The following is a 268,530-nucleotide window of genomic DNA, read 5'->3' as shown; positions in this document are numbered from 1 at the left end:
TATATTCTTGTACATAGGGGGCAGTATTATAGTAGTTATATTCTTGTACATAGGGGGCAGTATTATAGTAGTTATATTCTTGTACATAGGGGGCAGTATTATAGTAGTTATATTCTTGTACATAGGGGGCAGTATTATAGTAGTTATATTCTTGTACATAGGGGGCAGTATTATAGTAGTTATATTCTTGTACATAGGGGGCAGTGTTATAGTAGTTATATTCTTGTACATAGGGGGCAGTGTTATAGTAGTTATATTCTTGTACATAGGGAGCAGTATTATAGTAGTTATATTCTTGTACATAGGGGGCAGTATTATAGTAGTTATATTCTTGTACACAGGGAGCAGTATTATAGTAGTTATATTCTTGTACACAGGGAGCAGTATTATAGTAGTTATATTCTTGTACATAGGGAGCAGTATTATAGTAGTTATATTCTTGTACATAGGGGGCAGTATTATAGTAGTTATTTTCTTGTACATAGGGGGCAGTATTATAGTAGTTATATTCTTGTACATAGGAGCAGTATTATAGTAGTTATATTCTTGTACATAGGAGCAGTATTATAGTAGTTATATTCTTGTACATAGGGGGCAGTATTATAGCAGTTATATTCTTGTACATAGGAGCAGTATTATAGTAGTTATATTCTTGTACATAGGGGGCAGTATTATAGCAGTTATATTCTTGTACATAGGGAGCAGTATTATAGTAGTTATATTCTTGTACATAGGGGGCAGTATTATAGTAGTTATATTCTTGTACACAGGGAGCAGTATTATAGTAGTTATTTTCTTGTACATAGGGGGCAGTATTATAGTAGTTATATTCTTGTACATAGGAGCAGTATTATAGTAGTTATATTCTTGTACATAGGAGCAGTATTATAGTAGTTATATTCTTGTACATAGGGAGGAGTATTATAGTAGTTATATTCTTGTACATAGGGGGCAGTATTATAGTAGTTATATTCTTGTACATAGGGGCAGTATTATAGTAGTTATATTCTTGTACATAGGGAGCAGTATTATAGTAGTTATATTCTTGTACATAGGGGGCAGTATTATAGTAGTTATATTCTTGGACATAGGGGCAGAATTATAGTAGTTATATTCTTGTACATATTGGCAGTATTCTAGTAGTTATATTCTTGTATATAGGAGCAGTATTATAGTAGTTATATTCTTGTACATAGGGGGCAGTATTATAGTAGTTATATTCTTGTACATAGTGGGCAGTGTTATAGTAGTTATATTCTTGTACATAGGGGGCAGTGTTATAGTAGTTATATTCTTGTACATAGGGGGCAGTGTTATAGTAGTTATATTCTTGTACATAGGGAGCAGTATTATAGTAGTTATATTCTTGTACATATTGGCAGTATTCTAGTAGTTATATTCTTGTATATAGGAGCAGTATTATAGTAGTTATATTCTTGTACATAGGGGGCAGTATTATAGTAGTTATATTCTTGTACATAGTGGGCAGTGTTATAGTAGTTATATTCTTGTACATAGGGGGCAGTGTTATAGTAGTTATATTCTTGTACATAGGGGGCAGTGTTATAGTAGTTATATTCTTGTACATAGGGGGCAGTATTATAGTAGTTATATTCTTGTACACAGGGAGCAGTATTATAGTAGTTATATTCTTGTACACAGGGAGCAGTATTATAGTAGTTATATTCTTGTACATAGGGAGCAGTATTATAGTAGTTATATTCTTGTACATAGGGGGCAGTATTATAGTAGTTATATTCTTGTACATAGGGGGCAGTATTATAGTAGTTATATTCTTGTACATAGGAGCAGTATTATAGTAGTTATATTCTTGTACATAGGAGCAGTATTATAGTAGTTATATTCTTGTACATAGGGGGCAGTATTATAGCAGTTATATTCTTGTACATAGGAGCAGTATTATAGTAGTTATATTCTTGTACATAGGGAGCAGTATTATAGTAGTTATATTCTTGTACATAGGGGGCAGTATTATAGTAGTTATATTCTTGTACACAGGGAGCAGTATTATAGTAGTTATATTCTTGTACATAGGGAGCAGTATTATAGTAGTTATATTCTTGTACATAGGGAGGAGTATTATAGTAGTTATATTCTTGTACATAGGGGGCAGTATTATAGTAGTTATATTCTTGTACATAGGGGCAGTATTATAGTAGTTATATTCTTGTACATAGGGAGCAGTATTATAGTAGTTATATTCTTGTACATAGGGGGCAGTATTATAGTAGTTATATTCTTGTACATAGGGAGCAGTATTATAGTAGTTATATTCTTGGACATAGGAGTAGTATTATAGTAGTTATATTCTTGTACATAGGGGCAGAATTATAGTAGTTATATTCTTGTACATATTGGGCAGTATTATAGTAGTTATATTCTTGTACATAGGAGCAGTATTATAGTAGTTATATTCTTGTACATAGGGGGCAGTATTATAGTAGTTATATTCTTGTATATAGGAGCAGTATTATAGTAGTTATATTCTTGTACATAGGGGCAGAATTATAGTAGTTATATTCTTGTACATATTGGGCAGTATTATAGTAGTTATATTCTTGTACATAGGAGCAGTATTATAGTAGTTATATTCTTGTACATAGGAGCAGTATTATAGTAGTTATATTCTTGTATATAGGAGCAGTATTATAGTAGTTATATTCTTGTACATAGGGGGCAGTATTATAGTAGTTATATTCTTGTACATAGGAGCAGTATTATAGTAGTTATATTCTTGTACATAGGGGGCAGTATTATAGTAGTTATATTCTTGTATATAGGAGCAGTATTATAGTAGTTATATTCTTGTACATAGGGGGCAGTATTATAGTAGTTATATTCTTGTACATAGGGGGCAGTATTATAGTAGTTATATTCTTGTACATAGGAGCAGTATTATAGTAGTTATATTCTTGGACATAGGAGCAGTATTATAATAGTTATATTCTTGGACATAGGAGTAGTATTATAGTAGTTATATTCTTGTACATAGGGGCAGAATTATAGTAGTTATATTCTTGTACATATTGGGCAGTATTCTAGTAGTTATATTCTTGTATATAGGAGCAGTATTATAGTAGTTATATTCTTGTACATAGGGAGCAGTATTATAGTAGTTATATTCTTGTACATAGGGGCAGTATTATAGTAGTTATATTCTTGTACATAGGAGCAGTATTATAATAGTTATATTCTTGTACATAGTGGGCAGTGTTATAGTAGTTATATTCTTGTACATAGGGGGCAGTGTTATAGTAGTTATATTCTTGTACATAGGGGCAGTATTATAGTAGTTATATTCTTGTACATAGGGGGCAGTATTATAGTAGTTATATTCTTGTACATGGGGGCAGTGTTATAGTAGTTATATTCTTGTACATAGGAGCAGTATTATAGTAGTTATATTCTTGTACATAGGGGGCAGTATTATGGTAGTTATATTCTTGTACATAGGAGCAGTATTATAGTAGTTATATTCTTGTACATAGGGGGCAGTATTATAGTAGTTATATTCTTGTACATAGGGGCAGTATTATAGTAGTTATATTCTTGGACATAGGAGCAGTATTATAGTAGTTATATTCTTGGACATAGGAGTAGTATTATAGTAGTTATATTCTTGTACATAGGGGCAGAATTATAGTAGTTATATTCTTGTACATATTGGGCAGTATTCTAGTAGTTATATTCTTGTATATAGGAGCAGTATTATAGTAGTTATATTCTTGTACATAGTGAGCAGTGTTATAGTAGTTATATTCTTGTACATAGGGGGCAGTGTTATAGTAGTTATATTCTTGTACATAGGGGCAGTATTATAGTAGTTATATTCTTGTACATAGGGGGCAGTATTATAGTAGTTATATTCTTGTACATAGGGGGCAGTGTTATAGTAGTTATATTCTTGTACATAGGAGCAGTATTATAGTAGTTATATTCTTGTACATAGGGGGCAGTGTTATAGTAGTTATATTCTTGTACATAGGAGCAGTATTATAGTAGTTATATTCTTGTACATAGGGGGCAGTATTATGGTAGTTATATTCTTGTACATAGGAGCAGTATTATAGTAGTTATATTCTTGTACATAGGGGGCAGTATTATAGTAGTTATATTCTTGTACATAGGGCAGCACTTTGAACACATTTTATAAGTGGTCATAAACTTGTAAAAAACTCATGAAAGAATAAAGCTATGTTAAAACCAAGCACACCGTTGTTTTTCTTATGAAATTCTCAATAAGTTTGATGTGTCACATGACCCTCTTCCCATTGAAAAAAATTAAGTTGGATCCAAAATGTCCCACTTCAAAATGTCCGCCATGGTCACCACCCATCTGGAAAAGTTTTCCCCCTCCCATATACTAATGTGCCACATACAGGAAGTTTATATCACCAACCATTCCCATTTAATTTAGGTGTATCCATATAAATGGCCCACTCTGTATAATAAACTTTTCAGAGGAGACAATAAGTCTGATCCGCGTCCAGTTGCCTCCGGCACAATCACTGTGTATTTGGAGTGAACATCGCTTTCTTTTCTAAATGTCCCAATCACTTACAGGCGCAGCGGAGGATCCATCTGTAGAACATTAGGTTCTGTCTCTTTGCCAAATTGCAAAAGGGCATTAAATGATGGTTAGGTCGTCCCTGGAGACATCCTATATGGGGAATAAAGTAATAAAGCATTAACGATCCCTCGTACACAGAGTCTGCAGGATGGGTGCTGGGGTTTTCTGTACAGTACAAGCCTAAAATGATTATTCAGTTTAATTGACTGTTTACTTAAAGGGGTCCTCCATTATCATGATATGCAGGGAGTGAACAAAGGGGTCAATGGTGGGAAGAGGGAGGATTGGAACATAGCCAATTCCTGTGCTTGTTTTGAAATCATTATAACCGCTGCCTGCAGCCACCACTAGGGGAAGCTCACTTGCAACTTCTGTGGAATTTAGTAATAGTTATGCATAGCTATCCATATGCAGTGAGCACCTCCTAGTGGTGACTGTGTAAATCTGTATGTAGTGAGCTCATCCTAGTGGTGGCTGTATAAATCTGTATGTAGTGAGCTCCTCCTAGTGGTGGCTGTATAAATCCATATGCAGTGAGCACCTCCTAGTGGTGGCTGTGTAAATCTGTATGTAGTGACCTCCCCCTAGTGGTGACTGTATAAATCTGTATGTCGTGAGCTCCCCCTAGTGGTTGCTGTATATATTAGTATGTAGTGCGCTCCTCCTAGTGGTGGCTGTATAAATCTGTATGTAGTAAGCTCCCCCTAATGGTGGCTGTATAAATCTGTATGTAGTGAGCTCCCCCTAGTGGTGGCTGTATAAATCTGTATGTAGTGAGCTCCCCCTAGTTGTAGCTGTATAAATCTGTATGCAGTGAGCTCCCCCTAGTGGTGGCAGTATAAATCTGTATGTAGTGACCTCCCCCTTGTGGTGGCTGTATATATATGTAGTGCTGGGTTGTGCACGCGTCTTCTTGTGCAAAGTGGCTTCGGAGAGAAGTGGCAGTTATTTCAGAGGCCGTTAGTCAGGGCAGGAGTCAGGTAACCAACACTTTGATCACTTACTCTCTTTTAACTATGTTTCTGTTAGCTCTCACTTTTTCCTCTATAGTCCTCCACTTTCTAGTATCGCCTTGACTAGCCCAGGGGGATGGGGATGACTCGGGACCCGGGCCTTTAGCCTGGCCTTAGGGATGTCGCGGTGGTCGGCTCCCGGGCCCGTACCCTGGGGTCACTCTTTAAAAGGGTGGATGGTTTGTTTATTTTATAAAAGTTCGTGACGCCACCTGTGGCTTCTGGTGAGGATCACCAGCGCTGCGCAGTCCACTGAGGCCGGTGATAAGGCAGCTCGATGGTATAGCTCCGCACAGGTGGAGCTAGGCCTCATGGCAGTGTACGGAAGGGGATGCAGGACAGGCGAGACCGAGCCGGGTCAGAGCAAGAACGGGGACGGACACGATAGTCACTTCAGTACCTTTTACTGGTAGAAATTCAGGCACGTCCCGGAGCACTGTAGGGTGAAGGGTGCATGTCAGGATCCTCCCCAATGAGCGGGTTTTGGGCCTCCTATTTCTTGACTCTGCCTACTAAGTTTCTGACCTGCCTGGAGCTAGGCCTAACTTTGTCTCTGTCCTGCGCTGGCTGACCTTGTGATAGGGCCTTCTCTTGGAGTACACGCTCCCGGTATGCGGGGCCTAAGCATCTCCTGGCTCTGTTACGTATCAGCTCTCTAGCGATCCTGGGACCTGTAGTTCTCCAGGGATTCCGGTTATGCCTTACTGGGTCATAGAGATCCTGGTAAGCTTCAGACCCGGTGTCCGGTAAATTCTTCGGGGTGAGCAAGTTAAGCTCCTCTGCCCCTTATGTACTAACTCTCCACTCGCCTTCGGCCTACTCGGGCCCTCACTAGGCTATACACACTAACGCCAGCTTGCCGCGCTTCACCGATCTTATGGCGCCGGCACACCTAAAGCTCACTATTCTGAGCTACAACTGAGTCTGGACTGTGCTCCACTGCAGACTGACCTCTCTCAGACTTCTTTACTGCAGGAATTCTCTCAACAGACTTTGCTCTCTGTCGACTCCAGACTAGACTCACCACTGCCTGGCTCCACCTTCCCTATTTATCTATCCCTATCGGGCTCCCTCTGGTGGTCTGAGGTAAAAGGCGGAGCTGTGTGAATGGTTATGGGGGCCTCTTGTGGAGGAATCCATCAATGCACACTTCTAGGATCTGTGATACCAAGCGCAGCTGGGCGTCACAGCCTCAAATCCCTACACCTAGTAAGGAACCCTTCATCTCTCCCTCCATCCTCCCCATTCATCTCACCTCCTCCTCAGAATTATTCCTCAACATTCAATCCTGGATCTCCAAACACAGACAGCCACCTCATGCTCTCTCTTGCTCCCACCTGCTAACACTTTCTCTGCTCCTCCTCACTGCTAGAGATATCTCTCCAAATCCTGGTCCTCCTCGCCATATCCCCACAGTTACTTCTACCTCCTATCCACGACCTTCCACAAACTGTCGCAACCCTTCTAACCTCATACCCATCCAACTAATCCCCACTTCCTCAGTTGCACTAACAGGAGCTCTATGGAACGCTCGCTCCGTCTGCAACAAACTTTTCTACCTCCACGACTTTTTCATTACAAACAAACTTTCCTTCCTCGCCATCACCGAAACCTGGCTCACCCCCTCTGACACAGCCTCCCCAGCTGCACTTTCATATGGCGGATTCCACCTTTCCCACACCCCCCACCCCAACGGCAAACATGGCGGAGGCATAGGTTTTCTCCTGTCAGATACCTGCGCTTTCACCCAAATCCCACTGCCACCCTCCGTCACACTCCCCTCTTTTGAGGTGCACTGTGTGCGCATCTATTCCCCCTCTAACCTCCAACTAGCCGTCATTTACCGACCCCCAGGGCTAGCCACCACTTTCTTAGACCACTTCACCACCTGGCTGCTTCACTTCCTTTCCGCTGACATCCCCACTATCATAATGGGAGACTTCAACATCCCCATTGACACTTCCCACTCATCTGTCTCTAAGTTCCTATCCCTCACTTCCTCCTTCGGCCTTGCTCAATGGTCTTCTGCAGCTACTCATAAAGATGGCCACACACTGGACCTCATCTTCACCTGCCTCTGTTCCCTATCTAATCTCTCTAACTCACCTCTCCCTCTCTCTGACCATAACCTCCTCACATTCTCTACCCTCTCCTCTCCAGGTCAACAATCCCCACTCCACAAACTTACACACACTCGCAGAAACCTCAAACACCTTGACCTACACTCACTCTCTGAATCCCTCCTCCCTCTTACAGACATAAATTCCTTACACAATGCAGATGTTGCTGCCGCTTCATATAACACCACAATAGCTGCAGCTCTCGACTCGATCGCCCCTCTCACCTCGATCGCCCCTCTCACACATAACCAAAGCTCGCACAATCAACAGGCAACCCTGGCACACCAAACTTACTAAAGAACTGCGACGGGCCTCCAGGGTTGCGGAGCGGAGATGGAAAAGGTCTCACTCCATCGAGCATTTCATCGCATTCAAACAATCCCTCAATATTTTCAAGTCCACACTCACTACAGGAAAACAAACCTACTTCTCATCTCTCATATCCTCCCTGTCTCACAACCCTAAACAGCTATTTAACACTTTCAATTCTCTCCTTCGTCCCCCAGCACCTCCTCCCTCTTCATTCATCTCAGCGGAAGACTTTGCCTCATTCTTCAAGCAGGAGATTGACATCATCAGACAAAGCTTTTGCCTAAAGTCCGCACAACCCCTCCTCATATCTACTCAACCTTCCTCCTCCAAACCCCACTTCTCCACCATTACAGAAGGTCAAGTCTCCTCTTTACTCTCCAAATCACACCTCACCACCTGCGTACTTGACCCAATCCCATCCCACCTCATCCCTAACCTTACCACAGTCTTCATCCCAACCCTAACCCACCTCTTCAACCTGTCACTAACAACCGGTGTCTTCCCCTCATGTTTCAAACATGCCGCAATCACACCCATCCTCAAAAAGCCCTCCCTTGAGCCATCCTCTCTGACTAGCTACCGCCTCATATCACTTCTCCCCTTTGCCTCAAAAGTACTAGAACAACATGTCCACCTTGAACTGTCCTCCCACCTCTCCTCCTGTTCCCTCTTCGACCGCCTACAATCTGGCTTCCGACCGCATCACTCGACTGAAACTGCCCTGACCAAAGTCACCAACGACCTACTAACTGCCAAATCCAAGCGACACTACTCCATCCTCCTCCTTCTGGACCTGTCATCTGCCTTCGACACAGTCGACCATTCCCTCTTACTACAGATTCTCTCATCTCTTGGCATCACGGACTTGGCCCTATTTTGGATCTCCTCATACTTAACAGACAGGACATTCAGCGTCTCCCACTCACGCACCACCTCCACATCTCGCCCCCTATCTGTTAGTTTCCCCCAAGGTTCAGTTCTAGGACCTCTGCTCTTCTCCATCTACACCTTCGGCCTGGGACAGCTCATAGAGTCTCACGGCTTTCAGTATCACCTCTATGCTGATGCCACACAGATCTACCTCTCTGGACCCGATATCTCCTCCCTACTAACCAAAATCCCACAATGTCTGTCCGCCATCTCATCCTTCTTCTCTGCCAGATTTCTAAAACTCAACATGGATAAAACAGAGTTCATCATCTTTCCACCCTCTCATTTATATCCCCCATCTGACCTATCCATCAACGTCAATGGCTGTTCACTCTCCCCAGTCCCACAAGCTCGCTGCCTTGGGGTAACCCTGTACTCTGATCTCTCCTTCAAACCACATATCCAAGCCCTTTCCATTTCGTGCCGACTCCAACTCAAAAATATCTCCCGGATCCGTGCATTCCTCAGCAAAGACTCTGCAAAAACACTAGTGCATGCCCTCATCATCTCCCGCCTTGACTACTGCAACCTCCTGCTCTGTGGCTTCCCCTCTAACACTCTCGCTCCCCTCCAATCTATCCTAAACTCTGCTGCCCGACTAATCCACCTGTCCCCCCGCTATTCCCCGGCCTCTCCTCTCTGTCAATCTCTTCACTGGCTCCCCATTGCCCAGAGAATCCAGTTCAAAACCCTAACCACGGCATACAAAGCCATCCACCACCTGTCTCCTCTATACATCTGTGATCTAGTCTCCCGGTACTTACCTGCACGCAACCTCCGATCCTCACAAGATCTCCTTCTCTACTCCCCTCTTATCTCCTCTTCCCACAATCGCATACAAGATTTCTCCCGTGCATCCCCCCATACTCTGGAACTCTCTACCCCAACGTATCAGACTCTCGCCTACCATGGAAGCCTTCAAAAGAAACCTGAAGACCCACCTCTTCCGACAAGCCTACAACCTGCAGTAACCACCGCCCCACCACATTACTGCACGACCAGCTCTACCCTCACCTACTGTATCCCACCCATCCCTTGTAGACTGTGAGCCCTCGCAGGCAGAGTCCTCTCTCCTCCTGTACTCGTTTTGTTAAGATTATGTAAATGTTTTTGCTATGTATATCCCTATCACATGTAAAGCGCCATGGAATAAATGGCGCTATAATAATAAATAATAATAATAGTGCGCTCCTCCTAGTGGTGACTGTATAAATCTGTATGTAGTGACCTCCTCCTGGTGGTGGCTGTATAAATCTGTATGTAGTGAGCTCCCCCTAGTGGTGGCTGTATAAATCTGTATGCAGTGAGCTCCCCCTAGTGACGGCTGTATAAATCTGTATACAGTGAGCTCCCACTAGTGGCGGCTGTATAAATCTGTATGTAGTGAGCTCCACCTAGAGGTGGGTGTATAAATCTGTATGTAGTGACCTCCCCCTTGTAGTGGCTGTATATAAATCTGTATGTAGTGAGCTCCACCTAGAGGTGGGTGTATAAATCTGTATGTAGTGACCTCCCTCTAGTGGTGGCTGTATAAATCTGTATGTAGTGATCTCCCTCTCGTGGTGGCTGTATAAATCTGTATGCAGTGAGCTCCCTCTAGTGGTGGCTGTATAAATCTGTATGTAGTGAGCTCCACCTAGAGGTGGGTGTATAAATCTGTATGTAGTGACCTCCCCCTTGTAGTGGCTGTATATAAATCTGTATGTAGTGAGCTCCTCCTAGTGGTGGGTGTATAAATCTGTATACAGTGAGCTCCCTCTAGTGGTGGCTGTATAAATCTGTATGTAGTGAGCTCCACCTAGAGGTGGCTGTAGAAATCTGTATGTAGCGAGCTTCCCCTTGTAGTGGCTGTATATATTAGCATGTAGTGCGCTCCCCCTAGTGGTGGCTGTATAAATTTGTATGTAGTGACCTCCCCCTTGTAGTGGCTGTATATATTAGTATGTAGTGCGCTCCTCCTAGTGGTAGCTGTATAAATTTGTAAGTAGTGAGCTCCCCCTAGTGGTGGCTATATACAGCTGTATGTAGTGAACTCTTTTATTAAAAATACAAAACTTACAATCAATAAATAGCAAAATCCAAACCCCAGCAAAAGCAACCGTCCGAGTCCAGCATTACCCCTCCAGTCAAAGCAAAAGTCAGAGTCCAGCATTACCCCCCCAGCCAAAGCAACACCCCCCCCCCCCCCAAAAAGAAAACAAAACTCTGTCTTCTTCTTTCTCAGAGAAGCTTCCTCCTTCCATCTTTCTCTCTTATGCTGCTTTCTGTCCTTTAGGCTATGTGCCCACGATGCAGAAATGCTCCGGATTTTTCCTGAGCGTTTCTGCATCTCCCTGGCAGAAAAAAACGCGTGCGGATTGTACATGCGGATTGTACATGTGGATCGTACATGCATTTTTCCTGCCAGGGACATGCGGATGTGAAGCATTCTTCACTTGCATTTCCGCATGCGGGTTGACAAGTGCTTTCCAAGCGATTAGCATCACCTGGAAAGTGCTTGACAACTTGGTTACACTATATAAATCCATGCAACCGGCATGGATTTATATAGTGTGACCGTAAAAGAATGGTAAAAAATAAAAAATAAATCTATACTTACCTTCTGATGGCCCCCGGAGTCTTTATTCGATGCGTCCTGGCTGCCGGCAGCTCGCGGTACACTGAAGGACCTGCTGACGTCAGCGGTCGCGTGACCCGTCACATGACTATGACGTCAGCGCAGGTCCTTCAGTCCATCGCGATCTGCCGGCAAGTGAAGACAAGGAGAGCGGGGGCCATCAGAAGGTAAATATAATATTTATTTTTTATTTTATTCTTTTTTTTACAGGTTCTATGGTACCCGGGTCCGGAGGAGAGTCTCCTGTCCTCCAGACCCGGGTACCATCCGCACATTGAAACGCATGGATTCCGCATGTCCTTATCTAGTGAAGCGGATTCCATGTGTTCCAATGCAAGTCAATGGTGGCGAAAACGCTGCGCTTCTGCAAAATAATTGGTAGTGCTGCGTTTTTTTCCGCAGTGATAATCCGCAGTGGAAATTTCCGCAGCATGTGCACAGCACATGCGGATTATCATTGGGGGACATGGCCGGCCTTCTACCAAGCGTTTTTTAAGCGTTTCTGCATCGTGGGCACACAGCCTTACTCTTGTCTTGTCACTTTTTGATCCTTCCAGATCTCCTCCTTCCCAGGTTACCTCACCCAAGGAGAGAAGAAACATTTTATTAATGCACACGCACATACACACATCTGTCCTTCGGCGGTCCCTGTCCTGTCCCTACCTATCTACCTGTCCCTACCACTTACCTGCGTATCTAGGCCCTAGGATACATTAAATGCGAACCCTCTCCAGAGAAGAGAGGCCCTCGCTGCACCCAGCCTGTCATACTCCAGAGAGCGCACCTTCACCAGGCCACCCAGAATATTCCTAACAATCTCGTCCCGGGGGAGGATTTTCTGCTGAGTTGACACTAAGCACCGTGTGTTCCACGTGTAAAACCTGACGACTAAACTGACTAGAAATAAAGTGCCCCGATCTCGGCCACCCTGGGATCTGAATGCCTCATACGCCCACTCCGCATAGGAAAGGTGTGCCAGCCGAGGCCAGCTTATGGAAGCACCTACCCCATTGTAGACCCCTGTATTTAAAGGACACTTAAGGAGGAAGTGCTCCATGCTTTCCAGCCGTTGCAACACTCCTCAAGGGTACAACCCCAGTCTTCAGAGTTCCTACACTTCAGGTTGTCCCTTACATACAGTTTCCCATGGAAGCAGCGCCAAGTTAAGTCCCAAAACTTCAAGGGGACCCGTGTAGAATTCAATAACCTCTCCCCGCCCTCCAGATCCCGACTTGGGCAATCTTTGAGCACCAGAGGCTTCTGGAAATGGGTCAACTAGACCCTCCTGTCAAGGAATTTCCTCGACATGGTCCTGATCTCCCACATTCCCAGACCCCACCAGCGGATTACCTTCAGAACTGGGGTAATGTAAGCCGGGAGATGTCCATGCGGTGTGCGTAGGTCCTTCACTTGCCCTCCTGTCTCCCATTTCTGGAAGAAGGGCCGAAGCCATCCCCTGCAGGAGAATACCCACGAAGGAGCCCTCTCTGACCAGAGGTTGGCGATGTTAGTCTTGATGAAAGTGTTTACTAGAAACACCACTGGGTTAACCATACCCAACCCTCCTAGTCTCCTTGTGCGATATGTGACCTCTCGTTTGACTACGTTCAGCCTGTTTCCCCATAACATCTGGAAAAACAGGCTGTAGACCCGTGTCCAGAGAGGCTCTGGCAACATGCAAACACTGCCCAGGTATATTAACAAGGGTAGCAAAAAACCCTTAACCAGGCTAACCCTTTCCCTCAAGGTCAAAGACCAACCCTTCCATTGGTCTACCTTCTGGGCGGCGATCTTAAGTCTGCCCTCCCAATTTTACTGGGGCTAGTCCCGCGGGCCAAATTCGATGCCTAGAATTTTTGCCGATGCCTGGGGCTCTGGAAGAGTGTCTGGGAGACCAAAGCTAGGGTCTCCCCCTCCCAGCCAGAGACTCTCACACTTTTCCTGATTAATCCTGGACCCAGAAGCCTCCGAGTAGCGACCAACTTCAGACATGACCCACTCCGCCTCCTCAACCGAGGACACGAAAAGGGAGACGTCAGTGGCATACTCTACCACCCTCAGAGTGGCTTCTGGGGCCGCCTGGTCCATCCTGACTCCCGCCAACGGCCCGAGCTCAATCCTCCTTAAAAGGGGATCTATCGCGAACACGTATAACAGCGGGCTCAACGGCGGACCCCAGACCCCACCTCAAAAGCGTGGCCAGACCAACCATTCAAAAGCGGGAAAGTCTCTGCCCCCGCACACAAGATCTTTAGCCAATTTACAAACCCCCCAGGCAGACCGTACCTCAGAAGGAAGGACCAGAGGTAATCGTGGTAAACCCGATCAAAAACCTTCGCCTGGTCTAAAGACAGCAAATACCCCTTCCAGTGGCTCGCCCTACCCTGCTCCACTGCCTCTCGGACACCGAGTACTGCCCTAAAAAGAGGGACGAATTCAGCTTCCATAGTCCTTTTCTCATCCGAGGAGTTTCTGCAACATTCAGAGAAAAAGAAATCAGACAGTGATCAGAGAACTCCACCTCAACAACGGACACTGCTGAAGAGATGGCTTCCTCCTTCAAAAAAAACCTGTCTGTCCTAGACTTGCAGCTACCTCTATGAAAGGTGAAATCACAGTGACCTGGGGTGTGCCGGATGTGGACATCCACCAGGCGAGTGTCACTAGCTTCACTAGCTATGCTTTTAAGAGTATTACTATCATAAGCCAGCCCGTCAATGGAGCCTCCCCTATCACGAAGCCTTGTGACAGTATTAAAGTCATCTCCAAAGACCACCTGCCAGCTCGTAAAAAGATAGGGCTTAGTATACGGTCCCACTTTGACTGTGGACCATAGATGTTAATAAGCCGAAGCTCCTGTCCCCTCGTGAAGACGTCTAAGACCAGGCACCTCTCCATTTCTTCCATGATAACTCTCCGGCATTCAACTGATGCAGCCTTAAAAAGGACTGCCACCCGGCTACACGGCTCGGCCGCAAAGGACCAGTACGAGGACCCGCACCTCCACTCGCTCTCCGCCTTGTGTATGGCCCCCATATCCGTAAGTCTGGTCTCCTGCAAAAACAAAATTTCAGCCACAAATCGGGTGAGAAAATCAAAGGCCGCAAATCTAGCCGCATCAGACTTTATACTAGCGACATTAATGGATGCCAGAGTCAACGGGGTGGGTGCCGCCATCATGAGTGATCGAGTTAGATGGCCTTCTTCATCTTTTTTCCTAGCCTGTACATCTCCGGACGATGAAGCTCCCCCCCTCTTCTTTTCAGAGAGACAGAGGTATCCATGCCTCCCACCTCTTTCTCATCTCCGGACCCAGGGATGGCCCCACCTCCCGAGGAAGACACACCCTCTGGAGAAGGGACCCCACCCCCTCCCAAGGACCCTTCCGATGTTACCTCCGGAACATCACCCCCAACTCCTGTCTCAGCAGGGTCGTCAAGGGCTTGGAACCGGTTGGAGAGGGGGATCAGAGGGGAGTCGGTGGGACCTCTCTTAGGCACCTTGGTCAGGGAGGGAGAAGATTTTCTCCCTCCCTTCTTTTTTTTACTTTTGGCACTCTTGGTACCCTTGTCACCCATTTCTTTTGGCTGTTCCCCTCCGTCCTCATCAAAACTTTCATATTGGGAGGCATCTGAGAGATCAGCCACTTCCTCTTTCTCCATCCGTCTGATCTCCTCATTCACCGCTACCTCCCCCGGGGCCTCAGTGACATGGGCCGCCGCCTCGGAGGAGGGGGCAGCCATTACCCCAGTTTCCCGAAGCTCCTCCTGCCCCCTGCCCTCCTGACGCCTTGCCTGCCTCCACTGGTAAGAGGGGCCCCTATCCCTGCCATTCCTCACCGGCCCCTCAGCTCCTCCCCCGCTACCACCTCCAACCTCTGCAGAAGTTGCACCGCCAAGAACTTCCTCGCGGCTCCCCTCCGCCCGGCCGGCCATGGCATTAGAGAAGGAACGAGGGCAGTGGCTGAATTGGTGACCTAGATCACCACACAGGTGACATCGAATGACACCACAGGATGTGGCGAGGTGACCCACCTGGCCACACAAGTCACATTTCTGCACCTTACAGCCCGCGCTGAAGTGGCGAGGATCACGTCACCTGTGGCAGACCTTCGGCTGCCCCTGGTAGAAGACCAGAATCCGATCCCTTCCCAGGAAAGTCGAGGAAGGAATGTGGGTGACAGTGCCCCCTGAACGCTTCAACTTCACCATGAAGGTCCTTCCTCCTGACCAGATGCCAAAATTGTCCCGGTTCTTCTTAGGGACCTCCACAACCTCGCCATACTGGCTCAACCAGGTCATTATGTCAATGGCAGAAAGAGACTCATTACACGTTAAAACGGTCACTTTCTTCGGCCCACTTTGGTGAGAAATTGCCTCCACGGCAAACCCTCGCCAGCCGGGCTCCTCTTTTACCATCTCATAATTCGACCAAAAGAGCTCCAAGCCCTCCGGCCGAACAAAGCTGATATCAAAGGTGGAGGACCCAAAAGGATGTATCAGAGCAAAGATGTCAATAGCCCTGAAGTCCATCTTCATGAGGAGCTTCACCACATTTGTCCTGGATGGACACGCCTCATCGCCCCTCCAGCGAAGATGAACCACATTTCTCCTGGAGACCCCCTGCCCGGCTGTCGGGAGGGACCACACAGTCCCCCCTCCCCCTTTTCTCTTGGAAGGCAGCTAGACCAAACTCTGCAGCCGCATGCCCACTCTCGCCCCCTCTGCTACCGCCAGCAGAGACGGCGACCTGCGTCCTATGTCTTGTACTCTCCCCGCTCCCTCGCACCGGACCCACTGCAGGGCCCGGGCCGGGGTGGGTAGCGGGCTCCACACAGCGGGACCGGGAGGTCCCGGGAAGGGGGACAAACACCAACCTCTCCTCCAATGTTTTCTTCCTTTTTTTCAGTTTTTTTCTCCCCTCCTGGTTGCCTCGTCCCCGCAGACCTCATCCCCAAACTTCAGGTGAGTATAAATTACTAGGGACTCTAGCTGACGGATCTGCCGCGAGACGAGGCAACCCCCACTACTGCTGTTATCGCTGCTACTATCATCCGCATCAACCCCATCATCCTCTGAAATACTATTGTCTGGTGGGAGTGGGACCTGCTCTGGATCTATCCTGCTGTGTGTGGCCTGGAGATCACTTATCAAGCCCCCAGGTGGGTACGGTGCCTCCTCCATTTCCACATGGTCCACCTGGGTCGGACGCCGAGATCCCTCTGGCTCCTTTGCAGCAGCCATGTTGTGGAACCGGTCCTCATTTTCCAGCTTTTCCCAAAAGGGCCCGCTGTTGTGCAATATGGCCGCTCTCAGGGCTTCCATGTCCTCAATGCATATCCCCAGGCTGGATATCCTGGCTGTTAGGGAAGACTTGTCTGTGCGGGAGGCTCTGTCTGCAGCCAGCCTCGCCTCCTACATCTCCTCCCCGAGCCTTCTCAGGGTCTTCCCGGCCTCCTTATACGCACAGAGGTACACATGGATGCGGGAGCCATAGCTGGTAACCGCCTCCCGTGAGGCCCTCGTGCCCCAATCTTTCTGCATCACCGCTGCAGCACCTCTGCGAGTACTCTGCTCACCTCCGGGAAGAGACACCGCCGTGGCCCTCGCCTCAGCATTAGGGGCTTTGCAGCCCTCCTGGGTTTTCCTGGGCTCCTCCATGCTTTGGGCCTTGCTGGATCTGGTGACCCGCTGTGCCGCTAGCAATGTGCTCCCACCCCTCGCCAGCTTAGACCGAGGGGTGGGAGATGGGGACTCAGCCCCACAGTTCATCCACTAAACCCCTCTCTTTCCTGGGTCAGAGAGGCGGGGATTTCTGGATGTAAAAAAAACTGGTGGCTCCTATGGAGCAAACGAAGCAACACCTTCCTCTCAAAGACTACAGGCTCCTAGTGGTGGCTGTGTAAATCTGCATGTAGTGAGCTCCCCCTAGTGGTGACTGTATAAATTTGTATGTAGTGAGCTCCCGCTAGTAGTGACTGTGTAAATCTGTATGTAGTGAGCGCCCCCTAGTGGTGGCTGTGTAAATCTGTATATAGTGAGCTCCTCCTTGTGGTGGCTGTTTAAATCTGTATATAGTGCACTCCTCCTAGTGGTGGCTGTATAAATCTGTATGTAGTGAGCTCCCCCTAGTGGTGGCTGTATAAATCTGTATGTAGTGAGCTCCTCCTAGTGGTGGCTGTGTAAATCTGTATATAGTGAGCTCCTCCTTGTGGTGGCTGTTTAAATCTGTATATAGTGCACTCCTCCTAGTGGTGGCTGTATAAATCTGTATGTAGTGAGCTCCCCCTAGTGGTGGCTGTATAAATCTGTATGTAGTGAGCTCCTCCTAGTGGTGGCTGTATAAATCTGTATGTAGTGAGTTCCCCCTAGTGGTGACTGTATAAATCTGTATGTAGCGAGCTCCACCTAGTGGTGGCTATATAAATCTGTATGTAGTGAGCTCCCCCTAGTGGTGGCTGTATAAATCTGTATGTAGTGAGCTCCTCCTAGTGGTGGCTGTATAAATCTGTATGTAGTGAGTTCCCCCTAGTGGTGACTGTATAAATCTGTATGTAGCGAGCTCCACCTAGTGGTGGCTGTATAAATCTGTATGCAGTGAGCTCCCCCTAGTGGTGGCTGTATAAATCTGTATGTAGTGAGCTCCCCCTAGTGGTGGCTGTATAAATCTGTATGTAGTGAGCTCCTCCTAGTGGTGGCTGTATAAATCTGTATGTAGTGAGCTCCTCCTTGTGGTGGCTGTTTAAATCTGTATATAGTGAGCTCCCCCTAGTGGTGGCTGTATAAATCTGTATGTAGTGAGCTCCCCCTAGTGGTGGCTGTGTAAATCTGTATGTAGTGAGCTCCCCCTAGTGGTGGCTGTATAAATCTGTATGTAGCGAGCTCCCCCTAGTGGTGGCTGTATAAATCTGTATGCAGTGAGCTCGCCCTAGTGGTGGCTGTATAAATCTGTATGTAGTGAGCTCCCCCTAGTGGTGGCTGTATAAATCTGTATGTAGTGAGCTCCTCCTAGTGGTGGCTGTGTAAATCTGTATATAGTGAGCTCCTCCTTGTGGTGGCTGTTTAAATCTGTATATAGTGCACTCCTCCTAGTGGTGGCTGTATAAATCTGTATGTAGTGAGCTCCCCCTAGTGGTGGCTGTATAAATCTGTATGTAGTGAGCTCCCCCTAGTGGTGGCTGTATAAATCTGTATGTAGTGAGCTCCTCCTAGTGGTGGCTGTATAAATCTGTATGTAGTGAGTTCCCCCTAGTGGTGGCTGTATAAATCTGTATGTAGCGAGCTCCACCTAGTGGTGGCTATATAAATCTGTATGTAGTGAGCTCCCCCTAGTGGTGGCTGTATAAATCTGTATGTAGTGAGCTCCTCCTAGTGGTGGCTGTATAAATCTGTATGTAGTGAGTTCCCCCTAGTGGTGACTGTATAAATCTGTATGTAGCGAGCTCCACCTAGTGGTGGCTGTATAAATCTGTATGCAGTGAGCTCCCCCTAGTGGTGGCTGTATAAATCTGTATGTAGTGAGCTCCCCCTAGTGGTGGCTGTATAAATCTGTATGTAGTGAGCTCCTCCTAGTGGTGGCTGTATAAATCTGTATGTAGTGAGCTCCTCCTTGTGGTGGCTGTTTAAATCTGTATATAGTGAGCTCCCCCTAGTGGTGGCTGTATAAATCTGTATGTAGTGAGCTCCCCCTAGTGGTGGCTGTGTAAATCTGTATGTAGTGAGCTCCCCCTAGTGGTGGCTGTATAAATCTGTATGTAGCGAGCTCCCCCTAGTGGTGGCTGTATAAATCTGTATGCAGTGAGCTCGCCCTAGTGGTGGCTGTATAAATCTGTATGTAGTGAGCTCCCCCTAGTGGTGGCTGTATAAATCTGTATGTAGTGAGCTCGCCCTAGTGGTGGCTGTATAAATCTGTATGTAGTGAGCTCCCCCTAGTGGTGGCTGTGTAAATCTGTATGTAGTGAGCTCCCCCTAGTGGTGGCTGTATAAATCTGTATGTAGCGAGCTCCCCCTAGTGGTGGCTGTATAAATCTGTATGTAGCGAGCTTCCCCTAGTGGTGGCTGTATAAATCTGTATGTAGTGAGCTTCCCCTAGTGGCGGCTGTATAAATCTGTATGTAGTGAGCTCGCCCTAGTGGTGGCTGTATAAATCTGTATGTAGTGAGCTCCCCCTAGTGGTGGCTGTATAAATCTGTATGCAGTGAGCTCCCCCTAGTGGTGGCTGTATAAATCTGTATGTAGTGAGCTCCCTCTAGTGGCGGCTGTATAAATCTGTATGTAGTGAGCTCCCCCTAGTGGTGGCTGTATAAATCTGTATGCAGTGAGCTCGCCCTAGTGGTGGCTGTATAAATCTGTATGTAGTGAGCTCCCCCTAGTGGTGGCTGTATAAATCTGTATGTAGTGAGCTCGCCCTAGTGGTGTCTGTATAAATCTGTATGTAGTGAGCTCCCCCTAGTGGTGGCTGTATAAATCTGTATGTAGTGAGCTCCCCCTAGTGGTGGCTGTATAAATCTGTATGTAGTGAGCTCAACCTACTGGTGGCTGTATAAATCTGTCGTCATTGAGCCCTCCCTACTGGTTGCTACAGATATCTAATGATAAAAAGTGTATTATTTTGGACTTTTAATACACATGCAGTATGTCCATGGCTATGCAGATCCTGGTAAAATTGGTATAGATATATATCTTTTATAAAAGACACAACCACTTAAAGAGTATAGGCCCTGGATTAACCATTTAGCTGTTTACTGTTATAAGCAGCACCCCACTTATCTACAGGTTGTTTCTGGTATTGCAGCTTGTCCCCAATCACTTTAATAGTACAACAATGATAAGAACTCTTCAAGCAGTTACCAGAAGGAAATGGTCACCAAAACACATTTTCATTACATTTTATTCTCACGGGTCAGATCGTTCACTGACCACCTTTATATCTCGGTTACAGAAACTTTGGCACCCCATGTAATTCCACATGATCTAACCAATACCCTCCTTTAAAAATTTGGCTCATTTTCCAAACTTCAAAATAATGAATATAGTGAAATACAATTAATATAATGAAAATAGTGAAATTACACATTTACCAAAAAATTGTCAAAATGACAATAAAAATGCTAAAAAAATGTAAAAATTTATGAATGACCTGCTACGCACATAATGAACACCAGAGGGAGCTGCGATCTGATATAATTGCTGGACTACAAGGCATTTAGTTGCTCAGTCTTATATTTATTTAAGAATTGTAATATATATATATATATTTTTTTAAAGTTGGGGGGTCTTTGTCAAAAAAGTGACTGAACGGCACAAATGAAAAAAAAAAATTAATTCTTTTGCAAAAGCAGCACCACAAAATTTGCAACATTTTGCCACCAGAAAAATGGTGCAAAAGAGTTTAAAAAATTACTATAAAAATAATTTGGTACAGTCATATCATGAAAGGTTTTGCCAAACAGAAAACTCAGCTCTGCTACATCTGCAATAATAATAATAAAAATAATAATAATAATAATAATAATAATAATAAAAATAATAATAATAATAATAAAAACATAAATAAGAATTTCATCAAAAGGGGGGTCTTGCATGGTCAACGACAACATGGAGTCAAAGGGAGTGCAAGTGTGATAGTGTCATACAATAGTTAAAAGATGACAAAAGACAAGAGATAATAATAAAAAAAAAAAAAATAATAATAATTTTTTGGGGGAATATTAATAAAAAATAAAATATTAAATAGCAAAAAACATTAAAAATAAAAATTAAATAGCAAATAAAAATTAGCATTTTTGTTTTTTGAGGAATGCTACTAGTGATCCTGGCAAGTTTCTCTCGACATCAGTCCCCATCGCCCTTCAAGATTTGGCAGCCCAAGGATTGATAGGACGAGGTCAATATTTGAACAGTGTCCGCTGTGTGTTACATAAACCAGTAGCAATGCTCCACGCGAGCCTGCCGCGTCCTCGTCACCACCACCGTGGCTTTATCTGCTCCCACCCTACTTATAGTCCTTCTTTCAGTGTACGGGAAGGACAGACTGATCCCCCCTTCTCCATACACCATGAGGTGGTCCCACCTGCTCCTCAGCCTCCTCTTGGGCCTCTACATCAAAGCTGAAGACTCCGCCAACACCACTTCTGCCGAGTCCACCAGCGAGGAGAAGACGGATGAGCTCCTGGAAGAGGAGAACGTCCTGGTCCTTAACGAGAAGAACTTTGACAATGCCCTCAGGACCTATAAGTACCTGCTGGTGGAATTCTGTAAGTATTGGCAGGACCCCTTTAAATTTTTAGGTTCCCCGCTAGGTTGCGATCATATCTCAATATGTTCAGGAGTCTTGGAAAGTTGGGCGGCAATCAATATGGCAACTCCTGCATTGTTATTCCGCTTACCTGAAGTCCTTAAAGGGATTGTCTCTAATGGGACAATCCCTTTAAGGGTAACTCTGCTTAGTTATACAATTTACCTATAGAGGGTGCAAAGTTAGCTGTCTAGACCAAAGGCCTAAAAAAAAAAACTCTGCTAATTAAGACACCAGCATTAAAAATGGCACATGGTAGGTGGGGGGGGGGCATGTTACAAACTTTGCATTGGCGTCCAGGACCTTCAGGTTTCTCCTCCTGGTAAATGAAATCAAGGTAGTTCCAAAAAATGACCATAATAATTCCCTGATAGTGTACCATATGTTACATAAAGCCATGGGATACTGCTCATAGAATGCAGCTGCAGCACAGGATTCTGCCACTAGATGGCGACTTTTTTTTTTTTTGCACCCCAGAGGAATTCATTAGGAAATTGTGTAAAAAAAAAAAAAAATGAAAAATTATCAGAAAATTATATGTAAACTCCCAGTAAAGAAAAATGGTCTACCTTAAAGGGGTTAAAAAAAAAGCATCTTTATGAGACGACCCTTGACCATATATCTTACATCAGAGGTGAGCCCCCATATTTATGACCCCCCAAATTGGGGCTCTGATGTGTTCTTTTATATTTCTTCTACTCATTGACAGCCAACAGAGTTACTGAAAATTCTAAAAAAAATAAATAAATTGTGTGTATATATATATATATATATATATATATATTAATAAACTTCATGGAGCAGATTTTCCAAGTTTCCTGGGAAAGGGACAGGTGCTCGTGTCATTCTATATTCGGCCTTCAGCGCACAGCTGCGCGTTTTCCCAAAAGTCCCGTTATCTCCATAGCCGTGCCGGAAAGCAAACGGTGAATCCACCATCATAATAAAATCTAGATTCCTCTATAGCGCCACCACTGGGGAAAAATTGGTACTACACAGTTGCATTGAAGTCAAGGGGCCGTCAGTGTAATGTTTAGATGTGCCGGGTCCTCCAGGGACTTCTCTCCAATAGAGCGGCTCATCTGATAAAGGGTTGGGCGCTCTCTCCACCAGGAATATTCAATGGTGGTAATTTATATTTTTCACAGATGCCCCATGGTGCGGCCACTGCCAGGAACTGGCCCCCAAATATAGTAAAGCTGCGGAAACCCTGAAGGAAAAAACATCGGAGGCTCGGCTCGCCAAAGTGGACGCCACCGAAGAAAAAGATCTCGGAAATGAGTTTGGTGTCAGTGGATATCCCACCTTAAAGTTCTTCCAAAATGGAAACAGAACCGGTCATATCGATTACGGAGGTAACAATCGATAATAGAAAGATGATAGATAGATGATTAATAGATATAGATGATAGATAAATAATAGATAGATAATAGATAGATAGATGATAGATAGATGATAGATAGATAATAGATATAGATAGATAACAGATAGATGATAGATAATAGATAGATAATAAATAGATAATAGATAGATGATAGATAGATAGATATAGATAGATAATAGATAGATAGATAATAGATAGATAATAGATAGATAGATAATAGATAGATGATAGATAATAGATAGATAATAGATAGATGATAGATAGATGATAGATAATAGATAGATAATAGATAGATGATAGATAATAGATAGATAATAGATAGATGATAGATAATAGATGATAGATAGATGATAGATAATAGATAGATAATAGATGATAGATAGATAATAAATAGATAATAGATAGATGATAGATAGATAATAAATAGATAATATATAGATAATAGATAGATAGATAATAGATAATAGAAAGATGATAGATAATAGATGATAGATAATAGATAGATGATAGATAGATAATAGATAGATGGATGATAGATAATAGATAGATAGATGATAGATAATAGATAGATAATAAATAGATAATAGATAGATAATAGATAGATAGATAATAGATAGATAATAGAAAGATGATAGATAATAGATAGATGATAGATAGATAATAGATAGATAATAGATATAGATAGATGATAGATAATAGATAGATGATAGATAATAGATAAATGATAGATAGATAATAGATATAGATAGATGATAGATAGATGATAGATAATAGATAGATACTAGATAGATGATAGATAATAGATAGATAATAGATAGATAGATAATAGATATAGATCGATAGATGAAAGATAGATAATAGATATAGATAGATAATAGATAGATAATAGATATAGATAGATGATAGATAGATAGATAATAGATAGATAATAGATATAGATAGATGATAGATAGATAATAGATAGATGATAGATAGATAATAGATAGATAATAGATATAGATAGATAATAGATAGATAATAGATAGATGATAGATAGATAATAGATAGAGGATAGATAGATAATAGATATAGATAGATGATAGATAGATAATAGATAGATGATAGATAGATAATAGATAGATAATAGATATAGATAGATAATAGATAGATAATAGATAGATGATAGATAATAGATAGATAATAGATATAGATAGATAATAGATAGATAGATAGATAATAGATAGATAATAGATAGATGATAGATAATAGATGATAGATAATAGATAGATAATAGGTAGATGATAGATAATAGATGATAGATAGATAATAGATAGATAATAGATAGATGATAGATAGATAGATAATAGATAGATAATAGATAGATAGATAATAGATAGATGATAGATAATAGATAATAGATGATAGATAGATAATAGATAGATAATAGATAGATGATAGATAGATGATAGATAATAGATAGATGATAGATAGATGATAGATAATAGATGATAGATAGATAGATAATAGATAGATAATAGATAGATAGATAATAGATAGATGATAGATAATAGATAATAGATGATAGATAGATAATAGATAGATAATAGATAGATGATAGATAGATGATAGATAATAGATAGATGATAGATAGATGATAGATAATAGATGATAGATAGATAATAGATAGATGATAGATATAGATAGATAATAGATAGATAATAGATAGATAACAGATAGATGATAGATAATAGATAGATGATAGATAATAGATAGATGATAGATAGATAATAGATAGATAATAGATAGATAATGGATAATAGATAAATGAAAGATAATGATTTATCTATTAAACAGAAAACAATCTCTTTGCTTGCAGGCAGGAGAGACACTGAGGGCCTCGTCAGATGGATGCTGAGGAGGCTGGAACCTGCGGCCGTGGTGGTGGAGACGGCATCAGCCGCTGAGGAGTTTATCAAATCTCATGGGAATACAGTGATTGGTTTCTTCAAGGTAAACTCTACTGTCCAATGCCCCCAGGAGGAAGCCATCAGCCCCAGACCCTAGTACCCAAGGAGGCCCAGAGGCCCCTCTGCCACTTGGTCGATCAGGTCCAGGAGCTTCAGGTTAGACTTCTGATCCCGCAAGGCTCTGAAGACCAACAGGTCTTCAAGGTGAAAGGACAAGAGGGTTCGAAGAACTTTCTGGGAGTCTTGGATCTGCTCTCTGATCTCCCAAGGCTGAGACAGTGGATAGATCTGTAAAGTCATTGTCAAGTTTTTCATAACATTTTTTTTCCTTTTCCAGGATCCTAAAGATGCCGACCTAAACCTATTCAACGAGGTTGCGTCAAACACTGAAGACTTCTCCTTCGCCGTGGCTCACAAAGAAGAAATATTTGGGAAGTTCGGAGTTACTACAGACAGCGTCATCTTCTTCAAGAGTGTAAGAGCTTTTCTATGGTGGAGTATGTCCCGTCATCCAGGTCTGATCCCAGTGGGTGGCACAGCTTAGGGGCACTGAAGCCTCTAGGTTTTGGGTTCGCCAAAATAATGATAGGACCATTAATCGTAGTTGAATGACTGGCATCCTCGACCCAAAGCTTCTTACAGATGGGTCATAACTGAATTCCTACAACCCCTAAACACATTATGACTTTTTTTTTTCTAGACTGAAGAGAAATATGAATATCAGGGCGATGAGGAGCTGGGCTTCGACAAAGACGAGCTGGTTAGGTTTCTTATGGTCAACAGTATGGATCAAGTGGTCGAATACAATGATGAGGTAAGTACAAAAGTAAAGCACTTACCTGCAATACTTCTGTTCACCTGCGGGGGAGCTGTAAGGAATTTGAGCAGGTTCTTTTATAGATCACATCTGATTACTGATTCCAATATGACAATTTTAACAAAAGATGATGGTTCAAGAGGAAGAACCCCTTTAAGATTAGCGTTACTTCTCTAAGTATTAAAAGTATACATGTTAAAATTAATAATCAAAAACTTTCTTTTTTACGTCTTTATTTTTACTGAACAGACATCGCAAAAAATCTTTGCAGCCAAGATTCCCAACCACTTACTGCTCTTTATTAATAAGACCATTGAAGATCAATTTCCACTTTTGGAGAATTTCCAACAGGCAGCCCCTGATTTTAAAGGAAAGGTATGATTTATGGATGGATACATTTAAAGGGACACCCCCCTTTAAAAACTAACCCCACTTCATATACATTTAAAGGGACACCCCCCCTTTAAAAACTAACCCCACTTCATATACATTTAAAGGGACACCCCCCCTTTAAAAACTAACCCCACTTCATATACATTTAAAGGGACACCCCCCCTTTAAAAACTAACCCCACTTCATATACATTTAAAGGGACACCCCCCCTTTAAAAACTAACCCCACTTCATATACATTTAAAGGGACACCCCCCCTTTAAAAACTAACCCCACTTCATATACATTTAAAGGGACACCCCCCCTTTAAAATCTAACCCCACTTCATACACATTGCCCCTCTCACCAAACTCAGCGCAGAACTCGGAGCTCATTCAGACAAGTCGTAACATTCTAGCGCAGCCAGGAGACTTGTAACATCCGTATGTGCCCTTCATTTTCAGGATCAATGCCATCACGTTATAAAATGTGGAATACCCCATTAAGTTTTGGTACTTTTTTTTTTTCACTTATGTTTTTTTTTTTTCGATCTCAGATTTTATTTGTGGTGATTAATTCTGACGGACCTCACGCCGGAGTCCTGGAATATTTTGGACTCACAAATGAAGATATTCCCACCATCCGTTTAATCAACATCGATCAGGTGAAGAAGTTTGCCTTCAACGCCGAAAAAATAACAGCCGAGACCATCAAAGAATTTTGCCAGGGAGTACTCGACGGTAAAATAAAGGTACGGAAAATCTATGCAACAAAATCATGAGATTTATTATTTTTAGCTTATATTAATGGTTAATTTTAGACGTTTCCTCTTTTCAATTTAGCAAAATTTGTTAAGTGAAGAACTTCCCGAAGACTGGGATAAGAAGCCGGTGAAAGTTCTTGTGGGGAAGAATTTCGAAGAAGTTGCGTACGATGAGACCAAGAACGTATTTGTGGAATTCTGTAAGTTTCAACGATGATATGAAGGTGATAATAAATATTATCCTATGGTTCAGCCTGTACTATACTCCAGAGCTGTATTCACAGTTCTGCTAGTAATCTTTTAAAACAAAACATCTTCCTAATAGAATTTTTGGCAAAACTGAGGTTCAGTGCAGTATAAGTAATGTATGTACACAGTGACTGCACCAGCAGAATAGTGAGTGCAGCTCTGGAGTATAATACAGGATGTAACTCAGGATCAGTAATGTAATCTATGTGCACAGTGACTGCACCAGCAGAATAGTGAGTGCAGCTCTGGAGTATAATACAGGATGTAACTCAGGATCAGTAATGTAATGTATGTACACAGTGACTGCACCAGCAGAATAGTGAGTGCAGCTCTGGAGTATAATACAGGATGTAACTCAGGATCAGTAATGTAATCTATGTGCACAGTGACTGCACCAGCAGAATAGTGAGTGCAGCTCTGGAGTATAATACAGGATGTAACTCAGGATCAGTAATGTAATGTATGTACACAGTGACTGCACCAGCAGAATAGTGAGTGCAGCTCTGGGGTATAATACAGGATGTAACTCAGGATAGGTAATGTAATGTATGTACACAGTGACTGCACCAGCAGAATAGTGAGTGCAGCTCTGGAGTATAATACAGGATGTAACTCAGGATCAGTACAGGATCAGTAATGTAATGTATGTACACAGTGACTGCACCAGCAGAATGGTGAGTGCAGCTCTGGAGTATAATACAGGATGTAACTCAGGATCAGTAATGTAATGTATGTACACAGTGACTGCACCAGCAGAATAGTGAGTGCAGCTCCGGAGTATAATACAGGAGGTAACACAGGATCAGTAATGTAATGTATGTACACAGTGACTGCACCAGCAGAATAGTGAGTGCAGCTCCGGAGTATAATACAGGATGTAACTCAGGATAGGTAATGTAATGTATGTACACAGTGACTGCACCAGCAGAATAGTGAGTGCAGCTCCGGAGTATAATACAGGATGTAACTCAGGATCAGTAATGTAATGTATGTACACAGTGACTGCACCAGCAGAATAGTGAGTGCAGCTCCGGAGTATAATACAGGAGGTAACACAGGATCAGTAATGTAATGTATGTACACAGTGACTGCACCAGCAGAATAGTGAGTGCAGCTCTGGAGTATAATACAGGATGTAACTCAGGATCAGTAATGTAATGTATGTACACAGTGACTGCACAAGCAGAATAGTGAGTGCAGCTCCGGAGTATAATACAGGATGTAACTCAGGATCAGTACAGGATCAGTAATGTAATGTATGTACACAGTGACTGCACCAGCAGAATAGTGAGTGCAGCTCTGGAGTATAATACAAGATGTAACTCAGGATCAGTACAGGATCAGTAATGTAATGTATGTACACAGTGACTGCACCAGCAGAATAGTGAGTGCAGCTCTGGAGTATAATACAGGATGTAACTCAGGATCAGTAATGTAATGTATGTACACAGTGACTGCACCAGCAGAATAGAGAGTGCAGCTCTGGAGTATAATACAGGAGGTAACTCAGGATCAGTAATGTAATGTATGTACACAGTGACTGCACAAGCAGAATAGTGAGTGCAGCTCTGGGATATAATACAGGATGTAACTCAGGATCAGTAATGTAATGTATGTACACAGTGACTGCACCAGCAGAATAGTGAGTGCAGCTCTGGGGTATAATACAGGAGGTAACTCAGGATCAGTAATGTAATGTATGTACACAGTGACTGCACCAGCAGAATAGTGAGTGCAGCTCTGGAGTATAATACAGGATGTAACTCAGGGTCAGTAATGTAATGTATGTACACAGTGACTGCACCAGCAGAATAGTGAGTGCAGCTCTGGAGTATAATACAGGATGCAACACAGGATCAGTAATGTAATGTATGTACACTGTGACTGCACCAGCAGAATAGTGAGTACAGCTCTGGAGTATAATACAGGAGGTAACTCAGGATCAGTAATGTAATGTATGTACACAGTGACTGCACCAGCAGAATAGTGAGTGCAGCTCTGGAGTATAATACAGGATGCAACACAGGATCAGTAATGTAATGTATGTACACAGTGACTGCACCAGCAGAATAGTGAGTGCAGCTCTGGAGTATAATACAGGATGTAACTCAGGATCAGTACAGGATCAGTAATGTAATGTATGTACACAGTGACTGCACCAGCAGAATAGTGAGTGCAGCTCTGGAGTATAATACAGGATGTAACTCAGGATCAGTAATGTAATGTATGTACACAGTGACTGCACCAGCAGAATAGTGAGTGCAGCTCTGGAGTATAATACAGGATGTAACTCAGGATCAGTAATGTAATGTATGTACACAGTGACTGCACCAGCAGAATAGTGAGTGCAGCTCTGGAGTATAATACAGGATGTAACTCAGGATCAGTACAGGATCAGTAATGTAATGTATGTACACAGTGACTGCACCAGCAGAATAGTGAGTGCAGCTCTGGAGTATAATACAGGATGTAACTCAGGATCAGTAATGTAATGTATGTACACAGTGACTGCACCAGCAGAATAGTGAGTGCAGCTCTGGAGTATAATACAGGATGTAACACAGGATCAGTAATGTAATGTATGTACACAGTGACTGCACCAGCAGAATAGTGAGTGCAGCTCTGGGGTATAATACAGAATGTAACTCAGGATCAGTAATGTAATGTATGTACACAGTGACTCCACCAGCAGAATAGTGAGTGCAGCTCTGGAGTATAATATAGGATGTAACTCAGGATCAGTAATGTAATGTATGTACACAGTGACTGCACCAGCAGAATAGTGAGTGCAGCTCTGGAGTATAATACAGGATGTAACACAGGATCAGTAATGTAATGTATGTACACAGTGACTGCACCAGCAGAATAGTGAGTGCAGCTCTGGAGTATAATAGAGGATGTAACTCAGGATCAGTAATGTAATGTCTGTACACAGTGACGGCACCAGCAGAATAGTGAGTGCAGCTCTGGAGTATAATACAGGGTGTAACTCAGGATCAGTAATGTAATGTATGTACACAGTGACTGCACCAGCAGAATAGTGAGTGCAGCTCTGGGGTATAATACAGGAGGTAACTCAGGATCAGTAATGTAATGTATGTACACAGTGACTGCACCAGCAGAATAGTGAGTGCAGCTCTGGAGTATAATACAGGATGTAACACAGGATCAGTAATGTAATGTATGTACACAGTGACTGCACCAGCAGAATAGTGAGTGCAGCTCTGGAGTATAATAGAGGATGTAACTCAGGATCAGTAATGTAATGTCTGTACACAGTGACGGCACCAGCAGAATAGTGAGTGCAGCTCTGGGGTATAATACAGGAGGTAACTCAGGATCAGTAATGTAATGTATGTACACAGTGACTGCACCAGCAGAATAGTGAGTGCAGCTCTGGAGTATAATACAGGATGTAACTCAGGATCAGTAATGTAATGTATGCACACAGTGACTGCACCAGCAGAATAGTGAGTGCAGCTCTGGAGTATAATACAGGATGTAACTCAGGATCAGTAATGTAATGTATGTACACAGTGACTCCACCAGCAGAATAGTGAGTGCAGCTCTGGAGTATAATATAGGATGTAACTCAGGATCAGTAATGTAATGTATGTACACAGTGACTGCACCAGCAGAATAGTGAGTGCAGCTCTGGAGTATAATACAGGATGTAACACAGGATCAGTAATGTAATGTATGTACACAGTGACTGCACCAGCAGAATAGTGAGTGCAGCTCTGGAGTATAATAGAGGATGTAACTCAGGATCAGTAATGTAATGTCTGTACACAGTGACGGCACCAGCAGAATAGTGAGTGCAGCTCTGGAGTATAATACAGGGTGTAACTCAGGATCAGTAATGTAATGTATGTACACAGTGACTGCACCAGCAGAATAGTGAGTGCAGCTCTGGGGTATAATACAGGAGGTAACTCAGGATCAGTAATGTAATGTATGTACACAGTGACTGCACCAGCAGAATAGTGAGTGCAGCTCTGGAGTATAATACAGGATGTAACACAGGATCAGTAATGTAATGTATGTACACAGTGACTGCACCAGCAGAATAGTGAGTGCAGCTCTGGAGTATAATAGAGGATGTAACTCAGGATCAGTAATGTAATGTCTGTACACAGTGACGGCACCAGCAGAATAGTGAGTGCAGCTCTGGGGTATAATACAGGAGGTAACTCAGGATCAGTAATGTAATGTATGTACACAGTGACTGCACCAGCAGAATAGTGAGTGCAGCTCTGGAGTATAATACAGGATGTAACTCAGGATCAGTAATGTAATGTATGCACACAGTGACTGCACCAGCAGAATAGTGAGTGCAGCTCTGGAGTATAATACAGGATGTAACTCAGGATCAGTAATGTAATGTATGTACACAGTGACTCCACCAGCAGAATAGTGAGTGCAGCTCTGGAGTATAATACAGGAGGTAACTCAGGATCAGTAATGTAATGTATGTACACAGTGACTGCACCAGCAGAATAGTGAGTGCAGCTCTGGGGTATAATACAGGAGGTAACTCAGGATCAGTAATGTAATGTATGTACACAGTGACTGCACCAGCAGAATAGTGAGTGCAGCTCTGGAGTATAATACAGGATGTAACTCAGGATCAGTACAGGATCAGTAATGTAATGTATGTACACAGTGACTGCACCAGCAGAATAGTGAGTGCAGCTCTGGAGTATAATACAGGATGTAACTCAGGATCAGTAATGTATGTACACAGTGAGTGCAGCTCTGGAGTATAATACAGGATGTAACACAGGATCAGTAATGTAATGTATGTACACAGTGACTGCACCAGCAGAATAGTGAGTGCAGCTCTGGGGTATAATACAGAATGTAACTCAGGATCAGTAATGTAATGTATGTACACAGTGACTCCACCAGCAGAATAGTGAGTGCAGCTCTGGAGTATAATATAGGATGTTACTCAGGATCAGTACAGGATAAGTAATGTAATGTATATACACAGTGACTGCACCAGCAGAATAGTGAGTGCAGCTCTGGAGTATAATACAGGATGTAACACAGGATCAGTAATGTAATGTATGTACACAGTGACTGCACCAGCAGAATAGTGAGTGCAGCTCTGGAGTATAATAGAGGATGTAACTCAGGATCAGTAATGTAATGTCTGTACACAGTGACGGCACCAGCAGAATAGTGAGTGCAGCTCTGGGGTATAATACAGGAGGTAACTCAGGATCAGTAATGTAATGTATGTACACAGTGATTGCACCAGCAGAATAGTGAGTGCAGCTCTGGAGTATAATACAGGATGTAACTCAGGATCAGTAATGTAATGTATGTACACAGTGACTGTACCAGCAGAATAGTGAGTGCAGCTCTGGAGTATAATAGAGGATGTAACTCAGGATCAGTAATGTAATGTATGTACACAGTGACTGCACCAGCAGAATAGTGAGTGCAGCTCTGGAGTATAATACAGGATGTAAGTCAGGATCAGTAATGTAATGTATGTACACAGTGACTGCACCAGCAGAATAGTGAGTGCAGCTCTGGAGTATAATACAGGATGTAACTCAGGATCAGTAATGTAATGTATGTACACAGTGACTGTACCAGCAGAATAGTGAGTGCAGCTCTGGAGTATAATACAGGATGTAACTCAGGATCAGTAATGTAATGTATGTACACAGTGACTGTACCAGCAGAATAGTGAGTGCAGCTCTGGAGTATAATACAGGATGTAACTCAGGATCAGTAATGTAATGTATGTACACAGTGACTGTACCAGCAGAATAGTGAGTGCAGCTCTGGAGTATAATAGAGGATGTAACTCAGGATCAGTAATGTAATGTATGTACACAGTGACTGCACCAGCAGAATAGTGAGTGCAGCTCTGGAGTATAATACAGGATGTAAGTCAGGATCAGTAATGTAATGTATGTACACAGTGACTGCACCAGCAGAATAGTGAGTGCAGCTCTGGGGTATAATACAGAATGTAACTCAGGATCAGTAATGTAATGTATGTACACAGTGACTCCACCAGCAGAATAGTGAGTGCAGCTCTGGAGTATAATATAGGATGTTACTCAGGATCAGTACAGGATAAGTAATGTAATGTATATACACAGTGACTGCACCAGCAGAATAGTGAGTGCAGCTCTGGAGTATAATACAGGATGTAACACAGGATCAGTAATGTAATGTATGTACACAGTGACTGCACCAGCAGAATAGTGAGTGCAGCTCTGGAGTATAATAGAGGATGTAACTCAGGATCAGTAATGTAATGTCTGTACACAGTGACGGCACCAGCAGAATAGTGAGTGCAGCTCTGGGGTATAATACAGGAGGTAACTCAGGATCAGTAATGTAATGTATGTACACAGTGATTGCACCAGCAGAATAGTGAGTGCAGCTCTGGAGTATAATACAGGATGTAACTCAGGATCAGTAATGTAATGTATGTACACAGTGACTGTACCAGCAGAATAGTGAGTGCAGCTCTGGAGTATAATAGAGGATGTAACTCAGGATCAGTAATGTAATGTATGTACACAGTGACTGCACCAGCAGAATAGTGAGTGCAGCTCTGGAGTATAATACAGGATGTAAGTCAGGATCAGTAATGTAATGTATGTACACAGTGACTGCACCAGCAGAATAGTGAGTGCAGCTCTGGAGTATAATACAGGATGTAACTCAGGATCAGTAATGTAATGTATGTACACAGTGACTGTACCAGCAGAATAGTGAGTGCAGCTCTGGAGTATAATAGAGGATGTAACTCAGGATTAGTATGCATTAATTCTAGGTAATGGTATTCAAATAAGTAGTTTACTTCCATTTTGAAAGGGGCTGTCTTTATGAGAAAACCCCTTTAAAAAGATTGTAAAAGAAGGCAATCTATGAAATGGTTAGCTACTGAAGGCACATTTGCCCTTTTCACTTTAGCAGGAATGTGTTAGTAAATTTACCCCTCCTGTGAACCAAATGTGATACTGTCTCAGGATAACTCGTGTAACTCTTCCGTCCTAGATGCTCCTTGGTGTAGTCACTGCAAAGAGCTAGAACCCATCTGGGAGGAGCTCGGAGAAAAATACAAAGACCATGAAAATGTCATCATCGCTAAAATAGATGGCACCGCAAATGAGATAGATGGGCTGAGAGTAAGAGGTTACCCGAACCTGAGGTTCTTCCCCGCTGGATCAGAAAGAAAGGTTAGAGGATTGTTTCAGAAACCACATACAAATAGTGTAAAGCTCATTTATATATAGTATAGAAAATATAGAAAATTTTCTGGATAACATCAACAAGTAAAAACCTAAAGAAATTAACTGGAATGTAAATTGGTGTGCATGCAGCATATAAGAGCACGTTCACACGAGGCCATTAAACAGAAAAAAACAAAGACAGAAACACAATACACAAATATCCTGCGATAAATAAATAAACCGCAATAGTGCATGAAAATAATATAGGGTACTTAGTTAACAACTTAACGTAATTTTGATCAAAATAATGCAAAAGCCATCCCACCTCGTCACGGTGACCATATTTGGGACAGTCTTAAACTGTAAGGTTTTAAATATTAGAGTTGTCAAGTGACATGCATGTGGATAAGGGCTGAGAGACTGAACCCAACTAGTGGACACTAAGTCCTTATCCACATGCATGGACTTGGCAAACGGTAAGGTTTTAAATATTGAAGTTAGGACTGTCCAAAATAGGGTCACCGTGACGAGGAGGGATGGCTTTTGCATTATTTTGATCAAAATTACGCTAAGTTGTTAACTAAGTACCCTATATTATTTTCATGCACTATTGCGGTTTATTTATTGCAGGGTATTTGTGTATTGTGTTTCTGTTTTTGTTTTTTTTACCATCAACAAGTAGGCTAGCTGCTCTTTCACTTTTTTTTTTATTTTAATTCCAATTAGGACATGTGTGTTTACAAGGCTGCTGTCCTGTTTATTCAGAAACACATCCAGATAAAGTGACAGTATTTAGCACAGGTTCACACCTGTGCACTAAAAATACTAGACCGATATCTAACTTGCTATATACAGGAATTTCAGTTTAGTAATTTGAGTGCACAGGAGTGAATCTAAGCTAAATAGAGTCACTTTATTTGGATGTTTGTTGCATTATATATATACAGTTGAGCTCAAAAGTTTACATACCCTGGCAGAATTTGTCCTTTCTTGGCCTTGTTTCACAGAATATGAATGATAACAGAAAACGTTTTTCTCCACTCATGGTTATTGGTTGGGTGAAGCCATTTATTGTCAAACTACTGTGTTTTCTCTTTTTAAATCTTAGTGACAACCAATAACATCCAAATGACCCTGATCAAAAGTTCACATACTCTGGTGATTTTGGCCTGATAACATGCACATAATTTGACACAAATGGGTTTGAATGGCTATTAAAGGTAACATCCTCACCTGTGACCTGTTTGCTTGTAATCAGCGTGTGTGCATAAAAGCTGAGTGAGTTTCTGGGATCCAGACAGACTCTTGCATCCTTCATCCAGCCACTGACGTTTCTGGATTGTGAGTAATGGGGAAAGCAAAAGAATTGTCAATGGATCTACGGGAAAAGGTAGTTGAAGTGTATAACACAGGAAAGGGATACAAAAAAATATCCAAGGAATTGATAATCACAGTTTGAACGCTGCTCACTGGCATTAACAAATGGAATATCAGGGGCTCTGTAAAAACCAAATCACGGTCAGGTAGACCAACAAAAATTTCGGACACAACTGCCAGGAAAATTGTTCGGGATGCAAAGAAAAACCCACAAATAACATCAGCTGAAATTCAGGACTCTCTGAAAACTAGTGGTGTTGCTGTTCCAAGATGCACAATAAGGAGACACTATAAGAAAAATGGGCTGCATGATCAAGTCGCCAGAAGAAAGCCATTACTGCGCAAATGCCACAAAGTATCTCGCCTACTATACGCCAAACAGCACAGAGACAAGCCTCAAAACTTCTGAAACAAGGTAATTTGGAGTGATGAGACCAAAATTGCATTTTTTGGCCACAACCATAAACAATACATTTGTAGAGAGGTCAACAAGGCCTATGATGAAAGAAACACCATTCCTACAGTAAAGCACGGAGGTGGATCGCTCATGTTTTGGGGATGTATAAGCTACAAAGGCACAGGAAACTTCGTAAAAGTTGAAGGAAAGATGAATGCAGCACGTTATCAGCAAATACTGGAGGCAAATTTGCACTCATCAGCCCGGAAGCTGCGCATGGGAAGTACTTGGACGTTCCAACATGACAACGATCCAAAACACAAGGCCAAGTTGACCTGTCATTGGCTACAGCAGAACAAAGTGAAGGTTCTGGAGTGACCATCTCAGTCTCCTGACCTCAATATCATTGAGCCACTCTGGGGAGATCTCAAGCGCGCAGTTCATGCTAGACAGCCCAGGAATTTACAGGAACTGGAGGCTTTTTGCCAAGAAGAATGGGCAGCTTTACCATCTGAGAAAATAAAGAACCTCATCCACAACTACCACAAAAGACTTCACGCCGTCATTGATGTTAGAGGGGGCAATACACGGTATTAAGAACTGGGGTATGTGAACTTTTGATCAGGGTCATTTGGATGTTTTTGGTTGTCATTAAGATTTAAAAAGAGAAAACACAGTAGTTTGACAATAAATGGCTTCACCCAACCAATAACCATGAGGGGAGGAAAAGTTTTTTTGTTATCATTCATATTCTCTGAAACAAGACCAAGAAAGCAAAAATTCTGCCGGGGTATGTAAACTTTTCAGCACAACTGTATAAAGTTACAATATTTAGCACATGTTCACCTCTGTGCACTTAAAGTACTAGACTGACACCTGTATATATCTAGATAGTTCAGTTTAGTATTTTTAGTGCACTGAGGTGAATCTGTGCTAAATATTGTAAGTTTATACATATATAACATAATATCCAAATAAAGGCACTATACAGTTATATGAAAAAGTTTGGGCACCCCTATTAATCTTAAGCTTAATGTTTTATAAAAATTGGTGTTTTTGCAACAGCTATTTCATTTTGATATATGTAATAACTGTTGGACTCAGTAATGTTTCTGCCTTGAAATGAGGTTTATTGTACTAACAGAAAATGTGCAATCTGCATTCAAACAAAATTTGACAGGTGCATAAGTATGGGCACCCTTATCATTTTCTTGTTTTAAATACTCCTACCTACTTTTTACTGACTTACTAAAGCACTTTTTTTGGTTTTGTAATCTCATTGAGCTTTGAACTTCATAGCCAGGTGTATGCAATCATGAGAAAAGCTACTTAAAGTGGCCACTTGCAAGTTGTTCTCCTGTTTGAATCTCCTCTGAAGAGTGGCATCATGGGCTCCTCAAAACAACTGTCAAATGATCTGAAAACAAAGATTATTCAACATAGTTGTTCAGGGAAAGGATACAAAAAGCTGTCTCAGAGATTTAATCTGTCAGTTTCCACTGTGAGGAACATAGTAAGGAAATGGAAGCACACAGGGACAGTTCTTGTTAAGGCCAGAAGTGGCAGGCCAAGAAAAACATCAGAAAGGCAGAGAAGAAGAATTGTGAGATCAGTCAAGGACAATCCTCAGACCACCTCCAGAGAGCTGCAGCATCAACTTGCTGCAGATGGTGTCACTGTGCATCGGTCAACTATACAACGCACTTTGCACAAGGAGAAGCTGTATGGGAGAGTGATGCGAAAGAAGTCATTTCTGCAAGCACGCCACAAACAGAGTCGGCTGAGGTATGCTAAAGCACATTTGGAGAAGCCAATTTCTTTTTGGAAGAAGGTCCTGTGGACTGATGAAACCAAGATTGAGTTGTTTGGTCATACAAAAAGGCGTTATGCATGGCGGCAAAAAAACACAGCATTCCAAGAAAAACACTTGCTACCCACAGTAAAATTTGGTGGAGGTTCCATCATGCTTTGGGGCTGTGTGGCCAATGCCGGCACCGGGAATCTTGTTAAAGTTGAGGGACGCATGGATTCCACTCAGTATCAGCAGATTCTTGACAATAATGTTCAAGAATCAGTGATAAAGTTGAAGTTACGCAGGGGATGGATCTTTCAGCAAGACAATGATCCAAAACACCGCTCCAAATCTACTCAGGCATTCATGCAGAGGAACAATTACAATGTTCTGGAATGGCCATCCCAGTCCCCAGACCTGAATATCATTGAACATCTGTGGGATCATTTGAAGAGGGCTGTCCATGCTCGGCGACCATCAAACTTATCTGAACTGGAATTGTTTTGTAAAGAGGAATGGTCAAAAATACCTTCATCCAGGATCTCATTAAAAGCTACAGCAAGCGACTAGAGGCTGTTATTTTTGCAAAAGGAGGATCTACTAAATAATTAATGTCACTTTTCTGGTGAGGTGCCCATACTTATGCACCTGTCAAATTTTGTTTGAATGCAGATTGCACATTTTCTGTTAGTACAATAAACCTCATTTCAAGGCAGAAACATTACTGTGTCCAACAGTTATTACATATATCAAACTGAAATAGCTGTTGCAAAAACACCAATTTTTATAAAACAATAAGCTTAAGATTAATAGGGGTGCCCAAACTTTTTCATATAACTGTATTTAGCTCAGGTTCACTCCTGTGCACTCAAAGTAGTAAGGTAAAATCACTTTATGGCTAGATAGATATTTCTTTTTAGTACTTTGAATGCACAGGAGTGAACCTTTGCTATAGTCCATTTATTTAGATGTTTGTTGTGTTATATATGTATGAAGTTACAATATTTAGCAGACATTCACCTCTGTGCACTCACAGTACTAAACCGATATATCAAAAATCAGTCAAGAAGCTGCCGTTTTACATAACTGGGTACGGCACTGAACGACAGAGTTAAAAATAAAAAGCTAATAAAAAACGCAGCATAAAAGGTGCTGGATTATATATTCAGTAAACAAATTATACTGTAAAATTAAAAAAAAAAAAAAAACTAAAAATACCACAAACTTCACATAACTTGGTTCCTTGTAATCAGCGGTATATAGAAGTATTCATCACTGTAACTTATGCATGAAACAATGACGTACTCCAGAACTTAGCGTTTTTATCAGCAGCTGTGTATTTTCATGCAAATTATGTACATTTTAAGTGACAATTTTATTTTCTACGTAGATGATTGAATATACTAAGAATAGGACAGTGGAGCTGTTTTCTAAATTTATCGATAGCGGTGGAGTGCTACCCCAGGATGAAGAAGAAAAGGTTTGTTATTTTTGTAGTTTTTATTTCTTACAAAGTTTGTTAAAATTTTGACTTTTTTCTTTTAAAACCTTTTTTTTTTTTCTTTTTTTTTTTTACAGATAATAGAAGATTTGAAGGCAGATCAACAAAAAGATATTTTAGTGGAAGAAGTAACTCCCGAGAAGTCCAAAGATGAACTGTAGTGATGTAACTTATGCGGTATTAATAGACATTATGTGGACGTTCAAATGAGTAAAACAATTCTCCGAAAACTGAATGTTTACCAATTTATATAAGCCTAAAATAAAGTGTTTTTACAGTACTAACATGTATTTAACTATTGTGATTGATGCAACTAGTGTGATTTCTAAATGGTCCCTGATCTTCCAGACTTGGTTTTGTTTGATAGATGTAATCAATAGATGATCTTCAAATCACTTAGTAGAAAAGTGAGGTTTTTAATCCCCAGAAAAAAAAGTTACTAGTGTCAGCCACTAGGTGTCCCCCTTCTTTCTAACTTGCGGGAGTGGGTCTTTGTCTTCCCCCACAGGAAGCGGGGGCGGTTCTCCATCTCCCCAAGAAGCAGGGGCAGGTCTTTGTCTCCTCCCCAGGAAGTGGGGGTGGGTCTGTCTTCCCCCCACAGGAAGCGGGGGCGGTTCTCCATCTCCCCAAGAAGCAGGGGCAGGTGTTTATCTCCCCCACAGGAAGCAGGGGCGAGTCTATGTCTTTCCCCACACAGGAAGTAGGTGCAGGCCTTTATATTTTCTCTGTGCCTGATCTCCTGTCTGTCAAATTATACATGGGTATAATAGAAAACGGTTTTCCGTTCCGGACACAAGTCACTGAACAATGGTGATGTAAGAAAGTGCCAGCACTTATAGATCTGGCAGAATGCGGATGCATATTAATCACACCCTGAAAGACTGGATGGCAAGCTACAGCTCATGAGAATCTGAATTATTTCTGTACATAATAAATTTATATTTGTGGGTGAGGACGGTAGGAAGACCATTTTTTTTTTTAACACTTTGTAAAACAGCACGTTCGCTCAGCCAATAACAAAAAAAAAAAGAGAAAACAGAAAAGAAAATGCAGTGGTCACCAAAAGTAAAATTAAATCCCATGACCATGCTTAGCGCAATGAAGAAATGTCTAAGAAACTGAGTTGAACAGCTACAATGTTTGGCTCCACTTGCCACTTCATCTAGGCCAGTGGTGGTGAACCTGGGGCACACGCGCCATTTCCTCAGCAGCCGAGCCGCGGCCTGATGGGAGCCAGGCGCGCGGCCTGAGGAGAGTGGTTGCGGCGCTAGTGAAGCCCTGAGGAGGGTGAGGAGAAGGTGCACGTGCCCACAGGTAGGACTGTAATATGTGTAGTCCAGATCAGCGTTGGAACGGGCAGAGGTGAGTAGTTATTCTAATCGGGGCCCATTGCGATGTGTGGAGCCCACCGTGCCGCATGGGGCGGTTATACTGTATGGAGGGCTGTGTGGAGCCATTACACTATATGGAGGACAATATGGGGCCATTATACTGTATGGAGGGCTGTGTGGAGCCATTATACTATATGGAGGACTATGTGGGGCCATTATACTGTATGGAGGGCTGTGTGGAGCCATTATACTGTATGGAGGACTATGTGGGGCCATTATACTGTATGGAGGGCTGTGTGGAGCCATTATACTGTATAAAGGACTATGTGGGGGGCCATTATACTGTATGGAGGGCTGTGTGGAGCCATTATACTGTATGGAGGACTATGTGGAGCCATTATACTGTATGGAGGGCTGTGTGGAGCCATTATACTGTATGGAGGACTATGTGGGGCCCATTATACTGTATGGAGGACTATGTGGGGCCCATTATACTGTATGGAGGACTATGTGGGACCATTATTCTGTATGGAGGACTATGTGGGGCCCATTATTCTGTATGGAGGACTATGTGGGAGCCATTATACTGTATGGAGGGCTGTGTGGAGCCATTATACTATATGGAGGACAATGTGGGGCCATTATACTGTATGGAGGGCTGTGTGGAGCCATTATACTGTATGGAGGACTATGTGGGGCCATTATACTGTATGGAGGGCTGTGTGGAGCCATTATACTGTATGGAGGACTATGTGGGGGGCCATTATACTGTATGGAGGGCTGTGTGGAGCCATTATACTGTATGGAGGACTATGTGGAGCCATTATACTGTATGGAGGGCTGTGTGGAGCCATTATACTGTATGGAGGACTATGTGGGGCCCATTATACTGTATGGAGGACTATGTGGGACCATTATTCTGTATGGAGGACTATGTGGGGCCCATTATTCTGTATGGAGGACTATGTGGGAGCTATTATACTGTATGGAGGGCTGTGTGGAGCCATTATACTGTATGGAGGACTATGTGGGGCCATTATACTGTATGGAGGGCTGTGTGGAGCCATTATACTATATGGAGGGTTGTGTGGGGCCATTATTCTGTATGGAGAGCTGTGTGGGGCCATTATACTGTATGGAGGACTATGTGGGGCCATTATACTGTATGGAGGGCTGTGTGGAGCCATTATACTGTATGGAGGACTATGTGGGGCCCATTATACTGTATGGAGGACTATGTGGGACCATTATTCTGTATGGAGGACTATGTGGGGCCCATTATTCTGTATGGAGGACTATGTGGGGCCCATTATTCTGTATGGAGGACTATGTGGGGCCCATTATACTGTATGGAGGGCTGTGTGGAGCCATTATACTGTATGGAGGACTATGTGGGGCCATTATACTGTATGGAGGACTATGTGGGGCCATTATACTGTATGGAGGGCTGTGTGGAGCCATTATACTGTATGGAGGGCTGTGTGGAGCCATACTGTATGGAGGACTATGTGGGGCCCATTATTCTGTATGGAGGGCTGTGTGGAGCCATTATACTGTATGGAGGACTATGTGGGGCCATTATACTGTATGGAGGACTATGTGGGGCCATTATACTGTATGGAGGACTATGTGGGGCCATTATACTGTATGGAGGGCTGTGTGGAGCCATTATACTGTATGGAGGGCTGTGTGGAGCCCATTATTCTGTATGGAGGGCTGTGTGGAGCCATTATTCTGTATGGAGGACTATGTGGGGCCCATTATTCTGTATGGAGGGCTGTGTGGAGCCATTATTCTGTATGGAGGACTATGTGGAGCCATTATACTGTATGGAGGGCTGTGTGGAGCCATTATACTGTATGGAGGGCTGTGTGGAGCCATTATACTGTATGGAGGACTATGTGGGGCCCATTATTCTGTATGGAGGACTATGTGGGGCCCATTATTCTGTATGGAGGACTATGTAGGGCCATTATACTGTATGGAGGACTATGTGGGGCCCATTATTCTGTATGGAGGGCTGTGTGGAGCCATTATTCTGTATGGAGGACTATGTGGGGCCCATTATACTGTATGGAGGGCTGTGTGGAGCCATTATTCTGTATGGAGGACTATGTGGGGCCCATTATTCTGTATGGGGGACTATGTGGGGCCCATTATTCTGTATGGGGGACTATGTGGGGCCCATTATACTGTATGGAGGGCTGTGTGGAGCCATTATACTGTATGGAGGGCTGTGTGGGGCCATTATACTGTATGGAGGGCTGTGTGGAGCCATTATTCTGTATAGAGGGCTGTGTGGAGCCATTATTCTGTATGGAGGACTATGTGGGGCCCATTATACTGTATGGAGGGCTGTGGGGAGCCATTATACTGTTTGGAGGACTATGTGGGGCCCATTATTCTGTATGGAGGACTATGTGGGGCCCATTATACTGTATGGAGGGCTGTGTGGAGCCCATTATACTGTATGGAGGGCTGTGTGGGGCCATTATACTGTATGGAGGGCTGTGTGGAGCCATTATACTGTATGGAGGACTATGTGGGGCCCATTATTCTGTATGGAGGACTATGTGGAGCCCATTATACTGTATGGAGGGCTGTGTGGAGCCATTATACTGTATGGAGGACTATGTGGGGCCCATTATTCTGCATGGAGGGCTGTGTGGAGCCATTATTCTGTATGGAGGACTATGTGGGGCCCATTATACTGTATGGAGGGCTGTGTGGAGCCATTATTCTGTATGGAGGACTATGTGGGGCCCATTATTCTGTATGGAGGACTATGTGGGGCCCATTATACTGTATGGAGGGCTGTGTGGAGCCATTATACTGTATGGAGGGCTGTGTGGGGCCATTATACTGTATGGAGGGCTGTGTGTAGCCATTATTCTGTATGGAGGGCTGTGTGGAGCCATTATTCTGTATGGAGGACTATGTGGGGCCCATTATACTGTATGGAGGGCTGTGGGGAGCCATTATTCTGTATGGAGGACTATGTGGGGCCCATTATTCTGTATGGAGGACTATGTGGGGCCCATTATTCTGTATGGAGGACTATGTGGGGCCCATTATTCTGTATGGAGGACTATGTGGGGCCCATTATACTGTATGGAGGGCTGTGTGGAGCCCATTATACTGTATGGAGGGCTGTGTGGGGCCATTATACTGTACGGAGGGCTGTGTGGAGCCATTATTCTGTACGGAGGACTATGTGGGGCCCATTATTCTGTACGGAGGACTATGTGGAGCCCATTATACTGTATGGAGGGCTGTGTGGGGCCCATTATACTGTATGGAGGGCTGTGTGGGGCCATTATACTGTATGGAGGACTATGTGGGGCCATTATACTGTATGGAGGACTATGTGGGGCCATTATACTGTATGGAGGACTATGTGGGGCCATTATTCTGTATGGAGGACTATGTGGGGCCATTATTCTGTATGGAGGACTATGTGGGGCCATTATTCTGTATGGAGGACTATGTGGGGCCCATTATTCTGTATGGAGGACTATGTGGGGCCCATTATTCTGTATGGAGGACTATGTGGGGCCCATTATACTGTATGGAGGGCTGTGTGGAGCCCATTATTCTGTATGGAGGGCTGTGTGGGGCCATTATTCTGTATGGAGGACTATGTGGGGCCATTATTCTGTATGGAGGACTATGTGGGGCCATTATTCTGTATGGAGGGCTGTGTGGAGCCCATTATACTGTATGGAGGGTTGTGTGGAGCCATTATACTGTATGGAGGGCTGTGTGGAGCCCATTATTCTGTATGGAGGGCTGTGTGGAGCCATTATTCTGTATGGAGGACTATGTGGGGCCCATTATACTGTATGGAGGACTATGTGGGGCCATTATACTGTATGGAGGACTATGTGGGGCCATTATTCTGTATGGAGGACTATGTGGGGCCATTATTCTGTATGGAGGACTATGTGGGGGCCATTATTCTGTATGGAGGACTATGTGGGGCCATTATTCTGTATGGAGGACTATGTGGGGCCATTATTCTGTATGGAGGGCTGTGTGGAGCCCATTATTCTGTATGGAGGGTTGTGTGGAGCCATTATACTGTATGGAGGGCTGTGTGGAGCCCATTATTCTGTATGGAGGGCTGTGTGGAGCCATTATTCTGTATGGAGGACTATGTGGGGCCCATTATACTGTATGGAGGACTATGTGGGGCCATTATACTGTATGGAGGACTATGTGGGGCCATTATTCTGTATGGAGGACTATGTGGGGCCATTATTCTGTATGGAGGACTATGTGGGGCCATTATTCTGTATGGAGGGCTGTGTGGAGCCCATTATTCTGTATGGAGGGCTGTGTGGAGCCATTATTCTGTATGGAGGACTATGTGGGGCCCATTATTCTGTATGGAGGGCTGTGTGGAGCCATTATTCTGTATGGAGGACTATGTGGGGCCCATTATACTGTATGGAGGACTATGTGGGGCCATTATACTGTATGGAGGACTATGTGGGGCCATTATTCTGTATGGAGGACTATGTGGGGCCATTATTCTGTATGGAGGACTATGTGGGGCCATTATACTGTATGGAGGGCTGTGTGGAGCCATTATTCTGTATGGAGGACTATGTGGGGCCCATTATTCTGTATGGAGGGCTGTGTGGAGCCATTATTCTGTATGGAGGACTATGTGGAGCCATTATACTGTATGGAGGGCTCTGTGGAGCCATTATACTGTATGGAGGGCTGTGTGGAGCCATTATACTGTATGGAGGACTATGTGGGGCCCATTATTCTGTATGGAGGACTATGTAGGGCCATTATACTGTATGGAGGACTATGTGGGGCCCATTATTCTGTATGGAGGGCTGTGTGGAGCCATTATTCTGTATGGAGGACTATGTGGGGCCCATTATACTGTATGGAGGGCTGTGTGGAGCCATTATTCTGTATAGAGGGCTGTGTGGAGCCATTATTCTGTATAGAGGACTATGTGGGGCCCATTATACTGTATGGAGGGCTGTGGGAGCCATTATACTGTATGGAGGACTATGTGGGGCCCATTATTCTGTATGGAGGACTATGTGGGGCCCATTATTCTGTATGGAGGACTATGTGGAGCCCATTATACTGTATGGAGGGCTGTGTGGAGCCATTATACTGTATGGAGGACTATGTGGGGCCCATTATTCTGTATGGAGGACTATGTGGGGCCCATTATTCTGTATGGAGGGCTGTGTGGAGCCATTATTCTGTATGGAGGACTATGTGGGGCCCATTATACTGTATGGAGGGCTGTGTGGAGCCATTATTCTGTATGGAGGACTATGTGGGGCCCATTATTCTGTATGGAGGACTATGTGGGGCCCATTATACTGTATGGAGGGCTGTGTGGAGCCATTATACTGTATGGAGGGCTGTGTGGGGCCATTATACTGTATGGAGGGCTGTGTGTAGCCATTATTCTGTATGGAGGGCTGTGTGTAGCCATTATTCTGTATGGAGGGCTGTGTGGAGCCATTATTCTGTATGGAGGACTATGTGGGGCCCATTATACTGTATGGAGGGCTGTGGGGAGCCATTATACTGTATGGAGGACTATGTGGGGCCCATTATTCTGTATGGAGGACTATGTGGGGCCCATTATACTGTGTGGAGCCCATTATACTGTATGGAGGACTATGTGGGGCCATTATACTGTATGGAGGACTATGTGGGGCCATTATACTGTATGGAGGACTATGTGGGGCCATTATTCTGTATGGAGGACTATGTGGGGCCATTATTCTGTATGGAGGACTATGTGGGGCCATTATTCTGTATGGAGGACTATGTGGGGCCATTATTCTGTATGGAGGACTATGTGGGGCCATTATTCTGTATGGAGGACTATGTGGGGCCCATTATTCTGTATGGAGGACTATGTGGGGCCCATTATTCTGTATGGAGGACTATGTGGGGCCCATTATTCTGTATGGAGGACTATGTGGGGCCCATTATACTATATGGAGGGCTGTGTGGAGCCCATTATACTGTATGGAGGGCTGTGTGGGGCCATTATACTGTATGGAGGGCTGTGTGGAGCCATTATACTGTATGGAGGGCTGTGTGGAGCCATTATACTGTATGGAGGGCTGTATGGAGCCATTATACTGTATGGAGGGCTGCATGGGGATTACAGTTGGAGAATCATGCTGTGATGGGGGTCACCATTCTTTGTTGGGGGGATGGAGGGAGAGTGGGTACAGTAGGGCCGTTATACTGTGCGTGTGGAGGAATTCACTGCGGGGGTGTCATACTGGGTTTGGGGACAGTTTTGTTTTCATCATACTTTACCTGTATTTTTCAAGGATTTTTATCCTTTATTACATATTTAAATCGGGCATATGCTTTTTACTGCTCTTACATAACATTATATTATTCCACTATAAATTCCAAAAGTTAATTGTTTTATTTGATAAGGAAAAACTTTCTCAATTGTAGTTTTTTTTTTTTTTTTAACAAATATGAAGGTTGGCCCGTGACTTTGTCCAGGCTTTTAACTTTGGCCCTCTGTGTAGTTGAGGTTGACATCCCTGCCTTAAAGGGTTATTCTTATCATGATAAAGGGTTACAATTGCAAAGAGATTGTAAAAACAAACAACTTTGCAATGTTAATTTTGATTAAAAATCCTCTGCAATCGGTGGCTGGTATCTTAGGCTTGGGAGTGCAGCGCTTACAAGCTCTCTGCTAGACTCTATAGAGCGCTAATATAGTTTTTCTAAGAAAAAAAAAAAACAGTATTCAGGTTAAAATTGCCATGTTGACACTTTGGGATAAATAAATGGGTTTTGGATTACAGTTTGGGCACTCGGTCTCCAAAAGGATCGCCACCACAGATGACAATCTCCGAATAGCATTATATACAAAATTGTATCACTTTATTAACAATATACAAACATTATACAATTAAAACAAATTATTGCAAATCTATCCTGATGTATAAAAGACCTACTGTTTCAGAAAAGGAATTCAATCATAAACCTTGCTTGTGTTTTACTAATCCAGGTGAAACTTTTCTAGTTTTAAATGTGTCCCAACAAGTTGGACTCAATCATTTCCATTAAGGCCGGACTGTTTTTCCAACATAATAAAATCCACACTCGCAGAAAAAAAAACTGCTGCACCGAGAAATCAAGGACCTGAATCATTATCACATTTGGGCTTTTTTTTCCCCTCAAGTTTTTGGTGTTTTACATTTGCATCTAAGATTTTTGATATGGGAGAAAATTAAAAATATTTCATAGATGTCCACCTGTTTTTTTGTTAGTTATTGCGGACGGTGTTTTGTGCAAATGTACTTCAGTCTCCCCCTTCACCCCCAGAATGATTTTATGTATAGCTGGAATGTGACTTTTTGCACTTTAAAAAATAAATAAATAAAAAATCGGAGCGGAGCAGCTCCGCAGAATCCAGTTGTCGCCGCTTCTTCCGATGGATCCACACCCCGTCACCCGCCTGACGTCACACTACGCCAGACGGAGCACGTGATACAGATCTACCCTTTGCACCAACCTGACGTTCTGCACCCCTTCTAGGACGCGTAAGGACAGATCAGCACAGTTCTACACAGTCACCTTCTGTCCACACGGGTACAGAGAGGCACCAGGGGGTAGGACAAGGTGGTCCAGTCACTGATGTAGCCCCACACTCCTGACAGGCTGAGAGGCTCTTTCACTACTCCAGTGAAGCAGAGCCTTGTCAGCCTGGATAGAGCTTATATCGGGCGAGAAACCAGCCAGGTAGCCCGTCGTTGACCAAACAATAGACGTGAGGTTCGAGATAAAAGACCAGCCCAAGATTAAATTATATATTTAAATCGCCATAAGGGCTCACTAAACAATCTACTATATACACACGGTTATACATATACAGTGGTCAGAGTTACAAATACAAAAGCATGGTACATGAAGCATCACAGATCTTAAAGTCAATTACCGGTAGATGGAAAGTATGGCTCGGGGGTTGGGCGACCACATGGGGAAGAATGTGTGCCCTGCTTGGTTTCTGGACTTGTCCCTCATGTCACAAGCTTCCCCAGGGAAAAAAGGGAAACACCATAAAAATGAACAAATAGAAAGGCCTATATCTTTGGAACCGTATGGCAGATAAAATAACTACTGGCCACTATTGTGTAAGTGGTGACAGGTCCCCTTTAAGTCCATGGGTTGGCAAATGTATGATACATGTACTATACATTGTCAGGAGGTGCGAGATGCCAGAATACATCTTTAAAATGTTAACAGCCGCCTTCACTTCCCAAACACCTCCCCAAAAAACACACATCAAGCATGGGTATATATGACAGCTTATTTTATTGATCTCCAAGTACCTTTAAAAAAAAAATTACAAGACATGATCTGTGGGGTTTTGATCAGTGAAAGGTGTGTTCAGAAAAGCAGCTGTGCTTTTTATTTTTTTTTATTTTTGTTTTTTTCTTTTTTTGCTAAAGACAAATGTACATATTTACATAGGAAATCTCTTTAGAAAAAGTGAAAAAACATGAATAAAAAATTCTTTTAACACGTCCCCTGGATAAAAAGCATTATGAAGTTTCATCGAGTAAGTACATATAAAGGCACTCTGTGACAAACATCTATATGTAAGTAGACGAAACGCGGATACATGTGTAGAATAGATATTTCCCCCACAGACATAACAAGTACCAATGACATTTTCATAAAAAAAAAAAAAAATAATAATAATCCTGCTGCTAAAATAACATACTTTGGCTTTAAATCTGATTTATGGAATCTAAAGTACGGATTATAACAAAGCGAAAGATATGTTAAAATAAATAAAACAGCCGTACAGACTATCGCTTACAAATTTATGACTCCAAAAATGTAGGAAAAAAGTTGAGACTTAAAGGAGTTGTCCAGTGGATGAAAATCTCTTCAATTAGGCAGAAAAAAAATAATTCAACCCCCCCACAGCTCCCATTCAGATGACACTTTCTGGGACACTGCTGGTCTCTACACAACAGGACAAGAGGAATGCCCACTCAGCCAATCACTGACTGAGGCTGGACACCTCTGTGGCCAGTGATTGGACGAACTGGAAATGCCGGTCCAACCAAAGACAACCAGGAAGTACAGACCCTCTGGGACACACCAAGAACAGGAGCTTATGTAGGGGGGGGGGGGTAAGGATCAGTAAGGGTGAGATTTACTATTAATTATATTTTTTTATTTATTTTTTACTAATGTGAGAAACAGGACAACCCCTTTAAAAGGGGCATTTTCATTGCATGAAGTTATTGAGATCAATGTGGTTTTAAGCACAGAGACCCTTACTAATCGGTTCTGGCAATCAGTGGGGGTCACTGTGGTAAGACCCCACTGATGTAAAAGTGCTCATCTAACCTGTGGATTGGCGATAACATCTTGTAAATGGTATACCCCTTTAAGTTCACGTGCTGGCAAATAATTACCCTGGGGGAAAAAATGGGAACCTTAGCCCCAATTCATGGACCAAATTGGAAAAAATATATATTTTTTTAATTTAACCCAACTAAAAGAAGGAAAAAAAACAAGTATGGTATATAGGTGTGTGTGTGTATATATATATATATATATATATATATATATATATATATATATATATATATATATATATATATATATATATATATATATATATATATATATATATATATAAATCCATTAAATGGGAAAATTTGCACAAATATTCTTCAAAGGGAATAAGGAATAATTACTTTAGATTTCATTTCTCACGTTGTTCCATGGAATAATATTAAAAAATCCTTTTTAATACGTAACGGGAAACATAACCGCCAAATTAATATACTAAAAGAAAAAAAATAATCTACAAAAAAAAAAAAAAAAAAACCCCAAAATAAAGGTAATTTTAATTCTTACAATACTCACATTCATTTACATAATAAAAAGTTTTCCGCTCAAAGGTTTTATTCTCTAGTTTTATGTACATGACCTCTGAAACACAATGGAGGGATAATTTATAATGTAAAAATAACCCTATTTTCGGTGGATGTAACAAAAAAAAAAAATCTGCAAGCCCCGATATAGAGCAGTGGCAATGTACAAAGAACATGCAATATATATTATACTATATATTAGAAAACATAATATACACAAAATAGCTTCAATTCACAACTGTATTTCATGAACAGAACTTTACAGGAACCTTTCCTCGGAAAATAGTTACATCTGTGGCGCTGGATACAAATAAGGCCGCGATCAATAACTTGCAATAAAACGTTTAGGACAAATTCCATTTACATTAAAGCACCATTTAGTCTTATTTTCGTCTGATTTATACTCTTGTGTGGGTCATAAGTCGTCCCTTCTATAGAGAGATCACATTTTTCATTTTGGCGTTTAACGTCATACAAGATTTAATAGATTCTATTTCATGTTCTAAAAAACAAACAAACTATAAATTAAAATTTGGTACAATGTATTACAATGAACTGGCAGTCAAAAAAAAAAATCTTCAAAAGGGGGAAGTGGGGTGGGGTGCACTATTTTCAGGACCACCCCACTCTTCATCCAGCATCAGAGGAGTGCAGTGGCAGCTTCAGAGCAGCGCTAACAAGCGCTACAGCAAACAGCTTGTAAGCGCTGCACTCCTTGCCTAAGAAATCAGCCACTTCTCAGACTGCAGTGGTGATTAGTAACCAAGGAAATGAGCTGTAAACTAGAGTTAAAAAAAAAAATCATCACCCTTGAGAAACTTTTTTTTTTTTACTAAAACTCCTTAATGTACAAGCGTTTTGCAATTAAATAAAAAAAAAAAATAATTCAGATTCTGCAGCGAAATTCGGACCCCACCTAATAAGTGCACGTTCACATATATATGGAAGTTGGTGAATGACAATTTTACCTTCAGATACGGCAGAAAAAGTTTAATTTTTTTTCTTTTCTTCCTACTCCTCTCTGTTCCAGAGATATGGCCTCATCTTTCCAGTATACAAATTTAGGTCATGGCAGCCATGTGGGTGTGGTCTTCACAAAGAGCCAAGCACCACACCCACTTGGCTAAAAAAACAACAACAACTAGATTTACACACAGGAAAGGAGACCATATCTCAGGAACGGAAAGGCGCAGAAAGAAAAGAACAACATTGCCGGATTCAGGAGAACAGCGGCATTTACAACAGGTTAAAAAAACTAAAACACACATATTCTTTATACCAGGTAAAGAAATTATTTATGGTATTAGGTCCTCTTTAAAGTGGTCAAAAAATCCTCCCAATAAGAGGCTAGCTTGTAAAAAGAAAATTTAAAAGTGTAGTAAAAGTGCCAGCCCGAAATGGCCTAAAACATTCTTTTGAACTAGCTAACATTATCTTTACTCCAGTCACATCCAGAGCTGCATTTATTCTTTTGCTGCTTGCTTTATTGCAATTTATTGACACATTGTGCTATGTAAAGGTTGATGCACACTCCACAGTTTTTTTTTTATTTTTAATACATTCATAGACATAAAATTAAAGCTAGTTTTACCATATTTAGTTGCCCCTTTTGGAATTACATTGCTTTATGTTCTGTGAAGGGGAAATCATCAGATGCTCCTGTATGATGGAAATGCATGGACTGAATCAATGAAGTTCTCCCCAGAACGGATGGGAATAGAAACTACTATCAAAGATGATGATGATGATTGCACAGTGCCTGTCATATAGTTATAATGTAAGTGACCACAGTTCAGCCTCCCTTACTGTATACTGATAATCTCATTAGTTTATATAGGAAATTCTAGTGGTAAGGATAGTCTTACCGGAGTGATAGGATACAGCCTAAGCTGGGAATGTGATGCTGTATCGATGCAACATGGGATTTATAACAGCGCCCAGAGGAATAACATGCAGGAAGAAAACTAGGAATCGAGATGGATGCTGAAGGTAGGAAAACAGGAGGCTGAACTACATGGAAGTACTCTATATATAACAGGAGAGAAGAGAATGACAACCAGGTGGGAAAAATAAAAAAAGTAAAAATAAATAGTATTTTAATCCAAAAAAATAAATAAAAATTGGGCGTACTTAATCTCTCGTCTTAACTCCCTCCCCCCCCCCCCCCCCCCCCCAAGGCAATGGTCAATGGTTTAGAGAAAGTAGTAGAATGATGAATGCAGCTCTGGTTGTGACTAGAGTAAAAGACACTCAAAATTGGTAAAAAAGTATCTTAAAAAGAAGACAAAATTTGAGATTCCATCCAGGTTTATATTTGAGGGAAAGTGGAGATGGGTGCCATTTCCAGAGCACCAGGAAAAAACTAAAGTCCAAAACAGGCTACAAATGAAGGTTACAGTAGCCTTTATAGCCACAGAGCTGTGGCGGGCCGGACAGATCCATAATTTAATCACACAAATATCTAATATCGAGCAGTAAGTTCTCCAGGATAAAGATTGATTTTTTAGTATAAATAGATCACTTTAATTTAAAAAAAATAAATAAATTTGAGAACAGATAAAAGCTGCAGAGATGACTTATATTTCTATTTTCAAAAAGACTCAAAATTTGGAAGTTACCTTTTTTGTTGAAAATTCTTTAACATTGCCAGCCATAACCATAACATTTTAGGTACCAACATTACGCTCCATTTACATAAATTCAAGGTGAAAACGCAGGGCCATAAAAAAAATAAAAAGAAACCATAAAATAGAAAGAAAAAAAAAGTGAGAATTGTGGGGGATGGTAAATATTGGAAATTAATGAACGGTAAAATAAAATAAAGCTATACATCTATACACATCTATCTTGTAGCAGATGGTAAAAGTAGTCGCTGATGACCTCACAAGATGGCAGACGTTTTGGAGAGCTCGGCACCGGTGTCTGAGCGCACATAAGAGCACTGTGACGTTGGAAATTATCTTCCTGTTTATTTCAAGGTATCAAAAATATGCAGCTTTCATAAAGCCGGTCCTAATCCGATCTCCAGGTGACTATATTACACAAACCTCTCTCCGGCGAGGGGGCCGCGCGGCCTTGTCTTACATAGGTAGCACCTCAGCTCGTAGTCGGGAGACTCCTGCGCAGCTGTATTTGTAGGGACAGGTAGAGCTCGGAGTGACAGCGATGGGCCCGGACCCTTTCCAGCATAGATTATATCAAGGCTTCATCCATCCACATATAACACTTACACCCCCCCCCCCCAGTCAATTTCCTTCTTAGTCAATTTTTTCCACTTTCCCAATGATTTTCTCTTCATAAATGGGTAAAATGGAGTCGTCGTCCCGCACTTCCTCGAATACCACTCCGCAGTCAAATTCATCGCTTACTTTCTTGAAGTAATACCTGGAATAGGAGACGGGGAAGGCAACATTAAAGCTTTGTGCCCTGCTGGACATTAGTGCAGGAAACTCTTCATCTTGGAGAGATGCCGACAGAAGCTTCCGAAAGGGGATTAGCGCCAAAGAACCGGGAAACTTATATACCTGTTACCAACAGGGCCCCCGTCTGATGGCGACGGGAACAGAGAGGCGACCATGCCAATCTCTGTCAGCTCTCTTACTCTTCAGGGAAGTTCTGAAAAAACAACCGCATGGCGTGGATGGGCCGTAAATATCCAAGATAGGAGAACGTCTTTAATGGACCACTTTATTTTTTGCTTTCGGAACCAATTTTTCAAAAGAGCCACTACATTGAAAAAGTTAAGTTTAACTTTTTCACTAATTTGCCATAAACTAAATTATAATTTTTTGTTTTAATGGACAAGCTAAAATTTTGTATTGGAATTATTTGGTACATGTAGAATTTTTCTTCAATTTTTCACAGCATTCACTAATTGTTAAGGTGCTGATTTGAATTAAAGGAAATATATATATATATAACTTTTTTTTTTTCTTTAAAGTCTATTTTTTGGCATTGGGCAGACACCTGTTGCAGACCTTGCGGCATTCTTTAGTTTTTTTTAATTTCCAAAACACAATGTTGATGCTATAACTATCTGTACAAAGGGCGCGGGGGCTAGTGAGGGGCAATGTCTGATACTTGGTTGAAATTTATGGCAAGTCCTGTAAATATGGCACAAACGTGTCAGCCATCGAAATAACCCTTACAGGTACATCCAAAAACGATACAAATTTTGCTGAAATAATCCGACAGTCTTCAATGAAATCACTAAGTGGACTTCACCCCTTTCACTGCCCGTGTGGGGAAAAATCTGCGTTAAAGATCTGCGGTATAACTTGGCACACCGCAGATCTGTAGCGTATCTGTTCCCATGTGAATGACGTATAAGGTAAAATGAGGCCCGGGCCACTCCAAGTGTGAACGACCCTTTACCTGTAATTTCCTTTCTTGGTAAGCAGCTCCTTGAATTGTCCCAGGGTCACTACTCGACCTTTCACCATGGTCCTGTAGGGAATGGGCTCTCCGCAGAAATAATAGGCCACGACCACGTTATCACCGGGGCCGGAGCTTTTTCCATCTTTCTTCTGAGGCTTCATTCTGGAGTAAGAGATAAGGAGATTGAATGGTTAATTGGGCTCCGAAAGGCTGGCCGGTGCCGGGCTCACCCTCATACGCGCCAATCTAACCAGCTTCTCCATAACAGGCTGCTTTCCCCTCCTTTTTTCTACACTCACTTTGATCCGACTGTCTGGTTGCTCAGCACACGCTGCCTCACAACTAGTCCTGACTTAATCATTTGCGAGGCCGCGCTTTCCTTCCCCTACAAACATTCTGCCATTTCCGGACGGTGTCAGTGTGTAACACTGGGCAGACACAGCGGTGATGACTTTTCGGAGCGCAGCGTGCGTCCGATGAAGGATGGAATGTTCCATTATTTGCTATTGCTTCTGTAATGTTGCTTGGCAACCACAGTCCGACGGGCCGCAGGGGTGACGGGGCTGGCCACCCACCCTCCGTGGACCTTGTATTTAGACTTCATCTCGACAGCAGGACGCACTGCATACGAGGAATCAGCAAGTTCTTAAAGGGGAGGGATAAATAATTACCTTTAAGTGGGTGCTGCTAGGATGATACCAGCAAAGGAACAACTCCCATCATCCCTCTCCTGACCCCAATCCTACTCCTATAATGATTGCATATACGATGTGCACAGGACAGAGACCATCTACAGATCCTCCACATGAGGGAAGACGAGGAGGCAGGGAGGGAAGGGAGGAGAACGCACATATAGGGGGCGCTACGTCGGGACGGGATGGAATCACTGGACACACTGACACATGAAAAGACGATGGGCACATACTGTGACTCTGAGAGGTCCATGTCGGAGACTGCGGGGACCACATTCAGCAGTGGGATATACGGTGGCCTGACAGAGGAGCGCCCCCGTTGGATAACCTCTTGGACATACCTAGAGAACAACCCTCACAGGTTAGAAAAATGTTCCCGTGCGTACCCCAGTACTACAACTCTCAGCATGCATTGGCTGGAAAGAGCGTGCTGATCTGCGTCCCTCCGCAGCGGCAACACCAGCTCTGCCAGATCCTCACAACTAAGACGCTGGGGGAGAGGTGTTTGGTCCTAAAACCTCTTCAATGGCAAGATGTGCACAACACATGAGGATGAACTTCACAGAAAGAGAAACAAAGGGACCTTAAAAAATGCTTATCTATCCTCCTCGCATACAGGCAGTGATGAGTTAATAGACAGGAGCACTGATACTTCTGACCACCATCAGATGAATGGACCCCCCCAATGCCCAGCACCCCCACCACACCCAGATGACTTCCCAAGTGAAAAAATGCTTTTCCCCCTTCGTTTTTCCTTTGGACCAACATATGCAATAGCAATCTGCTCTAATTTGTGCTTTTTCCCTTTTTAATGTTTTTTATGGTATAGAAACACTGGGATTTAAAAGAAAACACAACTGCATTTTTCTAAAGGCTCCCATAGAAAGCTACTAGGAGAAAAGTGCCAAAAAACAGCATCTTCAAATGCACAGCAGGCAGGAGCTGTCATCACATCCACTTTGCTTGAACTGTTATTTGTACACAGCTTTAATGATTTTTTTTTTTTTGAGCGGTTCCACCTTAAAAGACGCCTGGAGAAAAAAAAAACACTAAAAAAAAAAAGTTGCAAGAATCTTCCTATTCATTTCTAGTTTACATACAGTGGGGAAATAAGTATTTGATCCACTGCCGATTTTGCAGGTTTTCCCACCTACAGAGAATGGAGAGGTCTGTAATCTTTATCGTAAGTCACTTCAACTATGAGAGACAGAATCTAAAAATAATCCAGAAAGTCACATTGTATGATTTTTACATAATTAATTTGCATTTTATTGCATGAAATAAGTATTGGATCACCGACCAACCAGCAAGAATTCTGCCTTTCACAGACCGGTTTGTTTTTCTTTAAGAATCCTCCTATTCTGCACTCATTACCTGTATTAATAGACCTGTTTGAACTCGTTACCTGTATAAAAGACACCTGTCCACACAATCAATCACACTCCAACCTCTCCACCATGGCCAAGACAAAAGAGCAATCTAAGGACACCAGGGACAAAATTGTAGACCTGCACAAGGCTGGGATGGGATACAGGAGAATAGGCAAGCAGCTTGGTGAGAAGGCAACAACTATTGGCACAATTATTAGAAAATAGAAGAAACACAAGATGACTGTCAATCTTCCTTGGTCTGGGGCTCCATGCAGGATCTTAATTCGAGGGGTAAGGATGATTCTGAGAAAGGTCAGGAATCAGCCCAGAACTACATGGAAGGACCTGGTCATGACCTGAAGAGAGCTGGATCCAGTGTCTCAAACATTACCGTTAGTAACACACTACGCAGTCATTAATGGAAATCCTGCAGGGCACGCAAGGTCCCCCCTGCTCACACCAGCACATGCCCAGGCCCGCTTGAAGTTCCCCAATGACAATCTTGATGACCCAGAGGAGGCATGGGAGAAGGTCATGTGGTCAGATGAGACCAAAATAGAACTTTTTGGTATCAACTCCACTCGCTGTGTTTGGAGGAAGAAGGAGAACACCATCCCAACCATGAAGCATGGTGGGGGAAACAACATACTTTGGGGGTGCTTTTCTGCAAAGGGGACAAGACAACAGCACCGTATTGAAGGGAGCATGGATGGGGTCATGCATCGTGAGGTTTTGGCCAACAACCTCCTTCCCTCAGTAAGAGCATTGAAGGTGGGTCATAGCTGGGTCTTCTAGCATTAGAGTGACCCGAAACACACAGCCAGGGCAACTAAGGAGTGGCTCCGTAGAAGCATTTCAAGGTTCTGGAGTGGCCTAGCCAGTCTCCAGACCAGAACCCAATAGAACAACTTTGGAGGGAGCTGAAATTCAATGTTGCACAGTGACCACCCTGAAACCTGAAAGATCTGGAGAAGATCTGTATGGAGGAGGGGGCCAAAATCCCTGCTGCAGTGTGTGCAAACCTGGTCAAGAACTGCAGGAAATGTCTGACCTGTGTAATTGCAAACACAGGTTTCTGCACCAAATATTAAGTTCTGTTTTTCTATTGTATCAAATACTTATTTCATTCAATAAAATGCAAATTAATTATGTAAAAATCATACAATGGGATTTTCTGTTTTTCATTTTTAGTTTCTGTCTCTCACAGGTGAAGTGACCTACGATAAAGATTACAGACCTCTCCATTCTCTGTAGGTGGGAAAACCTGCAAAATCGGCAGTGTATCAAATACTTATTTTCCCCCACTTCACTTCTTTAAGCGGCAGCTACTGATGGAAAACACTTCAAACTAAGCAATGTGCAATCAAAAGGCAGTAAAAAACAAACACTTAAAAAGAGATAAAACCTCTCTTCAAAACAACTTCAAGATATGAAAGACTTCTCTTACAACTCCCTAAAGAACAAGCTGTTTGGGGTAGGCCACCAGTACTCTAGCCCTGGAATATCCCTTTTAGGCTGTGGTCACTAACAGAAATCCTCATAACAACAAGTGTATTTCCCATCATAATGAATGCTCCCATTATTTACTTTTATTAAGGAGGATTTTATAGAGGATCAGCTATAAAAAAAAAAAAAAAAAGCCCCTAAAACTGTAAATATGACCTTACTACCAAGTTCACAGGATGGCCAAGAAGCAGGACACGCTGCGATCAGCTCACCCGACCTCCTACATGTTGTGAACATGATTAGTGGCCTATACAGGATCTGCAATTACAGCCAACGCGAAACGTTACGCACCTTTGCTTCACTTGCATTTTTCCAGCTTTTCTTTCCTCCTCTTCCAGCCGCCGACGCGCCTCCTCCAGCTGCGTCAGTGGATTGGGGGCAGGGTTGGGCGGCATGGTGGGGTCTTGGACAAAGGGGTGAGAGGGCTGCACCACGTTGCGCAGCTGAGCGCTGACCCACGGATGGACCGCGCCGGGCCGTTCAATGGAGAGTGGTCTAGGCACGTCATGAGCAGACTGCTTCTTGGCACCTGATGAGCTGCAGGGAAAAAAAAAAAAATGGGACCAGATGCAAAATGTCAAAACCTAAGAACAGTGTTCCCTTTGTGTTACCATCATTTACAGTCCTTGCATGGCTCAGTTTATATCATGCAGCACACTCCAGTCACACCCAAACGCTGAATGCAGCTCTGGATGTGAGTGGAGGATGACCTGCAGTATGTACTGACCTATGGACGGTTTTCTTGTGTCTGCTGATCTCCTTCTCGCCTTCCATTATCCACTGCATTATCTTCTGGTGTCTCTCAGAGTCCTCCGGCACTACGGGCATCTCGTAGTTGGCACTTTCGAGCTTCCCAGACTCCACTTTCTTTGCGTTCCTCTTGGCCAGCATGCTGACTTTACCACTGGAAGAAAAAGCGATTTACGTGATAACAGGTAAAAATATGTCAGGACGTACGTACACCGCCTGTGATTACAGATCCGGTCCTGGTCTGCAAAACCCTTCACTAATCTCTATTCATATCCAGACCTCTGACCTCGCATTCTCCAATTTTGGAGGCTTTATTTTTTGTTTTGTTTTTACACCATGGGAGAAGGTATTTACCAGGCGCAGAATATTATGTGACTAAGTTGTCAGACTACGGAGGGGACAGATACAAGCACCAGCAGAGCTGACATCACATCCAGCAGCCATACAAAAACATAAGAGTGTCCCCGCTGAAATCAACAACTGGCTGCAGCGACCACACAAATTATGGATGTAACGTCATTGCTGCAGGATAGCGCAATCCCGCAGCAGACATTTTTCTCTTCTTCCAAGAGTTCTATTTTTTAAATTTTCCAAAATGTTATTAATATAATATACTTAAAAATAAATAATTTTGAAATTTTTTGCTTTTACATTTATCGTGAGAACGAGCTGGTAACTTTGTTGTGTGGGTCGGTGCAGTTCTACAAGTTATTGGGATCTCTGGCACCAATTCTTACTAGGCCCGGTGTGATTCAAGAATGACGTCACGCCAGTCCTACAGACGATGAAAGAAGGGTCATGGGGGTCTCTGGACGCGGCCGCTGGATCTCTGGATGCAGTTCTAGTACACAAGAATGTTCTAATTCACTGACGGCAAGCAGAGATATTCCAAATGGTGAGGAATTGAATCGCGAAGCATATTAGTAAGTTGCAGACATTTTTACGTAGTCCTATAAGAGGAGTAAGAGGCTTACCTGTAGCCTAAAGAATCCATAGGGTTGGGGGCCATCCCCATGCTATCTGCATAATTGCGGGATTTGGTTGCATAGTTATGAGGGTCTACATTCCAAGAAAAGTTGCTTTGCACTCTCTGTGAGGCCTCGGCTTCTATCTGATCCTTGGGTTTCACCCCGCTGTGGTGGTGAACGTGGTGATAGACGTGCTTGTGGTGATACATGTTGGGCGCTTCTGATTTCGCCCCGGACTTGGTCGAGTGCTTGCCGTGCCCGGGCTGCATTGTTCCCACCGATACGGGGAGGCCTTTACTCGTGTGACCGTCTGGTGAGCGCGGCTTGGGGGAATGGCGGCCAGTGCCCGGAGATTGGCATCCTGGTGTTTTCATGACTCGTTGCACGTGTTCGTCTAGAATGGATTCCGGATTTTCCTCATGGGCGTCTCTGATCTGCATCCCGACGCAGCCCATGTCGGAGTATCGAGACCCGAAGTGATGCACAGGCTGGCTTGAAGGCAATTTGTGGCTAACCATAGAAGGTGCAGAGGAGACGTCCGCATCGTCCCCTTCTTCTTCCTATGGCGGAAAAAAAAAAACAAAGTTGCGTTACTATAACAGGACGGCTATTTTTTTTTTTTTTTTTTTTCACCTCCTTGTCAAAAAGCCAGAACACTTATTTTGTCATCAGTATGAGCATCAGTTGTAGGTTTTAGGGACACCAATCATTTCATCGTATAATGGACTGAAAAACAGGAAACTAAATCTGAGTGCGGTGAAATGGCGAAAAGAAATAAAATCATTTTGCCATTGTTTTTTTTGGGGGGGACTTTTCTTGTTACGCCGCTCCGATTATGGCAATTCCAAATTTGTATAAATTATAGAAGCATATTGTGAAACTGATTATTTCCTATGAAGCCCGCCCACAGATTGGTCTTCATAAGAGACCTCATAAGGCAGACGTGGGGGCCCTTGGCTGCCGCTGTAACCGATGGGCAGCCCATCATCACAGGGGGTGCAGATGGCTGTCAAATGTGAAGGCTCCCATCTTAAAGCCTTTTAAATGCAAAGTTAATCCCGTAATTAATTGTCCATTTTCCAAAAAATAAAGGAAGTTGCCTAGTACAATTTAGCCACTAGGTGGCGCTGTTGCAGCACAGATTTACACTTTCCGCCTGCAGATTATTGCGTAAATGTTGTATCCGCCATTGATGACGCCTCCTGCAGCCAGGGATGCTCCGTGCTGAGTGTTAGAGGCCGACCCATCCAGCCGTGAGAGAAAAGAGCCGGCCGTGTTCACACTATGGGAATGGCAGTAATGAAAACTGATAAGATACGACACGCTGCAGGTAGATGGAGCCGCTCCCACCCACTCATTCCCTGCAGTATAAAGATGGAGGACGTAGCTTTATAACGTGCTGGCCACTTACCGCTCTCACGCGTTTCAGTCGCTCCTCCAGCTTCTGCTCCGCCTCGCGGTCTCTCAGGACTCCTTCCAGGCGACTGATGAGCTCAGCAGCAAATTTTTCAGGATCGACGTGAATATCCTTTGGCATGTGATATGTACGCTACGGAGACAACGAAAACCAAAATCAATGGTGGGGGCAAAAACTGTTGAGAAAGGACTGTAAGCAACTACTTCTACTCAATGACAGAAAGCAGAGGTCTTGGTCAACATAAGGAATTGATACGGAACTTGATTATACAAAGAATATGACTTATTTCCTGCAACTGGAAGACCCCTTTCAGGGTGTAAATGTGGTCTTCCCACCACTTACTGGAATGTGAGGTAGTGGCACGCGTCCATTGGCTTTGGCACTTTCTTGCATTTCTCGGCGATGGTGTTTCCGTAGTCGATACGGTGGAATCCCATCGCTGCAATAAAGAGAAAAACCGGCGTCAATGTGCGGCTACGACGTGCCGAGAGGGGGCAATGTCGCTAATTAATCCCTCCCAGACACAACGTCAACCTGTGTGGGACGTGCACAAAATCTATAAAAACAATAGAAAAAGAAGATGCACGCTACTTACACGCTGCTGTCTGTAAGAGACATGGTGTCGGCGTCGCTCGACATGCTCTGCTGTTCGCTGTCGTTGGCGCTGGTGGCAGGAGCCACGGCGTACCCAGTGTTGACATAGCAAGGGTTAACCGGCTCCCTCCACGACCCCGGCCTAGAAATGGAGATTACAGTAAAATAAGATAAAAATGATCTAATGGTCCACGAATAATAATAAAAAAATCTCATGGTGATAGGTGGTCGCTGACGACATGTTTTATTCCAAGATCTTTTATTTTAGGGCATCGAACCACTTATAAGAAAGTTACAGGGTCGCTCATGTCCATGTCGGAGGCACCACGACCCCACATATTTGCAGAGACACGTGCATGATACCAGACCATCGGTGCACACATCTCGGCAGGTACGTGGGGTCCTAACGCCATCGATCACCCACTCTCTGTATTGCTCCAATAAGTCCAAAGAGAAAAGGAAGCAATTTTGCAAATATTCATTAAATGTTTCCTATTGTTTTGCAAAAACAGTTAGGATGTGGATTTGTGTCTCTCCATGGGGACGGACGACGATCAAAACTTCATACTACTTTTAATATTTTTTTTTCTTGCCTAAATGCCTCCGAAACAGCAAATAATCACTAATCCAGGACTTGTATGTCGGTGGCCACTCCATAAAATCACGGACATGTGCTGAAGGCCAATTTACAGGGTGACAAAGGGGCAGACGCTCCTCGTCATTGCTCCTTGTAAACATGGTAGCGATGACTGACAAACCCCAAACACTTGATGATCGGCTGCAGCCTAGGAGATGATCGGTGGCAGCACAACTTCCTGTGTAAACCAGAAATGTGCTGCCAACAGTGGGCAAACTGTACGGAGAGCAACCGGACGTGTTAAGTATAGTTTGCCCTGTGTAAAAGAACCTTAACCCTGGGGGGCTACGTGGCAACTTTATCAGAGACACAGGATGTGCGGGTCGTGCATGTTCACTACTGCTCCTTTAAGAGAGGACATTGGGACCCCCGCTTTCAAGATTGTTGGGTGGGGGGGGAGACAGCCGCCAGATCCCCAGCGATCAGAGATTTATCACCCAGTCTGTGGATAAGCCATATATATTGCTTACACCACCTCCCTTTTCCATGGGGGTCTCTGCAGCCAGACCCCTAGCAATCACACACTTATCCATCCTGTGCATAGGTGATAAATGCAGCTTATGGACCCCCCCTTTAAGGCCTAGCAAACAATATCCAGGGGGGCCGAACACGGACATGAAAGCACCGAAGCAGCGGGGGATTTGAAGTAATATAGGCCTCATGATATGGTGAAGTCAGTGCAGCATGGAAGGTCATTTCTGTTCTCAAATAGAAAAGCCGGTTGCGAACCCTGAATATAGAGCAATTCAGGATTATAAAAACATGGCCGCCTTCACACACTGCCACACCTGTGCACAGGCAGCGTCCGGTACTGCAGTTCAGCTCTGTTAAGGAAGAGTAAACACGTGTCTTTAATGCCTCGCTCCTTCATGTACAAAACCCGTCCACCTTTTTCTCATTTACCAGTTTTCGCCCTCTGACCCAGAGACACATCTGGAATATTTTATGACGGGCCGATTTTCATTCCGGTGTGTAATATGTGCCTGGTGGCGGGTGGTGACGTGGAGGGAGCGTTATCCGGCTTTTATCTCATCCAGCTGCTGCGTTCATGGATGAAACTTGCATTGCGCAATGTGGACGGGGGTAACCAGAGCTCCGGGGGGACGCGGAGGTGCTGCCTTCGGAGATATCGGATCACCAGAGGAGTGAGCTGAGGGTCTAGGAAGCAGAAGCCTGAAATGAATACCTCCAGCAACTACTCCTCTGTCCATTACTATGTAAAGGGGCACTCCGACCATTGATACCCCTTTACTCCAGGCACCACTAGGGGGAGCTCATCACACATTTTCTATGTGAACGATTAATTTCTATATATAAACAGTATGCAGAGAGCTCCCCCTAGTGGTGACTGCAGGTATCAAACATTCATGAGAGGGAAATGGACGTGTACTCCCCTATCCAGAAGATATGATAAATGTATGATAGCTGGACCAGCTGCTGAGATCCCAAGAACGGCCCAGGTGCCCTGTGTGACTAGAGCGGTACTGAGCATGTGCGACCACTAGTCCTACAGACAGTGAAGGGAGCAGTGGTCCCACATGCTCACTACTGCTGTACTGACACAGACTTTGGGGCCCCATACAATAAATAGCTGTCGGCAAAATGATAGTTCAGCCATCTCCCCCGATCCCTCCGTATACACAAGCGCTGAGTGTCCTGTACAAGAGGGGCGCTGCCAAGACGAAGGGTCCAAAATTAAACATGCCGGATGCATCTTTCCCTCCATGTCTGGGAAGAGTCGGGGCAAGCCCCATACACATTAGACTGTCGGACAAGCACGCACATATAGGCAAGTTCAGGGGCAATGTTTTCTAATTTGTATGGGGTCCTTTTAAGATTGCAGGGAACCGAAAATGTGGACCAATGATTATAGGGGATATAGAGCGCTTATGGGACATCCACTTTAACAGGCCGGCCCCTGGAGCCAGTTGGTCTGAACAATTATGGAAATTGGCGTGGTCACCTATACGAAAACAAAATCCTGTCGGTGCCTATAATGAGTTCAGGCCGTCGTCAGTAGCTCTGAAGTACGAGGCCGGCAGAATACTGGCCTTTCAGCAAACATTTCACAGGGGGGCATCCAGTAACCCGATCTGACGCGCTCTTCCTGATGACTACGGAGATGGTGGTGGAAATGAGCGGCGAGCCGGGAAACGCGTTTCTGTGTAAATAAAAGTTAATGACTTCCCAGGCCTTGTCATGTCGCTCGGGGCTGTCACTGGTACCGGGGTAATTACTCCTAATGATAATTCACTTTCCACCGACCGTGCGGTTAGACATTGGGAGATGGAGAAGGCCCCTCTCTCTGTTCCTCTCTCGCTCCCTTTTTCTGGCCATGCTTTTCTTTCCTGTAAGCTCAGCTGGAGGGGAGGAATTTACAAATGGATCCAGTATGACTAGAAAACGGTTTACGCAAGCGGCTCTTCCCCCACCCCGAGCGCGGCCCACTCGCAAGATACATTTACACAAAGTGGCTGAAGAAGTAAAACGCGCTTTGTGCCTCATTGCAATGTAATGAAACCTGAGCAGCGGGCTGGTGGGAGGCAGCGCACCCCGGACCCACCACAACCACAGATACATGAAGGACAAAGGATGCCGAGCATACTTCTGCCTGTATACTGTACATGTACACGTCTAGAGTCTGCAGGGAGACTTCTGATATTTTATACACTCTCCGTAGAGTCATCCACAGTTGCCTGGTTAAAGCTCTTTCCAGCCCTAGAAAGCTAAAGAATTAACCCCTTTAATTGGGGTTATTGCTCCTGAAATCTGAGTGTGGGCCGTGGATTTCTGCTGCAGACCCCATCATGCCGTAGGGCATATGCACAGGGGGCTTTAGGGTAATGATAGTAATCAGAAGGCACCTACCACGTACATTAGCTCTTTACCCATAAATCATGGCTGTCTTGAAAGGGATTGTCTGTTTCCGACAATTCCCTAAACCAGTGGATTTCCCAACAGTTGAAATCCAAACAGTAATACTTCTTTTCACCTCTGGGGGCACTGCAGGGAAAGTAAACACTTACTTGTAGCGAGTGTTTACTTTCCCCGCAGTGACCCCCCAGAGGTGAAAAGAAGTATTACAAAGAGCTTATTAAAAAATCAACAAATTATATGCAAGGCACGGGCGTGCGACTTACTCCAGAGCGCTCTTTAAACTACTATGGGGGCTTCTTAAAGGGTCCTTAGTGCCAAGTCATTACTTTAGGAAATGGGAAAAACTCATGATTGGTGGTGCGGCGATGGTGTTTCGATCACTCCATTCAGGCCACTAATTTCTTACACAGTGAAGGGAAACCAGTAAAGGTACTATAGCTATGGCATAGTCTAGTGATAAGCCATCACTTTATATAATGAGAAAGCCCCTTTAAGTTTCCAAAATTGGCTAAAAATCACTAAGATATAGCTTTATGATTAGTGAAGGGGGGGGGGTTAAACCTCTGGGATTCTGAAAATGAAGGGGACACGGACACCCCCACCTCCAAACCACCCACAGTAAGGAGGACGGGGGGGGGGGCTACTTTGCTGGGAAAAAATGGTTAAGGAGACTATAGTGCAGTTTCTCCTTTGTTCTCAAGATCCAGAATTCAAAATGGCAGTACCTTATATAATGGTAATACCCCTTTAAATTTCCTAAAAAAAAAAAAAAACACCAAAACTTAAAAATGGGTTTTTTATTCTCTAGCAAACATACTGAGAAAAGAAAACCTTCCTGACAGCGGCAAATAAAATGGCTCTTAAAAGAGAGCCCCCTTAAGACAGCTGTCCCTTCCTACAGGGCTATACTGAGAATCCTAGGCACCGTCATCGCCCCAGAACCGGACTATACTTAAACATGTCATCAGCTCCGAGACTTCTGAAGCCGAATGAAAAGAGCTCTGTAAAAAAAAGAAAAAAAAAAAAATCAAAAGGCAAAACTTCTGGGGCAGCGACCGCACGGCACGCCGCGCTCGAAGATCTGGGGTATAAATATAGTAAATAGCAAAACTCTGTTCCGTTACTTCATGCTAGATGGAAAAATGAGCAAGCTGTCATTTCTGGAGGGATCGACTTTCCATGAAAAAAAATAAAATGAAAAGGTCAGCTGATTCCCCGGATTTGTGTAAAACGAGCGCAGAATTTCCAGAGGGATCAAACGTTTCACTCGCACAAAAAAAAAAAAATTGCTGGAAACTCTGAATCACGCCGGGGAAGACTTTGAAGTCGCGTCTTGTAAGTGAGTAGGAAAGAAGTGAAAGAAGTGGGGGGGGGGGGAGAGAAAAACGACCACGGCCGCATCAGCAAAAGGGGGATCGCCATGGCAATGAGCGCAGAGCTCGTCACCGTCCCCGCGCAGCACATAAAGCCTTTACAGACGCGCCGCCCTTTGATGTGTGATGAGGTCACGCGGATCATAACTCCCATGGTCAGCGGCTGATAAAGGTAAACATGAGCGAGCGGCGGCCCCCGGCGTCAGAGCCGCGTATGTGCAAGCATAACAAACCACAGCGACTAGCCGGCTTCCCAGCTACACGACAGCCGCCGGCGCGTACGGCCACAAACCTGGCCCCATAGCTGATTGCAAGCTATTGCTCCATGTTGTCAGACATTTCAGGACAGGGGCATGCTGAAGGCAGAAAAATGGAACATAGTATTGTTCTCGGTTATCAGACAAATGAGGGGTCGACTATAGGACCTAATCGCTCGCTGTTATCAGCCATTCTACCCGACTATACCAATTTATTGCTCACTGTTATCAGCCGTTTTACCCAAACCATATAAGTTAACTATACAATCTATTGTTCGCTGTTGTCCGCCCTTTTACCCGTCCATACAACCTGACAATAATCTATTTATTGGTCGCCGTTATCAGCCATTCCACATGACTATAAGACCTGACTATATGATCTATAGCTCGCTGTTATCAGCCATTCTAGACAAGCATACGACCTGACCATACGATCTATAGCTCGCTGTTTACAAAGACTGTTATTGTAGTGTTCGTCAATGGGATTAGGGACAGAACTGGATCTAGGGGCACCGCTATGATATACCATCACTTATGTTCGTTGAGGGTCTGTGCTCTGAGACCCCCATCCTATCCTGACAATGAATGAGTAGCCCCATTTAGCACTGCGTCCTCTGAGTTTTTCTTTTCGTGGCGCCCCCTAGCTGTAAAGGAATTACAGTCATCCACACTCCCTTCAATGGCGTTCCCTGCACAACGTGTGACCAGGGCGACACTGAGCAGTGAAAACAGTGCAGTGACCCCTTTATTCTCAAAATCGGTGGGGGTCCCAGAGCTCTGACCCCCAGGAATCATTAAGTTAATGTGTATCCGAGAGATAAACCATCACTTAATGACAAGGCTTTAGGATACCCCCCCCCCCCCAAATACTGGATGGACCTAGAGCTCCTGTTCCCCTGTATATGACTAAACTATAGGATTACACCTATACTTGCTGACCGGAAGTTTAGCACAAAGTATGAGGTCTGCAAGCGGAGATCTTTGGGGGTGGGGACAAAAAATATGGAACTGAAGCAGAAAGTATATTAATGATGGAGATAACAATTAGCAACCAGAGGGAAGACTTCAACCCAGTATAAAAGCATATTAACCATGTCATCCCTATACAGGACAGCATGCCCCTTGTACCCTATAAGCACTTGTTCAGATGTTGCGGGTGATTTTTTCTTTTTGCAGTGGCCTTTGGATTGTAAAAGGTGAAGCATTTCCCTGATAAATGTAAATGGCCGAGGAGAAATACAAGAGTCAGTGCCCTAAACCACGCGTCGCTCCCCGTGGGCTGCATGCGGACGCTTTACATTTTATCATTAATAATCTATTGCAGACGGAGCGATAATAAAGGCCGGGAATGAATCGTGCACCTGCTCCGTCTTGTTACATGGCTGCTGCGGAGCATTTGGTTCTGTGATTTTTTTTTCTTATAAAAGGATAAGAGTCTCGCTTTGGGGGACGCAAAGGGAAAAGAAAAGAAAAAAAAATATTTCAAAAGCAGAGAAACGAATCGTCGTACCAGTACAAAGACAATGTGACTATGGGAATCATCGCATCAGATAGGCTGATTGCAACAGTGAAAGGATCAATAATGCACCACATTTATAAGCATATTGCTTCATTACTTATGTCTACTAGAATTAGGGGTGGCCAAAGTCAGAAGTCTGTGGCCACAAAACTGCAACCCTCCTACTAACTGACATCCCAGCAGCTCCTCTGATTATTTGACCCTGCGGCATCATTACGCTGCGGAGTGACGCACCCGGGACATAGCACCTTCCTAATAGTCAGATGTGACCGCTAGATCAGGATCTTCGCCCAACTCTAATCTTTAAAATATTTGGAAAAATGAAGTATTCTTTTGAAAAAATAAAAGTATTAAAACGGACTATGCAATTACTGTCACCGTTTCCTAGCCTAAATTTGCAAGCAATGACAGGAGATAAGGCATCAGACCCACTGGTTCTCCAGAGCTCTGCCCTGTACAACTGCAAATTGTGACACTTTAAGGGGCTTTATAGGGGCTGATTCTGATGTACTTGCTAGTCGCCAGTCGCACGGACTGAGAACGGAGCAGCAATCAGTGTGCATACACAACATTGCTCTGGGATTGGGGTCCCCAGTCTCGTGATTAAAAAGACCCCTAATGATCAGACACTCATATGCTACAAAAAGGGGGATACATTTTGATTGCAGGACAGACCACTTAAGGTATATGTTCACAAAAAAATCCCTTTAACTGTTAGACAGAAGGCAACTATGGCCATGACCACAGTAGGGTTGCAGACCTTTACTACAAATTTAACCACGCTCCAGCACTTTGACAGCTTACGCTGCAGAGCGAGCTGTCAGTGTCGGGGGCGTGCGTACAGACGTCCTTCACAATATAGTGATCAATGCATGTAGCTGCTAAGTGCATGCTCCCATGACAAAGATGGCGGCTCCTGGGAAGAAATAAGCTCATTTTCTCCCAGCAGCTGCACTTCCAGCTATTTAAATGCAAGGCAATAGCATTTTACGAGGTGACAGGTTCCCTTTAATAGGTTCACCCCCAACCCACGCATGGCCAAAATGTCCATAGGCTTTCCAAAGTTGCAATGTAGGCCTAGACCAACTCATAGGACATGTCAGATCGCCACCAGATGAACGTAGTCCCTACCTGAACTCTCTCCCGTCACTCCGCCGCCTCGCTGGTGCCGTACAATGCGATGTAGCTTCTAAGATAAGTTTCTGGTTGATCAAGTTTGAAGAAACAGATTCTCTTTCGCAGTCGTCATCCCCCACTTGGTCACACTTCCATTCCTCGTCTTCATTAAGAGTAGGTAAATATCCAGGTGGACCCTTCCCCGTCCCAGACCCCGAGCTATGGTCACTGAAAACCTTAGGACTTTCCCCGCCGACGGTTGTGTACTCTAGATAGATGTCAGATTTAAGGAACACTGGGTAAATATTGTCCTCCATCATCGACTGTATCTCCATTTGGGCCTGGTCAAACATGTCCGGTTCAATTTGCTGCCTCAAAACACAATCCTTAATAAAACTTTTCGTTGCTGGTTTGATTTGCCGGGATACGATGCCGTTATTGTCCAGAATGTATTTTTTGTAGATCGCTTTGGCCAGTTTGAGCCTTTTTTCCACCTTGGAGTCACTTGGCTCCAGTTTCCGAAAGCCGCTGCAAGCGAACCAGAAATCAAGCAAATCTCCGCAACTTTCCTGCTGTAAAAAAGTTCGGAACAATTTAATCCCATCCTGGTCGTCGAGCAGAGAGTGCAGCGACTCAGCCCATTTTAAGTATGGTGGCGTCGGAGAAGCGCTGCCCTCAGGTTCGTAACCCAGGTCGAGATCGGGCCGCCTCGGAGTCGCCGTTGAAGTCTCGTTTCTAATCCCATCGGTCTTTGCCGTGTAATAGCTGTGGCTGAACGGCCTGGGATCTGCTGTAACCAGTTCTCCTTCCTCTCCGGGGACCGGCGGTCTGGGTGCATCCTCAGTAAAGCTTCCCCCTAGATCCAAAGGGAAACCTTTCCCCTGGACACTCATCTTGACAGTATGCGATTGCAAAGTAAGAATTAAGGTACGGATTCAATATCTGTTCATTTCGAGACGAAGGTCCCTGATAAACATTAGCCTCCTGCAAAAAAAACAAGAAAACAATAGAGTCAATACATAAGATTTAAAGGGGCAGCACACAAATGCATTAATAGATGGGGGGGACTGCAAGTGAAAAGTGTACACTTGCTATACTGATGAAAAACAAGGGGGCGGAGCTTGACAAAGGGATTCTATTGGGTGATCTTTGACTCCATGTGACATGCTCTACCCCTCAAGGACTGCACTGATAGCGGGGTTAACTTGCTGAAAGGGGGTTGACTTTTTTTTACTCACATGCATGTATTTGGGGCTAAAATAAGAAAAAAAAAAATATCTGTAATTGGGTTTCTTTAATTATTTTGTTTTTTACGGGCTTTGCTTTCTTCACACATTTGATGTGGTATTTGGTCATAAACCAGCTGATTGGAGATCAGGAAAAAAAAAATGAAAAAGTTACAAACGCACTGTTAGGCTGAGTGCCCACCATGTGGATTTAATGCATTTCCGCCATGGAAATGCATTAAAATAGCTTGTTAAAAGGTCTGGCACATAACCCAATGATAATCCCCATGTGCTGTGCACATGCTGCGGAAATTTCTGCTGCGGATTATCATTGCGGAAAAATACACAGCACTACCAATTTGGGCGAAATCGATCCCATTGACTTGCATTGAACCGCATAATATCCGCATGTATACATGAGGATGTTATGCAGTTCAATGCACGGATGGTACCCGGATCTGGAGAAGAGGAGACTCTCCTCCAACCCGGGTACCATGGTACCTGCAAGTTATAAAGTAAAAAATATTCATACTCACCTCTCTGACGGCCCCCGGTCTCCTCCCGGAGGCGTCCTCTCTCCTCGGCATCCCGCGGTGTACTGGCAGAACTAGCGGTGACGTCATTTAGTCAGCTGATGTCACGTGACCATCAGCTGACTAAATGATGTCACCGCAAGTTCTGCCAGTACACCGCGGGACGCCGAGGAGAGAGGACGCGGCCGGGAGGAGACCGGGGGCCGTCGGAGGTGAATAGAAGCTATAAAAAGCAAACGGTGCAACATTTTTAATGAAAGCCAATTACAAAAATGATTTTAGACCCAATTATATGCATTTAAAATAAAAAAAATAAAAAAATAAAAAAAAGGGCTGTTCACCTTTTGGGGCATTTTTTTTTTTTATCAATGCGGCTACTCTTCGGAATCGCGGTCACCGCACTGCCAGTTTCCTTTTCATCACCACATTGCATTTATTGATACTCCATTCACCTCAGGGGTTATTGTTCGCTGTTAAGGCCAATACTAAGGGGTCCCCTGATCTCCATGGTCATCACAGACCACCCTACCTTTTAAAAGAGACCCCTCAGTGATCAGCTTCAATCTATGATGAACTTTGCAGCAAGCGTTTCATTTCCCCGCAGCGCCACCACAGGGGAAAGAAAGCATTACACAATTCTTATAGAAATCAAAGGGCTGTGCGAGTCCTGCAGGGAAAGAGATGCTCTTGGTGGGCAATCTCCGATCAGGTTAATAGAAATTTGCATTGACGCTGGCCTACTTTTAGGAGTCAGGGTAGCCAAAAGCACCAAGAAGTTTGCAAATTGCGCTCTACCCAAAATACTTTGGCTCCAATAGGAAAATTTTCATATCATTGCCATCCTGGGATGAATAGATCCTACCAAAATCTGCGAACCTTCATCGGCCATTTATTCACTTTACACACCCTCTAAACTGGAAACGCTAAGGAGCCTTTCATCTGGCCCTAATTTGCAGCCGGTCACAGGTATAGTCCCTATAATAAGCGACTGTGCTGTTCCCACCGACAGATCCTGCACTTTGAACCCGGAGCGGCGCACGGAGATGAAAGAGGAGCAGATAACGAGGAGTCGTAAACATTTCTCCTAAAGAAATACGTGATGACATAAAAACTCAGCCCGGTCTGATCCGCCGCTATCGACGTGAATCACAGCACAATGTACACACACGGACCCGGCCAAGTCCAACCGAGTCACGTCAAGGCGGCCGAGATGACAAGAAGCAGGTGTAAAAGCTCCGCTCGCCTTCACGTCAACGCATTTTTATTACTTTTACTAGAGTTAAACTAGGATTTATGACGACTGTGTTGGGGAGATGCATCAGAAATTGAATGATCCTCAGGTCGGGGGAGACTATGGCCTTTAATATTCAGGGGACACAGTGGGACAATGCTATACAGCAAAGTACTCAAAGAAAGAGCAAAAGGGGGGTACATACTTATCCCACAGATTTAATATAAAAACAGCCACTGGTAACTATAAAATGACTAAGTGCAAGCTCTTCAGGAGAGAAAGTGCTCAGTATTTTCTATGCCCAGTATGTAAGGCAGTGTGCCCACGTAGCATTTTTCAAGCGTATATGCTGCGGAATTTCCGCAGCGTAAACGCTTGAAAAACGCATGTATATCTGCACCCCATGGTCCCCAATGGGATTCCGCAAGTTCTATGCACATGCTGCGGATTTTTCCGCAGCGTTTATGCCGCGTTCAAAAATCCGCAGCATGTCATTTAATTTTGCGTTTCCGCAAGCGGAATTGCCTTTGTCCAATGCATAAAAAACGCAAGGCAATTCCGCATGTGGAAAACGCGTGATAAACGCGCGAAAAATGCGCGATAAACGCGTGCGGAATTCCGCATGCGTTTTTCCGGGAGAGGACTTGCATTTATGCAGCAGAAATTTTCTGCTTCATAAATGCAACGTGGGCACATAGCCTAAGAGGGTGCAGACAATTTAGGGAGATGTCAGTCCATGTTCTTCACATCATTTGACGCTACAATCTGAAATTTCTCATTAAGGAGCTTCTCTCCATTGCAATTTCCATGGTACGGTCACTGGGACTTACAGGCAGCACATATACCTGGATGTATCACACCACATCCTCCGACTATACATCTATGACTGAATTCACACTGCATGTGCAAAGTCCAGGAACCATCCAAGGAGTCAATCATCCATACAATCCTGACATTTACCTCCAATGTACACGGCAGACCTCAAAATGTCCATAGACCTGAAGCAAACCGTGAGAAACCCTTGGCCAGTAAGTGCCTACAGTTGTCCCAACGGTACAGAAAAGTGCAGCCAACTTTACCAATATATCAAATGCATATAATTTCATCTGTTTAGTGGACTGATCCCACCAAACATAGCCCACAAATGAGGTCAGAGTCTTACAGCAATTGTCCATCCAGCGTACGACTGCACAACTTATTCTGCATCTGCAGGGGAGTCAGGAGCTCCAATAACTTTCTGTCCAGAATTCCCAACACATGATCGTGTCGTAAGACCCCCCGACCAAAACTGCCAATCACACTGCAATACCCCGACCACATTCAGAACAAATCTACTCCGATCAGACATAATACTGAAAAGCCATACCTAGTATTGTGTACTGGGCAGCTACACAGTAAGCTGCGATGCTCTGCGTGTCCCGACACCCTTCTATAATACATGCGATGCTCTGCGTGTCCCGACACCCTTCTATAATACATGCTATGCTCTGCGTGTCCCGACACCCTTCTATAATACATGCGACGCTCTGCGTGTCCCGACACCCTTCTATAATACATGCGACGCTCTGCGTGTCCCGACACCCTTCTATAATACATGCGACGCTCTGCGTGTCCCGACACCCTTCTATAATACATGCGACGCTCTGCGTGTCCCGACACCCTTCTATAATACATGCGACGCTCTGCGTGTCCCGACACCCTTCTATAATACATGCGATGCTCTGCGTGTCCCGACACCCTTCTATAATACATGCGATGCTCTGCGTGTCCCGACACCCTTCTATAATACATGCAATGCTCTGCGTGTCCCGACACCTTTCTATAATACATGCAATGCTCTGCGTGTTCCGACACCTTTCTATAATACATGCAATGCTCTGCGTGTCCCGACACCTTTCTATAATACATGCAATGCTCTGCGTGTCCGACACCTTTCTATAATACATGCGATGCTCTATATGCTCCGACACCTTTCTATAATACATGCAATGCTCTGCGTGTCCCGACACCTTTCTATAATACATGCAATGCTCTGCGTGTCCCGACACCTTTCTATAATACATGCAATGCTCTGCGTGTCCCGACACCTTTCTATAATACATGCAATGCTCTGCGTGTCCCGACACCTTCCTATAATACATGCAATGCTCTGCGTGTCCCGACACCTTTCTATAATACATGCAATGCTCTGCGTGTCCCGACACCTTTCTATAATACATGCAATGCTCTGCGTGTCCCGACACCTTTCTATAATACATGCAATGCTCTGCGTGTCCGACACCTTTCTATAATACATGCGATGCTCTATATGCTCCGACACCTTTCTATAATATGCGATGCTCTATATGCTCCGACACCTTTCTATAATACATGCGATGCTCTATATGCTCCGACACCTTTCTATAATATGCGATGCTCTGCGTGTCCCGATACCTTTCTATAATACATGCGATGCTCTATATGCTCCAACATCTTTCTATAATACATGCGATGCTCTATATGCTCCGACACCTTTCTATAATATGCGATGCTCTATATGCTCCGACACCTTTCTATAATATGCGATGCTCTGCGTGTCCCGATACCTTTCTATAATACATGCGATGCTCTATATGCTCCAACACCTTTCTATAATATGCGATGCTCTGCGTGTCCCGATACCTTTCTATAATATGCGATGCTCTATACGCTCCGACACCTTTCTATAATACATGCGATGATCTATATGCTCCGACACCTTTCTATAATACATGCGATGCTCTATATGCTCCGACACCTTTCTATCGCAACTGCAATGCTCTATACGCCCCGACACCTTTCTATCGCAACTGCAATGCTCTGCGTATCCAACACGGTTCAAGAATACACGCGATGCTCCAGGGCTGTGGAGTCGGGAAGCCAAACCTCCGACTCCTCAATTTCCATGCCACCGACTCCACCATTCATGGCTCATGTTTAAGTGATAAACTGTAGCACAGATTCATCTCAGCTAAAAGTCTAGACCCTTAGATCAGGAATAGGACATTTCATAACTTTCAAAAATTCTTATGAAAAAAATATTTCCCACAAACTGCATTGAACTACTGTACACAATTTATTATATATTTTAGGAGTTAGTCCATTTTATACCGACTCCACAGCCCTGCGACGCTCTGCATGTCCCGACACCTTTCAATCGCAGCTGTGATGCTCTGCGTGTCCCGATACCTTTCTATAATACATGTGATGATCTGTCAATCTCACTTTTTTCTCTCTAATAGTAGTCGGGAGTACGTCATCAACGCCACTACTGTTTTGGAGATGCTGTGATGCCGAGATCTTAGTTTAGTCCTTGTCACAGTTGTGACGTTTTCTCTGCTTCCAACACATCAACTTCAAAAACTGACTGATCACTTGCTGATGATGTATCCCTGCACCCCCAGACTGTCGCCATCATCAGATCATTCATGTAGCCTTTAATGCTATGGCTGATCAATTTTCATCCACTTTAAAATTACCCCAACCATATTGTTACCCCCCATTAACAAGCCAGTGTTACCCCTGTATTTATCTCCCCTGGCAAGTGATACAACGTAACCTCACACCTACATTAAAGAAACAAATCCACAATTCCCACACGCTCCCATCCAAACACCTAAGAGCAGACATGTCATCACCAGAGTCCAGCAAAGGAATGATGATTTATATACAACCATAACTGCTGGGAGTTGTACTTCTGCCTTAAATAGAGACCTATCCTATAAGCGATATATTTAAAGGAATTGTCTATCACGGCTTATGTAACACATCCAGGGTGCAAAATGTGAACAATCCCTTTAAGGCTATAAAACTGCAGAGCAAGTATTAATAGTTACACGACGCGTATTGTAACGGGAAGATCGCAATTTGACGATTGTCAGCGCGGTCAGACGGTGGCCCGAGACTTCACCGCCACAAATCTTAACGTAAGTCACGGACACAACATTTTGAGGAAAAAAAAAACCAAAACCTTAAATGCAATTAATTAAGTGGCCGCAGCGTCAAATCAGTAACCGTCTGCCATTTTGGTCGTACATTTGTGACACTGCCACAAAAAAATAGATGGAAATGTCACCAAGGTTGCAAAAAAAAATTATGCAAATGTGACAGACCACAAAACTTAATTTTGCAACATTTGCAGAAAAGCAAGTAAGTTGCAACATGTGACCTGGGGGGGGCTCTAAAATCAATAAAGGAGGTCTATGCCCCGCACCCGGGATGAGATGAGCGGGCCCGGGAGCTGCAGATACTAGAGGCCGGGGATCTCCGGCCTGTGCTGCGCTCCGCACTCCGCGGCCTCCAGCGCTCGTCTACGAAGTTTCCTCCCAGCAAAGATGACCCCCCTCGGCTCCCGTCACACTCACCTCCCTGGAAACAAGCCGGCTCTCCTCCCGGGATAGTGCGCCGGGCCCTCGTCTTCCTCCGCTCCAGCGCCACCCATCAAGCTTCCGGCGGCGACTGAGGGAGACAGAGGCGAAAACAAAGCGAGCGCTGCGGGCCGGCAGCCATGCCCCGGCGAGCTCCTGCTGGTGAGTGCGCTGCCTGTGTGTGAGGCAGAGAGAGTGAGCAGCCTGGACGTGCGCGCCCCCTGCGTCTCTGCGTCACTAGGAAGGGAGGGAGGAAGGAAGGACGCGCGCACGCGGACGTAGAGGGGAAGGCGCGCTGCCGACAACAGCGACGGCGACGCGCCCTGTCTTCCCGCCACAGGCGCGTGCCCTCGCTTGCCCCGACTGGAAAACCTGTCTTCTCCCCTCTCCAGTCACCATTACTGAGCCTGGTCCTCTCACACAGCGCTGTTCTGAGGAGAAATAGGGAATAAAAAGTCTCTAAAGACAATTTTCTACCCCATAATCCGATCACACAACCCCATATTCAGTATTATATAATCATTTCTTCTAATTTTGCAGTTTAACCACTTCATTCTATCATAAAATCAATAGGACAGTCACTGGTCCTGTCAGAGCGATGGTCTGAGGAGAAATAGTGGGAAAAAAAGTCTCAAGCCATTTTTCTACCTCACATCCCCATAATCGTTATTATACAGGCGTTTCGCCTAGTTTGTTGGGTTGTTTCACTAATTTACTATTCAATCACTTAGCAGAGTCGCTGGTCCTGTCACATAGATCTGCTCTGAGGAGAAATAGGAAAAACATAGTCATGGAAGTCACTTTTCTACCATTAACACATCCCCATAATTGAGATTTTTACAGTCGTTTCGCCTAAATTTTGCATTTTTTCACCTCTTCACACAATGCAAAAGGCGAGTCGATGGTCCTGTCACAGCAATGTCCTGAGGAGAAATAGTGGAGAAAAAAGTCTCAGAAGCCATTTTTCAATCTCACATCCCCATAATCGTTATTATACAGTCGTTTCGCCTATTTTATGCTTGTTTTTTTCACCGATTGATACTTCCATCCAATCAATAGAAGAGTCGACGGTCCTGTCACGTAGCTCTGTTCTGAGGAAAAAAGTCTGGGAAGCCACTTTTCTACCTCCTTTCTCGCATTTCCATAATCAAAATTTTACTATTGTTTCGCCTAATTTGTGTTTCTTTCACTGATTGACTCTTCCATACAATCAATAGAAGAGTCCATGGTCCTGTCACGCAGCTCTGTTCTGAGGAGAAATATAGGAAAAAAAGTCTCAGAAGCCACTTTTATACCTCACTTTCCATTCACGCATCCCTATAATCTAAATTTTTGTTGTTTCGCCTATTTTTTGCTTTTTTTTTTTTTTACTCTTCACACAATGCAAAAGGCGAGTCGATGGTCCTGTCACAGCAATGTCCTGAGCAGAAAAAGTCTCAGAAGCTATTTTTCTACCTCAAACCCCAATAATTGTTATTCAGTCGTTTCGCCTAGTTTTTTTGCGTTCTTTCACCATTTTACTATTCAATACAATCAATAGAAGAGTCGATGGTCCTGTCACATAGCTATGTTCTGAGGAGAAATATAGGGAAAAAAAAGTCTTGGAAGCCACTTTTCTACCTCACCTTCCATTAACGCTTTCTAATAATTTAAATTTTATAGTCGTTTCGCCTAATTTTTGAGGTTTTTCACCCTTCGCTCTTCATACAATGCAAAAGACGAAACAATGGTCCTGTCACAGCAATATTATGAGGAGTAATAGTGGGGGAAAAAAAAGTCTCAGAAGCCACTTTTCTACCTCATATCCTGATCGTTATTATACAGCCGTTTCGCCTATTTTTTTTTTTTTTTCACCGATTGACTCTTCCATCCAATTAATAGAAGACTCAATGGTCCTGTCTCGTAGCTCTGTTCTGAGGAAAAATATAGAAAGAAAAAGTCTCAGAAGCCACTTTTCTACCTCACCTTCCATTAACTTTTTCCCATAATTGAAATTTTATAGTCGTTTCGCCAAGTTTTTGAGGTTTTTCATCATTTTGCTGTTCATAGAATGCAAAAGACGAAACAATGGTCCTGTCACAGCAATATTATGATGGGTAATAGAGGGGAAAAAAAAGTCTCCGAAGCCACTTTTCTACTTCACATCCCGATAATCGTTATTATACAGTCGTTTCGCCTAATTTTTTTTGCGTTTTCTTCACCGATTGACTCTTCCATCCAGTCAATAGAAGACTCGATGGTCCTGTCACGCAGCTCTGTTCTGAGGAAAAATATAGGAAGAAAAAGTCTCGAAAGTCACTTTTCTACCTCACGTCCCAATAATTGTTATTATACAGTCGTTTCTCCTATTTTATGCATTTTTTGTCACAGATGGACTCCTTCATACAATGAATAGAAGACTCGATGGTCCTGTCACGCAGCTCTCTCTGAGGAAAATATAGGAAGAAAAAGTCTCAAAAGCCACCGTTCTTTCTCACATCCCCATAATCAAGGTTTTACTGCCATTTCACCTACATTTTGCTTTCTTTCACCGATTTACTCTTCCATCCAATCAATAGACGAGTCACTGGTCCTGTCGCATAGCTCTATTCTGAAGAGAAACATTGGGAAAAGAGTCTCAGAAGCCATTTTTCTATCTCATGTTCCATTCACGCATCCCTATAATCGAGATTTTAAGCCTTTTCGTCTAAATTTGCATTTTCTTACCGATTTGCTCTTCTGTACAATACAATTGGAGAGTTGATGGCCCTGTCACATAGCACACCTTCCCATAATCGTTATGCCACAGTACTTTTGACTATATTTTGTGTTTTTTCACCGCTTCGCTCTTCAGACAATGCAAAAAGCGATGGTCCTGTCCAGGGGCTGGCTGGCAAATTTTGGCCTAGGGGGCAAGCATACAGCAGTGGCCCATGAGCAGCGGCACAGCCTCACTGCGCAGGTGCGGAACCAGCACCGGACATGTAGAAATGCGCATGCGCCCCACAATAATAGCGCTTTCCGGGAGCAATATTCAAATGCATGGGTGGCGCTGCCCCTGACTGAATAGCAGGATCACACCCCTATGACTAGCAGATAGGACAAATTATATATAATGTTATAAAATCATTATAATACCACTAATTTTAATGAAAAAAAGGTTGTTAGTGATGCACATTGCATCACTAGCAACGCAATGGGGGCAGTGTAGATACAGTGGGGGAAAAAAGTATTTAGTCAGCCACCAATTGTGCAAGTTCTCCCACTTAAAAAGATGAGGTCGGCCTGTAATTGACATCATAGGTCGACCTCAACTATGAGAGACAAAATGAGAAAACAAATCCTGAAAATCACATTCTCTGATTTGGAAAGAATTTTTTTTCAAATTTTGGTGGAAAATAAGTATTTAGTCAATTACAAACAAGCAAGATTTCTGGCTCTCACAGACCTGTAACTTCTTCTTTAAGAGGCTCCTCTGTCCTCCACTCATTACCTGTAGTACTGGCACCTGTTTGAACTTGTTATCAGTATAAAAGACACCTGTCCGCAACCTCAAACAGTCACAGTCCAAACTCCACTATGGTGAAGACCAAAGAGCTGTCGAAGGACACCAGAAACAAAATTGTAGCCCTGCACCAGGCTGGGAAGACTGAACCTGCAATAGGCAAGCAGCTTGGTGTGAAGAAATCAACTGTGGGAGCAATAATTACAAAGTGGAAGACTTACAAGACCACTGATAATCTTCCTAGATCTGAGGCTCCACACAAGATCACGCAAGATCTTTTGGGGTCAAAATGATCTCAAGAACGGTGAGCAAAAATCCCAGAACCACACGGGGGGACCTAGTGAATGACCTGCAGAGAGCTGGGACCAACGTTACACAGGCTACCATCAGTAACACACTACGCCGCCAGGGACTCAGATCCTGCAGTGCCAGACGTGTCCCCCTGCATAAGCCATTACATGTCCAGGCCCGTCTGAAGTTTGCTAGGGAGCATTTGGATGATCCAGAAGAATATTGGGAGAATGTCATATGGTCAGATGAAACCAAAGTAGAACTGTTTGGTAGAAACATAACTTGTCGTGTTTGGAGGAGAAAGAATGCTGAGTTGCATCCAAAGAACACCATACCTACTGTGAAGCATGGGGGTGGCAACATCATGCTTTGGGGCTGTTTCTCTGCTAAGGGACCAGGACGACTGATCCGTGTACATGAAAGAATGAATGGGGCTATGAATCGTGAAATTTTGAGTGCAAACCTCCTTCCATCAGCAAGGGCATTGAAGATGAAATGTGGCTGGGTCTTTCAGCGTGACAATGATCCCAAGCCCACCGCCAGGGCAATGAAGGAGTGGCTTCATAAGAAGCATTTCAAGGTCCTAGAGTGGCCTAGCCAGTCTCCAGATCTAAACCGTATAGAAAACCTTCGGAGGGAGTTGAAAGTTCGTGTTGCCCAGTGACAGCCCCAAAACATCACTGCTCTAGAGGAGATCTGCATGGAGGAATGGGCCAACATACCAGCAACAGTGTGTGCCAACCTTGTGAAGACTTACAGAAAACGTTTCACCTCTGTCATTGCCAACAAGGGATATATAACAAAGTATTGAGATGAACTTTTCTAGGTGACCAAATACTTATTTTCCACCAAAATTTGAAAAAAAATTCTTTCCAAATCAGACAATGTGATTTTCAGGATTTGTTTTCTCATTTTGTCTCTCATAGTTGAGGTCGACCTATGATGTCAATTACAGGCCTCTCTCATCTTTTTAAGTGTGAGAACTTGCACATTTGGTGGCTGACTAAATAGTTTTTTTCCCCACTGTAGTACTTGACAGGTTCCCTTTAAAGCCAGGGATGTCAAATTCAAATACACAGACAAAGTTCAAAGCTAGGACAAAGTCGCGGACCAACCAAGATATTTATTAAAAAATATGTCTACAATTGAGGACTTTTTTCTTTATCAAATATAACGATTAATTTAAAAATGATAGTGGAATATTATATGTTATGTAAAAGCAGTAAAAAGAATATGGCCCAATGGCCTAATTTAAATATGTAATTTAACAGAGGATAAAAATCCTTGAATGAAACAGATAATAATGTATGATGCAAACTAAAGTGCCCCCAAACACAGTATGACACCCCCACAGTGAATTCCTCCACACTCACAGTCTGATCACCCTACTGTGCCCCTCTCCCTCAATCCCCCCAACAAAGAATGGTGACCCCATCACAGTATGATTCTCCAACTATAATCCCCACACAGCCCTCAATACAGTATAATGGCCACAAAGAGTCCTCCATACAGTATAATGGCCCCTCATAGTCCTCCATACAGTATACTGGGCCCCTCATAGTCCTCCATACAGTATAATGGCTCCACATAGTCCTCCATACAGTATAATGGCCCCACATAGTCCTCCATGCAGTATAATGGCCCCACATAGCCCTCCATACAGTATAATGGCCCCACATAGTCCTTCATACAGTATAATGGCCCCACATAATCCTCCATACAGTATAATGACCCCACATAGAACTCCATTCAGAATAATGGGCCCCACATAGTCCTCCATACAGTATAATGGCCACAAAGAGTCCTCCATATGGTATAATGGCTACAAAGAGTCCTCCATACAGTATACAGGGCCCCACATAGTCCTCCATACAGTATAATGGCCCCACATAGTCTTCCATACAGTATAATGGCCCCACATAGTGCTCCATAAAGTATAATGGCCACAAACAGTGCTCAATACAGTATAATGGCTACAAAGAGTCCTCCATACAGTATACAGGGCCCCACATAGTCCTCCATACAGAATAATGGGCCACTCATAGTCCTCCATACAGTATAATGGCCCCACATAGGCCTCCATACAGTATAATGGGCCCCACATAGTTCTCCATACAGTATAATGGGCCCCACATAGTCCTCCTTTCACGGGTGTGTCAGAGGTGACAGACAGTCGCCCTGCAGTGGTTTGCAGGAGGTCGCCTCATTTGGCAATGCAGACAGCTGCCTAGATAGGAGGCTGTGTTGAGGACCCAGCGACTACCTCCCTTTAGTCTGAGTTAATATATACCTGGTGTGTCTAGGTGGGCGTCGCCGGTTATACTTATTTCTACTTGGAACTTGGCTGAAGCAGCATCACATCCTCTTTGGAGTCTTGAGGCCGTGTGCCCTGTTGGAGTTCCTCTAAAGCTAAGTTATTAATTCCCTGTGTTGTCTTCCCCGTTTGTCTTTAGAGTGCTAGCGGAGGTTGACTAGTGCTCATCTCCTTCCACCCCCAGCTTTAGCCTTACGACAGGGATAGTAGGCCGAGGCACGTGATCGGCGATAGCTGTGGAGGCTGTATAGGGACGTTAGGGGGAGACTGAGTGACGCTTGTCCAGATTAGGAGGTCACCTCTTCCCCTTTTCCCTAGTGTCTGGGCTCCCTTTCCCTTTCCCCTCTGTATTGCACTCACACCTGGCGTGATTCTCTGTGTTGCACTCACACTTGGCGTCACACCTCCATACAGTAAAATGGGCCCCACATAGTCCTCCATACAGTATAATGGGCCCCACATAGTCCTCCATACAGTATAATGAGCCCCACATAGTCCTCCATACTGTATAATGGCCCCACATAGTCCTCCATAAAGTATACAGGGCCCCACATAGTCCTCCATACAGAATAATGAGCCCCACATAGTTTTCCATACAGTATAATGGCCCCACATAGTCCTCCAAACAGAATAATGACCCCCACATAGTCCTCCACACAGAATAATGGGCTCCATATAGTCCTCCGTACTGTGTACACGGCCCCGCATAGTGCTCCGTACTGTGTACACGGCCCCGCATAGTGCTCCGTACTGTATACACGGCCCCGCATAGTGCTCCACATAGTATACATTGCCCCACATGGTGCTCCACACAGTATACATTGCCCCACATGGTGCTCTGTACTGTATCCACGGCCCCACATGATGCTCTGTACTGTATAAACGGCCCAGCATAGTGCTCCGTACTGTATACATGGCCCCGCATAGTGCTCCATACTGTATACATGGCCCTGCATAGTGCTCCGTACTGTATACATGGCCCCGCATGGTGCTCTGTACTGTATACGTGGCCCCACATGGTGCTCCATATTGTATACATGGCCCCGCATAGTGCTCCGTACTGTATACATGGGCCCGCATGGTGCTCCGTACTGTATACATGGCCCCACATGGTGCTCTGTACTGTATACATGGCCCGCATGGTGCTCTGTACTGTATACATGGCCCCACATGGTGCTCTGTACTGTATACATGGCCCCACATGGTGCTCCGTACTGTATACATGGCCCCACATGGTGCTCTGTACTGTATACACGGCCCCGCATAGTGCTCCACATAGTATACATTGCCCCACATGGTGCTCCACACAGTACACATTGCCCCACATGGTGCTCCGTACTGTATCCACGGCTCCACATGGTGCTCTGTACTGTATACATGGCCCAGCATAGTGCTCCGTACTGTATACATGGCCCCGCATAGTGCTCCATACTGTATACATGGCCCTGCATAGTGCTCCGTACTGTATACATGGCCCCGCATAGTGCTCCATACTGTATACGTGGCCCCACATGGTGCTCTGTACTGTATATATGGCCCCACATGGTGCTCTGTACTGTATACGTGGCCCCACATGGTGCTCTGTACTGTATACATGGCCCCGCATAGTGCTCCATACTGTATACATGGCCCCGTATGGTGCTCCGTACTGTATACATGGCCCGCATGGTGCTCTGTACTGTATACATGGCCCCACATGGTGCTCTGTACTGTATACATGGCCCAGTATGGTGCTCCGTACTGTATACATGGCCCCACATGGTGCTCTGTACTGTATCCACGGCCCCACATGGTGCTCTGTACTGTATACATGGCCCCACATGGTGCTCCGTACTGTATATATGGCCCCACATGGTGCTCTGTACTGTATACATGGCCCACATGGTGCTCTGTACTGTATACATGGCCCCGCATAGTGCTCCATACTGTATACATGGCCCCGTATGGTGCTCCGTACTGTATACATGGCCCGCATGGTGCTCTGTACTGTATACATGGCCCAGTATGGTGCTCCGTACTGTATACGTGGCCCCACATGGTGCTCTGTACTGTATCCACGGCCCCACATGGTGCTCTGTACTGTATACATGGCCCCACATGGTGCTCCGTACTGTATATATGGCCCCACATGGTGCTCTGTACTGTATACATGGCCCCACATGGTGCTCCGTACTGTATACATGGCCCGCATGGTGCTCTGTACTGTATACATGGCCCCACATGGTGTTCTGTACTGTATATATGGCCCCACATGGTGCTCTGTACTGTATACATGGCCCCGCATAGTGCTCCATACTGTATACATGGCCCGCATGGTGCTCTGTACTGTATACATGGCCCCACATGGTGCTCTGTACTGTATATATGGCCCCACATGGTGCTCTGTACTGTATACATGGCCCCGCATAGTGCTCCATACTGTATACATGGCCCCGTATGGTGCTCCGTACTGTATACATGGCCCGCATGGTGCTCTGTACTGTATACATGGCCCCACATGGTGCTCTGTACTGTATACATGGCCCCGTATGGTGCTCCGTACTGTATACATGGCCCCACATGGTGCTCTGTACTGTATCCACAGCCCCACATGGTGCTCTGTACTGTATACATGGCCCCACATGGTGCTTCGTACTGTATATATGGCCCCACATGTTGCTCTGTACTGTATACATGGCCCACATGGTGCTCCGTACTGTATACATGGCCCGCATGGTGCTCTGTACTGTATACATGGCCCCACATGGTGCTCTGTACTGTATATATGGCCCCACATGGTGCTCTGTACTGTATACACGGCCCCGCATAGTGCTACGTACTGTATACATGGCCCCACATGGTGCTCCGTACTGTATACATGGCCCTGCATAGTGCTCTGTACTGTATACGTGGCCCCACATGGTGCTCTGTACTGTATATATGGCCCCACATGGTGCTCTGTACTGTATACATGGCCCACATGGTGCTCTGTACTGTATATATGGCCCCGCATGGTGCTCTGTACTGTATACATGGCCCCACATGGTGCTCCGTACTGTATACATGGCCCCACATGGTGTTCCACATAGTATCATGGCCCCAGATTAAAAAAATAAATAAATACTCACCCACATGGTGCTCTGTACTGTATCCACAGCCCCACATGGTGCTCTGTACTGTATACATGGCCCCACATGGTGCTTCGTACTGTATATATGGCCCCACATGTTGCTCTGTACTGTATACATGGCCCACATGGTGCTCTGTACTGTATACACGGCCCGCATGGTGCTCTGTACTGTATACATGGCCCCACATGGTGCTCTGTACTGTATATATGGCCCTGCATAGTGCTCTGTACTGTATACGTGGCCCCACATGGTGCTCTGTACTGTATATATGGCCCCACATGGTGCTCTGTACTGTATACATGGCCCCACATGGTGCTCTGTACTGTATACACGGCCCCGCATAGTGCTACGTACTGTATACATGGCCCCACATGGTGCTCCGTACTGTATACATGGCCCTGCATAGTGCTCTGTACTGTATACGTGGCCCCACATGGTGCTCTGTACTGTATATATGGCCCCACATGGTGCTCTGTACTGTATACATGGCCCTCATGGTGCTCTGTACTGTATACATGGCCCCGCATGGTGCTCTGTACTGTATATATGGCCCCGCATGGTGCTCTGTACTGTATACATGGCCCACATGGTGCTCTGTACTGTATATATGGCCCCGCATGGTGCTCTGTACTGTATACATGGCCCCACATGGTGCTCCGTACTGTATACATGGCCCCACATGGTGTTCCACATAGTATCATGGCCCCAGATTAAAAAAATAAATAAATACTCACCTCTGCCATTCCAACGCTGATCACTACCTATCTGTGGGCCCACAGGCCATCCCCCTTTCAGTAGCATCGCGGCCACTCTCCTCTGCACGCGCCATCCCATCAGGCCGCGCACCATCCCATCAGACGGCGCACCATCCCATCAGGCCGCGCGCCCTCCCATCAGGCCACACGCCCTCCCATCAGGCCTGTTGGGAGGGCGCATGCAGTGGAGAGTGGTTGCGGCAGTATTAAGGCGAAGGCTGACGGCCGTGCTGCCCCAAAACCTCTGCTGGAAGATCGATCTGGGGGGCATTTGCTCCTCTGCCACCCAGCCTAGCCCGCCCCTGGTCCTGTCACAGCAATGTTCTGAGGAGAAATAGTGGAGAAAAAAGTCTCAGGAGCCACTTTTCTACCTCACATTCCCATAATCGTTATTATACAGCTATTTTGCCTATTTTTTTTTTTCACCGAAAGCCTCTTCCATTCAATCAATAGAAGACTTGATGGTCCTGTCACATAGCTCTGATTTGAAGAGAAATTTGAAGGAAAAAGCACCAGAAGCCACTTTTCTGTCTCACATCCCTTTTACGCATACCGATAATCAATGTTGTACAGTCGTTTCGCCTAATTTTGCGTTTTTTCACTGCATCCCTATCACATATATTGAAATAGGAGAATCAATGGTCCTATCTCTGTTCTGAGGAGAAAGGGGGAAATATGAGTCTCAGAAGCGACTCTCCTACCTCACATCCCATTCACGTTTCCCAATAATCGTAATTTTATAATTGTTTCCACTAATTTTGTGGGTTTTTTTTCATCACTTCGCTTTTCCGTACCGTGCAATAGGACAGTCGATATCGTATTCTTCCCATGTTGCGGTTTTAACACTTGTGAGCATACCCTAAGGCTATGATCTCTGAATTTTTTGAGGAGTTCAAAAACGACAAATTTTTTTAAGCAAAACACAACGACTTTGGAGTTTTTTTTTTCCTGAATTTTTTTTTAGTGGCCTTTAAGGGTTTTTTTAAGCTTTTTTTTTTTACTGAACGGTTTTCTGCAGCTTTTTGACTTGATGTGTCAAGTTTGAGGGGAAATTCGCCCCAAAGGAGTGACGTACCTTCCCCCCCTCCCCACCACGTTTTTCAAAACCTCTTTACAAAAAAATGTTTAAAAAAAACTCGTCGTATGGACAACCAAATGGATTTCACATTTATAGGAAGAGTCGTTCAAGCATTTTGTATGTTTTTTTTTATGCGGATCTGCAAAAAAAATAACCTCTGTGAACATATCCTATTGGATTGTATTCTGTCTTGGGGGCTGCTATATACAGTACACTATGGACCACAATACAGCTCTGTCCTTATATTCAGTGTCAGAAAGAAAGAAGGTTCAAGGTCAGCCAAAGGGTGCCCCCATATTAGGGTCAGACAGAGTTTTATCTGGAAGTGTTAGCCTTATAGTGCACCCCATATTCAGTATCAGAGAGAAAGAGTTAATCCACTACCAGTCATATAGTGCCCCCCATGATCAGGGTCGGACACAGTATTTACCCAGGAACAGTGTCAGCCAAAGAATGCCCCATAATCATGGTTAGTCATGAAGAAAGTTAGTCCAAGAGCAGTGCCTGCCATAGAGTGTCCCATAATCGTGGTCAGTCATGAAAAGAGTTAGTCCAAGAGCAGTACCATCTATAGAGTGCCCCATAATCATGGTCAGTCATGAAGAGAGTTAGTCCAAGAGCAGTGCCAGCCATACAGTGTCCCATAATCATGGTAAGTCATGAAGAGAGTTAGTCCAAGAGCAGTGCAAGCCATACAGTACCCCATAATCACGGTCAGTCATGAAGAGAGTTAGTCCAAGAGCAGTGACAGCCATAGAGTGCCCCATAATCATGGTCAGTCATGAAGAGAGTTAGTCCAAGAGCAGTGCCCGCCATACAGTGGCCCATAATCATGGTAAGTCATGAAGAGAGTTAGTCCAAGAGCAGTGCCCGCCATACAGTGTCCCATAATCATGGTCAGTCATGAAGAGAGTTTGTCCAAGAGTAGTGCCAGCCATACAGTGTCCCATAATCATGGTCAGTCATGAAGAGAGTTAGTCCAAGAGTAGTACCATCCATAGAGTGCCCTATAATCATGGTCAGTCATGAAGAGAGTTAGTGCAAGAGCAGTGCCAGCCATAGAGTGCCCCATAATAATGGTCAGTCATGAAGAGAGTTAGTCCAAGAGCAGTGCCCGCCATACAGTACCCCATAATCATGGTCAGTCATGAAGAGAGTTAGTCCAAGAGCAGTGCCAGCCATACAGTACCCCATAATCATGGTCAGTCATGAAGAGAGTTAGTGCAAGAGCAGTGCCCGCCATAGAGTGCCCCATAATCATGGTCAGTCATGAAGAGAGTTAGTCCAAGAGCAGTACCATCCATAGAGTGCCCTATAAGCATGGTCACTCATGAAGAGAGTTAGTGCAAGAGCAGTGCCTGCCATAGAGTGCCCCATAATCATGGTCAGTCATGAAGAGAGTTAGTCCAAGAGCAGTGCCTGCCATAGAGTGCCCCATAATCATGGTCAGTCATGAAGAGAGTTAGTCCAAGAGCAGTGCCTGCCATAGAGTGCCCCATAATCATGGTCAGTCATGAAGAGAGTTAGTGCAAGAGCAGTGCCCGCCATAGAGTGCCCCATAATCATGGTCAGTCATGAAGAGAGTTAGTGCAAGAGCAGTGCCCGCCATAGAGTGCCCCATAATCATGGTCAGTCATGAAGAGAGATAGTGCAAGAGCAGTGCCCGCCATAGAGTGCCCCATAATCATGGTCAGTCATGAAGAGAGATAGTCCAAGAGCAGTGCACGCCATAGAGTGCCCCATAATCATGGTCAGTCATGAAGAGAGATAGTGCAAGAGCAGTGCCCGCCATAGAGTGCCCCATAATCATGGTCAGTCATGAAGAGAGTTAGTCCAAGAGCAGTGCCCACCATACAGTACCCCATAATCATGGTCAGTCATGAAGAGAGTTAGTGCAAGAGCAGTGCCAGCCATAGAGTGCCCCATAATCATGGTCAGTCATGAAGAGAGTTAGTCCAAGAGCAGTGCCAGCCGTACAGTACCCGATAATCACGGTCAGTCATGAAGAGAGTTAGTCCAAGAGCAATGCCTGCCATATAGTGCCCCATAATCATGGTCAGTCATGAAGAGAGTTAGTCCAAGAGCAGTACCATCCATAGAGTGCCCCATAATCATGGTCAGTCATGAAGAGAGTTAGTCCAAGAGCAGTGCCAGCCATACAGTACCCCATAATCACGGTCAGTCATGAAGAGAGTTAGTCCAAGAGCAGTGACAGCCATAGAGTGCCCCATAATCATGGTCAGTCATGAAGAGAGTTAGTCCAAGAGCAGTGCCAGCCATGCAGTGCCCCATAATCATGGTCAGTCATGAAGAGAGTTAGTCCAAGAGCAGTGCCCGCCATACAGTGTCCCATAATCATGGTCAGTCATGAAGAGAGTTAGTCCAAGAGCAGTACCATTCATAGAGTGCCCCATAATCATGGTCAGTCATGAAGAGAGTTAGTCCAAGAGCAGTGCCCGCCATACAGTGGCCCATAATCATGGTAAGTCATGAAGAGAGTTAGTCCAAGAGCAGTGCCCGCCATACAGTGTCCCATAATCATGGTCAGTCATGAAGAAAGTTAGTCCAAGAGTAGTGCCAGCCATACAGTGTCCTATAATCATGGTCAGTCATGAAGAGAGTTAGTCCAAGAGTAGTACCATCCATAGAGTGCCCTATAATCATGGTCAGTCATGAAGAGAGTTAGTGCAAGAGCAGTGCCAGCCATAGAGTGCCCCATAATAATGGTCAGTCATGAAGAGAGTTAGTCCAAGAGCAGTACCATCCATAGAGTGCTCTATAATCATGGTCAGTCATGAAGAGAGTTAGTGCAAGAGCAGTGGCTGCCATAGAGTGCCCCATAATCATGGTCAGTCATGAAGAGAGTTAGTCCAAGAGCAGTGCCCACCATACAGTACCCCATAATCATGGTCAGTCATGAAGAGAGTTAGTGCAAGAGCAGTGCCCGCCATAGAGTGCCCCATAATCATGGGCAGTCATGAAGAGAGTTAGTCCAAGAGCAGTGCCAGCCATACAGTACCCCATAATCATGGTCAGTCATGAAGAGAGTTAGTCCAAGTGCAGTACCATACATAGAGTGCCCCATAATCATGGTCAGTCATGAAGAGAGTTAGTCCAAGAGCAGTGCCCACCATACAGTACCCCATAATCATGGTCAGTCATGAAGAGAGTTAGTCCAAGAGCAGTGCCCGCCATAGAGTGCCCCATAATCATGGTCAGTCATGAAGAGAGTTAGTCCATGAGCAGTGCCCGCCATAGAGTGCCCCATAATCATGGTCAGTCATGAAGAGAGTTAGTCCAAGAGCAGTGCCAGCCATACAGTACCCCATAATCATGGTCAGTCATGAAGAGAGTTAGTGCAAGAGCAGTGCCCGCCATAGAGTGCCCCATAATCATGGTCAGTCATGAAGAGAGTTAGTCCAAGAGCAGTGCCAGCCATACAGTACCCCATAATCATGGTCAGTCATGAAGAGAGTTAGTGCAAGAGCAGTGCTCCCATAGAGTGCCCCATAATCATGGTCAGTCATGAAGAGAGTTAGTCCAAGAGCAGTACCATCCATAGAGTGCCCTATAAGCATGGTCACTCATGAAGAGAGTTAGTGCAAGAGCAGTGCCTGCCATAGAGTGCCCCATAATCATGGTCAGTCATGAAGAGAGTTAGTCCAAGAGCAGTGCCTGCCATAGAGTGCCCCATAATCATGGTCAGTCATGAAGAGAGTTAGTCCAAGAGCAGTGCCCGCCATAGAGTGCCCCATAATCATGGTCAGTCATGAAGAGAGTTAGTCCAAGAGCAGTGCCCGCCATAGAGTGCCCCATAATCATGGTCAGTCATGAAGAGAGTTAGTGCAAGAGCAGTGCCCGCCATAGAGTGCCCCATAATCATGGTCAGTCATGAAGAGAGTTAGTGCAAGAGCAGTGCCCGCCATAGAGTGCCCCATAATCATGGTCAGTCATGAAGAGAGATAGTGCAAGAGCAGTGCCCGCCATAGAGTGCCCCATAATCATGGTCAGTCATGAAGAGAGATAGTCCAAGAGCAGTGCCCGCCATAGAGTGCCCCATAATCATGGTCAGTCATGAAGAGAGTTAGTGCAAGAGCAGTGCCCGCCATAGAGTGCCCCATAATCATGGTCAGTCATGAAGAGAGTTAGTCCAAGAGCAGTGCCCACCATACATTACCCCATAATCATGGTCAGTCATGAAGAGAGTTAGTGCAAGAGCAGTGCCCGCGATAGAGTGCCCCATAATCATGGTCAGTCATGAAGAGAGTTAGTCCAAGAGCAGTGCCAGCCGTACAGTACCCGATAATCACGGTCAGTCATGAAGAGAGTTAGTCCAAGAGCAGTGCCTGCCATATAGTGCCCCATAATCATGGTCAGTCATGAAGAGAGTTAGTCCAAGAGCAGTACCATCCATAGAGTGCCCCATAATCATGGTCAGTCATGAAGAGAGTTAGTCCAAGAGCAGTGCCAGCCATAGAGTGCCCCATAATCATGGTCAGTCATGAAGAGAGTTAGTCCAAGAGCAGTGCCTGCCATAGAGTGTCCCATAATCGTGGTCAGTCATGAAAAGAGTTAGTCCAAGAGCAGTACCATCTATAGAGTGCCCCATAATCATGGTCAGTCATGAAGAGAGTTAGTCCAAGAGCAGTGCCAGCCATACAGTGTCCCATAATCATGGTAAGTCATGAAGAGAGTTAGTTCAAGAGCAGTGCGAGCCATACAGTACCCCATAATCACGGTCAGTCATGAAGAGAGTTAGTCCAAGAGCAGTGACAGCCATAGAGTGCCCCATAATCATGGTCAGTCATGAAGAGAGTTAGTCCAAGAGCAGTGCCAGCCATGCAGTGCCCCATAATCATGGTCAGTCATGAAGAGAGTTAGTCCAAGAGCAGTGCCCACCATACAGTGTCCCATAATCATGGTCAGTCATGAAGAGAGTTAGTCCAAGAGCAGTGCCCGCCATACAGTGGCCCATAATCATGGTAAGTCATGAAGAGAGTTAGTCCAAGAGCAGTGCCCGCCATACAGTGTCCCATAATCATGGTAAGTCATGAAGACAGTTAGTCCAAGAGCAGTGCCTGCCATACAGTGTCCCATAATCACAGTCAGTCATGAAGAGAGTTAGTCCAAGAGCAGTGACAGCCATAGAGTGCCCCATAATCATGGTCAGTCATGAAGAGAGTTAGTCCAAGAGTAGTGCCAGCCATACAGTGTCCCATAATCATGGTCAGTCATGAAGAGAGTTAGTCCAATAGTAGTACCATCCATAGAGTGCCCTGTAATCATGGTCAGTCATGAAGAGAGTTAGTGCAAGAGCAGTGCCAGCCATAGAGTGCCCCATAATAATGGTCAGTCATGAAGAGAGTTAGTCCAAGAGCAGTACCATCCATAGAGTGCCCTATAATCATGGTCAGTCATGAAGAGAGTTAGTGCAAGAGCAGTGGCTGCCATAGAGTGCCCCATAATCATGGTCAGTCATGAAGAGAGTTAGTCCAAGAGCAGTGCCCACCATACAGTACCCCATAATCATGGTCAGTCATGAAGAGAGTTAGTGCAAGAGCAGTGCCCGCCATAGAGTGCCCCGTAATCATGGTCAGTCATGAAGAGAGTTAGTCCAAGAGCAGTGCCCGCCATAGAGTGCCCCATAATCACAGTCAGTCATGAAGAGAGTTAGTCTTAGAGCAGTGCCCTCCATAGAGTGCCCCATAATCATGGTCAGTCATGAAGAGAGTTAGTGCAAGAGCAGTGCCCGCCATAGAGTGCCCCATAATCATGGTCAGTCATGAAGAGAGTTAGTGCAAGAGCAGTGCCCGCCATAGAGTGCCCCATAATCATGGTCAGTCATGAAGAGAGTTAGTGCAAGAGCAGTGCCCGCCGTAGAGTGCCCCATAATCATGGTCAGTCATGAAGAGAGTTAGTCCAAGAGCAGTGCCAGCCATACAGTACCCCATAATCATGTTCAGTCATGAAGAGAGTTAGTCCAAGAGCAGTGCCCGCCATAGAGTGCCCCATAATCATGGTCAGTCATGAAGAGAGTTAGTGCAAGAGCAGTGCCCGCCATAGAGTGCCCCATAATCATGGTCAGTCATGAAGAGAGTTAGTGCAAGAGCAGTGCCCACCATAGAGTGCCCCATAATCATGGTCAGTCATGAAGAGAGTTAGTGCAAGAGCAGTGCCTGCCATAGAGTGCCCCATAATCATGGTCAGTCATGAAGAGAGATAGTCCAAGAGCAGTGCCCGCCATAGAGTGCCCCATAATCATGGTCAGTCATGAAGAGAGTTAGTGCAAGAGCAGTGCCCGCCATAGAGTGCCCCATAATCATGGTCAGTCATGAAGAGAGTTAGTCCAAGAGCAGTGCCCACCATACAGTACCCCATAATCATGGTCAGTCATGAAGAGAGTTTGTGCAAGAGCAGTGCCCGCCATAGAGTGCCCCATAATCATGGTCAGTCATGAAGAGAGTTAGTCCAAGAGCAGTGCCCGCCATAGAGTGCCCCATAATCATGGTCAGTCATGAAAAGAGTTAGTCCAAGAGCAGTGCCCACCATAGAGTGCCCCATAATCATGGTCAGTCATGAAGAGAGTTAGTCCAAGAGCAGTGCCCGCCATAGAGTGCCCCATAATTATGGTCAGTCATGAAGAGAGTTAGTGCAAGAGCAGTGCCCGCCATAGAGTGCCCCATAATCATGGTCAGTCATGAAGAGAGTTAGTGCAAGAGCAGTGCCCGCCATAGTGCCCCATAATCATGGTCAGTTATGAAGAGAGTTAGTGCAAGAGCAGTGCCCGCCGTAGAGTGCCCCATAATCATGGTCAGTCATGAAGAGAGTTAGTCCAAGAGCAGTGCCAGCCATACAGTACCCCATAATCATGGTCAGTCATGAAGAGAGTTAGTCCAAGAGCAGTGCCCGCCATAGAGTGCCCCATAATTATGGTCAGTCATGAAGAGAGTTAGTGCAAGAGCAGTGCCCGCCATAGAGTGCCCCATAATCATGGTCAGTCATGAAGAGAGTTAGTGCAAGAGCAGTGACCGCCATAGAGTGCCCCATAATCATGGTCAGTCATGAAGAGAGTTAGTGCAAGAGCAGTGCCCGCCATAGAGTGCCCCATAATCATGGTCAGTCATGAAGAGAGATAGTCCAAGAGCAGTGCCCGCCATAGAGTGCCCCATAATCATAGTCAATCATGAAGAGAGTTAGTGCAAGAGCAGTGCCCACCATAAAGTGCCCCATAATCATGGTCAGTCATGAAGAGAGTTAGTGCAAGAGCAGTGCCCGCCATAGAGTGCCCCATAATCATGGTCAGTCATGAAGAGAGTTAGTCCAAGAGCAGTGCCCGCCATAGAGTGCCCCATAATCATGGTCAGTCATGAAGAGAGTTAGTGCAAGAGCAGTGCCCGCCATAGAGTGCCCCATAATCATGGTCAGTCATGAAGAGAGTTAGTGCAAGAGCAGTGACCGCCATAGAGTGCCCCATAATCATGGTTAGTCATGAAGAGAGTTAGTCCAAGAGCAGTGCCAGCCATACAGTACCCCATAATCATGGTCAGTCATGAAGAGAGTTAGTCCAAGAGCAGTGCCCGCCATAGAGTGCCCCATAATCATGGTCAGTCATGAAGAGAGTTAGTGCAAGAGCAGTGCCCACCATAGAGTGCCCCATAATCTTGGTCAGTCATGAAGAGAGTTAGTCCAAGAGCAGTGCCCGCCATAGAGTGCCCCATAATCATGGTCAGTCATGAAGAGAGTTAGTGCAAGAGCAGTGCCCGCCATAGAGTGCCCCATAATCATGGTCAGTCATGAAGAGAGTTAGTCCAAGAGCAGTGCCCGCCATAGAGTGCCCCATAATCATGGTCAGTCATGAAGAGAGTTAGTGCAAGAGCAGTGCCTGCCATAGAGTGTCCCAGTAATCAGGGTGAGACAGAAAGAGATCTCCCAGGAACAGTGCCCACCATAGTGCACCCACATAACCAGGGTCAAAAAGGAAGAGCGTTAATTCAAGAACCGTGCCAGTCATACAGTGCCCCATAATCATGGTCAGTTACAGAATTTATCAAAGAACATTGCCATATATTACCCTTAATCAAGATGAGCCAGAAAGAAGGTTCACCCAGAAACAGTGCCAGCCATAAAGTACCCCCATAATCAAGGCAGCCATAAATCATTTTGCCTATACATCAGATCCATCTTTGGGATCACGCCAGCTTTAAACCAGTAAGGGATGACCCATCAGACCAGTTAGTTCAGAGGCAAAAGGCCAAGGGAAATTCAATCTGCTGACGTCAGCGAGGAGCTGAGCAGCGTGTACGCACATCTAACGATCGCTGCTCTCTATACGCCGGTTACTGTTATAACTCCCTTTTGTTAGGATATTAAGTATCTCCTTTACCCTGTGAGGAATGTATGTTTTCTATACAGACATATTTTGTATTATCCTTCATATTATGTTTTGAATTGTTTCCCTTTTTTGCAGTGTAAGTGATACCTCACCCTGCGTAAGATAATATCATCATGATAGTCATTTTGTCACTGTACACGGAGGCATTATTTCGATCATCCGATATGGTTGCAATCTTTTACACTTCATTTTTCAGCTGCATATACTGTATATGCCTCTATTCACCAGTTGAAGGCCAACAGAGAGTCTTTTTGGCCTCCGTCAGGCTGGTATATAGCAGTATACCTTTTTTCCTGCTGTGCTTTTTCATACTGAGGAGGTCAGTAAGAAAAAAGAAAATGATCCGATTCATTATTGCATTTGTGACTTTTTTTGTCTTGTTTTTGGTGTTTTTCACCTGTTTTTCATTTGCGCCTTATTCTTCTAATTTTTGTCTTTTTTTTTAAAAGTCTATGTTTTATGTGTTCTCTTATTTTTGTTCGTCGTTGAGGGGGTAGTTTGGGGTCTTTAGATTTTGCAGCCAATTCCTCAACCGGGACTTTTTAAAATCACAAAAAATTTGGTGCAAATATACTCCAGTCTCCTTGTGAAGTGGTTTTATGTACGCCTGTAATTTTTCCTGTAAATTTTGTGACATTTTATCCAAGTTCTAAAATGGTAACAAGACAACAATAAAAAGCACTATTTTTTTTGCTAAAAATTCACAAACTGCTTGCAACATTTGGAAGAATTTGATGCAAAAAACACAATGGATACCACAAGGAAAAAATAGAAAAAGTGACTTAAAAAAAAAAAAAAAATGCGCATGATGAATTGGGCCCTAAGTGTTCGAAATCTAGCGTAAAACTGTTTGAAATGTTGCGAAATTTTTTCAGTTGTGGAAAATGTGGTTTTTGAAATGTTTGTGCCAATTTTTTGAAAACTTTGCATAGCTTACCAGGAAGGAGGCATGGATGAACTCTATGTGACTTTAGACTTGAGATAGTTTGCCAGGAGCGGGCGGTCTTGTGACCGCAAGTATGCGATTTGCATACTCCCGGCCGCATTCCAACTAGACGTATCCAAGGCCGTGCACGTCTAGTCTGCACATGACCGCAGTAATACATTGTAACAATTCCTCGGTTCTCTGAGGAGATGAGATAGCAACTTTATGCCTCATTTTAATAAAGGGGAGTGAAATTCCCACATTGCATATATTACCTTGATTGATGGAGAACATCTTATACGCACGCCGCTTCATTTCTCCATCTATCCCGATACCGTCTCTTTTATGCCCAAGAACGGATTAGATGCAGGTTCGGCCTCCGACATGATTAGAGGTTATATCCAAGATAAATAAGGCACATTTCTGAGACGTTTTTGTACATGACTCTTTCTCTCTCTGTCTTGCAGCCGCCCAGATGCCGCAAGCTCCGGATTTGGCAGGATTTCTCGGGTTACATCACCAGGGCACCAGCCCAACAATGCAGGGTGGCAATCATGCAGGAAGTCAAGTCTTAGAGCTGTTACAAGCCTTGCCAAACCTCACCGGGAACCCTTCATAGGAAATGCAAATCTATCAGAGTTACTCCAGGTAACTAAGCCAGGACGATTCAATGTCACAATTGGGGGTCATAGACAACAGATGAAATCCCTGCGATATCATCACATTTGGGCTGTGCATACGATGTACTATGAAATATGGCTGAAATATACGTCAGCGCTTCAGTATATGTATTCTGGTCATGGGGCTATTAGTACGCACAACAGCGCAGGACATGAAGACGTATCATCGAGGAGTACCATAAAGGCTGCTCTGTCTCTGTGGGCACTGTAATAGGCATATAGGATGACTTACCGATTGCTGGGGGTCAGACCACTGATCGTGGAATCTGTCTCTGCCATTGAGCGGAGGTGCCCATTCTCCACATCCAATTTATTTATGCTAGATAACATTAACTACAGTGCTCCTCTATTTCCGACAGTCCCCATGCCAATGAATGGTGTGGATGTCGAGCATGTGCACCTCCAATCAATTTAAGGTGGGGTCCCGTAGAGTCCAGATCCAGAGCCTCACTGGGGTACCAGCGGTCTCACCCCCAGTAATCAGTAAAATATCCTCTGTCCTATTAATAGAAGATAATCTACAATTTTTAGGCAAATTCTACAATACTTGGAGGTGCGTTCTTGAGCTATTTCCTGCCCAACAGGTATATATATTTATTTATTTATTTTCCACCACTAGAGGGAGTTTACTGCATAGATAGTGATTGATAAATCCGTATACAGGGTGCTCCCCCTAGTGGTAGCTGCAGACAGAATCTTATAATGTGTCTTTGTATACAGAGAGCTTCTCCTAGTGGTGGCTGCAGACAGAATCTTATCATGTATCTCTGTATACAGGGAGCTCCCCCTAGTGGTGGCTGCAGACAGAATCTTATCATGTATCTCTGTATACAGAGAGCTCCCCCTAGTGGTATCTGCAGACAGAATATTATCCTGTATCTCGGTATAGAGAGCTACCCCTAGTAGTGGCTTCAGACTGTATACAGGGAGCACCCCCTAGTGGTGGCTACAGACAGAATCTTATCATGTATCTCTGGATACAGGGAGCTCCCCCTAGTGGTGGCTGTAGACAGAATCTTATCATGTATCTCTGGATACAGGGAGCTCCCCCTAGTGCTGGCTGCAGACAGAATCTTATCATGCATCTCTGGATACAGGGAGCTCCCCCTAGTGGTGACTGCAGACAGGATCTTATCATGTATCTCTGTATACAGGGAGCTCCCCCTAGTGGTGGCTGCAGACAGAATCTTATCATGTATCTCTGTATACAGGGAGCTCCCCCTAGTGGTGGCTGCAGACAGAATCTTAACATGTATCTCTGTATACAGGGAGCTCCCCCTAGTGGTGGCTGCAGACAGAATCTTATCATGTATCTCTGTATACAGGGAGCTCCCCCTAGTGGTGGCTGCAGACAGAATCTTATCATGTATCTCTGTATACAGGGAGCTCCCCCTAGTGGTGGCTGCAGACAGAATCTTATCATGTATCTCTGTATACAGGGAGCTCCCCCTAGTGGTGGCTGCAGACAGAATCTTATCATGTATCTCTGTATACAGGGAGCTCCCCCTAGTGGTGGCTGCAGACAGAATCGTATCATGTATCTCTGTATACAGGGAGCTCCCCCTAGTGGTGGCTGCAGACAGAATCGTATCATGTATCTCTGTATACAGGGAGCTCCCCCTAGTGGTGGCTGCAGACAGAATCTTATCATGTATCTCTGTATACAGGGAGCTCCCCCTAGTGGTGGCTGCAGACAGAATCTTATCATGTATCTCTGTATACAGGAAGCTCCCCCTAGTGGTGGCTGCAGACAGAATCTTAGAATGTGTCTCTGTATACAGAGAGCTCCCCCTAGTGGTATCTGCAGACAGAATATTATCCTGTATCTCTGTATAGAGAGCTCCCCCTAGTGGTGGCTGCAGACAGAATCTTATCATGTATCTCTGTATACAGGGAGCTCCGCCTAGTGGTGACTGCAGACAGAATCTTATCCTGTATCTCTGTATACAGGGAGCTCCCCCTAGTGGTGGCTGCAGACAGAATCTTATCATGTGTCTCTTTATACAGGGAGCTCCCCCTAGTGGTGGCTGCAGACAGAATCTTATCATGTGTCTCTGTATACAGGGAGCTCTCCCTAGTGGTGACTGCAGACAGAATCTTATCATGTATCTGTAGCATCGGCGTCTCTGCCCCGTTCTAGGCAGAGACGCCGTCCCTCTCACCTCCCCGCTCCTCCAGCGCTGCTCTCCCCGCTGCTTCCGGCACGCGCTCCTTCCCCGGTAGTGTGCTTAGGGCGCGCGCGCGCTCCCTCTCTCTTAAAGGGACCGCGTGCGCCGTCCTAAGGAGTCCCCGGCCAATTGCCGGAGGACCTCCCATATAAAAGGCACCTCCTCCAAAATGGAGGTGCCCGAGCAATGTTGTAGCACTGTTCACTACTCTGCTTCAGCCCTCAGGTCCCGTTGCCAGTTACCTGCCAGATACCTGCCAGATTCCTGCCAGTCTGCTGTCTAATTCCTGCCTGATATCCTGCTACCTGCCTGCTAGCCTGAGGTCCGACGGTCTGCCTTCCAACTTCTGTCAGTCTGTGTAAGGACCAGCTTGCCCGCTCACCTGGGAGCGCACATCTTCTACCTGCCTGCTTGCCTGAGGTCCGACGGTCTGCCTTCCAACTCCTGTCAGTCTGTCTAAGGACCAGCTTGCCCGCTCACCTGGGAGCGCTCATCTGCTGCCTGTCTGCTAGCCTACCAGGAGGCTCTGCCGTCACGTGCTGTGACCACCCACCTGTCCAGAGACTCCTGCCCGCTCACCTGGGAGCGCTCATCTGCTACCTGTCTGTTGGTCTTCCTGGAGGCTCCACCGTCACATGCTGTGACCACCCGTTCATCCAGAGACTGCCCCGGTCACTTGCCGTGACCTCCTGCCCGTTCATCCAGAGACTGCCCCGGTCACTTGCCGTGACCTCCTGCCCGTTCATCCAGAGACTGCCCCGGTCACTTGCTGTGACTGCCTGCCCGTCTACCCTGGTCGCCACCCGCTCCCTTACAAGGACCGCCCCCTTGTATAGTAGCTCAGAGGTTCCGCCTCCCAGACCCGTTACAGTTTGCTCGGGCCATGGAACCCGGTGGCACCCAAGCTCCCTCGCTCTCGGACCTGTGTCATGAACTGTCCCGTCAGAGGTCCCAACAGGAGTCCATCCTGGGTCACCTGCGGAATGTCAATTCTCGCCTGGACACTCTGACTGCTCTGCCTGCAACCACCGCCAGTGCCATGACTCGCAATCCGGCAGCTCCACTGCCCACTAATAACATGGTATCCTACCCCGGACCCCGGCTTTCTGCACCTCCTCGTTTCGGAGGCGACTCCGCCCAGGCTCGGGGCTTCATAAATCAGTGCACCCTGCACTTTGAACTCCTGTCTCACCAGTTTAACTCCGACCGGGCCAAAATTGCCTTCATCATGTCCCATCTCACCGGAGAGGCCCTGGCCTGGCTAAATCCTCTATGGGAGAGAGGAGACCCCCTGGTGTCCGACTTGCCTGCCTTTCTCACGGCTTTCCGGAAAGTCTTCGACGAACCCGGACGGAAGACCTCATCCGCATCATCTCTGCTACGCCTCCGTCAGGGAAGTCTCACCGTGGGCCAATATGCCATACGGTTCCGTACCCTTGCCTCGGAGCTGGCCTGGGATAATGACGCTCTGGTTTCCGTCTTCTGGGAGGGTCTGTCCGGCTGTATTAAAGATGAACTTGCCGGTCGGGACATTCCTACCACTCTCGATGACCTAATAACTCTTGCCACCCGGATTGACCTGCGGTTCCAGGAGCGTGCCAAAGAGGTCACCCGTGAGAGGAGGTTTCCACGTCTAGCTCCTACTTTTCAGAAACCCGTCACTCCCTCCGTCTCTCCTCAGCTACACTCTCCTGAGCCTATGCAGGTCGACCAGACCAAGATGGTCGGTTCTCGCCAAGAATCTCGCCGAGCCGAGGGAAGCTGTTTCTATTGTGGCAGTATGAAACACTTCATCCGTTCCTGCCCGGAAAAGCCGGGAAACGCCAGTGTCTAGGACCACTCGGAGAGGTCGTCCTAGACAAAAGTAAGCCCTCTCTGTCTCTGACCTTACCGGTCTCTATTGCTTGGGGAGAAAACCGTCTCTTTGAACTCGCCCATCTGGATTCTGGAGCTGCTGGAAACCTCATCTCCCAGTCTCTGGTAGAGAGATACCATATTCCCACCAAGTCCCTGGCTGAACCATTGTCAGTCGCCTCCGTGGATGGAAGACTTCTCTCGGAGACCATCCTGCTCGTCACCGAACCCATAACCCTGCAGGTGGGAATGCTGCACTCTGAGGAGATCTCATTCCATGTGCTGTCCGGACTTTCTCACTCCCTGTTGCTAGGTCTACCTTGGCTCCAGACACATGAACCCGTATTGAACTGGCGGTCCGGTGAAGTACTCCGATGGGGTCCTGACTGCCATAGGACCTGCCTGGTCCCGGTCCGTCCACTTCGCCCTCAGCCTACTCCAGCTAACTTACCTGGTCTCCCGGCTCCCTACTGGCCCTATGCGGACGTCTTCGGTAAGAAGGAAGCTGAGACGTTGCCACCCCATAGGCCATACGATTGCCCGATCGACCTGGTACCTGGCACCACTCCTCCCCGTGGGCGTATCTACCCGTTGTCTGCAGCCGAGACCCGAGCCATGTCTGAGTACATTGAAGAGAATCTGGCTAGGGGATTTATCCGAAAATCTACCTCCCCGGCTGGAGCCGGATTCTTCTTTGTCAAAAAGAAAGACGGCTCGCTACGTCCCTGTATTGACTACAGAGGACTCAATCTCATCACGGTAAAAAACAAATATCCCCTGCCACTCATCTCCGAATTGTTTGACCGTCTCAAGGGCGCCAGGATCTTCTCCAAGCTGGATCTACGAGGAGCGTATAATCTGGTCCGTATCCGTCAAGGAGACGAGTGGAAGACGGCATTCAATACCCGGGACGGTCACTACGAGTACCTTGTGATGCCCTTCGGTCTCTGTAATGCTCCCGCGGTCTTTCAGGAACTAGTCAACGACATCTTCCGTGACCTCCTGTACTCCTGCGTAGTGGTATACCTGGACGATATCTTGGTCTTCTCTCCGGATCTCCCCACACACCGGAGGGATGTTCGTCAGGTCCTGCTTAGGCTTCGGCAGAACCACCTTTACGCCAAATACGAGAAGTGCCTCTTCGATCAGACCTCCCTTCCGTTCTTGGGCTATGTCATCTCCCAAACAGGTCTGCAAATGGATCCCGAGAAGCTCTCTTCCGTTCTAAAATGGCCTCGTCCTGAAGGTTTAAAGGCGATACAGCGATTCCTGGGCTTCGCTAATTATTATCGTCTTTTCATCCCACACTTCTCGTCTCGGACTGCTCCCATATGTGCACTTACCCGTAAGGGGGCTAACCCCAGGACATGGTCGCCTGAAGCCGAGGAGGCCTTCCTTTCCCTAAAGAAAGCCTTCGCCTCTGCTCCCGTCCTGCACCGTCCGGACTGTAATAAACAATTCTACCTGGAGGTTGATGCCTCCTCCTCCGGAGCCGGAGCGGTGCTCACCCAGAAGTCTTCTACCGGGAGAATGGTAACGTGCGGCTTCTTCTCCAAAATCTTCTCCTCGTCGGAGCGCAACTACTCCATTGGAGACCGGGAATTGCTAGCCATCAAATTGGCACTGGGAGAGTGGCGCTATCTGCTTGAAGGGGCTCTCTACCCGGTAATTATCTACACGGATCACAAAAACCTGGCATATCTCCAAAATGCCCAGAGACTCAATCCTCGCCAGGCCCGGTGGTCGTTGTTTTTTGCCCGCTTCGACTTCATTCTTCATTTCCGTCCGGCGGACAAGAACGTCAAAGCTGATGCCTTGTCCCGGTCCTTCCTGTCCTCCGATCAAGAGGAGGAACCTACGCACATCATCGACTCCTCCAAGGTGATGAATGTGGCCCCCTTGGATCTGACTCGTCTTCCACCCGGTAAGACGTTCGTAGCTGTGCCAGATCGGGAGAGGGTTCTTCGCTGGGGACATTCTTCTAAACTAGCTGGCCATGCTGGCCAAAAGAAGACCTTCCAACTTATTACCCGGCATTACTGGTGGCCTACCCTGCGTAAGGACGTGGTAGACTTCGTCGCGGCCTGTTCATCCTGTGCCCGTAACAAAGTTCCCCGACATCTACCTGCCGGCCATCTCCTGCCCCTTCCCGTACCTGCTGCTCCTTGGCAACACATCGCTATGGACTTTATCACCGACCTTCCAGTTTCTGCCGGTTGTACTGTCATTTGGGTTGTCGCTGACCGTTTTTCTAAGATGGCCCACTTCATTCCCCTGCCTGGTCTTCCGTCTGCACCCAAGCTGGCTAAAGACTTTATCCGCCACATCTTCCGTCTCCATGGTCTGCCCCTCCACATCGTGTCGGATCGTGGGGTTCAGTTCACCTCTCGCTTCTGGAGAGCCACATGTAAGCTGCTGGACATTACCCTGGATTTCTCCTCCGCTTACCACCCTCAGTCCAATGGTCAAGTGGAGCGGATCAATCAGATCTTGTCCAGCTACCTCCCGCACTTCGTTGATGCTCACCACTCGGACTGGGTGGATCTCCTACCATGGGCCGAGTTCTCTTATAACAACCATGAGAGCGAGTCCTCTTCTAAATCCCCGTTCTTTATAGTCGGTGGCCAACATCCCCGGATTCCACTTCCTGTCTCCGTTTCTGTGGACAACCCTGCTGCGGAGTCTCTTGTCAGCGAATTTTCTACTATTTGGGAGAGCACCAGGTCCGCTCTTCTTCTCTCCTCTGAGCGGATGAAGAGATATGCTGATAAGAGACGTCTGGATCCGCCCCAATTCCGTCCGGGAGACAAGGTTTGGCTCTCATCCAAACATGTGCGGCTCAAAGTACCCTCCTACAAGTTGGGTCCTCGATTCATCGGTCCCTTCGAAGTCCTCAGGCAAATTAACCCTGTGGCCTACAAATTAAAACTCCCGGCCACCCTACGGATCCCCAACTCCTTCCACGTATCTCTCCTCAAACCCGTTGTCTTTAACTTTTTTTCCAAAAATCCAGGTGCCCCTCCTGCTCCGGTTTCCGCTGATGACATCTTTGAGGTAGAGAGTACTCTGGCCTCCAAGAGGGTAAGAGGAAAAACCTTTTTTCTGGTAGATTGGAAGGGGTTTGGTCCTGAGGAGAGAACTTGGGAACCCAGGGAGAACATCAACGCCCCGCTTCTCCTTGAGAAATTTCTTTCTGGCCAAAAAAAGAGGGGGCCTAAAGGGGGGGGTACTGTAGCATCGGCGTCTCTGCCCCGTTCTAGGCAGAGACGCCGTCCCTCTCACCTCCCCGCTCCTGGCGCGGCGTCCTCCAGCGCTGCTCTCCCCGCTGCTTCCGGCACGCGCTCCTTCCCCGGCAGTGTGCTTAGGGCGCGCGTGCGTGCGCTCCCCCTCTCTTAGAGGGACCGCGTGCGCCGTCCTAAGGAGTCCCCGGCCAATTGCCGGAGGACCTCCCATATAAAAGGCATCTCCTCCAAAATGGAGGTGCCCGAGCAATGTTGTAGCACTGTTCACTACTCTGCTTCAGCCCTCAGGTCCCGTTGCCAGTTACCTGCCAGATACCTGCCAGATTCCTGCCAGTCTGCTGTCTAATTCCTGCCTGATATCCTGCTACCTGCCTGCTAGCCTGAGGTCCGACGGTCTGCCTTCCAACTTCTGTCAGTCTGTCTAAGGACCAGCTTGCCCGCTCACCTGGGAGCGCACATCTTCTACCTGCCTGCTTGCCTGAGGTCCGACGTTCTGCCTTCCAACTCCTGTCAGTCTGTCTAAGGACCAGCTTGCCCGCTCACCTGGGAGCGCTCATCTGCTGCCTGTCTGCTAGCCTACCAGGAGGCTCTGCCGTCACGTGCTGTGACCACCCGCCTGTCCAGAGACTCCTGCCCGCTCACCTGGGAGCGCTCATCTGCTACCTGTCTGTTGGTCTTCCTGGAGGCTCCACCGTCACATGCTGTGACCACCCGTTCATCCAGAGACTGCCCCGGTCACTTGCCGTGACCTCCTGCCCGTTCATCCAGAGACTGCCCCGGTCACTTGCCGTGACCTCCTGCCCGTTCATCCAGAGACTGCCCCGGTCACTTGCCGTGACCTCCTGCCTGTTCATCCAGAGACTGCCCCGGTCACTTGCTGTGACTGCCTGCCCGTCTACCCTGGTCGCCACCCGCTCCCTTACAAGGACCGCCCCCTTGTATAGTAGCTCAGAGGTTCCGCCTCCCAGACCCGTTACAGTATCTCTGTATACAGGGAGCTCCCCCTAGTGGTGGCTGCAGACAGAATCTTATCATGCATCTCTGTATACAGGGTGCTCCCCCTAGTGGTGGCTGCAGATAGACTCTTATCATGTATCTCTGTATATGGGGAGCTCCCCCTAGTGGTGGCTGCAGACAGAATCTTATCATGTATCTCTGTATACAGGGAGCTCCCCCTAGTGGTGGCTGCAGACAGAATCTTATCATGTATCTCTGCATACAGGGAGCTCCCCCTAGTGGTGGCTGCAGACAGAATCTTATCATGTATCTCTGTATACAGGGAGCTCCCCCTAGTGGTGGCTGCAGACAGAATCTTATCATGTATCTCTGTATACAGGGAGCTCCCCCTAGTGGTGGCTGCAGACAGAATCGTATCATGTATCTCTGTATACAGGGAGCTACCCCTAGTGGTGGCTGCAGACAGAATCTTATCATGTATCTCTGTATACAGGGAGCTCCCCCTAGTGGTGGCTGCAGACAGAATCTTAGAATGTGTCTCTGTATACAGAGAGCTCCCCCTAGTGGTATCTGCAGACAGAATATTATCCTGTATCTCTGTATAGAGAGCTCCCCCTAGTGGTGGCTGCAGACAGAATCTTATCATGTATCTTTGGATACAGGGAGCTCCCCCTATTGGTGGCTGCAGACAGAATCTTATCATATATCTCTGTATACAGGGAGCTCCGCCTAGTGGTGACTGCAGACAGAATCTTATCCTGTATCTCTGTATACAGGGAGCTCCCCCTAGTGGTGGCTGCAGACAGAATCTTATCATGTGTCTCTTTATACAGGGAGCTCCCCCTAGTGGTGGCTGCAGACAGAATCTTATCATGTGTCTCTGTATACAGGGTGCTCCCCCTAGTGGTGGCTACAGATAGACTCTTATCATGTATCTCTGTATATGGGGAGCTCCCCCTAGTGGTGGCTGCAGACAGAATCTTATCATGAATCTCTGTATACAGGGAGCTCCCCCTAGTGGTGGCTGCAGACAGAATCTTATAATGTGTCTCTGTATACAGAAAGCTCCCCCTAGTGGTATCTGCAGACAGAATATTATCCTGTATCTCTGTATAGAGAGCTCCCCCTAGTGGTGGCTGAAGACAGAATCTTATCATGTATCTTTGGATACAGGGAGCTCCCCCTAGTGGTGGCTGCAGACAGAATCTTATCATGTATCTCTGTATACAGGGAGCTCCGCCTAGTGGTGACTGCAGACAGAATCTTATCCTGTATCTCTGTATACAGGGAGCTCCCCCTAGTGGTGGCTGCAGACAGAATCTTATCATGTGTCTCTTTATACAGGGAGCGTCCCCTAGTGGTGGCTGCAGACAGAATCTTATCATGTGTCTCTGTATACAGGGAGCTCCCACTAGTGGTGACTGCAGACAGAATCGTATCATGTATCTCTGTATACAGGGAGCTCCCCCTAGTGGTGGCTGCAGACAGAATCTTATCATGCATCTCTGTATACAGGGTGCTCCACCTAGTGGTGGCTGCAGATAGAATCTTATCATGTATCTCTGTATATGGGGAGCTCCCCCTAGTGGTGGCTGCATACAGAATCTTATCATGTATCTCTGTATACAGGGAGCTCCCCCTAGTGGTGGCTGTAGACAGAATCTTATCATGTATTTCTGTATACAGGGAGCTCCCCCTAGTGGTGGCTGCAGACAAGATCTTATCATGTATCTCTGTATACAGGGAGCTCCCCCTAGTGGTGACTGCAGACACAATCTTATTATCTCTCTCTGTATACAGGGAGCTCCCCCTAGTGGTGACTGCAGACAGGATCTTATCATGTATCTCCATATACAGGGAGCTCCCCGTAGTGGTGGCTGCAGACAGGATCTTCTCATGCATCTCTGTATATGGGGAGCTCCCCCTAGTGGTGGCTGCAGACAGAATCTTATCATGTATCTCTGTATACAGGGAGCTCCCCCTAGTGGTGGCTGTAGACAGAATCTTATCATGTATCTCTGTATACAGGGAGCTCCCCCTAGTGGTGGCTGCAGACAAGATCTTATCATGTATCTCTGTATACAGGGAGCTCCCCCTAGTGGTGGCTGCAGACAGAATCTTATCCTGTATCTCTGTATACAGGGAGCTCCCCCTAGTGGTGACTGCAGACAGAATCTTATCATGTATCTCTGTATACAGGGAGCTCCCCCTAGTGGTGACTGCAGACAGAATCTTATCATGTATCTCTGTATACAGGGAGCTCCCCCTAGTGGTGACTGCAGACAGAATCTTATCATGTATCTCTGTATACAGGGAGCTCCCCCTAGTGGTGGCTGCAGACAGGATCTTACCATGTATCTCTGTATACAGGGAGCTCCCCCTAGTGGTAGCTGTAGACAGGATCTTATCATGTATCTCTGTATACAGGGAGCTCCCCCTAGTGGTGGCTGCAGACAGGATCTTATCATGTATCTCTGTATACAGGGAGCTCCCCCTAGTGGTGACTGCAGACAGAATCTTATCATGTATCTCTGTATACAGGGAGCTCCCCCTAGTGGTGACTGCAGACAGAATCTTATCATGTATCTCTGTATACAGGGAGCTCCCCCTAGTGGTGGCTGCAGACAGGATCTTACCATGTATCTCTGTATACAGGGAGCTCCCCCTAGTGGTAGCTGTAGACAGGATCTTATCATGTATCTCTGTATACAGGGAGCTCCCCCTAGTGGTGGCTGCAGACAGGATCTTATCATGTATCTCTGTATACAGGGAGCTCCCCCTAGTGGTGACTGCAGACAGAATCTTATCATGTATCTCTGTATACAGGGAGCTCCCCCTAGTGGTGGCTGCAGACAGAATCTTATCATGTATCTCTGTATACAGGGAGCTCCCCCTAGTGGTGGCTGCAGACAGAATCTTATCATGTATCTCTGTATACAGGGAGCTCCCCCTAGTGGTGGCTGCAGACAAGATCTTATCATGAATCTTTGTATATGGGGAGCCCCACTAGTGGTGGCTGCGGACAGACAGAATTTTATCATGTATCTCTATGGATTTGCTGGGGATTTGGAGCTGTGGATCAAAATGAAAACTGAGCTCCATATACTATATAGATATACTACAAAATTATTATAGAATAAAAACGGTGATCAAAGGCGGACATTGACTTGAAGTCCGGCTGGTGACACAGTGAATAATCCAACTTGGATGCAGCTGTGGCTACTTAAGGACAGGGCTGGGAACATGTGCTCACGTTATCAGTACAATAAATATTCTTATCTTACCCATTGCCAACATCAAACAGGATAAAAGAACAAAGCTCATATTGCGCATACTTTTATGGGAATATAAAGGTCTTGGAATGTCTGCCCGATGAAGGGACAAGTGGCGTAAATACCGTATATAGTGAAGAACAAACACCGGAGAGCCGGTAATGGGATTTGTGGTCAGGGCAGTCTGACTGGGAACATCCCTGACGTGTACAGACCATATTGGCCTAATTGTGGCAATGAAATAAGTAGAAAGGGTGATGAGAATACAGACAAGTGCTCCGTCCATCTGCTATGTACTGGCCACCACTTACGGACTGCAGAGGTGGCCGGTAACCTAAACCATTCTTGAAAATGAAGGGGATTTTTAATAAGAAGTAAATTGAACAGTTGTACTTTGCAATTATCACCCCTTTTATCATCTAGTCAGTCGGGGTGACAAGAGCTGAACCCCACCAGTCTAATTTTCTTTAGGATAGGCTATATTTTTAACCCCATTTCCAGGTATTAAAACACTTTTGCAACTAAAAAAAAATGAATAAAGCAATTCTGCAAAAATTCATAGTAATATAAAACTCTCTATGTATTCAGCTCCAATACAGACCTATGTGTCTCCACGGTTACAGACTACAAACACACTGTGTAGTCTGGTGCAAACTAGCTTGGTGCAGTGAAAATAAATGTTTGCAAAAGTTTTCATAACCTTTAAACCTATTACTTCACTCCAATTCATGGAGGGTCCAGGAAGCTGAGATATTAGGGGGGGAGAGTTTTCTTCAGTGAAATATAAGCTTTGCTAAATCGTTAGCCGGGATAAGACGGTCACCTGCTCTCTGTAAGGATATGCTGAGAGTTGTAGTTTTGCTCCTATACAGTCCTCATAAAGTGTGAAAAGAATTTGCAATAATAGTCTCTCTTAAAGGCACACAATTTAATTTCAACCTGATCCCACCAACCCCCAGTAGATAATACAAAGTCGTTTTTCCAGTAAACGGGAGCTCTCGGAAATTGTCCAATTTGCCACCCTCCCTAAACCAAGTGTCCTATACTACAAAATGTAAAAAAAAAAAAAGCTCACACTGGCAGGGACGGCTGATCCTTCTTCTTAGAGCAGCTTTAGTAGGAAAGCAGGTGCTGAGTGCAGATCCTTTCCATCTGACATGACAGAGCCATTCATTGTGAACATCTGGAGATGTGCTCAGATCGCTGCCGCATACCAGGGCATTACCAGCACAATAAACCCGGCTTATGTGCGCACATGATACATGACATATCCTCTGCCGGGGCTGCTACCGATGACAAACGTTTGCTGCATGCCCCTAATATTTCCGATAAGGGCATTCCTCCGCTAGGAATACCACTACACATTTTGTCTTACAAGCTGCAAATAAACGCAAGGATACAGAAAATGGAAACTCTTACTCCCATGGGTGTTGATCTTCTACCATTTTTAGGAGAAAAAAAATGACAGACAATGAAAATTACTTGTCTTACAACTTGGGAACCTGGGAAAGTTGAGTGAAAACCCCCTTAAAAATGATAATGGCTGTTCTTTTGGTTGTCCTGGTAAAAGGTTATAACTGAGGACATGGATACGTGATATTCGCTGGAGATTTTTAGGGAACATGCACTAAACCCTGACCATATATAACAGCACCATAAAGAAACTTTTTTATAACGCCAGAATTATTTTTCACTCATGAAATCGTCCTTGCAGTCCACATCATACCATATACCAAGATTTGCTGACATATATATAGTACATAGCCCATAGACTCCCACATAAAAAAGCAGTACATGTTTTTGCATAATGCCTCTATCCAAAAGAGCAGCAGAAAAAAATGTATACCGCCATATAGAATCATGATTTTTTTTTGGCCTGTGGTTACAGCAAATGGACACTGCAAATGCAATGTGAATTTTCCCTTAGAAATCAGGATTTTTGGATTGGAAACAAGCAAACGTGACATCATGAGAGCATTGCGCCACAACGTAATGATGTCAGGAGAGAAGCCCGGGATGCCGGCACGTGGCAGGAGTAGGAGATTTGCAGATTTGTGTGATAGCCATTGATATCATTGGAGGTGCGGTATAACAAAAGAGCGCTGCTCTGGGGCTAATAATGCAGCGTTTATCTAATTATCCTGTAGTCATCGTCATCCGTTTGCTCTCACTATAATGACACAGTGGGATGGGCCATCATTCTTTCTACATAGCCAAAATACCTCCCGGATCTGTCCGCTCCCTCTCATCTGTCAGCAATCAGCGCAGACAGTAGTAAGAGATGTCAGTAAGGTGGATTAAGTCAAGGGGTACAATGCAAAAATGTGAAGCTGCAGCACAAAGGGCTCCTCTGAGAGCATTACTGCTATGACTCTGACGCTCAGGGAGATAATCCGGGTGACGTAGGCTCTTCATGGTGGAGCTCGTCCATGTCCAAGAAGAAGGTTTCTTCAACCTTTTTTATAGCTCAAAAGAAACCTTCCCCATAAGTAATCTGTGCTGTGTTAGATAGACCAGATATTGGGGGGCGGACGGGCTCACAATCTCCGTCCTAGGATGAGGCTGAGGTCCGGGCTCTGTGCGGCCGGTCACCAAACCTCCCCTCCATGTCTGTATGGAGCTTGTGCACTGGGCGCAGTCATGGGAAACAGGAAAGGGCGAACCCCAAACTGTTCCCACAAAGCTAAAGCTACAATTGTCCACAATGTCTTGTGCAGAAACATTAAGAACTAAGAGGCCGATAACAGCCCCTGATAACAGCCCAGAGCATTATCCTCCTCCACCATCTGTACAGCCGCACAATGTAGTCAGGGGGTAACGTCCTCCTGGAATCACCAAACCCAGACCCCTCCATCAGACGCAGATAGAGAAGTGCGATCCGTCACTGCACAGTACACGTCCAGTGGTGGCGGCTTTACACCACTCCATCCGACGCTAAGGATTGTGCTTGGTGATGTACGGCCATGAAGCTCCAGGCTGGGGCGCAGTGTTTGTGCGGATACCAGAGGATGTCTGGACTCTGCAGTTATGGAGTCAGCAGAGCGCTGGTGACTTTTCTGCTCCTCGGCACTCGGCCCCTCGCTCTGTAACATTACGGGGTCTCCACTTTGTGGCTGCTGTTCCTACCACTTCACAATAATATCACTCACAGGTGATGGGGAAGATTCAGTAGGAAGAAATGTCATGGACGGACTTGTTCCTCCGGTGGCTCCTATTACAGGACCGCGCTGGCATCAGGGAGCTCTGCACCACCGGCTGATCTGTCACATGTTAGTAAAGGCAGACGGCATGGTGGGGAACGGGGGTTATACACCGGGAGCGAGGGGCTGGATGTTATACATCGGGGGCGGGGGGCGGAGGTTATACATCGGGGGCGAGGGGCTGGATGTTATACATGGGGGGGGGCGGAGGTTATACATCGGGGGCGAGGGGGTGGATGTTATACATCGGGGGCGGGGGGCGGAGGTTATACATCGGGGGCGAGGGGCTGGATGTTATACATGGGGGGGGGCGGAGGTTATACATCGGGGGCGAGGGGGTGGATGTTATACATCGGGGGCGGGGGGCGGAGGTTATACATCGGGGGCGAGGGGGTGGATGTTATACATCGGGGGCGAGGGGCTGGATGTTATACATCGGGGGGGCGGAGGTTATACATCGGGGGCGAGGGGGTGGATGTTATACATCGGGGGGGGCGGAGGTTATACATCGGGGGCGAGGGGGTGGATGTTATACATCGGGGGCGGGGGGCGGAGGTTATACATCGGGGGCGAGGGGCTGGATGTTATACATGGGGGGGGGCGGAGGTTATACATCGGGGGCGAGGGGGTGGATGTTATACATCGGGGGCGGGGGGCGGAGGTTATACATCGGGGGCGAGGGGCTGGATGTTATACATGGGGGGGGGGCGGAGGTTATACATCGGGGGCGAGGGGCTGGATGTTATACATCGGGGGCGGGGGGCGGAGGTTATACATCGGGGGCGAGGGGCTGGATGTTATACATGGGGGGGGGCGGAGGTTATACATCGGGGGCGAGGGGGTGGATGTTATACATCGGGGGCGGGGGGCGGAGGTTATACATCGGGGGCGAGGGGGTGGATGTTATACATCGGGGGCGAGGGGCTGGATGTTATACATCGGGGGGGCGGAGGTTATACATCGGGGGCGAGGGGGTGGATGTTATACATCGGGGGGGGCGGAGGTTATACATCGGGGGCGAGGGGGTGGATGTTATACATCGGGGGCGGGGGGCGGAGGTTATACATCGGGGGCGAGGGGCTGGATGTTATACATCGGGGGCGGGGGGCGGAGGTTATACATCGGGGGCGAGGGGCTGGATGTTATACATCGGGGGGGGCGGAGGTTATACATCGGGGGCGAGGGGAGTGATTGAAAAAAGGAAATCCACTGATTAAAATGTGTGTAACAATACTTTTTTTCTCCATGTAGTGAAGATACTATAGATGCATAGATGATGGATGGATAGATAGATAATGGATAAATCATTACTTTCTTTGCAGACATTTCATTTCCCGCTATTCGCCATGACATTACGTCGTGCATTAATACAGTCACTGGGTGGGAGCATTAAAATAAATAGTCCCAAAACCGAAGAGAGCTTTCTATGTCCGTCTTGTCATCTCTGGGAAGATCCACTGATTTCATCCACTCCGGTGATTTTGTGGGCTTTTAGTAACACCAGACTAAATAAATACACTGATTGCCACCCTGCCATACATGGGCTTCACCCGGTGCTCCCAGCACAGAGCAGTCCCTGTCAGTCTGACCATACAGACCCGCTCTATACTAAAAATAAAGAGAATTCTGCTCAGGAAGTTTGTGCTGTGACAGTGAAAACAGCTCCATGTCTTTTTTTTCTTTCTTGAACTTTAAGTATATTTTCCTTTTCCTGATGAGCTCATCCAAAATAATACAGTGCCGGCTGCAGTCCAGATATGCGCAGCAGAGATTGAGAGGTCATGAAGGACAATGCAGATCTGATCAGAAAATCCCAGGCTCCTCCACGATTCTGGGACCCACTGGCATGCTCAAGGCTAAAGGAAAATGCATAATGCCTATTTTAACAATATACAATTTCCAATTCTTACCACATTTTGCTTACGTCGTGTGATACACAATCGCCCAAGTCTACATCTAGCTCCTGTCAAGATCAACAACTAATCTGCATTGAACCTTCAGGAGTTCAGAAATGAAAAAAAAAAAGATGGGAGCTGCTCCAAGGGTTGGACTTTGTTTTTTTTTGTTTTAATGGTTTAGTTACTATCTGATTGGCAGGATAGGGAAGTTTTTGTTATGTCTCACCTGGTGAGGTGGATTTTCATAGTACTCATTCGGATGAGTAGTTGTAATGCAGCACGGAAGAAGATGTTGGTGCAGAGGAACGAATCAAAAGAAACCATGAAGGCTGTAGAGACTGGATGGCAGTGTGGAGGTTTAGAGTAGTAGACTACAAGGTAGAAGAGACTCAGTGGAGGGAGTAAGATGAAGCAGAGTCAAGATGGGAACACTACTGATCGGACTCAGCTACGTGGCAGAGCAGTAATGCAGCAGGGTGGAATAATGTAGCAGCACCGAGTATGTCTGTAGACATCTTAATGTAGCTGAGCTCGGAATGTCAGGAGGCACTTGGAGGGGATGTAGCAGAGCACAGCAGGGCTCAGGATGTCAGGAAAAACACTTGTGGTAATGTAGCAGAGCCCAACAGCACAGCAGACCTGAGACTGTCAGGAGACTCCTTTATGATGATGTAGCAAAGCCCAGCGGCACAGCAGACATGGGAATATCAGGAGACTCCTTTATGATGACGTAGCAGAGCCCAGCGGCACAGCAAACCTGGGAATGTCAGGAGACTCCTTTATGATATAGCAGAGCCCAGCGGCACAGCAGACATGGGAATGTCAGGAGACTCCTTTATGATATAGCAGAGCCCAGCGGCACAGCAGACATGGGAATGTCAGGAGACTCCTTTATGATATAGCAGAGCCCAGAGGCACAGCAGAGATGGGAATGTCAGAAGACTCCTTTGAGATGATGTAGCAGAGCCCAGCTGCACAGCAGAGCTTAGTATTTTATATAGCACAGTATTGAATCAGAATCCAGTGGAGAGCTGGAAGTGGCAAGTATGCCATCCATCTGAATATTCAGATAGAGCACAGCGGCACAGCAGAGCTGGGCAAGTCTGGGCCTTAACAATTAGAAATGTAGCAGAACCATGCAACACAGCAGAGCTAGGTATGTCATACAGCACAATATGGAAGCAAAATCAAATGGAGAGTTAGAAATGGCGAGCACACCAGATATCTGAGTACTCTGGGAGCGTATTTCTACCTGAACCAGACCTTAAGGCCTAGCGGAGTGACCTCAGAGGTGGAAGCTGGGTTACCCGACACAAAAAAAATGAGGAGAAATCAGACGCCATGAGAGAAGGGATAGCCCAGCATTGGAGGTGGGACAGGTGAGTAACAGTTTTTTAGGCTTTTTTGGTTGTTTATTGCTTTCAGTATTTGATTTTCTTATAGTTTGGTTGCGGTCGTCTCTCTTCCAACATTTACTTTTAAAGACTTTCCTATTATGTGCCACATCTTATACCTTTGCAAGGATATATATAGTAAATAGTTATTGAAAATATACAAAAAAATGAGAAAACTTGTGGGTGCCTGTTGTATTGTTCAGCAGTCACCCTGCTCTATTGGATCAGATTGGAGATAATCCCTTAGATGACATGGTCAATGCCGAGGGAGCGGCCTCTCAATGTCATCCATTGTATTCAAAAAGTGAAATAAAAAGTACAGATAATTAGTATTGCCGTGTCCAAAAAGACCCTAATAGATTTAAGCAAAAAAGATTTGCCGGATCCGGACCCAGAGGCCACATCTGTAGTCCGTGGCTGCCCGAACAGAGGACTGCGAACCTTCTGTGGCGTCATTATTTTGCAATGTGACACACACATGATGTCGCGCCGGACCTACTAATCAGAAGAGACGTAGAGGATGGTGTTAGGAGGCGGCTCACAGATCTCCCGTTGTGGTCTCTGGACCAATGTCCTACAGACCCAAACTGTAAAAACCAGAACAGCAGAAAATAAACAAACACCAGAATTGTTTTTCTTTGATTATTGCAAAAATATATGAATTTGGGATCACTGCAATTTTACAAATCTGCAGAATAAACTTAAACATTCCCACCTGGAGACGATCACAGCTGATTGATGGAGGTTGCCAAGTTTAATTCCCACACCGATCCGTTATTGATGAAATATCTTAATGAATGTCATCAATATCAAAGTAGTAGACAACTGCTTTAAATGGAATCTGTCAGTAGGATCAACCCTCCCAAGCTGTTTATATGGGCATTTAGATCATTGAAAATGTAATAAAATGATACCTTGATATCTGCGATCTGATGTCTTATTCCAGAGAAATCCAGGTTTTTCTTAATATGTAAATGAGCTGTTAAGATCTATGGGCGGGACATAGATCTCCCTGAGAATCTGCCTCCAGAGCTAATTGTAAATGAAAGGAGGCATTACCAATGTGAGACATGTAGATCAGGAGATAAGACCATCAGTCATTACATGTCTCACACTAGTAACACCCCCACATTTAAAATAAGGTCTGGAGGCGGAGTCTTGGGGAGATCTATGTCCCGCCCATAGATCTAAACATCAAATTTACATATTAAGAAAAATGTGGATTTCTCTGGAATAAGACATCGGATCGCAGATATCAAGGTATCATTTTATTCAGCTTCCTATGATGGTTTAGGAGGGTTGATCCTACTAACAGATTCCCATCAAAGTATTCTAGTGACTTTTCCATACACATCAATGGATGCTTTTAGTTGTCTCATATTATAATGCTTTATATTAGCCAGATCTGATGTCACTAGATCTCCTGTTTTGACCTTTTATATTTCAGCAGTGCCCCTCTCGGACCTCCGATATTCTTATATTTTACAGTAGAGGGTATCCATTATATGAACTGTATACTGACTACATGAGGATGACTGTATACAGTTACACATTTATCTAAGGACCAGGAGTAGTGACCCAGTTGTTGCTGATGGCTTAACACTTGGGTGGTGGAGGGAAGTTCTACGAGTCGTGGAAGATGGGAGTCAGGCATAAGTGACATACCACGAATGCTACAAGATGCTTCTGGGAAAGGAGGCTAGAAAGTGACACTACAAGACCAAAGAACAAGCTGCTGCTGCTACAAAAGAGGTATTTAAAGTAAACCTGTTATCAGAAAATGACCTACTGTTTACATCAAGTTTTTGTGTTAAATGTATTTTTATTGGGGGGAAATTTGTGACTCTGATGATAAGGAGTTTGCTGAAAACTCTTCCTGAAAAAACAGGAGGTATGAGTCTAAAATGGATCCAGTGGCCAAAAATTAAAAAAATAAATGTAACACAAAAACCCCGAGGTCATTTTCTGATGACACATTCCCTTTAAGCATGGCAGCCCGCATTGTAGCCTGTTAATCACCGAAGGTAGAGAAAAAAATCTTCATCTTCTTTGATCCTAACCTAACTAATTTACTGTGTAAAATACATAAATAGTTAATTTATACATCCGAAAGGATTATTTTTCTTCATCCCTTATTTTCAAGCTCGTACCTTTTCTCTACCTGTCAGGCACCTGGCTTCAGCAGGAGCTCCTCTCCCCCAATGTTCTCACTGTATTATTATGGACCTGGCACGGATTTATCATTGCATTTGCCACTTTAATGGCAAAAACAAATGAAAAATTATGGCACATGCCATACATGCACTACAATTTGCAGCTTTATTTATTTCTTACCACTTTTGGAAAGCGTAGTCCTCCATATGCATGAGCTCTATATAACTCCGCCCCCACCACTGATTAGCTGCTTTCTGCCTATACACAGTGTAAGCTGCCAATCAGTGATGTGGGCGGGGTTATACAGAGCTCAGCATTCAGAGCACTGCCAGATGTGCAAAATGAAAAGCACTGATTTTATCAAACCTACAACCAGCAAACCAGTAAGTGATACTTCGCTGGAATCAGGGTCTCTGCCCCCCACATTATGTTTCTCTCAGATGGTAGCAAAAATCTAGTGACAAATTCCCCTTTGGTTGTCCAATAGTTCAGATTTTGGCACAAAGAACGACACAAATCTACTTTTGCTAAATTTTCTACTTAAAAACACAACAAACTGCACTAAATCTGTGCATTTTACTCTAATGTGAATTAGTTTATAGGTCTGTTCACATGCAGTGTTTTTGCTGCATTATTTTTTTCGGCCGAACAGTTGCCAGAAAAATGCAGCAGCAATTCCGCATTAAAATATATGGGTTTTTTTAATCCATTTTTTTTTCTTGCTCATTTTTTCCCCCTGCTCAGCCTCATTGATTTTAATGGGGAAAAAAAAAACAGTAAAACACATGTTGCTTTCTTTAAAAAAAACACCGCAAGTCAAAAAAACCACATGGATAAAAATGCAAAGTGTGAGTGAAGTTTTAAAAATTTCATCAAATTTGCTGCTACTTTAAAACACTTTTTTTTTATGCCCTAAAAAAAAAAGGATAAAACAGCAAAAATGCTACATGTGAACAAGCCCTAAGACTGACTTATGAAAGGCCAGACTTACAGGAGTTATCCACTACTCGGACAACCCTTTCTGAATCCCTATTTCCCCAGTAAAATAATATCACTTATACTTACCTCCGGTGTCGATGCTGCTTCAGCAATATCGGCACTGGCTCTCCCGGGGATTGCGTGACATTTTTATGTCATGCGATCCCTGAGTCTAATCTGTGCCGGCTTCACTGTCCCTTCCTACAGACAAATCAAAACATCCGGAGCAAGAGAGAGAGCAGCCACAGTCATTATCAGGAAATAAAATACATGTAATAAAACTTAACACCGACGAGCTGCGACTTATAGTTCACCAAGGCTAAATACATATGTGCGAAAGTATCGCTATTAGCCTTTTAACTAGCCCTTCACGGACGATAGCTGTCACACAAGAGATGCACATTGTGAATGGCATTCCTCAGTATATCCTGTTGCCAAACAAGCTTGCGACATCAAGTGCCAAGAGGTGGCACCAGCTCGTGTCGGATCCTGTTACAGATAGTTCATAAAGGAGTGCATCTCGCCTTGTAAATTTCACTCAGCAGCTGCTATTAGAAAGCTATGTGGCCTTTTAGGTCATATCCACAAAATAAAGGTCACGTAGAAAACGATTCCAACGCTTGTTACATGGAAGAAGAAAGATACAGCGCCTACATTTATTCATCTGTTAGGAAGTACCTACTACTGCGAATTAGATATGTATCGCTATAACTTTTTATGTATAAATTAGTAGCAGATTGCAATATATGTTAGGGAAAGTGTCATCGTCCAATAGCATGCAGTTTCCTTTTCTCTGTCTACAGGCTTCTTGTAAATTATAAGAAACTGCTTTTATCACCCTAAAAAATTGTCCAGAGTAGGTAGAAGGGGTAGGAGGGAGATGTAGCTGCATCCACGATATAACAAGTCATTTGGCACGCTTTTTTACATGCTTTAAGCAAACGTTACATAACTAGGGATCAGCGAGCACGCTCAGATATCATGTTATGCGAGTGTGCTCGGGTTCGGATAGAGGAGCCGGCGTACTCGAGTCAAATGCTTGGGTAGCCACGTCCGTATGTATGGTGGCTGATACACTGCCGCTAAACATGCGGAGAATGCCCGTGCATCAGCCACGATACATGCAGCCGCGGGTACCGAAGCATTTGACTCAAGCACGCCGGCTCCTCTGTCCGAACACGAGCACGCTCGGATAACATGATATCCAAGCATGCTCGCTCATCCCTACACATAAGCCATTAGTACAGGCGAATGTAAGAAGCCTTGTGAGATACGGTATCTTAAATCTGCTTTTTTCTCCTGTTATGAGCCACTTCCGCTGCCTATTGAACTCATCATCCTCTCATATACAACTGAAATTCATCTTGATCAAAGCAATACAGACTTCCAGCTTGCTGAAGAGTCAGGTCACAGCTCCTGTTTGCTTCTATAGAGTGAAGAAAACAGTGAGAAACAGGCAGATCCTGCTGCGGCTTCAAGCAACTGTTTTAGCTCACTTCAGCGCTGGATTCACATCTACACAGCTCAATGCTGATGTATAATATCTTAGAGAGAAAGAAGAGCAGGAATCCTTCATTTCTGTGTGTGCTGTGTATGGAAGACAACATGGCAGCTAGAGTCCACCCACTTGCACAGAGAGAACTGAAAATTAGAAATAGAGCGTGCAAAGTGGAAAAATACAGGATAGAAGTCATATAATGACCAGAAATAGTGTTATTCCTCATCTACATATATGACCGCTTCCTGAAATGACAGATACACTGTAAAGCCTTACATTGCATGAGGACGGACAATCAATAATACAATCATTCGGTCCCAGACAAAATTCCCTGTCTGAACGGGGAGATGTGCTACCAACAAAAGTGACTTTTAGGCTTTATAAATGATCCGATCAGCTAACAAAAGAGAGTTTTTCATGCAGCGTAGAGACCGACTGTGCTATTTCAGCCACGCATACTTCACTTTGAAACAGAGAAAACATACTTTGAAGAGGCGGCCGAGGACTATGAGTCAAGAGGTTGGTCCCTGGCGGATTCTCCTTACTCTGCGCTTACAGCCAGGTATGTTTTACGCCGAAAAAATCCAGCGTTTCAGAAAAAAATCTATTTTAAAGATGCAGCCATAGCCGGGACCAGTCTGGCTTCGCCCCCTGGCTGGCTCTTCCCAGCGCTGCTGCAGGTGATTGACAGGTCTCTTTTTATATACTCATGAGGGAGAGACCTGTCAGTCACCTGGGAGCAGCACCGGACTAGTCTCATCTCCAGCTAAGGTACATTTTCTTTGAAACGAGTTTCAGAGTAAAACGTACCTGGCTGTAATAATGCAGCTAGGATCTGATTCAAGCTGCCAGCGGTTTGGGCAGCATGAATCAGATGACAGGTTCCCTTTAACATGCCAAAATGACTGCAAAAAATCATGGTAGAACCGAGTTCATTAACCATATGACAATGGACCTTTCCTACGTGGAGGTCCCCTCAGTGACATGCTCAGATGCACCTGCTTAGCAGCAAAGTGTCTCTGCAAAATTGTTTACAGATGGTCGGTAGCTACACGCTGCGCGCAGGGACTCTCCGTCAACACGTGCAACTAAAATAAGCATTTGTAGGTCACAGAGCCAAGTTGGGGCCATTTATGAGAAGTCCTTCCTGGACACATGGAAATAGGAGATGTGGAGAAGAAACCGGTGGAGAAGTTAACAAGGGGGGAGAATCTTTAAAGTGACTTTTTCTTGTGACTGTGTTGCCATTATTTGCTCCAAATTTATCAAAGTGTTTGATTAATGTGAAGTATCTTTAGACCTCAATTCAGATGTCCATGATGTCTCAGGTGCACAAAAACTGGTCCGAGTTTCATAAGCGTTTTGGGTGCATGTTCTCTCCGTGAAAAACAACATACGTGATTCACAGATGGGTGAATGACTGTACAGCATGGTGGCAAGTCGGAGCAACAGTGTTCTTCACTGGAAGTGACAAAGTGCTGCATAACCAAGGCCACTAAGAAGTAAGATGCCATGGAGTGTTGAAACCCCCACAAATCCCCCAGACTTGTAACCTACTACAGTACATTTTCCTGATTTTTTGTCTCTTATTCTTCTGAATCACTGGTTAGTTTCTTATTACACTGCTCAAAAAACTGAAGAGAAAATCACACATTGGATCTCGAGCAACAAAATATTGAAGCTGAAAATCTTTACCGATCTGAATTGTAAAAAAAACGACGTATCAACAGTAAATCGTATGGAAATCATCAACCAACTTTGGGTTAGATTCCCAATCACCCCGAAGATCAAAGTAAAAAATAGAAATTACAAGTGTATCCAATTTGCTTTAATTCATAATGCAACTCAGTACTGCGTGTGACCCCCAAGAGCTGTATGCACGTCTGGGCACAACGACTGAATGCACAACTGCATACATGTCAATCTCTGGACTGTGGGCCCAATCTGGCCGGAGGGTGGTTTTATTTTGTCCACAACACCAGAACCACCACCCCTATGTGGGGCCATTTTACTGTATGGAGGACTATGTGGGGCCCATTACACTGAATGGAGGACTATATGGGCCATTATACTGTATGGAGGACTATGTGGGGCCATTATACTGTATGGAGGACTATGTGGGGCCATTATACTGTATGGAGGACTATGCGGAGCCATTATTCTGTATGGAGGACTATGTGGGGCCATTATTCTGTATGGAGGACTATGTGGGGCCATTATACTGTATGGAGGACTATGTGGGGCCATTATACTGTATGGAGGACTATGTGGGGCCATTATACTGTATGGAGGACTATGTGGGGCCACTATACTCTATGGAGGACTATGTGGGGCCCATTATACTGAATGGAGGACTATAGTAACATAGTAACATAGTTTGTAAAGCCGAATACAGACTTGCGCCCATCAAGTTCGACCTGTTAGTTCTGTAGTTGCTAAAGTTGATCCAGAGGAGGGCAAAAACCTCAAGTGATTTGGCCAATCTTCACCTGAGGAAAAATTCCCTCCCGACTCTGAAACCAGCAGTCAGAATAAATTGCTGTATCAACCTACTATTTTATTTTATTTTTAAGTATACGCTGAAATCTGCCTGGTATCTAGAAAAGCATCCAGTCCCCGCTTGAACTGATGTAGTGAATCCGACATTACCGTCTCCTCACTCAGTGAATTCCATATTCTCACTGCTCTTACCGTAAAGAACCCCTTCCTATGCTGGTGCTGAAACCTTTTCTCTTCCAGTCTTAGTGAGTGCCCTCTTGTTACCGTAATATCCCTCCTTTTGAACAAATCCCGGGCAAGGTCTCTATACTGTCCCCTAACATATTTGTACACATTTATTATGTCCCCCCTCAACCTTCTCTTTTCCAGGCTGAATAGTCCTAGTTTTGCCAACCTCTCTGGGTATTGCAGTCCCTCCATTCCCTTTATTAATTTTGTTGCCCTCCTTTGTACCTTTTCAAGCTCATTTATATCCTTTCTATATATTGGGGCCCATAACTGAGCACAGTATTCCAAGTGTGGTCTGACCAGTGCTTTGTACAGTGGAAGAACAATGTTCTCATCCTTTGCAGCTATACCTCTTCTGATACATCCCATTACCCTGTTTGCCCTTACAGCGGCGGCCTGACTTTGGGCACTCCAATTTAGTTTGCTATCAATCAAGATGCCCAAGTCCTTCTCCATCTCTGAATTCCCCAATGATTTCCCATTCAGTGAGTACTGGTGACTTCCATTTTTCCTTCCCATATGTATGACCTTACATTTCTCCTCGTTAAACCTCATTTGCCATTTAATGCTCCACCTACCCAGCTTATCCAAATCCCTCTGTAGGTCTGCACTGTCCTCTTTTGTATTAATTGTTTTACATAACTTTGTGTCATCTGCAAATATTGATATTTTACTATTTATCCCGTTGACTATGTCGTTAATAAAGATATTAAATAACATTGGGCCTAGTACAGACCCCTGTGGTACCCCACTAGTGACGCTTACCCAATCTGAGTATATTCCATTTATAACCACCCTCTGCCTTCTATCCTTTAGCCAATTAGCTACCCACTTGCAGACATTTTCCCCCAGCCCCATCATTCTCATTTTGTATACCAACCTATTATGTGGCACGCTATCGAACGCTTTTGAGAAGTCGAGATACACGACATCCACTGGTTCCCCCTGATCTACTCGAGAGCTAACCTCCTCGTAGAAGTCAATCAGGTTTGTTTGGCAGGAGCGATTCCTCATGAATCCATGTTGGTTCGGGGTTAATAGATTATTAGCATCAAGATGCTCCGTAATTGCCTCTTTAATGAAGCTTTCAAAAATTTTGCCCACAACGGACGTCAGACTCACCGGCCGATAGTTTCCGGCGTCACTTTTCGCTCCCTTTTTGAATATTGGCACTACATTCGCCTGTCGCCAATCAAGTGGTACAGACCCAGTCTCAACAGAGTCCTTAAATATAAGATATAACGGTCTGTCTATCACATTACTCAGTTCCCTTAGTACCCGTGGGTGTATGCCATCAGGTCCTGGTGATTTGTTTATTTTAATGTTACTGAGGCGTTTCTGTACCCCAGCTTGGGTTAGATTTGTCATACTTAGTGGAGGATTAAGTTTGTCACTTCTCATTTCTCCTGTTAGTTCTATTTCCTTTGTGAAAGTTGTCGAAAGAAAATTATTTAATAGATTAGCTTTATCCTCATCTTTCTCTATGATTTTGCCTTCTTCACTTTTTATCGGTCCAATATTATCCGATTTAATCCTTTTACTATTTATATACGTAAAGAACAGTTTGGGATTTGATCTACTTTCCCTAGCAATACGTCTCTCTGTTTCCTCCTTCACTATTTTTATTTGTTTTTTACAGGTTCTCGTTTTTTCCTTGTAACACATTAGTGCCTCCTTACTGTTTTCCTGTTTTAATCTCTTGAATGCCTCTTTTTTGCTATTTAACGCCCCTTTTACGTTTTTGTTCAACCATATTGGTTTCCTCTTATTTCTGGCCCTTTTATTCCCATACGGTATATATCTCTCGCACTGAGTATTCAGAATTCTTTTGAAGGTTTCCCATTTACTATTCGTATTCCTTTGATTAAGAACTTTGTCCCAGTCAATAAGTTGAAGGTTTTCTTTCAGCTGATCAAACTTCGCCCTCCTAAAGTTTAATGTTTTTGTTGTTCCCTTATTGATAACCCTACTGAAGGGCATTTTGAAGTCGATAATATTATGATCGCTATTACCTAGGTGCCCCCCTATCTGTACCTCCGTTATTCTATCAGGCCTATTAGTCAATATTAAGTCCAACACGGCCTTCCCTCTCGTTGGTTCCTGCACTAGTTGGGAGAGATAATTATCCTTGATATTTGTCAAGAACCTTTTTCCTTTCTGAGATCTACAGGTTTCTGTTTCCCAGTCAATATCCGGGTAGTTGAAATCCCCCATTACAATCACTTCATTATGTTTTGCTACTTTGTCTATTTGTCCTAATAGCAGATTCTCATTCTCCTCTGTTATATTTGGTGGCTTATAGCAGACCCCCAGTAATATTTTATTATTATTTTTTGCCCCCTCTATCTCTACCCACATGGACTCGACCCCCTCTTCTCCCTCTCCTATATCTTCCCTTAGTCTGGGTTTTAGACATGACTTTACATATAAGCAGACTCCTCCGCCTTTCCCCTGTTTCCGATCCCTTCTAAATAAACTATAATCTAATAAATTTACCGCCCAGTCGTAGCTATCGTCTAGCCAAGTCTCTGTTATACCTACGATGTCATACCTCTCCTCCGATATAAGCGCCCGCAGCTCATCCGCCTTATTGGTCAGGCTTCTTGCGTTGGTCAGCATGCAAGATAAAATTTTGGGGTTATTTAGCATCCTATTCTTCTCTAACGATCTAAGGGCCCCGTCACACTAAGCAATGCAGCAGCGATCCCGACAACGATACGACCTGTCAGGGATCGTTGCTGCATCGCTATTACATCGCTGGTGAGCTGTCAAACAGGCAGGCTCACCAGCGATCAGGGGAGCAGCGATATCGTGGAAAGAATCGTTCCACGATGTCCTGCTCCCGTTACCAGCCTGCTGCAAGCAGGAGCAGGCTGGTAACTATGGTAAACATCGGGTTACTAAGTGCGCGTGTGCCCCTAGTAACCCGCTGTTTACCATGGATACCACTCTGCTACGGTGCGCGGGAGCCTCCGCGCACCGTAGCAGAGTGGTATCCATGGTAAACAGCGGGTTACTAAGTGCGCGCGTGCCCCTAGTAACCCGATGTTTACCATAGTTACCAGCCAGATCGTTGGTCCCGCTGGTCACACACAGCGATGTGTGCTGGCCAGCGGGAGGCCAACGACCAAAAAATGGTCCAGGAAACTTTGCAACGATCAGTGACCTCACAGCAGGGGCCTGATCGTTGCAAAGTGTCACACACAGCGACATCGCTGGTGAGGTCGCTGGTGAGTCACCAAAACCATGACTCAGCAGCGATATCGCTAGCGATATCGCTATGTGAGACGGGGGCTTAACTGTACTATCCCCACCCCCCTCTCCACCCTCATTATATTCACTTCTCCCCATCCCCCTTGCTTGCCTCACATCCCACCTATTTCATTGGTCCCCCCCCCCCGTCTCTAGTTTAAAAACTCCTCCAACCTATTAGCCATCTTGTTCCCCAGCACTGCTGCACCCTCCCCATTGAGGTGCAGCCCGTCCCTACGGTAGAGCCTGTAGCCGACCGCGAAGTCGGCCCAGTTCTCCATGAACCCAAACCCTTCTGCCTTGCACCAACTCTTTAGCCACTTATTCACCTCCCTAACTTCCCGTTGGCTCTCCTGTGTGGCTCGTGGGATTGGTAGTATTTCTGAGAAAACTACCTTGGAGGTCCTTGCCCTAAGCTTCCTACCTAGGTCCCTGAAATCATTTTTAAGGACCCTCCATCTACCACTCACTTTGTCATTGGTGCCGATGTGGACCATGACCGCTGGGTCTTCGCCAGCCCCACCCAGTAACCTGTCAACCCGATCCGCGATGTGCCGGACTCGAGCGCCAGGGAGGCAGCACACCGTTCGGCGATCCCGGTCTTTGTGACAGATTGCCCTGTCTGTCCCCCTAATAATAGAGTCACCCACTACCAGAACCTGTCTTGCCTGCCCTACACTTCCCCCCTCCCCCTCATTACTGGAGCATACACTCCCCCGGCAGTCAGAGGATCTGTCGTGCTCCAATAATGCTGGTTCTGAACCAGCCTTCCTATACTTCTTCCCTCTATCCCTCCTAACTGTTATCCAGCTCCCTGCCTGTTCAGCCTGCACTTCCCCTCTATGCTCCACCCCCAGTATTGACCCATTAAGTGTCTGCTCGGTGAGCAGCAAACTCCGTTCCATGTTGTCGATGCTCCTCAGTATCGCTATCTGAGCACTTAGATCCAGAATTTGGGCTTCCAAGTGCACGACATGCTCACATCTCTCGCAGCAGTATGGATCCTCGAGCGGTTGCTCACGGAATGCATACATTGCGCAAGATGTACACTGCACGGCTCCGGCCAATATGGACGTCATTCTAAATATGGGGATACAGTCAGTATATATATACAAGTACAAAACACAATTATTTATATATAGGTGTATGGACGGGGATCAATTAGGGATGTGCAAGTGTATCAATTAGATATCGGCGGGGGATCAGTTAAGTATGGACGGGGGATCAATTAAGTATCAAGTATGGGGAATCAGCTAAGTAGGTCAGGTGGATTAATTAAGTAAAAAGTAAAGTAAAGAAAGAATGAAATACAGTCAGCAATTCAGTCCTAAGTCCTCCCTTCCAAACTCCCTGAATACAAAGTCACTGAAAAACAAGTCACACACTTACTTTCGTTTGCACTTACGCTCCGGACACACGCAGCTCGTTCACACTCGCAAACTAAGAGATTTAGAGAGGTTTTTTTTTTTTTTTCCCTTTTCCAGCAATGCACCCTTCACCTCAATGCACTTCCAAAGGACTTGATGCCCAACCAGCTGCCCCTTATATATATGGGCCATTATACTGTATGGAGGACTATGTGGGGCCATTATACTGTATGGAGGACTGTGTGGGGCATTATACTGTATGGAGGACTATGTGGGGCCCATTACACTGAATGGAAGACTATATGGGCCGTTATACTGTATGGAGGACTATGTGGGGCCATTATACTGTATGGAGAACGATGTGGGGACATTATACTGTATGGAGGACTATGTGGGGCCCATTATTCTGTATGGAGGACTATGTGGGGCCCATTATACTGTATGGAGGACTATATGGGCCATTATACTGTATGGCAAACTATGTGGGGCCATTATTCTGTATGGAGGACAATGTAGGGCCATTATTCTGTATGGAGGACTATGGGGGCCCATTATACTGTATGGAGGACTATATGGGCCATTATACTGTATGGAGGACTATGTGGGGCCATTACACTGAATGGAGGACTATATGGGCCATTATACTGTATGGAGGACTATGTGGGGCCCATTATACTGTATGGAGGACTATGTGGGGCCATTATACTGTATGGAGGACTATGTGGGGCCATTACACTGAATGGAAGACTATATGGGCCGTTATACTGTATGGAGGACTATGTGGGGCCATTATACTGTATGGAGAACGATGTGGGGACATTATACTGTATGGAGGACTATGTGGGGCCCATTATTCTGTATGGAGGACTATGTGGGGCCCATTATACTGTATGGAGGACTATATGGGCCATTATACTGTATGGCAAACTATGTGGGGCCATTATTCTGTATGGAGGACAATGTAGGGCCATTATTCTGTATGGAGGACTATGGGGGCCCATTATACTGTATGGAGGACTATATGGGCCATTATACTGTATGGAGGACTATGTGGGGCCATTACACTGAATGGAGGACTATATGGGCCATTATACTGTATGGAGGACTATGTGGGGCCCATTATACTGTATGGAGGACTATGTGGGGCCATTATACTGTATGGAGGACTATGTGGGGCCATTACACTGAATGGAGGACTATATGGGCCATTATACTGTATGGAGGACTATGTGGGGCCATTATTCTGTATGGAGGACTATGTGGGGCCATTATACTGTATGGAGAACTATGTGGGGCCATTATACTGTATGGAGGACTATGTGGGGCCATTATACTGTATGGAGGACAATGTGGGGCCCATTACACTGAATGGAGGACTATGTGGGGCCATTATACTGTATGGAGAACTATGTGGGGCCATTATACTGTATGGAGAACTATGTGGGGCCATTATACTGTATGAATGACTATGTGGGGCCCATTATTCTGTATGGAGGACTATGTGGGACCATTATACTGTATGGATGACTATGTGGGGCCCATTATACTGTATGAAGGACTATGTGGGACCATTATACTGTATGGAGCACTATGTGGGGCCATTATTCTGTATACTGGTTGGCCCATGACTTTGTCCAAGTTTTTAATTTTGGCCCTCTGTGTGTTTGAGTTTGACATCCATTACTGGCTGCATTTGAGCACAACGACTGGGTGCACTACAGGCAATGTCTGGGCACAATAACTGTTTGTACTCCTAGCAACATTTGGACACAATGACTGTATGCACTACGGGCAATATCTGGGCACAACGGCTATTCACTCCTAGCCACGTCTGGGCACATTGTCTATATGCCCTACGAGCAATGTCTAGGCGCAACGACTGTGTGCACTCCTGGCAATATTTGCTCTTCCTCGCTCCAAGGAGTAGATGGCTGTCCTGCTGCTGGATTGATGCCTTTTTACTGCCCATGGTATTTGGTCCGGGCTCTGGAGACTGGGCTAGGAATCACCACATGTGCGCACATCTCTATAAGAATATTTATTCTGTCTTCATCGGCATTCTTTGTGGCAGTTGTTAGCCGGCCAGGTCTTATCTCTATGCACTCGCACTTTAGAGGTTTTTCCTCCCATGGCTTACACGCTGTATTTATTCATTTACATATACACTTGTTTAGCCTGTTCATATCTATAGTTAGATCTTTATACATATCAGTGTGAGTTTTTCAGACTATGTAGCAGCCATTGTCCTTACATCTTCAATCACGTTGTCATTGATTGTTTATTTGTGACATTTTTGCCTGTGGTTCGTTCAGCTGGGTGGTTCAGGGTTGTCATAATCCAATTATGGGCTATTTGACATGTCTTGGGTTTTAATTGTTTTTATATTTTCTTGCCTGTGTTTTTGGCTCACCATGTGTTAATATGCGAATTACGGTACTTCTTCAGAGAAAAAGAGGACTAGAACTCTATAGCGCCACCTATTGGAAGCAGCAATCCTACAAGTCACAAGACGAGTCGTGCAATATGACTTAGCATAATAGCCAAATCAGAATCTCAATTTGCAGACACAGTGTTTCGGGCTGTTGGCCCTCGTCAGTGCAAAGTATGAGAACTTATTTGGCTAGGTGAGAGGCTCTGGACTGAGGTCTAAGGGGTAACGTTTCTCCTTGTGGAGATACACACACTGGCTCTGGCATGCCATGTGTTAATAAAGTTTCATATTTTGTGTAGAGATCCCCTCTTTGTTGCATGTCTTTTCTCTTTCTGCCACTAGTAGACCTCTTGTGTGCAACGGGTTGATCTCTAGTTTCATTGTGCTCCTTTGGTGGTGCCCGCCTTTTTCTCCTTAAACGGATGTGCCATCTTGGAGGAGCTGAATAAGCGACCTGAATATGCCTGCAGGTGCCACCTCATGCTACTCTTAGTGACATGGATACAAGCAAAATGCAAAACCAGAGAAGAATCAGTCCAGAAGGATAAGGAGAGTGGAATCGCCTGTGACCAACATTCCCTTTTCGGGGCTCATCTTGTTGTTCCTCTCCAGTGCACCTGTTGTCACTTTCATTTGCACCAAAGCAGGTGACCTTAATTCTCCAGCACTTTTGCTTCCTAACTGGACAGACTGATATCTCTGAAGATTAAATGACTTAAGGTTATACTGTGATCTTCAAGCAGAATTTTTTTTTGAGCAGTGCTTCGTAGCAACTGCCACCAAACTTTTTCACAAACCTCCTCTTGCAATTGAAATAGATTAGTGAGGTGGGATGCTCCAACAAACCTGAATTAAACACATGTTAGGGCTGTAATTGCACTGGTGGAAATCTTAAAGGCACAGACAAGGCCAAACTAACAGACTGTGTTATGCCAAGCCTGGGGCTAAGGGGGAGGAGCTTAACACGGGAACTCTTTGGTGTTCTTTGTCATGCTCCTCCCACTAAAGAACTGCACCAGGCCAATCGTATTGTATTACAGTCTCAGAGGACTTCAGACACTTATGTGTAATGAAAGACTCTGATTTAGAGGGAAAATACTCTGTAAGTGCAGCTCAAGAGCGTTCAGCGTGAATTGCTCTTTTGCAGTATTTAATTACAACAATTGTTTCAAATTCTGCTTTTTTCTTTAGAAAATTAGCAGAGTAAATTTACACCCTGTGGAACAAGATGTTCTGAACCCAAAACGCGTCTTCCTGCAGAAACCTTGCGAGGTTGATTGCTGTATTCACTATATGGATGTATAAGAAGCGGGCATTGTGATTGCGCTAATTGGGGATGCGAATAGGCATCTTGTAAATCACTTAGTTTGGGTTCATACTATGGGAGTCTGATTAAAGGCAAAATGTAGGATATGGTAAGACTCTAAATCTTCTTCACTCCTTTATGGTTAGAAACTACTTTTAGATTTGGAAGTCTAAATGAAACGCGTTCTCCCCTTGGAATGGCGTTAATGTTTCGCTCAATTTATCAGTCCTATAAAAGTCCCCAGTATCAGCCATAGTACCTACAACATGATCCAACGTGCCAGCCATAATGCTTTAATGGGACCGATATAGACACTGAAAGCCGCAGAGACCCCAGGATTAGTCACATAGCTCTCCAATAGATCACAATTTACCCTTGTAAGGACAAAGTGCCCAGATGACAAACTAAAATGCCCCCATTGTCAGCCACAATTAATTCAGCCAGCTTCAGTGCCCCAAATATCAGACACAATGACCCCAGTGTTGGCTGCAATGCCCTCAGACATACTCAGTTCTTCTAGGTAGCCACAGTTCACCAACCGGCATCAGTAATGTCCGACAGCCGTAGTATCTAACATCAAAAGATCAGGCGTATTGAAATTCAATCTGCCCAACCATTCTGCATCAGAGTAAAGTCAGGACAACATACAGATTAATTAGACAGTCAGTCCCACACTAGTAGCAAGCAAAGAGCAACCTCATAGGCAGCAATCACATTCAGCGAAACACCCACATTCACGGGTAGTGATCCTTACTTGCGGCTGGGTTAGGAACTCTTAGTGGTGCTCATTGATACAAAGCAGAACCATAAAATAAACCAATTAATAATATCCCAAAGCAACCTATGGCACATGAATACTCTTTCTTGAGACCTTGAGGAAGCACATTCACATGCGCGGTGGGTCTGGGATAGTATACTTCCATATACCTGCTATCCGTGAATAAAGGAAACTGAATGGACATTTGGTGAGTGCCCTCTGAAATTGGAGTAGTCCCTCATAATCGACAGGTTTTGGTCAAAATTCTTCTAATGTATTTGGCCACCTTCAAAGATTTATTCCAAGGGCCAATCTTCTCAGCAAAAGGTTGACACCAAAAAACTACGGGCCAGTGGTCGTCCTCTGGGATACTTCGGAAGGTTTATCATGCGCTTTTTCCATCATCATAAACCAACCTTACCCCAGAATGTAGTGTAAGGGTTGCACATAAGTTTTACTGCATCAGCCAAATAGATAGCCTTACTCGCCACCAGTGCTAGGAGATGCGTCTTCCTCCCGCGTCCGTCTGTCCATCTGCACGCCGACTTTTGTGATGTCACTCTCTCTGGCCATATAGTCCAGCTCAGGTGGAAAAATACCACCTGGGTATTCAGGCAGCAGGCATCCACGCTGATACTCTGCTACAACACTGTGCCAGCTCTGCTACAAATCCAATGAAATCTGTAGCTGACTTAGCTCTGCTACACTGATTTCTCACTGCTGTGTCAACTCTGCTACATCACTGTATCAGTTCTACCATATTGAACTCTAGCTGACTCCGTATTCAGGTTGTGGTAGACATCCACGCTGCTACTCTGCTACATCGCTGTGCCATCTCTGCCACAATGAACTCTTTTGCTTACTCAGCTTTGCTACACTGTTTCTTCACTGCTAGAGTCAACTCTGCTGCATCACTGTGCCAGCTATGCCATTGCTGACCTATTTCTGCTACATCAGTGTTCAGGTAGTAAGTATCCACACTGCTACTCTGCAACGTCACTGTAACAGCTCTGCTATATTGAGCTATGTTGATGACTCAGCTCTGCTGCACTGGTTCCTCACTGCTGAGTCAACTCTGCTATATCACTGTGCCAACTTTTTCCCATCGAATTCTACTGTTGAGTCAGTATTGCTGTACCGTTTCCTCAATTCTAAGTCAACTCTGCTACATCACTGTTCCAGCTCTGCTACATCGAACCCAGTTGCTGACTTGGCCCTGCTACACCAGCTCCTCTTCTTTGAGTCTACCAGTGTCCATGACTCCTATTCTGCTATTGCCCTTGCCTTTGTACCAGCTCGGCCAATTATGCCACTCTTTTTTTTGCCACACTTCCAACTTGATCTCTCTGCTGCACATTCGTCACCGGTCCGTGCTGCATAAAAACTGCTCAACTTTCGTGGATCATCCTTATCAGGTGAAGGTAAACTCCTGCAATAAAGCTGTACATGAATTTCCATTATCCCCTCTACACATGATACAGTGTGAGTATGTCATGTGCTCATTTCAACAAGCTTTAGTTGTTGTTGGGGTGGCCACAAACCATCTCATTTTTATACTCCACCCTGCGTAGATGAAGTGTCAGAGCTCCTCCTTGTCTTCCACCCTGTCCGGGGTGGAAGTGATGAACCACTGACTGATATCCCACGTAATAACCGGCTATTTTTCAACCCAATATAAATAGCAGGACTGTCGGTGCTAACACTGAGGTTTGTAAACCTCGTCATGAATCATTGTTTGTATTCCAACTCTTCTATTCAACTCCCTTTTTTTAATGTGTTTTGTGTCCCCGGGTTGTTGCAGGACATGAATCACTCTATTAATGAGGATTATTTGTCTCAGATGCTGATCTTGGAGCTCTGCACCACGTCAGACTCGTTTTACCAGTGTCTCTTCTCGCTATTTTGGGTTTTAGTGGGTGATTATTACGTCTAGAGTCATAAAATAATATTACATGTTTTTCTTTAATTAAATTAAAAAAAAAAAAAAAAAAGATTTATAATTTTTTTTTATGCTACTTTCAGTCCATTTCCACTACTAATCAGTGTCCTGGAGTTTATATGTAACATTAAACTACAGTTTTCACCAAAAGTTTTGCTTTTTTTTTTTTTTGAAGTGTGATAACTTCTGTCTGGTTGTTATGATGAATTGAAAGTGCATGAAGTTGTCATGACTTAAGTTGACCTTAATTTTAACCAAAATGCTTTTGAATATAGGTACGGTCATTTAATTAAAGAAAACTGACTGCTAAAAGTTTTGCATTTACTATTTATTGATCACAACATAGAGAGTAATTCATTGCTTTTACAATGCCATAGCTTAGTATTTCATAGCATATTTCATATTTCGTATTTCATAGCTTTAATTACAGCACCGAGGCATTAAAGCCACTCGGGAATTCAAGACATCTTGAGAGATCTTGCTCCATTCCATTTGCAAATCTGCAAACAATTCATCTTTCTTGCTTTGGGTACGGGCTCCAACTCATCCCAAAGGTGCTCGATAGGGTGTAAATCAGGTGATTGGCTCGGCCATTGCAAAAGGCGAACATTTTTCTTTGCTAACCAGTTTTTGACTACATTGGATGTGTGCTTAGGATCATTGTCTTGCTGGAATTTCCATCCACTGCCTACTTTGGTTTTACCATGTGGCAGCATTACATTCTCCAGTATATCCTTGTACACGGTAGCATTCATAATTCCATCAATTCTATGCAGAGGGCCAATGGCAGATGCAGAAAAGCAGCCCCAAACCATGACATTGCCTCCACCATGTTTCACTGTAGGTGTTTGGCACCTTACATCATTACGTTTTCCAATTGGGTGGTATATATAGTACTGCCATCACTACCAAACAGATTAAACTTGGATTCATCAGACCACAACACCTTGGACCGATCTGTCTCTTTCCATTGGCTGTGTTCTTAGGCAAACTCAAGTCGGACCTTTCGGTTCTTTGCAGAGATGAAAGGCATCTTGACTGGAACTCGTGCATTCAACCCTACTGCTCTTAGCCATCGCACCACAGTTTGGCAACTCCATATTCTTCGTTCATTTTGTGTGAAATCTGTACTGCACTTTTATAGGCATCAAATACTGACTTTTTCTTAATAATACGATCAACTCTGGAGGAAGTTTTCCATGGTCGTCCACTTCTAGGTTTGTCAGTTGTTCAATAACCTTCTTATACTTTCTTTAATATACGTGACACTTGACTCTCAGAACAGTTGAATTCTATAGCTACCTCCTTTTGGCTTTTGCCTGACTTCACTCTCAGAATAATGAGCTTCCTGACATCTGGCGATAAATTTTGCCTAAAACACAAACATCTAAAAACACACACACATAAAAAAAAAAAAATTTTAGGCAAAATACGACTATCCATGACAAAATATGCAAAACATTTGGCCTAGCAAATGTTTTAAACTAACACATAAAGGGATAAAACAATCAATGTAAAACACAATTTTCTTCCTTATAGCTGACAACCATTTGCTTCCGGTTTACTAAAATCACCAGGAAAATGGCATCACAACAACCAGACAGAAGTAACCACACTTTTAAAAAAAATGCAAAACTTTTGGTTGCCACTGTATATACAAATTTAATCCACATTACATTACTTATTCTGTACTGATCCTGAGTTACCTCCTGTATTATACTCCAGAGCTGCACTCACTATTCTGCTGGTGCAGTCACTGTGTACATACATTACATTACTGATCCTGAGTTACATCCTGTATTATACTCCAGAGCTGCACTCACTATTCTGATGGTGCAGTCACTGTGTACATACATTACATTACTGATCCTGAGTTACATCCTGTATTATACCCCAGAGCTGCACTCACTATTCTGCTGGTGCCGTCACTGTGTACATACATTACATTACTGATCCTGAGTTACATCCTGTATTATACTCCAGAGCTGCACTCACTATTCTGATGGTGCAGTCACTGTGTACATACATTACATTACTGATCCTGAGTTACATCCTGTATTATACTCCAGAGCTGCACTCACTATTCTGCTGGTGCAGTCACTGTGTACATACATTATATTACTGATCCTGAGTTACATCCTGTATTATACCCCAGAGCTGCACTCACTATTCTGCTGGTGCAGTCACTGTGTACATACATTACTGATCCTGTATTATCCTCCAGAGCTGCACTCACTATTCTGCTGGTGCAGTCACTGTGTACATACATTACATTACTGATCCTGAGTTACATCCTGCATTATACTCCAGAGCTGCACTCACTATTCTGCTGGTGCAGTCACTGTGTACATACATTACATTACTGATCCTGTACTGATCCTGAGTTACATCCTGTATTATACTCCAGAGCTGCACTCACTGTTCTGCTGGCGCAGTCACTGTGTACATACATTACATTACTGATCCTGAGTTACCTCCTGTATTATACTCCAGAGCTGCACTCACTATTCTGCTGGTGCAGTCACTGTGTACATACATTACATTACTGATCCTGAGTTACATCCTGTATTATACTCCAGAGCTGCACTCACTATTCTGCTGGTGCAGTCACGGTGTACATACATTACATTACTGATCCTGAGTTACCTCCTGTATTATACTCCAGAGCTGCACTCACTATTCTGCTGGTGCAGTCACTGTGTACATACATTACATTACTGATCCTGAGTTACATCCTGTATTATACTCCAGAGCTGCACTCACTATTCTGCTGGTGCAGTCACTGTGTACATACATTACATTACTGATCCTGAGTTACATCCTGTATTATACTCCAGAGCTGCACTCACTATTCTGCTGGCGCAGTCGCGGTGTACATACATTACATTACTGATCCTGAGTTACATCCTGTATTATACTCCAGAGCTGCACTCACTATTCTGCTGGTGCAGTCACTGTGTACATACATTACATTACTGATCCTGAGTTACATCCTGTATTATACTCCAGAGCTGCACTCGCTATTCTGCTGGTGCAGTCACTGTGTACATACATTACATTACTGATCCTGAGTTATATCCTGTATTATACCCCAGAGCTGCGCTCACTATTCTGCTGGTGCAGTCACTGTGTACATACATTACATTACTGATCCTGAGTTACATCCTGTATTATACCCCAGAGCTGCACTCACTATTCTGCTGGTGCAGTCACTGTACATACATTACATTACCTATCCTGAGTTACATCCTGTATTATACTCCAGAGCTGCACTCACTATTCTGCTGGTGCAGTCACTGTGTACATACATTACATTACTGATCCTGAGTTACATCCTGTATTATACTCCAGTGCTGCACTCACTATTCTGCTGGTGCAGTCACTGTGTACATACATTACATTACTGATCCTGAGTTACATCCTGTATTATACCCCAGAGCTGCACTCACTATTCTGCTGGTGCAGTCACTGTACATACATTACATTACCTATCCTGAGTTACATCCTGTATTATACTCCAGAGCTGCACTCGCTATTCTGCTGGTGCAGTCACTGTGTACATACATTACATTACTGATCCTGAGTTATATCCTGTATTATACTCCAGAGCTGCACTCACTATTCTGCTGGTGCAGTCACTGTGTACATACATTACATTACTGATCCTGAGTTACATCCTGTATTATACTCCAGAGCTGCACTCACTATTCTGCTGGTGCAGTCACTGTGTACATACATTACATTACTGATCCTGAGTTACATCCTGTATTATACTCCAGAGCTGCACTCACTATTCTGCTGGTGCAGTCACCGTGTACATACATTACATTACTGATCCTGTATTATGCTCCAGAGCTGCACTCACTATCCTGCTGTTATACATGTTTTTTATGGTATTTTCCCTGGCTGATATTAGACAGTCTCCGTTTGCTTCACCCTCACCTATTCAAGCATTATTTTTAAATTAGAGACCGTTCTTCTAATCTTATATCTTGAATTCACAGAAGCCCTGACAGACATATACCCCTCTTACTAGAATTGCTTGTGCCACGTGAAAACATCAAACATGGGCCTATTCTCTACCCCCAAACAATGAGCCCATTCTCCGCCTGGCATCTTTAATAAAGAAGACATCTGCAGATTCCATTCTGCTGGTTGGCGTGCCCTGGTCAGAGGTGGGACCTATCACCCGCTATGAGAGATATCTTTAAATCATCATCATCAGCTGTGAAAGAATCTCTCCTCAGGGTTTAATCTGATAGGACTCTCCGGGTCAGGCAGGGCCGAGATGAATAAAAAAACAAGATATCTGTCTATTGTTGAGCGGTTATTTGTTCGCTGGTGTTTGAAGCCTGCGCCTCAGAAGCCTGATCACAACTGTGCTAAGTATAGACATGCTGCAACAAAGGCAGAACCAGCGAGGAACGAACAGACGCATTCATCCAGCGCACTTCAAATATTCATCAGCAAAATCCCACAAGGAGCCCTGCCAGGCGTTCCTCTGATTAAACTTGACGGTGCTGAATGTAGAGGGGATCTGAAGGTCTGATGAATAAGTGACTGGCAATATGAGGAAAAGTAGTTCAACTGCATAAAAAAAAAAAACGTATAAAAATGTAAGACTGCTCAAAATCAACTCAGGAAGCTGCGCAAATAGTCCTAAAAATCTCATACCTTTTCACGTACACAGTTCCTATGCAGATCTATGTCTCTCTGTGGTTACAAGCCGCAAACAAACCCACAGTCAAATGTAACTTCATGCGCTTCTTCAATCCTTATTCACACCTTCCTGTATGTCAGATGAGACAAGCCTCAATCAGGTCAATAGGTGCGTAAAAGAAATCAGATCCTACACTGTGTTCCAAATTATTATGCAAATAATGGTTTCTCAGATTTTCCCAAATTCCCTATATGAATTGCAGTCATTGTAATTTTCCAGTCAAATAACTATTAGAGTACAATTGAAAGGTTTTTGTACAGACTGCCTATGATAACAGTATATGTTTAAAGAAATAAAACACTCAAACTGCACTCAAAATGCATGTTCCAAATTATTATGCACAGCAGAGTTTTCAACCTTTTCATTTTAATAAAGAACAAAAAAATGGTCATTTTTGAAATTATAAGCATTAGCAGGTTATTACACACTGAAATCAAACAGTTTTCAACTCAACACTTTATTCTAGGTGATGTAACATTTGCACATAGGACCCAGGGCCGGCGTCAGCAGCCGGCGCACCCGGGCAAATGCCGGGGCCCTGAGCAGGCAGAGGGGCCCACTGGCGGTCGCGCACCCCGCTGGGCTATGGGCAGAGGAGAGCGGTGTCTGCGCCCGCCCTTCTCCGCTGCTTGCTCAGGGCCCCGGCAGCTGGATACTTACCTCTCCTCCTGCCTCCGCAGATCAGCTGTCTTCCTGCTCTGCGCTCCCTGTGACGTCTCAGGTCAGAGGGCGCGGTGACGTCTTTACACCGCGCCCTCCCCTGAGCCGTCACAGGGAGCGCTGAGCGGGAAGACGCTGACAACGCTGGAGTTCGGAGCAGAGCAGCGAGCGGCGAGCAGCGGGCAGCGGGCAGCAGGTGAGGAGAAGGGAGGTGAGTATTTGATTTTTTTTTTTTTTTTTTTAATGTATGGAGGCATGGGGCATTATAAAGAGAAGGGGGGGGGGCATCCTGCATGGGGCATTATAAAGAGAAGGGGGGGGGGCATCCTGCATGGGGCATTATAAAGAGGGGAGGGGGGGCATCCTGCATGGGGCATTATAAAGAGGAGGGGTGACAGCCTGCATGGGGCATTATAAAGAGAGGGGGGGACATCCTGCATGGGGCATTATAAAGAGAGGGGGGGACATCCTGCATGGGGCATTATAAAGAGGAGGGGTGACAGCCTGCATGGGGCATTATAAAGAGGAGGGGTGACAGCCTGCATGGGGCATTATAAAGAGAGGGGGGACAGCCTGCATGGGGCATTATAAAGAGAGGGGGGGACATCCTGCATGGGGCATTATAAAGAGGAGGGGTGACAGCCTGCATGGGGCATTATAAAGAGGAGGGGTGACAGCCTGCATGGGGCATTATAAAGAGAGGGGGGGACATCCTGCATGGGGCATTATAAAGAGAGGGGGGGACATCCTGCATGGGGCATTATAAAGAGGAGGGGTGACAGCCTGCATGGGGCATTATAAGGTGGGGAACAGCCTGCATGGGGCATTATAAAGAGGGGGGGATTCCTGCTTGGGGCATTATAATGAGGAGGGGTGACAGCCTGCATGGGGCATTATAAGGTGGGGACCAGCCTGCATGGGGCATTATAAGGTGGGGAACAGCCTGCACGGGGCATTATAAAGAGAGGGGGGGCATCCTGCATGGGGCATTATAAAGAGGAGGGGTGACAGCCTGCATGGGGCATTATAAGGTGGGGAACAGCCTGCATGGGGCATTATAAAGAGGGGGGGATTCCTGCTTGGGGCATTATAATGAGGAGGGGTGACAGCCTGCATGGGGCATTATAAGGTGGGGAACAGCCTGCATGGGGCATTATAAGGTGGGGAACAGCCTGCACGGGGCATTATAAAGAGAGGGGGGGCATCCTGCATGGGGCATTATAAAGAGGAGGGGTGACAGCCTGCATGGGGCATTATAAGGTGGGGAACAGCCTGCATGGGGCATTATAAAGAGGGGGGGATTCCTGCTTGGGGCATTATAATGAGGAGGGGTGACAGCCTGCATGGGGCATTATAAGGTGGGGACCAGCCTGCATGGGGCATTATAAGGTGGGGAACAGCCTGCACGGGGCATTATAAAGAGAGGGGGGGCATCCTGCATGGGGCATTATAAAGAGGAGGGGTGACAGCCTGCATGGGGCATTATAAGGTGGGGAACAGCCTGCATGGGGCATTATAAAGAGGGGGGGATTCCTGATTGGGGCATTATAATGAGGAGGGGTGACAGCCTGCATGGGGCATTATAAGGTGGGGAACAGCCTGCATGGGGCATTATAAGGTGGGGAACAGCCTGCACGGGGCATTATAAAGAGAGGGGGGGCATCCTGCATGGGGCATTATAAAGAGGAGGGGTGACAGCCTGCATGGGGCATTATAAGGTGGGGAACAGCCTGCATGGGGCATTATAAAGAGGGGGGGATTCCTGCTTGGGGCATTATAATGAGGAGGGGTGACAGCCTGCATGGGGCATTATAAGGTGGGGACCAGCCTGCATAGGGCATTATAAGGTGGGAACAGCCTGCACGGGGCATTATAAAGAGAGGGGGGGACATCCTGCATGGGGCATTATAAAGAGGAGGGGTGACAGCCTGCATGGGGCAGTATAAAGAGGAGGGGTGACAGCCTGCATGGGGCATTATAAAGAGGAGGGGTGACAGCCTGCATGGGGCAGTATAAAGAGGAGGGGTGACAGCCTGCATGGGGCATTATAAGGTGGGGAACAGCCTGCATGGGGCATTATAAAGAGGGGGGGATTCCTGCTTGGGGCATTATAATGAGGAGGGGTGACAGCCTGCATGGGGCATTATAAGGTGGGGACCAGCCTGCATGGGGCATTATAAGGTGGGGAACAGCCTGCACGGGGCATTATAAAGAGAGGGGGGGACATCCTGCATGGGGCATTATAAAGAGGAGGGGTGACAGCCTGCATGGGGCAGTATAAAGAGGAGGGGTGACAGCCTGCATGGAGCATTATAAAGAGGAGGGGTGACAGCCTGCATGGGGCATTATAAAGAGGGGGGCAGCCTGTATGGGGCATTATGTGGGGGGTAACAGCCTGCATGGAGCATTAAAAGGGGGGGGCCTGTATGGGGCATTATGTGGGGGGGAACAGCCTGCATGGAGCATTATAAGGGGGGGGGCAGCCTGTATGGGGCATTATGTGGGGGGTAACAGCCTGCATGGAGCATTAAAAGGGAGGGGCCTGTATGGGGCATTATGTGGGGGGTAACAGCCTGCATGGAGCATTATAAGGGGGGGACAGCCTGTATGGGGCATTATGTGGGGGGTAACAGCCTGCATGCAGCATTATATGGGGACCGGTATCCTGTATGGAGCGTTATATGGGGGCCAGTATCCTGTATGGAGCGTTATATGGGGGCCAGTATTCTGTATGGAGCCTTATATGGGGGCCAGTATTCCGTATGGAGCCTTATATGGAAGCCAGTATTCCGTATGGAGCCTTATATGGGGGCCAGTATTCCATATGGGGGCCAGTATTCCGTATGGAGCCTTATATGGGGGCCAGTATTCCTTATGGAGCCTTATATGGGGGCCAGTATTCCATATGGAGCCTTATATAGGGGCCAGTATTCCATATGGGGCCTTATATGGGGGCCAGTATTCCGTATGGAGCCTTATATGGGGGCCAGTATTCCGTATGGAGCCTTATATGGGGGCCAGTATTCCGCATGGAGCCTTATATGGGGGTCAGTATTCCGCATGGAGCCTTATATGGGGGTCAGTATTCCGCATGGAGCCTTATATGGGGGTCAGTATTCCGCATGGAGCCTTATATGGGGGTCAGTATTCCGCATGGAGCCTTATATGGGGGTCAGTATTCCGTATGGGGCCTTATATGGGGGCCAGTATTCCGTATGGGGTCTTATATGGGGGCCAGTATTCCGTATGGGGTCTTATATGGGGGCCAGTATTCCGTATGGGGCCTTATATGGGGGCCAGTATTCCGTATGGGGTCTTATATGGGGGCCAGTATTCCGTATGGGGTCTTATATGGGGGCCAGTATTCCGTATGGGGTCTTATATAGGGGCCAGTATTCCGTATGGGGCCTTATATGGGGGCAAGTATTCCGTATGGGGCCTTATATGGGGGCAAGTATTCCGTATGGGGCCTTATATGGGGGCCAGTATTCCGTATGAAGCGTTATATGGGGGCCAGTATTCCGTATGGGCGTTATATGGGGACCAGTATTCCGTATGGAGCCTTATATGGGGGCCACTATTCTGTGTGGAGCGATTCACTGGTTTCTGAGCTATTGTGGAATTTACAATAGATATCACTCATGAAGTGAAATCTTTGCATTGTACTATATATATATATTTCTCCGCCGTATCTCTGCATCATAAATCGTGGTATGTGTTAAAGGGGCCCACTGAGACTCTTTCGCCCGGGGCCCAGAAAAACCTGGAGCCGGCCCTGATAGGACCCCTTGTTCGAAAGGAGCTTCTGAACTCTCTCGTCCATTGAATTTGTCAGGTTTTGGATGGTTTCTGCTTCAATTGTTTTGCATGAGGACAGAATACCCTCCCAGAGCTGTTGCTTAGATGTGAACTGCCTCCCGCCATCATAGACACTCCTTTTGATGATGCTCCAGAGGTTCTCAATGGGGTTGAGGTCAGGGGAGCATGGGGGCCACACCATAAGTTTGTCCCCTTTTATGCCCATAGCAGCCAGAGATGCAGATGTGTTATGTGCAGCATGAGACGGGGCATTATCATGCATGAAATGATCTCGATGGTCCAGATGGATGGAGTGGAGGATGGCTGGTTGATGAACACCCCATGCAAACACGGCTACGGCGCTAACAAGGAGGAGGTGGAGTAATGTTTTGGGCTGGAATCATGGGGAGAGAGATTGTCGGCCCTTTTAGGATCCCTGAAGGGATAAAGATGAACTCCATAATGTATGTTGAGTTTCTCAAACAGCACTTCCTTCTATGGTTCAAGAAGAAGAACCGTGCATTCCGCAGCAAGATCATTTTCATGCATGATAATGCCCCGTCTCATGCTGCACATAACACATCTGCATCTCTGGCTGATATGGGCATAAAAGGGGACAAACTTATGGTGTGACCCCCATGCTCCCCTGACCTCAACCCCATTGAGAACCTCTGGAGCATCATCAAAAGGAGTGTCTATAATGGCGGGAGGCAGTTCACATCTAAGCAACAGCTCTGGGAGGGTATTCTGTCCTCATGCAAAACAATTGAAGCAGAAACCATCCAAAACCTGACAAATTCAATGGACGAGAGAGTTCAGAAGCTCCTTTCGAACAAGTGGTCCTATGTGCAAATGTAACATCACCTAGAATAAAGTTTTGAGTTGAAAACTGTTTGATTTCAGTTTGTAATAACCTGCTAATGCTTATAATTTCAAAAGTGACCATTTTTTTGTTCTTTATTAAAATGAAAAGGTTGAAAACTCTGCTGTGCATAATAATTTGGAACATGCATTTTGAGTGCAGTTTGAGTGTTTTATTTTTTATAAACATATACTGTTATCATAGGCAGTCTGTACAAAAACCTTTCAATTGTACTCTAATAGTTATTTGACTGGAAAATTACAATGACTGCAATTCATATAGGTAATTTGGGAAAATCTGAGAAAATATTATTTGCATAATAATTTGGAACACAGTGTATATGGATCTGTCGTACAGGATACAATGTTTATGGATCTATTTCAAATCTTTAACACATGAAACTGTATTTTTGTCTGATGTATAAAAACGGATGACAATTGAGAGGAAAATCGCCATTTTGTTCTGGATGAAACTTTTTATGCAATTGTGTGGACTTATACAGCTTTTCTCTGGGGAGTCTAATAACTCACCCCCCAGCATCGAGCGGACATATCTGCTCAGCACTGTGTGCAGGGAAATTGTTTTTTCGCAACTGAAAAATTACAGAAAATGTGGCACAAAAATCTTCACTGGAGATCGTGTGTGAATATGGCCTTGTAAGCTGTAAGAACCATTCCTGTTAACAGGTATACCATCTCCAATGACAATCAGCAGAATAGTGAGTGCAGCTCTGGAGTATAATACAGGAGGTAAGTCAGGATCAGTACAGGATCAGTAATGTAATGTATGTACACAGTGACTGCACCAGCAGAATAGTGAGTGCAGCTCTGGAGTATAATACAGGAGGTAACTCAGGATCAGTAATGTAATGTATGTACACAGTGACTGCACCAGCAGAATAGTGAGTGCAGCTCTGGAGTATAATACAGGATGTAACTCAGGATCAGTACAGGATCAGTAATGTAATGTATGTACACAGTGACTGCACCAGCACAATAGTGAGTGCAGCTCTGGAGTATAATACAGGATGTAATTCAGGATCAGTACAGGATCAGTAATGTAATGTATGTATACAGTGACTGCACCAGCAGAATAGTGAGTGCAGCTCTGGAGTATAATACAGGATGTAACTCAGGATCAGTAATGTAATGTATGTACACAGTGACTGCACCAGCAGAATAGTGAGTGCAGCTCTGGAGTATAATACAGGATGTAACTCAGGATCAGTACAGGATCAGTAATGTAATGTATGTACACAGTGACTGCAACAGCAGAATAGTGAGTGCAGCTCTGGGGTATAATACGGGATGTAACTCAGGATCAGTACAGGATCAGTAATGTAATGTATGTACACAGTGACTGCACCAGCAGAATAGTGAGTGCAGCTCTGGAGTATAATACAGGAGGTAACTCAGGATCAGTACAGGATCAGTAATGTAATGTATGTACACAGTGACTGCACCAGCAGAATAGTGAGTGCAGATCTGGAGGATAATACAGGATGTATCTCAGGATCAGTAATGTAATGTATGTACACAGTGACTGCACCAGCAGAATAGGGAGTGCAGCTCTGGAGTATAATACAGGATGTAACTCAGGATCAGTGATGTAATGTATGTACACAGTGGCTACACCAGCAGAATAGTGAGTGCAGCTCTGGAGTATAATACAGGATAAGTAATATAATGTATCTATGTACACAAAGACTCCAACTTTTGTGTTATTCAATATGTAAAATGTAACTCTGCGTGGGAGATGCAGCTGGTGTTTGGAAACTTACAAACAATGCTCTAAATTAGCTTCAAATCAGCTCTTCTCCACAAGGAAGATAACTACCCCATATTAGCTATACCAGGCAAGCACCCATCTGTAGACAGCTGTTTCTTTGCCCTTTTTCCCTATGAAGCAGGGAACTACTTTCTGGAGAAGATGCAGGTGACGCAGTTCTGGGAATTGGGAGGGTTTTTAGATGAAAATCTCTTTTACAAATGCATTTTTTAATGGTGAATGGTCTGATGTAGAATTTACATCTGTATTGTCGGCAGCATAAATCACGGTTCTATCCTCTGTTCAGTAAAAATACTCTTTCCCATTGATATTCATTTTTATCATACATATCTGTTTTCTTATCCAAAGCCCTGAGGAGAGTTACTGCCTATGGAAAAAAAAATAGAGAGACGGATGTATAATGTAACCATGCTGAGGGCAAGTCTGCTTCATCTCCTTGCTACAATTACTGGGCACACATCAAGGGCAGATACATCAAGGTGGATATGTTCTCACACCTCAATCATTATTCACTTCTTTGACTTCTCAGACTTAACAAGAGCCCTGCAGCCCTTCACAAATGGCTTCCATCTGTGAGCGACAATGCTCTGTCAATGCTCTTGTAGCTTCGTAGTAGTCAAGTATTTCCAAGTCCTTTAAAACGTGACCTGTGTCACACTCTTCCTGCACGGCTCTGCGGGAGTCTATGGGGATGTAGTGCAAATTGGGATATATTTAACTTATTATAGCTCAGGGCTAAACATGATATATATAGCTAAGCATCGCATTCACAGTATATACTGTATATACAGTACAGAACAAAAGTTTGGACACACATTCTCATTTAAAGATTTTTCTGTATTTTCTTGACTATGAAAATTGTACATTGACACTGAAGGCATCAAAACTATGAATTAACACATGTGGAATTATATATGACGCGCCCCCTGGGCCAGTGCTGTTTGGGGGATACCCGGAGCCGGATCAGATGGGGGTTGTAGTCTCCGAGTGGCGGCGACCCGGTCCGTGCCCAGGGTGTCAAACTCAGTGTGTGGCAGTCTTGCTAGATGTTATTGATGTTCTTAGTGTCGACTACGCCACCCGTTGATTTGCGGTCAAAAGGCCGCCGCTGCAGAAGGGTCCGCTGAGGCTGGTGGTATGTGTGTGTAGCACCCTGAGGATTCGGCTGCTACAGGGGTATTGCACCTCAACCCAGAGGTGTGATATTCCACTCCCGGGTAAGGAAGGAGTGTGGAACTGAGCTCGGTAGGCTGCATGCACTACACACATCCCATTTCCGAGGAGCAGACCGACGGTACTCCCACTTAGAAATGTGCAGGTACGACCGAGTCTGTTCCTGGCTGGAGTGGGAGGGGGGTGGTACATCCCAAGTAGTGTAGGGGCAGATAGGGGGAGCAGCCTGGGTAAAGTTAGGAGCTCATTGGGTGCTGGTCACCTGAGCTCACACATAGAGGGTGTATATAAGGTGGGCACCAACTAAGATCAGGGTCAGATGCAGAGAGTCAGTCAGATGCAGAGAACAAGTCAGTTGGAGACAGCAAGACAGCTGCAGAGGAGCAGACAGCAAGCAGAGAGGAAGTCAGCCTGCAGCAAGGGAGAAGAGAGACCCTGAGTGAGAGAGGAGCAGAGAAGGAGTACCCAGAGGGGAAAACAGAGAGGACCCAAGAACCCAAATTAAAGCACCGGGTGAGGAGTCGGCACAGGGTACCGGAACCCAAGCTGGTGGGGGTAAAAACACTCCCCAGCCAGAGACCGGAGACCGTGGGCAGCGTTTGTCACGGTCACCCATCACATCCACCCCGAAGGCACACCACATGAAGGGTCAGGGAACCCAAGGCCAAGGGTGTCCCAACAGAAGGCCCGAGGGAGCTGGACCTAGGTGGATCACTGGTGGGGACGGCCAGAGAACGGGACAGAAAGAGAGCTCAGGGCCACGCTCCGGACTTGTTTGGGGGTTGGCTGGATCCAGGACCTGGTGGACGCAGCACGGCTCGGGTGGTCACTAGCAGCTGGAGTGACCAGTACAACATCTGCAGTAAGTAAACACCCTTAACTGCACAACCCGACTCTGTCTTCACTGCCGTCTGCACTACACCACCACAACCCCCATCCTCTGCGCCTGTCCCCTCTGAGGCTATACCCCTCCCGTTGGGGGTTATCCCACCAAGCTGCGCATCCACCATCAGCCTCAGCGGAACCTGCGGCAGCGGCGGCCCCAGTGACCGCATCACAACGGGTGGCGTAGTCGACACAAAAGAACTCTTAATAACATCTGTAGGACTGCCACATAACACTGAGCTTGACGCCCTGGGCACGGGGCCGGGTCACAGCCGCTCGGAGACTACAACCCCCCATCTGATCCGGTGCCGGGTATTCCCCTCAAAAAGGAATATGTCCCAGGGGGCGCGTCAACTTTGGCGTAGTCGGCAGGATTACGTGCCCGCAACACCCGGGTACTGCGTGCCTGAAGAAAGGTGCAAGTTTACCTCAGAAAGAAGTCTCCCGCCGGTTCCGGAGGGTCCACGCCATCGGACTCCATCACCAGTCGTTTCCCGCCGATTGTCCGCCATTTCCAACTTGTTCCCGCCATCTGCAGAGTTTCCCGCCACTGGGCGACGCTTCCCGCCAAAACCGCAGATTTCCCGCCTTGGAAGAGCAGCGGACGCCATTATGGGCGTGCCAAAGGAGGGCAGGAGGCCGCCTCCCATCGTGGGCCAGGACAGAAAATGGCGCCAAAAGTGGAAACCGCCCCCACCAACAGAGACTGTGATGCTGGAGGTGTCTGTCAGCGTGAAAGAACTACCCCTGGAGCTGACAGTCACCGAGTTGCCCCGGGACCGCCCTCGAAGTGGGAGGAGACGAAAGAAAAGAACGAAGATGGGTGCCACCTGGAGCAGTCTGGAGCGAGTGCACCCGGAGGCAAGTAGCCTGGAGAAGAATATCGGAGGAGCTCACCCGGAGATGTCCAGAGAGCAGAGCAGCACCGGCCCGCTGGCCAGGAGCCTGCTGGAAGAAGAGCAGAGCAGCACCGACCCGTTGGTCAGGAGCCTGCTGGACACCACGACCCCACTAGGCCTAGTGGAGGTCCTTGCACAGCTCCCCCGAGACCGGGAGTGTGCGCAGACTGCCCTGGAGGGCCTCGCACGGAGGATGGCCCGGGTACAGCGCGAGATATTGGCGGAATGGAGCCGGGAGATGGCCCAGCAAGCTGAAACCAAGACGCAAGCTGAAACCAAGACCCGGAGCACGCCAGCCGAGATGAGGAAGGAGACCGCCTCTGAGGATGGCGCGGGAGGACCCAAGGCCGGAGACGGCGCCGAGGAGGGAGCCGAACGCATGGAGGCAGGTAAAGGGGACGCCTATACCCCAAGCCGTGACACCGCTTACCTGCCCCAGCTCCCCGTCGCAGAGCCCGAAAGTCCCCCTGCTGTGCCCGAAAACGCCATGTCACCGACGCAGACTAGGCCCCAACCGGAAGCCGCCGCCGCGACCCCTGTGACGTCACACGCCTCGACCCCGAGCGTGACCAAGCAGGAAGTACCACCAGCCTGGTCGCAGGGCCTAGAATTCCCGGGCGCCGCAACACCAACAGCGCCCCCTACCTCTGCGGAGCCTCCGGCCTGGTCGCAAGGCCAGGTAGCCCAGGGCGCCGCCGTATTAACGGTGCCCTTCACCTTCCAGGTGCCCCAGGCCTGGCCGCAAGGCCTGGGCAACCCGGGCGCCACCACCACCGCGCCCGCACCCGTAAAACCAAGGGTGCCGCGTCTGGGAGAGGACTTGTTTGCCCAGCACACGTGGCCGGACGGGCAGCCTTTCATCTGGCCCCAGAAGTATTATGAACTGGAGCACCAGAGGAGAGTTGGGGCCATGTGTGCACCCCTGATTCCGGCTCCGAAGCCCGTGATAAGGATCTCGCCTCCTCTGGAAGAAGCCCAATTTGAGTGGGACCCCACCGGAGAAGACCTAATGGGGTTCACTCAGGAAACCAGGGCAGCTGCAGCAGAGCGTGCTGAGTGTTGCCGACAGCAGCTTGAAGAGTTTGAGAGGGAGCGGAGAGAGAGGCGGGTCCGGGAGCAACAGGCCCAAGTACGGAGCGCCGAGCAGAAGAGCCGAACCAGGAGGGACCCCCGTGCAGCGCATTGTCCCCGCACCATCGGGACAGTGATTAAGTTAACCTGCAGCATGGGTGGGGCTTTATCAGAGACAACAACACCCCCGGCGACGTCTTTGTCACGCGCAGAGACGTGGAGTCCCATCTGCCGGAGGGGCACAGAGGTCGTGACCTCTACATCGGAGACGAGGTCACCTTCACCCGGCACAAGTGTGCCAAAGGACCTTACGCCCTCCACGTACACCGCCTGACGGAGGAGGAGCCAGAGGCGACGAGAATGTTTTATATTGATATCTATATATATATAATGTTTTATATGTTTTATATGTTTATATGAAAATTTTGTATGTTTTGGTGTTGTTTTATGTCTTACAGCCCGAGGACGTGCTGTGATTTACCAGGGGGGAATGTAGCACCCTGAGGATTCGGCTGCTACAGGGGTATTGCACCTCAACCCAGAGGTGTGATATTCCACTCCCGGGTAAGGAAGGAGTGTGGAACTGAGCTCGGTAGGCTGCATGCACTACACACATCCCATTTCCGAGGAGCAGACCGACGGTACTCCCACTTAGAAATGTGCAGGTACGACCGAGTCTGTTCCTGGCTGGAGTGGGAGGGGGGTGGTACATCCCAAGTAGTGTAGGGGCAGATAGGGGGAGCAGCCTGGGTAAAGTTAGGAGCTCATTGGGTGCTGGTCACCTGAGCTCACACATAGAGGGTGTATATAAGGTGGGCACCAACTAAGATCAGGGTCAGATGCAGAGAGTCAGTCAGATGCAGAGAACAAGTCAGTTGGAGACAGCAAGACAGCTGCAGAGGAGCAGACAGCAAGCAGAGAGGAAGTCAGCCTGCAGCAAGGGAGAAGAGAGACCCTGAGTGAGAGAGGAGCAGAGAAGGAGTACCCAGAGGGGAAAACAGAGAGGACCCAAGAACCCAAATTAAAGCACCGGGTGAGGAGTCGGCACAGGGTACCGGAACCCAAGCTGGTGGGGGTAAAAACACTCCCCAGCCAGAGACCGGAGACCGTGGGCAGCGTTTGTCACGGTCACCCATCACATCCACCCCGAAGGCACACCACATGAAGGGTCAGGGAACCCAAGGCCAAGGGTGTCCCAACAGAAGGCCCGAGGGAGCTGGACCTAGGTGGATCACTGGTGGGGACGGCCAGAGAACGGGACAGAAAGAGAGCTCAGGGCCACGCTCCGGACTTGTTTGGGGGTTGGCTGGATCCAGGACCTGGTGGACGCAGCACGGCTCGGGTGGTCACTAGCAGCTGGAGTGACCAGTACAACATCTGCAGTAAGTAAACACCCTTAACTGCACAACCCGACTCTGTCTTCACTGCCGTCTGCACTACACCACCACAACCCCCATCCTCTGCGCCTGTCCCCTCTGAGGCTATACCCCTCCCGTTGGGGGTTATCCCACCAAGCTGCGCATCCACCATCAGCCTCAGCGGAACCTGCGGCAGCGGCGGCCCCAGTGACCGCATCACAACGGGTGGCGTAGTCGACACAAAAGAACTCTTAATAACATCTGTAGGACTGCCACATAACACTGAGCTTGACGCCCTGGGCACGGGGCCGGGTCACAGCCGCTCGGAGACTACAACCCCCCATCTGATCCGGTGCCGGGTATTCCCCTCAAAAAGGAATATGTCCCAGGGGGCGCGTCATGTGCAGCTGTGGTAGTATAACCCCCAACGGGAGGGGTATAGCCTCAGGGGGTCAGATGTAGAGGATGGTGGTTGTGAAGGTGCAGGATGATCAAGCAAGAAGACTCAGAGTCGGGCTGTGCAGTTCAGGGGTTTTTTACTTACGGGTGTTCTTATGGTCACTCTGGCCTGAAGCGACCACCCGAGCCGTGCTGCGTCCACCAGGTCCTTGACTCGGCCAACCCCCAAGCAATTCTGGAGCGTGGTCCTGAGCTCCTTTCTGACTGTCCTTTCTACTGGCCGTTCCCACCAGGGATCCACTTATGTCCGGCTCCCTCGGGTCTCTTGTTGGTCAAGCCTCCTCTGGGCTCCCTGACCCTATGCTTGGTATGCCTTTCTAGTGGATTTGGTGAGGGTCGTGGCAGATCCTGCCCACGACCTCCGGTTCCTGGCTAAGGTGTGCTTTTCTCTCTGCCAGCTTGGGATCCGGTACCCTGGGTGCCAACCCTTCACCCTGTTGTTTGTATTCTGGGGTCTTGGGGTTCCTTCTTCTTCTCTCTGGGTCCTTCTGACTCCTCTCTCTCTCTCAGACTTGGCCTTGGAGCTGGGCCCAGCCGGAACCACAACTCCCTGTCAGCCCTTCTGGCTGAGCTTCTCTGCTCTGCTCCTCAAGCTAAACTCTGACAGACTGACCCTGATCTAAGATGGTGCCCACCTTATATACTCCCTCTATGTGTGAGCTCAGGTGACCAGCACCCAATGAGCTCCTAGCCTTACCCAGACTGCTCCCCCTATCTGCCCCTACACTACTGGGATGTTCCACCCCCCTCCCACTCCAGCCAGGGACAGACGCAGTCGTACCTGCACATAAACTGGTGGGAGTACCGTCGTTCTGTCCCCCGGAAATGGGATGTATGTAGTGTATGCAGCTATCTGAGCTCAGTCCCACACTCCATCCTTACCCGGGAGTGGAATACCACACCTCTGGCTTGAGGTGTAATACCCCTGTAGCAGCCGAGTCCTCAGGGTGCTACATTCCCCCCTGGTAAATCACAGCACGTCCTCGGGCTGTAAGAGATTAAAACATCCATAAACATACAATTTTTTTTTTTTTTTTCACAACGACATAAACATATAAAACATTATATATATTATCAGCATAAAACTTTTTCATAATAAACATTCTTGTAAACTTTCTTGTTCCTCCGGCCACGGTGCAACTTGTGACCGGGTAAAGTGCGACAGTCTCTTGTAGAATAACAACAGTTTCCTATAAAACCAGAAGGGGGCGCCTTAAGAAGCGCAACTATATACAAGGGGATATGGCCGCTCTTAGTCCTCGGCCAGTGGGATTAGGGATGGCTGCTCACAGTCCTCGGCCTGTGGGGAGATGGGACACACTGGAACAGTTCACTGGTCCCAACGGGGACTATACTTTTGTAGCAACAGTTTTTGTACCCACACGGGTAATTATTTACATGTTCTATTTACAGTTCATCAGTGGTGGTGTGCTCTTGGCTGGGGGTAATCTTTAGACCCGTCCGGGTCCTCTTGATCCTCCTCACCCCGTAGCTCCTTCTCAGTAAGTCTATGCACGTGCAGGGCATACGGGCCCTTGGCGCACTGATGCCGGGTGAAGGTGACCTCATCACCCAGGTATAGGTCACGACCTCTGTGTCCCTCCGGCAGATGACTTTCAACGTCTCTGCGGGTGACAAAGACGTCGCCGGGGGTCTTGTGGTCCCGGATGAAACCCCACCCGTGCTCCAACTGGAATTTTATTACAGTCCCGGTGGCACGGGGACCGTGGGCTGCACGGGGGTTCCTCCTGGTCCGGCTCTTCTGCTCTGCGCTCTGTATCTGCAGCCGCTGCTCACGGACCCGCCTCTCTCTCCGTTCCCGGTCGAAGACCTCTAACTGCTGCCGGCAGCACTCCGCACGCTCAGCTGCGGCCGCCCGAGTTTCTTGGGTGAACCCCATGAGATCTCCTCCAGTGGGGTCCCACTCAAACTGTGTCTCCTCCAACGAGAGCGGGGTCCTCTTGACGGGCTTCGGAGCCGGAATCAGGGGCTCGCACAGGGGCCTTTCCTTTTGGAGCTCAAGTTGGTAATACTCCGGTGGCCATATAAAGGGCTGCCCATCCGGGCAAGTGTGCTGGGCAAACAAGTCTTCACCCAGGTGCGGCACTGTGGATGTTGAGGGCGCGGTGGTGGTAGCGGCGCCCGGGTTCGCCAGGCCTTGCGACCAGGCCTGGGGTACCCTGAACGTAAAGGGCACCGTGAAGACGGCGGCGCCCGGGGTTACTTGGCCCAGCGACCAGGCCGGTGGCTCAGTGGAGGTAGAGGGCGCTGTTGGTACTGCGGCGCCCGGGGGTACTAGACCTTGCGACCAGGCCTGTGGTGTTTCCTGCTTTGCCGCGCTCAGGGTTGAGGCGCGTGACGTCACAGGGGTCGCGGCCGCGGCTTCTGCTTGAGGCCTTGTCTGGAGCGGTGACGATGCAGCGACGGGCACGGCAGGGGGAATTTCGGGCTCTGCGACGGGGAGCTGGGGCAGGCACGCGGTTTCTCGGCTCGGGGTGGTAACGTCCCCTTTACCTGCCTCCATCTGTTCAGCTCCCTCTTCGGCGCCGTCTCCGGCCTTCACTCCTCCTGCACCATCCTCAGAGGCGGTCTGTCTCCTCGTCTCGGGTGGCGTGCTTCGCTGGCGGGTTCTTGCCTGCAGGGCCATCTCTCGGCTCCACTCCGTCAGCGTCTCTCGCTGCACCTGGGCCATCCTCCGTGCGAGGCGCTCCAGCTCGGTCTGCGCACACTCCCGGTCTCGGGGGAGCTGTGCCAGTATCTCCACTAAGCCTAGTGGAGTTGTTGCTTGCAACAGGCTCCTGACCACTGGGTCGGTGCTGCCTGCCTCTCCCTCCATCTCCGGGTACGACTTCTCCGGAGTCCTCTCCAGACTTCTTGTCTCCGGGTGCGCTCTCTCCAGACTCCTCCAGGCTGCAACCATCTTCTCTGTTTTGTTCTGTCTCCGCCCACATTGAAGGTGGTCCCGGGGCAACTTTGTGATTGTCAGTTCCAGGGGCAGTTCTCTCACGCTGATGGACATCTCTAGCATCACAGTCTCCGTTGGTGGGGGCGGTTTCCGCTTTTGGCGCCATTCCTTGACCTGGCCCACGATGGGAGGTGACCTCTTGCCACCCTCTGGCACGCCCATAATGGCGTCCGCTCTTCCAAGGCGGGAAATCTTCTGGAAATGGCGGGAATCGTCTCCCAGTGGCGGGGAACTCCGTGGATGGCGGGAAAAAGCTGCAGATGGCGGGCAACCGGCGGGAAACGATCCGTGATGGCGTCCCATGGCGGGGACCCTCTGGAACCGGCGGGAGACTTCTTCTTGAGGTAAATTTGAACTTTTCTTCAGGCACGCAGTACCCGGTGTTTGCGGGCACGAAATCCTGCCGACTACGCCAAAAGTTGACGCGCCCCCTGGGCCAGTGCTGTTTGGGGGATACCCGGAGCCGGATCAGATGGGGGTTGTAGTCTCCGAGTGGCGGCGACCCGGTCCGTGCCCAGGGTGTCAAACTCAGTGTGTGGCAGTCTTGCTAGATGTTATTGATGTTCTTAGTGTCGACTACGCCACCCGTTGATTTGCGGTCAAAAGGCCGCCGCTGCAGAAGGGTCCGCTGAGGCTGGTGGTATGTGTGCAGCTGTGGTAGTATAACCCCCAACGGGAGGGGTATAGCCTCAGGGGGTCAGATGTAGAGGATGGTGGTTGTGAAGGTGCAGGATGATCAAGCAAGAAGACTCAGAGTCGGGCTGTGCAGTTCAGGGGTTTTTTACTTACGGGTGTTCTTATGGTCACTCTGGCCTGAAGCGACCACCCGAGCCGTGCTGCGTCCACCAGGTCCTGGACTCGGCCAACCCCCAAGCAATTCTGGAGCGTGGTCCTGAGCTCCTTTCTGACTGTCCTTTCTACTGGCCGTTCCCACCAGGGATCCACTTATGTCCGGCTCCCTCGGGTCTCTTGTTGGTCAAGCCTCCTCTGGGCTCCCTGACCCTATGCTTGGTATGCCTTTCTAGTGGATTTGGTGAGGGTCATGGCAGATCCTGCCCACGACCTCCGGTTCCTGGCTAAGGTGTGCTTTTCTCTCTGCCAGCTTGGGATCCGGTACCCTGGGTGCCAACCCTTCACCCTGTTGTTTGTATTCTGGGGTCTTGGGGTTCCTTCTTCTTCTCTCTGGGTCCTTCTGACTCCTCTCTCTCTCTCAGACTTGGCCTTGGAGCTGGGCCCAGCCGGAACCACAACTCCCTGTCAGCCCTTCTGGCTGAGCTTCTCTGCTCTGCTCCTCAAGCTAAACTCTGACAGACTGACCCTGATCTAAGATGGTGCCCACCTTATATACTCCCTCTATGTGTGAGCTCAGGTGACCAGCACCCAATGAGCTCCTAGCCTTACCCAGACTGCTCCCCCTATCTGCCCCTACACTACTGGGATGTTCCACCCCCCTCCCACTCCAGCCAGGGACAGACGCAGTCGTACCTGCACATAAACTGGTGGGAGTACCGTCGTTCTGTCCCCCGGAAATGGGATGTATGTAGTGTATGCAGCTATCTGAGCTCAGTCCCACACTCCATCCTTACCCGGGAGTGGAATACCACACCTCTGGCTTGAGGTGTAATACCCCTGTAGCAGCCGAGTCCTCAGGGTGCTACATATACTTAACAAAAAAGTGTGAAACAACTGAAAATATGTCTTATATTCTAGGTTCTTCAGAGTAGCCACCTTTTGCTTTGATGACTGCTTTGCACACTCTTGGCATTCTCTTAATGAGCTTCAAGAGGTAGTCACCGGAAATGGTCTTCACTTCACAGGTGTGCCCTGTCAGGTTTAATAAGTGGGATTTCTTGCCTTATAAATGGGGTTGGGACCATCAGTTGTGTTGTGCAGAAGTCTGGTGGATACACAGCTGATAGTCCTACTGAATAGAATGTTAGAATTTGTATTATGGCAAGAAAAAAGCAGCTAAGTAAAGAAAAACGAGTGGCCATCATTACTTTAAGAAATGAAGGTCAGTCAGTGCGAAAAATTGGGAAAAACTTTGAAAGTGTCCCCAAGTGCAGTTGCAAAAACCATCAAGCGCTACAAAGAAACTGGCTCACATGAGGACCGCCCCAGGAAAGGAAGACCAAGAGTCACCTCTGCTTCTGAGGATAAGTTTATCCGAGTCACCAGCCTCAGAAATCGCAGGTTAACAGCAGCTCAGATTAGAGACCAGGTCAATGCCACACAGAGTTCTAGTGTAGCACCCTGAGGATTCGGCTGCTACAGGGGTATTGCACCTCAACCCAGAGGTGTGATATTCCACTCCCGGGTAAGGATGGAGTGTGGACCTGAGCTCGGTAGGCTGCATGCACTACACACATCCCATTTCCGAGGAGCAGACCGACGGTACTCCCACTTAGAAATGTGCAGGTACGACCGAGTCTGTTCCTGGCTGGAGTGGGAGGGGGGTGGAACATCCCAAGTAGTGTAGGGGCAGATAGGGGGAGCAGCCTGGGTAAAGATAGGAGCTCATTGGGTGCTGGTCGCCTGAGCTCACACATAGAGGGTGTATATAAGGTGGGCACCATCAGAGAACAGGGTCAGTCTGTCAGAGTAAGAAGCAGAGGTCCAGATGAGCCTGCAGAGAGAGAGTGAAGCAGAGAAGAAAGACCCAGAGGAGACAAAGAGAGGACTCTGAGAACCCAAATTCAATCCCCGGGTGAAGAGTCGGCAATAGGGTACCGGATCCCAAGCTGGTGGGGGCAAAAGCACACCCTAGCCAGAGACCGGAGGCCGTGGGCAGCGTCTGCCACGGCCACCCACCACATCCACCCCGAAGGCAAACCACGTGGAGGGTCAGGGAACCCAAGGCCAAGGGTCTCCCAACAGAAGGCCCGAGGGAGCTGGACCTAGGTGGATCACTAGTGGGGACGGCCAGAGGAAAGGACAGAAGGAGAGCTCAGGGTCACGCTCCGGACTTGTTTGGGGGTTTGCTGAATCCAGGATCTGGTGGACGCAGCACGGCTCGGGTGGTCACTTGAAGCTGGAGTGACCGGAACATCAGCAGTGAGTAAATACCCTAAACTGCACAACCCGACTCTGTCTTCATTTAACATCTATGCTGCACCACCACAACCCCCATCCTCTGCACCTGACCCCCTGAGGCTATACCCCACCCGTTGGGGGTTATACTACCAAAAGCTGCACCAACACCATCAGCCTCAGCGGACCCTGCTGCAGCGGCGGCCATAGTGACCGCAATACAACGGGTGGCGTAGTCGACAAAAAGAACTTAATAACATCTGTAGGACTGCCACATACAACTGAGTTTGACACCCTGGGCACGGACCGGGTCACAGCCACTCGGCGACTACAACTCCCATCTGATCCGGCTCCGGATATTCCCCTAAAGAATATGGCCCAGGGGGCGCGTCAACTTTGGCGTAGTCGGCAGGATTACGTGCCCACAACAACCGGGTACTGCGTGCCTGAAGAAAAGAACGAGTTTACCTCAAAAAGAAGTCTCCTGCCGGTTCTGGAGGGTCCCCGCCATCGGACTCCATCACAGGTCGATTCCCGCCGGTTGTCCGCCATTAACAGCTTTTTCCCGCCATCTGCAGAGTTTCCCGCCACTGGGAGACGATTCCCGCCATTTCCAAAGGTTTCCCGCCTTGCCAGAGCGGACGCCATTATGGGCGTGTCAGAGGATGGCAAGAGGCCACCTCCCATCGTGGGCCAGGACCGAAAATGGCGCCAAAAGTGGAAACCGCCCCCACCAACAGAGACTGTGATGCTAGAGGTGTCTGTCAGCGTGAAAGAACTGCCCCTGGAGCTGACAATCACCAAGTGGCCCCGGGACCGCCCTCGAAGTGGGAGGACTGAGAAGAAGAGAGCAAAGATGGGTGTCGCCTGGAGGAGTCTGGAGCGAGCGCACCCGGAGGCAAGAAGCCTGGAGAAGAGTATCGGAGGAGCTTACCCGGAGATGGCGAGAAAGCAGAGCAGCACCGGCCCGCTGGCCAGGAGCCTGCTGGAGACAACAGAAGGAGAGCAGAGCAGCACCGACCCGTTGGTCAGGAGCCTGCTGGAAGCAACGACCCCACTAGGCCTAGTGGAGGTCCTAGCACAGCTCCCCCGAGACCGGGAGTGTGCACAGACCGCTCTGGAGGGCCTCGCAAGGAGGATGGCCCGGGTGCAGCGAGAGACGTTGGCGGAGTGGAGCCGTGAGATGGCCCAGCAGACCGAGACCTGTCAGCGGAGCACGCCACCCAAGACGAGGAGACAGACCGCCTCTGAGGATGGCGCGGGAGGACTGAAGGCCGGAGACGGCGCCGAGAAGGGAGCCGAACGAAAGGAGGCAGGTAAAGGGGACGTCTCTACCCCAAGCCGGGAAACCGCGTACCTGCCCCAGCTCCCCGTCGCAGAGCCCGAAGAATCCCCTGCCGTGCCCGTCGCTGCAACGTCACCGCCGCAGACTAGGCCTCAAACGGGAGCCGCGACCCCTGTGACGTCACACGCCTCGACCCTGAGCGTGACCAAGCAGGAAGTACCACCAGCCTGGTCGCAAGGCCTAGTACCCCCGGGCGCCGCAATACCAACAGCGCCCCCTACCTCCGCGGAGCCCCCGGCCTGGTCGCAGGGCCAAGTAGCCCAGGGTGCCGCCGTCCTTACGGTGCCCTTCACCTTCCAGATACCCCAGGCCTGGCCGCAAGGCCCGGGCAACCCGGGCGCTAACACCACTGCGCCCATAAGACCAAAAGTGCCGCATCTGGGAGAAGACCTGTTTGCCCAACATACGTGCCCGAACGGGTCTGAAGCTAAAGGAAACCATAAAGAAAGAGCAGGAGGACGCCGTCGTTAAGTACAGCGAAGCAGAAGCTGTATATAGTTGCCCGTCGGGGCACCGTGAACTGTTACTGCTGCTATCATAGTCCCCGTTGGGACCAGCAAGTGTGAACTGTTTACCCGTTTAACCCTTAAATCCCACTGACCGAGGACTGAGAGCGGTCATTCCTCCCCAATACCTGGCCGAGGACTGAGAGCGGCCACTACCCCTTTTGTATATAGTTGCGCTTCCTAAAGCGCCCCCTACCGGTTTTATAGGAAAACCATTTTTCTAGAGAGACTGTCGCACTTTACCCGGTCACACGTTGCACAGTGACTGGAGGAGGAGCCAGAGGCGACGAGAATGTTTTATATGAAAAGTTTTATGATGCTGCTAATGTATGTTATTTTATATGTTTTTACTATGTTGTTGATATGAAAAAAAAAAAATTTGTATGTTTTGGTGTTGTTTATGTCTTACAGCCCGAGGACGTGCTGTGATTTACCAGGGGGGAATGTAGCTCCCTGAGGATTCGGCTGCTACAGGGGTATTGCACCTCAACCCAGAGGTGTGATATTCCACTCCCGGGTAAGGATGGAGTGTGGACCTGAGCTCGGTAGGCTGCATGCACTACACACATCCCATTTCCGAGGAGCAGACCGACGGTACTCCCACTTAGAAATGTGCAGGTACGACCGAGTCTGTTCCTGGCTGGAGTGGGAGGGGGGTGGAACATCCCAAGTAGTGTAGGGGCAGATAGGGGGAGCAGCCTGGGTAAAGATAGGAGCTCATTGGGTGCTGGTCGCCTGAGCTCACACATAGAGGGTGTATATAAGGTGGGCACCATCAGAGAACAGGGTCAGTCTGTCAGAGTAAGAAGCAGAGGTCCAGATGAGCCTGCAGAGAGAGAGTGGAGCAGAGAAGAAAGACCCAGAGGAGACAAAGAGAGGACTCTGAGAACCCAAATTCAATCCCCGGGTGAAGAGTCGGCAATAGGGTACCGGATCCCAAGCTGGTGGGGGCAAAAGCACACCCTAGCCAGAGACCGGAGGCCGTGGGCAGCGTCTGCCACGGCCACCCACCACATCCACCCCGAAGGCAAACCACGTGGAGGGTCAGGGAACCCAAGGCCAAGGGTCTCCCAACAGAAGGCCCGAGGGAGCTGGACCTAGGTGGATCACTAGTGGGGACGGCCAGAGGAAAGGACAGAAGGAGAGCTCAGGGTCACGCTCCGGACTTGTTTGGGGGTTTGCTGAATCCAGGACCTGGTGGACGCAGCACGGCTCGGGTGGTCACTTGAAGCTGGAGTGACCGGAACATCAGCAGTGAGTAAATACCCTAAACTGCACAACCCGACTCTGTCTTCATTTAACATCAATGCTGCACCACCACAACCCCCATCCTCTGCACCTGACCCCCTGAGGCTATACCCCACCCGTTGGGGGTTATACTACCAAAAGCTGCACCAACACCATCAGCCTCAGCGGACCCTGCTGCAGCGGCGGCCATAGTGACCGCAATACAACGGGTGGCGTAGTCGACAAAAAGAACTTAATAACATCTGTAGGACTGCCACATACAACTGAGTTTGACACCCTGGGCACGGACCGGGTCACAGCCACTCGGCGACTACAACTCCCATCTGATCCGGCTCCGGATATTCCCCTAAAGAATATGGCCCAGGGGGCGCGTCACTAGCAGACACATCTCTTCAACAACTGTTAAGAGGAGACTTTGTGCAGCAGGCCTTCATGGTAAAATAGCTGCTAGGAAACCACTGCTAAGGACAGGCAACAAGCAGAAGAGACTTGTTTGGGCTAAAGAACACAAGGAATGGACATTAGACCAGTGCAAATCTGTGCTTTGGTCTGATGAGTCCAAATTTGAGATCTTTGGTTCCAACCACCGTGTCTTTGTGCGACGCAGAAAAGGTGAACGGATGGACTCTACATGCCTGGTTCCCACCGTGAAGCATGGAGGAGGAGGTGTAATGGTGTGGGGGTGCTTTGCTGGTGACACTGTTGGGGATTTATTCAAAATTGAAGGTATACTGAACCAGCATGGCTACCACAGCATCTTGCAGCGGCATGCTATTCCATCCGGTTTGCGTTTAGTTGGACCATCATTTATTTTTCAACAGGACAATGACCCCAAACACACCTCCAGGCTGTGTAAGGACTATTTGACCAAGAAGGAGAGTGATGGGTTGCTACGCCAGATGACCTGGCCTCCACAGACACCAGACCTGAACCCAATCGAGATGGTTTGGGGTGAGCTGGACCGCAGAGTGAAGGCAAAAGGGCCAACAAGTGCTAAGCATCTCTGGGAACTCCTTCAAGATTGTTGGAAGACCATTTACGGTGACTACCTCTTGAAGCTCATCAAGAGAATGCCAAGAGTGTGCAAAGCAGTCATCAAAGCAAAAGGTGGCTACTTTGAAGAACCTAGAATATAAGACATATTTTCAGTTGTTTCACACTTTTTTGTTAACTATATAATTCCACATGTGTTAATTCATAGTTTTGATGCCTTCAGTGTGAATGTACAATTTTGATAGACAAGAAAATACAGGAAAATCTTTAAATGAGAAGGTGTGTCCAAACTTTTGGTCTGTACTGTATATATAGTCATACTGTATATATATATATATATATATATATATATATATATATATATATATATATATATATATATAGTCATGGCCGAAAGTGTTGTCACTCTTGAAATTGTTCCACAAAATGAAGCATTTCTCCCAGAAAATTATTGCAATTGCACATGTTTTGTTATACACATGTTTATTTCTATTGTGTGTATTGGAACAACACCAAAAGAAACAGAGAAAAAAAAGACAAATTGGACATAATTTCTCACATAACCCCAAAAATGGGCCGGACAAAATTGTTGGCATCTTTCCAAAATTGTGGCTAAACAACTTTGTTTCAAGCATATGATGCTTGTTCAAACTCACCTGTGGCAAGTAACAGGTGTGGGCAATAAGAAAATTACACCTGAAACCAGATAAAAAGGGGAGAAGGTGACTAAAACTTGGCATTGTGTCTCTGTGTGTGCCACACTAAGCATGGGGAACAGAAAGAGGAGAAGAGAACTGTCTGAGGACTTGAGAACCAAAATTGTTGAAAAATATCAACAATCTGAAGGTTACAAATTCATCTCCAGATATTGATGTACCTTTGTCCACGGTGCACAACATAATCAAAAAGTTTACAACCCATGGCACTGTAGCTAATCTTTCTGGACGTGGACGGCAGAGAAAAATTAATGAAAGGTTGCAACGCAGGATAGTCCGGATGGTGGATAAGCAGCCCCAATCAAGTTCCAAAGAAATTCAAGCTGTCCTGCAGCCTCAGGGTACCTCCGTGTCAGCGCAAACTATCCGTCCACTTTTGAATGAAATGAAACGCTATGGCAGGAGACCCAGTAGGACCCCACTGCTGACACAGAGACATAAAAAAGCTAGACTGCAGTTTGCCAAAATGTACGTGAGTAAGCCAAAATCCTTTTGGGAAAGCGTCAAGTGGACAGATGAGCCCAAGATAGATCTTTTTGGTAAAGCACATCAGTCTACTGTTAACCGAAAACGGAATGAGGACTACAAGGAAAAGAACACTGTGCCTGCAGTCAAATATGGTGGAGGTTCAAAGTTGTTTTGGAGTTGTTTTGCTGCCTCTGACACTGGATGCTTTGACTGTGTACAAGGCATCATGAAATCTGAAGATTACCAAAGGATTTTGGGTGGCAATGTAGTGCCTAGTGTCAGAAAGCTGGGTTTGCATCATAGGTCATGGGTCTTCCAGCAGGACAATGACCCCCAAACATACTTTAAAAAGCCCCTAGAAATGGATGGAAACAAAGAGCTGGAGAGTTCTGAAGGGGCAGCAATGAGTCCAGATCTAAATCCCATTGACATCTGTGGAGAGATCTTACAATTGCTGTTGGGAGAAGGGTGTGCAAACAAATAATAAATTGACGGTGCCAACAATTTTGTCCAGACAATTTTTGGGGTTTTGTGTGAAATTATGTCCAATTCCCCTTTTTTCCTTGTTTGTGTTGTTCCAATACACACAAAGGAAATAAACCTGCCTATAACAAAACATACATGGGGAATTGCAATAATTTTCTGGGAGAAATACTTCATTTTCTGGAACAATTGCAAGAGTGCCAACACTTTCGGCAATGATTGTGTGTGTGTGTGTATATATATATATATATATATATATATATATATGTGTATATATATATATATATATATATATATATATATATACATACACACACGTGGTCAAAATTGTTGGTACCCCTCGCTTAATGAAAGAAAAACCCACAATGGTCACAGAAATAACTTGAATCTGACAAAAGTAATTATAATAAATTTAAAAAAAATTGAAAATTAACTAATGAAAGTCAGTCATTGCTTTTCTGCTTCCACAGAATTTAAAAAAAAAATTAACTCATGAAATAGGCCTGGACAGAAATGATGGTTCTTCTTAACTTAATATTTTGTTGAACAACCTTTTGAGGCAATCACTGCAATCAAACGATTCCTGTAACTGTCAATGAGACTTCTACACCTCGCGACAGGCATTTTGTCCCACTCCTCATGAGCAAACTGCTCCAGTTGTCTCGTGGTTGAAGGTTGCCTTTTCCATGTTTCAGCTCTTTCCAAAGATGCTCAATAGGATTTAGGTCAGGGCTCATAGATGCCACTTCAGAATAGTCCAATGTTTCCCTCTTAGCCATTCTTGGGTGTTTTTAGCTGTGTGTTTTGGGTCATTATCCTGTTGCAAGACCCATGACCTGCTACTGAGACCAAGCTTTCTGACACTGGGCAGCACATTTCTCTCTAGAATCCCTTGATAGTCCCTTGAGATTTCATTGAACCCTGCACAGATTCAAGACACCCTGTGCCAGATGCAGCAAAGCAGCCCCAGAACATAACAGAGCCTCCTCCATGTTTTACAGTAGGGACAGTGTTCTTTTCTTGATATGCTTCATTTTTCTGTCTGTGAACATAGAGCTAATGTGCCTTGCCAAAAACTTCAATTTTTGTCTCATCTGTCCATAGGACATTCTCCCAGAAGCTTTGTGGCTTGTCAACATGTAGTTTGGCAAATTCCAGTATGGCTTTTTTATGATTTTGTTTCAACAATGGTGTTCTCCTTGGTCGCCTCCCATGAAGTCCATTTTGGATCAAACAACGACGGATGGTGCGATCTGACACTTATGTTCCTTGAGCTTGAAGTTCACCTTTAATCTCTTTAGAAGTTATCCTGGGCTCTTTTGTTACCATTCGTATTATCAGTCTCTTTGATTTGTCATCAATTTTCCTCCTGCGGCCACGTCCAGGGAGGTTGGCTACAGTCCCATGGATCTTACATTTCTGAATAATAACTGTAGTCACAAGAACATCAAGCTGCTTGGAGATGGTCTTATAACCTTTACATTTACCATGCTCGTCTATAATTCCTTTCTAAACTCTTTCCTTGGCTTCCTCTGGTCCATGTTGAGTGTGGTACACACCATGTACCAGACAGCACAGTGAGTATCTGTAGCCCTATATACAGGCCACTGACTGATTACAAGATTGTAGGCACCTGTGATGCTAATTAGTGGACACAACTTAATTTAACATGTCCCTTTTGTCACATTATTTTCAGGGGTACCATCATTTCTGTCCAGGCCGATTTCATGAGTTTAACTTTTTTAAAATTCTGTGGGTGCAGGGTTGAAAAGCAATGTCTGACTTTCATTTGTTCATTTTCATAGATTTTTAATTTCTTATTACTTTTGTCAGATTCAAGTTATTTCTGTGACCATTGTGGGTTTTTATTTCATTAAACGAGGGGTACCAACAATTTTGACCACGTGTGTGTATATATATATATATATATATATATGTGTATATATATATATATATATATATATATATATATATATATATATATATATATATACCATATATAACCCTAATTGCAAAGATAAACAAAACAAGAATGTTATGATTTGGAAATCTCTTATTGCCATATTTTATTCACTTATTCACAACAGAACATAAAGTACAGATCAGTATCTTTTTCCAACCCCCCAATCCCTTTTCCTCTGGAAGAAAACCTTTCCTCTTTAAAATCCATAATTCTTCAATTTATTTGCCAAGACACCATGAGGACAATTATCCAGTCCACTTCTCCACCCAAAAAAAAATATGGGAGGGACTGGGAGTTTAACAAGTAACGAAATACTATCAAGGAGGGCAATTAATGGCTCAACTGAGTTCGATTCGCGCCCGGCATTTGCTGCTGATCTGGGTTTATATGGAAATATACAGCAGCTCCTAATCACAACCTTCAAGGACTCTTCTTGTTAAGTCCATTTTCCAGACCTCCAATATTATTTTCCCACTCTTTAGTGCTTTCGGATTATCTAGCAAAAGATGTATTGCCTTAGATCTCACCGTACTCCTAGCACTTCAATAGTGAATAATTGAGATTTTTCCCCAGGTAAGATTCCAGGGAAATTCAGGTGGTGGACGACTAAAATCTTATATGTATATATATATATATATATATATATATATATATAGCAAATTTCTAGACCGACTCGGTATTAAATCTCAAGATTATTTTGTATCTACTTCTTAATGTTTCCGGTATCAGCAAATATCTCATTTCCTTAACTCAAACAGAAGAAGAATTGAAGAAGTTTTTCCTTATCAAATATAACTATGAACTTTTTCATATTAAGATAAACTTAAAGGGGTTGTGCCACTAACAAAGTGCATTTTAATTAATAGATCTTAGAATAAAATATTGGAATAATATAATATGTTATGTAAGAGCAGTAAAAAGCATATGGCCCAATGGCCTAATTTAAATATGAAATAAGAAAGGATAACAAAATTTAAATAATACAGATAATAAAGTATGATGCCAACAAAAGTGCCCCCCAAACACAGTATGATACCCCGCATTGAATTCCTCCATGTCACCTTTCACACACATGGTATGATGACTGTACTGTACCCCTCTCCCTCAATCCTCCCAACAAAGAACCCATCACAGTATGATTCTCCAACTGTAAAGCGCGATGCCAGGTGGGGGACCCATCCGGTGTTGCGGGCCAAATATACTCGGGGGACGCGTCCTTTTTCACAGGCCAAATATACTTGGGGGACCCGCCTGGCATCGTAGCCAAATACACTCATCCTGCTGGCCAGATTTGGTCCGCAGGCCAGATTTTGACATATGTGTGCTAGACTCTATTAATACAGCGTTGGCCGAATCTGGCTATAAGCTTCTCGAGATGGTGCCTGACATCTTAGAGACTGGCGTAGATTTTCCTGGGGTTCTCCGTCTGTTGGTTAAGAGTCTGTGTAACTGAAACAACGTTATTTCATAAATGGTGGTCGGATCCTAAGGTACAAAGATTTTGTATCTGTTACTGTCACTTGATGCAAACAGTTAATCAGATCTCTTTGATCTAGTCCCCTTGTGAGGTTACGTTAAAGGGAACCTGTCAGGTCCGATAACACTATTAACATGCAGATATAGGGTTAATCTGCTCGTTGATAGCGTTATGAAGGTGTTCAGCCGCAGTACTGAAACTGCAGTGCCGGGAGGAGAAAATGGATTTTATTTCTCCTGGGTGCCGCCGGCTTTTAGTCATACTTGCGCAGTTACAGCACTGAGAGTGGTGGGCGTAAGCACGCCCGGCACTGATTGACAGCCATCTCTGTAGTGCATCAGTACAAAGATGTCCGTCAATCAGTGCCGAGCGTGCTTACAGCTGCCACTTTCAGTGCTGTGAACGGTGACTGTAACTGTGCAGGCATGACTGAAAGCCGGCGGCTCCTGGGAGAAATAAATTTAATTTTCTTCCGGGTGCCTTACTTCCAGTACTGCGGTCAGACGCCTTCACAACGTTATTAACCTACAGATCTGCAGGTTAGTAGCATTAACGAACCTGACAGGTTCCCTTTAAATAAAGCAATGTCCGATACTCTGAAGCATAGTTATCCTTGCAGATAAGATAACTATTGCAAGTGCTTGGAAATCTCTTTCAATTAACCTTAATCAAGAAAAATTGAAAATTTCATGGATTATGGTTAACAAGAAACTTTCCAGAGCCTCTTGGATCGAATCCACGTGTTTGAAAAGATTTGTTCCCCTTGGATCCAATACTCAGAGGACATGCAAATACTCTCTGTGCCATAGTCATAAACTCAGTTGCCATTAGTCTTTACTTGGAAAATCAGGTCTAGAGACATTTTTCCTCCTATTTCTGGTTACTTTTTGATTTTCCTTCTCCTAATTTTACACTTTTCTTTGGCTCTCGTTTTGGGCTTAATCCCGGGAGCTCATAGGACACCGATTAAATTGCTTTTGACCAACATGTTGGATTCTTCCTGTTAAACAGCTAGAAGCATCCACGTATATATTTTCATATAAGATTGTTGTATTATGTTGAGACCAGAGAATCTCATTCTTTTCTTTTTTCCTCTTTCATGTTCTTCTGTTATAAGTTTATTAATTAATGATAAGCATTGGACTATACACTTTATATCTAATTTTATGTCCGAATCGTAATCTCCGATTGAATGATGCAGTTATACGATGTTATTTTAATTGTCTTAGTAAAAATTGTGAAACAGGATAAATATAAGAAGTTGGAAAGTTGGACATTTTTTACATTTCATTTGCAAAAAATTAACTCATTTAGAAATCGAAGGCAGTGACACATCTCAAAAAAGTTGAGAAAGGGTTAACAAAAGGTTGGAAAAGTGAATGGTACTAATGAAAACAGCCGGAGGGTCAATTTTCAACTAAGTCACATGACTGTGAGAAAAAGAGCATGTGAGAGAGGCAGAGTCTCTCAGAAGCAAAGATGGTCACTAATCTGTGAGCAATTCTCTAAAAGTAGTGGAATCATTTTTAAAAAAAAATTCCTCAACTTAAAATTGGAAATAGTTTGAAAATCTCATTATATATAGTAATAATATCATTAAAAGATTCAGAGATTCTGGAGAAATCCATGTGCACAGGGGACAAGACGGACGGTCAATATTGAATGGCAATGACCTATGGGCCCTCATGCAGCATTAAAACCGGGCATGATTTGGTCCTGCAAATCACTGCATGGGTTCAGGAATACATCCAGAAATTATTATCTGGGAATACAGTTGGCCATGCAATCCATAAATTTAAGTGAAAACTCTATCATACAAAGAAAAAGCCGTATATCGGTACAATCTGGAAATGCTGCTGTCTTCTCTGATGATGAACCGGCCGCCATCAGTTCGGACCTTGCACCCAGATGCGGACATACCACTAAAGCAGCTGCGCCAGGGGTCCACAGGTGGAGGGGGCGGCTTTTAACCCCTTTACGACCTTGTCAGTAATAGTACGTAGCAGTGCCCTGGGACTTATAGACCAGCTATGTAATATTTTGCATGATACGATCACGCCCACACACAAGCGGTGCAGGGCGATCACCACCGCCTGAATCCTGATCTAAGTTGATCGCAGCATTGTGGGGGCAAGGGTAGGTAAGTGCCAATACTTACCTCCTCTGCTGGTGTCCCGCGCTGTCTGCGGCGGCTCCCAGATGTTGTCATGGTAACCCGATGTCATCATGACAACATGCAGGTCACCAGACAGCAGGAAGGTACTTTGATCATGCGCAGTGCGCCACCAAAGTGACTTCTCCCTGTGCAGCGCTGACAGACTGCATGGCATATGGATGCTGCTGCTCTCTATGCTATACAGCCGATCAGGCTGCAAAAAGTGAAAGTCCCATAGTGGGACAAAGTTTAAAAGTAAAAAAGTGCCAGAAAGTGGAAAAAAATTAGTAAAAATATAAAATAAAATGAAAAAAATAATTCCCAAAAAATGAAAATATATTCTACCCATAATATTTATTTATTATGAAAAAAAAAATAAACCAATAAAAGTACACATATTTGATATTGCAGCGTCCGGAACGACCTGATCTATAAAACTGTCCTACTAGTTCACCCCTTTAGTGGACATGGTAAAAAACACAAAAAAAAACAAAGCAAAAAACAATTCTTTATCATCATACCGCCAAACAAAAAATGGAATAACACGCGATCAAAAAGACGAATGTAAATAATAATGGTACCGCTGAAAACGTCATCTTGTGCTGCAAAAAACAAGCCACAATACAGCTCCATCAGCCGAAAAATAAAAAAGTTATAGCTCTCAGAATAAAGCGATACAAAAAAATATATTTTTTCTATAAAATAGTTTTTATTGTGTAAAAGCGCCAAAACATAAAAAAATATATAAATGTGGTATCCTGAATTGTTGGTTTTTGTTTATTCTGCCTCCCAAAAATCGGAATAGAAAGTGAACAGAAAATGTCACGTGCCCAAAAATGGTACCAATAAAAACGTCAACGTGTCCCGCAAAAAAACAAGCCGTTACATGACTGCCGAAATATGGAAAAATTATAGCTCTCAAAATATGGCGATGCAAAAACTAGTCTTTCCAAAAAAAAGTGTCTTTTAGTGTGTGACAGCTGTCAATCATAAAAAAACTATATGGATCCGGTATCGCTGTAATTGCACCGACCTGAAGAATAAAGTCATCTAATCACTTATGCCACGCAGGATTGTGCTAGGGTTAGGGTTGTGCTAGGGTTAGGGTTAGGGTTGTGCTAGGGTTAGGGTTGTGCTAGGGTTAGGGTTAGGGTTGTGCTAGGGTTAGGGTTGTACTAGGGCTAGGGTTAAGGTTGTGCTAGGGTTAGGGTTGTGTTAGGGTTGGGGTTGGGATTTTTTCAGAAGTAAAGAAAATAAAATGATGACGATATGGCGACTAGTGTTGAGCGCATGTGCTTGCTATTTGAGTTTGCATCGGGGGCTCAGATATGCACCGAGTATCGCGGGTGTTCGAGTGACATGCTTGAGTCTCCACCCCATATGCTTCGTGGCCAAAAAAAGTTGCATGGATTGACTGCCATTCACGAGCGATCCCTGCATGTTTTTTTTGGGTGTCTAATATACGTGAAACATGCGGGGTGAGGACTCGAGCATGTCACTCGAGCACCCACGATACTTGGTGCATACCTGAGTACCCGATGCTAACTCAGGTAGCGAGCATTTGTGCTCAAGACTAATGACAACTTATTCAATATGATGACCTAATGTTATCAAATTATGTGTCTTACCTCTGGGTTCAAAATGTTCATTATACCCCTTAATAAAATCCTTGAAGGGTCTAGTTTCTAAAATGGGGTTACTTGTGGGGGTTTTTCACTATTTCAGCGCATCAGGGGCTCTCCAAACGCGACATGGCGTCAGCTCTCAATTCCAACCAATTTTGCATTCAAAAAGTCGCACAGTTCTCCTTCCCTTCTGAATCCTGCCGTGCACCCAAACAATGTATTTTCCCCACTTATGGGATATCTGCATACTCAGAAGAAATTGTACCAAAGTTTTTGGGGTCCATTTTCTCCTCTTACCATTGTAAAGTAAAAAATTTGGTGCTAAACCATAATTTTTGTCAAAAAAGGTAGATTTTTTTATTTTCACTGCTCCATGTTATAAACTTCTGTGAAGCACCTGGGGGTTCAGGATGCTCATCACACATCTAGATAAGTTCCCTGAGGGGTCTAGTTTCCAAAATAGTGTCACTTGTGGGGGGGGGGGTTTCCACTGTTTAAGTACATCAGAGGCTCTCCAAACGCAACATGGCGTCTGCTAATTTTTCAAACAAATTTTACATTCAAAAAGTCAAATGGCGCTCCTTCCCTTCCGGATCTTCTCGTGCACCCAAACAGTAGTTTTCCCCACATATTGGGTATTGGCATGCTGAGGAGAAATTGCACAACAAATTTTGGGGTCCATTTTTTCCTGTTACCCTTGCAAAAATAAAAAAATTGGTGTCTAAAGTAACATTTTTGTGAAAAAAGTTAAATTTCATTTTTTTTCTGAATACTTATGACCATCTGATATTTCAGTTTTTCTTTTTTAATAAATTTACAGACATTTCTACATTTCTGTTTTTCTTCAGTCAAGATGGGGTGCAGAGTGTACTTTAATGAGAAAAAAAATTATCTTTTTAGAATTTACCAAATGGCTGCAATGAAACAAATAGCGAAAAATTTAAAGGGGTCTGAATACTTTCCGTACCCACTGTATCTATGTTTATATATAGAAGTTTGATTCACCAGAAAAAGATAGTACTACAAAGCCTCCAATTGCCCTGACAAGATGAGTATGTGTGATTGAATTATTGCAGCAGCGCTATAACCACTAGCAAGTAGCAGATGCCATCTGTGTGTCACTGCCTAGCCCTGCCTCGCAGATACATTGACTCTCTTGCCTCGCAGTTACAGTGACTCTCCTGCCTCGCAGATACAGTGACTCTCCTGCCTCGCAGTTACAGTGACTCTCCTGCTTCACACTAACAGTGACTCTCCAGCCTCGCAGTTACAGTGACTCCTGCCTCGCAGATACAGTGACTCTCCTGCTTCACACTAACTGACTTTCCTGCCTCTCAGGCTCAGTGACTCTTCCTGTCTCGCAGATACAGTAACTCTGCTGCCTCTTAGTCTCAGTGACTCTCCTGTCTCGCAGATACAGTGACTCTGCTGCCTCTTAGTCTCAGTGACTCTCCTGCCTCGCAGATACAGTGACTTTCCTGCCTCACAGATACATTGACTCTCCTGCCTCACAGATACAGTGACTCTCCTGCCTCTCAGGCTCATTACTCTCCTGCCTCACATATAAAGTGACTCTCCTGCCTCACAGATAGAGTGACTCTCCTGCCTCACAGATACATTGACTCTCCTGCCTCACAGATACAGTGACTCTCCTGCCTCACAGATACATTGACTATCCTGCCTCACAGATACACTGACTCTCCTGCCTTTCAGGCTCATTACTCTCCTGCCTCACATATAAAGTGACTCTCCTGCCTCACAGATACATTGACTCTCCTGCCTCACAGATACATTGACTCTCCTGCCTCACAGATACAGTGACTCTCCTGCCTCACAGATACATTGACTCTCCTGCCTCACAGATACAGTGACTCTCCTGCCTCACAGATACATTGACTATCCTGCCTCACAGATACACTGACTCTCCTGCCTCTCAGGCTCATTACTCTCCTGCCTCACATATAAAGTGACTCTCCTGCCTCACAGATACAGTGACTCTCCTGCCTCACAGATACATTGACTCTCCTGCCTCACAGATACAGTGACTCTCCTGCCTCACAGATACATTGACTCTCCTGCCTCACATATACAGTGACTCTCCTGCCTTGCAGGCTCATTGACTATCCTGCCTCACAGATACACTGACTCTCCTGCCTCTCAGGCTCATTACTCTCCTGCCTCACATATAAAGTGACTCTCCTGCCTCACAGATACAGTGACTCTCCTGCCTCACAGATACAGTGACTCTCCTGCCTCACATATAAAGTGACTCTCCTGCCTCACAGATACAGTGACTCTCCTGCCTCACAGATAGAGTGACTCTCCTGCCTCACAGATAGAGTGACTCTCCTGCCTCACAGATACAGTGACTCTCCTGCCTCACAGATACAGTGACTCTCCTGCCTCACAGATACAGTGACTCTCCTGCCTTTCAGGCTCATTACTCTCCTGCCTCACAGATACAGTGACTTTCCTGCCTCTCAGGCTCATTACTCTCCTGCCTCACAGATACAGTGACTCTCCTGCCTTTCAGGAAATGGTGGTGGGCATTTCCGCGAGGTTCAGCTATTTCTTAAAAATTTGATCTAGAGGTCCTAAATGGCACTCATTGTCACCTGTTGTTATGACGAAGGTTTTTAAAAACATACACCATGAAGGATTTATGGAAACAGCCAAGAGTGGATGAGCTATTCTGTATCTCTATCTGCATGGAGCCACTCCTACAATTTTCTATTATCCTATTGACTTTAAATTACTTTTGCTTACTTTTATGCCATAAAAAGCTACAAAGTCCTTGATGCTGTTTTTACCTGCAGACCGGTGTTCCCCTGCTCCATGTCTTGTGACTTCAAATTCCAAATGTTAGGTAAATTCCATCGGTAGTCACGAAAGGTGATGCTGTATCTGTATCTGGCTCTCTATTAAGAGACCTGTTAGACTCCACTCCTGACTCCCAGAAGATTTCCTTCTGAATTTTTTCCTTTCGTCCTTCAGCTTTCTCCTCTTCACTTTTCTTCTCCACAGTAGTAGCAGTTGTTTGAAAAGTGAAAGCGATGAAGTAAAATTAGCCAAAAACTGGTAAAAATAAAAGAAAACAAGAAAACAAACTATGAAAAACTAATTTAGAGTTTTCTTTCATTTTAAATTAAGATTTTCCTCTTATTAATTTAAGGTTTTAGTTACTTTTTCTTTCTTTAACAATATTATCAAAGACTTATCAACTTGGGAATATTCAGTTTGGAAAAATGAAGGCTTAGGGGCAATCTTGTCTTATTAAAGTGTACAAATATATGAGGGCACACTACAGAGATCTAACTAATGAGCTTTTTATACCTCGGCTTACGATGGTGACAAGGGGCATCCTCTACGTCGAGAGGAAAGAAGATTTAATCATTATTACAGACAGTGATTCTTTACTGTAAGAGCACTGAGACTATGGATTTTTTACTGTAAGAGCAGTGACACTATGGATTCTTTACTGTACGAGCAGTGACACTATGGATTCTTTACTGTATGAGCAGTGACACTATGGATTCTTTACTGTAAGAGCAGTGAGACTGGATTCTTTACTGTAAGGGCAGTGAGACTATTGCTTCTTTACTGTAAGAACAGTGACACTATGGATTCTTTACTGTATGAGCAGTGACACTATGGATTCTTTACTGTAAGGGCAGTGAGACTATTGCTTCTTTACTGTAAGAACAGTGAGACTATGGATTCTTTACTGTAAGAGCAGTGAGACTGTGGATTCTTTACTGTAAGAGCAGTGAGACTGTGGATTCTTTACTGTACGAGCACTGACACTATGGATTCTTTACTGTATGAGCAGTGACACTATGGATTCTTTACTGTAAGAGCACTGAGACTGGATTCTTTACTGTAAGGGCAGTGAGACTATTGCTTCTTTACTGTAAGAACAGTGAGACTATGGATTCTTTACTGTAAGAGCAGTGAGACTGTGGATTCTTTACTGTAAGAGCACTGAGACAGGATTCTTTACTGTAAGAACAGTGAGACTATGGATTCTTTACTGTAAGAGCAGTGAGACTATGGATTCTTTACTGTAAGAGCAGTGAGACTGTGGATTCTTTACTGTAAGAGCAGTGAGACTGTGGATTCTTTACTGTACGAGCACTGACACTATGGATTCTTTACTGTATGAGCAGTGTCACTATGGATTCTTTACTGTAAGAGCACTGAGACTGGATTCTTTACTGTAAGGGCAGTGAGACTATTGCTTCTTTACTGTAAGAACAGTGAGACTATGGATTCTTTACTGTAAGAGCAGTGAGACTGTGGATTCTTTACTGTAAGAGCACTGAGACAGGATTCTTTACTGTGAGAACAGTGAGACTATGGATTCTTTACTGTAAGAACAGTGAGACTATGGATTCTTTACTGTAAGAGCAGTGAGACTATAGATTCTTTACTATAAGAGCAGTGACACTAAGGATTCTTTACTGTAAGAGCAGTGAAACTATGGATTCTTTACTGTAAGAGCAGTGAAATTTTGGAAATCTCTGCCATATGATGTGATAATGGTTGATTCAAAAGTACAAGGCGGCCTGGATGCCTTTCCTGATAAATATAATATTACAGGTTATGGGTACTAGATTTTGTGATGGGATTTGTCTGATTGTCGTATGTGGAGTCAGGGAGAATTTTTTCCCCTAAAATGTGGCAATTAGCATCTGTCTCATGGGATTTTTGCCAACTTTTGGACCAACATGTTAGGTTGAACTTGAAGAACTTAAGTCTACTTCCAACCTAAAATATTGGCTTGGCTCTGTATGGAACCATTACTAATATTATGTTTATTTTTATGTTTTTACCTGCATAAGATAGATAATTAGATAGCTGATAGATAATTAGATATAGATAGGTAATTCGATTGATAGATAGCTAATAGATAATTAGATAAATATTTAAATAAGAAATAGATACATATTAGATACATAATAGATAGAAGGATAATTAGATAGATACTTGGGTAGATAATTAGATAGATAATAGAAGGATAATTAGATACATATATAGATAATTGGATAAGATATAGGCTGATATAAAGAACATATAAATAAAATACTACATGTCTCCCGTCGTTTTTGTAGGACACCAGGTTCCTGTATTGATTAGACAAGTTAATGTTTGTAACTCGTGAAACCTGAAACATTAAACACAACAATTCTTGTTAAAATCCTCCGCGGGATTGCCTCGTGTTACATGCTGTATGAATATTAATAAAAGAACATCATCTGGATTATTTTTTGCAGGGCTGGTAGAAAAATGAACAATTCATGACATGCTAATGATGGATGATTACCTGGAGGTGGCAGCATGCTGTTGCCACTTGGGTCCTATTACGGTTCTGGCACTTCGCTCTGCCGTCTATGTTAATTACCATCACGTCCCTCGCTACACACAACATAACGGGCTTAACTGGGCGGCCCATCACTGGCACTTCAGCTGTCATGCAAATAAGTTATTTTACAATACTCATTAATAAATTATTATAATTTTTAATATTAAACCCCGTGGAAAAAGAGACCAAAAATGGCAATAATTCTCCCAAATCAATAAAACAAATGTAATCATAGTCTCATTCCTTTCCTTTTCCTCTCTATTGTATTGTTTTTCTTACAATTCCACACATTGAATCATTACTCTTATATCTGGAGCCTATTTTAATGAATTCCCAGTTATGAGTTAGAAGAACTTGTCATCTCATTACCACCATTGACTGGTACCTAGGACACATCATTTCCCCTAGAGGTTTGCTTTTTGCTTAATACATATAAAAATGTGGACCTCATCAATGGGTCAAAGTTCTTCATCACTACTTTGGGGTTACAACCAACACTGATGCCCTCCAAACAATGGACACCCTAATTTTGAGACATTGACCAGAGCTTTACATTTGGATGGGTATAAATTTAGTTTTCTAGTTCTTTAGTCAAAAATCCTTGATGTTCTCCACATTCATGTTCCAGTTACCTTTTGCCCGTTATTACACTTTCAGGGCAGTTTCAAAAATAAAATTTGCACTGCACTCCAATGTCCAAAGGTGTTTTCATTGACTAGATTGGAAACATTTTGACTTCTCATCAACCATTCTTCAACGTCTAAAGGCTTTTTTCGTTGCCTAGCTTGGAAACATTTTGACTTCTCGTCAACCATTCTCCAACAATGGGACTTATGGGCATAATTTGGCCAAATATTTTTTTCAATAAATCTCTTCCTCGAATGAAAGTTTTTCAAAAACACCATGGATGATAAATATTTTTTTTACATGTGATGTTATCATTATCAAAAAAACATGGCCGCCTTTTCCTAGACATGCTTCAATACTTTCCTTGGAGTATACTTGGAGCCATTTTGTCGTCTTGTCAACCATTGTCCAACCAAAGGGTCTTTATTCGCAGTCTGGCCAAATATCTTTTCAATGATATCTTCCCCCGTCAAACTTTTCACAAATACCTTGGATGATACATATTTTTCTTTTATGTATGATCTTCTCGTCATTACCAGAGAAACATGGCCTCCTTCTTCCTTAGAAAATACTGAAGTTTTTATTAGATCCTAATAAGTACTTGGGCTTTTACTTTTCACGTTGTCGGCTAGAAACCACTCTAGATGCTTTCTTCATTTCCCTTTCAGAGAATCTAATTGAAGAAGAGAACGTTACCCTCGTAGTGATGCCGTGGATCAAAGCCCACCTTATAACGTCTTTTTATGGTCATCCATAAAACCCAAGGTTATAAATTCATTATGTATGCCAGTGTCCTGCTGAAGCTTCTTTGTTGATGTTGAATGTATGAGGTTCAACAGAAGTAGACTGGATTAGCCACAGTGGATTAAAAGATTTGCGACTATGGGTTTACTGAAGGATGTGACAATCGCCAAAGATGAGCCTATTAAAATTCTACAGGAGGGATGTTTTTGGCATTTTTTTCTTTTTTTCAGACAGTTTATTTTACTCTCACGATTGCGTCCATTTTACAAAAACAATTTTCAAAAAAATGAAACAAAACCTTTAGATGTTGAGAATCAACAAGAAAAAATTTCGACAAAACAGTTGACAAGAAAAGGAAAAGGTGAAAGTTTTTGTTTGGCTCAGAAATTTCAAAGAATTGAAGGATCTGAGCGGTAAGCTGTTGTACTTTGGGATAAGTCAATCCAAATTATTATTTTTTTTTTTCTATTCATCTTCCAGGAAAGAAGCTGCGACAAAAAAAAAAAAAGTTCAAAAAGGACAAAAAGAAAATTATTTAGTGTGTGAATCATTTTTTTTTTCTTTAACGGTCCGTTCAAAACGGTGACGCCATCCGAGGTCTTTCTTCTCGCACGACATTTTCTGGAAAAAAAAATGGGTCACGCAGCAGGATCTCCGGATAATATGGAGTACAACAGAAGGAGCTTGTACAGCGTCCTGCGGGTTCTGCTGTCTCAGTGTTTCTGCCATTCGATTTTCTCCCTAAAGAGTAAAACCGCGTGAAAAAAAAAAAAAAAAGGAAAAGAAAGAAACAAACAGCAGCCATTTCTTCCTCTCCCGCTTTGATCTGAATCAGATTTTCTTTTAAATATCATAGCGGCCTTTTGAAAATATCTTTCTTCTGATGTTCCGAATAATGAGATTTGAAGTACGCGATGAGTCCAATGGTCCCTTCATGTCTTTTTAAATACACATCGATTTTCTGTATTGTCACAGTACTCAAGAACCCAAAAGAAAAAAAAAAATAAGAGATGAAGGAAGAAAGAGAAGAGGGGGGGGGGCGCCGGGAAGAATGGAAGAAAATATCAAACTATATAAGAGCCCAGCTGGAAAGCTTTGCTAATGCTGTTTTGCAAAATTCGATCTGAAAGGCCTACAAAGAAAATTTTTGTCTGATCCGAGTGGAACGTCCTTTTGCGAAATCTACGCTGTCATTTATTATGATGCTTTTGTTTTGAAAGGGGTGATGGCGTGCCGAAGAAGAAAAGCCCGTGCGGGAACCAGAAACAAAAAAAATTCAAAATAAAAAAAAGGAACATACGTTTTATCAAAGCACAATAAACGGCGATACGCGAGGTCAGGATTTTTCTTTTTTTTCTCACCTGCTCCTGCTGCGTTGGTCTCCAGCTTCGATTTTCGCAGTCCGCCATGTTTGGGCGCAGCCATTGTCAGCTGTCCGGAGCGGATTCACTATATCCTACAGACCTATTTCCTCTATTTTTTTTTTTTTTTTTTTCTACTGAGTATTATGATGAGGCTGAAGATGAGAATCGCTACTTCTACATATTGCAGAATTGGTGCTACATCCAGATTGGCTGTGGAAAGAACCAGATGATGGTCCATAGAATCCGGCTGTAACTATGGCAACAAACACCCCCCTATTCCCAGGGGACCACAATTTATAATTGCCATGGAAACAGTTAAACAAAGCCCCTTTTTTCTGTGAATGAAACTATGACATTGTTTCTTTCTTCCCTCTTCTTTTGTTAAAGAAACATTTACCTAATTTATCACAAATAGTTATATAAAGCTATTAAAGGGTAGTTAGTCAATCCTCTTTTGTTACAAGAGTGTTCTGCTGGGACTGTGAGGAAAGATGGGAGCAGGCTTCCTACAGCGCCACCACAGGTGAAATTAAGTATTACACAAATTTCATTAAAATCAATGGGATATCCATATAATGTATGAGTTTTCCAGGTCTTCCGGAATGAAGATAAACTTAGTTGTCATGAAGCTGTATATTCCTGACAACTGACACCTGTATGGGTAAATGAAATGAAAAATAAACTATTATTGGGTGCAGTTTGACACATTTTTGCTTATTGCGTCACTCCTACACCCTGGCTACTGTGTCCCTCGCCAGTTGCCATACATTTCTGTTTGGATGCAATGTGATCAGCTTATTGGCTGCAGCAGTTACGTGACATTATTTTTGTACATTTCTACCAGTGGGGGAAATAGTAGCTAGTACGGACGAACACCGACAACAATGGAGGTGAATTTAATTTTTCTTTTTTTTTTTTATTTCCCCTCCTCGACCCATAAAAAATAAGTTTTAAAGTAGGAGAAACCCCTTTAAAGGAGTTGCCAACTGCAACATTTTTTTAAAGGCCAAAAAAAAAATTGTAAAAAATGATTAATCACTGATCCCCTGCCACTCACCTATTTCAACACTTCCCAGATTTCCCTCAACTTCCTGGTCCCTTGACGCACAGGAAATAGCTGACCAGCCAATCACTGCCCACAGTCGTGACCCGACTTTCCCAAGTACTGGCTGCAGTCAATCCCTGTGTCAGGACATTCTCATTACTTCAGGAAGTAGAGACCGTCTGTTGATCGGGCATAGTCAGAGTGGGAGCAGAGAGGATAGCTAAAGTTAGAATTGCTCCTTAATTTTTTATTCCATGTTAATCCTTTTAGCAAAAAAAAAAGGGCAAATGTGGACAAAGCCTTTAATGAAATTTAAAGGGCAGTTTCATACAGTCACAGGAGCATAAATTGAAATTGCCATTTGCTTTGATATTAAGGATCTGATCTAAGACTCTGGTGTCAGGTTTTCATGAAGTGCCGTGTATTAAGAATACAGAAGAATAAGTAATAAGTAAGTGGCACCTGCATATTATCACCCAGTCACTATTTTTCAATATTGTGTGTGAATATTTCAAACTTTAATTATTTTATTAGGAAATAAAGCAACTAATACAGTATCACGCAAGGTGTGGGAAAGACTAAGTGCAACATGAAGGAAAAAGTGGGAGGAAACCCAAACAGGGGGAGTGGAGACCCCTAGGCAGAGCTAATAACACCCTGGCTACCCTACTGTCCCTATATTGGTTCCACACCAAGCATGACCCTAATCCCTGTATATCTCTAGAGCTTGGCCCTAGATAGGGAGGGGGAGAGGTGAGCACTGGTCAGGCCCCACTACAAACTAAAGACAACAAGGTAGACAAACAAAGGGGATTAACTTAGCTTGAGCAGACACCAGAGGAGAAACGCCAACTAACCTCCAAGGGCACCAGAGACAAAGCCAGCTAGGGCTCCAAGCATGCACAAAGGTAAATAGAAGTATCACCAGCGGTACCCTGCAGCAAACTGAGAGTTTTTAACTCCCGTGCAAGGGTGTGTCAATTAACAGCAGGAGGGAAGTCACCCTTGGGTTTTAAAGGAAGAAGGATTAAGAAGGCGTCTGCAATGCCAAGCGCAGTGACCTTCTACAGCCATATCCAGAGTGACTGTCTATAACACCTGACACAACCGTGACGTACAGGCATCCTATTGAATATACAGCCCCCTTTCTGATTTCTTTAGTTAATATGTTGCATGCATGACTACTGAGTCCCAAATAAAATGGTAAAAAAGGGAATAAAGTTTATTAATATGGTATGTACTAAATAAGATTGAAAATCTGATCTTTGATTCTGCTTTGGTTCTATAATATTGGGAGGTATGTAGTAGTCATGTATCTGAGATGTCAGCATACCAAAGAAAATTACGACAAAACACACATTTGACATGAGGTTTTTGCTTTAATCGGGAGTGCCTTAAAAATCATCAAAATCTCTTGGGGAAAAGAATTAGGATCCCTGTGTTCCTCATCTTCCAATCCCCCTACTAGGCACATTTAGTGGGCACCTGAGAAAGGCTGTTCTTCCCAAGCACAGTGACCTACTGACTATAAAATGAAGGAGAATCTACTATATAATTGTCTTATCCCGTCTGTCTGTCTGTCTATCTGTCTGTCTGTCCAGGAAATCCCGCGTCGCTCATTGGTCCGGCAGCGGCCAATCAGCGCCGCGGGATTTCAGAAAAAAGATGGCGGCCGTTAGCAGCTCATCTGCGGGACGGAGCTCAGCGGCATTGCAGCCGGGAGATGAGCGCCGCGAGGCGCTCATCTCCCGGCCGGTACCAGCAGAAGGACCCCGACCGCCGGACCCATCTGCGGAACGGAGATGCAGCCGGGAGATGAGCGGCGCGAGGTGCTCATGTCCCGGCCGGTAGCAGCGGAAGGACCGCCGGCGTCGCTGACATCCATGTGGAAGGGAGGACCGGGGAACGGCGCTGCGGGTCGGGATACTTCTGCTGCGAGCGCCCGCTCATGTCCCGGGTTCTCGCAGCGGAAGTAGCCGCACAGGCAGCGCCGCTCCCCGGTCCTCACCAAGACGATTCAATGATTGGTCGCGGTCTTTGGAACCGACCAATCACTGATCTTAGCGCAAAAGTTAAATACCGCTGTGCTGATTGGTCGCGGACGCTGCCCGCGACCAATCACCGATTTGGGCGCCAAATTTAAATATCGGCCGCGACCAATCAGCACAGTAGTGGTTAACTTTAGCCGCAAGATCAGTGATTGGTCGCGGGCCAAGACCGCGACCAATCACCGATTTGTGCGGCACATTTAAATAGCGGCCGCGACCAATTGGATGTCAGCGCCGCTCCCCGGTCCTCCCTTCACACCCTTGCCGCATGGATGTCAGCGGCGCTGCCTGTGCGGATACTTCCGCTGCGAGAACCCGGGACATGAGCGGGCGCTCGCAGCAGAAGTATCCCAACCCGCAGCGCCGCTCCCCGGTCCTCCCTTCACACCCTAGCCGCTGATGTCCCCACAGTATCCGCATGGTGTTACAAAGATCCGGACATTTGTGTTAAAAATCACCGATTTGGGCGCCAAATTTAAATATCGGCCGCTACCAATCACCGATCTTGGCTCCACATTTAAACACCGCTGTACTGATTGGTCGCGGCCGCTATTTAAATGTGGCGCCCAAATCGGTGATTGGTCGCGGGCAGCGGCCGCGACCAATCAGCAGAGCGGTGTTTAACTTTAGCGCCAAGATCACTGATTGGTCGCGTGCGGAGAGCGCGACCAATCAGCGAATCGTATTGGTGAGGAGCGGGGAGCGGAATCGTATTAGTGAGGACCGGGGAGCGCCGCTGCCTGTGCGGCTACTTCCACTGCGAGAAGCCTGGAGATGAGCGACTGATCGCAGCAGAAGTATTCTGACCTGCAGCGCCGCTCCCCGGTCCTCCCTTCACACCCTAGCCGCTGATGTCCCCACAGTATCCGCATGGTGTTACAAAGATCCGGACATTTGTGTTAAAAATCGCTGATTGGTCGCTGGCGCTGCCCGCGACCAATCACCGATTTGGGAGCCAAATTTAAATATCGGCCGCGACCAATCAGCACAGCGGTGTTTAAATCTGGAGCCAAGATCGGTGATTGGTCGCGTCCGATATTTAAATTTGGCGCCCAAATTGGTGATTGGTCGCGGGCAACGCCAGCGACCAATCAGCGATTTTTAACACAAATGTCCGGACCTTTGTAACACTATGCGGATACTGTGGGGACATCAGCGGCTAGGGTGTGAAGGGAGGACCGGGGAGCGGCGCTGCCTGTGCGGATACTTCCGCTGCGAGAACCAGGGACATGAGCGGGCGCTCGCAGCAGAAGTATCCCGACCCGCAGCGCCGCTCCCCGGTCCTCCCTTCACACCCTAGCCGCTGATGTCCCCACAGTATCCGCATAGTGTTACAAAGGTCCGGACATTTGTGTTAAAAATCGCTGATTGGTCGCGGGCACTGCCCGCGACCAATCACCAATTTGGGCGCCAAATTTAAATATCAAACGCGACCAATGACCGATCTTGGCTCCAGATTTAAACACCGCTGTGCTGATTGGTCGCGGCCGATATTTAAATGTGGCGCCAAAATCGGTGATTGGTCACGCCCAGCGTCGGCGACCAATCAGCACAGTGGTGATTAAATGTGGAGCCAAGATCGGTGATTGGTCGCGGCCGATATTTAAATTTGGTGCCCAAATCGGTGATTGGTCGCGGGCAGCGCCAGCGACCAATCAGCGATTTTTAACACAAATGGCCGGACCTTTGTAACACCATGCGGATACTGTGGAGACATCAGCGGCTAGGGTGTGAAGGGAAGACCGGGGAGCGGCGCTGCGGGTCGGGATACTTCTGCTGCGAGCAGTCGCTCATGTCCCGGGTTCTCGCAGCGGAAGTAGCCGCACAGGCAGCGGCGCTCCCCGGTCCTCACTAATACGATTCCACTCCCCGCTCCTCACCAATACGATTCGCTGATTGGTCGCGATCTCCGCACGCGACCAATCAGTGATCTTGGCGCTAAAGTTAAACACCGCTCTGCTGATTGGTCGCGGCCGCTGCCCGCGACCAATCACCGATTTGGGCCCCACATTTAAATAGCGGCCGCGACCAATCACCGATCTTGCCGCCACATTTAAACACTGCTGTGCTAATTGGTCGCGGACGCCAGCCGCGACCAATCAGCGAGCTTGGCGCCAAATTTAAACAACGCTCTGCTGATTGGTTGCGGACGCCAGACGCGTCCAATCAGCGAGATTGGCGCCAAATTTAAACAACGCTCTGCTGATTGATCGCGGTCGCTGGCCTAGATCAATCAGCAGTATTGGCGCAAAATTTAAACAACGCTCTGCTGATTGGTCGCGGCCGTCAGCCGCGACTAATCAGCGATTTGGCGCCAAATTTAAACACCGCTCTGCTGATTGGTCGCAGCCGGCGACCAATCAGCGATTTTGGCGCCAAATTTAAACCTCGCTCTGCATCTCTCTGCTGATTGGTCGCGGTCGCCGGCCGTGACCAATCAGCAGTATTGTCGCCAAATTTAAACACCTCTTCGCTGATTGGTCGCGGTCGCGACTAATCAGCGATTTTTGTGCCAAATTTAAACACGCTCTCCATTCCTCACTAACACGGTTCGCTGATTGGTCGCGGCCGCCGCCCGCGACCAATCAGCAGTATTGGCGCCAAATTTAAACACCGCTCTGCTGATTGGTCGCGACTAATCAGCGATTTTGGTGCCAAATTTAAACACGCTCTCCAGTCCTCACTAACACGGTTCGCAGATTGGTCGCGGCCGCCGCCCGCGACCAATCACCGATATTGCCGCCAAATTTAAACACCGCTTTGCTGATTGGTCGCGGTTGCCTAACGCGACCAATCAGCGATTTGGGCGCCAAATTTAAACGCCGCTCTGCTAATTGCGCCCCGTCGGCCGCATACATATTCTAGAATACCCGATGCTTTCGAATCGGGCCACCATCTAGTAATATGATCAAAGGGAATCTGTCAATAGGTTCAACCCTCCTAAGCCGTCTATATGGGCATGCTGGTCACGGGAAGCTGAATAAAATGATACCTTGATGTCTGCGATCCGACGTCTTATTCCCGATAAATCCACATTTTTCTTAATATGTAAATGAGTTGTTAAGATCTATGGGTGGGACATAGATCTCCCTGAGAATCTGACTCCAGAACTTATTTACATGAAAGATGGGGATTTACCAGTGTGAGACATGTAGATAAAGAGATCAGACTGTCAGTCATTACATGTCTCGCACTGCTAACTCACCCTCATTTACAATTAGCTCTGAAGGCAGATTCTCAGGAAGATCTATGTCCCACCCATAGATCATAACAGCTCATTTACATATTAAGAAAAACCTGGATTTCTCTGGAATAAGACATCGGATCGCAGATATCAAGATATCATTTTATTCAGCTTCCTATGACCTACATACCTATATAGACGGCTCAGATGGGTTGATCCTACTGACAGAATCACTTTAATACTGTGCCATATATTTTGTGACTTCATGGATAAGAACTCCACAAAGTCACTTATGTGATATGAAGGGCACCACGTTGGGAACCAGATTTGCCCATTTTTTCCCCTTTTCTTATATAAGTGAAATTTCATATCTCTCTTGCAGTGACTTTTACATTGCGAGTGATTGGCTGCCCTTAGGCAAATATTGTCAATTTTTATTCCTTAGTCTGCAACGTTTTTAAAAATACTTTTTAGAGTTTTATTAATTCAATAATGCAACAACATTTTTGCAACATTCCCATGGTTTTATACTACCGACCGTAGACACTTAGGTGCCTCTGTATAGCGCTGTGTTAAGGAAATATTCCCCGCTAGAGCCGTCAAAGTACAGCCATTATATGCCGTTCGATAGTACATGCCACATTCTTGTTTTTTTACCTTTGATTCAAGATACTATAAAATGATATGCTTCCATACGCGTTCACAGCAGGACAGTATGTGTCCTTAAACTACTATAGTGTAATTAATGAGTCAACTCAAAAAGGGCTTTCATGGCAAAACATGACACTCGCCAGATTCCAAGGACATTCTTTCACTCTTGCTGTAAAGGCCCTTTTTTGCATCTAGATAAAACCTGTCAAATTGAGAGCAGAAACAACAAGTATCATTCACTCTCTCAGGTAGCGTTCACACAGGCAATGCTGTTTGGTCCAAACAGGTACAGTTTTATTGCTTTCATAAAACTCCAAGGGATCCAAAACAAAAAACAGCCTGTTCTGGGCACAAAGGTATCACAATAAATAAACAATTCATTCAACAGGGAACATATATATTTCAGTGCGGGCTCACCCGAACAGATTACAGTCCTTTCTCCCGGAGCAAACTTCATACACAGAAAAGGCATGATCCCACCAGTCTCGGTATCACCTTCAGCCTGAGTTCCAGCAACTTCCAGCACCAAACAGAAGTGTTCAACTCTGGGCATAGTTCAGACTGAACAGGCTGCAGCTTCCACATGGTTCTCTGAAGCTCCAACACACAGACTGCTCAGCTGACCCATGCAGTCTCTGTTCTGTTCAGAGATAAACCCTGGCTCGTCTTTCTCAGCTTCAGCTCACATTCTGGCTGGTCAATCACCAGCAGCACACTTGACTCTGCTCCATCCAGCAGGCTGACTCACCTAGTGAACACAGGCCCTGGTTCTAAGTTAAAGCTAGCCAGGTGTATCTAATCAAGACCAGCAATTCTAACATTTAGCTCAGTCCTTCCTGGCTTTACTACACTAGGTACAAGACCCAGTAGTAGTAAGCAGAGACATGAGGCAGTGGAGTAATTAAACAATACAAGGTTAAGTCCAGAAAGATATCCAAGGAGTAATCAGCAGAAGAGTCATGGTACAGATGCCAGGTCACAACGTAGGGTCAATCCAAGAATGAGTGCACCATGAGTAGTACAAATACATTGCAACTACTGGCAAGTGAGGGGTGAAAGCTGGGAATTTAATATGGCATCGTGCGCCCCTATTGGCCACCAAAACTGCCCTTCCATTGGTCCACTGACCAAATGACCGGTCAGAAAAATCATTCACTAATATGAAAGTACAGGAGGCTCTCACGCCGTCTATCCAGAGGAATGACATTCCTCCACCATCGGAGTTACTGGTGCCGCCCCCGGGCATGACGTCACTACCACCTCCTCCTTTATGTCACCACCGGCTATGGAACGGGAGCGGGGAAAGCCAGTGCGGGAGGGGTGACAGGCACAAGTGCTTCTTACAAAATTAGAATATCATCAAAAAGTTAATTTATTTCAGTTCTTCAATACAAAAAGTGAACCTCCTATATTATATAGAGTCATTACAGAGGGATCTATTATATAGAGTCATTACAAACAGAGTGATCTATTTCAAGTGTTTATTTCTGTTAATGTTGATGATTATGGCTTACAGCCAATGAAAAAAAAAATCATTATCTCAGTAAATTAGAATACTTTATAACAACAGCTTAATAAATTATTTTAAAATCCAAAATCTTGGCCTACAGAAATGTCTGTTCAGAAAATGCCCTCAATACTTGGTCGGGGCTCTTTTTGCATCAATTACTGCATCAATGCGGCAATGTGTTATGGAAGCCCAGGTTGCTTTGTTAGCAGCCTTCAGCTCGTCTGCATTGCTGGGTCTGGTGTCTCTCATCTTCCTCTTGACAATACCCCATAGATTCTCTATAATAGATTCTCTATGGGGTTAAGGTCAGGCGAGTTTGCTGCCAATCAAGCACAGTGATACTGTTGTGTGTAAACCAGGTATTGGTACTTTTGGCCGTGTGGACAGGGGCCAAGTCCTGCTGGAGAATGACATTTCCATCTCCAAAAAGCTTGTCGGCAGAGGGCAGCATGAAGTGCTGGAAAATGTCCTGGTAGACGGCTGCGCTGACTTTAGTCTTGATAAAACACAGTGGACCTACACCAGCAGATGACATGGCTCCCCAAACCATCACTGATTGTGGAAACTTCACACTAGACCTCCAGCAGCTTGGATTGTGGCCTCTCCACTTTTCCTCCAGACTCTGGGACCTTCATTTCCAAATGAAATGCAAAATTTACTTTCATCTGAAAACAACACCTTGGACCCCTGAGAACAGTCCAGGTCTTTTTCTCCTTGGCCCAGGTAAGACGCTTCTGGCGTTCTCTATTGGTCATGAGTGGCTTGACACAAGGAATGCGACACTTGTAGCCAATGTCCTGGATACGTCTGTGTGGTGGCTCTTGAAGCAATGCCTCCAGCAGCAGTCCACTCCTTGTGAATCTCCCCCAAATTTTTGAATGACCTTTTCTTAACAAACCTTTCAAGGCTGCGGTTATCCCAGTTGCTTGTGCACCTTTTTCTATCACACTTTTTCCTTCCACTCAACTTTCCATTAATATGCTTGGATACAGCACTCTGTGAACAGCCAGCTTCTTTAGCAGTGACCTCTTGTGGCTTACCCTCCTTGTGTGTCAATAACTGCCTTCTGGACATCTATCAAGTCAGCAGTCTTCCCCATGATTGTGGAGCCTACTGAAACAGACTAATGGACCTTTTTAAACACTTAGAAAGCCTTTGCAGGTGTTTTTTGTTAATTATTCTAATTTACTGAGATAGAGACATTTGTGTTTTCATTGGCCGTAAGCCATAATCATCAACATTAACAGAAATAAACACTTGAAATAGATCACTCTGTAACGACTCTATATAATATATGAGTTTCCCTTTTTGTATTGAACAACCAAAATAAATTAACTTTTTGATGAGATTCTAATTTTGTGAGAAGCACCTGTAAGTATTGTTGTTGTTTTTAGCTTCTGGCTCTTTACCGCTTGACTGTATATATATATATATATATATATATATATATATATATATATATATATATATACACACAGTGGGTAAGGGAATTATTCAGTCCCCTTTAAATTTTTCACTCTTTGTTTCATTGCAGCCATTTGGTAAATTCTAAAAAGTTCATTTTTTTCTCATTAAAGTACACTCTGCACCCCATCTTGACTGAAAAAACAGAAATGTAGAAATTTTTGCAAATTTATTAAAAAAGAAAAACTGAAATGTCACATGGTCATAAGTATTCAGACCCTTTGCTCAAACACTCATATTTAAGTCACATGCTGTCCATTTTCTTGTCATCCTCCTTGAGATGGTTCTACTCCTTCATTGGCGTCCAGCTGTGTTTAATTAAACTGATAGGACTTGATTTGGAAAGGCACACACCTGTCTATATAAGACCTCACAGCTCACAGTGCATGTCAGACCAAATGAGACTCATGAGCTCAAAGGAACTGCCCAAGGAGCTCAGAGACAGAATTGTGGCAAGGCACAGATCTGGCCAAGGTTACAAAAGAATTTCTGCATTACTCAAGGTTCCTAAGAGCACAGTGGCCTCCATAATCCTTAAATGGAAGAAGTTTGGGACCACCAGAAGTCTTCCTAGACCTGGCTGTCCAGCCAAACTGAGCAATCGTTGGAGAAGAGCCTTGGTGAGAAAGGTAAAGAAGAACCCCAAGATCACTGTGGCTGAGCTCCAGAGATGCAGTAGGGAGATGGGAGAAAGTTCCATAAAGTCAACTATCACTGCAGCCCTCTGATCTGCAACAAAAACTAAGGAAAGAAAGGGGTAAGCTGTCCCTACAGTAAGACTAAGCTGAATCCCTACAATGTAGCGGGCTGCCTGTTCCTAATGAACAGACCCGCCTTCGTCCTCGGCTAGTCTGAACGAAGACCTATAGAATTAAGGGAGGGGTCCCTAAAAGAACTAAGGACTGGGACAAAAATGGGACACCTCCTAAACAGAAATTGTTGTAGAACACAAAAGACAAACTGACAAAAAGTACTATAGGTCCCAGAGGACCAAGCAAACTGACAGAGATAGGCACCGAAGCACCAGGCTAGCAAAACAGTCAAACAACACTGAAGTCCAGCAAAGCCAGAAGGGCGGAGCTGGAATATATAGGCAGATGGTCACGTGACCACAAAACACAAGATAGAAAAAACTAACAGGAGGGTTCTAACACCCTCCACCAGTTGTGCCTTTATGGCAGAGTGGCCCGAAGGAAGCCTCTCCTCAGTGCAAGACTTATGAAAACCGCGTAGAGTTTGCTCAAAAACACATGAAGGACTCCCAGACTATGAGAAAAAAGATTCTCTGGTCTGATGAGACGAAGATAGAACTTTTTGGTGATAATTGTAAGTGGTATGTGTGGGGAAAACCAGGCACTGCTCATCAACTGCCCAATACAATCCCAACAGTGAAACATGGTGGTGGCAGCATCATGCTATGGGGGTGTTTTTCAGCTGGAGGGACAGGACGACTGATTGTAATTGAAGGAAATATGAATGCAGCTAAGTATAGAGATATCCTGGATGAAAACCTCTTCCAGAGTGCTCTGGACCTCAGTCTTGGCCAAAGGTTCACCTTCCAACAAGACAATGACCCTAAACACACAGCTAAAATAACAAAGGAGTGTCTTCAGAACAACTCTGTGCCCATTCTTGACGGGCCCAGCCAGCGCCCTGACCTAAACCCAATTGAGCATCTCTGGAGAGACCTGAAAGTGGCTGTCCACCAACGTTCACCATCCAACCTGACGGAACTGGAGAGGATCTGCAAGGAAGAATGGCAGAGGATCCCCAAATCCAGGTGTGAAAAACTTGTTGCATCATTCCTAAGAAGACTCATGGCTGTACTAGCTCAAAAGGGGGCTTCTACTCAATACTGAGCAAAGGGTCTGAATACTTATGACCATGTGATATTTCAGTTTTTCTTTTTTAATAAATTTGCAAAAATTTCTACATTTCAGTTTTTTTTCAGACAAGATGGGGTGCAGAGTGTACTTTAATGAGAAAAAAAGAACTTTTTAGAATTTACGAAATGGCTGCAATGAAACAAAGAGTGAAAAAATTAAAGGGGTCTGAATACTTTCCGTACCCACTGTATATATATCTACAGTACAGACAAAAAGTTTGGACACACCTTCTCATTTAAAGATTTTTCTGTATTTTCATGACTTTGGAAATTGCACATTCACACTGAAGGCATCAAAACTATGAATTAACATGTGGAATTATATACTTAACAAAAAAGTGTGAAACAACTGAAAATATGTCTTATATTCTAGGTTCTTCAAAGTAGCCACCTTTTGCTTTGATGACTGCTTTGCACACTCTTGGCATTCTCTTGATGTAATGATGGCCACTCGTTTTTCTTTACTTAGCTGCTTTTTTCTTGCCATAATACAAATTCTAACAGTCTATTCAGTAGGACTATCAGCTGTGTATCCACCTGACTTCGGCACAACACAACTGATGGTCCCTACCCCATTTATAATGCAAGAAATCCCACTTATTAAACCTGACAGAGCACACCTGTGAAGTGAAAACCATTTCCGGTGACTACCTCTTGAAGCTCATCAAGAGAATGCCAAGAGTGTGCAAAGGAGTCATCAAAGCAAAAGGTGGCTACTTTGAAGAACCTATAATAAAAACATATTTTCAGTTGTTTCACACTTTTTTGTTAAGTATATAATTCCACATGTGTTAATTCATAATTTTGATGCCTTCAGTGTGAAAGTACAATTTTCATAGTCATGAAAATACAGAAAAATCTTTAAATGAGAAGGTGTGTCCAAACTTTTGGTCTGTACTGTATATACAGGGTGGGCCATTTATATGGATACACCTAAATAAAATGGGAATGTTTGGTGATATCAACTTCCTGTTTGTGGCACATTAGTATATCGGAGGGGGAAAACTTTTCCAGATAGGTGGTGACCATGGTGGCCATTTTGAAGTCGGCCATTTTCGATCCAACTTTATTTTTTTAATGGGAAAAGGGTCATGTGACTGTTAGAACCCTCCTGTTTGTTTTCTCCATCTTGTGTTTTGCGGTCACGTGACCATCTGCCCTTATATTCCAGCTCCGCCCTTATGGCTGTGCAGGACTTCAGTGTTTGACTGTTTCTCTAGCCTGGTCAGTTCGCTTGGTCCTCTGGGACCTCTAGTACATTTTTGTGAGTTTGTCTTTTTGTGTTCTGCAACATCTTCTCTGTTTAGGAGGTGTCCCATTTTTTGTCCCAGTCCTTAGTTCTTTTAGGGACCCCTCCCTTAATTCTATAGGTCTTCGTTCAGACTAGCCGAGGACTAAGGCGGGTCTGTTCACTAGGAACAGGCAGCCCGCTACATCATAGGGATTCAGCTTAGTCTTATTGTAGGGACAGCTTTCCCCTATCTTTCCTTAGAACATGTTGCAGATCATAACAGTAAGTCCAGCCCAAAAAACTAAAAGGAAAGAATTTCGGGGATCAGTATGGTTTCCGTCCAGGATTTGGCTCAACGCCTGCAGGGATTGTCTCTGGAGGTGGCCGAGCTTCAGCAACACGTGAGTAGCTGTTCTGGAGCTCATCTTGTCGAACCCAAGGTAGGACTGCCTGATATTTTTTATGGTAAACAGCAAGATTTTTTTTTCCTTTAAAAATGCTTGTTTGTTATATTTTTGTTTGAGACCAAGGTCCTCTGGGAATGAATCACAGCGCATTGGTTTTATTATGTTACTTTTGTGCAATTAACCACAGGGGTGGGCCTTTTCTCTCCAACCTAATGACCGTGTTTAAGGTCTGTTGAAGAATTTTTTTCTGCTATGGGGCTATTATATGACGATCCTGATCGAATCTCATCTGCTGAATCAGAACTTATACATTTGAATCAGGGGTCAGGTGATGTTGAAAATTTTTGCACACACTTCAGGAGATGGGCTTCAGAAGTTAAATGGAATGATCCTGCGCTGAGATGTTTATTTCTTGCTGGTCTGAGTGAAAGGGTTAAGGATTTGCTAATTGCATTCCCTGCACCTAAGACTCTGCAAGATGCCATGCAGTTAGCTGTTCGTATAGACAGGAGACTGAGGTGCAGGCTTAATGAGGTAATGACTCCTGTAATGTCAGTTCCTAGTCCCCAGAAAATCTGCTCTGACAGCGGAGAACCGATGGAGGTTGGGGCGATGTCACTCCGCTCTCAGGAAAGAGACCAGAGGTTTACCGAGGGATTGTGTCTTTATTGTGGTAAAGCTGACCATTTGATTAAGTATTGTGAGCGTCGTTTAAGTAAAGAAGAAAAAAAGGTCAGTTACGCCCGTATAGCTTGTTTACGCTCTGCTGGAGTATTTCTTTCTGGGAGTACTACTTTGCAGGGAGATTTGATTGAATTTCAGGTATTTGTGAATTGTGGTTCAACACTTAATGTGATTGATAAAGGGTTTTTGGAAAACCTTAAATTGAAATCCAAACCTTTGTCATCACCTATTTCTGTGATTGCAATTGATAACACTCCTTTGAAATGTATTACTCACAAGACTGCTGCATTTCCCCTCACTATCAATGGAGTTCACCAAGAAATTTTGGACTTGGTTGTTTTAGATAATTTACCCTCTCCAGTTGTTCTAGGATTGCCTTGGTTAAAACTGCACAATCCTTTGCTGGACTAGTCTACTAATGTGATTAAGTCTTGGAGTCCGAAGTGCAATGGTAAATGTTGTAATGGTCGCATTGCGGCTGTGGGAAAAGGGGAATTACCTGTACCTATTCAGGATTTTTGGAGGGTTTTTTCGGAGGAGGAGTCGCAAGTTCTACCTCCTCATAGGGATTATGATTGCGCCATTGAGTTTGTTCCGGGAGCTACTCTTCCCAAGAGTCGCTTGTTTAATCTGACTATCCCTGAGAGAAAGGCCTTGGAGGAATACATACAGACTAGCCTGGCTGCTGGTCACATTAGACCTTCTAAGTCGCCTGTGGCAGTTGGATTTTTCTTTGTTAAAAAAGAGGACTGCGGATTACGTCCATGTCTGCATTTTCGTGAAATTAATAAGATTACCGTACGCAATTCCTACCCACTGCCATTAATTCCTGACTTGTTTAACCAGTTAGTGGGAGCCAAGTGGTTCTCCAAAATTGATCTCCGGGGGGCATACAATTTGTTACGAGTGAAGGAGGGTGATGAATGAAAAATTGCCTTTAACACTCCGGTAGGTCATTTTGAGAATCTGGTGATGCCTTTTGGTCTTACCAATGCACCTGCATTTTTTCAGAACTTATTAATGACATCCTGAGACCTTTGATTTTTAAGAATGTGGTTGTGTATTTGGATGACATTTCGATTTACTCACCAGATCTAGAGTCCCATTGGCAGAGTGTACGTGAAGTTTTGCAGTTATTGAGTGATAATTCACTCTTTGCTAAGCTGGAGAAATGTGAGTTCGCTGTGCCGAAAATTAGTTTTTTGGGCTACATTGTCTCCAGCAAGGGCTTTGAGATGGACCCTGTGAAGGTTCAGGCTGTGCAGGAATGGCCTAGGCCTATTGGTTTGAAATCTATACAGAGATTTTGGGGTTTTGCCAGTTATTACAGGAAATTCATTAAGAATTTTTCTGTAATTGTTAAGCCTCTGACCGATCTCACCAGGAAAGGTACGAATACGGTTCAGTGGACTACTGAGGCCATTGAAGCGTTTGAGTATCTCAAAGAGAGGTTCAGTTCTGCCCCTATCCTTATGCAGCCTGATGAGACCAAGCATTTTTTGGTCGAGGTCGATGCTTCATCGGTGGGGGTCGGAGCAGTTTTGTCTCAGGAGAACAAGGGTGGAGTACATCCTTGTGCCTTCTTTTCAAATTTTTTTTCGGAAACCGCACTGAATTATGATGTTGGAAATCGGGAGCTGCTGGCTATTAAACTTGCATTTGAACATTGGCGTCATTTTTTGGAAGGCGCTAGATTTCCTATTCAGGTTTTCACAGATCATAAGAATTTGATCTATCTGGATGCTGCCAAGCGCTTGAATGCCCATCAAGCTAGGTGGGCACTTTTTTTTTCTCGGCTTCATTTTTCTGTTACCTATATCCCTGGTACTAAGAATGTTAAAGCCGATGCTTTATCTCGCAGCTTCTCTCCTACGGTCGGTGCTGAGGAGGAGGGGAGCATTTTACAGAAAGGAGTTGTGGTGGCGGCTTTGGACTCCGTTTTGGAGAATGGGATTCTGAAAGCTCAAGATGATGCTCCATCTAACACTCCCCATGGGAGGTTGTTCGTGCCTAGAGCCTTTAGGAGAAATTTGTTTGTGGAGTGTCATGAGTCTCGGTTGGCAGGTCATCCATGAATTTCGGAGACTAAGAGACTTATCAGTCGCAGTTTTTGGTGGCCTGGATGGCAGAAGGAAGTCATCAAGTGGGTGCGTCAATGTACTGTGTGTGCTAGGTCAAAGGCTTCACATACTCCTGCTGCGGGGTTGCTTTGCCCTTTGGATGTTCCTAGTGCCCCTTGGAAGCATCTCATAATGGATTTTATTACTGATCTTCCTGTGTCCGAGGGTTTTACTGTCATCTGGGTGGTCATGGACCGTTTTAGTAAGATGTGTCATTTGGTTCCATTCATTAAGTTGCCCTGCGCTAAGACACTTGCTAAGGCGTTTGTTAAGGAGATTGTCAAGCTCCATGGCGTTCCCACGGATATTGTTTCTGATAGAGGACCTCAGTTTGTGGCTCGCTTTTGGCGTGCTTTTTGTGACAGGTTGGGAGTCCATTTGTCATTTTTGTCTGGTTATCATCCTGAGTCTAATGGACAGACTGAAAGAAAGAACCAGGATGTTGAACAGTTTTTGCGTTGTTTTGTGGCGGACAATCAAGAGATGTGGTCTGAGTTTCTGCCTCTCGCAGAATTTGCTCTTAACAATCATACATCCTCCTCAGCTGGGTATTCTCCTTTTTTTTGTTGTACTGGGAGATATCCGTCTTTTGGTTCGTTCTCCAAATTGGGGTCGGCGGTGCAGGAGGAGGATAATTTTTCCGGTGATTTTGAGAGAGTCTGGACTAATGTACGTTGCAACCTTCAAGAGGCTAACAAGAAGTCCAAGAAGTATTTTGACAGGAAATGTAAGGAGGTTTTGTTTACTGTGGGTGACATGGTTTGGTTGTCCTCGAAGAACCTGCAGTTGAGGATTCCCTCTAAAAAACTGGATCCTAAGTTTGTGGGTCCATTTAAAGTGCTTCAGGTTATTAACCCGTCTGCGGTTAGGTTGGACGTCCCTACTTCCTGGAAGATTAATCCTGTGTTTCATGTTTCCTTGTTGAAAAAGGCTGATGTATCTGATAGGGACGCCACTGACACAGTTCCTCCTCTGGTGGAAGACGGCGAATATGAAATTTCTCGTATCTTGAATTCTAGATGGCATAGAGGGAGATTAGAGTATCTTGTCTCCTGGAAGGGTTTCGGTCCCGAAGACAACTCCTGGGTAAGGACGGATGATGTCTTTGCTCCTAGGCTTGTTAAAGCTTTCCACAGGAGGTTTCCGGATAGGCTTGGGCCTGGAGGATCCGGAGGATCCTCATAAAAGAGGGGGTACTGTTCGAACCCTCCTGTTTGTTTTTTCCATCTTGTGTTTTGTAGTCACGTGACCATCTGTCTTTATATTCCAGCTCCTCCCTTAAGGCTGTGCTGGACTTCAGTGTTTGACTGTTTCTCTAGCCTGGTGCTTCTGTGCCTTTCTCTGTCAAGTTCGCTTGGTCCTCTGGGACCGCTAGTACATTTTTGTCAGTTTGTCTTTTGTGTTCTGCAACATCTTCTCTCTTTAGGAGGTGTCCCATTTTTTATCCCAGTCCTTAGTTCTTTTAGGGACCCCTCCCTTAATTCTATAGGTCTTCGTTCAGACTAGCCGAAGACTAAGGCGGGTCTGTTCACTAGGAACAGGCAGCCCGCTACATCGTAGGGATTCAGCTTAGTCTTACTGTAGGGACAGCTTACCCCTATCTTTCCTTAGTACATGTTGCAGATCATAACAGTGACACATCAAACCTTTTGAGAATTTCATAAGAAAATCGATAGTGTGCTTGGTTTTAACGTAACTTTATTCTTTAATGAGTTATTTACAAGTTTATGACCACTTATAAAATGTGTTCAAAGTGCTGCCCATTGTGTTGGATTGTCAATTCAACCCTCTTCTACCACTCTTGACACACTGATAGCAACACCGCAGATGAAATGCTAGCACAGGCTTCCAGTATCCGTTGTTTCAGATGCTGCACATCTTGTATCTTCACAGCATAGACAATTGCCTTTAGATGACCCCAAAGATAAAAGTCTAAGGGGGTCAGATCTGGAGACCTTGGTGGCCATTCAACTGGCCCACTATGACGAATCCACTTTTGAGGAAACTGTTCATGTAGGAATGCCCGGACCTGACACCCATAATGTGGTGGTGCACCATCTTGTTGGAAAAACTCAGGGAACGTGCCATCTTCAGTGCATAAAGAGGGCAACACATCATCATGTAGCAATTTCAGATATCCAGTGGCACTGAGGTTTTCATTGATGAAGAATGACCCCAGGGATCTATCCACTGTGGGTTAGTGTCAGACCAATAGCCGTGGTTTTGTTTGTTAACTTCACCATTCACAAAAAAGTTTGCCTCATCACTCAACATAATGTTCTGTGTAAACTGAGGGTCCTGTTCCAATTTTTGATTTGCCCATTCTGCAAATTCAGTGTGCCGATCTGGGTCATCCTCGTTGAGATGCTGCAGCAGCTGAATTTTGTAAGGGTGCCATTTGTGAGTAGCTAATATCAGCCGAAGGGATGTTCGACTGATGCCACTCTCCGGTGACATGCGGCGAGTGCTACACTGTGGGCTCTTGCTGAATGAAGCTAGGACAGCCACTGATGTTTCTTCATTAGTGACAGTTTTTTTGCGTCCACATTTTGGCAAATCCTACACTGAACCTGTTTCACAAAATTTGGCAAGAAGTTTGCTAACTGTAGCATGGGAGATGGGTGGTCTCGTAGGGTGTCTTGCATTGAAATCTGCTGCAATGCCCCGGGTACTGCGTTCACCAAACATCAACACAATTTCTATCCGCTCCTCACGTGTTAACTTCTGCGACATGTCAGTGGCTGTAAACAAAGAGAAACTTGTAAATAACTCATGAAAGAATAAAGCTATGTTAAAACCAAGCACACCATTGTTTTTTCTTATGAAATTCTCAATAAGTTTGATGTGTCACATGACCCTCTTCCCACTGAAAAAAACAAAGTTGGATCCAAAATGTCCGCCATGGTCACCACCCATCTGGAAAAGCTTTCCCCCTCCCATATACTAATGTGCCACAAACAGGAAGCTGATATCACCAACCATTCCCATTTTATTTAGGTGTATCCATATAAATGGCCCACCCTGTATATATACAAACAGGTGCATCTCACTAAATTAGAATAACATTAAAACATTAATTTATTTCAGTTCTTCAATACAAAAAGTGAAACTCATTATATAGAGTCATTACACACAGAGTGATCTATTTCCAGTGTTTATTTCTGTTAATGTTGATGATTATGGCTTACAGCCAATGGAAACACAAAAGTCATTATCTCAGTAAATTAAAATAATTAACAAAAACAACTGCAAAGGCTTCATAAGCACTTGAAGTAGATCACTCTGTTTGTAATGACTCTATATAATATATGAGTTTCACTTTTTCTATTGAAGAACTGAAATAAATTAACTTTTTGATGATATTCTAATTTAGTGAGATGCATCTGTATTTATATAACCAAAGCCATGTTGTCAGACATGGTGGTGAGTCTCATTGTATCCTCATTGTATACTGATGTTCTGTCTCTTTTCGTCTCACAGTATCTATGAAACCAGAGCTGAGTTGCAGCATCAGAAGATGAGGAATCATCTAATCTCCTGCCTACAGAATGGCAGGATCAGCATATTTCCCAAAAAGGATGATATTCTAATTTAGTGAGATGCACCTGTGTGTGTGTATATATATATATATATATATATATATATATATATATATATAATATATATATATACACAGGGCTTCCACCAGGAATTTCAGGGCCACATACTGGAAAAATTTCAGGCCCCCTTGAGACTTCGCCCAGGCTTCACCCCAGCTCCACCTCCACCCCTCAAACCTTCCACAGTCCCACCACCTACTCTTGGAAAAACTCCACTTCTGCTACACCATGACCAGACTACATATTACCACCACATAGTCACCGAATAATACCACATACAAGAAACAAATACAGCCTCACCATGACCAGGCCACATATTACCACCACATAGTGACTGAATACTACAATACTGATCATTAATAAAAAAAAACCCACAATACTAATATTACCATAACTGCCATTAAACACAGGAGCTCTGTACATAGTATATAGTGTCAGTGTATAGGTAATACAAAGATCACTAGTGAAATTATACACAGGAGCTCTGTATATTGCGTACAGGTAATACAGTGATCACCAGTGACATTATACACAGGAGCTCTGTATATTGTGTACAGGTAATACAGTGATCACCAGTGACATTATACACAGGAGCTCTGTGTATAGTATGTAGTGGATAGTGTCAGTGTACAGGTAACACACTGACTCACCAGTGATGTCTCTAGTTGAAGTCTTTCATCTTCGCTTTTCTTCTATATGCAGCACAGACCGCCATCACTTCTTCCTGCCAGGATTTATCTCTGCAGAAAATAACACAGTTATCTAGAGCAGTTTCCAGAGCACATTCCCCAACTTCTAACTATACCAGATGAAGAAAAAAAAGTGATATAGTGTCACCCTGCACAGTAACAGGACCCACCACTGAAAACAGTATCCTCAAAAATAAAATACATCACAGTCGTAATAATATCCTTTAAATAGCCCCGACAGTAATAATTTCCCACATCCTGCTCCCATATGTACTCCATTCTGGACCCCACATGTTTCATTCCTAGCCCCTGTGTTCTCCCATTCCTGGCCCAATATGTCTCTATCCTGCCCCCATATGTCTCTATCATGTCCCCATACGTCTCTATCCTGCCCCCATATGTCTCTATCCTGTCCCCATATGTCTCTATCCTGCCTCCATATGTCTCCATCCTGCCCCCATTTGTCTCCATCTTGCCCCATTGGTTTCTCAATTCTGTCCCCAAGGTTATCTCCCATTCTGCCCACATGTTTTTCCATTCTGCCCCATGTCTCCTACCATTCTGCCCCCATGCCATCTCCCATTCTGCCCCCATATGTCTCCATCCTGCCCCCATTTGTCTCCATCCTACCCCCATATGTCTCTATCCTGCCCCATATGTCTCCATCCTGCCCCCATATGTCTCTATCCTGCCCCAAATGTCTCCATCCTGCCCCCATTTGTTTCCATCCTGCCCCCACTTGTCTCTCCATTCTGCCCCCATTGTTACCCCCCATTCTGCCCCCATGTCATCTCCCATTCTGCCCCCATGTCATCTCCCATTCTGCCCCAATGTCATCTCCCATTCTGGCCCCATGTCATCTCCCATTCTGCCCCCATGTCATCTCCCATTCTGCCCCCACATGTCTCCATCCTGCCCCCACATGTCTCTATCCTGCCCCCACATGTCTCCATCCTGCCCCCCCATGTCTCCATCCTGCCCCCATTTGTCTCCATCCTGCCCCCATTTGTTGCCATCCTGCCTGGTGTTGCTTGGAAGTCACTGCCGATAGCAACAATGATTGTGATCATGTGGCGTCTATGGAGACCAAATGTGCAGGCGTCAACCAAGTGAGTTCCGGACGTCGCTGTGCAAGCAAAATGGGCACGTGCCGCGATGCCCGAGAACTGCTGTGGTAGAGGGGATTTACACAGCGTCGCGCACACGTAATTATTAACTGAGTAACCAGAAATGATGTTTGCTAGGAAACATCCAACGCAATACACAGTGTAACGGGTCTGGGAGGCGGAACCTCTGAGCTACTATACAAGGGGGCGGTCCTTGTAAGGGAGCGGGTGGCGACCAGGGAAGACGGGCAGGCAGTCACAGCAGGTGACCGGGACAGTCTCTGAGTGAACGGGCTGGAGGTCACGGCAAGTGACCGGGGCAGTCTCTGGATGAACGGGCAGGAGGTCACGGCAAGTGACCGGGGCAGTCTCTGGATGAACGGGCAGGAGGTCACGGCAAGTGACCGGGGCAGTCTCTGGATGAACGGGCAGGAGGTCACGGCAAGTGACCGGGGCAGTCTCTGGGTAAAGGGTAGGTACGACCTGTGATGGCAGAGCCTCCAGGTAGGCTAGCAGGCAGATGGTAGATGTGTGCTCCCAGGTGAGCAAGCGAGAGTCTCTGGAATGGCAGGTGGTCACAGCACGTGACGGCGGAGCCTCCAGGTAGGCTAGCAGGCAGGTAACAGGTGTGCGCTCCCAGGTGAGCGGGCAGGAGTCTCTGGAATGGCAGGTGGTCACAGCACGTGACGGCGGAGCCTCCAGGTAGGCTAGCAGGCAGGTAGCAAGTGTGCGCTCCCAGGTGAGCGGGCAGGAGTCTCTGGAATGGCAGGTGGTCACAGCACGTGACGGCGGAGCCTCCAGGTAGGCTAGCAGGCAGGTAGCAGATGTGCGCTCCCAGGTGAGCGGGCAAGCTGGTCCATAGACAGACTGACAGGAGTTGGAGGGCAGACCATCGGACCTCAGGCTAGCAGGCAGGTAGCAGAGGAGCGCTCCCAGGTGAGCGGCAAGCTGGTCCTTAGACAGACTGACAGGAGTCGGTAGGCAGACCGTCGGACCTCAGTCTAGCAGGCAGGTAAGCAGAATATCAGGCAGGAATCAGACAGCAAACTGTCAGGAATCTGGCAGGTAACTGGCAATGGGACCTGAGGGCTGGAGCAGAGTAGTGAACAGTGCAACAACATTGCTCGGGCACCTCCATTTTGGAGCAGGTGCCTTATATATGGTGAAGTCCTTCGGCCATTGGCCGGGGACTCCTTAGGACGGCGCGCGCGGCCCCTTTAAGAGGGAGGGAGCGCGCGCGCGCGCCCTAAGCACAGTGGCCGGGAAGGAGCGCGCGCTGCCAGCAGAGCGGGAGGAGGACGCCGGGCTCGGAGCAGAGGGGTGAGGGGAACAGCGTCCCTGCCTAGCAGAGGGCAGGGACGCCGGCGCTACAGTACCCCCCCCTTTAGGCCCCCCCTTTTTTAGGCCAGAGAGAAATTTAGCTAGGATGAGAGGGGCATGGATGTTCTCCCGGGGCTCCCACGTTCTCTCTTCAGGACCAAACCCCTTCCAATCTACTAGAAAAAAGGTCTTCCCTCTTACCCTTTTGGTGGCCAGAATGTTCTCTACCTCAAATTCGTTTTCAGCGGAAACCGGAGCAGGAGGCGTACCTGTAGACTTGGAAAAAGAGTTAAGTACCACAGGTTTGAGGAGAGATACATGGAAGGAGTTAGGGATCCGCAAGTTGGCCGGGAGTTTCAATTTATAGGCCACCAGGTTGATCTGACTGATGACCTCCAGAGGACCGATGAACCGAGGCCCTAACTTATAGGAAGGAATCTTGAGCCGGACATACTTGGACGAGAGCCAGACCTTATCCCCTGGACGGAATTGAGGAGGATCCAGACGTTTTTTGTCAGCATGTCTTTTCATACGCTCGGATGACAGAAGGAGTGCGGATCGGGTACTCTCCCATATGGAGGAAAATTTGTTAACAAGAGATTCCGCAGCCGGATTGTCCACCGAGGTGGAGACGGGAAATGGGATCCGAGGATGCTGACCGAAGACAACAAAAAACGGGGATTTGGAGGAAGATTCGCTCTCGTGATTGTTGTAAGAAAATTCGGCCCATGGCAGGAGATCCACCCAGTCTGAATGGTGGGCATTAACGAAGTGCCGGAGGTAACTGGTCAGGTTCTGATTGATCCGCTCCACTTGACCATTAGACTGTGGGTGGTAAGCGGAGGAGAAGTCCAGGGTGACGTCTAGCAGTTTACAAGTGGCTCTCCAGAAGCGTGAGGTGAACTGTACCCCACGATCCGACACGATGTGGAGGGGCAGGCCATGAAGACGGAAGATGTGGCGGATAAAGTCTTTAGCCAGCTCGGGTGCAGACGGGAGGCCTGGCAGGGGAACGAAATGAGCCATCTTGGAAAAGCGGTCAGCGACCACCCAAATGACCGTAAAACCGGCAGAGACGGGGAGATCAGTTATAAAGTCCATTGCAATATGCTGCCAGGGGGCAGCAGGTACTGGGAGCGGAAGGAGGCGACCGGCTGGCAGATGTCTCGGAACCTTGTTGCGGGCGCAGGACACACAGGCAGAAACAAAGTCTATTACGTCCTTGTGCAGGGTAGGCCACCAGTAGTGCCGGGTAATAAGCTGGAGGGTCTTTTTCTGACCGGCGTGGCCAGCTAGTTTAGACGAGTGACCCCAGTGCAGGATCTTCTCCCGATCAGGTACTGATACGAACGTCTTACCGGGAGGGAGACGATTTAGACTCACGGGAGCCACCTGCATTACTCTGGCGGGATCGATGATGTGTTTCGGTTCCTCCTCGAGATCAGACACCAGAAAGGATCGGGACAAGGCGTCCGCCTTGATGTTTTTGTCAGCCGGGCGAAAATGAAGAATAAAATCAAAGCGAGCAAAAAACAAGGACCACCGAGCTTGGCGCGGGTTAAGTCTCTGGGCATGCTGAAGGTAAGCCAAGTTCTTGTGGTCAGTGTAAATTATTACCGGGTGAAGAGCCCCTTCGAACAGGTAACGCCACTCCTCCAATGCCAGCTTGATGGCCAATAACTCTCGATCTCCTATGGAATAGTTGCGCTCAGAAGAGGAGAAGAGTTTGGAGAAGAAGCCACAAGTTACCATTCTCCCGGAAGAGGATTTTTGGGTAAGTACCGCTCCGGCTCCAGAGGAGGAGGCGTCAACCTCCAGGAAGAACTGCTTGTTGCCATCTGGGCGATGCAGCACCGGGGCGGAAGAGAAGGCCTGTTTTAAGGAAAGAAAGGCCTCCTCTGCTTCGGGCGGCCACTCTCTGGGATTAGTGCCCTTACGGGTGAGCGCGGAAATTGGGGCAGTCCGGGAAGAGAAGTGCGGAATGAAGAGGCGGTAGTAGTTGGCGAAGCCCAGGAACCGCTGAATGGCCTTCAACCCCTCCGGTCGGGGCCATTTCTCGATGGCAGACAGTTTCTCTGGATCCATTCGAAGGCCGGTCTGAGAAATAATGTAGCCCAAAAACGGAAGCGAGGTCTGCTCAAAGAGGCACTTCTCATATTTAGCGAAGAGGTGATTCTGCCTGAGCCTGAGCAGGACCTGACGAACGTCTCTCCGGTGAGTCTGGAGATCCGGAGAGAAGACCAAGATGTCGTCCAGGTACACCACTACGCAGGAGTAGAGAAGGTCCCGGAAGATGTCATTGACCAACTCTTGAAAGACGGCAGGAGCGTTACAGAGACCAAAGGGCATTACCAGATATTCATAGTGGCCGTCCCGGGTGTTGAATGCAGTCTTCCATTCATCCCCTTGACGGATACGGACCAGGTTGTACGCCCCACGGAGGTCCAGTTTGGTGAAGATTCTAGCCCCCCTCAGACGATCAAATAATTCTGGAATGAGCGGAAGAGGGTACTTATTCTTCACCGTGAACTGGTTAAGGCCTCTATAGTCTATACAGGGACGGAGAGAGCCGTCCTTCTTTTTTACGAAAAAGAAGCCTGCTCCCGCCGGGGAGGTAGATTTCCGGATGAATCCCCTGGCCAAATTCTCCTCAATATATTCGGACATCGACCGGGTCTCAGCAGCGGACAATGGGTAAATACGCCCACGGGGAGGCGTAGTACCGGGTAACAGGTCGATAGGACAGTCGTATGGTCTATGAGGGGGTAATGTCTCTGCCTCCTTTTTATTAAAGACATCAGCAAATGACCAATAGGGAATCGGAAGTCCAGGTAGATTAGTTGGGGTAGGAGAAGGACGGGCGGGATGAACAGGAACCAAACAAGTCTTATGACAGTCCTGTCCCCAGCGAAGGACTTCTCCGGTCTGCCAGTCAAGCACGGGTGCATGTCTCTGGAGCCAAGGTAGACCTAGTAAGAGGGCGTGAGAGAGTCCAGGCAGAACATGAAAAGAGATGCTCTCAGAATGCAGCATTCCCACCTGCAGAGTTACGGATTCGGTGATGAGTTGGATGGGACGTGGTAAGAGGCCCCCATCCACAGCAGCGACAGATAATGGTATAGCCAGAGGTTTGGTGGGAATGCGGTATTTTTCTACCAAGGCCTGTGAATAGAGATGAGCGTTGTTCTACTCGAACTGTTCGCCAATCTCAAATTCGAGCTGTTTTGGGCGGTGTTCGAGCCGTTCGGCGAACACGAACAATTTGAGAAAAATTTGGCTGTTCGAGGTTATGTTCGATAACTGTTCGTGCACCAAAATCATAACTGGATTTTTTCTCAGTAATGATGAAAATTAATGTTAATACGCAGTTTGAGTGTACAGCGGGGTGGGGGGAGGGGCAGGGGATGGATCTCTGCAGGAACAATGAAGATCTCCATTTTTTTTTCTCTTTCCCGCATTTGCAGTGGGGAGGTGCAATCTGTCAGCCTATCAGCAGCGCACACACAGAGCGAAGTGCTTTTTTTCACACAAGCAAGGGCATGTGTCATTGGCAGTGTATGTCACATGTCCTTGCCCTATAAGACCCAGCCATTTTCCCCGTCGCCACCATTTTCTCACTGCTGCAGCTGCGTGCTAGACGGCACCGCTGTTGCTGTGTGCGCTATACCTTGTTAATTTCAAGCCAATTTTCGCACAAATATACAGATAGCTTGGGAGTAGGGAATAGTTGTGATTGCAGTCCTTTTAAGGACTAGGTTACAGCATTTCCTATGACTTTTATCAGGCAGGTCTGTGCTCTTAAATAGATCGGTTGTGGGAGTAAAGACTAATTGTAATTGGAGTCCTTTTCAGGACTAGGTTACATGAGTTCCTATCAGTTTTTGCCAGGCAGGTCTGTGCCAGTGCTGTGTAAGTTTTTTTCACAGCATTTGGCTGAATCTAGCAAAGCTAATCCTTTTTGGCCTATTGCAGAGTGTGTTAGTCAGTGGAGTAGCCTATCTGTGTTGCAAGATATAACACCTGTGTATAGAATACCAATTTTTTTACTGCACCTAGTGAAGTAAAATCTTTTGGGCATAGCATCATTCTATTAGTCCATCTATACTGACCTCCATCAGGTTGCAAACTGAATATAATTTTTTTCTGCATCTAGCTCTGAAAAAATATTTGGGCTTCTAGCAGTGTGTGGGACTTGGTCTATTAGTCCATCTATACTGACCTCCATCAGGTTGCAAATTAAAAATAATTTTTTTCTTCATTTAGCTCTGAAAAAATATTTGGGCTTCTAGCAGTGTGTGGGACTTGTTCTATTAGTCCTTCTATACTGACCTCCAGCAGGTTGCAAATTGAATATAATTTTTTTCTGCATCTAGCTCTGAAAAAATAGTTGGGCTTCTAGCGGTGTGTGGGACTTGGTCTATTAGTCCATCTATACTGACCTCCATCAGGTTGCAAATTAAAAATAATTTTTTTCTGCATCTAGCTCTGAAAAAATATTTGGGCTTCTAGCAGTGTGTGGGACTTGGTCTATTAGTCCATCTATACTGACCTCCATCAGGTTGCAAATTAAAAATAATTTTTTTCTGCATCTAGCTCTGAAAAAATATTTGGGCTTCTAGCAGTGTGTGGGACTTGGTCTATTAGTCCATCTATACTGACCTCCATCAGGTTGTAAATTAAAAATAATTTTTTTCTTCATTTAGCTCTGAAAAAATATTTGGGCTTCTAGCAGTGTGTGGGACTTGTTCTATTAGTCCTTCTATACTAACCTCCATCAGGTTGCAAACTGAATATAATTTTTTTCTGCATCTAGCTCTGAAAAAATATTTGGGCTTCTAGCTGTGTGTGGGACTTGGTCTATTAGTCCATCTATACTGACCTCCATCAGGTTGCAAATTAAAAATAATTTTTTTCTGCATCTAGCTCTGAAAAAATATTTGGGCTTCTAGCAGTGTGTGGGACTTGGTCTATTAGTCCATCCATACTGACCTCCATCAGGTTTCAAATTAAAAATAATTTTTTTCTGCATCTAGCTCTGAAAAAATATTTGGGCTTCTAGCGGTGTGTGGGACTTGGTCTATTAGTCCATCTATACTGACCTCCATCAGGTTGCAAATTAAAAATAATTTTTTTCTGCATCTAGCTCTGAAAAAATATTTGGGCTTCTAGCAGTGTGTGGGACTTGGTCTATTAGTCCATCTATACTGACCTCCATCAGGTTGCAAATTAAAAATATTTTTTTTCTGCATCTAGCTCTGAAAAAATATTTGGGCTTCTAGCAGTGTGTGGGACTTGGTCTATTAGTCCATCTATACTGACCTCCATCAGGTTGCAAATTAAAAATAATTTTTTTCTTCATTTAGCTCTGAAAAAATATTTGGGCTTCTAGCAGTGTGTGGGACTTGTTCTATTAGTCCTTCTATACTGACCTCCAGCAGGTTGCAAATTGAATATAATTTTTTTCTGCATCTAGCTCTGAAAAAATAGTTGGGCTTCTAGCGGTGTGTGGGACTTGGTCTATTAGTCCATCTATACTGACCTCCATCAGGTTGCAAATTAAAAATAATTTTTTTCTGCATCTAGCTCTGAAAAAATATTTGGGCTTCTAGCAGTGTGTGGGACTTGGTCTATTAGTCCATCTATACTGACCTCCATCAGGTTGCAAATTAAAAATAATTTTTATCTGCATCTACAGTACCTCTGAAAAAATATTTGGGCTTCTAGCAGTGTGTGGGACTATTTGTATTAGTCCATCTATACTGACCTCCATCAGGTTGCAAATTCAAAATAATTTTTTTCTGCATCTAACCCAGCCAATAGTTTTGGCCTAATACCACAGTTTGGCCACTCAGCTCTGCTCGGTTCCCATCCATTGTTTTTTTGTGCAAACAACTCCAGAGTTGTGAATTAGTTAACCACCAAAATGAGTGGAAAAAGGCCTGCTGCTGGTGGAAAGGGGAATAGGCGTGTTGGGAAGGGGAAAAAAGGTTGTGTCCGTGGGGTAGGTGTTAAAGCAACAGTAACATCTGCAGAAGAAAGACCATCTTCCAGCCAAACTAAAATGTCTACTTCTTTTAGCGGACAATGTGATAAGATCCCTTTCTTACGGCCACGCCAATCGCTACAAATTCCAGATGAGGCACAAAAACAGCAGGTGCTTCAACGGATATCAAGTGCTCCTTTAAGTGGGCTCTACTCCACATCAACTTCAACATCACAAATACTCCAGTCCTCAAAGGTGTCACCCAAATCGCACTTGCTTCCTCACAGCTCCCAAATCTCCAGCTGCCCGTCTGAGTATGAGGTAGAACAGATGGTTGAGTCTGCAGAGCTGTTTACTCATACTATAGCCTGGGAATCAGAGGTCGACTCCAGCGCTTCTGTGAATCCAGACGAGGAAATGATCTGCACTGATGCCCAGAATCTTTATGAGTCGGATCCAGGACCAGACGCAGAAGGTTCTGACAATAATGTAGACCCTCATTCCCAAACTGTAACTCCTGTTGGTGGAGACAATGAGGAAGACGATGATAAGACTCAAATACCTGATTGGAGCGACAACTTTAGTTTTTTGTCAGGGCAGGAACAGGTTGGCTCTGAGGACGACGGGTGTGATAACACACAGGGTGATGATGATGAGGTTGGAGATCCCACTTACTGTCAACCCACAGTCAGCCAAGAGATGAGGTCAGCAGAGGAGGTGGAGGAAGATGCTAGTGACGACGAGGTCAGGTTGCGCCTTCCTGGACAGAGACGTAGTACTGGAAGCACGTCAACAACTGCATCCTCAAACACAACTCTGCCTCTCACCACAAGTCGTGGTGGCTCTTCAGGTCGCATGGGTGCTAAGCCTTGCATAGCCTGGGCATTTTTTCAGATCGATAAAGATGACCCAACTCGTGTTATCTGTAACATTTGTCAGCAAAAGCTAAGTAGAGGCCAAAAAATACATAGTTTGAGTACTTCATGCATGAACCGGCACATGGACATGAAGCATAAGTTGCAGTGGGAAGCTCAGTGTGCTACAATGCGGCCTAGCCGGCCGGGCCAATCACCGTCTGCCATATCTTGTGCATCCGCGGCCTCTTCATCCTCTGTGACTGGGGGGACAGCAGTCACACCTGTTTTGGGGCGCAGACCTGCCACCTCTTTACCCGCAACAGCCAGCGTGATTGGCAGGTCATCATTTTCTTTGGAGGTGGTAACACCAGCTGGTGTTGAGCGCTGTCCGACATCGATAGCACCACCTTTGGATCAAGGCAACCTAACATGTCCGCCTGCATCTTCCTCACAGACCGGCAGTTTGCCGGGGACACCCTTATCAACCCCGTCTAAGCACAATAGCCAGCCCTCGGTCCCTCAGATGTGGACAAGTAAAAGACCATTTCCTCCTAGCCATGAGAAAGCTAAGAGGTTGAATTTCACCATCTGCAAGCTCTTGGCTACAGAAATGCTGCCTTTCCGCCTGGTGGACACAGAGGATTTTCGAGACCTTATGTCCGTCGCAGTGCCCCAGTACCAGATGCCCAGTCGGCACTACTTCTCAAAGAAAGGTGTGCCTGCGCTCCACCAGCATGTCGCACACAACATCACCGCTTCTTTGAGAAACTCTGTGTGTGACAGGGTGCATTTCACCACAGACACTTGGACGAGTAGGCATGGACAGGGGCGTTACATGTCGCTGACTGGGCACTGGGTAACTATGGTGACAGCAGGACAAGGGGCTGCTGTCCAAGTCTTGCCGTCCCCACGAGTTGTGCGTCAATCCTCTTTATGTCAAAGTTCCTCCACTGCTTCTGCCTCCTCAACCTCCTCTCGGTCTTCCACCTGCACCCAAAGCCTGTCTGGTCATGCCACAAGCTTTCTAACTGCGCAGAAGGGATCCTGCACACCTCCTTACTATGCTGGCAGTAGGGCTCAACGTCATCAGGCGGTTTTTACATTGAAATGTCTGGGAAATGTGAGTCACACAGCTGAGGAGTTGTGGTCAGCTCTGGAGAACCAATTTCATGAATGGTTGTCTCCACTGGACCTGAAACCAGGGAAGGCCGTGTGCGACAATGCTGCAAACCTGGGTGCGGCCCTTCGCCGGGGCAATGTCACACACGTGCCTTGTATGGCTCACGTGTTGAACCTGGTTGTCCAGCAATTTTTAGCCCACTATCCCAGACTAGATGGCCTTCTGCAGAGGGCACGGTCGCTGTGTGCTCACTTCCGCCGTTCGCATCCCGCAGCTCAGCGACTTACATCTCTACAGAAGTCGTTGGGCCTGCCACTTCACCGGCTAAAATGCGATGTGCCTACCCGGTGGAATTCAACTCTGCACATGTTGCAGCGACTGTGGCAGCACCGACAAGCCCTGGTGCAATACGTTCTGACGTATAGCCTGGGCCAACGAGATTCAGAGGTGGGGCAAATCACGCTGTAGGAGTGGTCTCAGATCAGGGACCTATGCACCCTTCTGCACAGTTTTGAAATGGCGACGAAGATGTTTAGTGCTGACGATGCCATTATCAGCATGACTATTCCGGTGATTTACATGCTGGAGCACATGTTAAACAGAATTCGGAGTCAGGTGGTGGCACAAGAGGAGGTGGAGGAAGTAGAGGAGGAGGAGTTGTATGCGGAAGGGCTAACATCTGCAAGGTCCAGACGGCAGCACCAAGGCGGCAGGCATGTGAGGGTGGGGGAGATGGTTTTACCAGGGCGCATGGTAGCAGCCAAACTAGTGAGGAAGGTGCAGGAGCCCAGGAAGAAGTGGAGGACGAACTGATGGAAGACTCATCAGATGAGGGAGACCTTGATCACATTTCTGTTGTGCGAGGTTGGGGGGAGAGGACAGAGGAAGGAAGCATGATTGTTACCTCGCCACCAACACAACAGGGACTTGGTGCTCCTGGATGCGCAACACACATGAGTGCCTTCTTGCTGCACTACCTGCAACATGACCCTCGAATTGTGAGAATTAGAAATAATCCTGACTACTGGGTTGCCACACTGTTAGATCCCCGGTACAAAAGTAAATTTGCAGAAATTATTCCTGCCATAGAAAGGGATGCACGCATGCAGGAGTATCAGCAGAGACTGTTGCAGAATCTTACATGTGCTTTTCCACAAAATACCAGTGGTGCACGTAGTGAATCTCACAGTTCCAACTTGCCAACCGTGGGACCGTCAAGTGTTCAGCACTCAAACCGTAACAGAACCACAGTATCTGCTGGTAACATCAATTTTGCGGAATCATTTCACCACTTTTTTAGCCCATCCTTTGCAAGGACACAGGAGACAAGAAGTCTGACACATAGTCAACGCCTAGAGACGATGGTACAGGAGTATCTCCAAGTAAACATTGAAGCCACGACTGTGTCACTGGACCCTTGCTCTTTTTGGGCTTCCAATCTGGATAAATGGCCGGAGCTAGCCACTTACGCCTTGGAGATCTTGTCATGCCCCGCAGCCAGCGTTCTGTCTGAACGTGTGTTCAGCGCTGCTGGTGGTGTGCTGACAGATAAGCGCACGCGGCTCTCCACTGATAATGTAGACAGACTCACGTTCATAAAGATGAACAAATCATGGATCCGAAACGACTTTTCTACCCCTGTGTCATCCTGGGGAGAGTAAAAGCTTGATGATTGGTTAAAATCACCCTACCAACCGTTTTAAGCTTTCAAATTACTAATCATGTTTATCTGTATCTTGACTGGAAAATAATTTGGGCTTTGTAGCAGTGTGCAGCACTGATCCTATTAGGCCATCTATACTAAAGCTTCACCAGATTTAAAATTAAAAATAATTTTTAGCTGCATCTAGCCCGGAAAATAATTTTGGGGCTCCGAGATGCGCAAGGCACATAAGTGCCTTCTTGCTGCACTACCTGCAGCATGACCCTCATATTGTCAGAATTCGAAGTAATCATGACTACTGGGTTGCCACACTCTTAGATCCCCCAAACTTTTCGATCAACCTTTTCATTTTAATAAAGACCAAAAAAATGGTCATTTTTGAAATTATAAGCATTAGCAGGTTGTTAGAAACTGAAATCAAACAGTTTTCAACTCAAAACTTTATTCTAGGTGATGTTACATTTTCACATAGGACCCCTTGTTCGAAAGGAGCTTCTGAACTCTCTCGTCCATTGAATTTGTCAGGTTTTGGATGGTTTCTGCTTCAATTGTTTTGCATGAGGACAGAATACCCTCCCAGAGCTGTTGCTTAGATGTGAACTGCCTCCCGCCATCATAGACACTCCTTTTAATGATGCTCCAAAGGTTCTGAATGGGGTAGAGGTCAGGGGAGCATGGGGGTCACACCATAAGTTTGTCCCCTTTTATGCCCATATCAGCCAGAGATGCAGATGTTTTATGTGCAGCATGAGATGGTGCATTATCATGCAGAAAAATGATCTTGCTGTGAAATACACGGTTCTTCTTCTTGAACCATGGCAGGAAGTGCTGTTTGAGAAAATCCACATACATTATGGAGTTCATCTTTAGCGCCTTCAGGGATCCTAAAGGGGCCGACAATCTCTCTCCCCATGATTCCAGCCCAAAACATTACTCCACCTCCTCCTTGTTGGCGCTGTAGCCGTGTTTGCGTGGGGTGTCCATCAACCAGCCATCCTCCACTCCATCCATCTGGACCATCGAGCGCTGCACGGCACTCATCCGTGAACAAAACAGTTTTGAAATCAGTCTTCATGTAATGTTTGGCCCACTGGAGCCGTTTCTGCTTGTGTGAAGTGGATAGAGGAGGTCGACAGGATGGCGCATGCACAGCTGCAAACCTCTGAAGGACCCTGCATCTTGTTGTTCGGGGGACGTTGGAGGCACCAGCAGCTTCAAAAACTTGTCTGCTGCTATGACAAGGCTTTTTTGCCGCTGCTCTTTCAACCTGACGTAATTGCCTGTAGGAAAGAGTCCTCAATTTGCCCTTATCAGCACGCACACGTGTGTACTGTGAATCAGCTACATACTTCTTGATTGCCAAGACACTTCATCCTGATCATCGCACAATGTTGATTGTAGTCATGCCTTGACCTAAACACTCCACAATTTGTTGCTTCTCAGCAGCCGACACATCCTTTTTCTTTCCCATTTTGGCAGAAAATGTAGGCTGCTTAATAATGTGAGAGAGCCTTCTTAAGTAGTCTTGCCTTTCATTGGACACACCTGCCAAACTAATTAGCACAGGTGTCTGCAATTGCTTACAGTGATATAAAGAGCCCTGACACACATCACCATCAATGAGTTTAACTGACAAACAAACAAATTCTTCCCTTATCACTCCTAAACACTTTTTGTATAATAATTTGGAACGCGGTGTACATGTGCTTTTCCACAAAACACCAGTGGTTCACGTAGTGAATCTTACAGTTCTAACTTGCCAACCGTGGTCTGTATGGAGTTGTTCAATAAAGGGCCCAAAATTAAGATAACATAGATGGGAGAGGTCTCTATGAATAGGAATTCCTAAGTATTTGATACCCTGTGAGGGCCAGGCAAAGGGAAAGTTGGACTGGATGGAATCCTATATGGATTTGGGGAGGGAGACATCGAGGGCCTCAGACTTCGCTGCATTGATTTTAAAATTTTACCATGTAACAAAGTGATCTATTTCAGCCATAACAGCAGGGATGGATATATGTGATTGAGTGATATATACTAGGACATCATCAGCAAATAGAGAGCACTTGTACTCGGTGCCTCCCACCTCAATCCACCTAATATTGGGGTTATGGCGAATTGATGAGAGCAGGTGCTCCGTCACTAGGATGTATAAGAGAGGGGACAGATGACATCACTGCCTTGTCCCATTGGTGATTGTGAAAGGTGATGAAAATGTTCTGACGCACCCCCTGGGCCTTGGGACACCCGGAGCCGGACCCTTTTTGGTGGATGCTGGTGGTTGTAGTCTCCGTGGCGGCGACCCGGTTCCGTGGCTCAGGGCGGTCAAACCAGTGGCGGAACTATTTATGTGGTTTTCATGTTTAAATGTCCGACTACGCCACCCGTGGATTGCGGTCAGAGTGAACCGCCGCTACAGGGCAGACCACTGAGGCTGGTGTTGTGGGTGCAGCAGAGCGTAGCATAACTCCCCACGGGAGGAGTATAGCCTCAGGGCAGTGTATGCGGAGGATGGGGGTGATGGTGCAGGGCAGCAGCAGTAACGACACGGAGTCAGTGATGCAGTTCAGGGCCTTTACTCACAGTTCTTATTATCCAGACCACGTCTGCAGGTAACGGCTGCCCACGTCGTACTGTGCTCACCAGGTGAGGGGCTCAGACAACTCCCAGATAACTTTGGAGCACTTCACAGGACCCCCTTTGTGTGTCCTTTGTCTGGCCTTTCTTACCAACACTTCTGTCTGGCTGCCTCGGGCCTCCTCTTGGTAAACTTGGCGCCAGTTTCCCTGACCCTATGTGGTGCCTTCCTAGCGGGTGTAGCGAGGGGCTGCGCCACATAAAATGTCAGAGCCTCCGGTTTCTAGCTGAGGGTCGTTTCCTGCCTCCACTAGTTCGGGGACCGGTCTCCCCCTTTGGCCTGACCCCTCCACGCAGGTGGATTCGGGCGTGCGGTGGCGACTCGCCCGTCCGCACCCCTGGGATCCCTTCATTCCTCGTTCCTGGAGCCTTCTCCGCTCCTCTTCCTTCCTTCTCCCTCTTCCAGGCCTGGGCCTCTGTTACTAGGCCCGCCTCCGGAGCAGAGCTCATGCAGAGCCCCTGCTCCCTGCCACTTCTGCTCAGACTTCTCTGCACTGAACTAAGATGGTGCCCACCTTTTATACTCCCTTCTCAATGCACCCAGGAACTGCTTCCTCCCTGCTCCTGCACTACAGGGTTCCCCTTCCTCAGTGTTCCCTCCCCCCACTCCAGCCAGGGACAGGGACTGTCGTGCCCATCTCAGGGGCATATTGGTCGCCCTGCCCCACGGCAATGTGGTGTAATGCATGCAGGTGTCGGGTCCTGATCCACACTCCATCCTTACCTGAGAGTGAGATATCACACCTCTGGGTGAGGTGCAATACGTCTGTAGCAACCGAGCCCTCAGGGTGCTACAGTTCCATTCATCTTCAGCCTAGGTGACGTATTGCGATACAGGGCCGTGATTTTGGCTATAAAAGGGTCCCCTAGACCCCTACCCCAAGCTTTTTAAGAGAATCATATATGGCGTGCCAGGAGACTCTATGGAATGCTTTCTCAGCATCCAACGAGAGTATCTAATTACAAATTTTTAACTGCATCTAGCCCAGGAAATACTTTGTGCCTAGTAGCAGTGTCTGCTAGTGAGCGGATTATCCCGGCTGTTAAGCAAGCTGCACCACCTGTAGTTTAGACACTTAATTTTTTCAAAGGAAATGCTTCGGGACCATGGGATACTTAGTGAAGAGCATCAGGAGGCACCCCAAGGCATAGGGGCTGGGACTGGCAGTAGGATGCCTTGCGGTGGACAGCCGAGCTCGATCCTTATAAAAGCTTTTTAACTGCAGCAGCTTTAGTGGACGCTACTGGAGCTGGAATTACCGCGGCTGCTGGCATGAGACTTGCCCTCCAATAGATCCTTGTAAATGGATTTAAAGTGTATTCATTCAAATTAGAGAGACAATTTAAATTAAAAAGCTTAGAGCTGCCTCCACCACAGGGGGGCTCGCTCGACCCACCAGCGGACAGGCACCAGTATTGGGAGAGGGGGGCTGGCCGTCAGGGTTCACCGCGGCTCTGGCACAAACCCGGCGACACGGAGGTGGCACGGGCAGGAGCGGACTGGCCGTGTCGGCTTCTCACTTTTTGGATTTTAGAAGGGCATGACATGCCTATATCTGTGTCTCCCCCTCCTTTTACTCCTCCACCTCTTTTATTTTCGCATGACTATATGTACTTGTCACTTTTCCATGTGTTAGTTATGTCTTCTGAGCAGTTTGTCAGCTTTTGGACACCTTTGAAGGTGTTTTCTATGTGTTTCTATGTGTTTTTGTTTGCCTGCCATTGGTTTTAACGGTGTTCGAAGGTGTTCGACGAACAGTTCGACGAACAGTTCGGCGAACACACGGGTGTTCGACGAACCGAACCGAACTCGAACACTACGGGGGTGGCTCAACACTACCTGTGAAATAAGATTCCCGGCCGCTCCAGAGTCAAGTTGGGCTAGTTCGAAATAACGATTCTCCCCGCAGATAATTGAGACTGACAGCAGCAGAGATGGAGAGGATTTATTCTTGTCTAGGTCGACCTCTCTGAGCGAACCTAGACACAGGCGTTTCCCGACCTCTCCGGGCAGGTACGGATCCGGTGCTCCTTACTGCCACAGTAGAAGCAGCTCCCCTCGGCACGGCGTAAGTCCTGACGGGTTTTGACCATCTTGGTCTGGTCGACCTGCATAGGCTCAGGAGAGTGTACCTCGGGAGAACCGGAGGGAGTGACGGATTTCTGAAAAGTAGGAGCTAGACGTGGAAACCTCCTCTCACGGGTGACTTCTTTGGCACGCTCCTGGAACCGTAGGTCAATCCGGGTGGCAAGAGTTATTAAGTCATCGAGAGTGGTAGGAATGTCTCGACCGGCAAGTTCATCTTTAATACGGCCGGACAGACCCTCCCAGAAGACAGATACCAGAGCGTCGTTATCCCAGGCCAGCTCCGAGGCAAGGGTACGGAACCGTATGGCATATTGGCCCACGGTGAGACTTCCCTGACGGAGGCGTAGCAGAGATGATGCGGATGAGGTCTTCAGTCCAGGTTCGTCGAAGACTTTCCGGAAAGCCGTGAGAAAGGCAGGCAAGTCGGACACCAGGGGGTCTCCTCTCTCCCATAGAGGATTTAGCCAGGCCAGGGCCTCCCCAGTGAGATGGGACATGATGAAGGCAATTTTGGCCCGGTCGGAGTTAAACTGATGGGACAGGAGTTCAAAGTGCAGGGTGCACTGATTTATAAAGCCCCGAGCCTGAGCGGAGTCGCCTCCGAAGCGAGGAGGTGCGGAAAGCCGGGGTCCGGGGTAGGATACCATAGTATTGGTGGGCAGCGGAGCTGCCGGATTGCGAGTCATGGCTCTGGCGGTGGTTGCTGGTGGAGCAGTCAGAGTGTCCAGGCGAGTATTGACATTCCGCAGGTGACCCAGGATGGACTCCTGTTGGGACCTCTGACGGGACAGTTCATGACACAGGTCCGAGAGTGAGGGAGCTTGGGTGCCACCCGGTTCCATGGACCGAGCAAACTGTAACGGGTCTGGGAGGCGGAACCTCTGAGCTACTATACAAGGGGGCGGTCCTTGTAAGGGAGCGGGTGGCGACCAGGGAAGATGGGCAGGCAGTCACAGCAGGTGACCGGGACAGTCTCTAAGTGAACGGGCTGGAGGTCACGGCAAGTGACCGGGGCAGTCTCTGGATGAACGGGCAGGAGGTCACGGCAAGTGACCGGGGCAGTCTCTGGATGAACGGGCAGGAGGTCACGGCAAGTGACCAAGGCAGTCTCTGGTTGAACGGGCAGGAGGTCACGGCAAGTGACCGGGGCAGTCTCTGGCTAAAGGGTAGGTACGACCTGTGATGGCAGAGCCTCCAGGTAGGCTAGCAGGCAGATGGTAGATGTGTGCTCCCAGGTGAGCAAGCGAGAGTCTCTGGAATGGCAGGTGGTCACAGCACGTGACGGCGGAGCCTCCAGGTAGGCTAGCAGGCAGGTAACAGGTGTGCGCTCCCAGGTGAGCCGGCAGGAGTCTCTGGAATGGCAGGTGGTCACAGCACGTGACGGCGGAGCCTCCAGGTAGGCTAGCAGGCAGGTAGCAGGTGTGCGCTCCCAGGTGAGCGGGCAGGAGTCTCTGGAATGGCAGGTGGTCACAGCACGTGACGGCGGAGCCTCCAGGTAGGCTAGCAGGCAGGTAGCAGATGTGCGCTCCCAGGTGAGCGGGCAAGCTGGTCCATAGACAGACTGACAGGAGTTGGAGGGCAGACCGTCGGACCTCAGGCTAGCAGGCAGGTAGCAGAGGAGCGCTCCCAGGTGAGCGGGCAAGCTGGTCCTTAGACAGACTGACAGGAGTCGGTAGGCAGACCGTCGGACCTCAGGCTAGCAGGCAGGTAAGCAGAATATCAGGCAGGAATCAGACAGCAAACTGGCAGGAATCTGTCAGGTAACTGGCAACGGGACCTGAGGGCTGAAGCAGAGTAGTGAACAGTGCAACAACATTGCTCGGGCACCTCTATTTTGGAGGAGGTGCCTTATACATGGTGAAGTCCTTCGGCCATTGGCCGGGGACTCCTTAGGATGGCGCGCGCGGCCCCTTTAAGAGGGAGGGAGCGCGCGCGCGCGCCCTAAGCACAGTGGCCGGGAAGGAGCGCGCGCTGCCAGCAGAGCGGGAGGAGGACGCCGGGCTCGGAGCAGAGGGGTGAGGGGAACAGCGTCCCTGCCTAGCAGAGGGCAGGGACGCCGGCGCTACACACAGCATTAAGTCAAATAGCAATGGATATTGATTGTAAATGACGGTTGCAAGAATACACCCCACATTATACATAACCTTTCATCAAATGACAGAAAAGAGATAAACATGCCTCAAAAGAGTAAATTGCATAATTTTGAAGATGAAGTGGTAAGATATGATTAATTAACACATGTATGAAATATTTAATTAGAACAAAAATATGCTTAATCTAATAATTTACAGTTTGGCTCAAATAAGAGCCAGACCATAAAACAGTTTGATAAAACTGAATATCGTGTAGAAAGTTAGTATCACCATAACAATAAAGTGCAAATAATTGTACTGGAAAAGTAATAACTAGAATCCCAGGTAAGTGTGAAACTCAATGTAATCCTCATTTCAAGGATTGATGACCCAGATCAAAAGGTGCATAAAAGGATAAAAACAGTTCGTAAAAAAAATGCACAAGAGGACGAAAATTAGTCCATAGAAAAAGTGAAGTAGATCCAGCGAAAGTGAAGGCCCGTGAAGGGGGACTCGAAGAAACTCCACGACCAGACATCGTGATAGCAAATTATAATCTTGACACGTCCAGATTGAAAAGCTGTGAAAACATAAAACCAGAAAGTTAACATTAATTCTTTCTTACCCTCATTTTACTCTGTAGAATTGCTACAATTGTTTATAAAAGCCGGTGTATAAAGGTTCTTCGTTGAGGCCAGTCGGTGCAAGACTATTGAGGTTGTAGATCCATTTGGACTCACACCACAATAAAGAGCTTGTGACACAACCTCCGCTTATGTTGGTATTGACCGCCTCAATACCCATAACTCTTAGACTGCTTCATGAGCTAGAATGTGTATCCAGAAAATGCATGGCTACTGAGGAAAGTTTTTTACCTTTTAGATGATCCTTCCTCGCTGTCGTAATGTTAGATACGTGCTGCCGCACACTGCTTCTTAATTCTTGGGTGGTTTGGTCAATGTATATCTTCTGACAACCACAAATCAAGGCGTAGACAATATTTCGTAATCGACAGTTAAAGTAAGCTTGAGATCGAACCTGGGAAGAAATATATGGTACAGAGATGCCCTCATCAGCAATCAGATAAGGGCAAATCTGTTCAATCTGCGTGTGGCTCGTCTAAAATGTCTGTTTGCAAGGTGGTCCTTTAAGATTTTTGGACCAGGGGGATAAATGGCAAGAGCCTGGGTTTCCTCTGTAAGATCCCCCCAACTCTTCTCCAAGATCTTGTAAACGTCATCCCACTGATTATTATAGGTTATGATCAAATTGACCATTAGATGTGTAGTCTTTGGCTTAGGTTTTAGTAGTTTCTGTTGGTCATTCCTGGAGGAGTTTTCGTAAGCTCCGGAAATCACTTTCTTCGGGTATCCTCTTGCCACAAATCTCCATGTAAGATCTCTAGACTGAACGAAATTCTTCTGAAGAACTATAGTTCTCTTGAGGCGTAAAAATTGTCCTTTTAGAATACCGGTACGAAGGTGGACAGGGTGGAAACTAAAGTAATGTAACAAGTTGTTGCCGTCTTCTTTCGATACAGAGTAGTGGCTAGATGTGTTCCTTGGATATCGATTTTTAGATCCAGAAAATCAACCACAACGGTCAAGGCAAATGATGTTAGCCTGATGTTCCACAATTTGTCGTTGAGCTGATTTAAAAAGGATTCACATTCATCCATAGTACCTGTCCGCAAGAAAAAAACGTCATTGGTGAAACAGAAACACTGTAGGACATGTGTTTTGAAAACCGATGTGTTACATACCTGAGTCTCCTCCCACCATCCCATGTACAAATTTGCCTATGATGGAGCATATCTTGCCCCCATTGCTTTCCCGGACTCTTGCCTGTAGAAGGTATGATCAAAAATGAAGTAACTCTTCTCCAGGACCAATCTTAAGAGATCTAGAATAAACAAGTTGTGCTTACGATCCCTAGATGTTTGTTTGTCCAAAAAATACATAACAGCATTTATACCCAGATCATGGTCGATACTGGTGGGCAAGGCTTCCATGTCTAGCGTTACAAGGATGGTATTCTTTGGAATTATCAAATTTTCCAATTTGATTTGATTGATCCCTCTTACATTGAGTTTCACACTTACCTGGGATTCTAGTTATTACTTTTCCTGCACAATTCTTTTCACTTTATTGTTATGGTGATACTAACTTTCTACACAATATTCAGTTTGATCAAACTGTTTTATGGTTTGGCTCTTATTTGACTGGCGAGAGTGAGCATCCATTTACTTTAATTGATAGGTCTGTTGGGGGGATTGAGTGAGATGGGGGAAAGATGATGAATTCTGTTTTGTCCATGTTAAGTTTTAGAAATCGAGCAGAGAAAAAGGATGAAATAGCTGACGCACATTGTGGGATTCTGGTTAGTAAGGAGGTGATATCAGGTCCGGAGAGGTAGATCTGTGTGTCATCAGCATAGAGGTGATACTGGAAGCTGTGAGACACTATGAGCTTTCCCATGCCGAAGGTGTAAATGGAGACGAGCAGGGGCCCTAGGACTGGACCTTGCGGAACACCGACAAATAAGGGGCGAGGTGAGGAGGTGGTGTGTGAGTGGTAGACGCTGAATGTCCGGTCTGTTAGGTATGAGGAGATCCAAGCTAGGGCCAAGTTTGTGATGCTAACAGATGAGAGAATCTGTAGTAATAGGGAATGGTCCACTGTGTCAAAAGCAGAGGACAAGTCCAAGAGGAGGAGGATGGAGTAGTGTCGCTTGGATTTGGCGGATAGTAGGTCGTTGGTGACTTTAGTCAGGGCAGTTTTCGTGGAGTGATGTGGTCGGAAGCCAGATTGTAAGCGGTCAAAGAGGGAGCAAGAGGAGAGGTGGGAAGATAGTTCAAGACGGATGTGTTGTTCCAGGAGTTTTGAGGCATAGAGGAGAAGTGATATGGGGCGATAGGTACACACTGAGGATGGGTCAAGGGAGGGCTTTTTGAGGATGGGTGTGATTGTGGCATGTTTAAAGTGTAACGGGTCTGGGAGGCGGAACCTCTGAGCTACTATACAAGGGGGCGGTCCTTGTAAGGGAGCGGGTGGCGACCAGGGAAGACGGGCAGGCAGTCACAGCAGGTGACCGGGACAGTCTCTGAGTGAACGGGCTGGAGGTCACGGCAAGTGACCGGGGCAGTCTCTGGATGAACGGGCAGGAGATCACGGCAAGTGACCGGGGCAGTCTCTGGATGAACGGGCAGGATGTCACGGCAAGTGACCGGGGCAGTCTCTGGATGAACGGGCAGGAGGTCACGGCAAGTGACCGGGGCAGTCTCTGGGTAAAGGGTAGGTACGACCTGTGATGGCAGAGCCTCCAGGTAGGCTAGCAGGCAGATGGTTGATGTGTGCTCCCAGGTGAGCAAGCGAGAGTCTCTGGAATGGCAGGTGGTCACAGCACGTGACGGCGGAGCCTCCAGGTAGGCTAGCAGGCAGGTAACAGGTGTGCGCTCCCAGGTGAGCGGGCAGGAGTCTCTGGAATGGCAGGTGGTCACAGCACGTGACGGCGGAGCCTCCAGGTAGGCTAGCAGGCAGGTAACAGGTGTGCGCTCCCAGGTGAGCGGGCAGGAGTCTCTGGAATGGCAGGTGGTCACAGCACGTGACGGCGGAGCCTTCAGGTAGGCTAGCAGGCAGGTAACAGGTGTGCGCTCCCAGGTGAGCGGGCAAGCTGGTCCATAGACAGACTGACAGGAGTTGGAGGGCAGACCGTCGGACCTCAGGCTAGCAGGCAGGTAGCAGAGGAGCGCTCCCAGGTGAGCGGGCAAGCTGGTCCTTAGACAGACTGACAGGAGTCGGTAGGCAGACCGTCGGACCTCAGGCTAGCAGGCAGGTAAGCAGAATATCAGGCAGGAATCAGACAGCAAACTGGCAGGAATCTGGCAGGTAACTGGCAACGGGACCTGAGGGCTGAAGCAGAGTAGTGAACAGTGCAACAACATTGCTCGGGCACCTCCATTTTGGAGGAGGTGCCTTATATATGGTGAAGTCCTCCGGCCATTGGCCGGGGACTCCTTAGGACGGCGCGCGCGGCCCCTTTAAGAGGGAGGGAGCGCGCGCGCGCCCTAAGCACAGTGGCCGGGAAGGAGCGCGCGCTGCCAGCAGAGCGGGAGGAGGACGCCGGGCTCGGAGCAGAGGGGTGAGGGGAACAGCGTCCCTGCCTAGCAGAGGGCAGGGACGCCGGCGCTACAGTACCCCCCCCCTTTAGGCCCCCCCTTTTTTAGGCCAGAGAGAAATTTAGCTAGGATGAGAGGGGCATGGATGTTCTCCCGGGGCTCCCACGTTCTCTCTTCAGGACCAAACCCCTTCCAATCTACTAGAAAAAAGGTCTTCCCTCTTACCCTTTTGGTGGCCAGAATGTTCTCTACCTCAAATTCGTTTTCAGCGGAAACCGGAGCAGGAGGCGTACCTGTAGACTTGGAAAAAGAGTTAAGTACCACAGGTTTGAGGAGAGATACATGGAAGGAGTTAGGGATCCGCAAGTTGGCCGGGAGTTTCAATTTATAGGCCACCGGGTTGATCTGACTGATGACCTCCAGAGGACCGATGAACCGAGGCCCTAACTTATAGGAAGGAATCTTGAGCCGGACATACTTGGACGAGAGCCAGACCTTATCCCCTGGACGGAATTGAGGAGGATCCAGACGTTTTTTGTCAGCATGTCTTTTCATACGCTCGGATGACAGAAGGAGTGCGGATCGGGTACTCTCCCATATGGAGGAAAATTTGTTAACAAGAGATTCTGCATCCGGATTGTCCACCGAGGTGGAGACGGGAAATGGGATCCGAGGATGCTGACCGAAGACAACAAAAAACGGGGATTTGGAGGAAGATTCGCTCTCGTGATTGTTGTAAGAAAATTCGGCCCATGGCAGGAGATCCACCCAGTCTGAATGGTGGGCATTAACGAAGTGCCGGAGGTAACTGGTCAGGTTCTGATTGATCCGCTCCACTTGACCATTAGACTGTGGGTGGTAAGCGGAGGAGAAGTCCAGGGTGACGTCTAGCAGTTTACAAGTGGCTCTCCAGAAGCGTGAAGTGAACTGTACCCCACGATCCGACACGATGTGGAGGGGCAGGCCATGAAGACGGAAGATGTGGCGGATAAAGTCTTTAGCCAGCTCGGGTGCAGATGGGAGGCCTGGCAGGGGAACGAAATGAGCCATCTTGGAAAAGCGGTCAGCGACCACCCAAATGACCGTACAACCGGCAGAGACGGGAAGATCAGTTATAAAGTCCATTGCTATATGCTGCCAGGGGGCAGCAGGTACTGGGAGCGGAAGGAGGCGACCGGCTGGCAGATGTCTCGGAACCTTGTTGCGGGCGCAGGACACACAGGCAGAAACAAAGTCTATTACGTCCTTGTGCAGGGTAGGCCACCAGTAGTGCCGGGTAATAAGCTGGAGGGTCTTTTTCTGACCGGCGTGGCCAGCTAGTTTAGACGAGTGACCCCAGTGTAGGATCTTCTCCCGATCAGGTACTGATACGAACGTCTTACCGGGAGGGAGACGATTTAGACTCACGGGAGCCACCTGCATTACTCTGGCGGGATCGATGATGTGTTTCGGTTCCTCCTCGAGATCAGACACCAGAAAGGATCGGGACAAGGCGTCCGCCTTGATGTTTTTGTCAGCTGGGCGAAAATGAAGAATAAAATCAAAGCGAGCAAAAAACAAGGACCACCGAGCTTGGCGCGGGTTAAGTCTCTGGGCATGCTGGAGGTAAGCCAAGTTCTTGTGGTCAGTGTAAATTATTACCGGGTGAAGAGCCCCTTCGAGCAGGTAACGCCACTCCTCCAATGCCAGCTTGATGGCCAATAACTCTCGATCTCCTATGGAATAGTTGCGCTCAGAAGAGGAGAAGAGTTTGGAGAAGAAGCCACAAGTTACCATTCTCCCGGAAGAGGATTTTTGGGTAAGTACCGCTCCGGCTCCAGAGGAGGAGGCGTCAACCTCCAGGAAGAACTGCTTGTTGCCATCTGGGCGATGCAGCACCGGGGCGGAAGAGAAGGCCTGTTTTAAGGAAAGAAAGGCCTCCTCTGCTTCGGGCGGCCACTCTCTGGGATTAGTGCCCTTACGGGTGAGCGCGGAAATTGGGGCAGTCCGGGAAGAGAAGTGCGTAATGAAGAGGCGGTAGTAGTTGGCGAAGCCCAGGAACCGCTGAATGGCCTTCAACCCCTCCGGTCGGGGCCATTTCTCGATGGCAGACAGTTTCTCTGGATCCATTCGAAGGCCGGTCTGAGAAATAATGTAGCCCAAAAACGGAAGCGAGGTCTGCTCAAAGAGGCACTTCTCATATTTAGCGAAGAGGTGATTCTGCCTGAGCCTGAGCAGGACCTGACGAACGTCTCTCCGGTGAGTCTGGAGATCCGGAGAGAAGACCAAGATGTCGTCCAGGTACACCACTACGCAGGAGTAGAGAAGGTCCCGAAAGATGTCATTGACCAACTCTTGAAAGACGGCAGGAGCGTTACAGAGACCAAAGGGCATTACCAGATATTCATAGTGGCCGTCCCGAGTGTTGAATGCAGTCTTCCATTCATCCCCTTGACGGATACGGACCAGGTTGTACGCCCCACGGAGGTCCAGTTTGGTGAAGATTCTAGCCCCCCTCAGACGATCAAATAATTCTGGAATGAGCGGAAGGGGGTACTTATTCTTCATCGTGATCTGGTTAAGGCCTCTATAGTCTATACAGGGACGGAGAGAGCCGTCCTTCTTTTTTACGAAAAAGAAGCCTGCTCCCGCCGGGGAGGTAGATTTCCGGATGAATCCCCTGGCCAAATTCTCCTCAATATATTCGGACATCGACCGGGTCTCAGCAGCGGACAATGGGTAAATACGCCCACGGGGAGGCGTAGTACCGGGTAACAGGTCGATAGGACAGTCGTATGGTCTATGAGGGGGTAATGTCTCTGCCTCCTTTTTATTAAAGACATCAGCAAATGACCAATAGGGAATCGGAAGTCCAGGTAGATTAGCTGGGGTAGGAGAAGGACGGGCGGGATGAACAGGAACCAAACAAGTCTTATGACAGTCCTGTCCCCAGCGAAGGACTTCTCCGGTCTGCCAGTCAAGCACGGGTGCATGTCTCTGGAGCCAAGGTAGACCTAGTAAGAGGGCGTGAGAGAGTCCAGGCAGAACATGAAAAGAGATGCTCTCAGAATGCAACATTCCCACCTGCAGAGTTACGGATTCGGTGATGAGTTGGATGGGACGTGGTAAGAGGCCCCCATCCACAGCAGCGACAGATAATGGTATAGCCAGAGGTTTGGTGGGAATGCGGTATTTTTCTACCAGGGCCTGTGAAATAAGATTCCCGGCCGCTCCAGAATCAAGTTGGGCTAGTTCGAAATAACGATTCTCCCCGCAGATAATTGAGACTGACAGCAGCAGAGATGGAGAGGATTTATTCTTGTCTAGGTCGACCTCTCTGAGCGAACCTAGACACAGGCGTTTCCCGACCTCTCCGGGCAGGTACGGATCCGGTGCTCCTTACTGCCACAGTAGAAGCAGCTCCCCTCGGCACGGCGTAAGTCCTGACGGGTTTTGACCATCTTGGTCTGGTCGACCTGCATAGGCTCAGGAGAGTGTACCTGGGGAGAAACGGAGGGAGTGACGGATTTCTGAAAAGTAGGAGCTAGACGTGGAAACCTCCTCTCACGGGTGACTTCTTTGGCACGCTCCTGGAACCGTAGGTCAATCCGGGTGGCAAGAGTTATTAGGTCATCGAGAGTGGTAGGAATGTCTCGACCGGCAAGTTCATCTTTAATACGGCCGGACAGACCCTCCCAGAAGACAGATACCAGAGCGTCGTTATCCCAGGCCAGCTCCGAGGCAAGGGTACGGAACCGTATGGCATATTGGCCCACGGTGAGACTTCCCTGACGGCGGCGTAGCAGAGATGATGCGGATGAGGTCTTCCGTCCAGGTTCGTCGAAGACTTTCCGGAAAGCCGTGAGAAAGGCAGGCAAGTTGGACACCAGGGGGTCTCCTCTCTCCCATAGAGGATTTAGCCAGGCCAGGGCCTCCCCTGTGAGATGGGACATGATGAAGGCAATTTTGGCCCGGTCGGAGTTAAACTGGTGGGACAGGAGTTCAAAGTGCAGTGTGCACTGATTTATAAAGCCCCGAGCCTGAGCGGAGTCGCCTCCGAAGCGAGGAGGTGCGGAAAGCCGGGGTCCGGGGTAGGATACCATAGTATTGGTGGGCAGCGGAGCTGCCGGATTGCGAGTCATGGCTCTGGCGGTGGTTGCTGGTGGAGCAGTCAGAGTGTCCAGGCGAGTATTGACATTCCGCAGGTGACCCAGGATGGACTCCTGTTGGGACCTCTGACGGGACAGTTCATGACACAGGTCCGAGAGTGAGGGAGCTTGGGTGCCACCGGGTTCCATGGCCCGAGCAAACTGTAACGGGTCTGGGAGGCGGAACCTCTGAGCTACTATACAAGGGGGCGGTCCTTGTAAGGGAGCGGGTGGCGACCAGGGAAGACGGGCAGGCAGTCACAGCAGGTGACCGGGACAGTCTCTGAGTGAACGGGCTGGAGGTCACGGCAAGTGACCGGGGCAGTCTCTGGATGAACGGGCAGGAGATCACGGCAAGTGACCGGGGCAGTCTCTGGATGAACGGGCAGGAGGTCACGGCAAGTGACCGGGGCAGTCTCTGGGTAAAGGGTAGGTACGACCTGTGATGGCAGAGCCTCCAGGTAGGCTAGCAGGCAGATGGTTGATGTGTGCTCCCAGGTGAGCAAGCGAGAGTCTCTGGAATGGCAGGTGGTCACAGCACGTGACGGCGGAGCCTCCAGGTAGGCTAGCAGGCAGGTAACAGGTGTGCGCTCCCAGGTGAGCGGGCAGGAGACTCTGGAATGGCAGGTAGTCACAGCACGTGACGGCGGAGCCTCCAGGTAGGCTAGCAGGCAGGTAACAGGTGTGCGCTCCCAGGTGAGCGGGCAGGAGTCTCTGGAATGGCAGGTGGTCACAGCACGTGACGGCGGAGCCTCCAGGTAGGCTAGCAGGCCGGTAACAGGTGTGCGCTCCCAGGTGAGCGGGCAAGCTTGTCCATAGACAGACTGACAGGAGTTGGAGGGCAGACCGTCGGACCTCAGGCTAGCAGGCAGGTAGCAGAGGAGCGCTCCCAGATGAGCGGGCAAGCTGGTCCTTAGACAGACTGACAGGAGTCGGTAGGCAGACCGTCGGACCTCAGGCTAGCAGGCAGGTAAGCAGAATATCAGGCAGGAATCAGACAGCAAACTGGCAGGAATCTGGCAGGTAACTGGCAACGGGACCTGAGGGCTGAAGCAGAGTAGTGAACAGTGCAACAACATTGCTCGGGCACCTCCATTTTGGAGGAGGTGCCTTATATATGGTGAAGTCCTCCGGCCATTGGCCGGGGACTCCTTAGGACGGCGCGCGCGGCCCCTTTAAGAGGGAGGGAGCGCGCGCGCGCGCCCTAAGCACAGTGGCCGGGAAGGAGCGCGCGCTGCCAGCAGAGCGGGAGGAGGACGCCGGGCTCGGAGCAGAGGGGTGAGGGGAACAGCGTCCCTGCCTAGCAGAGGGCAGGGACGCCGGCGCTACATAAAGCATGAAGGGAAGATACCAGTTGTTAGTGATAGGTTGAAGAGATGGGTTAGGGTTGGGGTAAAGACTGTGGTGGGATGAAGTGGGACTTGATCGGGTCGAGTGCACAGGTGGTGAGAAGTGATCTTGAGAGTAGAGCAGAAAGTTGATCTTCCGTGATGATGGAGAAGCTGATTTTGGAGGAGGAGGGCTGAGTAATTATGAGGAGGGGCTGTGGGATTGTAGGCCAAAGCTTTCTCTGATGTTATCAATCTTCTGCTTGTAGAATGAGGCAATGTCTTCAGGTGAGATGAGAGGGAGGAGGCGCTGGGGGACGGAGAAGAGAATTGAAAGTGTTGAATAGCTGTTTAGGGTTGTGAGACAGGGAGGATATGAGAGATGAGAAATAGGTTTGCTTTGCTGCAGTGAGTGTGGACTTGAAAGTAGTGAAGGACTGTTAGAATGTGATGAAGTGCTCTTTGGAGTGGGATCTTTTCCATCTCCGCTCAGCAACTCAGGAAGTCCGCCTCAGTTCTTTGGTCAGGCTGTTGTGCCAGGGTTGCCTGTTGATTTTGCGAGCTTTGGTATGTGTAAGAGGGGCGGCCGATTCGAGAGCTGCAGCTATTGTGGTGTTGTATAAAGCGGCAGCAACATCTGCATTGTGTAAGGAACTGATGTCTGTAAGAAGGAGAAGGAATTCAGAGAGTTAGTGTAGGTCAAGGTGTTTAAGATTTCTGCGAGAGTGTGCAGGTTTGTGGAGTGGGTGTTGTGGACCTGGAGAGGAGAGGGAAGAGAATGTATGTAGGTTGTGGTCAGAAAGAGGGAGAGGTGAGTTAGAGAGGTTAGATAGGGAACAGAGGCGGGTGAAGATGAGGTTCAGTGTGTGGCCGTCTTTATGAGTGGCTGTGGAAGACCATTGAGCAAGGCCGAAGGAGGAAGTGAGAGATAGAAGCTTAGAGGCAGATGAGTGAGATGAGTCAATGGGGATGTTTAAGTTGCCCATGATGATAGTGGAGATGTCAGTGGAAAGGAAGTGAGGCAGCCAGGTGGTAAAGTGGTCGAAGAAGGTCATAAAGGCATCTGCATCCATAGAATAGTGAGTGCAGCTCTGGAGTATAATACAGGAGGTAACTCAGAATCAGTACAGGATAAGTAATGTAATGTATGTGCACAGTGACTGCACCAGCAGAATAGTGAGTGCAGCTCTGGGGTGTAATACAGGATGTAACTCACGATCAGTAATGTAATGTATGTACACAATGACTGCACCAGCGGAATAATGAGTGCTGCTCTGGAGTATAATATAGGAGATAACTCAGGATCAGTACAGGATAAGTAATGTAATGTATGCACACAGTGACTCCACCAGTAGAATAGTGAGTGCAGCTCTGGAGTATAATACAGGATGTAACTCAGGATCAGTACAGGATCAGTAATGTAATGTATGTACACAGTGACTGCAACAGCAGAATAATGAATTCAGCTTTGGAGTATAAGGGTATGTGCATGCGGTCAGGAGCCCCCCTGCAGCCCCCACACTGCAGAATAGCCACGCGGCTTCCGCTCATTATGCAAATGAGCAGCGCCATTTTTTTTTCCACATGCGGACTTTCCTCATAGAGGTTAAGTCGATAGGGAAAGTCCACATGCGTACCCGCAAGAGAAATTGACATGCTGCGGGTCTGAAAGATTCACCGCATTTCAGTTTCCGCGGGTGAGCCGCAGGTGCCCAGAGTCGCTTAGTGGACATGGGATTTCTAGAAATCTCATCCACTATGCTGTAACATCTGGCCGCTGCGGGTTTGACGCTGCATAACACGCAGCATCAAGCCCGCAGTGACTCCTGACTGTCTGCACATACCCTTATACAGGATGTAACTCAAGATCAGTAATGTAATGTATGTATACAGTGATTGCACCAACAGAATAGTGAGTGCAGCTCTGAAGTATAATACAGGATGTAACTCAGGATCAGTAATGTAATGTATGTATACAGTGATTGCACCAACAGAATAGTGAGTGCAGCTCTGGAGAATAATACAGGATGTTACTCAGGATCAGTACAGGATCAGTAATGTAATGTATGTACACAGTGACTACACCAGCAGAATAGTGATTGCAGCTCTGGGATATAATACAGGATGTAACTCAGGATCAGTACAGGATCAGTAATGTAATGTATATACACAGTGACTGCACCAGCAGAATAGTGAGTGCAGCTCTGGAGTATAATACAGGCTGTAACTCAGGATCAGTAATGTAATATATGTACACAATGACTCCACGAGCAGAATAGTGATTGCAGCTCTGGAGTATAATACAGGATTTAATTCAGGATCAGTACAGGATCAGTAATGTAATGTATGTACACAGTGACTGCACCAGCAGAATAGTGAGTGCAGCTCTGGAGTATAATACAGGAGGTAACTACGGATCAGTACAGGATCAGTAATGTAATGTATGTATACAGTGACTGCACCAGGAGGATAGTGAGTGCAGCTCTGGAGTATAATACAGGAGATAACTCCGGATCAGTACAGGATCAGTAATGTAATGTATGTACACTCTGACGGAACCAGCAGAATAGTGAGTGCAGCTCTGGAGTATAATACAGGAGGTAATTCAGGATCAGTACAGGATCAGTAATGTAATGTAAAAAAAGTGCAATTACACAGTTGTTTTTTTGTTCTTTTTTTTACCATGTTCACTAAATGCTAAAACTGACCTGCCATTCTTATTCTGCAGGACATTATGAGTTTGCAGAATCCAAAACATGTGTAGGTTGTTTTTTATTTACGTGGTGAAAAAAAATCCAAAGTTTGCAAAAAAAAAAAAAAGACACCATTTTCCGAGACCCTTAGCGTCTAGTGTTGAGCGAAAATTTTCGACACTGCTCGGTACTCTTCTGAGCATCACGCTACTCGGGATGTTCGGCGAGCACCGAGCATTTCCGGGTTACTCGGACGGGAGCTCGGGTTTCCGCCCTGCATGTTTGGCGCGCTTTACAGAGCCAATGAACATGCTGGGATTGCCAGCCAGTCACTGTAATGCCGCAGCCATGTTGGTTGTGGGCATTACAGTGATTGGCTGGCCGCACAGTGTCACCTCGAGTATTTAAAACCGGGCGCCGCCATCTTGGACACAGATGGCTGGGATCAGACAGTGTTGGGATAGCGCTGCTGATTTAGGGAGAGATATATACTGTGAAATAGTTAGTGTAGGGTCTGTAAAGGCTGCCATATCAAACAAACAGTCCTCAGGACTAATATCCATCCCAGATATCAGGCAGGCAGGCTGTATAGGAGACGCAGTGGTTATACCAGCAAACGCTGCATTACAGTCCTGTGTGCTCCTGTTGCTGCAATTGCTGGACTTAGCTCCTGGTCTCGGGGGCCAGGAAAAATCCTTTTTTTTTCATCTAAATCCTCTTTTTTTTTCCTCCTTCACACTGTACAAATACCCGTCTTATTAACCTTTTGCCCCCCCCCCCCCCAAAAAAAGTGTGTCTATGACAGTTCAGACACAAATATATCTGTTTAAAATAGTCTGGTGTAGGCTAGAGAAACAGAAGTGTTGTTTTGCAGTTTCACGGTTCAAACCTCTGTATTATCCACTTTTGGGCCATTTGTACCTAAAAAAAACAGTTTGAGTGTGTCGCTCACTGTTCAGCCGCAGATATATATATTTAAAAAAGTCTGGTATACACCAGTAAATTATAACTGTGGTTTTGCTGTTCCACGGTAAAAAATCTCTATTATCCTGCTTTTGGCATTTTTTGCCGTTAAAAAAAAAACTGTAATAGTGTCGACCTGATTGTTCAGACACAAATCTGTTGAAAATAGTCTGGTGTAGGCCCGAGAAATAGAACTGTGGTTTTGCAGTTCCACGGGTCAAATATCTGTATTATCCTGCTTTTGCCATTTTTTGCCGTAAAGAAAAACAGTAATAGTGTCTCCTGATTGTTCAGACACCAATATATCTGTTTAAAAGAGTCTGGTATACAACAGTAAATTATAACTGTGGTTTTGCCGTCCCACAGTAAAAAATCTCTATTATCCAGCTTTTGGTATTTTTTCCGTAAAGAAAAACAGTAATAGTTTCTCCCTGATTGTTCAGATTGTTTAAAAGTCGGGTGTAGGCCAGAGAAATAGAACTGTGGTTTTCCTCTTCCACGGTTCTAATCTACTTTTTATTACCCTTTTGCCATTGATAGTGCGAGTGTAAGCTATTTTACTTCCTTTACAATGGGAAAGGCGCCTGGCAAGGGACGTGGAACTGGATGTTCTGTTGATGGTGCGTGCAGAGGACGGGGCCGTGGTCAAGGTGAAAATGTGCCACAACCAACAGCCACATCTCGCTCCCACTTCTTGACCGAATTACTAGGGAAGCACAGAACAACACCAGTATTGCGAACTGATCAGTGTGAACAGGTTATTAATTGGATAGCAGATAATGCTTCCAGTTACCTGGGCACCACCACCTCCGGTCTGTCTTCCACACGGTCAAATCTTAGTAGCCCTGAGTCTCAACCGCATACTCCTCCTCACCCTGATGCTCCTTCCTCCCACCATGCCGAGTGTTGTCAGACAGCAACTGATCCCACACTTGGACACTCTGAAGAGCTGTTCACTGGTCCATTTCCAGATTTGTGCCCCTCGCCTGCTCCGCTTGAAGTGGTGGAAGAGGAGATCCCATGTAGCGATGCCCAAATATTTGAACAGCCACGGCCACTGGAAGTCGACGCTGGCAATTTGTCACAAGAGGTGGATGATGACGAGACAATTGCCAGGAAGTGAGGAGGAGGATCGTGGTGCGCAAGTGGAAGAGGAGGAGGTGGTGGATGATCTAGTAACTGACCCAACGTGGCAGGAGGACATGCAGAGCAAGGCCAGCAGCACACAGGGTGAGGGAGGCAGAGTACCCCAACAGGCAGGAAGAAGCAGTGTGGTGGTCGCACACAGAAGGCAGGCAACAGTTCCCCATAACACCAACACGATGGACGTTGCCAGTACAACCTGTAGGTCTTCCAGAGTCTGGAATTTTTTAAAGACTCTGCTGATAACCGCAAAAAGGCCATTTGTACCACCTGCCATGCCAGCATCAGCAGGGGTGACAAAACTACCAGCCTGACCACCACCAGCATGATCAGGCACATGGCAGCAAAGCACCCGACTTTGTGGGGCGAACCCCAGGGTCCACAACCAGTGTCAGCAGGTGTCACCACTGCTTCTTCCGCTGTTGTGCGTGCAATAGAACCCCCTGTTGTGTGTGCAAGGCAATCCCCTGTCCATACTGCATGCAAAGATGCCCCCTCCTCTCAGTCTTCACTTGTTATGGCAGTTTCTCAAGAAACAGAATCAACTTCCACGTCCACGTCCCACCGCTGCGTTCAGTTGTCCATATCCCAGACCTTTGAACGAAAGCGGAAATTCGCACCTAACGCCCCACAGGCCACAGTCCTAAATTCGCACATTTCACTACTGCTTGCGTTGGAAATGCTGTCTTTTAGGCTGGTGAAGACGGAATCCTTCCGCAACCTTATGGCGGTGGCCGTCCCTCGGTACTCGGTCCCCAGCCGACACTATTTTGCCCAATGTGCCATCCCTGCACTACACAAGCACGTGTCCCAAAACATCTGCCATGCCCTCAACAACGCAGTTACTGGGAGAGTCCACCTGACAACGAACACGTGGACCAGTGCTTGTGGCCAGGGACGGTACCTTTCCCTGACGGCACACTGGGTAAACATAGTGGAAGCCGGGACCCAGTCGGACCTTGGGGCGGAACACATCCTCCCAACACCGAGGATTGCGGGCCCTATGTCAGTCAGAGTTGCCCCCACAGTGTACAGCTCCTGCGCATCATCCTCCTCCTCCTCATGTTCAGCCTCCATCTCAGATATCACCACATCAGTTACAAGCTGGAAGCACTGCAGTACTGCCTCCGCCAAGCGGCAACAGGCTGTGCTGAAACTCATAAGCTTAGGTGAGAAACCTCACACTGCTTGTGAGTTGTGGACAGCTGTGAAAGAGCAGGCAGATCTGTGGCTGACACCGCTGAACCTACATCCAGGCATGGTCGTGTGTGACAATGGCCATAACCTGGTGGCGGCTCTGAGGCGAGGCGAAATCACACACGTACCATGCCTGGCTCATGTGCTTAACCTAAGTGGTTCAGCGGTTTCTTAAATCGTACCCTGAGTTGCCAGATCTGCTCGTCAAAGTACGCCGCATGTCAGCTCATTTTCGCAAGTCGGCTACAGCTTCCGCTGCCGTTGCTGTGTTACAGCAGCGTTTGCAGCTTCCGTCACACCGACTGGTGTGTGATGTCCCCACACGTTGGAACTCTACCCTCAACATGTTGCAAAGGATTTGTGAGCAGAAGAGAGCAGTTGTGGACTACCAGCTGCAACAAGGCCGTTGATATTCAGGTCAGACTCCACACATAAGACCTCAGGAGTGGACCTGGATGTCTGACATATGTACCATCTTGACAAACTTTGAGGAGTCCACCAAGATGGTGAGTGGCGATGACGCCTTCATTAGCGTCAGCATTCCACTTGTCTGTCTTTTGCAACGATCTCTGCAGAGAATTAAAGAGGAGGCATTGCAGCCAGAGTATGATGAGATGGATCAAGAAGCCGTAGGGGTCGATTACACACAGCCCAGCCTCATCTCATCCCAAGGTGCATTGGGGGATAATGAGGGAGAGGAGGAGGAGGAAGAACAGGAGCTTGTATCATGCGCTGTAGACGGTAGTACCTGTACAACTGTCATACCGTCGGTTCAGCGTGGGTGGCCTGTGGACAGGGGGGAGGAGGAGGAGGAGAGCATGGTCAGTCATCATCTTGGTGAGGACACGGAAGTCTTGCCCGTTACCAGTCTGGCACGCATGGCTGACTTTATGTTACGCTGCCTTAACCGTGAACCTTGCGTTGTCAAAATGTTGGGTGACAGTCATTACTGGTTAGTGACACTTTTAGACCCCCGCTACAAGGAGAACTTTCACTCTCTTATTCCTGAGGTGGAGAGGTCTACGAAAATGGGGCTGTACCAGAAGGCCCTTGCTGCAGAGCTGTTAAAAAAATTCCCATCTGAACACGCTAGCGGCAGAGGTCACAGTTCGTTGCCCAACCAAGGCGTACATGCGAGAGAGACGCAACTCCAATCCAGGAGAGGCAGGGGAACACTGTCAACGTTCTGGGACAGTTTTCTCAGACCCGCCCTTCGGACAGACCCTGAGGCGCGGGGTACTCTCACAAGGAGTGGAAAGTTTCAAAAGATGGCGAGGGAGTACCTTGCCGACCGTACCAGCGTCCTCCGTGATTCCTCTGTGCCTTTAAATTATTGGGTATCCAAGCTGGACTCTTGAAATGAACTCGCTCTGTACGCCTTGGAGGTCCTGGCCTGCCCTGCCGCTAGTGTGTTATCAGAGCGTGTTTTTAGTGCCGCAGGGGGAATTATAACTGATAAGCGCACTCACCTGTCAACTGACAATACTAACAAGCTGACCCTTATCAAAATGAACAAGGGCTGGATTGGGCCAGACTTCTCATCACCACCAAATGACAGCAGAGTAACATAAAGTCAAATCCACTGTGTTATTTTGGGAGGTGTATTCACATGCACCACTTCACACCCACACATGGGTATGCGCTTCCTCATTTCGGCTGTTTTATGTTCTTCTCCTTATCCTCAGCCTCCACCACCACTATACCACCAGGGTGACCGTGCTCCGTGTTGCCATTATTGAAAGCTCCTCCGTCCTTATCTTTGTCATCTTTTGCTTGGAAGGCATAAGCAAAGACTATGGGAGACCCACTCCCCAATAATGAGAATAATGTTTGTAATATGCTGTACTGCATGGCTCTTGTAAGGGGCATTGCAAATTCCTCCGTCCTAATTTTTGGCAGCTTTTGCTTGGAAGGCATAGGCAAAGACTATGGGAGATCCACTCCCCAATAATGGGAATAATGTTTGTAATATGCTGTACTGTATGGCTTTTGTAAGGGGCATTAAAACCGCCTTGTTAAGCTACTGGGACCTCCATATCTCTTCCAAGGGGCATTAAAACCGTCTTGTTAAGCTACTGGGACCTCCATGTCTCTTCCGAGGGGCATTAAAACTGTCTTGTTAAGCTACTGCGACCTCCACGTCTCTTCCGAGGGGCATTAAAACCGTCTTGTTAAGCTACTGGGACCTCCACGTCTCTTCCAAGGGGCATTTAAACCGTCTTGTTAAGCTACTGTGACCTCCACGTCTCTTCCGAGGGGCATTAAAACCGTCTTGTTAAGCTACTGTGCCCTCCACCACTCTTCCAAGGGGCATTAAAACCGTCTTGTTAAGCTACTGTGACCTCCACGTCTTTTCCGAGGGGCATTAAAACCGTCTTGTTAAGCTACTGCGACCTCCACGTCTATTCCGAGGGGCAATAAAACCGTCTTGTTAAGCTACTGTGACCTCCACGTCTCTTCCGAGGGTCATTAAAACCGTCTTGTTAAGCTACTGGGACCTCCACGTCTCTTCCGAGGGGCATTAAGACCATCTTGTTAAGCTACTGCGACCTCCACGTCTCTTCCAAGGGGCATTAAAACCGTCTTGTTAAGCTACTGGGACCTCCACGTCTTTTCCGAGGGGCATTAAAACAGTCTTGTTAAGCTACTGGGATTTCTACGTCTCTTCCGAGGGGCATTAAAACCGTCTTGTTAAGCTACTGTGACCTCCACCACTTTTCCAAGGGGCATTAAAACCATCTTGTTAAGCTACTATGACCTCCACCACTTTTCCAAGGGGCATTAAAACCGTCTTGTTAAGCTACTGCGACCTCCAACTCTCTTCCAAGGGGCATTAAAACCGTCTTGTTAAGCTACTGTGACCTCCATGTCTCTTCCGAGGGGCATTAAAACCGTCTTGTTAAGCTACTGGGACCTCCACGTCTCTTCCGAGGGGCATTAAAACCGTCTTGTTAAGCTACTGCGACCTCCACGTCTCTTCCGAGGGGCATTAAAACCGTCTTGTTAAGCTACTGGGACCTCCACATCTCTTCCGTGGGGCATTAAAACCGTCTTGTTAAGCTACTGTGACCTCCACGTCTCTTCCGAGGGGCATTAAAACCGTCTTGTTAAGCTACTGTGACCTCCACATCTCCTCCGAGGGGCATTAAAACCATCTTGTTAAGCTACTGTGACTTCCACGTCTCTTCCGAGGGGCATTAAAACCGTCTTGTTAAGCTACTGTGACCTCCACATCTCTTCCGAGGGGCATTAAAGCCGTCTTGTTAAGCTACTGGGACCTATACGTCTCTTCCAAGGGGCATTAAAACCATCTTGTTAAGCTACTGTGACCTTCACGTCTCTTCCGAGGGGCATTAAAACCGTCTTGTTAAGCTACTGGGACCTCCACGTCTTTTCCGAGGGGCATTAAAACTGTCTTGTTAAGCTACTGGGACCTCTACGTCTCTTCCGAGGGGCATTAAAACCGTCTTGTTAAGCTACTGTGACCTCCACCACTTTTTCAAGGGGCATTAAAACCGTCTTGTTAAGCTACTGTGAACTCTATGTCTCTTCCGAGGGGCATTAAAACCGTCTTGTTAAGCTACTGTGACCTCCACCACTTTTCCAAGGGGCATTAAAACCGTCTTGTTAAGCTACTGTGACCTCCACCACTTTTCCAAGGGGCATTAAAACCGTCTTGTTAAGTTACTGGGACCTCCACGTCTCTTCCGAGCGGCATTAAAATCATTTTGTTAAGCTACTGGGACCTCCATGTCTCTTCCGAGGGGCATTAAAACCGTCTTGTTAAGCTATTGGGACCTCCACCACCTTTCTAAGGAGCATTAAAACTGTCTTGTTAAGCTACTGTGACCTCCACATCTCTTCCGAGGGGCATTAAAACCGTCTTGTTAAGCTACTGTGACCTCCACCACTTTTCCAAGGGGCATTAAAACCGTCTTGTTAAGCTACTGTGACCTCCACATCTCTTCCGAGGGGCATTAAAACCATCTTGTTAAGCTACTGTGACCTCCACCACTTTTCCAAGGGGCATTAAAACTGTCTTGTTAAGCTACTGTGACCTCCACGTCTCTTCCAAGTGGCATTAAAACCGTCTTGTTAAGCTACTGTGACCTCCACCACTTTTCCAAGGGGCATTAAAACTGTCTTGTTAAGCTACTGCGACCTCCACGTCTCTTCCGAGGGGCATTAAAGCCATCTTGTTAAGCTACTGCGACCTCCACGTCTCTTCCGAGGGGCATTAAAACCGTCTTGCTAAGCTACTGCGACCTCCACATCTCTTCAGAGGGGTATTAAAACCATCTTGTTAAGCTACTGTGACCTCCACCACTTTTCCAAGGGGCATTGAAACCGTCTTATTAAGCTACTGCGACCTCCACGTCTCTTCCGAGGGGCATTAAAACCATCTTGTTAAGCTACTGTGACCTCCACGTCTCTTCCGAGGGGCCTTAAATCCATCTTGTTAAGCTACTGGGACCTCCACGTCTTTTCCTAGGGGCATTAAAACCGTCTTGTTAAGCTACTGGGACCTCTACGTCTCTTCTGAGGGGCATTAAAACCATCTTGTTAAGCTACTGTGACCTCCACCACTTTCCCAAGGGGCTTTAAAACCATCTTGTTAAGCTACTGTGACCTCCACGTCTCTTCTGAGGGGCATTAAAACAGTCTTGTTAAGCTACTGTGACCTCCACCACTTTTCCAAGGGGCATTAAAACCATCTTGTTAAGCTACTGCGACCTCCACGTCTCTTCCGAGGGGCATTAAAACCGTCTTGTTAAGCTACTGCGACCTCCACGTCTCTTCCGAGGGGCATTAAAACCGTCTTGTTAAGCTACTGCGACCTCCAAGTCTCTTCCGAGGGGCATTAAAACCGTCTTGTTAAGCTACTGCAACCTCCACGTCTCTTCCGAGGGGCATTAAAACCGTCTTGTTAAGCTACTGCGACCTCCACGTCTCTTCCGAGGGGCATTAAAACCGTCTTGTTAAGCTACTGTGACCTCCACCACTTTTCCAAGGGGCATGAAAACCGTCTTGTCAAGTTACTGCTACCTCCACGTCTCTTCTGAGGGGCATTAAAACCGTCTTGTTAATCTACTGTGACATCCACTACTTTTCCAAGGGGCATTGAAACCGTCTTGTTAAGCTACTGGGACCTCCACGCCTCTTCCGAGGGGCATTAAAACTGTCTTGTTAAGCTGCTGTGGCCTCCACGTCTCTTCCGAAGGGCATTAAAACTGTCTTGTTAAGCCGCTGTGACCTCCACCACTATTCCAAGGGGCATTAAAACCGTCTTGTTAAGCTACTGTGACCTCCACGTCTCTTCCAAGGGGCATTAAAACAGTCTTGTTAAGCTACTGCGACCTCCACGTCTCTTCCAAGGGGCATTAAAACTGTCTTGTTAAGCTACTGTGACCTCCACGTCTCTTCCGAGGGGCATTAAAACCATCTTGTTAAGCTACTGTGACCTCCACCACTTTTCCAAGGGGCATTAAAACCGTCTTGTTAAGCTACTTCGACCTCCACGTCTCTTCCGAGAGGCATTAAAACCGTCTTGTTAAGCTACTGCGACCTCCACGTCTCTTCCGACGGGCATTAAAACCATCTTGTTAAGCTACTGCTACCTCCACGTCTCTTCCGAGGGGCATTAAAACCGTCTTGTTAAGCTACTGGGACCTCCACCACTTTTCCAAAGGGCATAAAAACCGTCTTGTCAAGCTACTGCTACCTCCACGTCTCTTCTGAGGGGCATTAAAACCGTCTTGTTAATCTACTGTGACATCCACTACTTTTCCAAGGGGCATTAAAACCGTCTTCTTAAGCTACTGGGACCTCCACGTCTCTTCCGAGGGGCATTAAAACCATCTTGTTAAGCTACCGGGACCTCCACGTCTCTTCTGAGGGGCATTAAAACCGTCTTGTTAAGCTACTGCTACCTCCACGTCTCTTCCAACGGGCATTGCATTTCCCCCTAATTTTAGTCAGCTTTTGCTTTTCAATGCATAGGCAAACACTAAGGGAGACCCACTCCCTAATAATGGGTAGAAGGTTTTTAGTACGCTGTAATCCACGTCTGTTTCAAAGGACATTGCAGTTCCTCATAATTTTTGGAAAGCCTTCCATTCACTGCTTAGACCAACAGTGCACAGGAGACCCAGTTGCTATAAATGGAAAAAATGGTTTAGTTAAGGCCCTCTGACCTCCATGTCACTTCCAAGGGGCATTGGAGTGCCTCTAAATTTTTGGTAGGCATTGCACTCACTGTATGCCCTATAACTGTGTAGCCGAACCGCTACTTTTGGTACAGAAACATATCCTACAAGACATGTGTGGTTGACTGGCCTGATATTGATGTGAATGGTCCCTGTTCCTCCTGCTCTTTCTCCTTTGCCACCACCTCATCCATCATTTGTCACCTGAAGCTTTGTTTTATCGAGAGTCATAGAACTGGGATAGTAGCAGGAAAACATCCAGCAATCCTCGGAGGAGGTAGGATATGTGCCAAAACGCTGACCACCTCAGGCATAGCCGCTACTACATACATGCGCTTGCATTCCAAGAAAAAAAGCAGATGCTAACTACTATCATCATCATGCTCCTCACCTTGGCACTCTCAGCTCCCCTGATGGAGAAGCCAGGGCCCATCGGAGGAGTCTGGTTCTCTGGTGGGCTCGTCCAATGCTGCCCTAAAGCAGGCCAGGTTGAGAAAAGTGTGGGGAAGGTTACCAGGACAAATAGTGGCGACTGGGGACTGAGTATGGAGACCTCGCTGCCGAAGCAGCCATGAGGTAGTGGCCAGCTTCAGCCTCCTCCTAACTAAAAGGCCCCATTTCAAGTGCAAGCTAGCAGTATGGTATTGCAGCCTGGGGGTGGGTGGGTGGCAGGCTGCATATTTGCGCTTGCATTGCAAGGAATGTGAGAGGTACAATTGAACACTGCCCTGGGACAAGGACTTGCACGGGGATAGTTGCAAGTCTGCATCTTCTGATGCGGCAAGGATCACTTCTGATGGGCACACTTTTAGGCAGCTACCTGGGTGTCAGAGATTCTTCCAGGGGTCTTCCCTATGCTGTTCCCATGTCTTTTCAGCACTGTATGCATGTGTCACACAGCACATGGCCAGATAAGATTGTAAATGTTAAAATGACATTTCCCGGTGAATGCATTTGTCACGGTTGAAAGCAATATAAAAGTGCAAAAACGCATAAAAATGCTACTTGTGAACATAGCCCAAAGTGTGGAGGAGTATTTTTTTTGGGGGTTATTTATTTTACCTCATACACAAGTCTTTACCCTGGAAAGGAACTTCCTTAACATATTTCACAGGAAAGCAGTTTCAGTTTCGTTTTTGAAAGTTTTATTGTGAGCCCTTAAAATTGGCTTAACCCCTTTACCCCCGAGGGTGGTTTGCACGTTAATGACCAGGCCAATTTTTACAAGGTAACAAGAAAAAAATGGACCCCAAAATTTGTTGTGCAATTTCCCCTGGGCACACAGATACCCCATATGTGGGGAAAAACCACTGTTTGGGCACACGGCAGGGCTCGGAAGGGAAGGAGCGCCATTTGACTTTTTGATTGTAAAATTTGCTTGAATAATTAGCGGACGCCATGTTGTGTTTGGAAAGCCCCTGTGTGCCTAAACATTGGAGTTCCCCCACAAGTGACCCCATTTTGGAAACTAGACCCCCCAAGGCACCTATCTAGATGCATAATGAGCACTTGGAACCTCCATGTGCTTCACAAATTGATTCGTAAAAATGAAAAAGTGGAAAAAAAAAACACTTTTTTATTTTTACGGATTAATTTGTGAAGCACCTGGGGGTTCCAAGTGCTCACTATGCATCTAGATAGGTGCCTTGGGGGTCTAGTTTCCAAAATGGGGTCACTTGTGGGGGAGCTTCAATGTTTAGGCACACATGGGCTTTCCAAACGCAACATAGTGTCCGCTAGCAATTTGAGCCGATTTTCCATTCAATTTGTTAGCGTACACCATGTCGCGTTTGGAGAGCACCTGTGTGCCTAAACATTGGAGCTCCCCCACAAGTGACCCCATTTTGGAAACTAGACCCCCCAAAGCACCTATCTAGATGCATAGTGAGCACTTGGAACCCCCAGGTGCTTCACAAATTAATCTGTAAAAATAAAAAAGTGTTTTTTTTTCCACTTTTTCATTTTTACGAATCAATTTGTGAAGCACCTGGGGGTTCCAAGTGCTCACTATGCATCTAGATAGGTGCCTTGGGGGTCTAGTTTCCAAAATGGGGTCACTTGTGGGGGAGCTTCAATGTTTAGGCACACATGGGCTTTCCAAATGCAACATGGTGTCCGCTAACAATTTGAGCCGATTTTCCATTCAATTTGTTAGCGTACACCATGTCGCGTTTGGAGAGCCCCTGTGTGCCTAAACATTGGAGCTCCCCCACAAGTGACCCCATTTTGGAAACTAGACCCCCCAAGGCACCTATCTAGATGCATAGTGAGCACTTGGAACCCCCAGGTGCTTCAGAAATTGATTCGTAAAAATTAAAAAGTGGAAAAAAAAAACACTTTTTTATTTTTACGGATTAATTTGTGAAGCACCTGGGGGTTCCATGTGCTCACTATGCATCTAGATAGGTGCCTTGGGGAGTCTAGTTTCCAAAATAGGGTCACTTGTGGGGGACCTCCAATGTTTAGGCACACAGGGGCTCCCCAAACGCGACATGGTTCCAATTTGTTAGCGGACACCATGTCGCGTTTGGAGAGCCCCTGTGTGCTTAAACATTGGAGCTCCCCCACAAGTGACCCAATTTTGGAAACTAGACCCCTAAGGGAACTTATCTAGATGTGTGGTGAGCACTTTGAACCCCCAAGTGTTTTGCAAAGGTTTGTGACATAGAGCCATGAAAAAAAAATCATTTTTTTTCCACAAAAAAGCTCTTTTAGCTGCAATATTTTTATTTTCACGAGGGTACTAGGAGAAATTGGACCCCAAAAGTTGTTGTGCTATTTCTCCTGAGTACGCTGATACCCCATGTGTTGGAGAAAACTACTGTTTGGGCGCATGCCAGGGCTCGGAAGGGAAGGAGTGACGCTTTGGAATGCAGACTTTGATGGAATGGTCTGCGGGCGTCATGTCACGTTCTCAGAGCCCCTGATGTGCCTAAACAGTGGAAATGCCCAACAAGTGCCCCCTTTTTGGAACAGATGCCTGATTTGTCAATTTTATAATGTAGTGTTATACGCCAGTTGTGTAGGACAACCTGACAAACACTACACAACTGAAGTATGACAACCTGACGAACACTACGTCAGCTGTGTAGTGTTCGTCAGGTTGTCATACGTCAGAAATTAATTCAATAGTCCATGGAAGTATGGTACCTTTTGAAGCAGTCTTTCATGCAGAGACCAGGTTTGTCAGGGCAGGTGTCACATTGGTAAATGGTGTCCTTGCGTATTCCCCTTCGATAACACACTCGGCACTTCTTTTGTGGCTTACCTTTTTTTCCGCTGTGAGGGATCTGCCCCGAGAAATGCTGGCCCGGTACAATTCGAGGTCCTTCAGTTCCAGAAGTAGTGGGGCCCGCTCCGCCACCACTGCCAAATATCAGGGCCTTGATAACTGTCTCCTGAAAGTGAAGATACGACGCAGAAGTCTGGCTTGCACATTTTGACAGAAGGAAAGGGTTGTGCATTGCCATCTGAACAATGTGCACGGCCAGCTTCTTATACCATATCTTGGCCTTTCTCAAAGCACTGTACGGCTGGAGGACTTGATCGGAGAGATCAACTCCCCCCATGTACTTGTTGTACCCCACTACACAGTCTGGTTTGGCGACCTGTGTAGTGGAACCTCTTACAGTGCTGAGGGTGCTGCCATCACCATGTATGGTGGTCAAGAGAAGGACATTCCTCTTGTCCTTGTACTTGACCACCAACAGGTGGTCGCTACATTGGGCTCTTCTCTCACCCCTTCTGAGCAGCTGCCCAATTAGCGTCTTTCTGATTTTTGCGGACAGTACCGCAAGCTGCGGTATGTCACGTAGAGAGGGACTTGAAGAGCGGGATACTTGTATAAAAGTTATCCACGTACAGGTGATAACCTTTATCCAGCAGTGGGTGCACCAAGTCCCACACAATTTTCCCACTCACTCCCAGAACAGGGGGGCATTCAGGGGGTTCAATCCGGGAGTTCTTCCCTTCATAAACTCTAAACTTGTGAGTGTACCCTGAGGTACTCTCACAAAGTTTATACAGCTTGATCCCGTACCTGGACCTTTTACTGGGCAGGTACTGCCGGAATCCAAGCCGCCCCTTAAAAGAAATTAAGGACTCATCCACGCAGATGTCCCTTTGGGGCACGTACACTTCACCAAACTTGTTGTTGAAGTGCTCGATGACCGGCCGAACTTTGAAAAGACGATCAAAGTTCGGGTCATCGCGTGCAGGACACCTTGCATTATCTTGGTAATGCAAGAACTTGTGGATGGCCTCAAAACGTGTCCGGGTCATGACCATTCGGAACAGTGGAGTGTTATACAAAACGTCAACACTCCAGTATTGCTGAACCTCTGTTTTTTTCGGGGTCCCCATATGAAGGACCAGGCCCCAAAACTTCATCATTTCTTCTACGTCTACAGGAGACCAGTTAGAAAATGATGAAGAGGGGTTTTGTTCCAAAAATTGATGAGCATACAAATTAGTTTGGCCCACCATGAGGTTTATAAAATCCTCAGAGAAAAAGACTTTGAAAAAGTCTATTTCTGTGAGGCCGGTGGTGTCAAACTTGATTCCTGATTCCTCCACGAAATCAGGAATCAGTGGCTCAAAATTTTCCGGGGGCAAGGTCCATACGGGATCAGTAGTGGGGGGCGCTGGAACATCTTCTCTCCTGCAACGACTGCGGGGTGGTCCAGCAGCACCTGAAGAGGAAGAGGAGGAAGAAGAGGAGGAAGAGGAGGACGATGAGGCGTCGGAAAAGTAAAGAAATGTGGGATCCTCGCCCTTGCTGTCAGTCTCAGTGTCGGAGGCAACAATAGCGTATGCCTCCTCCGCTGAATAGCGAGTTTGGGATGAGCCGGACATATTTTTTTTCTCGTGTATGTGGTGCGTGTGTGTCAGTACTTTATTTAGAGTGTGTGTGTGTGTCAGTGTGCTTGGTGTGAACTTTTTTTTTCTGAAAAAAAAAGAGAAAAAAAGAAACTACCGTAGGTGGTGCAAACAGCGAGGACGAGTGCGGATCGGTGAACTATGTCACCAATCAACTCTCGACTGCTGCTGGGTGTGTGTGCGGATGTGGTGCAAAGGTGGGGGGGGAAGGAATTGACAGGGACAAGAAAAAGTCCTGAAAAGCAGCGAGCACGGACGTTGATCAGTGACGTAGACACTGCTCAGCACTCGGCCGCTGCAGGACGCACGAAAAAAAACAAAAAAACTGGGGGGGAGGAGGATTGGGGGTAAAAGGAGGGGGGGAGAGGAGGAGGGGGGGAGAGGGTGGATGAGGGGAGAACAGAGATGGACTTACCAAAGTCTTCTCTGTTCTTCTTTCAGCAGGATCAGCCGCAGGTTCTTGAAGAAGCTCTGGAGCAGGATCCGCAGCAGCAGGATAAGGAGCTGGAGACCCAGGACCCTGGAGGTAGCAGCAGGACGCCGAATCTGGAGACCCAGCAACCTGGAGACAGCAGCAGGATGCCGGTGCAGGAGATCCAGGACCCTGGAGACCGCAGCAGGATGCCGGAGCAGCAGCAGCGACTGGAGCAGGTAGGAGAAAGGTCTTGTAGTGTAACAGAAGATTCTCTGGCACTACAAGGCCCAGCACAGCGCAGATCAGACGTGACCGCTCTGTAGAAATCCTCACCAAGTGTGAGGATCTGCAGGGCGGTCACAGGGGGGTGACAGGATGGTGACAGGCAGGTCACAGGCCGGTCACCACCCGGTCACCTCCCGGTCAGGTACTCTGATTGGTGCAATCGATGATGACATCGATCGCACCAATCAGAGATGGCTGGGGCCTGGGCTCGCACCACAGTGGGTCACAGGGAGGCGACAGGCAGGTCACAAGCCGGTCACCGCCCTGTGACCGCTGTGTCACCTGTGTTCAGGTACTCTGATTGGAGCGATCCATGTCATCATCGATCACTCCAATCAGAGCTGGCTGGGGGCTGGCTGGGGGATCTATGACATCACAGGGGGTCATGGGGAGGTGACTGGCAGGTCACAAGCCGGTCACCGCCCCGTGACCGCCCTGTTACTGCACGGTCCAACTGTGATCGGTGCGATCGATTTGATTGGCAATCGCACTGATCCTAGCAATTTGGGGAGAGGGCTGGTGTTACTAGGCAACAGCCTAGGATCGGTGCTCTTAGGAGCACTGATCCTAAGCTGCACATCACTGTTTCCGGCAATCTGATTGCCGGAAACAGTGAGAAATGCTGTGATTGGCTGTTCAGAATTGAACAGCCAATCACAGCGATCGTGGGTGTGAAGGGGCGGCGACACCCCCCGAGATGCCGGCGCCATCTACCCTAAGGTAAGATGGCACCGGAATTTTAATGCTATCACCGCGACTTCGGTCGCGGTGCCGCATTAAAGATAGGGCATATAAATACGTATCTGGTCCATAAGGCCCAGGGCACAGATACGTATTAATACACTCTATGTCTTAAAGGGGTTAATACCTCTGACCACGTTGTTGACTGCAGTGACCTGGGGTCAGAAATGCTTCCTGGGGCGATCCCCATGCTGTCCCCATGTCATATGAGCACTGTCACTATTGTTTTGGGCACTTGTTAGGCTGTCTACAGACTGCCGGGGGAGCCGCCGCAAAAATGCTCAAGTCTCCCATAGACTAACATTGGGCTCGTTGCTGGGGTCGAGCACCTGAGTATCACGGCGAGCTCGGCCCGAGCTTCGAGCACCCGAGCATTTTAGTGCTCGTTCAACGCTAGCAGCATCTCCATTTTTCGGGATCTACGGCCGGGTGAGGGCTTATTTTTTGCGCGTCAAGCTGATATTTGGGATAGATATGATGTTATTATCGCCCATTATTGCATTTTATTGCAATGTTGTGTCGACCAAAAAAACATGTTACTTTGGCGTTTTAATTTTTTTTCTCTTTACGCCGTTTACCGATCTGATTAATTCTTTTTATATATTGATAGATCAGGCGATTCTGAATGCGGCGATTCCAAATATGTGTATATTTGAATTTTTTAATATTTTTAAAAACATTTTTTTTTTTTTACTTTTCACTGGCTTCAATAGTCTCCATGGGAGACTAGAAGCTGCGATCATTTTATTGCCTGTGCTAATATATGAGTTTTACTTTTTGTATTGAAGAACTGAAATAAATTAACTTTTTGATGATATTATAATTTAGTGAGATGCACCTGTATGTATATAACCAAAGCCATGTTGTCAGACATGGTGGTGAGTCTCATTGTATCCTCATTGTATACTGATGTTCTGTCTCTTTTCGTCTCACAATATTTATGAAACAAGAGCTGAGTTCCAGCATGAGAAGATGAGGAATCATCTAATCTCCTGCCTACAGAATGGCAGGATCAGCATATTTCCCTAAAAGGTCCAGAAGTGACTCCATGTCTATAAACGGCATGTAGAGTTTATGACGGTCCAAGAGATCGTCCCGACCTTCAACCGGCTCCATGTCTATAAACGGCATGTAGAGTCTACGACGGTCCAAGAGATTATCCCGACCTTTAGCCGGCTCCTTGTCTATAAACGGCAAGTAGAGTCTATGACGGTCCAAGAGATTGTCCCGACCTTCAACCGGCTCCATGTCTATAAACGGCATGTAGAGTCTATGGCGGTCCAAGAAATCGCCCCGACCTTCAACCGGACACAGACCAGTCTGCACCAGTAAGTAACCATGGACTTTCCATAATACCCTCAATATAGTGAATGTATAAACATGATGGAGGGGGCGTGCTGCCATTATTGGGGACGTCTGATCTTCATTGATTTTACTTTTTGTTTCAGAAAAAGCACCAAGCGAGTAAATTTGGCCGTCACATCCAGGCCCAGAGATGGATCGCATTTGATGCCCTCACCAAACCCCAAATCATGTAAGTTCCTTGCTTAAACCCCAAATCATGTAAGTTCCTTGTTTAAAGGGTTTATAAAACGTTTTCAACTACTGGATGGTATTTGCTCATTTTGTTTTTGTCTTAGGTTTTTTCTGTTAAATGGCAACAGTGTGAACTTGCTCATACATTTTGCACTTACACCAACATATGTTCCGGCTCATTTCTTTGGTTTTGCTTTAATTTTTTGCACTATGACCTTATAGAGAGGTGGCTCCCCGTTTTTGGGCTGTGCATCTTGTACATATAGCTTTCCATGGGCAGGTGCAAAAAGTCAGGTCTTGGTCCTGCTCTGCCTCCGTCTATTTTGAGGGCTGCTGATGCATAGCGAGGTGAACTACAAGAGTCAGTGACCATCCTGATTGGGTACAACTTGTCACGGTGGGATGACCAGGTTCCATGTTATTTACTTGTACTATTACCATTTATTTACTTACTGCAGGGTATTTTCTCATTTTGTTCGTACCTATGTTATGGCTATAATGTTACAATGTACATGGAACTTTGATGTCACCATCTCCTCGATGACATCACAATGAATATGATAGAAGGAGGCATGCTGCCATTATTGGGGTAGTCTGATCTTTATTGTTTTTCTTGTTGTTTCATAAACAGGACGAAGCGGCTATAACAAGTGTTGAGTGTTTCTGTCATCACCATGGACCAAATATAATCCAGGTAAGAGGAGTGTAATGAGCGGCAGTGACTGGGAGTAAATTGTGTTCACATGTGATATTTGATATTCGGCTGCTCCATGATCAGTTCTGTTTCTTCTTTCTGCTGATCACTAGAAGCAAGCTGTGGTCTCACAGTGAAGATGGGGTACGGCTGAAGGTGACGGCTATAACAAGTCAATGATGTAGCGGCACATGCTGCCATGATCCAGAACCACCCAGGGGAAGGGCAGTCCATCAGCCATGGTTCCCTAGAGGTTTCCTCCACTGGGGTTTTTTCCTCTCTTGAGCACTGATGAACGACTCTCTGTGAGTCCAGGACCCATCATCATCATCATCAGGGCCACATGACTATTGCCCACACGACTGGTGGGAACTTCTACATGTGATATCTTGTATGAAGTTAATAAAGAATTAAATTCATATCTAGCAGCCGTGTATCTGAGCCATGTATCTGAGTCTATTATGTATTGTCACAGAATATTTAGTACAGAAGGTGGTGGAACCTCAGTAGGAATATATACGGGGGTACAGTATTAATAGTGTTATAATACTGTCCTTTACAGGGGCAGGCTGTGGATCAGAGAAGCATATGCCCTCTAGGCCGGTCCTGAAGTAGCTGACTAGTGGTGCCGGGGGCCGGCAATACAACATAAATTGAGTAATGTCTGCCGCCCTCCCCCCCAGTATTGCTCTAGGCCCCTGATTAAGCCTGTATAGGCAAAACTGGTTGGGGGAGCTATATATGCGTGCTTTTTAGTTTCTTAATTGGTACCTGTAAGAATGGAAATTAAACAGATATATCGATGAAGTGCTACATTCTGTAGATTCATGGGCTGCAGCCATGATCTAGCTGAGGAAATATTTGTATACAAAAAGAGTTTGACTATCTGCAGCTGATTAAAGAGGTGTTCCAATGCTGAGAAACCCTTGTTATGGTTAATTTTTTTAATATCTAGATATCATTATTAATTTAGAAAAAAACAATTTATATTTTTGCTATGTCTGAAGTCTGCTTGAGTGTTTTCTAATTTTACATTGTGGAATGTCTGACTAAGATACTTGTTTCCTGTGAAGTCCTTGACATGAAGGTTTACGCTGAGCCAAGGGAAATGTGTTTGTTACTAATAAGTCTATTTTGGTTTTCTGTTCAGTTGTATGTAACAATGAAGTTCTGTTCTGTCTAGCTAATAAATATGGTGAGTCTTTGTTGCCACACCAGAAGACTCTACATGCTGACAATGCATGTCACATGTATTCTGTCTCTCTTCCTTCATCGATGAAGTATCTTAATTTGAATCACACTGGCAATGTGAAGACCCTTTGCTGCCTATTCCAAAGTTCTCCTTAAAACTAAGAGGGTCTCCATAACAGTACATGGTGCCTGAAACCTGGGATTGTCATAACCGGACCTCCTCTGGACCTGTCAACAAGGATCTCTCTGGGAATTACTGAATAAAATCCATGGTAAGTAATCCCTTGTATTACTCCTAATTCAGTACTATCTAGAGGGCTCCAGGACGGGTAATTGGTGGTCCTAAAAAGACAATAATTTTTGAACCCTTGCCAGTGATTTAATTTGTTGTCTTATATGTTTCAATGTGGTTTTTAGATGTATGATTGACGATTGAATGACGGTTGAATGATAATTGAATGAAGTGTCGAGTAACCAACCTTGCCCAGCATGTCAGGATTAGGCACCTCCGCAGTTCTTCTGTATATTTCAGGAGTCGGAGAATTGTTTTATGTTGTTTGTTTTGTCTACGTCATAAATGTCTGGTATGATATTGTAAACTATGAGGATCCTTGAATATGGGACTGACTGATTTTTGATTGACCAATAAGGGACTATGGTCTCTGCTTGATAAGGGATCCCATTAGGTGTGTTCCTTCACATGTGATGGAGAGGAAAATTGGTCCGTAAGAGGATCAGGGAAGTGTGATTGCCTATAGCAGAGGAATCCTTCACGGTAAGGTAGTACTCTGAGGGTATTGAATTCCCCTGTAAATTGATAAGGGCACCCTCAAGAAAGGGGTACCTGAATGCAGTTTTTAGCCCGAATACAGCAGGGGGATTAATATCAGCGATTGTGCAGTGTGCATTGAATGATTGACATATTGTTAAGTCGTTTTTGATGAATCAGAATCGTTGTCCTCAGTATCTGTGTTCTGTTTTGTTTAAGCTCAAGAGAGGGAAAATCATAGTAGCTGAAGTTCTTGCTTAGCCTGTATACCCAGACTGGGAAACATATAGTATAAAAAGTAACACTAATTGCAGATATAATTGTCACGCAGTGCCTTTACAAGGTGTAGAAGGAAAACCTTTGAACTAGGAAATATTATATGATCATACAGAAATAATTGCAATAGTAGGTGGAGCAGTAGGCTTGGTATTGTTATTTGTTTGGTTGTGTGTAAGAATCTCTCTAGCTCACAGGGCTGGAAAATCTGTGTTAGTACTTCCTTAAAGATCTGTCTTCCGAGGCTCAGAGGAGACTGGGACAGGATCAGATCCGTCTTTCGAGGATCAGAGGAGACTGGGACAGGATCAAATTTAGAGTCTGAGAGGCTCTAGATGTGCTGAAGAGAGTTCTGCGGTAACTCTGGCACAGTGGTTGCAGTCATGGGGACTGGCAACAGAAAGGAATTGACTAACCTAAAGGGCGTGGCCCCAGTTTCATCATGTGAGATGGTGGAGAGACTGAAAGGGAAAGAAGCAGTAGTGGGATGTGAAATAATATTGAGGAAATTTGGTATGGTAAAGTGGGGAAATTTGGAGGAGAAGGAATGGAAGAAATATATCTGCAATTGGGAAGGATGGTTGAAAGATAAAACCAAACTAGAGCAGGCTAGGATGTGGTTAGAAGTAGCAAAACGTCTCTCAATGAGTGAACATAAATCAGAGGAAACCAGGCATGGAACTGTCTATGTAATCTATGATAGTTTGAAAAACTCTCAAACCCCTGTAGTCTCTGTACCTGATGTAAATTCTGCACCCCCTTCAGCACCCCCACCTTATGCTGGGTCAATGGCATGGACTTGCAGACATTGTGGTCATCAGAATCCCCCTGGGGTTAATTGTTGCAGGTCCTGTGGGTCTTCACACCCAGGGACAACACCCAGGGTGCCTCTGTTCCCTATGAGGACCACTAGTCATGTTCAGTTTCAACCTCCTAGGATGGTTGATAATGCTCAGGTACACGATCCCCCCCAAGTATGGCCAATAGAAACATATCGGCCTTGGTCCCCCAGTGAACTTATTGCCCTCGCTACACAGCTTCCAGATCCCCGAAAAAAAAAACCTTAACATTTAGAATGTGCCTCCAGGGTGTTCAGGAGGCATATCGGGCCACATGGGATGATCTAGTTTCTGTCATTCTGCAGAAAGGCAGTGACCCCTTACTTATGGAAATTACTCAGATGCTGCCTGGCCAGGAACCAGCCATTAAAAATACATCAGAGTCGGGTCGGGTGTTTATACAAAGGATGCAAAACTGGGCACAGGCAGAGCAGGATAAAAAACAAGACCCTTTACAAACTGTAGTACAGGATAAGGCTCAGTCAGTCTCAGAATATGCCTCTGTATTAGAACAAATATGGTTGGATTTTTGATATGAGCATAATGATGATAAGGATCGCAGATTATTGTTGCAGTGTTTTATGAATGGTCTTAAACCTACGGTTCAGACTGTAGTATGCACTAGTCGCCCGGAGTGGCGCAATATGCAATGGGTTGATTTAAAGGAAATAGCCCGAGGTGCTGAACTAGAAAGCATGTCAAAGAAAAGGGTTAACTTGGCTCCTGTGCAGCCTAGGAAGGGAAAATGGGGGGAAAGGAGGAAGTAACCACCAAGGAGGAAATAGAGATTACAGCAATGTAGAATGTTGGTCTTGCTGGCAAAATGGACATCTATCCATTAAATGTCCTGCAAAATCAACAGCCACTGCCCAGCCCCCTCCGTAGGAAACTGACAATCCAGATGTCTCCCTCTGCCCCGTTGTCACCCCCCAGGGACCCACACTCACTGTCCCCGTGTCCCTGGGGGAGGGACAAACTATTTCATTCATGGTAGACATGTTCCAGAGGACATTTTGTCCCCTGACTATGTGACTTGTGAAGGGGTAGAGGGATGACTTACTAAAATACAAATGACTCATCCTCTCCGGTTAAATTTGCATGACTCAATTTCAATTGTAACCCAGGTTTTAGTTTCCCCTGATGTGCCTTTTAATTTGCTGGGAACAGATGTGTTGCAGAAAATTGGGGCCTGCGTAGAATTCACTCCAAATGGCCCCAAGATGACCACCTTCCTAGATGATGACACATTGTGTAGTCTTCTATCTCTAACAATTCTCACAGTTCTACACAATACAGACTCTAAACCTCATTCCCATCCTGTTTGGCTTGAGGATATACCCAGTCAATTGTGAGCATGTAGCAAACTTGATGTGGGAAAACTACCCATCCCTCCAGTGACTGTAAAACTTAAACCAGGTGCCCAACCCCCCTGTATAAAGCAGCATCCTTTAAGTGCTGCTCAGGATGCAGCAATACATGAGAATGTCCAGGAGCTTTTGTTAAGAGGTCTAGTTATTCCTATAACCTCCCCATTTAACACTCCCCTGTACCCAGTCAAAAAGAAAACCCCACCTGGACAGCCAGTAGCCTATCGTATGGTACATGATCATAGGGCAGTTAATGCAGTAACTATAGTGGATACTCCACTTGTACCCAACCCCCATACTCTCCTGAATCAGGTCCCCTCCACAGCCACCTGTTTCAAAGTGATTGATCTGGCCAATGCTTTTTTCTCTGTCTTCTTGTCCACGGAGTTTACCTCTTATTTTGCCTTCACCCACAGAAGTGCCCAGTATGCATGGGCAGTCCTTCCTCAGGGAGCTGCTAACTCCCCTTCCTTATTTTCCACATCCCTAAAGACTGTACTCGATAACTGGTGCTCCTTTGATTCATCCACCATACTCTTACAATATGTGGATGACCTTCTCCTTTGCTGCACCACTGACCAGATATGCCACAATGAATCTCAATCTCTGCTGATATTCTTAGCAGAAAATGGGTGCAAAGCTTCAAAAGATAAACTCCAATTGTGCAAGTCCACAGTCACTGTCTCCAGGCATTAAGCATCTCAGCCCAGGGAGGATTGAGGCTATACTAAAAATAACCCTTCCAAGATCTACCAAGTCCCTTCGGGCATTCTTGGGCCTAGTCCAGTACTGCTGTCTCTGGATATGAAATGCCTCTAGTATTATGGCCCCATTGTTCTAATGCCTCAAAACTGAGCCTTTCACCATTAATTTTGAGGCTATTGATGCATTTCACACCCTCAAGCTCACTCTTTCTACCTCACCAGCTCTAGGTATACCAAATTATTACAAGTTTTTTACTTAGTACTGCCATGAACAGGCTGTCCTTACCCAAGAACATGGTGGTAGGCAGTGCCCTCTAGGGTATTACTCTGTAACCCTTGATCCAGTCATTATGGGTTCTCCTACTTGTGTTAGAGCTGTGGCAGCTGCTTCAGAACTTGTTAAAAAGACAGAGGACATAGTGTTAGGAAGCCCCCTCACGCTTCAAGTTCCTCATGCTGTATCTGAAATACTTCAACAGGCTCAGACCCGTCACCTCTCAGCATCAAGGTTGACAAAATATGAAGTCTCACTCCTTACACCTCCCCATATAACTATCAACTGTAATGTTCTAAATCCAGCTACACTACTACCAGTGGATTTAGAAAAGGGAGGAAAATATCAGGATGGGGAAGAGGGAGAGACCATGAGCCAAGATATGCCCCTGTTTTTCAAATTAGCAGATGAGGAAGCTCAGTTTGATGTGGCACATGAACATGATTGTCAGGCATTGATGGAAGCTGAAATAAAGGGCTTGGCAAATATTACTCATGTGCCACTCACTAACCCCTCTGCTGAGTATTTTGTAGATGGTTCCAGAGCTTGGGACAGTGAACAAGGACGATTCATCATCGGGTATGCAGTAGTCCACAATGGTAAGGCAGTGATACAAGAACCACTCCCCTCCAGCTGCTCTGCGCAAGAGGCAGAGCTTAAAGCACTCGCTGCGGCGTGTAATATGGGAAAAGGTAAAGAAATTAATGTATTTTCTGACTCGCAATATGCTTATAGTGTTGCACATGAGTTGGCACCATTTGGCGAAGCCGTAATTTCTTGACCTCTGCTGGCAAACCTATAAGGAATGCACAAGCGGTAGAGCAGCTACTCATAGCACTCACCCTTCCCCGAAGGGCAGCCATAGTCAAAGTGTCAGCACACACTCGGGAACAAACTCCCCTTGCAGTAGGGAATGCTTTGGCCGACCAGGCGGCTAAGGAAGCAGCACGATTACCTCTGACAGAGATACTGGCTATCAAAAGTGTGGGAACCCCAGGAGACTCAGAGTCAGGGAATGCAGGAAGCCCCCTTTCAAATAAGGAGACATCCCCTGCACCGGTCCCAGTGGCCGTGGACCTCGAACTACTGCATGTCTTCCAGACCCAGGCTCCCCCTCACGAGCAGAATGCATGGGTCAAAGCGGGCGCCGTACAGTCAGTGTCAGGGGTATGGCAGGTAAACAAACGTATTTGCCTTCCACGCTGCCTGTTCCTCATGATGGCTGCCCTTGCCCATTCTCCGGTGCATAACTCAAAGGGTGTTATGTGTGCAGTGGTGCTACAAAACTGGTGTGCCCCAGGGTTCCCGAATACGGCTGCAAAGTATGTTCAAGAATGTCTAGTTTGTGCAAAACATAATCCTGGTAGGCCTATTCGAGTCCCACGAAAATGCACACCAAAACCAAATTACCCATTTCAGAGACTGCAGGTGGACTACATACAGCTACCTAAGGTGGGTAATTATGAATACGCCCTGGTATGCATTGACCTTTTCTCTTGGGTGGTGACTAAAGCAAACACAAAACTACTGCTAAAAAATTGATCAGTGAAGTGGTTTGTAGATATGGGGTGCCAGAAACTATAGGGGAACTAATGAAACAAATCATGGTCACTCTTGGGATAGAACAGGCTTTCCATGTTCCCTATCATCCACAAAGTAGTGGGAAGGTGGAACGTCTCAATGGTACCTTGAAACTAAAAATTCAAAAGTGTATGTGACACGCCCCCTAGGCCGTGGGGTACCCGGCACCGGGCCGGTAGATGCTGGGGGTTGTAGTCACAGTGGCGGTGACCCGGTTCCTGACCCAGGGTGGTCAATCCAAGGGGATTTTATATGTATGAGTTTTTATTAAAGAGTCCGACTACGCCACCTGTGGAATGCGGCTAAAGGGGGCAGCCGCTGCGGAACAGTCCTCTGAAGCTGGTGGTATTGCAGCAAGGATGTTATGGCTCCCCACAGGAAGAGTTAGCTCCAAGGCAGTGTAGAAGATGTTGGTGGTTGTGCTGGGCGTTGTAGTGCAGGGAGTGTTGGTGCAGCAAGAAACACAGAGACAAGGTGGTGCAGTCCCAGGGTCTTTACTCACGGTTATTGCAGTCCAAGTTACAGACGTCAAAGTAACTTCCTGTGCCGTGCTGCGTTTACTCAGTGAGGGGTTCAGTCCACCCTCAGAAATCTCTGGAGTACTTAGCAGGACCCCCTTCTGCGTCTTCTCTCTGGCTGTCTCCTTGAACCTCATACCAAGTGTCCCAGTCCAGTATCTGCGGGCATTGGCTGGCGACGTCTGTTCCGTCCCCTGGGTCCCGCAATTTCCTACGGGATAAATAAAGTATATCTTATCTTATCTTATCTTATCTTATGTAGTTACCTTCCTGGTGAGACTTGTATGGAATGTTGGCTACAGGACATGAAATACTGCAGCCTCCGGTTTCTAGTTAAGATATGCAATCTTCTAGTTGAGGGATCTGGTACCCTGTATACAGCCTGACCCCTCCACCTCTTGGTAGATGCGGGCGTACGGGTGGCCTTTTGCACGGCCCGTACCCCTAGGGTCCCTTCTTCCGTTCCTGGAGCCTCTCTGCTCCCTCTCTTCTCTTCTCTCCTTCTCCTCTCAGACTTGGGCCTCACTGTCCAGGCCCTCCTCTGGAGCAGAGCTCGTGCAGAGCCTCTGCCCCTGTCACTTCCCCTCCTCTGACTGACTACTGATCTAAGATGGTGTTTCTACTTATATCTTTCTTCTATGTGCTCCCCCTAACTACGTCCTTCACCCACACCCACTACATGGTTCCCCTTTACTAGGTTTCCCCCACTCCAGCCAGGGACAGGGCTCAGCAGGAAACACAGTGCATCTTGCCCTTCCAGCCGCCTGGAGCGGTGTGTTGGATGCAGGTGTTAGGGTCCTGAGCTGTACTCCTTCCTTACCTGAGAGTGAGATACCACACCTCTGGGTGAGATGCAATACCTCTGTGGCGACCGAACCCTCAGGGGCGCCACCCCCCCCCCCCCTGGTAAAACACAGCATGTCCGCGGGCTGGAACAGAGTAAAAGACAAAGTATTTTAAAGACATGCAAAATTTTGGAATGCATTCGCATAGAAGATCACAAACACAACATTTCTTCCCTTTATGGGAGGCTCTTTTTCTTTAACGTTACTGGTTACGTTTCTTTACCAAAAACATTATAAAACTTTCTTCACATATAAAACACTTTTCACTTGTATAAACACATCTTTTGTAAATAAAACATTTTTCTTATAAACATTCTTCATATCAAACATTTACTGACAGGTTACAGCATGATCTGCAACCAGGTGTCCACTTTCTCTATTAAGGTGCAAACTTGAGTATGAGGGACCCCTCCGCAAACCCTCAACGTAGGCCCTGGGCGTGGCTGCAGGGCATAGATGATCCAGGTGTTGGACCTCGTCTTCGGCCACGCCAAACGGGCTTTTGTTCTGAGGTCATTTGTTGTAATCATAAAACTAATAGGGGGCACTTTAAGAAGTGCAATTATTTACAATGGAAAGTTTTTAGGAGATCACCGTCCTCTACCCTAATGTCTCTATACCCTCGCGGGTAACTAAAGCATATGTAAACAAGAATTTATTTATTTTTTTGAAACTTGCAGCATTCTTGCTTTATCCTTACGGGTAACTATATACAGTTTCTCTAAACAGCCAGTTCAATAGTGGGGTTCCCGCCAGGGGAACTCCTCATTCTTACCGACTGACCCAGCCGGGTGTTCAGCCTGGTACTGCGGGGGCACGTCCTTTGCCACCTTGTGGACTTGGAGGGCATACCACCCGTGCTCTCCTTTGTGATGGGTGAAAGTGACATAGGGATAGAGGTCTCGACCGGGATGCCCCTGCTGGAGGTGGGGTTCCACGTCCCGCCGGTTGACGAAGACGTCTCGATCTGTCTGCGGCTCCCGGATAAAGCCCCACCCGGCGTCCAAGTCAAACTTTACGATTATCCCCTCCAGACGGGGACTGGACTTGGTAGACATGGCTTGGCGGGCCCGTGTCTTGGCCGCCATGTTTCTGGCCTCCATGCGCTCCCACTGTACCTGCCGGTTATATCGCTCCTTGTCCAGCTGCAGGAGCTCCCTCCTGCAGTACTCTTCTCGCCGGAGGGCCTGGGCCTGAGTCTCCTTCGGGAACCCGATGAGATCCCCCTCCCGGTTGTCCCATCGGAACTCCTCTCCCTCTGCGCAGGTAATCGGGGGCGCAGGTGTGGGAGAGAGGAGGGGTCTCTGCTGACCTTCATTCCTGGTGGACCAGTCGAAGGAGGGGGTCCCGTATCCCCACTCGGGTGTAGGGGTAGGCGGCTCTGGTAATGGGCCCAGGAGAAGGTCTTCTGAGCAGGCACCCGGGTAGTGCGAGGATTCCGCCAGGGGATTGAGGAGCGGATTGGCGGAGCTGGCCAGGCGGGATGGAGATTCCGCCGGAGTATCGCGGAGCTGGTCGACGAGCAGGCCTCCAGGGTAGTGGATTCTGGGCCTGGGAGCGAGTCGAGATCATGCGCGCCCGGGTACGGAGGCGCCGCCAGGGGGCCCGGGAGCAGGTTAGCGCGGTCTTCGCCCGGGACAGGGAAACTCTTCCTACCTGCTGCCGCGGCCGCTCCTTGGCTGCTCACTGCCTTCTGGTCCTGGTTTGGCTCCGCCGGGGCCGGGGCGCTGTCGGTGGGACACGGGACTTGCTGCCGCCTGGCCTCTATATTCTCCAGCACCTCCTTCTTCCAGCTGGCGATGGCTGTTCTCTCGGCCTCTCCTACCCACCGGCTGAGCTCACGCATCTCCGCTTGAAGGAACTCTGCATCTGTGTCACCCTGGCCTGGATGCCACAAAATGTAATAAAGCTGTGTCTGAGAGCAAGGGGGAGGTTCTCTAGTCAGGGGAATATTAGCATGCAGTACCTCCTGTCTCAGGCCAGTAGGGCGAGCAGGCTGCCCCTATAAAAGCTGGTACTGGGGGCAGGGTTAGAGAGAACTTGATGGCCTGTCTCAGCACTGAGACTTGTCCCAGAGCAGAGCAGGGACAGACAGTTGCACTGCACCTAAGAGGAAGTGTGTCAGGAGGAGAGCCACAAGCCAGAGACAAGAGGCGAAGAGAGCCTGTCTTGGCAGATAAAAGACTTACTTTACCAGACTTTGGTGTCTGAGGCTGGGAGGATTCTACATCCTCCAGCAGATAACCAGTTCGCAAGGGACTGTATATTCCTTGGCCTAAGAAGCCTGGAGGCCCTGCCACAACCGAAGGGACCAGTAAAGCCGTACAAGGCTGGGAGCAGAAAGGAACCCATGTCGCAGGCCATACAGGCGAGAATACACGGAAAGCTCGGAAACGTGGGCTGTTACTCTATAAGGAGGAGATAGCCAGAAGGAGCGCAGAAAGCACGGTAGGCCTACACCCTCACCCTGACCAGGGCCAATTTCCCCGTTGCTCTCAGACATCCAGGTCCCCTCCTAGCTGTTTATGGGTCAGTTTACCTGTTTCAGTAAAGACCCTGGACTGCAACCTATTGTCTGTGTGCTCCTTCGCGCCTCCAGCACTACCGGTACTGGGACTCTCACCACCATCACTCCCACCATCCACTACACTGCCCTGGGGCCGCACTCTTCCCGTGGGGAGTCACACCATCCCAGCTGCACACCTCATCAGCCCCAGCGGTCTGCCTTGCAGCGGCGGTACCTAATGACCGCAAATCCACGGGTGGCGTAGTCGGACATTATCAATAGCACATAACGGACTACCACTGGCCTGACCACCCTGAGCCACGGACCGGGTCGCCACTACTACCCCCATCGTTCCCCTATTGCCCGGACCGTGTGCCCCACGGCCCAGGGGGCGAGTCAGCTTTGGCGTAGTCGGCAGGATTTCATGCCCGCAACCACCGGGTACTGCGTGCCTGAAAAAGACTTTTGTAACTTACCTGTGGCGAAGTTTCCCGCCGTCCGGAGTCGTTTCCCGCCATCCGGAGCCGATTCCCGCCATCAGACGCCATCTTGGACCGTTTCCCGCAGTCTTCTGCCGTCTTCCCGCCATCCGCAGCTGCTTCCCGCCATCGGACGCCATCTTCAGGACGCCGCGCGGGAAGAAGAGGGGCGTGGACGTCAAAACCGCGCGAGATCCGAAGCTCCGCCCCACGCACCGACGCTGCGCAAGGTCCTGGAAGGGAGAGAGAGCGACGCTGACGTCATCAAGACGCGACGCCAGGTCCTCGTCCATAGCAGCAGCAGCGGAGCCGCGGCCTACAGAAGAGGATCGTCGGAAGGTAGGCCACGCTTAACTAGGGGGGAGGAAGATGTCGGACACAGAGGCGCCCACTACCACCAACGCAGCTGCAGCAGCGGTGATGCCCTTTTCCCTACCCTACATCCCTGGAGCGGCCTGGCTGCCCAAGTACTCAGGGGAGCCCCATGCCCTAACTGACTTCAAGGAAAGGCTATACAGTTTGTTCCACGTTTACCCCCTGACAGAGGAACAGAAGGTCAGCATATTAACAGGGCAGTTAACTGGCGCAGCCCAGCGGGAGGTAAAATCATGGCCCACTGAGGAGAAAAGGACTGTGAAGGGTATTCTGGCCCGGCTGCGGGGTACCTTTGACACACGTACCTCCGCTGAGATTAAAATGAGGTTCTATGGATGTAAGCAGCGGGCACAGGACAGCATCAGAGACTATGCCCTAAATCTGCAGGAAGCCTTGAGGGCTATTTAACAAACTGACCCAGGCAGTGTGCAGGAAACGGATAAGCTGCTAACAGAACAATTCATAGAAGGTCTGCTGTCTAGCGCCCACAGGGCCCAACTGCGCCTCATGTTCTTTCAGAACCCCGACCTGACCTTTGCCCAATTTAAGGACAGGGCCATAAGGGTGCTCCGTGAATCTGCAACCAGTGGCGCTATAAACCCCCGGCGCCCTGCTCTCACCTACCACCAGGAGGCGGCGCCCTCCTCTATGGACTCCGTGGAGGCTGATGCACAGGCCCTGAACCAAGCCCCGTCGAAAGACCTGCACCACCAAGTCCAGGAGCTGACCAGGAGCGTCGCGGCGTTGACTAGGACCGTCCAGGCGTTGCAAGTGGACCCGTCAAGACCCATCGAGCTGGCTTCAAGTCCGGAGGATGTCCCGTGGCGTCGACAGAGGAGGATCCCGTCGTTCCGAGGTAGGCCCACAGACCGCTACGCAGAGGATGGACAGCCCATTTGCCGTCGATGCAACCAGCCCGGACACATTTCCAGGTACTGTAATTTAAACGGGTCCAACCTGGGGCAGAGGGCCAACCCCCAGGCATAAGATCACCAGGCCCTTGCAATTGGCGTAATAAGTACGTTGGGGGGCGCCCGGTTTTACCCGTGGTGCTGGACGGTATCCCCATGAGCGCCTTGCTGGATACTGGGTCACAAGTAACCACTATCCCTTATGTACTTTTTAAGCAGTATTGGACTGATGCTGATATCACGCGGTATCCAGACAGTAACTTGAGCATCATCGCCAGTAATGGCTTACCCGTGCCGCAGATGGGGTTCAAGGAGATGACCACTAAAATTGGTAAAGTTGAACTGTCGGCACAGGGAGTAATTATTGTGGACATTGACCGTCGTGAAAGTCACCCTAAAATAACTATGGGTACTAACGTAATTGAAAATTGTCTTTCAGAGGTAATTGTAATCTTACAACAGGTGGCGGTGAATGCTAGTTCCAGCCAACAGAGAGTCCTCAACAAGGAGATAAAAGCCCTGATGAGACGGCAGCAGGTAGAACTGTCTGGTGGTGAGATCGGTAGCGTAAGACTGAGTGACCCATTCCCCATTTCCATGCCTCCCAAAAGTGAAATGATGATCTGGTGTCGGACTGCAATCGGGTTGAGAGGTAGAGACTACCAAGCCATGGTAGAACCCGTGTACTCAGACAGCAGGCCCACCATTTTGACAGCCCGGGGGGTGGTTGATGTCCGTCATGGGAGGGTGCCCGTCCGCATCCTCAACATTGGGGAGAGGGAAGTACACTTACCCAGGTACGCTACACTCGCCAAACTGTTTGTTGTCGAACACCAAGCTATCAGGGCCGTGGAACCCTTGCCTCCATCTCCACAGTCGGAGGGTAATGGATCCCAGAAACAAAAGGAGGACTGGTGCCAGAAACTCCATGTGGGTGCTGACTCCACTCCCCTGCACCAAAAACAAGGAGTCTACCGGGTGGTCCAGGAGTACGAGAGAATTTTTAGTAAGCACCCGCTAGACTTCGGCAGAGTTAAAGGGATAGAACACCATATCCCCACAGGGAGCCACCCACCAATAAAAGAGAGACACAGGCCTGTACCCCCTGCACATTATCAGAACGCCAAGGGTATGCTGCGGGAAATGAAAGAAGCTGGGGTCATTAGAGATAGCTGTAGCCCCTGGGCAGCCCCCTTGGTTCTGGTGAAAAAGAAAGACGGCACCATGAGAATGTGTGTGGACTATAGACAAATCAACCGTATCACCCACAAAGACGCATATCCGCTGCCTAGAATAGAGGAGTCTTTAGCCGCACTAAAATCTGCTAACTTCTTTTCTACTTTGGACCTTACTAGCGGGTACTGGCAGGTTCCTGTGGCAGAGGCTGACAAGGAGAAGACCGCCTTCACCACCCCGATGGGACTGAGTGAGTTCAACTGTATGCCTTTCGGGCTCTGCAACGCACCAGGGACCTTCCAGCGGCTGATGGAATGCTGTCTAGGGCACCGAAACTTCGAGACGGTCCTCCTTTACCTGGACGACGTGATTGTCTATTCGAAAACCTACGAGGACCACCTAAAGCACCTGGCCGAGGTGTTCGAAGCCCTGGCAGGCTATGGCCTGAAGGTGAAACCATCGAAGTGTCACCTGCTGAAACCAAAGGTCCAGTACCTAGGGCACGTGGTAAGTGCGGAAGGAGTAGCCCCCGACCCTGACAAGGTCACGGCAATCAAGAGCTGGCCAAGCCCCTCGAACATCAAGGAGGTGAGACAGTTTCTCGGGTTGGTAGGCTACTACCGAAGGTTCATCCCCGGGTTCACTAAGATGGCAGCTCCTATGCAGGACCTCCTGATCGGACAGTCTAAGTCCAGGAGTCAAAAGCCACCCTTCAAGTGGGATAAACCGGAAGAGGAGTCCTTCCACCAGTTGAAGATGGCCCTCACGGGGGATGAGATCCTGGCCTACCCTGATTATGGCCAGCCTTTTATCCTTCACACAGACGCCAGTAATGTGGGACTGGGAGCCGTACTGTCCCAAAACCAACAGGGCAGAGAAAGGGTGATCGCATATGCCAGCCGGAAGCTGAGACCCACCGAGAGGAACCCGGAGAATTACAGCTCCTTCAAGCTAGAATTCTTGGCGGTGGTGTGGGCCGTGACGGAACGCTTCAAGCATTACCTGGCCTCCGCAAAGTTCACCGTGTACACGGACAACAACCCGTTGACACACCTGGACAATGCAAGACTGGGTGCCCTAGAACAGCGGTGGATGGCCCGTCTCTCCAATTATGACTTTGTGATCAAGTACCGGGCCGGCAAAACCAATGCCAACGCTGACGCCCTATCGAGGATGCCTCACTTACCTGAAGGTGATGAAGACCCAGAAGAGCTGGAGGAGGTAGAACTCCCCGCGTTTCACCGGTATGGAGCCGCTCAATACTCTCACCGCGTGAAGGAGGAGGATCTAACAACTGTGATGATCAATCCCCTACCTCACCACAGCTGGGCCGAGACCCAAGATAGTGACCCTGCAGTCCGCCTGGTGAAAGATCTGCTGACCCAGGAAGATGCCCGCATAGATCCGGATGCTCCAGAGGAAGCCAAGCAGCTATGGAAAGAGAAGAGCAAGCTGTTCCTCTACGAAGGCAAGTTGTGCAGAAGGATTGTCAACCACCGGACGCACGAGCTAACCTGGCAAGTCGTGGTCCCAAGGCGAGATTCAGCTATGGTCCTGGGGGCTTACCATGACAGAGCGGGACACTTCGGTTGGAAGAAACTGGAGTTCCTGCTAAGAGGAAGGTTCTTTTGGGTCGGCATGAGAGGAGCTGTAGAAAAATGGTGCAGAGACTGTGGCCCTTGTCACCTGAGGAGGAAGGACCGCACCAGCCAGAAGACACCCTTGAGGCCTATCGTCTCCACGCAGCCTCTTGAGCTGGTAGCTCTGGACCACGTCAAATTGGCTCCAAGCTGGTCTGGATACATCTATGCCCTGACAATCGTGGACCACTATTCCCGTTTTCTAGTGGTGGTCCCGGTAAAGGACTTGACAGCCCAAACAGCGGCCAGAGCCTTCCAGCAATATTTCTGCCGTCCACACAGGTATCCGGAACAGGTCCTGACAGACCAGGGTCCAGCGTTCGAGGCTGAAATCTTCCAGGAGTTCTGCAACCTCTATGGCTGTAAGAAGATTCGTACAACGCCTTCCCACCCACAAACCAACGGGATGTGTGAGAAAATGAACAATATAGTCATTGATCTCCTGAAGACGTTGCCCCTGGAGGAACGCAGCCTGTGGCCAGAAAAACTGCCGGACCTGATAGACCTATACAACAATATCCCGGTGAATGCTACAAACTGCACCCCGGCTTACCTGATGCGAGCCAGACCAGGTAAGCTGCCCGTAGACCTGGAGATGGGAGTCCTAATACCTGAGGATACCTCCCCGGATGCGGACTGGGATACGGAAAGGCAACTGCAGTACAAGAAGGTACAGGAGAGTGTGGAGAAGAGCCTGGCCCAGGTGAGAGAGAGGCAAGAAAAACTCTTCAATCAACACACCCCTGCTGGTCCCCTAGAACCTGGTGAGCAAGTCCTGAAGCGGAAGAGAAGGCTACATAAGTTGGACGACCAGTGGGAAAGGGAACCCTACACCGTACTGCAGTCTGACCACGACAACCCAAAGGTGTGCATAATCACCAAGGACGGAGGAGAAACCACTAGTGTCGTCTCCAGAGACCACCTCAAAAGGTGCCCCGAGCAACTCCGTAGTGCAGAAGGGGATCAGAGTGACCTTGAACCCGCAGAGGACAAGGAAGAAATGATCAGCACCGTTCTCGGAGAGTTCCCTCAGTCCTGGACTCGCATAAATGATGCCATAGTGGTACCTCTCCTGCATTTCCTGCAACCGGCACAGCAACAACCAACACCAGAGCCGGAAGGTGAAGAGGAGCAAGCGGTTCCAGAGGCAGAAGAGCCTGTACCAGCAGCCCAGGAGAGTCAACCCTCTGCTGACAGTGAGCCTGCCATGCCTGCGGTAAGCCAAAGGACCCGCAGACAGCTGCCTGCCCTACCTGTACATCCAGCTGGTAGCTGTACCCCTAACGCTAGTGGGGAAAGCCAGATTGGTCCACCACCAGACAGTGGGCTACGTAGGTCAACCAGGAGCACAAAGGGACAGATACCCGCTCGCTGGAGAATATAGAGCGCACTAAGATTGTAAATAACCCTGTTGCCAAGTGTTGAAATATTTGCCAAGTTACATGCATGTTTGGTAATTCTGTGTTTCAGTTTCTTGCAGCTACCGTAAGGACTCAAAGGTTATGGACTTTTTATAACCAGGACCTTGTATGGACTGCGTTCGGAGCCTAACCAAGGAATGAACTAAGACTGTAAAGGACTTGGGGTAGGACAGACCCCCACCTGGTTAAGGCTCCCCGTTGTGCTGGTGATATGGACACCCGGTCACAGACCACACTGTGACCTTAAGAACTCAATTTGTGCGTCGTCTGTCTATTAATGTTTTATTATTATGCATATTGTCTTTGTTTATTGTTTAGTCCCGGAGTACTAAATTTCACTAGGGGGGAATGTGTCACCCTGGCCTGGATGCCACAAAATGTAATAAAGCTGTGTCTGAGAGCAAGGGGGAGGTTCTCTAGTCAGGGGAACATTAGCATGCAGTACCTCCTGTCTCAGGCCAGTAGGGGGAGCAGGCTGCCCCTATAAAAGCTGGTACTGGGGGCAGGGTTAGAGAGAACTTGATGGCCTGTCTCAGCACTGAGACTTGTCCCAGAGCAGAGCAGGGACAGACAGTTGCACTGCACCTAAGAGGAAGTGTGTCAGGAGGAGAGCCACAAGCCAGAGACAAGAGGCGAAGAGAGCCTGTCTTGGCAGATAAAAGACTTACTTTACCAGACTTTGGTGTCTGAGGCTGGAAGGATTCTACATCCTCCAGCAGATAACCAGTTCGCAAGGGACTGTATATTCCTTGGCCTAAGAAGCCTGGAGGCCCTGCCACAACCGTAGGGACCAGTAAAGCCGTACAAGGCTGGGAGCGGAAAGGAACCCACGTCGCAGGCCATACAGGCGAGAATACACGGAAAGCTCGGAAACGTGGGCTGTTACTCTATAAGGAGGAGATAGCCAGAAGGAGCGCAGAAAGCCCGGTAGGCCTACACCCTCACCCTGACCAGGGCCAATTTCCCCGTTGCTCTCAGACATCCAGGTCCCCTCCTAGCTGGGACTGTTTATGGGTCAGTTTACCTGTTTCAGTAAAGACCCTGAACTGCAACCTATTGTCTGTGTGCTCCTTCGCGCCTCCAGCACTACCGGTACTGGGACTCTCACCACCATCACTCCCACCATCCACTACACTGCCCTGGGGCCACACTCTTCCTGTGGGGAGTCACACCATCCCAGCTGCACACCTCATCAGCCCCAGCGGTCTGCCTTGCAGTGGCGGTACCTAATGACCGCAAATCCACGGGTGGCGTAGTCGGACATTATCAATAGCACATAACGGACTACCACTGGCCTGACCACCCTGAGCCATGGACCGGGTCGCCACTACTACCCCCATCGTTCCCCTATTGCCCGGACCGTGTGGCCCACGGCCCAGGGGGCGAGTCACATCCTCCAGGGTCAGCTTGTAGATCACCTCCGTCAGGGTAAGAGGTGTCTCGCCTGGCTGCAGGCCTCGGATCGGGGTCTCAGGCTCACCTCCCTCCAACTTGCCTGCCGGGTGTGTTCTTTCTGGTCTGCTGGAGACCACACCCTGTTTCCAAGTTTTTATTTCTCCTCTCCCCTTTCTGGGGCGGTCCCATGGCTGCTTGCTGTCGGTCACACCTGGGGGCGTCTTCCCCACCTTGATGGACACATCTATGTGTATGGCCACAGTTGCAGGGGGCTGGTTGCGCTTTTGGCGCCATTTTGGGACCCGGCCCACGATGGGAGGTTCTGTATTGTTGTTTTTGATCACGCACATAATGGCGCCCGTTCTTCTGGGGCGGGCGCCACATTCAGTCTTTGAACACAGTCTCTAGGCGCACAATACCCGGTGATAAAGGGTGGGTTACATATCCTGCCGACTACGCCAAAGTTGACGCGCCCCCTGGGCCGTGGGGTACCCGGCGCTGGGCCGGTAGATGCTGGGGGTTGTAGTCACAGTGGCGGTGACCCGGTCTGTGACCCAGGGCGGTCAATCCAACGGGATTTTATATGTATGGGTTTTTATTAAAGAGTCCGACTACGCCACCTGTGGAATGCGGCTAAAGGGGGCAG

The 268,530-nt window shown here is 46.5% G+C and overlaps 2 protein-coding genes across 4 annotated transcripts; one reads left to right on the top strand and one right to left on the bottom strand.

The window, feature by feature from the left end:
* The first annotated feature begins 21,521 nt into the window (after positions 1 to 21,521).
* On the top strand, positions 21,522 to 39,964 carry PDIA2 (protein disulfide isomerase family A member 2). The gene is made up of 11 exons (XM_073648522.1): positions 21,522 to 21,838; positions 23,028 to 23,234; positions 25,119 to 25,252; positions 25,547 to 25,684; positions 25,910 to 26,023; positions 26,276 to 26,401; positions 26,954 to 27,148; positions 27,240 to 27,360; positions 34,442 to 34,623; positions 39,574 to 39,663; positions 39,762 to 39,964. The coding sequence occupies exons 1-11, from the start codon at positions 21,640 to 21,642 to the stop codon at positions 39,843 to 39,845; spliced, it is 1,590 nt and encodes a 529-aa protein (XP_073504623.1). The 5' UTR covers positions 21,522 to 21,639; the 3' UTR covers positions 39,846 to 39,964.
* Positions 39,965 to 53,434: 13,470 nt separating this feature from the next.
* Positions 53,435 to 180,151, bottom strand: AXIN1 (axin 1). Of its 3 annotated transcripts, XM_073648520.1 has the most exons (12): positions 179,928 to 180,151; positions 174,644 to 174,908; positions 70,404 to 71,372; positions 62,611 to 62,751; positions 62,358 to 62,454; positions 62,010 to 62,147; positions 60,605 to 61,158; positions 59,608 to 59,784; positions 59,172 to 59,417; positions 56,238 to 56,345; positions 55,310 to 55,474; positions 53,435 to 54,319 (listed from the first exon to the last, which is right to left on the bottom strand). In XM_073648520.1, exons 3-12 carry the CDS (start codon positions 71,279 to 71,281, stop codon positions 54,193 to 54,195), a joined length of 2,631 nt encoding a protein of 876 aa, XP_073504621.1. In that variant the 5' UTR covers positions 71,282 to 71,372; positions 174,644 to 174,908; positions 179,928 to 180,151; the 3' UTR covers positions 53,435 to 54,192. The 3 variants fall into 3 exon arrangements, with proteins under 3 accessions (XP_073504621.1, XP_073504620.1, XP_073504622.1); XM_073648519.1 differs by lacking the exons at positions 174,644 to 174,908; positions 179,928 to 180,151 and adding an exon at positions 77,761 to 77,996; XM_073648521.1 differs by lacking the exons at positions 56,238 to 56,345; positions 174,644 to 174,908; positions 179,928 to 180,151 and adding an exon at positions 77,761 to 77,996.
* Between the last annotated feature and the right edge of the window lie 88,379 nt (positions 180,152 to 268,530).

The sequence above is a fragment of the Phyllobates terribilis genome, unplaced genomic scaffold (assembly GCF_046119375.1).
Source record: "Phyllobates terribilis strain yellow unplaced genomic scaffold, ASM4611937v1 Scaffold_9__5_contigs__length_417890890, whole genome shotgun sequence".
NCBI lineage: Eukaryota > Metazoa > Chordata > Amphibia > Anura > Dendrobatidae > Phyllobates > Phyllobates terribilis.
This window is presented reverse-complemented; position numbering and strand designations above follow the sequence as displayed.

Excerpts from the sequence above, each read along its gene's own strand:
- AXIN1 (XM_073648520.1), bottom strand. The coding sequence starts at position 71,281 with ATGAGTGTCCAGGGGAAAGGTTTCCCTTTGGATCTAGGGGGAAGCTTT. Across the intron at positions 62,455-62,610 it reads TCTCTTACAGACAGCAGCGT|CGATGGGATTCCACCGTATC; the intron begins GTAAGTAGCGTG and ends TCTTTATTGCAG. Across the intron at positions 59,418-59,607 it reads CACAAGAAAACCGTCCATAG|CTCATCAGGTGCCAAGAAGC; the intron begins GTCAGTACATAC and ends TTTTCCCTGCAG.
- PDIA2 (XM_073648522.1), top strand. The coding sequence starts at position 21,640 with ATGAGGTGGTCCCACCTGCTCCTCAGCCTCCTCTTGGGCCTCTACATC. Across the intron at positions 25,685-25,909 it reads GCGTCATCTTCTTCAAGAGT|ACTGAAGAGAAATATGAATA; the intron begins GTAAGAGCTTTT and ends TTTTTTTTCTAG. Across the intron at positions 34,624-39,573 it reads CCGCTGGATCAGAAAGAAAG|ATGATTGAATATACTAAGAA; the intron begins GTTAGAGGATTG and ends TTTTCTACGTAG.